This window comes from Euleptes europaea, chromosome 6 (assembly GCF_029931775.1).
Source record: "Euleptes europaea isolate rEulEur1 chromosome 6, rEulEur1.hap1, whole genome shotgun sequence".
Classification (NCBI taxonomy): domain Eukaryota; kingdom Metazoa; phylum Chordata; class Lepidosauria; order Squamata; family Sphaerodactylidae; genus Euleptes; species Euleptes europaea.
Window position 1 is genome coordinate 59,384,130 of NC_079317.1, and position 288,358 is coordinate 59,672,487.

The following is a 288,358-nucleotide window of genomic DNA, read 5'->3' on the forward strand; positions in this document are numbered from 1 at the left end:
GAGGTCCCTACAAGCTCCTGCACGGCGACCCAACTAGAACCTCTCCCTTTCGTTCCCTCCCCCGCAAGTTTCAGGAAGATTTCTAACTAAGAAGGGAAGCAAGAGGGCGGCGGGAAGAAGCACTTCCGTGCTCGGAACGGCACAGAGGAAGAGGAGCGCCGCGCTCGGAGAAAAAGGACGCCGCCCGGTCTTGCGCGCCTCTGTCACAAGCGGCGGGGAGGGAAGAAGCGCAGCGGCCAGCGACGCCCCTCACCTGCTCTCCGGAGGCCTAGGCCGCGCCCGCCCCTGATAAAGCCGCTGCTGACCGGGCGGCCCGCCTCGCGACTGCATAAAAAGGAGCGGGAAGGCGTTTTATAACCTGCGAGTTTCATAACCTAGCCCCCGGGGCAGAGAGAGAAAACGGCGTTGGAAAGGGAAGGGGGGCGAGCCGTTCCCGCCGAAAAGCCTCTCGCCGAGTTCCGGCGGGGCCTACGTGTGGGCGCGGCGCGCTCCGGTCGCCTGACGAGGCTTCGGCGCCCTCTTCGACGCGCCTGAAGGAGGCGCGCGGCGGGAGGAGGCCGCGGTTGGAACGGCCGTTGGCTCCCCAAAGGGAAGGGGGATGGTGGGACGCGGGAATCTGAGGCGGGAACGTGAAGGGGCGTTGACGGTTTCGCGCGGTGCGGTTAGGGTTGCCAACCTCCAGGTGGTCTCAATTGACAACAAACCTATGCTGAAGATAACGGAGTTGCCAATAAACAACAGCACGTGGCTCTGGGATTACAAATAACTCAAATAGAATGATATCAGGTACTGCAATCTTCATTCATATAATGCTCATCAATAAATCAAAACATATTATATACATAATTATATACATAACATTATATACAAATAACTCAAATAGAATGATATAAGGTACTGCAATCTTCATTCATATAATGCTCATTAATAAATCAAAATATACACATAAACGGAAAGCAAAGAGTCCCAATAGGAATTAATGTTCATTCCAATAGGAATTAATGTTCATTCCAAATCCCAAAGGAATTAATGTTCATTCTTGAATAAAAACTGGGTGGCCCGTATGGGCAACCCAGTTTTTATTCAAGAATGAACATTAATTCCTTTGGGACTTGGAATGAACATTAATTCCTATTGGGACTCTTTGCTTTCTGTTTATGTATATAATATGTTTTGATTTATTGATGAGCAGCTTGCATTGCTTTCTTCTCTCCTCCATTTCATCCACACAACAGCCCTGTGAGGTACATTAGAATGAGAGTGCGTGACTGGCCCAAGGTCACCCATAAAGCTTCCATGGCAGAATGGAGATTCAAAGCTGGCTCTCCCAGATCCTAGTCCGACACTCTATCCATTACACAACACTGCCAAACCTTTAATTAAAGCAGAGAAGAATGGCACCGTGCTGCCGAGTAGTGTGGTATTATTTTTTGCTACTTTGTTAATTGTGAGAAAATGCATGCTCTAGACCTGGAGGTGGGCACATAGGCTTGAATCCTATGAATGAGTTCTGGTGTGTTAAATACTCCCTGACACAGAGCGCACTTCTTGTTCTGCTAACACTTCTGTTTGCACAAAAGCCCATTTAAAACCATTGATTTCTGGCAAACGGAAGTTTTAGCAGAAGAAGTGTACTCCATGGCCCAGACCATCTAGGGAGCGTGAAACTCATTCATAGGATCAAAGTACTTGCTAAGAACTATATTAAAACCGAAAAAGAGTAAACAAAATCCACAAAATGGCAGAGCATTTTAGAGTAGGAGATGTAGCCTTTCTGAGACCCCATTTCTTTTTCTTTTTTGCTTGCTTATTTGGCAAGTTGAAGAAGCCCCCCCACCATATTTGAATGCCACAACAGGGAGTGGTCAGCCCTTACAAAAATTGCTTTTAAAAATACAAATCACTTCCTTCCCCCTCAAAAACGGAGTAGACATGGAGGAACTGGAAGCTGATGTCACTTATCTTCCAACGGGTGTCTGTGGCACACAATGACATTGTATCCTGCTCACTAACATGATGGAAGTGACTGCTGGGGGAAAATGCGCTGGGTAAGCTGACACCCATTTTGGATGCTGCTGGAAAGGTTTAAGATGAGTCATTCCTAAAGTGCTAATCTGTAGCACCCCAGGGGTTACTCAGCCTGATTTGTTCCTGGGGTATATTTACTTCAAAGACCACCAGGTTCAGTTTCTGTAGTTGGATAAAAATGCTTCAATTTACAAGTGTGTGTGTGTGTGTATATATATATATATATAGAGAGAGAGATGTACTATTACACACACACACATATACACAAACATACATACACTATATATATTTATATGGGGTGCTACTGTGTGTGTGTGTGTATGCAAAAATAGAACAAATCCTCCTAAATCCCAAACCTTTCTATTAGGGTTGCCTGGTCCCTCCTTGCCACCAGCAGGAGGTTTTTGGGGAAGAGCCTGAGGAGGGCAGGGTTTGGGGAGGGGAGGGATTTCAATGCCATAGAGTCCAATTGCCAAAGCGGCCATTTTCTCCAGGTGAACTGATCTCTATCGGCTGGAGATCATTTGTAATAGCAGATCGCCAGCTAGTACCTGGAGGTTGGCAACCCTACTTGCTACACCAACACTTATGCAAATTAGGATTCTAATAATACCATGCCAATTACATGAACTTGCAAATGCACACTGAAAAAAGTTATCCACCAACTATTTCTACCTACATGTCAATTCAGAGACCCGTTTAAAAAAAAAAACCTTCCCATTTCATTTTGTACCTTAAAACAATCAGAAGTCACTAAGGATTTGTTTGGGCATTAATAATATTTTTAAATTAATACCAGCCCTCACATGATCTGTCTACAGAAATGCTGTGGGGATTAAAAGAGTTTCCAACACAGAACCTGTGTTAGGAAAACAAATTATTGGACAGTTTTATCTTGACAGGAAGGAAAGAGCAATCAACACTATCTGTTAAATCACTGACACTGCAAATAAGAGAGAAGGAAAGCAATCAAGTCCAAGTGTAGTAATTGCAGCCAGCACATTTAAACTATGATTGATGCTGATGCGGCAACTGATTAAATGGACCAATCAATTAATTCTTTCAGCTCCAATTCTTTGTGTCTTGTTTTAAAAAGATTGATCCTTTGAATTAAAAGGCATACATGGCTGCCATCCATTGACTACTTATTCTGAAGTAATCTAAGTGAAACCTACGACTGCTCTTGGTTAAGTGGTTCAATGCAGCCATTGTCCTCAACGACCTATGGATTAAAACCACAGCAAATTGTTATTCGCTAACAGCAAGCTGTCCAAAAATGTAAACATTTTATTTTGTATCCTGCTCATAATCCCTGAGGTACTCATTATTTTACAGCCTTGAGAAGACTACTACTAAAGGGAATGCTTTAGTTGAGATTAGTTGAGATTAATCAATACGTTTTTACTTTTTATCAGATATTCATCTGAATTTGCTTTGACCTTGAAAAACCACTATGCAAAATATATTATTTTTCAAACATGTGCAGCCTTCAGTTTACTTGAAAGTAAGTCTAACTATGTTCAATGGGACTCTTCCAAATCAGTGTACAATTATGTCAGAAACCAGAGGGAGAATAACTACTTCGAATCCTACAGAGAATAGCATAAAGAGCAATAAGCTTCAATAATATTAGGAGATAATACGAGAAGATACTAGAGAACATATTCTAATTACCTCAGGGCCACACATCAGCACACAGACTTTAGATGCAGGATCTCAGTTTTATTCCCTGGCACTTCCATTTAAAGGGTCTTGGGAACCAGGTTTAAGAAAGACAACTGCCTGAAGCCCTAGAAAGTTGCTGCCTGGCACAGAAAATAGTGAAAGAAAAAAAGGAGGGGAATAAACCCAACCTAAAAACAAAAGCTGGGTACCCAAGGTTGGGTGAAAAGAAAATATATATATAAGTCTATGTATAAACACTGAAAGTATAATTTATTAGAAGCGCTATGTAAAATTTAAAATTATTTAAAAGCATTAAAATAGCACAATGGCATATCCTGAGATTGATAACAATCTGGTCTTGTTCCTTGATCAGCAGATCACACTTTCCCAGTGTAGAGATTAACAGGTAATATTTATGTCTGCAAATCGAGTTGCTCTTAAAGGCTCAAATATAGTTGTTGATGGGAAAGTTGACAATCATAGTTCACTTCTGCTCCCTGCTTATGGATAGTGCCTGTCCTTATAACCAAGTGTCTATCTTTAGCAAATTTCATCTATGAGTTACTATAAATGAATATATAAGGTGGGAAATTAAACTGAATTGGTGTTTAAGAACGCAGAAAGCTTATTCTTAAAGCATTTCAAGGACTCTTGGAGGCACTTTTTGGAGTTTCCCAGGCGGTATGAATTAGGTTAGCCTGGGAAGAGCTCACTTTGAGTTCAGAGCTACTTGGGTCTGAGTGCTGATACTCCAGAAGCAGCAAGTGGAAGCTTGTTTAAGGATCAGTGAAACTAGCTGGGATTTGAAGTACTCCTTAAGCTAACAGTGAATGACTCAAAGCAAAATCTAAACAATGGAGAAACTCAGCATTTAAATCTGCTTAAGGAAAACTGAACTGAATTCTGTAATTCCTAGAGGTTGTTATTTTATTACCAATTATATTGTTCATGGGTGGTGTATTCGTTTTATTGTTAACTGTTTAGTAAATAAAAATTATTTTGGCAAAGGGAATGGGGTGTCCTTGCAGTTTTCCTGAGAGTACAGTTGAGGTTTATACTCTTCCAATAGGATTTGCACAGGAGTCATGTTTCAGGATTTGGTTTTACAGTTCTGATATTTTGATTCCCTACTTGGGGACAGGAAGGTATGTAAAGTCAGATCTTCTGGAACTAGGATGACAAACGTTCTGGGATCTTGTCACTATCAAGGCCTATGGATCTGGAAGAGTAAGGCTATTTGATTTCATAGGATGTTTAGATTGAGTTTCAGTGGTATGAAGAGGCCCCACAAGGAATCTATCTAGCTGCTCTTGGCAGCCCTGTATAAACTTTCTCTGTAATAAAATGTACTGCAGCAGATAGCTAAGGCAATTTAGATGAGTAGCCATATTATTCTGTAGCAGCAAAATAAAACAGGAGTCCAGTGGCACCTTATAAATATTGGTTCCCCTCCAACTCTCGTTTAAAACCTACATGTCCTGTACCACTTCTAAGAACTGTGCTAGTGAACAGAGCTCTTGTTCAAGGGCTCTGGCCAGTTCTTTTCCCCCAGACCCGTTTTGTAGAGGCCAGGCCCATTAAATGACAGCTTCTCCCTACACAAAGGAAGCAGCTTTGGAAACAGGACAAGACAAGTAGGGAATAGGGTTGCCACATCATTGGGACACGTGCGGCACCAACCCAACCTCTTCGATCAAACCTCTCGGTGCTTTGCGCCGGGGAATCAGGCAACCGGATGGCGTGCGTGGGCAACGGAGCCGCAGGAAAGGTGACTCGGCTGTTCCAGACTTCTTCCAGCGCTTGTTCGTGCACTGAAACTCGGAGAACGCCTCTCTGAATCACTTTTCCCTCCCTCCTTTGGCCAGGAAAGAGTCGAGTCCCTCGAATATCATGTTCCAAGCCCGGGCGACGGCCCCTCTGCCCTTTGTCCCATCACGGGGGAAGCTATTCATACCCACCTACCCTAGTCGCCTGATGCTGCTCTGTTCCCTTTGCCAAGTGTTCTCTCCCTAACAGAACTGTCGTGGCCCATGGTGAATTTCTGGAGAGGTGCCTGGGCTTACGCCTGTTTTAAAACCACGCCGGTGCCTGCCTGCCTTCCTCCCCGTGCCTGGACGTGGGAGGTAGGCCCCGCACTCTGTGCATGCGCAGAGGCGCGCCGCCTCCGGTCCCTCCCCAAGTCGGAATCTTGGCACCGAAGCCGGGTTCCGGATGCGAGCCCTGGCTGCGGTTCTGCCGCTACCCTCCCCTTCGGGGCGGCCAGCGCAGCCTCCCCTGCTGCCACTGGGCAGGGCCTCCCTTCATCCCCAGAGCGACAGCAGGCTAATTGGATCAGAAGCTCCCTCCCTCTGCCTGGAGAGCGCAGGGACCTTCGGCGCTCTCGCCTCCTCCGGACCGCCTCGCCGTCCGCGCCAGGCCTCCGTGGCTCGCCGTCTCGCAGCGCAGGCCCGCCTACCGGTGGAGAGGAGGGGCGGCCCCCCTGCCTGGGCGCCCACCAACTTGAAATAGGGGGAGGGGCGAAGAGAAAAGGCCCCTGTCGTTTGCGCCGGGGGGGGGGGGGAAGAAGCTGACGGAGAGAGGCGGACACCGGGAGGCAGCCTGTTGCTTCGGCGGAGCGCCGGGACTGGAGCGCAGTAACGTGGAGAGGTCAGTTTCCTAGTAACCTTTTCTCCCTGTAGGCTGCGGTGGAGCGCGAGTCGTGGCCGCGTCTCCAAGAACGGGATCTTTGGGGGGCGGGGAAGAGTCGCTTTGGGTGGAAAGTGGGGAGGTAGGTAGGTGGGGGGGGGCAGGAGGGCGCTGCTTCGTGCGCGCTGTCCCTGGGACCTGTTCCCCAGCAATCGCCCGGGCGCCTCGTTCGCTCCAGGCTTCGTTCTGAGCCGCGGCTGTGGCGCGTTCCGGAAAGCCTCCCCGGAGGAGAGACAGAGCGCGATTGTGCCTCTCGGGCCAGCAGCTGCAGCTTCAAGAAGGTGACGACTCCATGGGATGGGATGGGATGGGGCGGGGAAGTCAGCTGAGCCGCGCTTCTTTCCGCTGAGGAGGACCCGAGCGCGGCCGGGCAGACGTCGGAGCGGGTCCTCTCTTCCTCTGCCCCCTTGCTCGTCAGGAGCCATTCGCTGCTGGCCCTTGAGTCGCCGTCGGCCCTCCGGCCTGAAGCAATTCAGCAGTGGAGCCGCGACCTCGGCCTCCCACGTTGCTCTTGGCTGGCTGGCGTCCCTTTCGCTGGGGCGGGAGGTAGGTAGGCAACAGCTGTTCTCCGGGGAAGTGGCCACACCCACCTGGGGGGTGCATGGGGGGGGATCTTGCTCTGCTTGGCGGGACCGAGACGGGCGCGCGGAGTTTTACAAGTTGACAACGCCTCCGATGCCTCGTATCCGTATGATAGCTTTATGTCTGTAGAACAATTTCATGCCACCTCTCCAGGAACCTGCCCTGCTGGTGTCCCCTGCATGCCCTTGACTGCGAAGGGGGGAGGCCCTCAGGAGGTGGAGAATCCTGCTGTGGAGCAAACTCCTCCAATTGGCGTATGGTGGTGGTGATGGGGGAGACATGAAGCTACGGAGCGCCTTTTGTGAAGGCCGTGCGGTGAGCTGCTTCCCGCACTGAAACCTGAGCCAGAGGGCCTGCAGTAGAGTGTGGCGGTGTCTCTGTTGAAGGGAGTAGGTTGCTTCAGCCATCGGTGCCCCCCATACTTCCCATTTCAGGGGCATTGGAGCAAGCGGCTGTCTTGATGTTAGGAAGTAATAATCTCTCCTGGATGTTTTATACCAAATGGTGTTCCATAACTTGTAAATAGAGGCGTTTAATTGTTGTAGCTAAACAGGATGGAACTAAATACTGTCTCCAGGTAATCTGGGTGTTGATTGTTAAAAAGTGGGTAGCCAAAGGTGGTCTCCAGACAAAATCGTTCTGTCACATTTGTGGGCTGGAGGAGTACTTTTTTTCGAACTGTTGCTCTTTCACAATTAAATATAGGTTTGAACACATACACATGAACACATGACCTGTTGCTCTTTCGCAATTAAATATAGGTTTCTAGCCCATGTCTTCTCAGGGATCCAGGTGGGTGACATAAATAGGAAAAGACAGTCTTGCAAATGAAGAAATATAAGATGACCCTTGCCTCCCCAGTCTTTTTGTCAAAGGAGAGAAGGTGGAGACACTGTTTCAAACTGTATTTTATACAGAAAATTAAAGTGGCAAACCTTGTGCCTCTAATGGGATTTGCAGTATCTACTGCTGTGTTGATCTGTCCAATGAAGCTGAATTGTGTAAAGGTCTAGTCGAGTGGCATTTTAATTGAACATTCATGTTTACCTGGCTCCACAGATTTTGGTAACCTTGGCAATGAAGGAAATAAATGAATATGCTTTTTTTGGTTTTCTTGTACCAGGTTTGTAATGCTGGGTTTCTAATATACCTGGAGGGGAAAGACCATCTGTGGAATGTCCTTACCTGGTTGCAGAACAGGTCAGAAGCTCCTCAAAGGAATTGTCAGAGGAGCTTTGCGGACTATACAAACCAATCAACCAGTTAAACAGCTTTTTGTGCCAGCTGTGTTTTCCTTACTTGTTGCGCTTAATAAGATCTATTTCTTTGAAGGGCTCGTCAGAGGGAGGAGGGAGAAAGCCACAAAGCTGCTTCGAACATATACTTCTGAATTTCTCCAGATGCATTCCCAAATTGCTGGAATCCTGCTCGCATTGTAATGTTGAAGCATGTCCATTGTTTAATAATGGTTGCGAGTACAGACCTCTAAGAGAACTCCACATCTTGCTTGGAAAACAGCATGTGTTCCTTTGGCTAGTGTTTCTGCCTTCCCCCCCACCAAATGAAGCATTTGCCAGCTATGTTTCAGAGAATAAAATAACAACTGCTGGACGGAGCTTCCTGTTTCTAGGTGTGAATTTATCTCTGGGTGGAGCAGAAGTGGAATTCTTTCTATTGCATTGCACAATTAGATCTGTTTTGGTTCAGGGGAGCGTTTTTTGCCTCAGGTTTCTTCAGCAGTCAACACAGACGTCCCAGAATGCTGTCTCACATATCATAATCTCTAACTAGGAAATTATTATGTCTGATAGGGTTGCCAGGTCCCTGTTCACTACTGGAGGGAGGTTTTTGGGGCAGAGCCTGAGGAGGGCGGGGTTAGGGGAGGGGAGGAACTTCAAAGCCATAGAGTCCAATTGCCAAAGAGGCCATTTTCTCTAGGTGAACTGATTTTTACCTGCTGGAGATCAGTTGTAATAGCAGGAGACCTCCAGCTAGTACCTGGAGGTTGGCAACCCTAATGTCTGAACTGTCTTGCAAGTGTATATGTCACCATGGGTATAGGGATTGAATAGCCACTGTATGTCACTTCAGATGTTAATTTCTTGTTGTTTGAAACGGTCTTCCTTAGTAAAAAATATGTGTACATGGCTTATATCCCTTCAGCATCCTTGGTCTAGGCGGGCCTGCTGCTCCTGAGACAACAATGAGCGGTCTTCCACTTGCCCTCTTTTTGTGGCCAGCTGCTCTAAAATGCATTTTAGTGCCTCTGTACCTTTACTACCTGGCATTTAATCCAAAGAGGAACATAGCAGCGCCTGCTCCAAGCCCAGATTGTTTCTGATGCCTTAACTGTAATGCTTCATTTATTATAAGTTAGCAGCAGTTGTTTCTTGAAAACTTAAAGAGAAAGTGAAACAAGATAAACACAAATTATTGCCTATAGGCACCAGGTAATTTTTCACTGACTAAACTATTAGAAGTTAGATTCTTGTGGTCTTCCATGCCTACCCAAGGTCGGATCTTCTAGACCAGAAATGGAGGGGAAACTCCTGGGCACTATTTTAATTAATCAGAACTTTGTAGCTGGATTTGCTGCTATTATTATTATTATTATTATTTTCAAATTTATAACCTGCCCTCATCCCCAGCAAGCCAGGCGCAGGGCAGATAACAATAATTAAAACATAAATACATCCAATATATAAATCCAGTACATCCTTAAAACCATAATCATTAAAACCCTACTCAGATAGCCTTGCCCTGACCTGGATGGCCCAGGCTAGCCTGATCTCGTCAGATCTCAGAAGCTAAGCAGGGTCGGCCCTGGTTAGTATTTGGATGGGAGACCGCCAAGGAATACCATGGTTGCTGGGCAGAGGAAGGCACTGGCAAACCACCTCTGTTAGTCTCTTGCCATGAAAACCCCAAAAGGGGTTGCCATAAGTCGGCTGTGACTTGACGGCACTTTACACACACACAGATAGCCTTTACTAAACCTAGGTTCCACAGCAACAAATGTCAGCAGATCAGCCCCCCCAATTTCAAGATGGCGGGATGGGGAGGCCAGTAAAGATGGATCTTCTTGCGACTGTCCTCAGTTATAGGCCTAGTGGAATAGCTCCGTTTTACAGGCCCTGCGGAACTCCTATTAGTAGATCACTTTTGTAAGTCTCATAGGCAGGCTAAACGAACCTTTCTAGTTAGATTTCTCTTCCATGAACCCCCTCCTGACAGGAAGTAACAATTCAGCCCACTCATCTATATTCCTTTCTTGTCATATGCTAGCTTAATGCACAGACTGGTTAGTTAAAGAAACACACCTATTATGGGAGAGATAATGGGAACTTTCTGGTATATTAAAGTTTTGGGGGTAATGGGAGTGAGTGGGATTAGGGAGCTATTGAGACAGTACAAACATAAATTGCGACATTCGTAATGTTATTTATGAGCGGTGCATACATATATAATTACTTTTGCCTACAATATTAATACAAACCGAGTCATGTATTTTCCTAGGCTGTCATTCATGTGTTGTTTTATACACACATATACCATTAATAAATGGCACTCTGTATAGATAGTACTGACTCAGAATGCAGTGCCTGTTTGGCTTCATTGTGTATAGCAGAAGATGCATATGTCTCACCAGATAAATTAGTGTTCTACAGTGGTGAGTCTTTATAGGAAAGGCTGATGTGGTCTGCCTGCCTTGACTAGTACCAATTTCATGACAACTTTAGTTAGAAAAAAGTCTTTGCTAAAGTGTTCTGATGTGCTTCCTTCCTCCTTTGGGAACTGTACACAAAACTTTTCTGCTACTATTTTAACATTCTATTATATTCTATTCATATTTTAGAGTGCTTTAACCATGTATTTGTTTCTACAATCCTTATGTTTCCCCTCTATCACTTCTATAAGAATATATTCCTCACCAGAGTAGGCAGACTTAACTTCTCCAAGACTGTTAAATTGAAGGGCCTATTGCCTATACAGAACTATGGCTTTGGGTTCCATTAGTAAGAAGAAAAATTGGCAAGACTTAATGTAATGATCTACATGTGCTGATGGATACTACCGGTGTACACAATGCACACAGCTTTGGGGAAGTTTATTCTCTGGTAAGAGGCTGATGAAGCAGTTAGTACCTGAAAACTCAGTTCTGGCTGCATGAATATCTGGAATTTACTGTGAGTATTCCCAAAGGAAGTATATTTTGTGTATTGTCAAAAACTGAATATGCCTATGCTGGCTGCAGTGATGACATACTCCTAGATCCTAGCCAAGAATACTTTCATGACTTCCAGTTTTCTTATAAATTGTTAGGTAACCTGCGAGTAGTCCTCTTCGATAGATTTAAACTAAGATACAGAAGGGTAAAGCTCTCATGTAACAGAAGTATCGTCAGATTAAGGCAGAGCTATGTAGTGAAGGAGTTTCGAAAAATCAGACTTTTCCCTAACGCCTTAACTGTATTACATAGTCAGTGTAAAGGTTCCTGTTGATATAGCTATGTATATTTGGTTAAAAGATAAACTGAAATCTCAGCCTAAACTATCTGTTGCCAATAGCAACTACTATGTTTAAAAGGGCTTTCAGGGGGTTCTTAATTCCTAGAGGTAGGATGTGAGTGAAATTGCACATTCTTCTGTTTTCTAAGGGTTTATTACTAGGACCCCATGATCTTGTGGGATAAGAACTACTGAGACTTCACAGTCTGTAAATTATCTTTGGGGGATGAGAATCAAGAGTACCAAATGCAGAGTTAGCTAGAGAAGCTCAACAAAGAATAGTATCAGATTTTGTTGTTTTAAAGGCCAAGCAGGTTGCTTCTCAGGTGTTCTTCCCCCTAAAACAAGGATGGCCAACTGATGGTTTAACAGGCACAATCCAGCCCACAAATCCATTTCATCTGGGTACCCAGCAGATCTACTAAATTTTAATCTCACACACTTATTTTTAAGAGTATGTTTTCAAAAGTTGGCAGAGATTGCTTGCTCAAATGGTGCATCATTGAATGTTGGACATAGCTGCTTGGACATGTGCTCCATATCTCTGAAGATCTTGTTGGTAGATGATTCCAGCATCATTACACAGCTAAATGAACACCCAAGAAGGTTTTGGGTTGGGCTGCTAAATTAATTTCATAGATTATAGTGATCCTTAATATAAAATGGCCTTCCTTGGTGTTAAAAAACGCCCACCTTTATAGTGGCATTAGGTGGATACTAATTAGTAATGGTTCTGGTGGAAGGCAAAAGGAGGTGAGAATGCTGGCATAGTGACCCGTATCTGATCCTCACCTTGTGGAGGAGGTGTAATTTTGTTCAGCATTGACCGCACACTACCTCCTGGATTACTTAGGCAGTGACAGGGCCAATAATGCCAAGCCGTGTTGAACTATCAACAGGTTAGCATAGGATTAATTTAGTTCATTGACAGGAGACTTATAAAAGTGTCTATCGTAGCACTTGCTTTAAAATAGGGCTTTGTCTTTTAAAAAGTTCTTTACTCCAGATCTTCACAATCTCAGTAATGCTTTTACTTTAACCCATTGTAGTAATGCAGGTGAGCTGCCTTAGTATATTAACATTTTCTTTGTCAAAGTGCTGGAAACTTTTGCATGCATAACTTATCATAAGTTAAGACAATATATGTATACCACAAAATATGAAATGGCAGCTTTAGGTGAATAGAGACTTAGTAAAATATCTTAAGGAGGCTACATAGAAATAGGAGTTAAAATTATTGGTAATTGCACCCACCAGTCCCTATAGGCATAGGGGGTAAAATTGGGCTAGTATCCAGAGTCCAATGGATTATGTTAAATTTCCAGCCACTTCCATCAAGCACATTATATGATTAAGTCCTTACCACATACCTCTTCAATAAATCTCTTCATTGATTAAAATATATCAATCTTTAAGGTGTCACAGGACTCATTTTGTTTTAAAATACCTTTTGGTAGGCCTTTACAGATTATTACAAATAAATTGGAGGGTGGACAAGAATCTGAGCTAATAGCTTACTAAGGCCTCATGGAAGTTCATGGCTTTGGTGAACTTTATACAAGAGACTTCTTAGTTTCTGCTTTTAACTACAAACTTTGTAATGTGTGCTTCAACCTACCTGGTATCCACTTTCAACCATATTAGTTCTTTGCAGTCCTAGTGTCTTTATATTTTCATAGCTATTTCTAAGCTTGACCTAGTCAAGTACTTAATGCGTATTAATATTAAATACATTTATTTACTTTATGTATTTAATATTAAAAGTTAAGCACTGTATAGCATAGGAACCTTGCATCTCAGGTGTGCATAAATTTACACTTGAAGTCTACAGTGGGGAATATTTTGCATGATCAAAAGTAATTGCATGTTCAAACTCCCAGTGTTGATAGCCCTGAGATTGACAGGTGATTTTGTTTTATCATAGGTTCAATTAACATGTTGCCAACACAATACATTTAAGGGCATTCCATTTTTTCCTAGTAAATTTTCCTAGAGCTTTATCTTCTGATATCGTCCACACATTCTAGCTACAATCTTCACACTGCCGTATCCTTGGGGCACCCTCTTCTACGGCTGCCCATATGGCAACAGCTACATCAGAGGATTTTTCTGTGTTTGGTACTCTGAAATGGCCTGCCAAATGGGCATGGTAGGTCCTGTCACTCACTGCATTCAGGAAATAATGTAAAGTGTTTCATTTCAGAGGACATGCACTATTTTTCAATAGATTCATCTGTGTTTTGAACCTGTACGCTGTTTTTAGCTTGTCAATGGACGGTCATTTTTGTGTGTCCTTGCAGCTTTTTGATGCTTGTTAACCGACTTGAGTCTAAGGTGATAAGGAGGGATATAAATATTTTAAGTAAAACGAAACAAGATTGGATTAAAATCAAGAAATCTAAAAATAGCATTGTGTGTGATGTAGCTTATCGCAGTTTAGGGTACACTCCAGCCTTGTGTCTTTATCGCCTTTAAAACTGAAGTCAAGATTATCTTGGGTTTAACAAGTTCAGTAACAGTGGCCTGCATCCTACCACTTTATTAAGCAAAGTATGAAGCTTTCCATCAGAGGAAGAGCCACTTAAGCTGGAGGAAGCTTTTCCAGTTTAAAGTAGGAGACCACCCAGTGGGTTTAAGAATGTCTTCATGAGGCGTGCAAAAAATGCATGTAATTGTCTTTACTGAAATGGCATGGTGGAACTATTTTGTGTACTTTGGTAATGTTTTCAGTTCAGACAAATATTTCTCCACTCTTACTACCTTTTTAAATATAGTTGACTGTGCCGTTTCATCTGAGAAGCTCAATAAAATGAATATATATTTTATTTGCAAATGTAAACTTTCCCAATAACTTTTTAAAAAGTTTTAACAGAATGTATATATGCAGTTTGTCTAGTCTGTGGTTAGCAAAATGACTGCTGTAAAGGTGATGATTGTTCAGATTACTATTCTGAAATGGTTAAAAAAAACACCGTGGACTCTAAGGAATGAAACAATGCAAAACAAAAAATCACCTATTATGATTTTTCTTGCATAAACTCTTATTGCTCACTTTGTTGTGGGATTGGTTTATTGCTGTGCATGCTTGTCAGTGTGGGTGTGGAACAACATTGCAACTTAGCCTGGCCTGTGTTGAGCTTAGAGGAGGAGTTCTCCATGTTCTTGATAAAGAGTAGGTGATTTCATTGTGTAGAAGCAGGTGATGTGGTGCAGTAAGTTCCTAGGTGAATGCATTCCTCTATATTTACCTCCTATTTTTGTTTTAGACCCTAGGCTTTTATTCTATTTCTCTGCTTCTCTGGCTATGGAGGTTCCCTCAAAAATGCTAGTTTTGCATGGCTGATATTGAAGTTTGGCTATAGCGGTTACTAAAGACTGCTGTTCTAGTAAATGTTCTAGTAAATCATAGACCTTAGTAATAGTCACACAGAGCTCACTCTTCGTACATCTGCTGTATGTTGCCAGTATATAGAGTTGTCATGCTCAAGAATAGTGACCCCAAACTAGAAACATCTTGAAAGTCATCATATCTACTTATAATGTAGATGACTGCAGGCAACAGAGGCTGTAGGTTAAATATTTTTCATAACACTGTCAAACAGAAAAGACCTGAATTGTGCATACTGCAGGCCAATATTTTGCCTCTGGAATTAGGACATGATTCTCCAAGTGGAACCGTATGCTCTGTGGGTGAGTAGGAGCAAACATACTAGTAAAATGGAGGAGAGGAGAATGATATAAGCCACTTTGGGTCCCCAATGGGGAGAAAGGCAGAGTATAAATGAATTAAATCCCTAAATACATGGTGCACATTAGCCATTACAACTTATTAAAGATTATGCCTGTCGAGAATGGTAATTATTACACACAGTGAGAAACTGAGTGGTAGTTGAAAGGTTTTGGTGCAAGGGTTGTAATGTGAAGCGAATAATGGCGATTCTTCCTCTTGCATAATAATGATGAGATTTTTCCTTTAAAGGCAAACCCCCGGCAATTGTCCCCTCTGCCTGCCGACCACCTGAGGGTCGGCAGGCAAACGTGCGTGTGTGCATACCGTGCACAGCACTTCCGGTTTAGAACCAGAAGTTCCGCCTCACGAGGGTCCTTTACCTCTTAGTTTGAGTGGTAAACTGCCGCTTTACCACTCAAACTAAGAGGTAAAGGCCCTTTGCGTGGCGGCACTTCCAGTTCTAAAGTGGAAGTGCTGCACGTGCGTCGGCGCGCACACACGCACATAAATGCAAAAGCCTCCCGCCAGAGGAGAAGAGGGACCTGGCAACCCTATCTTGAACCTATGAGCTCAGTACTTTACCCAAACAACCACTATTATTAGTTCGGTCAACACACCATCTGAATGCACATGATTGTGATTTTTAATGTATTCATTGCTTTCATGTATGTAAACCTTGTTTTGCAGTTATAGGATATCTCATAGAAGCTGTATTGCCAAGGGGTATGCATTTGGAAATAACTTCCTGTCCCAAGATCCTGTCTTCCATTGAAGTGAATGTAAATACTGTCAGGAGGAAGCTTAAGGCACTTTTCTACAATGAGTGCCTTATTCTTAAGCATTATGTTGGCACAATGATTTTTTTTTTAAAGGAACAGTGGAACAGTTTAGGGAATTGTAGCATAACTTCCTCTTTAAAGGGATTTTAGAAGGGTATAAGAATAGTGCAATCAAGTTGGGAGGAAAATAACATGTTTTCATTCATTCCCCCATCAGTGCCCATTTACAGTCCTTCGAACTTAGTAATTTTTCTTTTTTAAAAAATATAACTTTCTAATTCCTGCACAAGGTAGCTTCCGGTATATTTTAATGTCAAAGATACAATGGTGTAAAACACATTACAAAAAGATATACCTTTTAATAACTACTGATCATGTCAAACCAGACCATCCAGCAGTCAGTAATTGCCTCTGTAATTGCCAACAAGGGTTTTGCCACCAAGTACTAAGTCATCTTTTGCAAAGGGATCAAATACTTATTTCACTCATTATAATGCACATCAATCTCTGACTTTTGTCTTCAGGGTTTCTGGGGTTTTTCCTGTTGTTATTCTGTCTCTCACAGCTACAATAAACCTGCCATTAAAATTATGGACTGGTCATTTCTTCGTCAGAGGGCAAACGGGCAAATTTAGCAGGGGATCAAATACTTTTTTTCCCTCACTGTAACCCTGGTTACTGTATCTCATTTTTGCTCTGGATGAGTGAATCAGGGCCTAAAATCCGGGCACTGTATGCCCAGAAAGTGTGGTCCTAGGCCAGGCTGTGGGCAGCTTTGTAGATACTGGTTTTGAGGAGGAAAGGCTTAGGAGAATGCTCCTGCTTGCTTGAGTGCTCAGTGTGAAAGATGTGGCCTGGAAAGCACACCTTGGTCCCCAGAGGTAGGGAAGGTATGGGCTGGGTTGTGGCTTCTTCAAGGCTCAAAACTAGGTCTCAAATAACTTATTGCCCAATTTGGAAAAGCATGTAAAGCGAAGTTCTAAATGTTCACCCAAATTGATAGCTTAGTGCAAAAGGGTTCCAACTAAAAAATTATATTAGGGTTAATAAAAAGGTTTTTTAAAAAAAAAACACCAATAAAATATATTTTATTGTTACACTGTTCATTTTGAATGCCAAGTAAGTAAAACCGAATATTAATTCTAGACATGCCGCTTTTCTCTCTATTGAAGAGGAAGGCAACAAAGTCATCATTTGTATAGGGTGCCAAAAAAACCTTGGGCTGGTCCTGAAAATAGTGCTTATATGGCAGGCTTAGTGGAAAATCTGCTTGGGTACATGGCTGACGCAAAAGCCCATTGCAGAGCAATTTTCAAACTAAAGGAATTGGTGGAAAAATCTCAAATGGGAGACAGAAGAAAACATGAACCTTTGTAAAGAAAGAAGCAACCAAATTGACTTCTTGGCCAATATATGTATTTTGCGGTACTTCACAATCGAAAGAAAATCAGTTAAAACTGGTTTGCTTCTTACTTGTTGAAATTTTTAGATCTTTATATAAAAATCAAATATGCCTGTGATGTGGGTTCACAGTACATTGGTTTTATTTAAAATGCAAAATTATTCTGCTCTACTTGGCTCCAGTAGTCCCTTGGCTTAGTTTGTGGCATCGTTCTTGAACATCCTTGCAAACAAGGAGAATATCAGAGTGAAACACAGGAATTCTAGACTACTAATAGATATGTGGGCAGACAACCATTCCTTGCAGTCAAATTATAGTTCAGCTGCTTCACAACGAGGATGAGGAATGTATAAATCCATTCCTAGTAATGATCAAATACAGAAAAGCCTCAGGGCTTGTGCTCTAACAAGAAAAATGTAGGTTAAATACTGGGGGGAACAATCTGGCATTGGTGTAAACTATCAGTTAGGAGACTAGACCAGCACAGCTTTAAGCTTATACAAAGTCAGTTGGATACTTATCCACTCAGGGAGGGTTTGGGTGGTAAAAATATTCCCACAACAGTACAGAGATTGGAGGGAGGCAGATGGGCTACTGTCCCTTCCATCTTAAAACATGCATACTCTCCCTCTCTCACACTCACTCACAAACCTGTTGTCAGGCTTTCATAGGCAAGCTTTCTATTTTAGAATGAAAAATGCACAAAACACGCATGGCAAAATTAATTCTAAGCGCACCGCAGGGTTGGCTTGTCCATGTGGAGATGAGTCAACATAAGCGATACCATCATATATCAAGAAGTTTAAAAATATCATGACTGCAACTGATGAGGGCAGCAGCTTGGAAACATTAAGCCTAGATGCTATAAGTGGTGGGAAATGGTGCTATTTCGGACCTTGTGGGAATAGTGCAAGAACAGGTGGCAGTACACTTTTAGGTGTTTTTTAAAATAATAAAAGAAGGGCGATGACAGTGTGTCTTCCTCTAGTTATGGCATGCTTGCCTGCAGTTTCACAGATAGCCATTCTGGATGGATAAAGAAACAGGGGAAGCTGGAGGAAGGTCTGACCTCTCAGTTATCAGCCTGCTCTTTTGACTTGAAGGCAAAATGTAGCTGATTGTCTAGAGAACAACTTTGGTGAAGATGAACTGATTGCAGCCCCATCTCGTCTAGAGATGCAAAGGCCTGGAAAAATCTAGAACAATTTAGGAGGTATTTCTTTTCCTAAGGATTGTTTTTCAGTTTCTCCTAAAGAAAAAAAATGGAAGTTGAAGGAAGCACTGAAATAAACTCCTGTGAAATGTTTTCTCTTTTAGACTGAGTGAAGTGCTTTTCAATACAAGGTTTTACTCAATCAGAATGTACAAGTGGGGCCCGTGAAACTCGTGGAGGAGGTAGTCCCATCTCCCCCCATCCTCCCCTAGCCCCACCCCAGAGTAAATGGAAAAGACAGTCATACTAGGAAAAGTTGAAGGCAGCAGGAAAAGAGGAAGACCCAACAAGAGATGGATTGACTATAAAGGAAGCCATCGCCCTCAATTTGCAAGATCTAAGCAAGGCTGTTAAGGATAGGACACTTTGGAGGACATTGATTTATAGGGTCGCCATGAGTTGGAAACGACTTGACGGCACTTAACACACACACACAGCAAGCATGGGTTACAACTGTTTGGTCCTTTTTCTATTGGATGGTTTGCAATTTTGCTTGTAGAAAACGAAGGCATTTATGCTTCTAAATTAATATGCCAAATAATAGTTTTATATGTTTAGTTACAATTGATGTTAAAGCAGTAAAATAAGCTTGTGTTGATAACAGATAAAGTAATTACACATGTATTTAAACTTTCCCCCAAATTAACTTCTTCCGCATGACTTCAAATTTTCCAGAAATACACATTTCTAGTCAAATTTAATTACATATTTTAAAGTTCTAGTGATGTGGTGTCTCTTTTTGAACAGTACAAAGTAGAGTACCCTGAACCAATGAAATCTTATATGTTGAACGTCAGGACAGAAGCATCTAGGAAGCTGGAGCCTAGGATCATGCGTAGGAGTATGACGTCTAACAGCAGTTTTCAAAGTGTGGCTGTAAACTTGGCTCATGCAAGCAACCATTAGAGGTGCTGGAGGAACATAGGTAGTGTTTTGGACTGTGAACTCTATCCCTTTAAACTGCAGAATCTGATCTGACTCAACATGCATTCTCTTCAAAGATGTGTCACTTTACTACTGGGATTTTTGAAGATGAATGCCTGTACTTCTGTTGCATTCATTGGCTTTACTCTTTGTCAGTGGGAGATTTCTGGGTATTATGTATCAATCAAGGGTTCACACATTGTTTTGTCAGGGGATCTTTAAGGCAAACCATCTGAAGAAGCAGTGTTATAAACTGTCTTGAGGCAGCGTGCAAAACGTGTTGGCATCTTTGAGTAATAATAACACCAAAAATTCCCATAGCACCATCATTTTTTCTTCTTCTCTGCATTGGTGAACCCCCGCCTTTTCTTTGAGGGGCTGTGGCTCAGTGGTAGAGCATTTGCTTGGCATGCAGAAGGTCTCAGGTGCAGTCCCCGGCATCTCCAGTTAAAGGGACTAGGCAAGTAGGTGATGTGAAAGACCTCTGCCTGAGACCCTGGAGAGCTGCCGCCGGTCTGAGTAGACAGTACTGACTTTGATGGACCAAGGGTGTGATTCAGTATAAGGCACCTTCATGTGTTACACTTTTCACTAAGTTTTCTGGTGTAGAAATGCCCTCCCCCCTCCTCCTCAAAGATCTATGTGTCCATTGGGGTTACAGCACTTGACTAAAGCTCCTCTAAAACTGGATTAGGCAGTTCAGACAGGAGTAGATTCCATGGGAGAGGCCGGGAAACACTGGTTCCTAACTCCTTTCTCAACCAGGTGACTCCTCCAAGGGGAGTGACTCCTTCATGGGAGTGCCCCCTGGACAAGGAAAAACATGCATTGTACAAGCTTGCATGGGAGGCTGTTATTGCTTTGCAGCACGGCAACAAGGATCTAGTATCCCACCTATCAGCCTCCTTTCCCCACCCCCCAAATGTGGTGCTCTATAACTGCAGGCGAGGGAGTGAATGCATTTCTCTGAAGGACGGTGAGTACTACTTGTTCTTGTATGTGTTGTCCTGATAGCTACAGATAAAAGACTGCACTGGAGTATTTAAAGCTTAACGTTGGTTCAAACTACATCCCACTAGCGTTTTGTGTAGTTAAAATCTTAGGGCTTTCCCCATCTTTCAAGCAGCGAGTATTTTTTTAAAAGCTCGTTGTTAGCCCACTGTAATGCTTTCCTTTCTTGGGCTACTTTTATAAGCCAGGCCCTTTCCTAATACAAGGTGGCATGGAAGATAAAGGACTCTCCTACTGGTTTGCCACAGATATCACAGGAGGACTGAAACATTTCTTGACTTGGAGTTTAGTATCCGGTCAGCCCGTTGGGAAGACAACAGAATCCTCTTTTTGCTCTTTATTAAGCAGTGTTTATGGAAACTCAATAGTGAATTATTGCAAGTGTGTGTACTGCCTTCTACTATGCCTGAGCACAACATTATAGGGCTGTCAAAAAAAAATAAATTCGGTACAGTTCGGATTCGGCCGAATTTGGCCCTTGTGGGTTCGGTACGTGCCGAAGTCCGAACTCCCCCACTTCGGATCCGTTCAATTCGGCGGGAATTCAAAGTTCGGGAAAAAAATTCGGCCGAATAAAGCCATTAAAAACACAACCGCGCCTTTCCGCGGCTCTGGGGGGGGGGCATTTTTGGGCTTAGAGGTCCCAAACTTTCAGCAGAGCTTCAAAGGACGTATATTGAAAGACTCCCCAAGTTTTGTAAAGATTGGGTCAGGGGGGGCTGAGATATGGGCCCTGAAAGGGGTCCCCCCCACCCTTAATGTGGATCTCTCCGCAGAGCTTGCCGCCCACGCACAAAGCTCCCGGCCCGACAAACAGCTGATGAGAGCAAGGGCGGGGCAGGTGCTAAGAACTTTGCAAAGCAACACAACTGCAGAGCAACCCCTTTGCAAATATGCAAAGGGCGGGGCAGGTGTGAAGAATTTTGCAAAACAATACAACTGCAAAGCAACACAAGCACGCAATGCAAAACCTTTGCAACAGTGCATAGCAACACCTGACACCTGGGAGTTTGCATACCATGGAAAGGGACAGAGGCAGCTAGCTATGCATAATGAGCAGGAGGGGGTGGAATGTCTCCTTTTGCATTGGACTTGGGACCAGGCAGATGCATTCTTTAAGTCACCATTTGAAAACCAGTTTTGAGCAAGCATCAATAACCTAACTGATCTTATGAATGAGGAAAAACCTGAAGAATAAAAATGAAGCCCCCCCCCCTCAAACCAGGGAGAGAGAGACTGGAGGGGGAACACACACCCCAGGCAGAACCGGCAAAAGCCCCCTTTGGCTTCCCCCCCCCACCCACAGAAACTGCTCCCTCCCCACACACACACACAGACTCTGCTTTCCCCCCCACACACACACAGAAAAGAAAAAATATAGATTAAAGCCCCCAAAGGGGTCTTACTGTGGCTGTCTTCTGTTCCAGCAGGAGGGGCTGGGAGGCTGGGTAATCCAATATGATTCCATTTGTATCCAATATAAGATCCATATGTATGCATCTCTCGAGGGTGATCCATTCATCCCAATAGGGAAAAGGGGAAAGCCCATATCTCGGGGGCCCCTGACCCAATGTTTACAAAACTTGGGTGGTCTCTTAAAAAGCCTTGACTGAAGCTCCGCCGAAAGTCTGGGATCGGCACACCCAAAAATGCGCCCCCTGCAGCCATGGAAAGAGAAAAGGGGGGGAGCCAATATTTCAGCCCCCACTGAACCCATCTTTACAAAACTTGGGTGGTCTCTTAAGAGGGATTCTCTGAAGCTATGACAAAAGTTTGGGGGCTGAACCCCCAAAAAAGCGCCCCCTGCAGCCACGAAAATGGAAAAGGGGGGAGAGGAAAAAGGGGTGGAGCCCATATCTCGGGGGGCCCTGACCCAATGTTTACAAAACTTGGGGGGTATCTTAAGAAGCCTAGTCTGATGCTCCGCTGAAAGTTTGGGGTCGGCACACCCAAAAATGCGCCCTCTGCAGCCATGGAAAGAAAAAAGGGGGGGAGCCCATATCTCGGGACCCCCTGACCCAATGTTTACAAAACTTGGGTGGTCTCTTAAAAAAACCTGTCTGAATATCCCCTGAAAGTTTGGGGTCGGTACCCCAAAAAATGCGCCCCCTGCAGCCACGGAAAGGAGCGAATGTGCACAAGCACCCCCTCACACACACATGAGGATTTCCCTCTCTCTCTCTCTTTCCCCGGCCGGCCGCACATCAGCTGATTCCTCCAGCACTCAATCCTGACTGATTGGCCAGAAGAAGACCCAGCTTGGCCACCGATTGGCCGGGGGAGGAGAATGCTGCTTACTGACGGTTATGCTGCTTACTGACGGCCGAATTGGCCGAATTTATTCGCCGAACTCCCGAACTCGCTGAATTCGGCCCCCCCGGTTGCCCGCCAGTTTTGAGTTCGGATCCGTCCGAACTAAAAACCGCCGAATCAAGGGAAATTCGGCTGATTTTCAGTTCGGGCCGAACCGAATTGACAGCCCTACAACATTATTCCTCAGCTATGAAGAGAAAGCAAGTAGTGATGAGCCACTGAAGTCCACATCCTGTGTGAATCCATATCAGTCCGGACCGCCTCATACCAGCAAGGAAATTCGTTAAAATCAATTGCATTCATTCATACTGAGTGTAAAGGTCTAACCTAGATGGCCTCTGAACCCCAAGTCCTTGTCATGGTGTTGTGTGTGGATGAAAAATTGGTTAATAAGAGTTCTCTTTTGTCTGCACAACCTTGTTTCTTAGTGCCACACTTGCAAAACTGTAAACAGGTGTCCTGGGCTGACTGTGGCCCTCAGGGAAGCTTCCCTGTTTTCATATTACTGTCCACTGTGGAGGCATCCAGAGATGGTTGTCAACAGGTTTCTGGTGGAGATATTTCTAATACACCCAGATAGTGCCCTGGGCACTTGAGTGGAAGTATCGAAGGGTGGTGCAAAGGGAGGAGGCTCTGCTTTCAGTAAACCTAGAGAGGTACATAATTTGTATCCAGACTTCCTGGAATGTTTGTGCTCCACGCTAGCATGGTCTTCAGCACTGCGTGTCAGAAAGCTGTGAACTGGGGCCCTTTGAATAAATGGAAAGTCCTTTCCCTTTTAATAATTTGCCTTGATTGGCACTTGCCTTTTGTACAGTATGAATGATCACATTTTTTAAATTAAATCCAGAAACACAAAGTTTACAAGGATGAAACCAGGGTGGTGGTTTTGTTTTTTGTCACCTAAAACCCATCTAAATAACTGAATCCCTTGGAACTGGAGGCTCAATAGGGTTGCCAGCTCTGGGTTGGGAAATACCTGGAGATTTTGGGGGCGGAGCCTGAGGAGGGTAGGGCTTGGGGAGGGGAGGGACTTCAATGCCATAGAGTCCAATTGCAAAAGTGGCCATTTTCTACCGGTCAACTGATCTCTATTGGCTGGAGATCAGTTGTAATAGCAGGAGATCTCCAGCCACCACCTGGAGGTTATAACATGCAATAACCGAAAAATAACCCTATGCTGAAAACGACAATGCTATAACTATCACAGCACACAGGCTCAAGACCTAATATACTTAAATAACTACTTAGGACTATGCAAGAAAGAGAGGGGGAGGGGGGAGCACAGAAGTGCGTACACAAATTACACTCGGCGGAAAAAGCAAACACTATATTTCTATGTAATTGCAATGTGCAAATACAATATACAAATGCAAATACAAATACAATCCAAGGTGTCCCGAAAAGAATGTAACCTTAAATCCACATCCGCTTGCCAAACTGTTTTGACAGGACTTTAAGGTTACATTCTTTTCTGGACACTTTGGATTGCATTTGTATTTGCATTTGTATATTGTATTTCCACATTGCCTTTGTAATTAGATAGAAATATGGTGTTTGCTTTTGCCACCGCATATAATTTATGTACTTCTGTGGGCCCCCCCATCTCTCTCCCCCTCTCTTTCTTGCATAGTTCTAAGCAGTTATTTAAGAATATTAGGTCTTGAGGCTGAGTGCTGTGATAGTTATAGCACCACCTGGAGGTTGGCAACCCTAAGGCTCAAGGCTATATTTCTTGTTACTGGTTGTGTATTACAGTATCCTGGTAGTTTGGTTTATGAAGAGCATTGGTGTGTGTGACGAAGACTGTGTGATTAAGAAGTATACAAATAGATGCAATGTCCTTGTGTCTAAGGAAGGGGGTTCTTGAAGGGTCCTTGTCTGATAAACCGGATTCTCTCTCTGCAGAAGAGTTAACTTTTAAATAGTCTGACATTAATATACTTAAAAACTAGTCTTGCAGCATCTTAAAGACATGGCTGTTAGTCTGAAATTCGTCACCTTTAACATTACCTATTAATAATTACCCCAAAAACATTGCGAAGTTTATCTTGGAAGGGGTAAGCAGTCTGCTGACAACGGGTATGAGTCTGGTTGCTCGAGCACACTCCTTTTCAACTTCACTGTACAGTGCTGTGTCTAACAAAGCCAGCTGTGCAGAAGTTTGCAACACCTCCGATATCAAAGCAGAGCAAAATTCAGCTGCATGTGCAGTCCCCAGCAGCTGTAATAGAAGAAACCAACATGGTGACTTATAGTGAAGGGGCGTGATATAAAATCTACAGAAGGCATGAACATTGGATCTCTGTGCCCTTTGCTCCAACCTTCTGACTCAAATTTCTTTCTGGATAGACTAAGACTATACCGTAAAACATGCAGCTATTCTCCACCTCTGCTGCAGTGTGGGATAGCCAATCTGGTCCTCTGATCACAAGGCTGAAAGAGACTCCTTCATGGCTCCCTTGGCCGAGAAGACCCTGCACTGTTGTGCATGACTCCCTGCAGCCCCAGAAATGCTTCTGTTCAGCATTCCAGCTCAACAGAGTAGAAAATCTGTGATCCAGTTTTTCTACCCTACTCCCTAAAGCAGTCTTCTAGCCCAGGGGTGTTGAACTCAATTGTTACGAGGGTCAGATCTGACATAGATGTCACTTGGTCGGGCCGGGCCATGCCTCCCCAGCCCAGATTGAGAATTGGAGGGAGGGTGGCTGCCTTGACTGGCTCACTGGCCCAACCTCCACTGCTGCTACTTCTTCTTCCCCTTATGGGGCTGTGTACTATCTACTCGCTCGGCTGTGACTACATGTTACATTCTAGGGGCGCCATTGGACATTTTTGTCTTTTAATTATTGATGTTACAGGGCTGTTTTAAATAAATGTTTTGTTGTATTGTATACTATATTATTATGTGAGCCGCTCTAAGCCTAGACTAGGCAGGGGAGGGTGGGGTAGAAATTTAATAAAATAATAATAATAATAGCTCTCAAGGGGCTGGATCTGGCCCTTGGGCCTTATGTTTGACACCCCTGTTCTGGCCCTTTTTGTTTAGAGAAAGGAATTCAAATGTGACAGTCAGTTATTCGTACTTGTATTGTCACCTGAATTCAGTTGGTGAGGCACACTTACTATCTTTGGCTAGATCATGAAAGCTGGTGAACCAAGAGTCAAACACTTAAATTGAAAAAAACATTTCAAGGAAACTATTTATGGAAGCTTAAAAACATAGGGTTTTTTTTCTTTACTAAACTACACTAGGGAAAATTTCCACTCTTATGTATGTTTTAAAGGTGTCATGATTTTCATCCCTATTTTTAAGGCTCAAAGAAATACTACAATTGCTCAAATATAAATGGACTTTAATGTATCCTATATAAAGTTAAGCCAGAGTTTTCAAAGGAGGGTCATGTATCCCAAATAAATGTTTTTTTCCTCCCATTTAGGATGTTCTTCCTGTGCAGAGCTACCTTACAATCCTCTGCTGTGTGTCTTCTCTGTGGAAGAAAGTGGCTCTTCCATAAGAGTGTAGTTGGTAATATAAGTCCCTAAATTTAACAAGGTAACTTCTGGCATTTAAAAATGCTGGGTGACTATCTGAGCAAGAGATTAGTACCTCAGAATGAGACAAACCTATATAGGTTCATAGGAAAATGAGCCATTCTGACTTTGCTTCCCTGTTGTGATTATGGGATTTGGCATGCTCCTATGACAGTGTTTGATTGTGGTAAACATAACCTGCTATGTCTGTTGCTCTTTGTACTGAACGATTTTACCTTCAGGTTTTCTCAGTACAGCTCCTGCATTATGTGCTTCTTCCGTGGGGTTAGTCAATAGTTTGTGGCGGACTTCATGTGTGGCTTTTGTTTTTTAATTAGTGCTAAAAGTGTTCCCAGTTGACTGATACCTGCAGATTATAGCAGCTCTTCTGCAGGATGGCAAAACAAAGGGCTGGATTGCAAGTAGCTTGAGACTTATGCAAAGTCAGAAATAAATAAAGAAATAAAGGGATGGTGTGATTGGGGGGATCTGTAACAACCACAGTGTTTCCAGGGGGCTGTTGGGAGTATGAAATGAAAAAATGGTAGGGACAATACACTGGAAAACACTTGTTCCTATGCAGAGATGCTTATAAGGAAAGGACATAGTCTGGGGCATGGACTGTACAAACTATCCCCATGTTTCCTGGGGCAAAAACTGGCCAGTAGTTCAACAGATCCTGTTCAGTGCTTTATCCCGTTGAGTCTTCTGTGGATGGGAAGCATAAAACCTAACCCAAAACAAGTGTGATAAGGGCTTGTGTCCTGGCTGTGCCTTAGCCAGAAGAGGAAATAAGGATGAGTCTTTGGGACAGATGGGAGAACTGGGCCCAGTGCCCATGCTGTGCCGCCAGGAGATCCATGTTTGTCTTGGCTCCTTCCGGTTGGGGAGGAGCTGTTGCTTTGTTCAGCTGTTATGACCAGGCCCTTTTCCCTGCTACATGCTGTCATGCCACCCCAATGCTTCTATTTTAACTCCGAGGCATCTTCTTACATTGGGACTTGGCATTTCTTCAGTGTGCTGAAGTGAGACACCTTGGGAAGCAGGGGGTAGCTGCTGCTTCTATATTGGGGATGCCCCACCCTGGATTCCACAGAGAAGGAAAAGTACACTGGGGTGTAAAGGCTGCTGTAGTTCTCATAGAGATGGACTGAGAACGTTTGACTCAGACCAGCTAGAACTAGCAAGGAAGCTGTCTCTTCTCTGCCTTTTCCAGCAAACTTAGCAAGCGGAAGAGCCCAGGAGACCCCTCTGCAGCCCTGGCACCCTGACTTCTTGCATCTAGGTATGTAAGGAACCAAGCTATATACCCTGTAGAATGTGTGTGTGAAGTGTTGTCAGGTTGCAGCAGACTTATGGTGACCAGAGGTGGTTTGCCATTGCCCTGGACTTCTTGGTGGTCTCTTAGCTACCAAGATCTGACGAGATTGGGTTCACCTGAGCTGTCCAGGTCAGGGCACTCTGTAGAATATGGGACTCTTAATAGACTAGGAATAAGAGAGCCCTTCTAGCAGTGGTTGAGACTTCTGACTTTGTTAGTGGTTTGTTTCTGTTGTTAACAGGTAAGCTAGAATGTGCAGTGGTAAGAGGGCAATACTTTTTTTAAAAAGCACTTTCCCGAGGTCTTGGGGAAAGCTGATATGGCAGGTAGACTTAACCAGATAGGTCTACCGGTAATTCTGTCTTAGAATCATGGAAAACAAATGCCACAAGGGGCTTAAAGACAACCTGGCCACTTGGGCTGTGTAAGCTGTGCCTTGCCATCAGTGCTAGCAGATACCTTCCCAGGGTGTGGGTGAGATTTTTATAACCAGGAATGTGCCTGGGGCAATAGCAGGAGTGAAGTATATCTGTCAGCCATTAACCATGAATAGTCTTAATGAGCTGTATCTTAGTAAGGTGGCTGTGGAAATCCCACTGTCACAGAAACTTAGGGATCTGCACTTGCTATATATAGTGCATAATGCTTAAATGTTGGAAGTAGGTCATTGACACAATCATAGTCCATTTGCACAGAGCTAATAATGAATGGATTGCCACACGTCCAGATTATCATGATGGGATGCACACCCAGAGGAGTGAGGCTGCTAGGGCACCTGCTGAACTGCAGCCGTTCTACTGGCAGTAACAGCGCCACAGCCAAAGGATCTAAGTTTCTTGTACCTTTAAACCCCAAGTTCTTAAGTCTGCAATTTGATTTCACCATGTAAATTTACTTGCTTCATTTTAGTGAACAATTGGATATGCTTTTTGTCTAGGCAAAACTTCTTGTTATTGGATAGCAGGATGAAGGGGAATGGGTTGGGCTCTGCAATGATATGGGCCATTGGCGACTATGAGGCAGGGATAAATCTGCTTGGTTAAGGTGTTGTACCCCTTGACTACAGGAAAGCTATTTCAAATTCTGTTTGGTTCTGAAGTGTTTTGTAACACTGCCTGCAGTAACTGAGGGGATTACCGCGTTATGTATTCCCAGCGATGTATTAAGAGTTTGAAAATGTTATAAAAAACATCGCTTTAAAAGGGTTTTTGGATGCCACGGCTAAAAAATGGTTGGAAGACTTCACAGCTAAAGGGGCCAAACAAAGTGCGAACAGTATTTTTTATAACATTTTCAAACTCTTAATACATCGCTGGGAATACATAATGCGGTAACCCCCTGAGTGTATTTATGATGCTGAGACCTAGAAGCATGTCCATGGAACAAGAAAATGCAATTTAGAACTGCCAGATTATGCACAGAAACTGCCCACATGACCACATATTTTCCAGCCTGGCATTTGGTCAGGAGTTTTTTCAAAATGTGGAGAGTCCTTGGCTTTTCCTGTGGTCTTCGGTTTTTATTACATGTGATCCATTTAATCCTCCTGATTTCATATTGAAAAGCTGAAGTTCCCTTTCTCTCTTTTTGGCACAGGCGTCATCCAAACTGGTATTATAAGATACTATACTTAATAATGTTCTTCTGCCTTGGAAAAGTATACTTTTTTGTTCTAATCTTTAGCAGTGCTATATAATGCTATCATAGTCTGTATAATCTTCAAGAACTACTAGTGGTGTAAGATCATGTAGGTTAAGATAAGTCCACTATGCTGATCTTATATGCTTTTATGTGAAAATATTGCAGATTATACCTCTTGAATTTTTTGGCCATTGAACCCTACAGTTCACAGTTTTCTCCCTCTATAAATTAAAATCTGCATATTTCACTTCATGCATCTGATGAGGTGTGATCTAGCCTGTGGCATCTTATACTACAATAAAGGTATTAGTCTTTAAGATGCGCAAGACTTGGTTTTGTTCTCTGCACCAAACTAACATGGCCGTGACTGAGGAATCCTCCATAGGATAGTTAGGGTCCATCGGAACCTGGGGGCTTGGATGCAAAACCATCCAGTTCCTTTAACTATGCATGTGTAATGGTCCCTTCATCAGAAAAACATTGTAAGAGTGCCATGTTCTGTGGAGACTGGCTATCCCAAGATAAAAAGCTGGAAGCTTTTTGCACAAATAGGTAAAAGCCATCTACTTTCTCAAGACACTTCCCAAACTCCAAATCAAGCACTGAATTTGAAGCGAAGGTAGCTGCTCTGTGGGTTTGCTCTGGAGCAACAGAGCCTTTATATATTCTGTACAGACGGCAGGCTGGCCCTTCCCACAATCCCACCCACCTTTAGGGAAAGAAGAGTTTGGCCTGTAAGTGGTATCCTCCTAAAATGAACCAGCAAGCCCTGCAGTGACGTTGGTGCTAATAGTATGTGAAACTACCAACCCAGTTGCCTCATTGGTTAGGTGTTTCCCTTGGCTGTTGTTCAGTGTTGCTAAACTAGAGCTACTTTATTTGAGATGAATGATTCCCTGCCTGCAATATCTTGGCTGAGTTCCAATGTCCTACTGCATGCCTAGCATTTGTTTGTTTTTCTTCCCAGCTGCACCAAAATCTGCAAAAATTCTCTGCTGCAAGGAAACCAGAGTGATGTCATCGGAGGATGATACTGGCGGGGAAGCATCCAATGGTAGTTTCTGGGAGGTAAGAAGGGACTAGAGAGGACAAAAAGTGCTCCTCTTGGGGCAGGGAAGGAAATACTGAGAAACACTGATCGTCCCTCATGGCTTCTGTGCCCACCCCCAAGTAAAGGGCCATGACAGCAAGCTGACATCAGATATCTAGAGACACATATTTTTGTAAATGGCTCTAACTTTAGTACTGAATAAAGCTTGGAATGTGTGATCAGAGCACAACACCCTAATGACTTTTCCTCCCCTTCCATATTCCTGGAGAGAATTTGGGTGGGTACTTAAATGGAAGCCATTCTGCAATTCAGCAGGATAGCCTGTTCCTCATTGGAGCATTATTCATTGCTTCTGGCCCCTAAGATTAGGTTTGCCATGTCCCTCTTCACCATCGGTGGGAGGTTTTTGTGGCAGAGATTGAGGAGAGTGGGGTTTGGGGAGGGGAGGGACTTAAATGCCAATTGCCAAAGCAGCCATTTTCTCCAGGGGAACTGATCTCTGTCAGCTGGAGATCAGTGGTAATAGCAGGTGATCTCCAGCTATTACCTGGAGGTTGGCAACCCTACCTAACATAAGTCTGGAAAGAGCACAAAAAGGACTGACAGAGTTCTCTAATTTCAGCCTGGCAACTACAAGCGGACAGTGAAACGAGTGGACGATGGCAACCGACTGTGTAATGACCTCATCTCCTGCTTCCAGGAGAGAGCCAAAATCGAGAAGAGCTATGCCCAGCAGTTAACAGACTGGGCCCGCAAATGGAGGAGCGCTGTGGAGAAGGGTAAGACAGAAAAGAGGCACGTCGCTCAGGGGTGGGCTGGCAACCTCTTCAAGGGAGGAGGGCAGTTGCAACACCATGCAAGGAAGGCTGGTGCGCCTAAATAGTACCAGAATCTTGTGATTTTTCCCACCTGACTTACCTACGCCCGTCCCAATCAGCTGATATAAGCAGTTGAATAAATCAGGCTGCTCTGAGACATCTTTCTAAGAACCAGGACTTCAGAAGTGTTTCTCAGTGACTTGTCTTGCAACAAATGGCTTTATTTAAACCAAGGCAAGTTGCTGAATGATTTCCAGTTTTGCAGGACTGCCCTCTTGAAGTTTATAAGATGAATTTGAGGAAGGGGGAACAGGCACTGCTCCATATGGAAATGTAACGGCGAGTGGCTTCTTTCAGCCACTGGCCTATGGATGAGTGCAAATTATTAGACTAAATAGACTAAAGAATTCAGCCAGCACCTCAACAAGCACAGCAGAAAAGCTTGTAGAAGGGGCCAGAAGCATGCTTTCACCTAGCAGTGCAGAAGGGCTGTGTATTACGCTAATGAATAGGCAGCAGGGAGACTTAAATCCAGAGTTCAAACTGTGGGATCATTCCTCAGCACAAGAAATGTTGTTTTGTGAACTCTGAAGATAGGTCTTTGTGGCACAGTGATTCTGAGGTTGTGTCAGTGTATTCTAGTTACACCTAAGCAGTGTAGACCATTTAGCTACTGACATTGGCTCTACTTGTATTCCACACAAATGAAGGTGACATTCTCAGACCATTGGTCTGTCAAGGTCAGTGTTGTCTGCTCTGGCATAAACTCTCCAGGGTTTCAGATAGAGCGATTTTTCACATCTAACCCGATCCTATTAATTGGAGATGCTGGAGACTGAGTTCTTTACTTTTTGCATGCAAAGCAGATGCTGTCCCACTGAGTCACAGCCCCTCATTGCTTCTTTGGGCAGCGGATTACAAACCTGATTTGAGCATCTGTAGGACTAATGCTGTTGGGAAGGGATGGAGGCTGGCTTGTGAACCTGGTTGCTGGATTTGGCATCTTTACATTGCCATGATGCCTTGGTTGCTTCCACTAGGCCCTCAGTACGGCACACTGGAAAAAGCCTGGCATGCGTTCCTGACTGCTGCGGATAAGCTCAGTGAGATCCATCTAGAAGTACGGAACCGTCTGGCTGGTGAAGACTCAGACAAGATAAAGGCATGGCAGAAGGAAGCCTACCATAAGCAGATGATCGGTGGCTTCAAAGAGACAAAAGAAGCAGAGGATGGATTCCGCAAGGCTCAGAAGCCCTGGGTGAAGAAGTTGAAGGATGTGAGTGAGAGGTGTGGTTGGGAGGGGAGGCAGCATCCGAGATTGCGAAGGTAGTCTGCCTCAGAATAGTCTTTATGCTGTGCCTTGCAGTTGAATTAGCTATTTGGCCACTTAGCCGATGCCTACGTTGGGCCTGTATTTCATAGACGGGTGTTTCTGAGATGCTGACTCTAATGCTTGCCAAATCTGTACGAGTACATGTATGGCACAGCAGTCTTTTTCCACTGTGGGTATTCTGAGTGGATGGCCAAGTTAGGAAGTGATCTTTGTTAGGGAAGGTTGCAGCCTTCTGCATTGACAAAAAACAGTCCTGCAGCTGTCTGGTACAATATTTAATGTGATATCTGTGTTAGGTGGAAACTTTGAAGAAAAATTACCATGGCTCTCGGAAAGAAGAGAAGACTGCACAGACACGAGAGAATCATGCCAAAGCAGATTCTTCCATCTCACAGGAACAGATGCGTAAACTTCAGGAGCGTGTGGAGAAATGTGCGCAAGAAGCAGAGAAGGTACCTGGTGTAGGAAGCAGGATTTGGGCTATTGAGGTGCTCTTGGGCTGAGGAGGATTTTTAAAACAAAGGCCAACTTGGCTGGTTTTCTGTAAGTGAGGAAGGAAGTACAGAGCTTCAGTAGGCTGATGTTTAAGTTGAACACATGAAGCTGCCCTTGGTCCATCAAAGTCAGTATTGTCTACTCAGACCGGCAGCGGATCTCCAGGGACTTAGGCAGAGGTCTTTCACATCACCCACTTGCCTAGTTCCTTTAACTGGAATTGCTGGGGATTGAACCTGAGACCTTCTGCATGCCAAGCAGATGCTCTACCACTGAGCCATGGCCCCTCCCTTGGTCCTTGTCCCTCAGTAGACTGTTGCTACCTCTTCAGAAGTCAGAAAATGCTAGGGATAAGAAATTGAGGAGCTGGGGGCTTTGTCGTAAAGTCAGGATGGGCTGTCCCCCACTAAATGTGAGAATGAGGGATGAACCCTTCACCCTGCTTTTCTGGCAAAATCAGCAACAATAGGTTTGCCACAATGGTCAAATCACGGGCCCTGGTGCTTTTAGCTATAAGGCAAATTTAGGTTAGCGTTGTACATGGAGGAGGAGCTGAATAATCCTGTTGTTTATGGCTGCTTGTTTTTCTGGCTCCCTGTAGTGCAAGGATCAGTATGAGAAGATGCTGGAGGAGCTGAACCGATACAACCCTCGCTACATGGAAGACATGGAGCAAGTTTTTGAAAGCTGCCAGGAGGCAGAGTGTAAACGCTTGTGTTTCTTCAAGGAGATGTTTTTGGATCTGCACAACCATCTCAACCTGTCTACCAATGAGAGGTGTGTGTCGAGACATAGGGCAGTTCTTTGCCCTCTGGATTCCACTGTGGTAGGAGAAAGAGTTGTTCAGTCCAGAAAGGCTAACCGGGCACTATGAAAATCTACCCCAGCATGCATAGCTCCATGCTATGGTTGCCGTTCAACAGAATTTTTGATGCCTTCCCCCTCCCCCTTCTCTTAACTGCAGCTTCCATGCACTGTACCGGGGTCTGTATCAGGGAATAATGGCTGCAAATGACCACGAGGATCTGAAGTGGTGGCGCAATGTCCATGGGCCAGGCATGGCTATGAACTGGCCTCAGTTTGAGGTAGGGTATTTCTCCTGGCAGGATACACTATAAAACCTCTTTTTCAAAACATGTTTAACACCGCCTTCTCTCATTCTACCTGAATAAATATTCGCCCCTTCTTCAGAAAAATGCTTTTTAAAAAGAAGGCACAATATACACAACGTGATGAGTGCAACCTAATGAAACAACAGCTTGGGTCCATCTCCTTGTTGAGAAAAAGGTGGGCTCCAGAATACGGTCTGACATCTGAGTCCATTATTGAAAAGGGTATGGCAATGGTGTGCAAACAGAGTGCTCCCTGGGTGATGCTGATGACCTCTGAAACCTAGTCTTGCTCTGTGATGTGGGTCCAACTGTACCAATTTCTTGGCTAGGCCTGAGTTAGCTGATACATGGTGTGTCTAGGAGGACTGTGGCCTGTTCTATGAATTCTTTCCCCTAGTATTCATCCCCACATCTACTGAAGGCCAAACTGGATGTGACAGTGACTGAATTCCTACTAAAGAATATTAAGGCCAGGCTGGAAGGGGTACCGAAGCTTTTATCCATATTCCCCGACCTTGTAAAAAAGCCTGTTTTCCTCCCAAGGTGAAGATTTAGGGCAGGCCACGCCTCTCACTGTGGTTGGGAAATCTGCTGGCAGCCCTCAGAGTGGCGGCAGGAGAAAATGTTTTAAAAAGTGACTGATGTCTCTACATTGTTTCCAGGGAAAACTTGAAAGTGACATAGCGTAGCTCTAGGAATTTGTCAGAAACTCTATAGTTTTACTCCAGGATTTCCCTGAAAGTAATGCAGCAACATTAGCAATGTTGCATGCCCCCCCCCCCATCCCCACCCATGGCAACCCTATGAAGAACCCTAGGAGTGATGGTGGAACACAGATTGAGGAAGAGTCCTTAGCCACCTTAGGCCTGGCTCTAATGCACTTTGAAAGCACACTACAGCCTTTAATAAGCATTGGGCAATGACCCATTTCTGACTCACGGGCCTACTGCCATCTTCTCTAGTTTAACCCTGAGTCTCTAGGATTGTCTGTCTTGTGTAATAGAAAAGTTGTGTCCCCCTCAATCCTCTGCATCTTTTTCATTTGTGTTGGGGAGACACCCTCATTTAATTTTTCCAAAGCTTTTTGGAGCTGGGACCAAATCTTTTCTTCCTTCTAGGAATGGTCCCTTGAGACACAGCGACCGATCAGCAAGAAGGAAAAAAGCAGTAAAAGTAATGAAGATGTGACCTTGACCAGTATTGTGCCAGCGGGGGATGGAGTCAAACAGACCCCTCCACAGACAAAGCAAAGGTAACGGAGGCAGCTTGTATCATTCAGTCCCAGAGCAGGAAAAGCAACACTGCTGGTAAGGTGAATTATTTGTTGGAACTGGGGGACAGAAGACTTTTGTATTTTTATCTCCCTTTTATGGCTTTATTAATCAGTATTCTCCAAAGTGGAGTCCTTGCAAGTTGTAAGATAAATTTAGAAGACTAATGGATTGCGTTCTGTAGTCTCTTGTTGGGGCCAGCTGGGAGGGCCAGAGCTAGTGCTGGCATCCTGCATCTCCTCTGCTCCCCCCTAATGTGGCTATACTTTGATTTGTTCCATCCCTCAGCACTCAGTAGAGTGAGGATGCTGGCAGGATATTCCCACCCAGCTGTCACTAACCTTGGGAAATATGCTCTTCCAGCTGGAACACCAGTAGCTCTGGATTCTGAATCTGTGTTTGTTTCCTACATAAACACATTAGAACTGCTTGGGTGGAACTTCCATTATGGTCATGTAGGCCTGTATTGAAGCTGGTAAATTCAGGTTTTCTTGATCTCAGGACTGTAATATGGACACATGAAATCCTGCTCTCCTATACTACTACTAGCTTAAGTCTCACCAGTGTAAAACCTGGTGCGTTGCCATAAATGACACTTGTCACTAGAAGCAGAGAAATGTGGCGCTGTGCTGTCCATCTGCCTTTCCCAGTTAAAGGCCTTATTTGCCAATCCACAGGTTTTCACACCAAGAGGAGCAAAACAGCCACTTCTATGATACCTTGAGGGCCTCAGCATGTATGAAGTTAGTATAAAGATTCTTCAGGGATTATCTGCATACAGGGTCTCTCTGCCTTTCTTTTCCTTGTATCATCTTCTGTCCTTTCAGTTAAGGAGATGGAGCTCTGTAGCATACTCCCTTTTCCTCCAAATGGACTATACTACCTCTCTGCTCTAATTTGGAGCCACTCAGCATTTGCTTAAGGTTACATGAGCTGTTGAATGCCTACTATCTTGCTAGTTTTCTGGTCTTTTTCAAACAAGACATTCACCTTTTCCACCTGCCTCTTATATATATATCATGATGTGTTCTTCAAAGAAAAATGCATGATTTGCATGGGGTGGGTGGGTGCATGTTTTGTTTTTTATTGTGAATATCTAAGTAACTCTTCTTTCTATTCTCCCCCTCCCTCCCCTAAAACTTGTACAGTGGGGGCAAAGAAGAGATCTTGGAGTGGTCAGATGAGGACACTCCGAAGAAGTGCCTGGAGGTCAACGGGCACGAGGAAGATAGAAAGGTACCAGGCGTACGGGTGCGAGCACTGTATGATTACACAGGACAAGAGGCTGATGAGCTGAGCTTTAAAGCAGGTACAAATGCACTAACCTTCTAATTTGCTTGCTATTCTTCTCTTGGGCTGATGAATGGAAGGTTCCCTTTAGGATCTAGATGGCCCTGGACTCTTTTCACCAGGTTCCTGAGAGAATCCCACACAATCATTTTGTTGAGCTGTTCAGGAGCTGGCAGTCTATGCTTAAGGGGCTGCGGAAGTGTAGCATAGTAATGAAATGCGGAAGTGTTGCTTCCTCCCCCCCGCCCCACAAGGGGGCAGTTCATGGGAAAGGCACCAACTTGGCTGAGAGGAAAATCTGCACAGTAGTGATGCAGAGGTCTCTCCAGGCTGCTGATCCTGGGTCTTCTAGTGCATTGCCAGGACGAACTCGTGACAAATTGTTTTCCTGTATTTTTCCATGTAAGAGACCTTTAGTTCTTTCAAAATAGACCAGTGTTTAGTGTAGTGTGTGGCTTTACCTTGCTCACACTGCTGGAGGCATAACCAAACTTCAAGAAATGAACTGCAAGCCTGCTGTAAGTTGGAGCTGGGCAGCTTCCAACAAAAGGAAGCAAACTGTAGAATTAGGTGGCTGCTAACCTCAAGGTGACCTTTTAAATGTAAGCCACATGTACCTAATTAGGTGGAGAAGTATCATTCTTTGCTAAAAGTGATATGATAAGCTGAGCATTATCACTCCTTTGCTTTCTTGGATTTCAGGTTGGTTGTGGGAGCATGGTAGTGTTACTGTTATGTTTGCTGTGTGACTAGTGGCTCCATCGTCAGTTAGCTTAAAAGACTGCTTTGTGGCTAGTGATTGATCCTACCCAAACTACAGCAGAACATGAAGAATACATAAGAATTATATCTTACAGCTCCAGTTCATTGTGGGGTGAAAAGGGCACTTTATAAGGACTATCTGGATCTTGGGGAGATCTTTCATTCATGCTTTAACTTTGTTATTTTTGCAAAAATCTGATTCTCTCTTCTTGCAGGTGCTAAAATCTTTCAAAACCAACATTGGGACTGCATGAAGCCTAATGTCTCAGCTGTTTAGTTGGTATTACTAAATGCAGTAGCACCAATTTCCTTACTTCAGGTTGATGGAGTACCACAGGAATCTCTGTAGCATGAAGGTCAAGAGATGACTGTGCAAATTCAAGCAATTAACTTTTGGTTGCTAGTTGTGCACACCAAGTTCTGTCAGTAGGTGGGCATGGTTTGGAGTGAACTGATGGAAGCCAAAGTGCAAGTTCCTTCCATGCACCATCCTGGTTTCCCATCTTCTCCCATGGAAGAAGATAAGAAAGGAAGGAGCGCTGAACTATTTACATTCCTGCTTTGAAAACCAAAATGGTCTGTTGTAAACAGACTAGTATACCTGTCAAAGGGTAATTCAACACTTTCGTTTTGCTCTGTAGGCTTCATAGCATATACACAATTGGGTCACTACGCTTTTTGAAACTTGGGTTGGCCCATCATTGAAGCATACTTATCCCATATAAATTGTATTATATCCACCTCCTTATTCAGTAAGCCCAGTCATTTACATTGATGGTCCAAAAGATAAGTTGTTCTCACTGTGTACTATTTTTAAATTGACATTTCCTTTTAAAAGTGGAGGGGGAAATGGTGGTTATCTTATGCTTTTTGTGGCATGCAGAGGTCAGGATGGTTGCACCTGTTTTGAGTGGACTTTAATGTCACTAATTGCTATGTGTGAATCCTGCATGGCTGTTCAAAATACCGGCGTTCACTCTGTAAGATTGTAGTCAATTGAAGAGGCCCAAAGATACTGGGACATCTCAGCTGTTGTTGCCCAAAAGTCGTTTCTTTAAGATGCTCCTCTGTAGAATGGCCTTGTTGCGATAGACCCACTGTAAAATGGCTGGGAGGTGGATGGGAATAGAGGCTAACACCGATAATACTTGGAAATGGGACTCAATGATTTAAATGGAACTGACTGTGAATAAGTGGCATATATCCTACCTTAGGCTGGAGGAAGGCTTCAGACTTTGCTCAGTGGAGCAAATAGTAAGCTGCTGAGCTTACTATTTTTGCCTGCTGGAAACTGTGGAAGCAGGAGGACTAGTCTTATGACACTTTAGTGAACACCTGATCTTTTGATGAGAGTGAGTTGGTGGGTCTTTGTTTCAATTACTCTGGGTCTCTTTCTTTTTTAACCTCTAGGTGACGAGCTAATGAAAATCAGTGAAGAGGATGAACAGGGTTGGTGCAAAGGCCAGCTTCAGACTGGTCAGGTTGGACTGTATCCTGCTAATTATGTTGAGAAGGTCATTTCGTGATTGCTTGCTCCCCACCCCCCAACCTTTTAAGGTGTGAGTCTTGCGTGCAATTCTGCCAGAGGTCACCAAACCGTTGGCCTCCAGCTCGCATTGAAAACCATGTGCAGCAACCTGGACCGCTTGTGGGTCCTCTTCTCTTATAACCAATGCTTCATTTTAAAATTCTAGAAATATGGTGATTTTTCTAATAAAGATGTATAACATTTTCTGAATTGGAGTGTTGTAAGGGCTTGATGGTGGAATGGGGACCCTGCATAGCAAACTGCTCGGAAGCCTTTTTTTTTTTTTTTTGCATGAACAATGAGAATACAACAACAAACCTGCTCTAGTCAGACAAGATGATCCTCGCCCCCAGTCCTTGAAGCCAACAGTGATTTTTTTTACAAACCTTCTGCAAAAATGGCAACTCTTTAAATTTACTCCTAGACTCAGGCCCAGCTGGCCATTCTGGCTGCACGCTCACCACCCCTACTGGAAAATACAGTGATAATCATCTATGCACTCATACCAATACTTGAACTTATTATCATTTTTTATTATTATTTTGCTGAGGTTCCCAGTCAGCTTTCAGTAGAGCCTAAACAGAAAGGGGAAGAAAGAACTGCAACCAAGAAACAGGCAACCAAGAAAGTTGACAAAAAACCTAATAATAGTGATTATTAGGTTTTAATACTTATAATAATTATTAGGTTTTTTGTCAACCTTCTCAGCTCTCAGTAGAGAACATATGAATGACTTGCAATACGATACTGTGCAGAGTTAGTCCAGTCTAAGTTCACTGATTTTAATATCCTTATACTGGAGTAACTCTCCATAGGATTGCATTGTTGGTCACCTTCCCTAGTACCTGTGGTGCCTAAATATTTTAAAAACTGTTTGTGTACAGTGTCCTCAAGTTGCAGGCAACTTCTGGCGACTCCAGCAAGGGACTTTCAATGCAAGTAAGAAGTAGAGGTGGTTTGCCATTGCCTTCTTTCGCAGAGTTTTCCATGGAGGTCTCCCAAGTACTGACCCTGCTTAGCTTCCGAGATGTGACGAGATCTGGCTATACCATGCTGCCTGCCCTCCATTTTTAAAATTAAAATACCTTATATGTAGTAGTAAGGATCCTGAATTAAAGCGAGATGTGTTGCAGGATCTTGAAGAAGCTTGGTTAAAAGATTTTCTTGCAGGATGTTCTTTGTAGGGTCACATGGTAAGAATCTAATTAAACTTCTAGTACAAGAAAGTTTTCCCTATTGGTCATGCACTGAGCTTTGCTGTCTTCCCATGATTTACCGATGGATCCCTACAAGACTTATCCTGTTCCTTTTATAGCCATTGTTCTGTGTAGGATGCATCCTAAAACAGGTTATTTGAGGTGGGGGATACAGAGTACAAAGGACATTGATCTAATATAAAGGGGCCAGTGATCTAAGAGCATACTTTGAGAATGAGGGAGACTGCTTTGTAAGCAACCTCTACTGGATATTATTCCAAGAGGATTTCTGGCTTCTGTTCTTGTGCAATTTAGAGAGAGAACACATTTGAGGGTTAATCATTATGTTATTAGCAACATTGCTGGTCTCTTCCCCCAGTGGATACAAATTAATGATTTTAAAATTTAAATTAGATTTAAAAAATGCAACAAGTCTGTCTCTTTAAAGATGATCTGGTTAAAATTAAATTTGAAGACAAGCATGTTAAATCTATTATCTCTTAACAATGAATCAATAGCTGGCTCTCTCACACATTTAGTTAAAGGCTGTTTTCCTAGGTAAATGAGAATCTAATGTGCCCAGTTATCAAATCATTTATCCTTTACTACAAATCAAGCATGGACACTTTTTTCATTTCATAAAAATCGATCCACCCACCCACGGAAACTACCTGGTAGTTGCTGATTCTTACTTAGCAAAGTTTTGGACTGTTAGTTATTCATTCTACACAAAGTCACCTGTGCAAAGGCATAGGACTACAGTAAGCAAAAATCCTGGCTTCTGTGCTGATAAGGTGGGGGTGGGGCTGGGACCAATCTGAGGAGTTATACAATATAGGCAAGGGGCAGAAAAACACAACAAAGAGGAGAACAATCAGCTTCCTGTATGGTGGGTGTTTATGGTGGGTGTAAGAGAGACTTGATTTGGGACTATCTTGAAGAAATTCCTTCTCTGGGTAAAAACAAGAATGTGTTGCAAAGCTTACATCTGACAAAAAGATGCAAGAACTGGCTAAAAGAATGAAACACGATTAGAAAAATGCTAACTGGAAGAAAATGACTTTGTGGATGAAGATGAGGACAGGTCTTAACAATTTGGATCAACTGGTTTGTAAATTCAAAATTTTTCTTGATGCTTTCCATGCCTCTTATTATTTAACAATGGTGTTCCCAAGCTCTTTGTGATGGTGCTGCTGTTTTCTGTGTTGCTATGAAAATTCCTTAGCTAATCCTCATACAACCCCTTCTAGCTTGTAGAAACAAACTGACAAATGATTCCTCAGGTTTGAATATTCCCTGAACAATTTTCTTAACCAAAGGACAGAAGCCCTTCCTGTGGGGGAAGTGGCTGGCGAGGCCTTTATAGATAGAGCCATTGCCTCATGGGATCTATGGAGCCTGGCATTGCTTTTGCGGTCAGCGGTGGCCTTTAATGACCTCACACCCTCTCTGGCCAACTGAAGATAGGCTTGCCAGAGGAGCATCCATTGTGGGAACTTAGAGGAGCCTGTTGGCCTTAGGAGTATAGCTTCATGGAATGGCCTAAATGGAGCCTCTGGGTGACCAGTTCTCTTTAACTCGAGGTAAAAAACCCAAAAAAACTAGGGAAAGGGAACACCTCTCCTAGTTCCTTCGCAACAGACCAATCCTCAGCATCCCCCTTGCCATCATAGTCATCCTTTGGATCAGTGAGTAGATCTGTCTTAGGGACCCAGAGCATGAGCATTTTAAGAGTTTACCAAAGTGGAAATTTCCCCACTGAAAAAAGCCATTTAGAATGTTGCACCTGGCCAAGGATGTGTGCGTCTCATCCTCAACTGACAATTCTCCCTCCTCCCTGTCTGAGTCCAGGTCTGATTCTCTGGAGAAAATGGTGGGGGAGTCCTCTCATCTCTGGGAAGAGAGAGTGTGGGGGTGGCTCATAGAGTGCTTTCTAGCAGTCCCAGGACTCTCAGGCTAGAGGCAAATAGCTTTGGATCTCTTTGCAGAGCCTGCAGTTTTGGGAGAAGCCCAGAGAGTAGGCTGTCTGTTGATGTATTTTTCTAGTGGATTGGAGAATATATATACCCACTGCCAATTTATGAACAGTTCCCCTCAAGCTTGTAAGCCTTGGGGGAACAGAAGTCACCCTCTCCCCTGATGTTGTGGAATTGCAGGGAGCCCCTCCCTGCTTACCACTCCCCACTGCAGAATACACCTGTTCCTCCCGGTCTACAGCCCTGACAACACCCCTTGCCACCTGCAAGCATCTGCTGGGCACATGTGCCTTTTTGTGCCAAAAGTTATATGGCCATCCATGTCCTCTTCTGAGCCTGAGCATAGGCTCTTCCTGGGGAGGCAAGGTGGGATGCTCACACCAGCCCTTCTGACAGGGGAATGACTTGCTCTGTGTCTCTTGATAAGGCTACCTCTTCGTCTTCTGCTAATGAGCCAGTGGAGGCCATTGCCACGGTTTAAGGAGCAGCTGCCGAGGGAAGAGTAGGAAAAAAGCAAAGAGAAAAAGCATTTTTGGTAGCTTAAAGTAGAAGACGGGAGAGAGACACAAAGGGGAAAAGCAACTCGAGACCTCAAGGAGATAGAAAAATCATGGAGCTCTCTCAAAGTCCTCCACTCACACAGAGGCAGGAAGAAAATGTGGAAATGGAAAAGACCAACCTACTTTCAGCCTGCAGGGATCATGGGAAGGAGAGTACCCAAATATCTCAGAGTGCCTTCCTCTCTTCAAGTGAAAATTGAATGGATTCTATGCTAACTCCACCCTACTTTCTTGCTAATATTTTCAACCCAGATACAAAGGACGATGCCTAACTTCTGAAGAAGCTCCTGCTGCCATGATGGGCACCTAATAGTTACACCTGAATTACACCAGCTGTAATAAATCTCAGGACTGGAAGAAAACCATTTAAATGGTGGATATTTGCTGATGAAGTAATCAGACCCCTGGTCTGTAGGCCTTGAACCTGAGTTCCTTTCATTGCTAAGCCATCGTTTTACAGCAGTAGCTTCCTCTGCAGACTTTCTTATTATTTGGTGGTATTCATTCCATTCAGAAATCAACCTGGAGCAAAAAAAAAAAAAAAAAATCAGGAAAACTTGTATTTCAGTTTCCATCTATGAATGAAAATGACAGCAGGAATGGGGAGGATGAAATTTAGTTTACATTTAAGGTTGTTTAGTTAAAATATGTGTTATGTGCAATTTATTTCTAATTAACATTCTTAACATTAACATTCTTAAACTACTGTGGCTTGATGCAGGCAATAAGAAAAATTATCCATTTAAAGTATTATCTACTATTTTCTAAAATTAGGAACAAATTACCTAAATTACATAGAGTACATCCTCCTCAGCTGTGTAAATGCTGTATTATAGCTAGACATGTTTGTGACCAGAACGGCACATTGCTGATGTGGGAAAAGTATTAATGGGAAGCCTGATTTATATCAGCTGTTTTCCTTGGTGACTTGAATCATGATTTAAATGTGTGTGTGTCTCCCTCCCCCTTTTAAAGAAAAGGGTTTAGAATCCTCTGAACCTGGTCAAGTCTCCTAGAACACCTGCACAGACTGTAGTGCCACTAATTGATGTTGCTTCCAAAGGCCATGTGCCTGAGGCCCTGGAGAGCCGATGCTAGTCAGAGGAAGCAAAGTTTTGTGTCATCTTATAGTAGTCAAAGCAACACTGAGGTTCATCCACTATAGCATAAAGTGTCAGTACATGCACCAAAACGTGTGTGTAAAGTGCCGTCAAGTCGCAGCCGACTGACGGCGACCCCTTTTGGGGTTTTCATGGCAAGAGACTAAGAGGTGGTTTGCCACTGCCTTCCTTTGCAAAGAGACCCTAGTATTCTTGGTGGTCTCCAATCCAAATACTAACCAGAGCTGACCCTGCTTAGATTGAGATTGGGCTATACTATATTATAGTATTATAGTATATTATGACCCATGAATATGACACAAACTAGGCAAGTGACTCAGCTTTAAGACATGGCCATTCTTTAGAACTGCTTGTATGCTTTTCTATCCTCTCATTCCCCAGGTTCATTCGTTTATTTCTGTGTTTATGATGGAACAGTTGCTGGAGGCCACACCTGTGCTTGGTCAATGAAGACAGTAAGCAAACTACAACTTAAAACTTACAAAAAAAACAAAACATTCCAGATGTACTACTGGAATCTGAAACAGAGTGCCTAACATGGAAGTTAGGTGTATGTGAAGAAGTTTAATGTTGATGCTATAGCATCATGTTGCAGTTATTTAAAAAAAAATACTGGAACTTCATACTTGGTGGTGGTGGAAAGTGCTGTCAAGTTGTAGCCAACTTAGGGTGACCCCCTCATGGAGTTTTCGAGGCAAGAAATGAACAGAGGCTGTTTGCCATTGCCTCCTGCCTCTGCATAAAAGCCCTGGACATTCTTGGTGGTCTCCCATCCAAGTACTCAACCAGGGCCAACCCTGCTTAGCTTCCAAGATCTGACAAGTTTGGACTAGACTGGACCATCCAGGTCAAACTTCATACTTGTTCCTACTATGCAACTTCTGTTGTGCCTTTAATGATTCATGCATATTTACAAAAACTTCTTAAAAAAAACTTGTTCAACAAGAGCTAATATGGAAACTAGTACAATGTGATTTCACAAGCAGGGAGGAGGAAAATGGTGAAAATATAACTTGCACCAACTACAAAAGTTTGAAATTTTGGTACGGACCTATATTTGCTTTAAACCATTTTATGGATGTTGGTCTCAACCTGGCTGAAGTAATGTTTTGTCATATGCAACTCAGGTCAGGAGGGGACTGTGCAAAGTTCAAGAGCAGGTTTCTTAAAGGATGCAGACTTCAATAATCAGCTGTACATTCAGCTTCCTGAATTAGAGCACTGATTTCCTCTGTTGTGCAGATTCTAAAATTATTCAGTTAATTTCCCAGAAGGAATTGGCACGCACAGCATCCCAGGTGCCAGTATTTAAGTTGCCTTTTCCTCATGCCTTTATACGGATCCTTGGGGCTACTGTGGAGAATTAAAGCCACCCTCTCTCAGCACAACACACGGGGTTGGGTTCATAGCAGTCTTGACAGAAGCTTGCACAGATGATGCCCTGTAGCTTGTGTAGCCAGCTTGCTTAGTCCTGCGGCTGACATTTTGCAACAGGTGCACGTCTGTTGACATTCTCAGCACAACTGCTGCAACAAGTCATCTCTTTCTTCCCTGGCCTGTTTACTGACCTGGCCCTAGGCCGTAGTCACTCAGCGATGGACTTTGCTTCTCTATAGCCCAAAGGTCAGAGCAGCGCTCTAATTCTGGCTGCTGACTCCGCTTTGCTTGTGCAGACAAGGGTGGGGCTGGAACCAGCAAGTCTGTCAGGAGTGAGGGGGGAAAGAGCTCAGTTGCGTGGCTGGCTGGGGAAAAGGGTGGTAAGGACTGGATTAAAACAGAGCAGCAAGTTTCTCACCCGTAGCTTTAATAGTGCAGACTCTTCCAGAAGAAATAAATTTTAAAAAAGGACCAGCTTTTGTTCACGGATTCATGGAGGGAAGCACTATCTTTATACCACAGCTTCTTCGTTTTCAAAGTTGGGCCCAAGAGAGGACTAATGGAAAGCAAGCAGATTTGCAACTATAAGCTTTTGCTCTTTTGGGTAACGGATTAGCACAAAATTAGTAAGTAATTAAGTCCTGCAACCAGGTATAAAGTTTTTACTATCAAATCTTTAGACGGCACAGATGGCTCCTTCATTTTTCTCATTTCCTCCACAGTTCTCCTGTCTCCCATTTCTTGCAATATTTTGGCAGCTGGATCCAATCTGCAACTGCTATGCTTTACCGTTTTTATTTTATTTTATTTATTATTATTTATTTTAGTGGGGCATAATGGGTTTGATATTCTCCAACAATGACAATATTGCCCAGGAAGGAAGTTAGGACACTCACCCATCTTCTTGTCCATAGTTAAAGCTCTACACATATATATGCATAATTTATATTCTGTTCCTCTTTACTCAGAAAGTATTCCCATAATCTTTATTTCTCAGTATTCCAGGAACTGAAACTCCAGTTCTTATCAACCATTCATTTGATTCAGTGGGGAGGAACTAATGGTCAAAGAACTGATGTTGAGTGATAATCTCATGTGAAACGTAGCTGAAGTGCAGTAATACTATTTTTTAACGTTCTCCAATAATGCCTTCCAAGCCTTTCTATAGGATGTCACGTTCCCTATTTAGAAAATACCTCACACAATGGAGATAATGATGGGTACCCGTGTTAGTTTGTCTGTAGCAGTAGAAAAGAGCAAGAGTCCAGTAGCACATTAAAGGGCGAAAATGCATGGTTGCTTTAGCCTCCTTTATTCTGTTTCAGCCAGGATCGAACGCATTCATTTTTGCCCAACGTGCGTTCAATTCTGGCTGAATTCTGGCTGAAACGGAATAAAGGAGGCTAAAGCGAGCGTGAGTTTTTGCCCAAAGACTAAAAAAATTTCTGGCAGGGTAACTGCGTATAGGGCTAGTGGTTTAGAGCTAGGGATTTCTGAAAGACGAGAAAAAAGGCACCGAATCCATGAAATGATTTCATTTGATGATACTGATATGATTATGGATCTAGATGGTTGCCCCCACCTATAAAGCAGTAGTTACTTTTCTTTCCAAGCTTCCAGATATGGTGAGGTAAATACCATTATTTCTGAAATTTTACAGAGCTAACTGAAGCTCCTCAACAAACTTAAGCTATTTCTTCTGAAGCGGATGTATCATATAGAATAAAAAGTGCCACTCTGAAATGAGGAGAACTTGCTCCATGGCATCATATAGAACTGCCCATAAGCACCACCCTCTTTTCCAGGTAATTGAACCCAGTTTGTTCCCTGTAGCCCTCCAATAAAACATAACACAATGGAATTAATTTTTAAAAAATGCTTCACACAAGATAAGCAAAGCTCAGGTTACAAATGTGCCCTGGCTGAGACAAATGACTTCGCAAAACGTTGACCCTGAGTCTGGTGACCCTGACCCTCTGGGTGCTCTTGCCTCCCAAAACAATAACAGCCATTTTCTGGCAATAGCTTTTACTGATTACTCACACCCACAAGCAGGACCATAGGACTCGAGCTTCCCAGAAAAGTCAATGAGAGCACACCCACTTGGTATACAACTTAGAATGGCTGCACCAAGAAGAGGAGTTGGTTTTTATATGCCGAATTTCTCTACCACTTAAGGAAGAATCAAACACGCTTACAATCACCTTCCCTTCCCCTCCCCACAACAGACACCCTGTGAGGTAGGTGGGGCTGAGTGTGTGTGACTGGCCCAAGGTCACCCAGCTGGCTTCGTGTGTAGGAGCGGGGAAACAAATCCAGTCCACCAGATTAGAGTCTGCTGCTCACGTGGAGGAGTGGGGAATCAAACCCGGTTCCCCAGATCAGAGTCCATCGCTCCAAACCACCACTCTTAACCACTAGCTATCAAGGGGGAGCAGACTCCTTTCTCTCCCTCACAACTTCCTGGCATGGCACATAACTCCTTGGCCAAATTAAGTAATTACCTCTTGCAATGATGTTCCTCAAAGCTCCCCCTTTTTCTGCACGTGAACAATTGGCTCTTGAGGGAGCCTTACACACTTCAGTGCAGTTTGGGCCTCCTTGTCTGTCATTCCAATCACAAACAGCCAGGAACAGAAGAATTAGATTTGGTTTTTATATGCCGACTTCCTCTATCACTTAAGGGAGAATCAAACCGGCTTACAATCACTTTCCCTCCCCACAACAGACACCCTGTGAGGTAGGTGGGGCTGAGAGAGTGTGACTAGCCCAAGGTCACCCAGCTGGCTTCATGTGTAGGAGTGGGGGAACAAATCCAGTTCACCAGATTAGCGTCCGCCACACATGTGGAGGAGTGGGGAATCAAACTCGGTTCTCCAAATCAGAGTCCACCACTCCAAACCACTGCTCTTAACCACTACACCACGCTAGCTCTCAAGATAACTGCATGGGGGTGTCAAGGCTGTCCCCTAGTTGTCTGTGTGCTTGTATTATCTGAACTTCCCTTTCCCCACTGAGCCATGTAATTGTGCCTCCCATCTCCTTCAAAGAATTGTTTTTGCTGGTGCCTGCTCCTTGTAGGATGGTCTGCACAACATGGGTTCTGCTTACTATCAGTACCCTTGAAGTAGCTCTGTCCCTGGGTCAATGGTAAGGACAGTCACACTTGTGCTGCCCCAAAGCACAGTTCCAAGAAAGTTCTCACAAGCTCCTGCAGCAGGACGACATAATGGTTGGAAACCACAGCGTTGCTCTTAAAGAGATGATTGGCCAGAGATGAGAAAAGATCTGGTTCCTCAGTCACATCTGCCAAGATGGCCAGTTCCAGTGCTAAGCACCCATTGTGACTGGAGTCTTTCAAGAAGCAGGAAGAGAGACCCATCACCTGCTTTGATCTGCGAATCACTCTCCGCACAGACTTTGATGGAAGAAACTGTTGCCCCTTGCTTTCCACACACATGACAGCACTGCCTGCAGGCGCTGTCCCACAGAGGCACAACAGGGCAGCTCGACACTCAGCACAGTGCAGGAGTGGCAGAAGCTTTCCCACCACAAGAGAGGAAATGTAAGTGACTGTGTCTTCCTCTAACTCAACCAGGAGGGTCAGGGCTGTAACTAGACTGTCTGTCCCTTTGGGAAGACTGGCGCAGTGAGGAGGCTGCCAGATGGGCCTGGGCCTCAAAGGCCAGGAGGCCTGCAACTGGAGACTGGCCCGTCTGCACAAGGATATGTCGAGAAGGTTTGGCAGATCACTGCCCCGCTCAGAAAGAGCGCTGGTTAAGACCTGCCTGTATGCATGCTGGAAAGCCCATGCTGTGGTCAACCCTTTAGGGCCACAGGCTTGAGTAATGGCTCTCCTACACCATTCCAGTGGGTCCAAAGTCCACCAGCATGGGAGCAAATGAGCTATAGGGCTGTCCTCTGCTTGTAGCTGGGTCTGCACCGCCCACTGGAAGCTGCGCAGGTTCACCAGAAAGCCAAGGAAGCCCCAACGATGCCTCCCTTGCCATAAGAGCTCCCCCGTGCCAGTTCGCAGTTTGCGGAGCAAATTCTCATATTCATTGCAGAGACTGTTGAAAGCGTCTGCACTGGCGAGGGACAGTGGTGCCTTGGAGCCCCTCCCGTGGATGTTCCAGCTGTTGCACACATCAAAAACTGCACCAAGAAGCCTGATAAAGTGGGCAGTTGCTTCATGACCCTGGAATTGGGGCAGGCCAAGCCCAGCTGCAAAATCTAAAGCCTGTGCTGTGCCCTCACTAAACAATTGTGTGGCGCCATTTCCCCACACACGCTGCTTGAGGGGGCAAATTCCTCCAGTCCGGCTTGCTGCCCGGAGCACCTCTTCTTCCTGCAGGGCCCCCAGACGCAAGAGGTAGTCCCAGCAGACAGCCTTGCCGTTCATCAAGAGGCTGTCATCAGCTTGTAGCTTATTATGTATCAGAGTCAACAAGTGACTGGGGTCAAAGCAGTATGCAATTTCCAATGTAGGGGTGGCTGGATGAAAAAATGTGGACTTGACAGAAAGACCTTCCACTGCCACTCCCAGCTGCCTAGCTGTATCAATGTTGGGAGCTGTAGCATCAGATGTCATGGATATAACCTGCACTCCGACGTTGTGTAGTTTGAGGATACAGTGATGCAGGAGCTGGGCCTGTATATCACCTCTAAGCGTGGCGAGGAGGAAGTAACCGAGAGGGATAATCCATTGACCTTGGAAGCCAACAGCCACGAACAGGAGGGCTTCTCCCGCTGAAGGAACTTCATCTGCATCGTAAAACCCAGCACCGAAGTCCACAAGCCCATGCAGCCTCTTGGTGGAAGGGTCATAGTGGATCCTCCTCTCCAGAGGCATTGTGCCGATAAGGAGAGAGCACAACTTGAAGGTTTGATCCCCAGCTTCAGACTTCTGTGCCAAAGCACTGAAGGCTTGTTGGCTGAATCCCGGTTGATAATCTGAGTTTGAGAGCCACCTATAAAGTAACAAATGTGGAAAAGAAAAAGCTGTGAGCTTCATGTTCAGCTCAGATGAAAATATTCTTGTGACAAGCAACAGAACCTGAGCTCAACATATTCACTTGCTCTCATATTTATAGAAGAATCTAAAGGAAAATATTATTTCAATTAACTATTTTTCGGTCATTGCATGTGGGAGCCGGTGACCTTGGGCCAGTCACACACTCTCAGCCTCGACCCTGGCTAGTACATACATGGGAGACCTCCAAGGACTACCAGGGGCATGACACGGAGGAGGGCAAAGCCAAACCACCTCTGAAGGTTTTTCGCCTTGAAAACCCCACCAGGGGTAACCGTAAGTCAGATATGACTTGGGGGGGGGGGGGGAGGTCACTGCATCCATGCATCATTTGAATGAACTTGGGCTAGAGGCCTACTGTTAGGATGGTAAAGTGGATTTCTATCTTTGTAGTTTGGTTCTGTTTGCTGAATTTGGAATCAAGGCGAAAGGAAAAATCTCCCACCCAGCTCCTGCAGTCAGGTGAGCAGCCAAACTCCACCCCACCCCCCATGTTCTCCATAAGCAAGTGAAGCAAACCCAATTAAGGAATCATTGGTGCAGGTTTTCTTTGTTCTGCTAACACTCTGCCACTCCTACCATATTAGTGCATTAATCTAATATGGGTGTTTGAACTGGAAAGATCTTGTTTCTGTGTAAAGTACTGCACTATATTACAGGAAGGTGAGTTCACTGCTCAAAATACTGTAATCAACACTATCCGGCAATAAAGCATTCTTGATTTCTCCTCCAGAGTGCTAATCTGTGTAGTTCTGTAATCAGAAGAAGAGTTAGTTTTTATACCCTGCTTTTCTCTACCTGTAAGGAGTCTCGAATCTTAAATTGCCAATGTAAAGAAAGTAATGTCTGAAGGAGCCTTTAGTGAGATCCAAGAAATCTGTGTGTTAACTGCTTGGCATGTTTTCTACTAGAATGTCTGTTAAATCATGGCAAGAATAAGATACAGATAAAAGCTACACACGTGTGCAGGGTTGTTGAGTCTGGCAGCTGGAATGTCTTCCTCATTAATTCGTAGGCCTTGGCGGAGAACAAATGCAGCGAGACTGCAAAGTTGCGGGTGACGGCCGGATAGCTGTCATCCTGGGCTTCCTCACATTGCAAGTTGAGCTGCAGGCCTGCTGAAGCAAAGAGAGTAACTGAGGGAAGAAGCAGACACTGAATGGATGCTAATATTGGGCATGCTGCAGAAGACAAGTATGCAGAGATGAGTACAAGACAAGTATGCATACAGCATTAACTCTGTATGGTACAGACAGAAGGTTGGAAACTGATTCCGTATCATCTTCTCATGGGATGTAAATTGGTACAAAAACTATAGCAGAGCAGTAATTACAGTTGTGAATTATAGAAAGGCTAATAGCCTAGCACTTGCAGAGCCCAACTAACATTTAAGATATGGGCCTGTATCCAAACATGTATTCTGAAGGTTTAAAGGCACAGGTTTTCTTAAGAAGGGTAGCAGTTCTTGCCAATTTTCCCATTCCACTGCAGACCACCCCCCTTTTGAACACATAAAGCTGTCTTATACTGAATCAGACCCTTGGTCCATTGTCTACTCAGACCGGCAGCAGCTCTCCAGGGTCTCAGGCAGAGTTCTTTCACATCACTGACTCGCCTAGTCCCTTTCACTGGAGACATCGGGGATTGAACATGGGACCTTCTGCATGCCAAGCATATCTTCTGCCACTGAGCCACGGCCCTTCCCTGTTCCTGAGGATTCAAAGCGGCCTAGGAATGACATTTCCCACGACTCAGTGGGCTGCATCAAACAGAGGGAATTTGTTGGAACTGCTTCCCCCCCTCTTAAGAAAATATAAATGCCCCTAAGTTATCTGAAACTACATGGTCGTCTATTGGCCAAATGAAAACACAACACCTTAGGGCCAAACTACACGTTACTGTTTCTAAAGGGTTGGGTCTGGATTCCCTGCAACTGTACAGCAGCTGCAGGGGATGGTTTCTAAAAAAAAAAAAAAAAACAGAACCCAAAGATATTGTCGAAGGCTTTCACGGTCAGAGTTCATTGGTTCTTGTAGGTTATCTGGGCTGTGTAACCGTGGTCTTGGAATTTTCTTTCCTGACGTTTCGCCAGCAACTGTGGCAGGCATCTTCACTGTCCTTCAGTGTTACTACTCTGAAGATGCCTGCCACAGTTGCTGGCGAAACGTCAGGAAAGAAAATTCCAAGACCACGGTTACACAGCCCAGATAACCTACAAGAACCAAAGAACCCAAAGAGGCTCAGAATGTTGCGATGTGGGGGGTTGTTGCCTCCCCCCTCCCTGTAGTCTTCCCATGAAGAAACAGTGCTGGGAGGGCGTGATTTCCCCAGTTTTGCTGCTTTGAGTGGACAGAAAACTCCAGATGGAGCAGCAAAAATGGGGAACCAATTCTCCGCAATGTTGTTTCCACACAGGAAAAGGTGATTAAGGGGAGACATGATAGAGGTCTATAAAATTATGCCTGGTATGGAGGAAGTGGACAGGGAGGAGCTTTTCTCCCTCTCTCATAATACCAGAACGCAGGGTCATCTGCTGAAGCTGGAGGGTGAGAGATTCAAAACAGATAAAAGGAAGTATTTCTTCACACAACGCATAGTTAAATTGTGGAACTCCCTGCCCCAGGATGTGGTGATGGCTGCCAACTTGGAAGGCTTTAAGAGGAGTGGACATGTTCATGGAGGAGAGGGCTATCCATGGCTATTACTCAAAATGAATACTAATGATGCATACCTATTGTCTCCAGGATCGGAGGAGCATGCCTATTATATTAGGTGCTTTGGAAAACAGGCAGGATACTGCTGCAGTTGTCTTGTTTGTGGGCTTCCTAGAGGCACCTGGTTGGCCACTGTGTGAACAGACTGCTGGACTTGATGGACCTTGGTCTGACTCAGCATGGCCTTTCTTATGTTCTTATGAAAACAATTTGGGGGGAAGGCAGAAACCCTTTCTGCTCCCTGTTTGGCCTCTCCTTTTTTGGCAGAAGCCATTCATCACAGCTGCTATGTGGCTGCTGGGAACCTGCTGGGTCCAGGGAACCCAGACTCAACTCTTTAAAAGCACACATGTGGTTTGGTCCTAAGTCAAGGTCAAAGACAGATCTTTCCTTCTCTGTATAATGACTCCTCCCTGAAAGTTACCCGAAGCATAGTACTGTGATGCGTTCTAGCCTAAAGGATGGGGCAGAGAGCTATTTGATGGTATTCAACACTCCATCCCCATTCCCCAGCTTACCACCGAACTGGGATTTCAGCATGTGTTCTGCCTCCTCCTGGAGGAGACGCTGCTCCCGCAGGCTCTCGAGTACACTCCACAGCTCCTGCTGGTAGTAGGAGTGGCGGCGCTGGGCTGCACCCTGCTCTTGTTCACCCCCCCGCACTGGGCCAGTGGGGACAAAAGACTTTGTTCTACCATCTACAGGTTCACTCAGGCTGTACTGATGCTCAGCTTGGATAAGCTCCACCTGAAGAGAGACAGCAGAGATCTACATCATTGTCTGTTCATTCTCCCGTCATAAATTCTCTTGTCTGTCCACACCAGATGGACAGCCAGCGTGGTGTAGTGGTTAAGAGCAGTGGTTTGGAGCAGGGACTCTAATCTGGAGAACCGGGTTTGATTCTCCACTCCTTCACCTGAGTGGCAGAGGCTAATCTGGTGAATTGGATTTGTTTCCTCACTCCTACGCATGAAGCCAGCTGGGTGGCCTTAGGTTAGTCACAGCCTCACTTACCTCGCAGGGCGTCTGTTGTGGGGAGGGGAAGGGAAGATGATTGTAAGCCAGTTTGATTCTTCCTTAAGTGGTAGAGAAAGTCAGCATATAAAAACCAACTCTTCTTATCAAAGTGTCTGAGTTTCTCCCCCAGAAGGGCTATTTTTGCTGCTTTTATTCATACTCTACCTGATCCTTCTACTTTATCTGCTCTAGCTTCTCAATGCAGACTCCCCTTCCCTCGTCATGCTGTCTTCATCCCTTAAGGCAGGTTCTGTATTTTGGACCATGCCTGTAAGCTGGGCAGTAAACAAAGGCCCCTGGCTGTAGGTTTGCTCCAAGTACACAAGGAAAACAGGAGTTGGAGGCTCCTGGCACCAAGCAAATAACTAGGTGCCCCTTGCTTGCATACTTACCGCTTTAGCTTGTGTTGGAGAAACATTGGCTTGTGAAGCAACTTCACTGATACTGGCAGCTGGCCCATTGATGCCCATGGCTTTAAGGGACTTAGATGGTTGTTGCCCTTTGGTTGGTTTCTGCATTGAGAAAGAAGTCAACGAATTAGACAGGAACGTGTTTAAAAGGAATAAAGGCACAGCCGAAACATGTTGTGAATAAGTATTTATAATGTTAAATATAAATAACAGGCATCAACAATATTGCCACTAAATACCTAACAATACCAGAGCTGCTTCTTACTTCACTGTATTTGAATAGCTTCAGACTTACTCTCCATTTTCTCCCAGTTGGTGACAGAAGACAAACCAGAACCAATTTCAATATTCAGAAGAGGCACAGGGTGCCTTCCTCTTAGGATTTTACTACTTCAGAATGCAGTGTGATTTAAATACTCCTCCATATCATAACTCACTGCAAGTTTAAAGTTCACATATCAGACTGGGTCTCTCACAGTACTAGCCCCCCCCCCCAAGTGAAGGAGGTATCTGGGGTGGTAGACTGCAAGAATAGAACACTTGCCTTTCTGTGAATACTGGTTCTCAACAGGAGGGAGCCAATGCTTCTAAATGTACTTCTGTTTTCAATGTAAGGTATTGGACCAACTTTTTGTTTGTTTACTTAGGTTTGTGTAAGTTTTTCATTAATACAGAATTCTCAAAAGCTTATTACAGTGGCCCGTAGAGCAAAAGACAAATGCAAAGATTTGTTAGTCTCATAAAACCAACAGAAGTTTAGTCTCTGGGCATATTTCATTTTCAGACATGAAATATCATGGGCTAAATGCCATACATTTGAAATGCTTTCTTTAGCAACATTTATATTTATGAGAATAAGCCCCCTTTTTATTCTGCTCCATTAAAAGTTCTGCCTCACTAGAAAGACTGCCGATTCCTCCAAGTGTGCTCTGTTAAAAGATTGCCCCTTTTCCTATTTTATACACCAAAAAGACTGTGATAGATTTTAAATCAATTCCTGTAACCCTGATTCTTTCTTCCATATTTGCAAAATTGTAATTCATGCAGTGGTCAAGGCTCAAAGTATAAACCAGAATGGGGCAGATTGCAGAAACTTCTGTTGGGACCACAAAAGTCTGGGAGAATCAGACAAATGGAGTTGAGGTCTTGATCTCAGAGGGTTTTGAAAATAGTTGATGAGGAAAGAGTAAAGACAAAGGCATACTTCACTGTTTTTCTTCCTTATTCCTTTTTACATTTATCATTAAAAAAATCTGTACCTAGCACCAGTTCCAAAATGCATCTGAATTTGGAGCACTTACTCAGACTCCTTTCCCTTGATTCTTTCATGTGTAGGACTCTTTGTTAGGTTCTGAATTAATTTTGCAACATCGCAACTATTATACATTTGAAAAATAAGTAAGTAACTAAACTATTCTAAAATAATGTATAGCGCTTAACATGTATTTAACAAATGGTGCCAGATCCCTGGTGAATATTTCTTCCAAATATTGCTGCTGCAGACCAGACTAGTGCCCATGTACCCTTCCGGTTGTGCCTTTTTTTTTTTTTTTTTTTTTTTTTGCATCCTGGACAAGGTTTCTAAAAGCAAGGAGCAATCTTAAGCAGGTCTACTCAGAAGTAGGTTACACTTTATTCAATGGTGCTTATTCCCAGGAAAATGTTCTTAGGACTGAAGCGTAAATTCTTGCTTGAATCCTAGAACAGAGACTCCTTTTCTTATTCCTGACAGGCTGACTGTCCCGCACTATCCCATTTTACACAAATGGCATTTCATACTAGGCTTGACTCTAGACAACTCGTGACTGCAGCTAAATGGCACATCAGAGAAGCACCTGAATACAGAGCTTCTTCTATGTTCCCCATTTTATCCATGAGCCTTTTTTTCTCAGCATCTGCATCAAAGACTGGCAAGAGATGGTGGTGTTTTCCACTTACTCAGCTTCCTGATTCTTGCTGTTACTAGATGCCTGGGAAAACGGCTGATGAAGCACAGCCTGATCCTGGTACTCAGACCTCCATTCTCTCTTTCTGTGCACTGTCCTCACTTTCCTTGAATCCCCACCTTGAAAATTTAAACAACCCCCCCCCACATTTGCTATTGCCAATGATTCCATTCCCTACATGTGAACCTCACCCCCGCCCCAACACACACACCTTTCTACCTGTTTACAAAGTGTTTTATATTGGGAAATGTTCTGTCATGACTTCAAGGATAAATATGATCACTTTCAACTTATTTTCCTTTCCCTAGATTTAACAGCCACTGGTTATCCATCAACCACTTCACACTTTAAAAAGGGGAAATGAAATTTGATTTTTCCTTGACACTATAAAGAGAAAGGTTGCGCACATCTCTCACGCAACTGACCGATCTATTTGACAGCAGATAACGCAGTATCCACTTCTCAGAAAGTGTCTTTAGCTGTTTTATCCATGGAGTGATCAACTTATTTTTCTTCATATACTGTTGGATGCCACCACCTTCTGCACTATGCTAAAAAATAGCAATGGGAACAGATTTGGAGGTATAAGCTACACCAGAACTTTACCTTATTAACAGTTTGAGGGGGAAAGAAGATACAGCAGGAAGGGTTAGGTAGTCAGGAAGCAAAGGGCAGGCTAGACCATTCCCCAAGGCCCTGATCTCCCATTCAAGCTGAGAAAGGATCCAGCTGGCGGATACTCTGAGGTGATTTGCCTTGTGCTGTACAACACTCACTGCCAGGGAAAAGTCACTAGCAGGAAGCCTCTCCTGTCCTATGCAAGGAAGACAAACATTCCTTGTGCCAACAATTAGTGCATTTCTGCTGCTCTGGTGGAAAACTGACAGCCAGGATTCAGGAGGCATCCGCATCTGCAGCTGTTCTGTCAATCACTAACTATGCAGGCCTTTGAGAGATCCAGTGGAACTTTCATGGAAGATAACCAGCCTGCATCTGCACTAAATTCCCTATTCGCCTTGGAAATGGAACAGCATGCTGGGCTGGGATGAGTCCGTGGAGTCATCCTGATTCAGTGTGCAATGTCACTTTTAAACCTGTGCTGCTCTCCCCCAAGTACCTTTTCACTTGCGGGAGAATCCAACTTTCACAAAGGGGTGACAAAAGTGGATGCCTCAGACTGTCAGTTTTGGACTGAGGCCAAATTACTAATTACTCCAAAAATACAGGTTCTGTTAAAACCTTCCTACTGAAATAGATGGCCCAGGTTAACCTGATCTCTTCAGATTTTGGAAGCTAAGAAGGGTCGGCCCTGGTTAGTATGTGGATGGGAGACCACCAAGGAACTATGCTGAGGCAAGCAATGGCAACCACCTCTGTCTCTTGCCTTGAAAACTCCATGAGGGGTCACCACAACTCTGCTACAACCTGCGAGCACTCTCCACCACCTGCCTACATCAACGCAATACAGAATTTTCCATTACACAGTGGTTCTCAAACTGTAGGTTGGGGCCTAAAAGCGGGTCATGGCTCTCTCGTATGTGTTTCACAAGGCCAAGAAGGAAGATGTAGTGCAGAGAAACTGAGCAAGGAGATTCTGGGAGACTCAACGGCAAATTGAGAAAATTTGGGTTTGCTTCTGCATAAGGTGCATGAAATACTGAGCACTGCTCAATAATGTCACGCATTTATAAATACTAAACATGAAAAATAGAATGTAAAGTGTGAGATTCTTGCATTTTCTGTTGGGGAAGACAAAGTAGTGTAGAGTTACTTTGCAAGTAGGTCTTGAAAAGTACAATGCGTTTAGAAGTGGGTGCTATTTAAAAAACCTTCAAAAATACTTTAGCAGATGAGTAAGGTAAGAACAGAACAATCACATATTATTGCAAATTAATCTTCTAGAAGCACAGAAATGCATGTTAGAACTAGATTCTAGGACAAAATATCTTCAGCTTTTAGTATCTTCTTCATTAAAGCAGCTTACAGATCCTTCACCAGAGATGGTAATAATGAAAACAGCTAGAGGGCTACATGCACATATACAATGAGCACCACAGCTCCACATAGTGGTTGTAGCTGTGGAAGCATTATGGCAAAGTATTCAATAAACTTTAACAAGTAATTCAGCCATTCCTTGGCAAGACTTAAGCCCTGTTCAGTCATTCAAAGTGCATACATTGCATGAGTGTACAAGGGAACGGATCAAGTCAGCGAGCAGTATGCTCTTGGACATCTGCATGTGCAGATGAACACTTGCAGTGACCATTTGTGCATTTAAACAAAACCAGGAACACTGCAAAAAGCTGGGTCCCAACTCTGTGTACAAAATTGATGCATGTACATATATAGGGTCTGTTGCTAACATTTACCGGTAAGCCCAGATGTTCAGGGATGGGGTCAGCAAACATAGTCCTGCTCCCCTATACATGCATAGAGCACATTCACTTTGAGGGCTAGTTCACATTGTAGAGCTACGTTAAATACGTTTTGAGCCTATTATCTCAGTATTGGGGTACTGTTCTTCATTTGGATTTGTGTGTAGTCTTTTCTACCTTGGCAAATTAGCTGCAATCACCATTACCAAGTGGAATAAAGCAGTGCCTTGGATTATAAGCAAGAACATCCAGACACATGGAAAGAAGAAAAACAATTAGAGGCAAAAAACTTAATGTTTCCCATGTTGCATGTGCAGTATTCCTCATCTGTAAACCCTTCAGACAGCAGGTGAATGATCGAATGCTGTGTCAGGTTAAAAATCTGCCTATATGTTTAAAGCTACCTTGTAAGGCAGAAGGCTCAGCAAGAACCTGTTAGTTTTATAGTAAGCTTCTGCATAAGGGAAAATATTCAAATATTCACTCCCCGTGCTGGTAATATGAAATAGTCTGCAGAGGCCAGTTATGTATGAATAAGATCCTGAGTTTGATTCCTTGCAACTCTAGTTAAAAAGGGCTTATGTATCAAAGCTTCGAAAGACCTCTGCCCAAGACACTGGAGAACTGCTGCCAGTCAAAGCAGAGAATGCTGAACTAATACAGGACAGCTCAGCTTGGCACTGCTTCATATTTTCAGTTAATACAGTGCAGCAGAACCTGTATCATGTGGGGCTGCTGGCCATCAGTTGATTCTACCACCTCATCCTACAGCTTGTGTAGAACAAGCCACATTCAGTAGTCTGGGTGGAGTGGAAGCTGTGACTCATAACATCCTCTCAGCATTCCTCCAACAGATACCTTGGATAACAAAAGTTCTCTCCCCTATAAAAGTCCAATATTAATAGCACAAAGAGAGGCAAATGTCCTCCCTAGGCTATGGGACATTCATAGCTCGGCGACTCAGCTTGGAAGAATGGTCTTCCCTTTGCAATAACGCCACATGGCCTTTGAAGAAGATGGCTTCAGCTTGTTAGTGAAGTTGCTGATTGGCATCAGTTGCGGAAATAATATTTTGCCAGTCTTAAGAAAAATATATTGGCTGACAGTTTACTTTCAGGCCCAATTCAAGGCACTGTTTATAACATTTAAAGCACTAAAGAGCTTTACTGCTACTGGCCTTTTTACTAGCTTTATGCTGCTATACTTTTATAGTCTAAATGCTTTATGCTGGTTGCTTTGTTTAGTGACCTTACGTGTTTTGTTGTGGAAACTGGAAACCAGATTGATAGCCAATTTTGACTGAGTGTGCAGGTGGGATATGAAAGTATTAATGAAAGAATTAATGAAATTATACCTTGAAGGAGAACATAGAGGGGACCACGCCAGCCTTCAGTCTCTTCTGCCCTCCATAGACCTCAAACTCATCCTGACTGAAGTGCTCTGAGCAGAGGCAGGCCCCAGAACCTGGGATCCACAACTTCCTGGAAGCTGGTTCAATGCGATTCACAGCGAGCATCCACTTCTTCCTCAGCTCATGGGCTTTAGGGAAGCTGAAAGGAGAAAGAGAAAGGGGCGTCAATTTTGCCTCAGAGGGGTAGCCTTGTTCCTCTGTTGCAGCAAAAATAAAACGGGTCTTGTTGAACCTTACAGACTAACAAAATTGTATTCTAGCATAAGGTCTTGTGGGCAAGGGCCCACTTTTCCAGTGCAATAAGCAGAACCTTGTTGTGCTGTCTTTTTATACAGGGAGTTTGAAGGAACATAAGAAAGAAGCCTGCTGAATCAGACCAGTGGTCCATCTAGTCCAGGATCTTGTGTCACACAGTGGCCAACCAAGTGTGTGCTGGGCCAAACAAACAGGGCATAAAAGGCCAAGGTGTTTCCGTGAAGTGACCTCCTAGCACTGATATTCAGAGGTTTATGGCTTCTGCATACAGCAGTTCCCTTTAGCCACCATGGCTAGAAGTCATTGATGGACTTAGCCTCCATGAGGAAAAAAAGCCTCCCGCATGCATCAAATGGAGACTTAAGATTTTTACCTCGCTATAACTCCTACTATATTAATCAGACCTGTGACTTGCTGCCCATTACCCATGTTAAGCAGCTTAGCATAACTGAAGAATAGTCTCTGTACTGTTAGTGATTACATTTGTATTGTACATAATTACATTTCATTCTGTACTTCCTTCATTTCATGGTCCTCCTACACAAATTCCTCACAGCATCTGAAGTAGCAGTCTCTAGTCCACAAAAGCTTGTTCAGGAATAAAATTTTGTTTGCCTTTAAAGGGCCACAAGACTCCAGATTATTTTTAGCTTTGCTCCAGGAGATGGTGCTACAGCTGGTAGAGACAGGGACGACGACAAAAAGGAGTGTGTCACCACCCAGCTTCAACCTGCTGGCCCTGACACAGAGGAACTTCCTTTCCCTCCAGCTAGCTTATCAGCCCTTCAGCAGCCTGGGGTCAGGGTGGGGGGGAGGGGGCATGACTTTTTCCCAGGGCCATTTTGTCCTCTCAGCCCATCCCTGCCTCAGCTGCCCTACTCTAGTCTTTTGCAACCTGCCTTGAGCTTCCTTGGGCCCTTGCCAGGCCCTCCCCCTGGCTGCACAAGGAAAGCCCCAGCTTCCATTAGCATCTGCCACTAGCATTTATGAGCCCTACTATCCAGGGAAGGATTGGGAGGCCAAAAGGGCCCTGGCCTCTCCCACCACTGCAACCCATCGCCAGATGGTGGAAGAGCAGATGGAAGGAGAGAAGGAACTGCTATGTTCTTCCTCAACAGCTGCACTATGCTTAGGCTTGCAGAGGGTGAAGCTGGGTGCCATTGTGCCCATGCTCCTCCTTTCTAGCCACATTGCACTTGGGCCGCAGAGGGTAAAGCTGGACCGTTAATTACATGAGCTTTTTCAGAACTGATAAGAGATAAGGGGTTTGGGTTTGATTGTTAATGATACTGTAGTTTTTGCATTAGTGTTTGTAACATGCATTCTGCATTATCATTGAAAAACAAGAGTATGAATGAGAAAGAAGTAAGTGTTGGCAAAGAGCTGGAAAGTGCCGTCAACTTGCAGCTGACTGATGGAGACCTGTAGGGTTTTCAAGGCAAGAGACAAACAGAGGTGATTTGACATTGCCTGCCTCTGTGTAGCAACCCTGGACTTCCTTGGTGGTCTCCCACCCAAGTACTAACCAAGGCTTAGCTTCTGAGATCGGATAAGATCACACTATCCTGGGCCATCAAGGTCAGGGTGGGTATGGAGTTACATGGGAACAAATGGTAATGTGAAGATGAAGACATGATTTAGCCTGTAGATTTGAGCTACCATTTGCCTTGTATAACCAACAGTTGCCCTGTTGGTCCTCCCACTCACTTGAACTTGGTAGCAGCTAGATCAAAACAATATGAAAGCAATATGTTTCCCTATGTCAAGTATTATTTACTATTAAAAAGCAGTACATTTGACAACAATTAGGTAATTATTCAGCTACGCACACAGTTATCAAAATGGGGTATTAGCAAAGAACTTGCATTTTTAAAAGATCTTATTTTAAAGCACCTGCAGTTGCTGATAGTGGGTTCACAAGCAAAAAAGCGTATTATGTTCCATTGTATAAAGCCAAGAGCCTTTTAAGGCATCAGCGAGAACACAGGGTTTGACTATGTAGGAATCTAGTTCAAGATCCTAAACCAAACCATGACGCTCACTGGGATGCCATTCTCACAAAGTTGAATCAAGAAGAAGATGACATGAATGATGGATTGGTCATTTAATGTACCAGGTGAAATCCTAGTATGCTGGAAGACTGCCTTGGCCAGAGCGTGTCCCCGCAGGGAGAACAGTGAAGAGAAAGCATGGTAATGCCCACCCAACCAGTCTGATGCAGTTGAGGAAGGGCATGGCAGTTCCCAGCTTTACCCAGTGCTGGCTTGGCCATGGCTGTAGCATGTCCAGGTTGGCAGAGGGTGAAGACAGTTGTTGCCATGCTCTTTGCTGCCGCACTGGACATGGACCAGCACAGGATGAAACCAGGCGCCATCGTGCTCCTGGTCAGCAGTCTAACCACACCTGAGCTGGCAGAGCCAAGCTGGGTGCTGCTTTGTCTGTGCCCAGATCAGCACAGGGTGAAACCAGGCACCTCTGCAGATTAGCTTTGGATTTCACACATTAACAGATCACTTCAGGATACAATGGTTCCATATTAACATACCATACCCTCATTAGCACATTATCTTGATACAGGACAATGATTAGCACATTACTTTTGCAGGACAGTACTCAGCTCAAACCCAACCCCTTTCTGACTATATATTACTCTTCCTACACACTTGACACTGAGAGACACTGTCCTTCAGTGTTACTCCTCTGAAGATGCCGGCCACAGCTGCTGGCGAAACATCAGGAAAGAAAATACCAAGACCACGGTCACACAGCCCGGATAACCAACAAGAACCTCATCTCCTCCTTGCCAGTCAACCCATGCCCAAGCTGCCAGTGGGCGAAGCTGGGTGCCACGCATGCCTGTGCTCTTCCTACCCTGCTGCCTTCAACTCTTCCTAGCATTATTGTATTTTCCAGTGACTCCTCTCTTCTGACAATGTAACCAAAGGGTTATTTAGTCATTTTAGCTTCTAGGAAGAGTTCAGGCTTCATTGCATCTAAAACCCCCTTATTTGTCTTTTTGGCAGTTTAGTCGTTTTAGCTTCTAGGAAGCCTGGGCTGGCCGGGCCTCGCCGTGTCCGTGCTACGCCTTGGCCGCACGGCACCCAGGAAGCCAGGCACTCACGGACTTCTCCTCACCGGCTGCCCCCGGCCTGCCCCCCAAGCCGTGAGCGGGTGTGCCCATGCCCGTGCCCAAACAAACGGCCAGCCCGCCCCTGCGAGTACCTGACTCCCCACCCCCCCACCCCCCGGGCGTCTGGACCTGTGGAAAGAGAGACCCTTCGCGCGGTTCTCCCGAGTGTCCCGGTTTGGGCAGTTAACGGCGGAGCAAGCTTTGGGCATCGTCCCAGCCGTCGCGCGCTCTGATCTGAGCCCGTTCGCGGACTGGCCCTTACGGGGACCCGTCGCTGGCCGCGGTGCGCGCTGGGAAAAAGAGAACATGGCGGCCGGGCCCAGCAAGGCGGAAATCCAGACGCTGTTCAAGCGGCTACGGGCTGCGCCGGCTAATAAGGTACCGTGAGGCGCTGTGATGGCGAGGGCGGTGAGAGCGGCCGGAGGCTTTGTGGGACGGTCGTTTGCCGGTCGCAGCCGCCCACCCACCGCGCCGGACAGTGATGTCGCGTCTAGACCCACCGCCCGTTAACGATAAAGGGGCTGATATTGTAATGAATTAGAATTTCAACGCAAAGGGGACAATTAAGTTATCAAATAGATAGAGGAGGGGAGAGGGGAAGTCAATGGAATGTTAGCATTGATTGGTGATTTGGTTAAGAAAAATAATGTTTATATCCTATAACAATGTTATGGAGTGGTGCAAATCATTGTGATATTAAAAAAAAACCCCAATAATTCTACTAATAAAAAACAATAAAGGGGCTGCGCCAGTTTTCTAGGCTTGAACCCGGGGGCGTGCGAGTGAGCCCTTTGGGGATTTGCCTACACGAACGGCCGCAAGTTCAAGCTTTCTCTTCGGGATCTGAAGTAGTGGAGAGCGGCCGCTGCTAGACAGGCTGGGCAACGCAGAGCTGGGCGGATCAGTAGCCTGGCTTGGCACACAGCAGCTTCATATGGCTGGTTCGTTCTTTTCCCTCCTCCTTTCCTGTGCTTCCCCTCCCCTCCCCTCCCAACCGCCAGCGGGGGCTTTACAGTTGTCATCTTTCTAGCTTCTTTTCTGTTTCTCGTAGTCCTGTTTTGACTGTGGTGCAAAGAATCCGAGCTGGGCCAGCGTCACTTATGGTGTTTTTCTCTGTATCGACTGCTCCGGAGTCCATCGGTCACTGGGTGTGCACCTCAGCTTCATCCGGTGAGTGCACGTTAACGAGGTTGGGGATGTGATCGGTTATTACCCTGCCTCATCTTGCGGATCTGATACACATTGTCTAATTGTGATAGGCTTGGTTGCTCTCCCCGCCCCCAAGGTTTGTTCTTTGGACATGTCAAAGGTGTTTGATCAGTTATTCCTTGCGGAACCAGTTTGAGTGTAGCCTAATTTGTCTCTCTTCCCATTTTCTTTTGTTAGTCTGGAGTACCCTTGCTTGAAGTCAAGCAGGGAATTGAGAGAAGGTTCATGGCGAGAATGGTGGGGAAGAACCTTCTCCCCAGTGGTGACCCTTTACAAGAGGGCTTTTGGTGCCGGAATGAATATGGTGAATGGTTTTCACTGTATTTTGTGAGTGATGGCAAATGTAGTGTTCTGTGAGAGCCAATGTGATGTACTGGCTAGAGTGTTAGACTAGAAACTGGGGGATCCAGATTTGAACCCCCACTCTGCTATGGAAGCTTGCTGCAGGACCTTAGGCCAGTCACATCACTGTTAGCTTAACCTTGTGATGGTAAAACTGAGAAAGGGTCCCAACTGGGGAGAAATGTGGGGTATAAATAATGCCTCTAAATATGTTGCTTATGTACCGTCGGTGACTGGAATAACCTCTGTTCTGATTGCCTTTGTGTGTGTTAAGTGCCATCAAGTCGCTTTGGACTAATAGCGATCTTATGAAATAATGATCTCCAAAACATCCTGTCATAAACAGCCTCACTCAGATCTTGCTAACTGAGAGCTATGGCTTCCTGTATAGAGTCAATCCATCTCATATTGGGTCTTCCTCTTTTCCTGCAGCCTTCAACATTTCCTAGCATTATTGTCTTTTCCAGTGACCAAAGCATGATAGCCTTAGTTTAATTATTTTAGCTTCTCAGGAGAGTTGTGTCTTGATTGATCTCACTTATTTGTCTTTTTGGCAGTCTGCAGTATCCATAAAACTCTCCTCCAACAGCATGTTTCAAATTAATCAACTTTCTTCCTGTCAGCTTTCTTGTCCTACTTTCACACCCATACATAGTAGTGGGTAATACTATATTATCTTGATCGCCAACAACTCATCCTTACACTTAAGAATCTTTTCTAGCTCCTTTATGGCTGCCCTTCCTAGGCTCACTCTCCTTCTGATTTCTTGGTTGCAGTCTCCCCTTTGGTTGAGGATTGAGCCAAGGAATAGAAAATAATAATTTCAATTACTTCATTGTCCACCTTAAAGTTGTGTAATTCCACAGTAGTCATTACTTTTGTCTACTTAATATTCAGCTGTAATCCATGATTAGGAGTCTAAACTCCTTATGGTATTGCTGTTAGCTTTGCTGACACACAAACCCCCTCACCATGTTACACACCATGTGTATAAATACATGTTTTAAAACTTACATGCATAAGATAATTTTAAAGGTTAACTGAATAAGAAGAAGACAAAGATGAATAGCTGATTTTTATATGGTTTATATCCTTTTAAGGAGAATCAAACTGGTTTACAATCTCCTTCCCTTCCTCTCCCCACAAGAGACACCTTGTGAGGTAGGTGAGGCTGAGAGAGTTCAGTGACTAGCCCAACCAAGTTCACCCAACTAGCTTAATGTGTAGGAGTAGGGAAACCAACCTGGTCCACCAAATTAGAGTCCGCTGCTTATGTGGAGGAGTGGGGAATCAAACCCTGTTCTTCAGATTAGAATCCGCTGCTCTTAACCACTACACCATGCTGGCTGTCTTATATAGATTTTTTGTTTTTCTTTGCTGATTTCTACACAGTACCTGTTGCTGAGCCTTTGTGTTTTCAGTGGTGAATAAACACTTGTACCTGTACATAACTTGGAGAGAAACTCAAGGGGGGAAAATAGTGGTTACCGAGGTGGGGTGGGGAAATGGCTGCTATTCTACCTATGGAATCTTAATGTGTGCCCTCACTCTTTCCCCCACAGATCCTCAACACTTCCCCTCCTCTGTGATATGTAAAAATGATGGTGTTCATGGCAGTGCTTTAGGACTAACATATTTGTTACTGATTAACCATTTTATCCTACTTTTCGTATAAGATTCCAAAGAGATTTACAATGGCAAAAACACTAAAAATTATTTTTTAATCAAAACATCTAAAAATATTTATTGTAAGATAAAATAATTATTAAAGCCAAAACATAGAATAGGACAGTACATCACCAGTTATAAAAGGATATAAAATCCATGTTGTATATCAAAATTCCAAGCCTTTTTGAAATGTTGATGTTATATGTTCATGTTCTGTTGCTTGATGGCTTTCTGAATGTGTGAGCTTCCTCTGTTGTCTTGGGTTTTGATGGGATGTTTAGGGATATCAAAGCTTTCCATCTCTAATGTTTGTTCTTTGGCTATTTCATTTTATCTAGGTTACCTCTGTATATTACAGTAATAAAGCAATGAGCTTGTGTATGCGAACTGCCCCTTAGAAGTGTATTTTGTTCCTTTTTAGTACTGCTGTTTAATTGTTGCATTTCAATATTTTAGTGGAGTTGAAGGCTTTGGTTGCTCTCACATAAGTAGATTGTGTGAAAGGTGTTAAGATTTTTTTTTTACGTGGTGTTCTGTCTACCAAGACTCTATACTGGATCTTATAGCACAAATTCTTCAGTCCGTAGATTATTTGCTCTTTATTAGAGCACATTTATAAGTTCTCCCAGTTTGCCTTCTGGATGTGTGGATATACAGAGGAAAGGTAGATGAGATGTCTGTGTTTCAGCAGAACCACATAAAGGTCTTTATTCTCCTGTGGCTTAAGTGAAGCCAGAAGTGGGTTAGTCCCTTCTGGCTGCTGGGTGAGGAGATAGAAATGTGAGCTGTTTGATACATTCTACTTGCCAGGTATCTTATGTCCTGCAGTAGTGCCTGGGAGGAATGAAATGGATACACCTGGGAGCAAATTTCAGGGTGATGAAGGGCCATTCGATATCACTTGTGCTTCTGAGTACCTACATTAAATAAAAAACATGGGCTCAGTCATCGTTTCCTGTGTCTTGTTTGTTTGTTTTTTTACAATGACTTGTGGAGTGTATGGTGATGTGCCTCTGGTGAGATCCATGGAATTTCCCCCCTGTGTGTACTTATAAACCTGTAAAACATGGTAACAAGGTTTTTTTTTTGTTGATTCAAATTAAGTAAGACTTCAAGAAACATGCATCGGCCATTGCCATAGAACAGTTGGTTAGTGTCGCTAAACAGCCCTTTTGGGGAAGGAGTATATTGCTCTAGTATAGGGCCTGGTATAGCCTTTCTTACTAGACTACATGTGTTGAGAAGGATCACATATATTTAAAAACGATCTTTCTGTGTTGCGTGTGTTTTCTCCACTCAAAAAAATCTGTGTTCCCTTTGGGGATTCCATTATGTCCATTTGGAGCAGCTCTGTTCACAGCAAGTCTCTCTGAATAGCATTTTCACTTCTAAGTCTCCAAACGTATTCTCCATGGCCAGTATTTTGGTGCCTGGGTCAAAAGGTGACCACTGCTTTGTATTCAGGTTGGAATGGCTCAGGTTAGAACACTTACTTCCTCCCACATGGTGCTGGTACTGGAAAATAGTTCATATATTCCTCAAGGTCTGGCTGCATTGCCTTTGTCTGTTTTGAATTCTGAGTCTGACCTGGTGAACTAGTTTGCTTTAGACAATGACTTCACTTTTTGTTCTGTTGCCAGGTCTACAGAGCTTGACTCCAATTGGAGCTGGTTTCAGCTGAGATGTATGCAAGTGGGTAGCAATGCCAATGCGGTAAGGATCCATTTGCAGTTTGGTCTTTGGTTTCATGCCTGGATATTTTATATTCTTCTCATGAAGCTGTGAGGAGAGGTACTTGTATTCAGGAACACACAGTGAACTTTCCTTGGGTTCACAAAATGTGTGTTTGGAATCAGCAAGAGGTTGCATGAGGTTTTTTAAAAATGTGTTTTTCCTTTTTTTGGATTTGGAACTCAACTATATTTCTTCTTTCCAGACTGCCTTTTTCCGCCAGCATGGTTGCACCACCACAGATGCCAGTGCCAAGTATAATAGCCGTGCAGCCCAGGGGTATCGGGAGAAGATACGGCAGCTGGCAAGTGCTGCCATGGCCAAATATGGGAATGATGTAAGTGGCAGTGACCCTTTTCTCTTTTGGGAAGTATGCAGGACCATGATGCTTGTTGTTGAGCTCAGTGGATTACCTTCTCCTGCAGCTCCTGATTGATGGGCTGAGCGGGACACCCGGCCATTCCCCAGAGAAGAGTGATGCTGACTTCTTCCTGGAACATACACAGGTAAGATGAGCCAGCTTGGATTGCATTGTCCCTTTCCACTGGAAGGCTTTATGGGCATTATAAATTACTGAATGGATGCTACCAAAACTTTGTCGTAACATAGAGTAGTCGTTCATGGCTGTGGCTCAGTAGTTTGGTCCTGGCATTGCTACTAGGTTTGTTCCCATGAGGCTGTATGTAATGTTTATAAATGAGAATGCCTCATGCAGAGCCAGGACAGTGGTTGGTCTAGCCTAGTATTATCATCTGGTTTGAAATGCAGCAGATTAGTCTCAGACAGAGATATTCCCCATCCAACTGCCCGAGAGCCTTCAACTGGAAATTTATTGATTTCATTTATAGTCTGCCTTCCTCATTGAGGCTCTGGGCAGATGCTGGCCTTTGGGCACTGTGTACAGCATGTGTAGCACTGAACTGATGACTGTCCTCATAGCCTTTAAATTTCATAGCCTTCCTCAGTGAGGAAAACAGGGGGTTTTTACCTTATAAATTTCTAGTTGTTGTTTGCCATTATACTCTGGGATACCGTGAGAAGCAGGCCACAGATGTTGCTTTGCATCCAGTTCATCAGCTTCCATTAGGCAGCTGACTAGCCTCTGTTAGAAACAGTGTGCTGAACTAGGTGGAACCTGGATCTGATCCACTAAAACAAATAAAATATCTCTGACTGGTCTACCCCACTTTGGGTTGGAGGCAATATTGAAGAATGATTGAAAGGCTTCCACTTAAACTGCAAATACTATTATTTCAGTAGAATTTATGCGTAAATGCGTGTTAGGATTATAGTGCTCATTCCAAGGGACTGGGCGCTCTTCTTCAAAGTTTGAATTCTAGATGTGTCTGAATCTACTTTCCCTCCAGAGGAGTCCAATTGAGATTAATCTGTGACTTTTGAATAACACTGAGAACACTGGTAGTTCTGACTGGCTGTTATAGATTGTTCTTAATTATTACTGGTAAGTGGCTGATCATTTAGGCTGTGATCTCATTGTCCTGGACGATTCAAGCCATTGAACCTCCCTGATAACCTAACTTGCTTTCTTTAAGACTTGCGATTCTTGGGATGTGGCTGAGACAGGTCAGAGCACAGTGGAATCTTCACTGGAGTTGGAGAGAGCTACAAAGCCATCTGAAAACAGTGAGGTTCCATGTGAGTACCTTTATTGAAATTTTTCCCATACTCAGTCTCTCTGGTCTAGCTGGGGAGGAATCATGCTGTTCCTAGGCTGGATGATGGACCATAGGATCTGAGTGGTATAACTTCAGTGATGCATGGTCATAGGAGATGTGTGCGGGGCATCTCTCCACAATCTCTTGTCTTGGATGCTAGCTATGTGTGTGTAGATGTGTATACACACACTCACACATATAAAAATATATCAGAAAGGCAGGTTGTAAATACCCTTCATAAAACAAACCAACGTTGTTCCCATTCTCATAATGTATTGCTTTTTCCCTGTTTGAGAAGGTTTGTTTGCTTTGAGTAAGTGGAAAGGGTAAGAGGGCTGAGGGTTTCTGGATTGTGCTACTGCCAGGGATGAGGGATGGGTTATACTGAGCCAGCATTTTCCTTATGGAGGAGAGGGGCAGGGTGGTCTTGCTGGATTCCCCTCCTCCTTGCAGCCTCGTGGCCCTCATGACTTTTCATATATGAGAGTCCCATGGCATCAGTGTTTCAAGGTTTACTGGGTGCTGCTGAGGTAGGGGAAGGTGGAGACTGCTGGCTTCTGGAATCAGAGCTGGTAGAATCCAGCGCAGTATTCCTAGAATGTCAGAGTTTTGTGAAACTAGAAGAAATGAGTGTCTCTCTTATTGAGTCCAAAAAGTAATGTAAAATGTTCATAGCAGAGGAAGTAGAAATGTATTGTCCTCGCTATAGTTTATATCCCCCTTCTGTCCATAGATCCTGACCAGGGTCCTTCAACTGACTTGCTGAGCACTTCTCCCAAAGGGTCTCTTGGTAAGTATAAGGTCTTTTGTTTCTGCTTTCACATAAGGACCCTGCTATTTACCAAATAATGCTGGTAGGTGGCTTGAATTACCAATGGCTTCTATGGCAGCTGTTGGATCAGTTAGTGAAGTCAGTATTTCTGTCCTGATATTATAGAAGGGAATTGAACATCCTCTTAATTCATCCTTAAAAAGTGTTCCATTTATCCTCGCTCAGTGTTATGGGTTGTCCCCCCTCCCACTTCTGATCTCAGTATCATCTCCAGTCTTAATTTGGACCATCTGTTGATATCTGTTTTTTGGTCTGTGCCAGATCCAGATAGTACCTAGAGCTCTGGCATCCCGGTCATCTTTTCCCCACCAATATGTGCATGTATTTTTCTTCCTCAGACGCATCCATGTGTCTGTCTTCGCAAGGGGCTACTCCTGCCAGAGGTAACTGGCTACTTGTGGTGCCTCTGCCTTCTGTTTCTGTGGGTTTCTTCAGCCTAATGCTTGTCTGTCTCATGCTCATTCCAAGTGAGCAGGGAGCTCTTGATGGTCTCTGCACTGGATCCAAAAATAAACCCTGTGCTTTGGCAACTCTGCAGTTAGTCAGCTGGGCACACAGGGCTCCAGTTGCAGAAAGACGCTTGAGACATCAGCTGCTTGGGCTCTTTCAGAATAGTTGGGCAACCTCCAAGCCTTTAGGTGCTCCCTGCAGTGTTGCTGTCTTGGTGCTGGAGGTCTTCTCACAAGCAGAATATTTGTTTGCAGGCCAAACTTTGCATTTCTACTCTGCTGGTGCTACTGTGTGGAATGCTGCTTGTCAGGCAGCAGAATTAGTTTTGTTTTCTGACCTATATCCTCTGAAGCATCACTTCTTGGTGTGATTTTACACTGTTTTTTCGCACCTGGGTGAGGAGGCCCAAAGAACTGTTGATCTGAAACTGCATGGCGTGTGGCCTATTATTATTGGCTTTGGATCTCTGTTCACTGCTGCCAAGACTGTTGGGTGTGTTAACCGTGCACATGGGGCATTTGGCTTAGCTGCCCTGTGCTCCGATGCCTTTGAAGTACCGCTGATTAACAGTAACTTACTGCTGTCATCTTTGTTCCCGTTCATTCAGTCTTCCTTTTGTATTACAGAAGTAAAGCTTTCCCTTATTGGAAAGAAGAAGCCAGGTGCTACCAAGAAAGGGGTATGTTCACTGAGAAGGACCTGCATGTATGCATTTTTAGGCACACCCACCACACCCACATCCAGCTTGGTGAAGCTTTCCTCCTTGGCTCTGTGGCTTCTTCACCTGAATGATCCCTTGCAGTTTGCACTGTTTCCATTTCTTTATGATATTTGTGGGTAGAACCACTGCCTGCATTTGAATGCTGGTTCCAAAGGCATCTATGCAGCCCATGCTACAGAGCCTTCACTTCTTAAGCGGTTGTCGCAGCACTGAACATAACTTCAGTTGTATATAACTGTTGCTGTCAGATGCAGCAAAGTCTCAGGTTGAGTACTGGAGCTGGTAGTTCTGTTTGTGTAAACTTGTATTTTGCTTTGTCCTGTGGCTTTGGCACATAGAAAAGATGACCCCCCCACACACACTAACGTCTGGGTTTGTTTTACTGAGCCGCTGTCCACAAAATGTTAGCCCAAAGAAACAGCTTTCCCAAAACTGCTTGGGCTTTAATGAATCTCTAGTGGCAGTATAGAGCTGTGTACATTTGAGGTAACTACTGAGATCTCTCTCTGTTCTTGTTGTTCAGTTGTGATGCACTGGGTGGTTTTAGTAAGAGGGCCTTTTTGATGTGTCTGGCACACATAGGGCTCAGTTTTGGTTTTAGCTGGGGACGTTTTAACTATCATTGTAAGCAACCTTGAATCAAGAGGAAAGGCGGATTATAAATGTTTTAATGAATAAATAAACCAGGTTTGGGGCTCTCAGATTTTAAAAAAACTGCCCAAAAGTAAGGGTGAAAATACTAGTATACCGTGATCCTGGTGACCTTCCTCTGTTAGGAAGCGCAGTATGCATTTTCACAACAGCTGCAACACTTGAACCCTCGTCAATACCAGAGTAGAATAACTTGAAGTGTAGAGGTGTTATAACAGCAAAGTCTTAGCTGAAAAATAAAAAAGACAAATCTCACTGGATAGCATTGGCAAGAAACCACTGCTGTGATTTAACCTATTCAGGCTCGGTGAGTTCAGGAGGTACCACAAATCTCAAAACCTCTGGCATCAGCCAGATCCCAGTAATGGTCTCCCCAGGCTCTTCTGGTGTACACTTCCTTGTTCTTGTACAGATTCTGTTTTAGTTGGCATTCTCATAGAGTAAGAAGTGCAGAATTAGGTTGGAAACCTGTAAGGGTGGGGACAAGGCTGTGTGTCTTCTGCAAATGCATAGCATTTCTGAAACTCCATGTCCCTTCTCCCAGGACCTTAATACACATGTTCATCAGGTGAATGAACCTTGAATGAACAGAGTATGCAAAGTGATACGTGTGTGTTTCTCCCTTTCCAGGAATTGGCAGCACTCCTCAAATCAGTTCTAAAACAGCAGGGTAAACAAAGGCTCAGATTATTTCATTTGATTGTCTTCCTGCCCTCTCCTCCCACATAGTCTGCTGCCATTAACACTTTAGCAATGACAGTTTTCACAGTTTGCTATTTATGGTCATGTTGGCTTTTCTGGGACTTCTTACTTTGCTGCTTTTTCTTTCAGTTGGGAGCCAAAAAGGGTCTTGGAGCTCAGAAAGTGAGCAGCCAGAGCTTCACAGAAGTTGAACGGCAGGCCCAGGTGGCAGAAAAGCTGAGGGAGCAGCAGGCTGCAGAGTACAGGAAGCAAGCAGAGGAATCTCTGTAAGTGTGGTAGACATGCAGCAGCCTTACATAGGATGCAGATCTGTTTATTCACAAACAGGCATGGAGCTGGGGGAAGGAGTGCTTGGGGGGGTGCCATGTGCTGGAGCCAGGCGCTGGTGGCCCCAGGGGCAGAGAGAAGTGTGCTGGGTGGGGCACACAGTGGCAGCCCCCGCTGAAAGAAAGAGGGAGAGCAGCAGCTGGTACAAGCTGCGAGCAGGCGGGGTGGGCACCAGCTGGGCCACGGGCGGGCAGCTGTGTTCATGCGTCGGCGCTCCTTCTCCCCATGCCCATGCTTCACATGCCTGTGCTGGTGCCTTCCCTCTCCTTGCACCCGGGGCAAGTGCCCCTGCCAGACACCCCCAACCCCCACAAGATCCGGCCCTGCTCACAAAGGTATGGCGATAGCAACTTCCTTTCCATAGCACACTAAGGCAGGATCAGATGGGCGTAGCTCTTCTCAGATCTACAGTGGCCAAGTAAATTGACATTCAAAATTATGAGATACTGGGACAAGCAAATGTATCATGTCTTGGACTCTGCAGTGAGCTGTTATTGCTGTTTTCACTCAGGGTGACCTCAATGAGACTGGCCTACCAGGAGTTGCAGATTGATCGGAAGAAGGAGGAGAAGACACTTCAGAAATTAGAAGGAAAGAAGCGTGAACAGGCTGAAAGACTGGGCATGGGCTTGGTGTCCAGAAGGTACTTGCTGTGCTTGAAGATCAAGGAGAGTGTGCTGGGTGGGTAGATGTCTCTTGTGTAATACCTGCCCTACGTAGGTTGCTTGGCTGTTGTGCTACTGTTGTTTAAGTAGGCTTGAGTATTGCAGTTAAAGAGACAATCCACGGTGAGCTGTCCCCTAGAGTGTGCTCTGTTTGGCATGCCTCACAGATTCCGAGTCCTTTGTGAAGAACGTGTTCTGCCTGGGCCCCAGTCAGATGACTGTTTACATCCTGCGGGTGTTCAGCCCCTTCACGCCGTCTGTCTTAGTGCTGTTTAGTACATTTGTGAGATGGGTGAATTGAAGCTCTTTCGGGCAGCATCTTTTCTGGTAGAATCTAAGTCCAGATGTATAAAGAGGATTAAGATCCTTTGAATATGCCACACAGTGTCCTGGCGCCCACATTTTCTCATGCCCTGGCCTCTCCAAGCTGATTAGCTAATGGCATAATCTGAAGGCACGAGACAGCAGCTGTACTGAAACGGAGCAGATGGTTGGCAAGATGGGCGACTGCCTGGGAATCCTGTGTATGCAACCTTGAGCTCCCTAAAGGGGAGATAGATAGATATAGATATATGTATATGTGATGGTATATATAGTGTTGATGAGTGGTTGTTGGGAAATGTGAATTCTGCCAAGACTATTTAATCTTGTAATTTCTTCTTACCAGTTCCATCTCGCACTCTGTCCTTTCTGAAATGCAAGTGATAGAACAAGAAACACCAGTGACTGCGAAGTCTTCTCGTTCTCAGCTGGATCTGTTTGAAGATGCTGGAAGCTTCACATCTGGACCCCCTAAGTATGACTGCGTTGTAGTCTTCAGTCTTTCCTAATTCCTTTTAGTTTGGTTTGGATAAATACCATCAATTCTGTTTGCTCCCTAGGTATAAAGATAATCCCTTCTCACTAGGAGATGCCTTTGGCTCACAGTGGGAAACGGACAACTCCTCTTGGGGCATCGACAAAGGGGAGGAGGAGACAGACATCACCATCTCCAGCATCCGGCCCATCGGCGACAGGTAGCAATGAGTTAAACTTGGAAAGTCGCTTCCTGGGGAAAAAATGTTGGGTTGTTCAGTATTGTTCTGCATTCAGCAGGTAACGGCCTCTTAGGCCTTACCAGAGCCTTTTGCCTGGAGCACAATCTTAAAAAAATTAACACCAGAATGGTCTCACTTAGTGTGGTCTAATGTTGAGTTATTGTAAACACTTTGATCAAATGGCAGTCAAGCTCTTGGCTGTGTCTTATTGGCAATGTTTGAACTAAGCCAGGGTGCCTGAATTTGTTGGTCTCTGGGCATTTTGGGGATTTTGAGAATAGAAAGTAGGATAATCATGAGAGGGAGGGCATCTCGGCCATTTTCTGGGCATGGGGTAGGGGTCACTGAGGGTGTGGGAGGGAGGTAGTTGTGAATTTCCTGCATTGTACAGAGGGTTGGACTAGATGACCCTTCCAACTCTATGATTCTAACACAATAGTTTCCATTGGAGGTGGGGTGTCTAAATCACAAAACATTGGGATTTCCCAAGCGAAACATCCTCCTGTAATAGAGGCAGCTGTTTTGAAAGGGGTGCTCCCTGCTGACACCAAGCCTCCGAGGCTCTTCTGAAGCACCTCCTGCTCCAAAGATATGGAGGAAAGCCAAGATTGGCTCTTTGCTTTGGGGAAGAGATTATTTGGGGAAGAAGAAAGTGGGCACCAGGAAACACATTTGTGGAAGCCATGGGCTAAGTTAGGGATCTTAAAGAGTGTAAACAGCTTGCATTATTGCTGTGTTGCTGACTGACTTGTGGATGGAAGGCTCTGAGGCTTCTTTCTAAATTAAAGGGAGTCCCTGTCACTTTTTAGCTAAGGGGGGTGGAGTCATGCTGTAAGCCAATTTGGAGCTGAGCTGACGGGTCTAAGCTGTGGTTGATTTTGGTGAAGCGCTCTGGTATGTGAGTGAGGAGCTTAGCCACAGTCCTTACTGTTGCGGTGAGTGCAAAGGTTTGAATGTTTTACTTTTTCTGCCGCTCAGACCTACCAACAGAAGAGAAACCGAGGGCAAGATAGCCATAGTGGAGTCCAATGAAGCTCGACAGAAATTTGCAGGGGCCAAAGCCATCTCCTCTGACATGTTCTTCGGGCGGGAAGCCGATGCTGAGGCAAGTGCAATACTGACTCTTCAGTCCTTAATTTGCCTTTTCTGCAACCTTTGTCAACAACGATGAGTCTGGCCACCACTCCCTAATTTTCTGTATCTTTGTTTTCCAGTATGAAGCCAGATCTCGACTACAGCAACTCTCTGGCAGCAGCGCCATCAGTTCTGCTGATCTGTTTGGAGAGTCTGAGTCTGTGAACTCAAGTACGTTGGCAAACAGCTTGCAAGATGGAGCAGTATTCTAGTGGGATACTGCCAGGGGACTGTAGAGGGAATGGGTTGTGGATGGGTGGCCCAGCTATGTGTTGGGGACAACTCGGTACAAAGTGCGGAGCAGTTCAACTGAGCCCCGTGGCCTGAGCACTTCAGTCAACCCCAGCCTTTTATAAAAGATGAGGAGCTGCTACACTTACGTTGCCAGATCAGTAGTAGTACTCTGCCTCTCATGCCTCTATCCTTACTTCCTTGTAGGTGGTGTATCAATTGGAAATGTTCTGCCTGCTGCTGATATTGCCCAATTCAAGCAAGGGGTGAAATCTGTTGCTGGCAAGATGGCTGTTTTGGCCAATGGTGTAATGAACTCCCTCCAGGTGAGAAAACTGTATGCTTGCTGAGTAGATTTTTCTTGGAAGGGGGCTTAAGTTCCCCCTAAATATCTATATATCTAATAGTGACACGTGGTCCCCTTTCTATGGATACCTAAATCTGCAAATTGGGACCACACCAACACTGAACAGATTTTTCTGCAAACATGTTGGAAGCAGTAGTGAGAAATGGTTTGTGGATCAGTTTTTTGTTGAAACTGGTGAAGTTCAGAACGTTACCAGATTTTAAAAACAGCTAGATAGTCATCCACTAACATGTAATTTGCAAAAAAAAACAACCCTGCATATGGGAAAGTAACATTTATTTATTTTAAAATAAATAAATGTTACTTTCCCACATGCAGTAATTTTGCAAATTGTTTAAGTTACGTAGAACTCCTAGATCATGCTAAATTGTGTATTTCACCATCACAATTGTAGAGCAGAAGAAAAGATTGCAGTCTGAGGCACACTTTCCTATCTAACCCCAGCGATGTCAGTAAGCCTTACAGATACTGTGAAACTGGTTTACTCTGAAGGCAGGGGATACAGGAAGGCAGCAGCAAGTATATACTTCAGATGGAATCCTCTCCAAAGAGAACTGGAATTCCTTAGATGCAAGCCCAAAAGAAACCGCAGCATTGCTGCTAGCAAGAGATTAATTCTGCCCATTTTCTGGGGGGTGATGTAGCGAGCCAATACAATGCCTTAGGCAACTGTTGGATACTATTGGGATAAATTGATTGGCTAAGAGCTGCTGTTGGCCATTGAATCATCTGCTCTAGATTAGTTTGGCTTGAGCTTCTCGCCCTGTTCCTCAGTAATGGACAGAAGCAGAAGCCTGGCTGGCATGGGAGCCACTGGGAACCAGCCGTTGGGCTTATATGAGGTCCTGCCCGGAGGCCTCCTTTCTCCATTTGCCACTGTGAGAGCATGCAGCAAAATTCTCAAACCATTAGAAGCCCTTCAGAGAATTCAGTGTTACCGCTTCTTGACAGAGTTCAAAACTGTTCTCATGCTAATCAACCTTCTCAGAACTCTTGAGGTCAGTCCACACACGGTTGTGACATGTAGGTCATGCTTACGGTAGGGCACAAAAGGGAGCTGTGGGCTCATACTTCTCTCCCTTTTGTACCTTGAATGTGAATTTGGACCTTTCTTCCAGGACTCAGTGACATTCATGGCTCTATAAAAGAGTGAAAGTCCAGTAGCACCTTAAAGACTAACAACATTTCTGGTAGGGTATGAGCGTTGTGAAGAAGTGAGCGGTGACTCACAAAAGCTCATACCCTACCAGAAATCTGGTTAGTCTTTAAGGTGCTTCTGGACTCTTGCTCTTTTCTCCTGCTACAAACGGACTCACACGGCTACCCGTCATGATCTATTCATGGCTCTGTGTGTGGATCGAGGCACATCCCTATGGCTGCATGCCTACACATTATTGGGGTTTTATGTCAGCCAGTCATAAACGTACATGCTGCTCTACAGTGAGAGTAGGGAGCCAATTCCCATAATGGTCTTCCCTGTAATGTTTTTTTTTGCTGTTTCTTGTTTTTAAATCTTATCTTTGTGTACTCTGAGACAGCACCATGGGGTTCTCTACCAATGGGGATGTCCTTCTCTGTGGTTCATAGGACCCTCACAGAGAGTCTAGAAGAAAAGGCTTGCTTCTTTATCATGATGTTTAGGTGATTTACTTTGTGCTGACTTCTGTATCCAGATGCTTGGGAATCCGTCTGTTGAACTGTCACTGTGTCTCTCTTTCCCATCCCCTAGGATCGGTATGGCTCATATTGAAGTTTCTGGGGAATTTGCTGCTCATGGCCGTCAGTGAAAAACCACTCGCACCTTGGGTCACCTGGTAGAATTCTGCAGGATTATTTTTTCAACCGAGCATGGCTGGAGGGCTGCTTGAGAAATAGGGTTGGGTGGAGAAATGGACATGCCTGGCATTTGCTCAAAACCTCTCTGCACATCAGTTGTGTTAGAAACAAGTATGGTTGTTTCCCCCCCCCCCAAACGTCCTGCAAACAGAGCATGAGCTCGTCCAAAGAACGTCCCCTTGCTGCTGTGCGCAGAGACAGGGTGCAGATTAATGATCACATTGTGGTGCTGCTGTTCCTGCTTTTATTCCACAACGGCTGGGCTGCTCTTGGCAGAACAAATATTGTGGAGGCAGGAAGCAGTACTGAATGCTCTTCACCCTTCTGCACCCGTGGGGATACTGCAGCGGTGGGGAGTTCTTGGGCTGTTTTCTAGCACACAGGGCAGTCCCCACTTCTGAACAAAGTAATTCCTACTGCTTCTTTAAATCAACATTGTATAAAGCCAATCCTTTCAAGGACGGTGGCTTAAAAGCCTAAATCTACAGCAGGCTGCAAAAGTTCAAAGCATGCTTGGAAAAGATCTCTGTATGGTTTTACACTGCAAGTATGGTGGATAGTTGGAACATTAATCCCCACCTTTCCTCCCCACCATAATTTACAGGAGCAGTTTCTGGGAGAGTATGGAATTGTTGTCTGGCCTGCACTTCCATAGTAACTTGCTGCCTTGCCTCATTGGTGGTCTCTGATTTCCATTCAGTCCTTCCTTGGAGAAAACTGGGGGACAGAATGAGGCAGTGGTGACTTGCTCCCTGCCTCCACTCCTGGGATAATGCAGCCACTGCTGTTGCCACTCTCCCTTCCCACTCATTTGCACTGGTAGATCTGCCTGAATGTCAATGCCCTGCTGTATGTGGGGAAAGTAAATAAAAGCAATGCCTCTTCCTCCTGCCCAAGCTTCATTGCTGTTCCATTTGCTCTTGCAAGCCTAGCATTGTGGAGGGTTTCCTCCTACATAATTTAGTCACAGCTCTTTGTATTTATCGAAGAAGAAACCAGGGAAGGTAAACACACCCTTAATCTCCTACCGTGCTCCTCTGATGCCCAGGGCATTCAACAATATCCTGCCACAAAGCTCCCTGCTGAATCTGCATGCCTTACCCCCCATTTCAGAGCGGGTTATGCTCTTTGGCTGACAGTGGAGTCTCCTCCGCACAGTGGGAGTGAAGGGGGAACTTGCTGCCGAGACCTTTCTGCAGTTCCATTGTTCAGTGGTTGCAGCCGTCTATCTAGGCCGGGTTCTCCTGGAAGCTCTTCTCAACTCGGCCATATTCCCTAGGGCAGTGGGACTAAGTCTGGGCTGTGGCAGGGCTCGTTCCTGTAATGGAAGAGCAACTGCTAATAGGATGTTGTGGTGACGCCTTGAGTGCTAGTAAGGCACCCTTGCTAGAGGGAAGGACTCAACTCCTAAATAGGGCAACGTCTTGCTCACTTCTGTAGTTGCTTATTTGTGAGTGTGGTTGACCTGCTTTCTCCTTGCACACTTAAGAAGATACAGTGGCTGCATGGACTCACTGGAGTTGTCTTTCCCCCTTAGCACTTTGCTCTGCTCCCCTTCGCATCATTTCCTCCCTGGGTTCTGAAAGTGCACTGATGTTTACCTTTGACTGTTGCAAATTTTGTCATGAAATAAAAGGGGGTTACCTCTAGAGCGCTTGCTCCTTTCATGGACAAGGGCTGGCTCAGTGCGCCCTCTGCTCTTAAGATTGGAAGAGGGTTCTCTTCACGAACTGTCTGTACACTTTGAGTTAATGGTAGTATTGATGAGCTGTGTGGCCAGGACTGGGTCTCTGCTGTTGGGGGAGGGGGGGTCCAAAAGAGTCATGTGGATTTTTCCCACCCACCCCCTCAAATGAATAAAATCAAATACCTGTGTGTCCTCCATCTTATGGGTATCTGTTATTTCAAAGGTAGCCCTGGAGTTTTGGGTAGGTGTATGCAGGCAGGAGGTATTCCCTCTTGTGTATCGAGGCCTGTGTGTGTGTTTGTGTGGGGGGAATTTACAGACTTGGGGAAGAGGGGTGGTTGGGTGAACAAGTATAGTGAAAAAGATACCGCTTCCAGGGCCTGCTGTGAATAAACTCTGATATGTTGACTTTTCCTCATGAGAATTTGAAGCTCACGGAGGTGACTGAGTACATATTAGTCCCTCTAATAGACTTAATTTTGAGCTCTACTTCCATAATTACAATTTTATGTGGGGAGGAAATAGACCCCCCCCTTTTTGTTTTTGTTTTACTGATGCACATTTGGGATTGTGATTTCCCCTGTCTGGATACAACTTTGGCTCTTGCTGATTTTCCCTTCTCCTGGAGAGCCAGATCTATCTCAAGTATCTTTGTTACTGATCTCCAAAACCCGCATACAGAACAGAAGAGCAGGTGCAGCAGAGTCTTTATTAGGTTCTGTTCAGTCACAACAAATTGCAGTTTATTCGTGTCATGAATGAGCCTCAAATTCTCCTCATGTGCTCATTCCCATCTTTCCCCCCACCCCCACAGGGTGCAATGATCAAAGGTTTCCTGCTCTATAGGAAGCCTTTGCCCTAACTATGACATTTGAGTTTGGGGCACCTTAACAAATTGGGGCGTCTAGTACCTGGGATTCCAGCGCTGCAAGCCTTTACACAGTTTACACCCTTTTAACCCGTGACTTAAATGGATTTACAAGAATATAACCTACTTACAAATGCACTGTAAATGACAGTTTAAATTTGATTTAGAATACTGGTTACTGGGAAAGAAAGAAACCCAGTTTGGTAAAGCATCCAAATTTGGGCCCGGGCTATAGTTCTGCATGTGAAGGGAGATGGGAAAGGAACGGCTGAGCCTCTGAAGTTGAGGCTTACTCGCTTCAACCACAAATAATGGTTTGTTTGTCATGTATGAATGCTGCCTTTAGTATTTTGTCCCTTCAAATTTGCATTGTGGAAGGTGAGATGTCGCAAATACTACTAGTCTTGTTTTACATGCTGTATTTGCTACATTATGATCATGGGATACGTTAAGTTTCAGAGTTACAGTGGATAACGTTTTCCTGTTTTCTTCTAACCTGGGGCCAGTAAGAAAGCTGAAAAATAGTCTTTCCATGAAGTGTATAGAATTTCTTAACTGGGCAGTTTACTAATGCCATGACACAACTTCTAACTTACATTTAAGTCTTGAAGGAAATGAAGATCTCCATCTAGGAAACTTTCCAATACCAAATTAAAACAGGCCTTGGGGGGTGGGGGGTCAAAGTGCCATCAGTTTGCAAGTTTCATATTCTATAGGTTTTTACCACTTGCGGAGGATAAAAATAATGTTCCATGAAGCATAGGGTTTAGCATTAATTCCTTCAAAAGGATATCTCTGTTCTGCTTATTTGCCTTGTGTGCCATTAGAGGGCAGTATAGCCTTGCAAATGAATCCCACCTCTATCTGATGCCCCTCCAGAATGGGAGCAGAATGGTGCTGTTCTGGTTAGAACAGGGTTGTTCACACTTGCTAACAGGAAAGTACATGAATATGCATGCACTGTACTGTTGATGCGGTAAGGAGGCAATTGGGTACAAAGACGGCCCAGAGGTGCAAAAATGCCAGTTCTCCTGTTTCCCACAGCCTCTTAAGACTCCAGCCATGAATTGGTGCTGCTGCCTTCCATTAATTCTCAGAAGAATCTGTCTCTTCTGTGGAGCCATCGCTTTCAGTGTCCATCTTCCGGCGGTGGTAGAGGGGCCTCCAAGGGAAACTGATCCTCGGCGACTGGCGGGAAGGCAGATTTGCAGTATCCCCACTGGAGATGGTAGAACCGGAAATGGACAGCCCAGAGACTTGGGCTGTGCTGAAAAAGAGGAAAGAGTGTAGGTGACCTAGCTTAATGGCAGGAAGCCCCTCTTTCCCACGAACAAGTAAGCGAAAGCAATGTGACCAAATTCTCCCTTCTAGCTCTATTTCTGGAAAGGGCAGATAGTCCTTGGCTGTATTCCTTTGAGCTTATCTAGCAAAAGCAGTAATCAAAGAGCTTTCTTTGACAGCTGCTTCCCACATAGCTGCGGTGTAAGTAGGGAATGCTTACCACCACCAACAGAGACTGGCTATGGCTGTCCCGGGGGCTGCAATTTGCACTCTTTCCCAGCTCCTCATTTCAGTGAGGCGTCTCCCAGAAAACCCTGTTCCATGTAAATGAGTAGGGATCAGGAAGTTGAACTTCCTTCCTTGGTCATAAAGTTGTACCCTTCCTCTACTCTTTTATTTTTGCGGGGTTTTTTTTTACCTTATTGCCCATATCCTAGTGTAGGTATCTCCCCTTTGCTGCTTTTATCACCCAGTTGCCACACCCGCAGTAATCGTAAAGGGATAATGTCAGCCGCTTCACCTGCGCTACTGTTTGGAGGGCACATGCCAGAGGAAGTATTTCTGCCCTAATTTAGATCGCTCGCTGGCATAGATTAAACTTACAGTTTCTCTAGTTCTTGGTCCATAAGTGGGTCAAGTAGGAGTTCTGCTTTATCTGGAAGAGCACCTGCAATGGACGGCACCGACAGGAAGTTGGATTGATGTTTGTGCGAGAAGGTCATCTATATGCAGTAATAATTTGAAGACTTTGTGCCAGAAGAAGCTGATCGGCACACGTTCAGAGGGGCAGCTATGCTGCAGCAAAACAGAGCAGGTGTATAGTGGCACTTCAAAGAGCTGGTTCCAGCACAAGCTTTTGTGCATCAGAAATGAGCTCCAATTTATGAAAGCCTATGAGGGAATAAATTGTTAGTCTTTAAAGTGTCACTGGACTCCTGTTCGTTTACCTCTACGAGAAAATGTACAAATGACAGTGCAGAACTTTACTCTGCAGCAGTCGAGCTCATGTTGAAAATACAGCTGTCTCTACACAGTGTATGCCTTTGACAGTATTGTGGCTAAGCGATGCCTGGCCACATCTTCTGAAAACAAAATTTGCAGATACTCATTAACCCAAGCCGACCGAGGACCTTTTCTTCTCACAAGCTTAGTCATTGTGGGATGTTTCTCCTGGAGCCAAACTCAGCAGTCATGGCAAGAGAGGCTGCCTGCAAATAGTTCTGGCTAGAGGGGGCCTCCTTGACTGCACTCAAAACCAGGATGTTAGGTACGTACTCTGTCGTACATGTTAGGTAAGGCAAAGTGCGTAGATTGAATGGCAGCCAAAAGGAATAGGCAACTATTGCAGAGTCTGGCTCCTGTGTGCAAACCTGCTTTCTAGAATGGGATGCGTATGCAACGTGGATCTCTGTAGAAATCTGCCTGGAAATCCGCATCGAGCGACGGGCTTTCCTTGTTCTTTTCCCATTAGGAGCTGCATCAAACAGATGGCCAGCATCGGGGCTATCTGAGCCAGGGAGCAACAGCTGCTCTGCTCTGACAGCATTTTTTCCTACAACAGGAAAAAGATCCTTAATGGAAAAGATTCTTGTATCTCCCATCCCAAGCTGTGTATTAAATCGCGTCGATTGGTTTTCCTGCTTAGGTGATGCCTGCTGTTTGTCAGTTGCGGCAAAGGGGTACCTGTAGCTGCTGTCACCTGCGTGCTGCTTTTTGTATTACCAGATTCCTGTTCAGGTTAGCCCAGATCCCACATGTGATACTCAAAACGTGTGGATAAATCACTGCATGTTCACTAGCAGATTTACAAGCATGTAGACCTGGATGGCCTCGGCTAGCCCAATCTCGTTAGAACTTGGAAGCTAAGCAGTGTCGTCAGCCTTGGTTAGTGCTAGGATGGGAGGCCATCAAGGAAGTTCAGGGTAGCTACGCAGTCTGGCCTCTACTAGGCAGGAGTAAGCAGCTTGGGAGAAAAGTATCAAGCACCCCTCCTCCCCACAGCAATCCTCCATACTACTATCTCCCTATATGGCAGTGCAATAAAGAAGTGAGCTGCTGTGATTTTATTGTATGTGAACACAATGTTGCAGCTATGTTTATCCTTGCAATATCATGTGACATTAGGCCCTGAACAACAGAAACAAGTTAAATAGCTGGTCTGTTCTGGCAACTGCTGCCCCCTAGGGACAGAATCTGTGTATTTTCCCTACCCTAGTAGCTAAGAGAGGGGGGCTTGAGCAAATGTTCTGAACTCATGTGCTGGCTGAGACACACATGGTTCACAGCCCAGGCATTCCACTACCAGACAGCAGCCCAGAGTCTGTTCTTTTCTCCCCCACCCCCAAAGAAGCCAGGTATTCCAGTGCTCCCAGCATGATGCCACGGAAGCCTGGAGCACTGAAAAACGCTTTTATCTGCTGCCAACCTTCCGTGGCCTCAATTAGATGAACTCAGCCAAAGACTAGGCTTGTTCCTGCATTTACAGAAAGGTCTCCGGGGCGCTCCAATCTCTTGGGAGAGTTGGTAAACAACACTTAGAGGATTGGCGAATCAATATTGACACAGGAGTTAGGCTGGGCGTTGCAATCCGCCTGACAAACTCATCAGCTGTGTTCTCTTCTAAGCAGGGCTGCTGCTGCCGCCGCCTTTTCAAGGCCCCTGCAAGACTCGAGGGAGCGCGGGCCCCTGAAGGAAAGCTCTTTCCTTCTCTGAAGCTCTTGCCCGGGACTGCCCTCGCTGCAGGGCTTCGGGGAGCCTGTGATCCGCTGCAGACCAAAGCCTATTCAAATCCTCCTGTGCACAGGGAAAGATTAAAAGCTGCCAGGATAAGAATCCTGCTTTCCTTGCCAAGATGATAGCACCTGTTAGACTTGCGGCTGCCGCCCCTCCCTGTAAGAGGCCTCAGCAGGAGGCTGGCAGGAGGCCAAGGGACAGGCCTTCCTTAATGGAAGGGGAAACCCATAGACTTTTTACATGGCACAATGGAGACAGTGGGCAGGGCTCTCTCAGCCCATCTGTCTTCTTTGCACCTTGCTGGAAGGGGTATGTCTAGAGCCAGGAAGAAAGCCTGGCTGGGTGCAGTCCAGGCATCTTCTTCCCCGGTGAATGCCCTGCTCTCTAAGCCTGTTTGCAGAGGGGCTTGCAAGCTTGTATTCGTGTCCCTTTGATATCTAATCCCTGCGCTGCTGGGTAAACAGCCCTGCACCAGGAGAGCATTAGCAGCTCAAGTAGTCAGCAGGGACTGGGGCACAGCAAGGGAGAGAGGAATGCCGGGCTGCGCTATGGCATAGCCTTCTGTGTAGCAGCGGCAGTAAGCTCGAGCAGGGACAGATGACCTTCCAGCCAGGGAACAAGCAGGGACTTGAGCCTGCGATGTCTAAGGACTATGTCAGGGCTACACATTCGAGTCCACATCGAAATATGGCACGTGCAGCACTTTCCAGTCAGGTGCCACTCGAAGAATAATTCCACACACTACATTCAGTGGTGCATAACGGTTTGGAGTGGTGCTAGAAACAGCTGGAAGAGTTCCTTTCAAACATATCTTTGTATGTATCATGGTTTCAGGAAAAATGCACACTAAGTGCGTGTTTGAAGCCTTCTTGAAACAAGAGATGGAGAGTCTTCTAGAAAGAGAATTGCTTTCCATGGCATTCTGTTATATCCTTTAAAAACTACAAATTAAGGTGCACTGCCAAGCAGAGATGGATTTTGTGACCTATGCAAATTAAGTAATATGATCTGAAGAGAAACCAGTAAAAAGTATTTGTTTACTTATTTTGCACAATTGAATTCTGTTTCTAGTAGTTCAGAGAATAACAACATGACAGTATACAAAAGCCACACCCCAATGGATATCTTGTCTAGATCTATCTAGACTTTCAAGCCTATCTTTGCAATTTAGAATCTCTTGGGGGGGGGGAGAGAGAAAGAAAGCCAGGTTGCTTTATTAAGTGCTCCTTATCAAACTCTGCATTTGTGCTGTGTGATCATGGAATCACAGAACAAACACAGTACTGGTTATGCCTCAGCACCCAAGAGGAAAGAGAAAAGGCAGTTCAAATCTTCAGCACTTAGGTACTCTAGGTACAGAGCGAGAGGCATGTTCCTCAGGCATACCATCAGCCCAGTGGCACAACTGAAATGCAGATATGCAGCAACAAATTGAATGCTGGCTTGGGCTTATGAGTTTGCTTTTGTTTTTTAAGGGAAACTTTTAAAAAGTGCAAAACCTCTACAAGGATTGGGGTGGGTAGGAGGTTTGAAGACATCTTTGGAGCTGGCCAATTAGTACCATGCACAGAAGAATGTAAGCAGATGAATTCCTCTCATTTCATCATCACTCATAGAACCACAGAGTTGGAAGGGACTACCAGGGTTATCTAGTGCAACCCCCTGCACAATGCAAGAAATTCACAACTACCTCCCCCCCACACACACACACACCCTCCATGCCCAGAAAATGGCAAAAAGCCCTCCCTAGGGTCACAAAATCAGCATTGCTGTCAGATGGTCATCTAGCCTCTGCTCAAATACCTCCAAAGAAGCCTGTTCCAGTGAGGAACCGCTCTAACTGCCAGAAAGTCCTTCCTAATGTTTGGCCGAAAACTCTTGATTTAATTTCAACCCGCTGGTTCTGGTCCGACCTTCTGGGACGACAGAAAACAACTCTGCACCATCCTCTATATGGCAGCCCTTCAAGTCCTTGAAGATGGTTATCATTATCACTCACCAGTGAGCTACAATTTGTTAGGTCTTTAAGCAGAGGCTGGATGACCATCTGTCGGGAGTGCTTTGATTGTGGGATCCTACATGGTGGGGGGAGGGTTGGGGTCACTGGGGATGTGGGGGGGAGGTAGTTGTTAATTTCCTGCATTGGGCAGGGGGTTGGACTAGATGACCCTGGTGGTACTTTCCAACTCTATGATTCTAGGTCAACAATGTAATGCGGAAGAACTGGGCAGGAAAGTCTAGAGATTTAAGAGCCATTTTGCAGAGTTATCCACTCAAAAGAGCTCTGCAGCCAGTCACTGCTCCCTGATGAGCACACTGAGATGAGAGGGTGTTTCCCAGCTCCGCTTCGCCAAGTTTGTGCGCTTTATATTTACTCTTCAAATATCTACGGCCTACATCTAAAAATACAGGGCGGATTCCTACACAGTGCTAGTATAAGCAGCTGGCAGAAGTGGACTTTTCCCACCTACCCCTTTCTCCAAGAGCCACTTGTAAGCCTCGAAAAGGCAATCTTGAGGATTGGGAGTCTTACACAGCCAAAAAGAGGTCCTCCAACCTTCAGCACTGACTTTTTGTCACTGCAGGGAAGGGGGAACCCAGTTCTGCCAGCCTCTGAAAGGAATTCTGGCCATAATATGTGATGTAGTCTTTAGAAACCTAGAAGGAAGTAAGGCAAGAGCTTTAATCCACTGAAGAGTTTCGACAGAAGGATTTCCAACCACAGAGAGCAACTTTCTTGCCTCTCCCCTCCCTACTGCAGCTCAAAACCCCTGCCAAAATGCCCCCCATGTACAGCATTTCAGAGGGTGTTTGGGGCTGTAGCAGAGCAGAGGCTAGAAAGCTGCACTCCATCAGCAGAAATCCTTTCACATGCCCAAACAATCTACTGGATCCAAGCCGATGTTTGGCATTTTCAATTGATTTTTTGTCCTGCAGCATGAGGTCGCTCCTGATTGAGTTATCTGAAGTTCTTTGCTCTGAAGGTACCTTTCTACCTCTGCTGTAACTTCTACTTTTATTTTTATTTTTATTTTAATTACATTATTTATAGTCCACCTTTTTCACTTGACCTCAAGGCAGTTACACAGAGTGAGTCAAAAAGCGTAAGTATTAACACAACACATTAAATTATGAAAAATTACATAGTAGGATCCTAGTTTCAGCAAATTATGCACAGTAGTATAGACCATAGTGCCTAATAATTTATCCAAGTAACTTTGTGAAAAATTTAGTATGGTGAGGCCCTATTGCCTGCGTAGAAAGGTCCTCTTGTGGGGCTTTGTGGCCTGGACAAAGGCATGTATCTTAAAAGTTACAGCTTCCCTGATTTATGTCAAACCACAGGATGGATTTCTTTACCAAGGGCTCTGTTGATCCCATGATGCTTCGTAAGAGCCATCAGGAATCCATAGAAGGTCAGTCTCTGCACACTGCTCAGAACTTCTTTGACAACAGCAGATGGGGGGCAGCTAGGGAAACAAGAGGAACACAGGAAAAACAATGCAGCATGAATGTCAGCCCATAATCTTCCGTTAAGCCCCATATGGAAGGTCCTGCCAGAATCAGGTCCAGCTTTGTAACCTGCCCTTGTCTTCCAAAATTACGCAACAGGAACTAAGCCATTGAGCCTCTCTTTTGCTCGTACCCTTATGCTGTTCCTGTGGGTCCCCCCAGAAGGCGGCAATTTGGACTGCAGCATAAGAGAAGGGATTCCACTCAGCTGACAGATTTTTTTCCCATCATTGAAAATTACTGCTTAAGATTATTTATTATTTCCACTTATTACCCCGCTCTCCCCAGCCAAAACCGGGCTCAGAGCCTAAGCCTGGACACTACAGCCCACCTTATAGTGAATCCATCTTTGAAAACCAGGTGGCTGCAGTGGTCTGGAGTGCTTTCACCCAGATTTGGCTGGTGCTTCAGTTGTGTACATTCCTGGTTCAGTCAGATCTAGCCATAGTGATTCAAGCCTTAGTTACATATAGACTGGACTATTGGAATGCACCCAAATTTGGGCTACCCTTGAAGAGGGTTTGGAACCTGCAGCTAGAGCCGAATGCTGCAGCTAGTCTACTGGTTGGGACCAAACAGTGGGAGCGTGTGCCTCTGACAGTGCAGCAATTATACTGGCTACAGATCCACTCCTAAGCCCAATTCAAGGTGTTGGTTTTGTCCTACCATCTTCTCAAGGCAGCAGCTGATGAACCATGCTTTAATCAGAACAAACCTACCAATCCCAGGTGTTACCTGTACTTCGACCTGTCACACAGAGACTCAAGGCACTGATAAAATACAGATGCATCCACCCCATCGAGTGGGTTGCAGTCACTTAGAGTCTGGCGTGGACGATGCTGCCCAGAAGATGACGTAGGCACAATGACAGTGTTTGGATTTTTGCCAGTCAGGAGCTCTTGATAGATGGCGGCCACACTTTCAAGGAACTCTGTAAAAAATGGTGTGAGGGCTTAGAAATTGTAGTTCAACACTAGTCAGCCTATCAGGCAGAAGACAGCATTGGGAACTGATGCCATGACTGCAATATGTTCAGGAGGATGGATGGCAACAGCTCAGCAACTCCCTGACTGCTCACAACATCTGTAAGGGACCTGGTTTTACTTGCACTGCTTTGTGAGGAAGTGCCCCCTGATTCTTCAGTGTTCCCATGATCTACTAATTAACTTCTTCAAGAGGGAAAAGGAAAGCCATGGCAGGATCACACAGACTGGCTTCTGAGTATCTTCTGCAGGGGGTGCTTTAACGAGAGCTACTTCTGAGTAATGAAAAATATCACCAGCTACTCCCCATCCCCAGGATGTTACCAAGTTTTATTATGTCCAGGAAGCAGAACACAGACTAGAAAGAGCACCGGAAATGAAGCTATCAACTAAGCAGCACAGAATAAAATCCCATGAAATAAAAACTTCCTTAAAAAAAATAAAAAAGCTTAAGGCAGATATTTTTGCAGTTCTGTAGCAGCCAACAAATTACTAGTCGCTGGTGAGCTATCAGCTGGAGACCTCTGATCTAGTGGTTGGGGAGGTGGCCTTGCTCTTTGGGCAGGGGGTTAATTAGATGGCTCTTGGTCCCTTCCAACTTTGATTCTACACAGTAGAGTGAAAGAGAAGGCCACCCAATCAGACTAGTTTCTTTGAAAGCCTCCCCATTCAAAGAAATAAACACCACCCAAGTTACAGGCAGACTGTTTGAAACTGCTGGAGGAGCCAAGGGAGGTGGGTTAAGCAGGCTCCAGTTTACAGTCCAGCATGCCTCAGTATGACTCCAAAGTAAACACAACATGGGGCCTGAAGGGAAAACTGAGGGAGAAATTGGCCAACAGCACTCTTCCCCCAGGCTCTAGACCTTCCCTGCTGTTTACTCTTAAGAGCCTAAATTTAAACCAGTTTGTTTATGGACCTGGTCAGCCATTTACAGATGCAGGCAGATTTCACTCTGCGTGGTTTGTGTGCATGTGGGCTGGTGGGCTAGCCGAGAAAACATGCTTGGTGTGGATGAGAATGGACAAGATGTACTGTAGTTATGTGCCTGCCGAACTCTAAGCACGCAGGAATAAACTGAGGGGCTATATGCATGTAAGGGGTTGGTGATCATTTAAAGTTATTCTGAGGCTCCGTGGTTCAGTGAATATTTCCATAGGGACCTGATTGTCTGTCTGTCTGCTTGCCCTCAGGAACATGGCAAGATTGTGAAGGAAGATGAGACCTGCAAAGGAGTCTGTTATCTGTTAACGCTGTTGGGCTCCATCCCTGTCCAGAAAATGACAACAACAGAGACAGCCATTCTGGGAATTAACCAGAACAAGCTACTTGGCTGATGGTTCTGTCTCTCAGAAGGGAGGCCTTTCCCACACTACTATCAGTGATAAAGCCTCTCTTTCAGTCTTTATCGAACTTTCCCAAATAATACTAGAATCCCCACTTAGCTCCTCGCTTTCTCAAAGACTTGCAGGAAAAAAATTATTCTCTGCTTTCCAGAAAACAATTACTCCCTGCTTGCCAAAAATAAAGAATCTGGGCTGCTTCAAGCACCATGCACTTCCTACACCAAAACCTCCACTGTGAAGAAAAATATGTCAAAACCAAGTGGGTTGATCATATACTCATTTCTTTAACTTCTTTCTGATATGCTGGGAAGTTGCAGCTGCCAACACCTTTGTGATACTTAGTGTCCACACCTTAGTGCACGTTGTGAAGCAGATGTATGTGTGATATTCATTCATGCTAGGCCATGTGCAATTTTCATTTTAAAGTGGCCCTCAGACTCAGCTGTATATAATAGGATTTGCTCTTTTACACTACTAAGAGGATCCATATTGCGTATCAAGGCTTTCTGGCCTAGGTTGCACCCAATCCTTATGCTTCTGTTGTAGTTGAGTAGTAGCACACAAGTAAATGTGAGGTGGGCTCACCAGCGTAGTAAAACTGGACCTGGAAAGCAAACAGGAAGTCTGAAAAAGACATCAAGCAGTCCATGGCATCATCCATTAGCACAATCCTAGAACCAAGAAGAAGGGACAGTCACAAGCACTTGCTATAGAGTAGAAGTATGTTGAAGGTGAACAAAGGATACTCACAGTTACAAAAGAGACTCCCCAAATGGACTCACAACTCGCTCTCTCACAGCTAATTTATATCTTCAAAATCAGAGACCCAGGGTCCCTGATATGTATTGGGCCTATCTGATTTTATGGATTGTGGAAGTATCCTAAGAACTCTGTGAAAATCAAAGGGAAAGCTGGATTGTCTCCAAGAGACAGAGTGATTTCAGGGAAGAATTCACTAAAATTTCCTCCTTCTTCTGAGGTAGCACCCAAAGGTAGCAATAGGAAAGTGCTCCTCCACCATGACTTTTGGAATCCCACAAGGTGTGAGCAATAACCAGGAAAGCACAAGGAAAACACCCTCTAACTTTCCCCCAGTGCACTTCACACATAACAACAGCCTCCAAAACGATCTAGTTATTTAAATAACATCACCTCATTCATGAAGAAATTGTTTGAAAGTGGAAGAAAAAAGGAGGGAAACCTAAAAACAAAAGCTGGGTACCCAAGGTTGGGTGAAAGGAAAATATATATAAGTCTATGTATAAATACTGAAAGTATAATTTATTAGAAGTGCTATATAAAAGTTAAAATTATTTAAAAGTATTTTTTCAAACATCTCTTTCAAGAATTATATAAAGGGCTCTCAAATAGATGGTAACTAACCCATTATTGTTCTATCTTTTCAGGCAACATATACACATGCCTGGTTGGGTTTGAACTGTTTGTATTTGTACTCATTACTGTATTTCTGTAAATGTGTGCAGGTTTACAAAGGGTTTTAATTAACCACTGATGAAGGCCCCATAGGCCGAAATGCGTTTGGTATCTGGTTATAGTTATCAACCTCAGGAAATGACATTGTGCTATTTTAATGCTTTTAAATAATTTTAACTTTTATATAGCGCTTCTAATAAATTATACTTTTACTATTTATACATAGACTTATATATATTTTCCTTTCACCCAACCTTGGGTATCCAGAAATTGTTTGAATCCCAAGTTCAGAAAAGTCTGTGGTTATATAGTGACGGGTGAGAAAAAGCAATCCGCACTCTTTTCAAGGTCTACTAGTGGTGGAGGAAAGTCCCATCAAGTCACAGCTGACTTATGGTGACCCTGTAGGATTTTCAAGGCAAGAGATTAATGAGGTGGTTTGCCATTGCCTGCCTCTGCATCGCAATCCTGGACTTCCTTGGTGGTCTTACATCCAAGTATTAACTAAGGCTGACTCTGCTTAGCTTCCAAGATCTGATGAGATCAGGCCAGCCTGAGCCACCCAGAGCAGGGCTCAAGATACACTAGGACAGGGGTGTCGAACTCTATTGTTACAAGGGCCAGATATGACATAAATGTCACTTGGTCAGGCTGGGCCTTGCCAGCCCAGATCAAAAGTGGGGTGGTGGTGGTGGCTGGCTAGCGGTCCACATAAGAGCTCTCAAGGGGCAGGATCTGGCCCGCAGGCCTTATGTTTGACACCCCTACACTAGGACATCTAACAAAGTACATAAGAACATAACATAAGAAAGGCGCTGCTGGATCAGACCAAGGCCCATCAAGTCCAGCAGACTGTTCACACAGTGGCCAACCAGGTGCCTCTAGGAAGCCACTAACAAGACGAATGCAGCAGCACCATCCTGCCTGTGTTCCACCGCACCCAAAATAATAGGCATGCTCCTCTGATACTAGAGAGAATAGGTATGCAGCATGACTAATATCCATTCTAACTAACAGCCATGAATACCCCTCTCCTCCATGAATATGTCCACTCCCCTCTTAAAGCCCTCCAAGTTGGCAGCCATCACCACATCCTGGGGCAGGGAGTTCCACAATTTAACTATGCGTTGTGTGAAAAAATACTTCCTTTTACCTGTTTTGAATCTCTCTCTCTCCTGCTTTAGCATATGACCCCGTGTTCTAATATTATGGGAGAGGGAGAAAAACTTCTCCCTGTCCACTCTCTCCAAACCATGCATAATTTTATAGACCTCTATCATGTCTCCCCTCAGCCGCCTTCTTTCCAAGCTAAACAGCCCTAAGCGTCTTAACCGCTCCCCATAGGACAGTTGCTCTAGTCCCCTAATCATTTTGGTTGCTCTTTTCTGCACCTTCTCAAGCTCTGTAATATCCTTTTTTAGGTGTGGTGACCAGACTGTACGCAGTATTCCAAGTGTGGTCTCACCATAGATTTGTACAAGGGCAGTATGATATCAGCAGTTTTATTCTCTATTCCTCGTCTAATTATAGACAGCATGGAATTTGCCTTTTTTACAGCAGCCGCACACTGGGTTGACATCTTCATTGAGCTATCCACTACCACCCCAAGATCCCTTTCTTGGTCTGTCGCTGCCAGCACAGATCCCATCAGTGTATATGTGTAGTTGGGATTTTTTGTCCCAATATGCATCACTTTATACTTACTCACATTTAATCTCATTTGCCATTTTAATACTCATTCTTCCAGTATGCAGAGATCCTTCTGGAGCTCTTCACAGTCTGATTTTGTTTTAACCACCTTAAATAATTTGGTGTCATCTGCAAACTTGGCTACTTCACTGTTTAACCCCATTGTCATTGATGAACAGGTTGAAAAGCACCGGTCCCAACACAGATCCCTGAGGCATCCCACTGCTCACATCCCGCCATTGTGAGAACTGACCATTGATTCCTACTCTCTGCTTCCTATTTTTCAGCCAGCTCTCAATCCATAAGAGGACTTGTCCTCTTATCCCGTGACTATGAAGTTTGCTTAGCAGTCTTTGGTGGGGAACTTTGTCAAAAGCTTTTTGGAAATCCAAATACACAATATCCACAGGCTCATTCCTGTCCACATACTTACTGACGCTTTAAAAAAACTCTAATAGGTTAGTGAGACAGGACCTACCCTTACAGAAGCCATGTTGGGTTTTGCCGAGCAGACCTTGCCTTCTATATGCTTGACAATTCTATCTTTAATAATGCTTTCCACTAATTTACCCGGAACAGACGTTAAGCTAACTGGCCTGTAATTTCCTGGGTCCCCCCTGGAACCTTTTTTATAAATGGGTGTTACATTGGCCATTCTCCAGTCCTCTGGTACAGAGGCTGATCGAAGGGACATATTACATATCTTTGTTAGAAGTTCAGCAATTTCCCATTTGAGTTCTTGAAGAACTCTAGGATGAATACCGTCTGGTCCATGACTTGTTAGTTTGCAGTTTGTCTAGACGTTCTAGGACTTCCTGCCTTGTTACCACTATTTGCCTCAGTTCCTCATCTCCAAAATCTCTGTTCAGGAGAAGGAATCTGCCCTGTATCTTCAACAGTGAAGACAGATGAGAAGAATTCATTTAGTTTTTCAGCAACCGCTTTATCCTCCCTTAAGCTGGTTTCCTACTCCTAATATACTTAAAGAATTTCTTATTGTTTGTTTTGATGTGTTTAGCAATATTCCCCTCAAAATCTTTTTTTGCATCTCTAATCTGCTTGCATTTCCTTTGTGCAAGTTTGTGTTTGCTTCTGTTCGCCTCGTTTGGGCAAACCTTCCAGTCTCTGAAGGAAGACTTTTTTTCTCTAATTGCTTCCTTTACCTTACCCGTTAGCCATGGTGGTGACCTCTTGGACTTATTACTACCTTTCCTGACCTGCGGTATACAAGCTAGCTGAGCCTCTAGTAATGTGGACTTGAGTAACCCCCAAGCCTTTTCAAGAGATTTAACCCTCCTAACTGTTCCTTTCAACTTCCTCTTTACCAGTTTTCTCATTTTAGAGAAGTTCCCTCTTTTAAAGTCAAAGGTAATTGTGTGAGTCACTTTCCCACTTACATATAAATTAAATTTGATGCCATTGTGATCACTATTGCCAACTGGCTCAACTACATCCACATCCCGCACTAAATCACTGGCAGCACCACAGAGTATTAAATCCAGGATCGCCTCCCCTCTGGTTGGGTCTATGACCAACTGTTCGAGGGCACAGTCATTTAGGATGTCTAAAAAATTTATCTCTTTGGCTTGACTGGAGCATACATTTATCCAATCAATATGAGGGAAGTTGAAGTCTCTCATTATTACTACTTCATTACCTTTACATGCTTCCCTAATTTCATTCTCCATCTCAAGATCACCCTGAGCCATTTGGTCAGGGGGCCAATAGAACGTCCCCAGTACTGAATCTCCTTTGGGGCCCGGAATCGTCACCCATAAGGATTCTGTGGACAAGTCTGCCCTTTTTATGGTCTCTAGCTTATTAGACACCATGCCTTCCTTGATATACATAGCAACACCCCCTCCAATACGCCCTTCCCTGTCATTTCTATACAGTTTGTAACTAGGGATGACTGTATCCCACTGGTTCTCTCCCCTCCACCAGGTTTCTGTAATGCTCACTATATCTATGTTTTCCCTTAAAACCATGCACTCTAATTCCCCCATTTTTGCTTGGAGGCTTCTAGCATTAGAAACACTTCCACACTGTTTCTCTCTGTCGACTTGCCTAGCATGTGCCTTTGGGCATCTTTAAGTGGCTATCCATCATTTTTTCCCCATTCCCTTTCATGTCCAAGTAATTCCCATGTGGGCAATCTGAAGCAATTTTCCCTTTGTCCATGTGCACTGAGTTTGCCAAAATCGGATGCTTCTCAGCTCCTGTTGGCTTTCCCCCCAGGTTCAGTTTATAAGCTGCTCTGCCACCTTTTTTATATTACGCGCCAGCAGTCTGGTTCCATCCTGGTTCAAGTGGAGCCAATCCCTTTTGTATAGGCCCAGCTTGTCCCAAAATGTTGCCCAGTTCCTTACACATTTAAAGCCCTCTTCCCTGCACCACTGTCTCATCCACACATCGAGACTCACCAACTTAAGTAGACCCATTATTTAAGAGGGGTGTGGGAACACTAAGAGCACAAATGATTTAACAATTTCTACTCTTAGTTGGGGGGGGGGGAAATGACAAAGTATTCTACACACTGAAGAATTACATAAAAGATAAAAATGAAGAACAAGATTACAGCAATAAATCTATATACCGTATATACCCATGTATAAGCCCACCCGCGTATAAGGCGAGGTGCCTAATTTCTCCCCAAAAATACCCGCGTATAAGCCGAGGGTCAGCTTATAACCCCTTCCCCCCAGCAGGCTTACCTGGTGCGCAGGCAGGCGGGGGCGGCGGCCCCCCCCCCGCGGCCCAGGAGGCCCCGCAGGCCGCTCCAGGCACGGTGAAGGCGGCGGCGCCCCCCCCCGCGGCCCAGGAGGCCCCCCCAGGGCACTCCTGGCTGGGGGGAGCCTCGCGTGCCCGGCAGGGGCAGCCGCGCGGCCCTGCAACGGCTGCAGGAGGCCCTCCCAGGCCGGTCCTGGCTGTAGGGAACCGCACGTGCTTGGCAGGGGCGGCGGCGCGGCCCTGCAGCAACCACAGGAGGCCCTCCCAGGCCGGGGGGAACCACGCGCGCCCGGCAGGGGCTGCGGTGCGGCCCTGCAGCGGCCGCAGGAGGCCCTCCCAGGCTGGTCCTGGCCAGGGGGGAACCGTGCGCGCCCGGCGGGGGCGGCGGCACGGCCCTGCAGCGGCCGCAGGAGGCCCTCCCAGGCCGGTCCTGGCAGAAGACCCTTAAGTCTGCAGAAAAATCATAATGTCTAAAAATATATACTTAGGCTTACCAGGTTCCTCCTCTGCTCTGGCAGGAGTTTTTTTGGGCGGTGGTGAGGTATGATCATGCGCGTGCGCCAATGCAATTGCATCATTTTCGGTTTACACTCGGAAGTGCCGCATCACAAGGGGCCTTTACCACTCAAACTGGAGTTTGAGTGGTAAACAGACCCTTGTGATGCAGCGCTTCCAGGTGTAAACTGGAAGTGACGTGGTGCTGTGGGTAGGCGAGCATGCACGCACTCCCCGCTGACCTTCAGCTGGTTGGCGGGCAGCCAGGTGGATTGGCGGGGGTTTGCCCGCCACCACCTGGCACTTGGCAACTTTATATATACTGGGGGTTTAAATTCCCCTGAAATTAAACAAGGCGTTAGCTCATGCTCAGAGTTGCGCTGGGCGAGCCACTTACAGTCGGTTCAGCGGGCCTACCTAGAACTGTGCTGGGCGAGCTGCTTAAGGCGGTGGAGCCCTGCTGCAGCCAGGCTGGAAGGTGAGGGGGGAAGACGGGATTTCCCCCTGTGAGTTTCACGGCGGGGTGGGGGGGCTTGTTCCTCCTATTTGATGTTTTGACCCTGAACAAACACAGCTAATACTGGCAAGCTGGGCAAGGGTTGTACTGTGTCAATTTATGCTGCTATTCCAACCGGCTTTGATATTTATTAAACTAACAGAGCAGCGAAATGTTTGTTATGCCAATGAAGGTACCTGAACTGAACTAACAGAGCAAGGTTAAATTTAAACCTGTCCTGTCCTTGCAAAGGATCCAGGAAAGAAGCCTTTTGTCTTGTTACCTCTCAAGATGGGCTCTATATTTAAAGAAGTTTACCAGCTTAACATCCATATAGAAATGGCAGAATATCTAGCAAGCTGTTTATTTGTTCTGCTTCGATTTCTAATCACATATTTTTACCTTTAAATCCCTATGAATAAAGACATGACTTGGTTTGGGGTCAAAGTGTTCTGCCTGGGTCATTCTAATTGGTCCTGCCCTGAAACCCACATATTTTGGCATTTTAGACTTGCATTATAACACTAATGTCAGTGTCAGATATAATCCAGATGGGCCTTGGGCTAAGTATTGCAGAGTCAAATAAGTTTTTCTCCTTTTTTCTCTTTCTTTTTCTTTTGTTCCCCCCCCCTTTTTTTTTGCTGGTTCCTAATTGCTCCTGGATTTGTATTCCATTTTTCACTTCAAAATATATGCTTTGATTAAGGCAATGTCTATTATTTGGGTCACTAGCATTAATTCTGGTGACTCGCATCATCCATTTCATCCACATAAAAATATTCCCCTCAGGGTTGTGCTTGGATAGAAAGAAACCCTATTAGGGTACCTGAAGTTCTCTTACAGCTTACATATTTATGTTCCCTTCACCCAGCCTAAACCACAACAGGCACATACTCATTTTGTCTACTGTAGCGAGCAGATAAAAGAAGCAGCAAACCCTGGCACTAATAACTACGGTAAATGCTTCCCAATATTTATCAGTGTGTTTGGGAGGGTTATGCAGGGAGTGAGCAGCAAGCTCTATGCCTCCTTGGCACGACTTCACTTTAAAGGGGAGGGCAATGATTCCTTCATAGTCATCACCACAGGGTTTGTTGGCTGGGGGTTACTGCTGCTCACAGAAGGGGCTCTAGGAGAAGACCAAGGCGGAAGAGATGCAGGACCAGTCTCGGGGAGATGCCTCTTTCCCTGCCACTCTGACAAGCTCAGTTCACTGAGGCAAATTCAAGCATGCAGAGCAGCCTGAATTAATTATTGCAAAGAAGAAAGACGAAAGCTAAGAGGGTCCCCAGGAGAAAAGCCACTATTTAAAACAAAAGCCTTTGAAGATCTCAAAGTGCTTGTGCTTTATTTATTGTGTCCCAAAAACCTCCTCCTCCTCCTGCTGCCGTCTAGACCAGCAGTAGCTCCAGTTCTTAATTCCCACTAATAAGCACGTTATGGGGGATTGTCAGCGGTCACAGCTAGGAGATGGCTTTGAAGCTGGCAGGCAGAGCATCTTTATCTCCCAGGCAATAGAGCACAGCCCGTGGCATCCCCCTTCAGGCCTTGGAAATATTACAGGACACATCGCTGGCTGAAAGCACCATCCCTTTCTGTGCCCCTGGCAGCCTCCAGAAAGCATCAAGGAGAGGTATGAAAGCTGCTACCGTTGCAGTGCTGCTCTCTGGAGAAGGGGATAGTCAAGAAAGTAGGGTGCAAAGGGGCTTCTTCTGCAGAGGGTGACATCTCTGCGCAATCATGCTCATTTGGCCAAGGAGCTCTTAATCTGCAATGTCAGAGCCCTGACGCTTGGTGGGACAGCCTGCGATCCCCCTCCCCCAAATTCTAAAAGAACTGTGAGGGAGTGAAAGTAGCTTGAAGATATTCTGAGATATTTTTAGATGCTAAATTAAGTGAAGACAACAAAGCTATGGAAGAAGTTTTTTTTTCTCTTTTGGGGAATTACCTAGCTAGAAGCAGGTGCACTCTAGTGCTGGGTTACTGACTTGAGTCAGCCAAAGCTCCTGTGCAGCAGAGAAGCAGAGAACGGGTAACTCAGAAGCAGTTACTCAATTGGGCAGCAACCTACTAAGTGCAGAGCTGGAGCTTCTGGAAAAGGACTGCGTGCCTCTCCTGAAGCGCTGGATAAGAGGCCAATCTGAGCAAGATAGGTCTGCAGAAGGGTCTGCAACCAAGGGACCCAGCAAGGGCCATGTATTAAAGCTGGAAAATAGCCAGGATGCCAACTTGGAAGGATTTAAGAGGGGAGTGGACATGTTCATAGAGGAGAGGGCTATTCATGGCTACTAGTAAAAATGGATACTAGTCATGCTGCATACCTATTCTCTCCTGGATCAGAGGAGCATGCCTATTATATTAAGTGCTTTGGGACACAGGCAGGACAATGCTGCTGCAGTCGTCTTGTTTGGGGGCTTCCTAGAGGCACCTGGTTGGCCACTGTGTGAACAGACTGCTGGACTTGATGGACCTTGGACTGATCCAGCAGGGCCTTTCTTATGCTCTTATGACAAGCACAAAGTCTTCAGAAAGCAGCGTGAGGGAGGCACAACAGCTCTTCCTTTCCATTCTGCTTTTCAAATTGCACCACAAATACATATTACACGGCCCCTGTTACATGTCATGATGCTTAGTGTATTCTGGGCACTCATTTAATAATAAAAAAAAATTAATGAGGAAAACTAAGGAAACACGAGTAGAAAAGCAGTGCTATAAGCTGGAAATACATCACATGGTGGGGTTGAAATGTAGGAATGTCGCCTGTTCTGCTGTCAATCAACCCACTAACACGGTTCACCCCTTCCACTCTTGTGTGAATTCCTGTCTTCTCTGCCTTCACCTTTCAACCTAACTCAATAGCTCCAGGAGCACAAGAGGCAAATGTGGCTTACTGCACGACAATCGGCATTTCAGGGATGAGATATGGAAACTCCCTAGTGTATGCCTTGGGAGATGATGGGGGAAGGTGGCGTTGCTAATCTGCAAGGTCCCATGGCTCTTACTACAATGGCTAGCATCTGCTCAGCTCCTTTTAATAGTTAGGGAAGGGGTATACCGCTAAAGCTGCTGAGCCAACATGAGAATTTAGGAAACCGCCTGACGCTAAGTGACTGTCTCTTTCACATGCCTTGGGATGGCCTGGCTTCTTTAATAGCGCAGAGGGATCCCAACCGATAGACAGGGCACAGCACTTTCCTTTTCAGTAGTGGGAGGAAGCATGATCCACTTCTCTTCCAGCAAAGCTCAATTCTGCCAATCAGCTGGGGTTGTGTGTGACATCTGGGTCCACATTTTCTATTCTTTCTGAAGATCACCTGTGCTTTGGGTTTGGGAGCTTTGTAACATACTTCACGGAGGGTTTAATATTAACAGAGACTAACAATAACAAGCAGTCACAAGCCTTTGTTTCAAAATTACATGCAGGATGAAGACTGCATGTAGTTCTACTACAGACCCTAGCATTCTGCCGCTAGCAAAAACATCTTTCCCACTCCACAAATCAAAGCCTGTGTAAGACACACAATACAGCGAAGGATCAAAGCTTCCAACCGCCTGTGGCCGATGCCTTGCAGAGAACATGCCGACACTTGTGGCAACTGGCCCGATTCTCTCTGAAGGCGCAATCCAAAAACATTTCTAACAGTGTTTTCGCAAGGGAATGAGGCTCATGACAGTGGGGCATCCAAGTATTTACACACAGGTCTGCCCATTCATGAATTTGGCTGAAGTGCCAAAGGGGCATGTGGGCCTGAACTCTCCCCACACTCCTTCATTTCAGCTTTTTTTCTCAGCCAGGCTCATTCCTGATATAGAATTCCGGCTAAGAGAAAACTGCCTGGAGAGAAACAGCAGGGAATAGAGCAGTGGGTGAAGGTTTCACACCTCCCTAACATTGTCCCCGTCTTCTCATTTTACATGAAAACAGGGCAAACCCAAATTTAAAAACTATTGCCTGGCATTATTTCGGCTCCCTCCCCAATGCCGTTGCCTCTTGTCTCTGCCCTAATGGTGCACAATCTCTTTCAATAGTTGTTGCTATCGCCACACAGCAAAAACCTAGTTGTGTTGTGGAATCATCCCAGCCACATAGCTTCAGGGATACCAAAAGGCCTGGCAGTTTAAGAAGGATGCCAGTCTATGATTTCACAGTCTCTGAGGTTCATCGGTGGTAGCCATAAATTACAACCCACGCTGAAAGCAACTACACAGCTGTCAGGGCCCCCTCAGAAGGTTGTGTGACAGGCATGGCCAGCTTCAGGAAACCATACACACAGGGACAGTTGAATGGAGAAGTGGTCTTCCCTAAACTATCCTTTCCCAGCTGGTGAGGCTAAGAGGCATCGGACAGAAGAGCAGAGGGGGGGGGGGGGAGGAAGGCAGGTAAGACGGTTGGAAAGCATCGATGAGGAAGGACACAGGAAGACAGATTTAGATTTAAAGCAGTATCAAGCAACCTCACTTGACTAGACTCAACAGAAGGAAGCGCTCAGAAGCCAGTGAGATCATCCCCACCTGAGCCTCAGACACAGTTCTCATTTTTCTCTCACACCTGCTGTCCCAAAGCCCCCAAGTTTGTCTGTCTCCAAGGCACATGCTCACAACAGAGGAGTTGTGCAAAGGCCACCCCCCACAGCAGAGCCTCTGGTTTACAATGGCTTTGTAGATTAAATTCCTTGACACAATCATCATCATCATCACATCTGGCTTCAAACTTATCTTGTATATTTGTTTAGATTTATAGCCCACTCTGTGAAGACAGCGGACCAATATCTTGTTCGCTACAGGCTTCCTAATTCATCTATGAGTTAGGTTTGTGAAGCAGGCTATTACTCTCACTTTTGCAGAACGAAGGCCGAAACATCAGAGAGCTAAATTAACTATTGAGTTCATAGGATTTGAACCTATATTTCACAGCCTGTATAATATTCTACCCTTAATTAAACCACATGCCAATAAAGGTGGCATAGATAGGCAATTTTTCCTCTTGTGGGAACAAGGGGCTAGACTGGTGCAGAAATAGGGCTGCCAACCTCCAGGTACTAGCTGGAGATCTCCTGCTATTACAACTGATCTCCAGCCGCTTTGGCAATTGGACTCTATGGCACTGAATTCCCTCCCCTCCCCAAACCGTGCCCTCCTCAGGCTCCACCCCAAAAACCTCCCGCCGGTGGCAAAGAGGGACCTGGCAACCCTGTGCAGAAAACATCATTCCTACAGCACTACAAACATTTTACTTGGGAGTATTCCTCCAGCCCTTAATAACTCCACTGGGAACCAAAAGGGAGATAATCCTTGCTGGCATATTCATGTGCTTACTGGAGATCTAGAATACTGGTTTTCAAACTATATTGTGGGAAACCCTTGAATTCCTTGGTAAGATTCACACAAAAAATAACGAAAGACTTGATACTAAGATTGCAAAGAGACAAGCCATTGGAATATAAAGGCAAGAGAATTCAGATATCCCAAGATTTACCGAGTTCTGTCGTGGAAAAAAGAAAGGAATTTAATCAATTAAGACAATTCTTACTAAGCAGAGGTATCAGATATCGTTGGATTGTTCCTGCAGGACAGGATATATCTTTACCGACAGGAAGGAAGAAGATCGTAAATCAACAACAAGCAGACAGACTTCTAAGAGAGTTGCAAACTGAAGACAGAAACGGCAGAGAGAGATCCCCAGGGAAGAAGAAAGACTCGCCAAAAACCAGCCCTAAGAGGAAAACGGTGACGAGCAGCAACAGAAGAAGAAGACAGAGAGCAGAGAGTCATCCAAATTGAGTGAAGTGGTGGCGTATTAGAAAGTTTTCCAACATGGAGAAACTACAGATAGTCTCACTGAATATAAATGGACTGAATTCACCATCCAAAAGAAACAGAGTATTTCACCAACTGATTAAACAAAAAGCGAATATAATATGTATCCAAGAAACACATATCAAACATGCCCATGAACATTTACTAAAGAATAAAAGATTAGGTCATGCAGTCATTGCATCAGCAAAAGGAAAAACAAGGAGTGGTGATTTATATAAGGAACTTACAGCTTCAAATAATAACAGAGATCAAGGATCCCAAAGGAAGATACCTTCTGATTAAATTAAGATAGATGGAGGAGAAAATTTGGACTTTGATGTGTATTTATGCACCGAGCAATGGTAGACAACAATTTTTTGAAAAAAATATTTCAAATAATGTCAGAAGAGCAGGAAGGAGAAATAATGATGTTTGGAGATATGAACGGTGTCATAGATCCTAAAATTGACAGGTCTAAGAATCACAAAGGAGGTCACCTTCCAAAATCAGTAAAACAATATATGGACTTACTGCAGATTCAAGATGCTTGGAGAAGTAAAAATAATGGAAAAAGAGGTTACACGCATTATTCTCAAAGGCATGATTTGTATTCGAGAATTGATATGTGTTGGCTTTCAAAGACATTGTTAATCAATTTAGAAACTGTAGAAATATTGCTGAAGATACTGTCAGATCATAACCCAATTGAATTCATATGGAAATATGGTACACCAGGGGCCAGAAGATGGAGACTGGATAATAACCTTTTACTGAAAAAAGAAGTTATACTTCAATGCAAAAAAGAACTGAAAGAATTTTTTGAGCTAAATCTATCACCTGAGATTTCACTTGCAACAGTATAGGATACAAGTAAAACTTTTATGAGAGGAAGATTTACCATTAACTCTAAACTTAAAAAACAAAATTAAATTACCTTTTATGAGAGGAAGATTGCCATTAACTCTAAACTTAAAAAACAAAAAAGACAGCGGAGGCAACAACTTACAGAACAACTTCAGAAGTTAGAGGAGCAGCATGTTAAATTAAGAAAAAGGAGTATCCCGAAAGAGATCAAGAGGAAAAAAGCAGAAATTGATTTGATTGATACAGAAGAGATGCAAAAGAAAATTTTATTTGCAAAACAAAAGTTTTTTGAACATGCGAATAAATCTGGAAAATACTTAGCATATTCTCTTAGGAGACAAATGGATAAGAAGACAATAACAGGAGTCAAAATAATGCATAAAGTCAGCTATAAGGAAAGAGATGTAAAAGATCAATTTGTAAAATACTTTGAAAACCTATACAAAACTCATAAAAATCGACACAATCAAGAAGAGATAGATTTATCAAGGATTCCAAGCTAAATGTATTTGAAAAAGATGACCAATTGTGGGACCAGAATATCACTATGCAAGAGATAACTACTGCTATTGCTAAGCAGAAAACGGACAAAGCACCTGGACCAGATGGCCTAACAGCGAGATACTATAGATTCTTCGAGGAAGAATTAGCTTTGCACCTGCAAAAACTGATGAATAACATTCCAGAAAGTGGTAGATGCCCAGAAACGTGGCAAGAAGCACATATCACTTTAATTCATAAAGAAGGAAACAACCCTCAAATTCCAGCTTCGTACAGACCGATTTCTGTTAAATGTGGATTACAAAATTTTTGTTTCTATTTTGGCTGATAGATTAAAAAGAAAATCGAACAAGTAATACATCCTGACCAAATAGGTTTTATTCCAAAAAGACTTATGCGGGACAATGTACGTTCTGTAATCAATGCCATAGAACATGTAAAACAGAAGAAAAGTAAAGCAGCTTTTACCTTTTTGGACGTGGAAAAAGCTTTTGATAATATTCAATGGGACTTCTTATTAAAGACGATCCAAAACCTGAACTGTGGTAACAAGTATGTTAAATGGATTCAGAGCATATATCAGAGACAATCTGCAAGACTAGTTATCAATGGGAAACTATCTGAAAAACTATCTGATAGATCCAGCAGGAGCAGCAAAGAAGCATGGCCTTTGTCTACATTCAGATGGAGGCCATCAACTAAAGCTGCTAGACGTGTCTCTGTGCCATAGCCCATCCAAGTTATCCAAGAATACATGAAGCTGAACAGAACCAGTTGATGGTCCTCTGGAGATTGGTTGAGACAGTTATTTTATTTTATTTTATTTAAAATATTTACTTTATTTTTTCAAACTTATTTTAGATAAATTAATTGTTTTTATTTGATGCTTGATACTCTCTATAAGCTACTGTAAATGCTTTTCAAACAGGATGGTGGTATAAAAATCTTATAAATTAATATCAGTCTGGGTTCTGCATGGCCTTAGAACCAAGACTGCCTTATTTGTCCTGCAGATGATTCTTTGTCTGAAAATGATGTGTAGAGATTAATACATTATCCTCATCTTCCCAGAATTAAGCTTTGATATAGTGGATACAACAGCAATGGTAAATTACTTGTAGGATTTGGCAGGAACGCAAGGCACACATAAATTGATTCAATTACTTCTATTAAAATAACCCCCTCCCCAGTAGTATGAAATCCTGTGGTACAATCACATCAATTACCACAAACACTGTATGTATAATAATCAATTCAGTATTTAATTTTACTTTTTAAAACCAGATACAATGTTTAAATAACTGTCATGCAGTCAATTGCAGGGTATTCATATTTACATGGTCTGGGATGGGTTTGCCTGAATTAAATGCAGAAGCAGCAGCAGAAGAGTTGTTTTTTATATGCTTACTTTCTCTACCACTTAAGGAAGAATCAAACTAGCTTACAATCAACTTCCATTCCCCTCCCCACAACAGACACCCTGTGAGGTAGGTGGGGTTGAGAGAGCTCTAAGAGAGCTGTGACTAGCCCAAGGTCACCCAGCAGGCTTCATGTGGAGGAGTGGAGAAACCAACCCGGTTCACCAGATTAGAGTCCACCACTCATGTGGAGAAGTGGGGAATCAAACCCAGTTCTCCAGATCAGACTCCACTGCTTCAAACCACCGCTCTTAACCACTGCACCATGCTGGTGCAGTAATCAAGACAGAATGAGCTCTTCACTTCTGTGTTTATTGCTGGAAAACCAGTCTATTGAAAGGCACACGCACTATTCACCATTGGCAGTTCTGCATGTGTGTTCTGCCCTTTAAATTCAGGTACCTTTAGTACCCATTGCACAAGTATCAGTTGGCTCCGACTATAACATATGGTCAAAATTCTGATCACAGGGGGAGACTCACCTTGCTGCCTTCTGAGTAAGCTCCATCGGAAAGTCAGGGCAAAGCAGCTGCAACAGGCAGTGATATTCCTTGGCAGTCAGCAATCCTGCATCAGAAAGAGGACGAAAAGGCTGAAGAGGATGATCGTTCCCCTACCATTTGGCCCAAGCATAACATTCATTTACTCTCAGTGAACATTCAGGAAGCACCGTAGTTAACACTTGATTTCCTTTTTATCTGCAGTACAGTGTCTCAGCTGTATGTGTGTCTTTCCAGCCCTTTTCCAGGGAGCCTCCAGTTGGTGATCGAACCTGGGATCCCTTGTGTGCTAAGCCTCTTCTGAGCTGTGGCACCAGATACAACCTTTTCAATATTTACTTATATAGCTGGGATCCCTGAATTCTGTCAGGGAGCTGGCAAAGGAAGATGGAGTGTTGGGAGTCCGGCTCCCAGAAAACTAACAGGTCCTCATCACGTGTCTGTCTTCTGCCACTTTTTCTGGGTGTATAAGAAGGTTTTCATGGGGAGATGCTGTTTGTTGCTTACATGAGTATTGTGTATGGGATAGGTTCTCTTGCACAAACCCAGTATCCTAGTTGCAGCTGTACAATGACTGGAACCTTCCTTGCAGGGGTACCTGTGCAGGCACTGGTGGAAAGTAGATCATGATGGATGAGCGGTGGTAGAACTGCAAGCTACATTGTGGGAGTAGCTATCATTGTTGCTACATTTTTTTTTGTTTCTCACAGTATTGTTTTGCCTTCTAATTTGTTGCTGGAAGAGCACTGGATTGCAAACTCTGCTACACCAGCCTTGGACATCCCCCATCCTAGGACCCCGGGATTGTCCTACCTGTTATCAAGGTGCTACCTAGATGAAGGACTGCATGAGCACGATAGATGGATACGACAAGGGTCAGCAAGTGAGGCAGCATGAGACCTACCCCACAAAAACAAATCAACAAACCCCGGAAATAGAGTAGAAACAATTCTTAGGATGTTGCATAGAACGTGCCTCCACATTTTCAGGGGGGGGGGGAAACTTCTACGCTGGACACCCTACAGAGAACATTTACAATAAATGAAATATAATAAATGAAAACTATTGTAACACAGTGGCTAAAAGCCTGAACAATGACCTGGCTCAAAGCTCACTAGATGGATAAGCACGCCACCAGCCCTCGGAATCAGCGCTTTCTCGGTAACATCTGCAGAATCATCCCAACCCAACTTACAGACATCTTGTGGTAAGGTTTACTGAGACAGTGTGTCTTTTAGATAGCCTTTCAAGAAAAGCATATTATAAAGAACACCCAGGCAATAGCTAACATTATTAATTTCATGTTCATATACAATGTTTTGGAAGCCCCTGTGTACATAGTGCTTAGGGTCATGCCTAAAATTTACAATAAGTCTTTGTGTTCTGGAGGTGGAACATCTGCACACTACATTGTTATAAACATGCCTTATTTACTCACACTTCCCATCCTGCCATCATACTGTTCTTTGCCAGAATACACTCCAAATTCTCTAAAAATGCATATATTCACTGAGCCAAGTAAGCACATCTGTATATATATGTTGCACTGTTTTGGATAGTTTGATTTGAACACAATGTTACTTTTCTCTGTGCAAATTTCTGTGTTGTTTTTTTAAAGAGAGTATAAACCGTTCAAGCATAGAACCTAACTGCAATGGAAATCTGGTATAGGCGGGAATTCAGGTCCAATGCTACTGTAGTAGTAGTAGTAGTAGTAACTGGGGAAGGGGCAATCACAGTCAGGGAAGTGTCAAAGGGAGGTGCTGTTAATGCTCTTACTTGCAAGGGGGGGAGAAATGGTAAAGCAAAGAAATGGCTAAGCCCCCTTTCCCATGCTTTTCTACTCATGGTTGTTACTATGGAAGTTGCTCTTCCTGTGTAAATGGAGTCACCGAGATAATGTTACACGCTTCTGGTTGTAACATCTAATTTAGCCTTGAAAAGTCTCCTAAATGAAAGCTGCTTACATTTTTGAGAATTCTGTGGCATGGTAACATTCACTCGTACCACATGCCTGGAAAACCATCCAAGCAACATCTGGCAGCAAAGGGAAAGGCAAGCAAGTTCTAAGGACATGAAGAAGTATGAAGAAGTATGGAGCATAAACCCACAGGCATTATTACTTTGGCGTCCAGCAAGGCGGCTGGATGGTCTCTCTTGGAATCCTGTGTGCAAATATGGTCACTATATTAAAGGAAGGCAGAGAGAAAAGATCCAAAATACACAAGACAGCCGACCAAAAGATTCATCTCTTGGAGAGCGGCTTTGAGAGACTGGCAAAGAACTGCCTTTGTGGTTCAGAAGGAGGAGGGAAGGAGAGACCAAAGAGGTAAAGCTCAGGGAGGTTTAGGGGATCTAAAGAGAATGGAAACATATTGATGTCAGAAAGCTGTTCATGATTGCATGTTCTCTGTCCAAAAGCCTGTGGACTAACGCTAAGGAGAGGACTGGCTGAATAGCAATAATTTTGCTGTATTTCTATATACCAAAGAATGTAAAGTATGGAAGAAAAGCCAGCGCTAGAACAACAGCCAGACAGCAGTCAGAGAGGGAGTCCAAAGGGCACAGAACAGGAGGATACGGCACTTTTGCTCACGGTAGTTGTTGGCCTTGTTTTGCTCCAGATATTTAAATCATATGGCTAGGCTCCAAAGAAGCTCATGCATACAAGCAAAGCATTTTTGTGGACACCCATGCACAGCCAGGTTCCCCATCTATCTGAAACCCCTTGTACCGTATTGGTCAAATGCCTCCTTCACAAGTATTTATTTACTTACTTCATTTATACCCCACCTCGCTAAGCAAAGGGGCACCCAAAGCAGCTAAGTGTGTTCCCCTCTCCTCCATTTTATCCTCACAACAGTCTTGTGAAGGAGGTCAGTCTGAGTGTTTGTGTGTCAGGCTCAAGGTCACCCAGCAAGCTTCCACAGCACAGTGGGGATTCAAATCTTGATCTCCCAGATCCTAGTCCAACAACTATACCACACTGGCTCTCAAGTAGTTTTTCAGGGGACACAAGGGGCTGCAGTGGGGGAGGGCATCTGAAAATCCTGTGCACATGAACTGTTTAGATTCTAGTTTGGGGGCTTCCTAGAGGCACCTGGTTGGCCACTGTGTGAACAGACTGCTGGACTTGATGGGCCTTGGTCTGATCCAGCATGGCTTTTCTTATGTCCTTAGGATATTTTTCTAACCCAACAGTGTAAAAGACTGACAAAGTGAGGTTCGACGCATAAAAGCTTATACCCTGGGAAACTGTGTTAGTCTTTAAAGCACTACTGGAATTTTGTTCAAGTCTACAGACTAATGTAGCTACCCACCGGGAACTACCTCAATTCGATGAAATTTTAGCAGACTGCGTACTCTATCACAGCTCTTGCAATTGTCCTTTTTTTTTTTAATTTGAATACTCCTTGCCTTCATGAAGCACCCTTACATGGATGGTGCTTGCAGAGAATGGGCAAGAGCCAGCCCACCATCTTTTCAGGCACCGAGACAGCATTCTGCTCTTCCTCTACTCAGCTATTCTTTTCTCATGGCTGGGAAGGAAGGCGGCCTGAGCTCTATCCTGCAGCAAACTTGACTTTACCTTCTCCAGGTCCTGTCTTCCCCTGTTGGGAGAGACAAAGGGAAGGGGTCAGCCGTCTGTTCCAGTTTCATCCAAACCTTCTGCGGTGCATGTTAATAGACAGACACTTTCTTGGTTCCAATGACTGCTTCAATGCAGCCGCAAGTAAGGAGCCTTGAAAATATGACACCATCTCCAGAGAGGCAAAGAAAAAATAATGCTATTGCTCTAGCAGTTTATAGAAGCAGGTGTGGTTCTGCAGCAGTGACTTCTACCAAGCAGCTGTGTGTGTTTATGTATTATCCTATGTTGAACACTAACTCCTGGCAACTGATCCTCAGTAAAATGATATCAAAGCATTTTCCTTTAGCTCCATTATCTGAACGAGTAGTTCCAGTTTTTGTGTTTCATTTTTTTGTCCTCCAGAAGCAAAGAAATCATTTTCTTTCATTGGGAAAATAATCTGTTCATCTACTAAAGAGAACAAGCCAATGAAATGCCAGACCGTTCCCTTCTTTCAAGAGGGTGGGAGAACCTGCAAGAACGGTTTGCTGGCTGCCCTGCCCTTTTATTGAAAAGTACTTTCTAAGGGGTCACCAGTTCCAGAAACATTTGTTATGCAAGGGGATGTGTGGGCGTGTGGCAATGGGATTATGCAAATGAGGCAAATTGGCACATATTTGCTTTGTCTAATGTATTCTAGGGAGCAACAGAATGAAATTTCCAAAGAATTTAATAGTTTAGAAAAGGCCTCAGGTGACACAGTATGACAAGGGAGGCTAATAGCATTTGGAAGTGGGTGACGAGAAGTAATCTATAGTCATGGTCGAGAGATGGGGCTGGTTCACAGCACTGACACTCCACTCTCTGAACACATGAAATTCCCACCCAGTTGCCAGCAAGTTTCTGGGTCAAGATTCAAATATTATAGTGGGGCAGAAGTTTTAATGTGGTGCAGGCATGGACACCCCTCCCCGTTTCATTACACAGGTAATGTTACATGTGATGGTCCTTTATTTGAGGGGCATAAATTTTAGTTTTGTGCATATATGTGGAACACTCACATGTGATGTTATCTGCCATTTAGCCTGCCTGCCATTATAAAGATGTACCATATCCTAAGTAGTAGTTTAATGGGTGCCATCATGGAAATCAAGCCCAACCACAATAGGCATTTTACTATCAATAAATACATTTGTGAGACATTGTTTTTTAACATGTGAAAATTCCAGGATAAAGCCATCACTCACTTTTTAATTATTTTGTGAGTATGGGCTAAGTGCCTGGCTCGATTTATGACTGCAAAGGAAGCTATACAGCTGCAGGTGAATTCCACGTGGAGAACTTTCATAGGAATTTGGCATCACCATTAATGGATATTTTAAAAAGTCCCAGTTGTTGCAAAACGGAAAGATGGCCAGATGTTTTTCTTATATTTTCAGGTTAAGTATAAATGATTGCCTTAATAAACAAAAGGGATGGGGCTATCTTTGCAGGAATCTCTAATGATGTGAATAGCAGAACTCCACCAAACATGGATAAACATGATTCTACGATTAAATACTTTAATTGCTTCTCAAGAAATTTAAGTGTCTTGAATTCTGATTGCCTACATTACCAGGTACACACTGTCCTCTGTAGGGATTTTCTTTCTCTTTGATTTAGAAAGCATTATTTGCCACCATCTTCACACATTTCATCTGAACAAGATTTGTAACATCCAGCTGTATACTTCTGCTATTCTGGCTATTTTGTAAACCTTAGTGGAGTGCTATGTTGATGTATTTTTTTTAAATATTTTTTATTGATTTTAAATTATAAGTGGGATACAGAAGGAAAGAGGGGTGGGGGATACATAAAAAATATATTATATACAAAAATAGTATGTCGTTTTAACATATTTGGCACTATCACCTTGTAGAATGAGAAAAAAAATAGGGAAAGGAAAAATTATGTTGTTTACATATTATTATGATAATATCTCACATTCACTACCCCTGTTTGCAAAGTCTTCCATATTTTTTATCTGGTAATGTATTAGTTCGAAGGTTTCTTTTGTCTAGTGTGTTTCATAAAGTCATAAAAAGGTTTCCACCTCTCATAATTCTGTTCTCGTGTGATATCTTTCAGATAGTCTGTCAAATGAGCCATCGTGATGTATTCCAGAGATTTATCCAACCATGCTTGAAATGTTGGAATCTTATTCGTTCTCCAAAGTGATGCCAGAACTACTCTTGCCGCCGTTGTTAGATATTTTAGCATAATCTGTTGGTCCTCGTTCATGGTATTTGGGGTTTTATTCAGGAGAAAAAGTTTTGGATCATATTTTATGCTCTGCCCTACAATGCCTTCGAGGTTTTTATGAATCTTTTTCCAATATTTTTGCACGCTCTCACATGTCCACCAGCAGTGGAAAAAGGTGCCTCTGATTTTGTGGCATTTCCAGCAGAGTCCCGAACCTTTACTGTTCATATTCTGGATGTCACTAGGCGTTATATACCATCTATGTAACATCTTTAAGCAGTTTTCCTGAATATTTTGGGATAGAGTGAACTTGGAATTTTTCTGAAAGATCTGTTCCCATTCGTCTGTCGTCTGTTGTATGTTGATGTATCTTGACATATTTCATTGTTGTTTTTGCTGTCAAGTCACAGATAACTTATGGCAACCCTGTAGGGTTTCCAAGGCAAGAGATGTTCACAGGTGGTTTGCCATTGCCTGCCTCCACATGGGCTGAGAGAGTTCTGAGAGAGCTGTGACTGGCCCAAGGTCACCCAGCAGGCTTCTTGTGGAGGAGTGGGGAATCAAACCCAGTTCTCCTGATTAGAGTCCTGCCACTCTTAGGTACCTCACCACGCTGGCTCTCAGCATTGTCCACGGACAGAACAGTGACTGCCTACATAATACACTGTCCGTGTAAAGTGCCGTCAAGTCGCAGACGACTTATGGCGACCCCATAAAGTTTGCAAGGCAATAGCTAAGAGAGGTAGTTTGCTATTGCCTTCCTCTGCATGGCGACCCTGGTATTCTTTGGTGGTCTCCCATCCAAGTACTAACCAGGGCCGACCCTGCTTAGCTTCTGCGAGCTAATGAGATTAGGCTAGCTAGGGTCATCCAGGTCAGGGCTCTTAACATATTAAACCCCAATAAGTACACAGGAGACTGCTGGATTCAACACTGTTGTTTTTGAGTTCTGGCATGCAAATTCTCATTGCGGATGTGATAATATAGATCCATGTGTCAATGTTTTGTGAGCTGTTAAATGACAGGTAGCCCCTTAATGAAGGGCAACCAAAGCTGCAAACAATCAGTCTTTTAAGACAGTTAGAAAATTAGAAAACTCATGTATTGCATGCATGTATGCTTTTTTAATAACATTTTTAATTGTTTTTTATATTACAGTAATTTCCATCATTCATTAAGATAATTATATGATATAAACAATATTTCTCTATTCTATATAACTAATTAATTCATATATTTAAGTTGACTTCCCCTCTCTCCTCCTCTATCTTTTTGATAACTTTATTGTCACCTTTGCATTTAATTTCTAATTCAATACAATACTTCATATATAAATCGGGTTACAATTCTTAAAATCTAAATCATTAATCTTAATAATATTTCTACCTTAATCAATTGAATTAGAACAAAACATAACCTTCAATACTTCGCAATTTAAATTCATTTTGACAATATATTGTCCATGCCTCCCATTCACTCACAAATTCTGTATTCTCCTTTGATTTACTAATCATGCATATATGCCTTTTGGCTCTACAAGGAAACCAGCTGTATAGCCTAAGGCCTCCAAGATTCTCAGTCCTATCACTGGCCAGTGACATCAGAGCAGATGAACCAATTGCAGCCAGAGGGCATGACACTTAACCAGGATTAAACTGTGGTTAAGAGTCTTAGTTACTGTGAAAGAAACTAGAGACCAAGCCAAAAACCATGTGAAAGAAAAAATAATTTTAATAAAAATAAAATCCATTTGTATCAAAAACATATCACTTAAGCTATATAAGTGAGATCTTTAAAATTCCCCTGAGGAAAATTACATAAACACATTGGGGACGTGTATCATATTTTTTAAATAAAAAGGAGGAATTATTAATTTTTCTATCATATTTTTGGCTTTGCCTTTGTTTTGTTCTCCATGTTTGGTATGCCCTACCCCCTTTCCTTTGTTGGAAAAGAAACTAACTTCAATTTGTGAAGACGCCTGCACTGACAGCATGAAAATTAGAGTTGGTTGTAGACTTCTTTCGTCAGCCTTGGTACACAACACAAGGGGGGGGGACTGCACAAGCCTGACAGTTCAAGCAGTTTGTGCCTACCAAGGACACACTCTGATTTGTTTGTGAAATCTGAACTGAGTTTAGGCAGCTGACTCAGAAGATAGCAAAGGTCCATCACAACATCAGAGTACTGTGGTTAAATTAAATGAAATAGCTGACCAAATTGTTTAGGCTTTAGACTAGGATGATCAGGGGCCTGGAGACTGAGCCCTGTGAGGAAAGGCTGAGGGACTTGGGAATGTTTAGTCTGGAAAAGAGGAGGTTGAGGGGGGGACATGATTGCTCTCTTTAAGTATTTGAAGGCTGTCACTTAGAGGAGGGCAGGGAGCTGTTCCTGTTGGCAGCAGAGGATAGGACCCGCAATAATAGGCTTAAATTATGAGCAGAAAGGTACTGGCTGGATATTGGGGGGAGGTTTACGGTAAGAGTTGTTCAACAGTGAAAACAGCTACCTGGGGAAGTGGTCAGCTCCCCCTCACAGGCAGTCTTTAAGTAGCGGCTGGACATACATTTCTTGGGGATGTTATAGGCTGATCCTGCATTGAGCAGTGGGTTGGACTAGATGGCCTGTATGGCCCCTTCCAACTCTATGATTCTAGAAGCTCAATTGACAAGAATAAGTCAGAAAATAAGAATAAGTCAGGGGAGATTCTTTGGAGGTTATTTACAACTTAACTATGTTCCATACCTTTTAAATGCAGCAGAAAAGATATGAATTACTTGACAAAAATGGCTACAGGTGATCATTCTGCATGAATGACCAAACAGAAGCAAAAAATGTGAACAATAATCCTCTTTTTTATCAGTTGTATCAGACCTAAAATATAACGGCTTGAATCCTAGCTATATTTTCCATGTATGGAAGATACCACTGCCCACAAAAGCAGGGGGAAAGCAATTTTTGCTGATTTCCTCCTCCCACTTCATTATTCCCAGAGGTTCACTTACACCTGGGGGCCAGATTCTGGGGGGACGGACATGGTGAGGTGGAGCAGGGAGGCAGAAAGTTCTCTTTCATGAGCATGTCCATATTTGAGTAGGGTTGGATCCAAACCAATGTCCTTAGGAATGAGCATTATTACACATAGTTTCATTCAAGTAAATACAATCACGCAGAACAGATTTTAGAGATGACCTGCATCCTAGTCATGGAGAACAGAGTAGCTGAAAGCTGAAACCTGCTTACCTAGAGAGCCAATGTGGTACAGTGGTTAGACCAGACATTGGAATACTTGGGCTCACATTCCCACTCAGCCCATGAAGTTCATTGGGTGACCCTGTCTGTAGTCACGCTTTCCAGCCTATATATAAATATATAGATAAACTACAATAGTGTGTGCGTCTTTCAAGGAAACCTGTATCTATTATGTTTCTTAAAGGTTGTCTCTGTTTAATCTTAGTGTCAGTTGCAGGAATTGTTAATTTATGGTTTTGTTTCTGTTTATTTGTAAAATGAGAACATTATTTCTTAAGGTACCACAAATGTACTAATTGCCCCTAGTTGTTATATATTTTTTGATTTTGACAATCAAAAGAACAAAGAGTCATATTGTATCCAGTGCTTTCATTTAAGCAAACTCCAAAGAAGATATATCTGCTGGTTTCTCATAAAGTCACTCCACAGCAAGGTTTATAAATAATAAACTGTGGCTCAATCTAATCTCTAGCATTGTGTTTAAATTAATCATCTTCATCCCTCTGTTAGTTTCTTTGAGCTAGAGGGATATTTTCTTTTCCTTTAGTATGATTTCCACAGTTTTCATTACTTTTAAAATCATGTAGTTTTGCTGTGCCGTTACATAGGTCAAATGTGGCAAATGGAAATTCTTCATATCTCTTAATATGTAAGGGTAGTGCTGGGCCCCAATGTGCAATGCTCAATTTTCTGAGCCAGATGTTTACAGCCACCTTGAGATTATAAATGTAAAGAGATCCTCCCAATGGTCCATCTTGTCCAGCAACCTAGTTCAACAATGACCAAGAAACCACAAAACAAGGACCCTGAACATGAGAAAAGTCTATTATATTTATGAGCAATTAAAACTTGATAGTAAAGTAGAAAAAACAATGTAAAGAGGAACTGGCAAAGGCCTACTGAGTGATATTATACAAAACTTCCAGTTTTGAAACTATGTCACTCTCAGGATTGGGTATTTGCCTTATTCAAGGAGCTGAAGATTCCATAAGGCAGGCAAATCAGCCTCATGAAGCAGATTAATCAGTTCCATAAATTACATGAACCAGTTCTAGACAACAAACTATTTAAATGTACTTTTTGATGACACTGTGGCTGTTTTAAACTATCTTAATTCATAGGGGCCCTGACCTAGATGGCCCAGGCTAGCCTGATCTCGTCAGATCTCAGAAGCTAAGCAGGGTCAGCCCTGGTTAGTATTTGGATGGGAGACCACCAAGGAATACAAGGGTTGCTGTGCAGAGGAAGGCATTGGCACCTGTTAGTCTCTTGCCATGAAAACCCCAAAAGGGGTCGCCATAAGACGTCTGCGACTTGACGGCACTTTACACACACACAATTCATAGGGAGGGTTTTTCCCCCTCCAGAAAGAAGGTACTCTTTTACCTTTGAAGAAATAAACTGATGTATCAGTATTAGTTTTTGAGAAAGAAAGGTTCTTTATTCTAGAAGATTAAATGCTACGTACTCTTCATAAACACATGTTTGGAATCCCCTGGGTGGAAAATCAGCTCCAAGAAGTGATTTGGAGGGGAGAAGCAGCAGGCAGCAGAGGAGTTAAGTCCCCACCACCACCACCGCTTCTCCATTCTGATTCCTTCCCCCCCAACTAAAGAAGGTGCTCGAGCTCTGTTACACACATTTATTTGTAATTGTTGTTAGACCGAAGGGACAAAAATATATTTCACATACAGCAAAGTCATGGCAGATGTTCAGAAAGACATCCAAAGGTCAGTATGAAAAAGCAACATAATCTAGGATACACCTGCAAATTAGGCATCCACTTTTTTCCTATCGCCACTTGTAGTTCAAATGATGTCTCTGTAGGGTAACAGACAATGGAAAGATTTGAAAGATGGCTTTTAAGATCAAACTCTCAGAGCCTATGTGATGCAGTGGGTAGGATATTGAATTGGAACCGAAGAGACCCAGGTTCACATTCCCACACAACTGTGAGACTCATTGGGTCACTCACTAGCTCTGTATCTCAGGCTACCCTCCCTCACAGAGTTGTCTGAAGTTAAAATAAGAAAGGAAGACCCATGTATTCCATCCTGAGCTTCTTGGGGAAAGTGTGAGATAAAAAATGACACAGATATCTAGATAGACAAAGCACTGCACAACAGAATGGCAAAGAATCATGATATGTTGAAAAGTAATCTGGATGTCTCGCAGTCTTCAATATGTCAACCTGACCCCATGTCTCTTGGAGTTCATGGGAGATATCAGAGGACTGGACAACAAATGCTTATGGTTTGACATGCCAACTGCACAGGTCAAAGATCTGGTGTCTTTAATATAGTTGTTGGTGGCCAATATTTTTTAAATGATAATTTGTGGCACTTCAGTTTTTACTTGTTGTGAGAGTTTCTTTCCTCATCGTACTGTTTGTTTCCTGGTAGAATAGCCATGAACCCTGTTGAAGTGACTGTGGCCTGGGCTGCGGCTTCCACGCTGTAGAGACAGGAAGGAGCATTGTGGTCATGCGCCCAGACTGCCTTTGTTTATTCTGAGCAGCTCTTGGCAGATGGGATAAGTCAATGGGCCACAGCCATTTTCCCACATGGCCCTCAGTGACTTCCACATGGTGAACTGGAAAACAGCAATCACAGCAAATGGCAAGCTGCTCCTAAGGCAGGAGTCCCCAACCTTTTTAAGCCTATAGGCACCTTTAGAATTCTTACACAGCATGGTGGGCACATGCACAAAACGGCTGACACAAAATGGCTGCTGTAGGAAATGGAGCCAGCCACAAAATGGCTACTGCAGCTTACATTCAGTCATAAAGTGAAGATCCTTGTGTTGTGGTGCCAGCTGCTGCCAAAGCAACATTAAAAAAATATGTACAGCCAATCAAATCTCCAATGGCCAATCAGAGGTCTTGCTGGGGAAAAGCCTCACCTGGCCCCATCCACTTTCTAAAAACACTTGAAAGGTGCCAGGAAAGATGTTGGTGGGCACCATGGCATCCATGGACAGCCCACTGGGGACCCCTTCTCTAATCAATATGAGACAGAGAAACTGTTCAAGAGGGTATGCTCTTCCTTATGCACTCCTCATGGTTCCATCTTTCTCCCCTTTATTCTTTTCATGGCACTTCCACCTAGGAAAAAGAAACAGGGAGACGGAAGAGTGCATAAGGAAGAAAATTATCTTCATCCCATGCCTCTCTGCCTTTGTCTCTTCAACCCATCTCTCCATAGGTTTCCTGTATCAGATCATTTAATTCTTGGCAGGAGGTACATCTCAATAATGTTTTAGGTTCGTTGTGGATACAGTACACAAGTGAGACTTTCAGAGAATCTCTGCTTCCATTTTATTCTTTATTACAACACAACTATATTCAGTTCAGCTGCCCATATTTATAGATTTTTAAAATCATCTCCTAACAATAGCTAGCAGTCCCACTTGATAGGGATGCATATTCTTGGCTAATTATTTTATTATTTAAAATACCTTATCTTCTTAAAATAAATAGAAACTGTTCATTTTTGCTACATCTTCTCATAATGAGTCTATTTAAAAATAGTGATTACAAGTTTCTCATACATTTGAATATCTCTTGGCCCACAACCAATACATCCCATCTTTGAGCTATATCTTCTCTTCTGTGAAGTTGGATATTCTTGCCATTCTCAGACATTTTTGCACCTGGGCCTCAACACATAATATCTATTGATATGGGTTAGGTGGCTTCTAATCTACACAAGGCCATATCATTGTTTTACTTCTTTGTTTCTTGCGCTTTTCCTAAACTATTCTATTCTGGGTCTCTAAACTCTCTTTCAGGCATCTTTTGCTGACAGGCTAGCCTAGCTCTGTTTTTGTGTGCAGAAACATCTTCTGTTATCTTTTTGGTCAAGTTCAGTATATGTTCCCCTATATTAATTAAAATATCCTAGCTCAATTTTAAGAATAAAGATATCTTATACTATAGAAGAATCTGGCTCACATAGCACAACATGTTTTCCTTCACTGGATTCCTCTGCAGCTATTCCTATGAAGAAAAATATTACATCTGAATCAGCCTTTGGAATACTAAGGTTTGGCAAGAATCTTCAATAATACTTCTTGTCCAGCAATACTTCTTGCTCTGGGCAAGAGCTTAACAATCATTACACACTATAACAGTGTCATAAAGCGTCTTCCAATCCTTGAGACTTGACCCCACTAGCCTGGAAAAGTGCCACTGTCCTTACATGTAATTATGAGGTCTTATAAGTGGCTACTAGACAGTACAATATTTTCCTAGGAAGACAAGGCAATTAAACCTCCCAGATACCCCTTCATAACATCAAGGATACATTTTGAGTCAACATCCATAAAGGGAAAAAAAGAAAAGAAAACACACAATCCAATTAAAAGAAACCGGAGCTGACACAACACAGTATTTCATCTGCCCAGTCATGCCATGGATTCTGATCTGCTGTACCACCACACTACTAACAAAGGGCTGGATGGCCAAGTTAGGAAACTGATTTTCATGTATGGAGTTAGGGAAGTTGGTAGAGCTAGTGAGCCCCACAGAAAATACGTGAAACCAATTACAATATTCATAAGCCGAGGCAACAGTGATAAATGGCTACACGCTGCAAAATTAGCTGAAGTGCACAGTGGTATGATTGCACTGTGTGCCCTGAAGGGGAACCCCTCCCCAAAGATCCATGGAAACTACCTTTTATGAGGAATTTTTTTTGCCTGGAGTCTTATGATTACTTTCTCTTTTAAAAATACTATAAATGAAACTATTGCTATAATATGACAAGAAATTAACAGCCCATTCCTGAACTTTCAGGGTGCGGGGTCGGCGGGAAGGAGGCGGCATGTTGAAAGCAAGGAAAAAGTCTTTAACCGGCTTTTTCGTGTAAAACGGGGCAAAAAGCCCCATAGAGAATAGTGAAGCTACGCCTGCAAAAAAGCATGCGCAGCAATGCCATTCTTGGCGCCGGCATCCAGGGCTGAAAGAGGACAGGAGGCTTCCTAATGGCAGCTCCTCCCCCCGGAACGCTCCGGGAATTCCTCCCAGGATACCGGAACACAAGTATGGGCCTTTAGGCTGGTGGGATGCCAGAGGAAGGCTCCGTTGGCGTTCTAGGGCAGTGCTGCCAGGGCGGCATCCAGAGATCAGTGTCCGGGGCCCCACGCCAGCACTGGGGCCACTAACGCCAGCGTAAGTAGCCCAGACACCGGCGTGGAGGGCCCCAATGCCGGTGCAGTACCTTCCTGGCCTCCTAAGGGCTTTCACTCTTAAAGGTCAGGAATGCTCTGTTAGTGAGCTTCCCTCTGGATCTCTGAGCAATTTCATGAAATAATTAAAGTGATATTACTGAAAGCAATAGAAGTCAGTGAGGGCAACTATTGCACCTTCTCTGACAGGCGCAAACTGTCTCATAGTCTGATTTTCAACCTAACTCAGCACATTATTCGTTGATGGGCCAGATTTTCTGGAAGGGTGCTCAAATGCAGCCTAGAAGGACTGCGTATTTGAAGGAAATTAACAGTGCCTTTTATAACTTCCTCTTCAAGAGCATGTCACCTGAGGAAATTTTCCTTGTTTTCAGGAGAATTTGTTCACCTAATTAAAAAGAATTCAGTCTGGTAAATCCAAATCCAACTGCATTTAAGTGATGTACTACAATCCTAAAACCAAGATAATTGATGCCAACTTCTTACCAGTTCAGGTCTTGTAGAAACACCATTTAATAAACTATAATGAAATTTTACACCCAAGCTAGGATTAGTCCTAACGTTTCTCTCAAAACACTTTAGAGGTCTAAGCTCAAAAATTATAGAATGTCAGCAAATAGGCATTTATCTTGGGCAACTGCACAAAAGCTGTACAGTACATTACAAAAACAGATTTAATTGTGGAACATTAAAAATGGGGTTAGAATGGAGACACTCTGCAATGGACTGGACTGTAAATGACATGTAGTTGTTTATAAATTGGTATTCAAAACCAATGTAATGCTGAGAAAATGGAGAGTTAAAATTCAATATGAGACCCAAAAATACTACATCTCAATTAAAAAAAATACAAGCATTATTTTGTTATCAGAACAATTATTTAGAACCAAAGAAATGGCATCTGCAGCCACTCCATGTAGCTGCATCAGAGGGAGACTGCAAGGACCACTGGTGTGCCTGGGACCAACTGCCATTTGGCTCTCCGTGCCCAGATCTGTCTTCCACAGTGGCCATTCCATCTGGTCAAGAGTTTCATAAATTATACCCACAAAGACTTGCAGAGATCACTTCATTTCCTTGGGTCTCCAAGATCCTAGTTTGACACTACACCCAGTACACCACACTGGCTCTGAGCTTTCCCTTCTTCCTTCCCCTGGATGCCTCTCCCTGGGACCAGTTGCAAATGTTGTGCAGTACCAACTCACTCATGTGAGCCCAGCCAAGTTACAAAAGTTGTCTGGACACTGCTGCTGGGCCCAAGTGAGTCAAATAGCTATATTCATGTTTGCAAGGAGCTAGCAGCAGTCATCTTGGCCATATTCTTTGAATTAGGGTCACCTTCTTGGTTTTAAAGTAAAAATGTATCACTTAGGGTTGCCAGGTGCCCCTTGATCACTGGCAGGGGATGAGGGGGTAGGGTTGCTAGATCCAGGTTGGAAAACTCCTGGAAATTTGGGGGTGGAGACTGGGGGGCAGGGATCTCAGTGGGGTAAAATGCCATAGAGTCCACCGTCCAAAGCATCATTTTCTCCAGGGGAACTGATCTCTATAGCCTGGAGATGAGCTGTAAATCTGGTGGATCCCCAGGTGCCACCTGGAAGCTGGCATCCCTAGTATCATTTAGATAAGACAGGATTTGGATTCAGCCGCTTTAAAATCTAAAATAGTCAAGCAAACAAATTCCTAAACCTAAAATAGTCAAGAAAACAAATTTTCCTCAAACTCCCCTCAAATCTTTTTTTCTCAACACTATACTTAGTTGCTGTTTTAGGAAATCTACATCCTGAGATGCAATAATAAAGACAGGATTTTACAAGACAGGAACAATGTGCCCTTACTATGCTCTGAGCAGATTTTGAACTGATACTACAGAAACACTACTCCTAGAAGACATATAATAGAAGAATTCTGGCCAGGCATCAACTTCAACAGCAACCCCTCTATTAAGATTTACTTACTTATTTAGATAACTTGGGACGCACCATTATTAACAGAGAAGTTATCTTCCTTTGTACAGCTGATTTCCTTATTAAGATCCAACAGGGGGAGCTAGTAGAGGACACAACAGCAGCTTAGTCCACACAAAAGGCGAGACTCAGAACTATGAATTCACTTCCTTCTGGTGCAACTACCTTTTTAACTCTAACCAGTTCTACAGCTCTATAAGGTTTTTTCCCATATGCCTGCTTTTTCTTGGGCAGTTGCCTCAAAGATTGTGAGGGTACCTCCAAGCCTCAAGGATAACAAGTACTACCAATGGTAATGATTACATACAAAGAAAGCCGTATTTTCTTCACCATGGATCGGATCCCATAGAATCATGAACAGGGCAAGCTGATAGAAGAGATTTTCGCTTTATAATAAAAAATTTAAAAATATAGAAGAGATTTTCACTTCCTCCCCCCCCCCTTTAATGGCAGCCTCCTACAATCCTGAAAAATCACTCCCAAGGTCTGGGGGATCTTCGGGACAATGTGGGATACAGCACAGAGGAGTGAAGCCAGAAGGAATCAGCCATAATTGCCCCACCACCAAACCTTGTGTGAGTTTTGCAAGGTGCTAAAGCGGGAAGGCCAAGACAACAAAAATCCCTTCTGCAAACTTGCTCTGTTTGAAATTTTATAGGATCCAACCTCATATATGTGGCAGGGTGTAAAAACGAACCAATGTGTGCTAGTGTGTGTGTGGTGCAAAAAATCCCTCTCACACACTTTATGGCATACATTGTACATCCTCACACTTAAGGCAGTTCTCAAGCTACAGGGAACCCCATTTGTATTTCAGAATGTTCATGGATCCTCCAAGCCCTCCCCTCCACCCTCACTGGCACCCACCATACGCTGGACAGCCTTTCAAAATCTGTAAAAAGCCACACATGCCCCATAGAGGCCTCCATCCTTTTACATCCTTAAAACAACATGGTGAGAACCACATCGGCTACACTTTAAAAGCAAGTTTAAATAAAATATTTTTATTTTTTGTACACAGTGTACAAAGTCAGGTCTAAGAAGGTAGATGATGCTATATGGCTGCAACTCAAAAGATCCTGATACAAATTCCAATAAATTTCACCCTTTGATTGGAAGGGACTTTGTGCTGGGGACAGTAAGACACTTCCTCATTGGTTAATTGCTTGTAGAAGAAGCCAAGTGAACAATGGAGGAAAGAAAGGAGCCTGTAAAAAAACAAAATCTGAACTTCCAATGTTGCACTGAACACAAGCACTGGTTGTTATGGATGAAGAACAGTATCTCCCTTTGTGATGAATTCCTTTGCAATAGAAAATAAAGTGATAACCAGTTAAGTTTTACCTCCTGAAATTACTAGGGTCACTGCACTAGGACTATACCTCCTTGGTGGCCCTGAACAAATTAGAGTTTCTAGAGCTGAGCTATTGGTTCCTGGCAACTTATCTGTAAATTTTCTGGTTAGTGCTCTAGAGACATCTAGAAGTTAGATGATCACAGGGGGCAGCAGCTCTATTAGCTCCCCCACCCTTTGAAAAAGGGGGGAGCTGATTCCACCCTTTCCTCTGAGAATCCCTGACCCCATTCCAAGAAAACTGAGAAAGTTCCATTTTTTAATTAGCTGGAGGGGTTCAAGAGGGACTCATTCTTTTGCAAGGCTTGCAATTCCTTGGAGTACCCTCACAAAACCTTCAGGTGTTCCTGAAGCCCAGTTGGAGAAATTCTGCCTTAGCGATCAACAGTTCCTCATTTTTAGTCTGAAGAATAAGAGGCATGCAGGCATGTATATTTTCTTACATACCCACATAAAGGCAGAAATGTTCCTTTGGCATCAGTGAAGTGGAGGAAAGCAGAAAGTTGGATTCCCTTTATGAAACATTTGTTGTAAAGTGAATATCTAATTTGAATAATAACAAAGAAATATTTCTCTGACTACTGGCATATGATTTTTGTTAATTGTGGCCCAGGTTAGACACTTACCATCTAACCATTGCTGCCAACATAATGTTTGACATAAACACACTACACAGAGGTCTGTAAATACACTGGCATGATTAGTACAATCCTTCCCCTTCAAAAAGAGATAAAGTATCTGTATCATGTCTATGATTCTCTTGAATCTAATAAATAATAACCAGATGTTAAAGAAAGGTGCATTGTACACACATGATAGGAGATACATTAAACACCTCTTTTTATACCGTCCTAATATCGGGTTGCTATGTTCTGAGATTGGAACTAAATATAACCCAACCATTTAATCATTGTAATAATACCGTACGTATGCATGCCTTGGATGGCCCATTACCAAATACTCAAAAAGACAGTCTAATACAGCTTTATTTATTATTGAATAGAACTGAACTTTTAAGCACTTTTGTTCTTTGATTTTTTAAAAAACACTAATTGCATGGTTTAGTGACTGACTAGTTGAGAAGCTACATTGCAAATACAACTCAGTAAGAACTTTTCAGATAATGAAACAAAGTCTGCAAATGGAGCTTTAAACAAAGACAGTTTTGAGTATACAAGTAGAAAGAGCAAGAGTCCAGTAGCACCTTAAAGACTTAACAAAATTTCTGACAGGGTATGGGCTTTCGTGAATCACAGTTCACGTCTTCAAAGTGAGCTGTGCCTCATGAAAGCTCATACCCTGCCAGAAATTTTGATAGTCTTTAAGGTGCTACTGGACTCTTGCTCTTTTCTACTGCTACAGACAGACTAACTTGGCTACTCATTGAGGAATAAGTATGACTTTTAAAAGTTTAATGTGCAGCTATTCTTGTTGAACTATTAAGTCACAGATCCCACAAGAAAATCTGAAGTGTCAATAGTGCGTTGTAGCTTCCCACTCCGCTCAGCTAAGAGTGGTGCATTCTGTTGGCTCAAGGCACATCCCACCAATGCAAGAGGCTGACAAAAGATGCTTCTCCCACCTTGTGCCACTGGAAGACACATTGCGCTGGCACTTAGCCAAGCAAAGTGATAGGATACAAAGCCATCAGATGCTTTGACTATGCTCTAGGAACATAGAGCATAGGAAGGTTCACTTCAGAGGTACTAAGGGCTACTTCACACATTAGGAAATTGGCAAGTACCCCACGAGTACCTGTTTTGTACTCTACGAAGTGTAATAGAGCCATAACCAGTCATGCCATGCCAAGAGAATTTATTGTATATGGCCGTTGGCCATCACAAATAACTAAAACTTAGTAATACAACAAACAATAGTAAGAACATACAAACAATCGGATAAAACATGGTAAAACAGCAATATAAATAAAATAGATAAACAATTAAAATATTATAACAAATACCAGAATGTACTCCCTCGCTGTATTAAACTTAGTTAGTAACTTCTTCAGATACCTTAGATCTTATTTTCTTTGCTGCTAAGGCAAACAAAGAAACCCTATGTGTTACATTGGCATCAATGTCAGACAGCAGAAATTTGATTTTATCCTCATCTGAATATGCCATGATAACAGATAATATTCCTGCTAAAAATTTGGCCCTAGAACCATCATATAGGGGGCAAAATAGGATATAATGAGGTAGGTCTTCCAGTTTTGAGGATCCACAAATGCAGACACATTGTTCCCTTGGCAGTCAAGAATATCTACCAGACAGTAAAGCCGTTGGCATGGATTGGAAGCGCAATGAAGTAAAAGATGCTCTAATATTAGCATTTACGATATTAACTAGGTAGAGGGATATATAACCAGTCATGAATTATTGTGCTGTTTACAAAATGATGAAATAAACCAAAGGTAAGTTGCTGCTCACATTTTAAAGACTTTTTTTTAAGTGGCAAACACGAGGTGGGTTGACAGTGCAGAAAAGACAAGTATTCCGCCAGCTGAAAGAAGAACAACTACAGCAACAGGATATTAGCTTTCATACTTTCCCTTTAAAATGTTGTCCTTTACACCAAAATTGGTAATTATGATTTTGAAAATGAGGGAGGAGTGTCCCATATGAACAAAATACAGGGAGGAAAAATGGTGCCACTGGACTCCTGGAGATAACAGCTTGGTTTGCTGGATGCTTCTAACAGAGCACAGGAAACCAGACCAGCTGGGGAGGGGACCATCAAAACAATATCATTAGATACTGGTCATGATGCATACCTATTCTCTCCAGGATCAGATGAGCATGCTTATTATATGAGGTGGTTTGGAACACAGGTGGGATGGTGCTGCTGCAGTTGCCTTGTTTGTGGGCTTTCTAGAGGCACCTGGTTGGCCACTGTGTGAACAGACTGCTGAACTTGATGGAACTTGGTCTTATCCAGCATGGCCTTTCTTATGTTCTTATGGACATTACTAGTCCTGCTATATCCAGAACAAGGAGCTCCTGCTATATCCAGAACAAGGAGCTAAAAGGCCACTTTGGACATAAAAGCTAACAAAAGCCACGGCATAGATATATGCTGGTAATAAGAGGATAAGGAGAAAGCTCTTTGGTTTCACAGCTGTTGACAGGCTAGAATACTGCTTTAAATGTGATAATGCAACCCACTGGGTTGGATCCGGACTAAACTGGCAATTTCCATAGATTTCCCCTTCCTGTTGCAGACCCCCTTCACACCATTCACAGTCCCCCATCCTCCCAAGGGCAATGCCCCCCAAGGGCAATGTTGATTCATGGAGATTAGAGCCCCACAGTGGGCAGGGCACCAGGAAAGCTCCACTCTACGGATGGAAAATTTAGTGTGGATCCAACCATTGTTTATACTAATGAAGCTAATGAGGCAGCGAATAGTAGCAGGTGATTAAAAAGCTCTGCTTCCAAGATTATCTTCCACCAGACTACTTACAGAACTTGTCTGACATACCCCCTGAGGGAGAGGCACATCACAACTCTGGTTCATGAATGAGCACAAGTGCAGTTACAGTCCCTTTGTTGTTTTATTGCAGCCTTGGAGAATGTTTCATCAGGGATGGGGTCATGTGGTTACCTTCATCCAGGCTTCCTCCTTACATCTGGAGTCTCTCCTGGTCAGCCAGAGGACAGTTCTTCCACTTATTTTTCTACCTCCTTCTTTTTGGCTGGTCTTCCTCTTCTTCTCCATTCTCCACCCTATCTCTAACTATCCTTCCTCCCTCATCACTGCCATCGTCTCTCCCTCGGCTGCCACTCTGCTCTCTGCCCTTTTTCTAGTCCTTTCTGGCTCACTTCCCCTTCCTTTTTGTACTCTCCTCAATTGCTCCTGCAAGATAAGTCAGTTTTTATCTAAATATTGGGCTATGTAAAACCAATAGACTCTAGCTTAATGTACTCCTGTCCCTTGGCCAGTGGTCATTACGGTAACGGTATCAAATAAGGCCGGGTAGTTAAAGGGCACTAGCAAACATTCCCATTGCCATCGATCCCATTCATTTATCTGTCATCTAACAACTGGGAATTTATATGGCAGACTCTACGGGTAAATATGCAGAACCTGTTACTGTCTTATCAAGGGAAGGGGAAAAAGCTACAGAGGCTAGAATTCCTGTGTGTGGATTGTACGTGCATGTCCACATGCCTTCCCCATGCTAAACAAGGGCTTACGTACAAATTCACCACAGAGGGTTCAAAAGTGGATTGAGATATCCCTTCCAGTGTCAGGCTTTACATTGGTCACACAGCCCTTCTTCCAAAGATTTCCTTTTCGTAAACCAGAATACGTAATTAGCATTTGCTAAAGCAGGGAGGGGGAGAGAGACTTTAAAGCAATGCTACATGATACGGCATCTAAAGTGCTTCTGTTCCAGGCTGCGTAATGAGTAGAGGATGAAAAGCAATATTTTCTCTTCATGTGGAGCTCAGTGAGGAAAGTTCCAGGCTTGCCACACACAACTTCTTTAATAATGCAACCCAGTGTCTTTGATTCCAGGAACATGGTGAAGAATAAACAACCTATTAATCTGAGTTTTCTAGTTTGCCTCAAAGTACAAAGCAGCAGTGAATAAACCTCTTGGCTAACCCAAATGTACTGAAATACAAAGTCGCTACTCCCCCCCCCCCAGAATTACTCACAGGGAAATAAAACAAAAATGGCTTTAATGATGGCTGCTCAGTTACAACAGAGGGTGCAAAGTAGTCTGAACAGGGCTTTTTTGTGTTTTCACATGAAAGCACTTTGATATAACCGGATACACTCAAGCCAATTATGAAAGGTGCAATGCTATCCAACCCAACGAGTGAGAATCATCAGCTTAGCCAGTTCTCAGTGTAGCATCACTGCACTAAGGGAGGCAGTGGTAATTCTGTTTGCCTCCCATTCTCAGGGATTTATTTGACTTGGATGGCTCTGCAAAGGCCTGTGAGTGAATTATATCGTTTGCTTTCCAGCAATACGAGCATTCTGCTTGCTGCTGTGGCATTGCAAGTGAAGGTAGCCGAACTATCAAGACAAGAACTATCAAGTGGAAACTACTTGTGGTAAAATATTTGCGCACACCTTGAGAACAACACCCGGTCTGTATCAATTATTTGGAGGTTGCGTGTATCTACGTCTCAGGAAACTGGGTACAAGCAAAGCAAGGCATCAACTCTGAATCTCCACCCCCACCCCATGTGAACGCTAGACAGGTGACTGTCAAAATTTCAACATGATTTTAAACAATTAGGGAGCCACTAAGATTGCAAGCTTATGAACACTTTACTGAAAGTAAACGCTATTGAACATCATGGGACTTATTTCTGAACAAACATGCCTAAGATCAGGCTGCAAGTTTATTATATTTATATCTTACTCTGTTGTTAGGAAGCTCACAACACCTTAGCAGTATTTCTCACCTGAGCCTGGCTTAATATCATGATGTCCCAGACATATATCTTAAGACCTGCTTAGTTTTATTTTTATTTATTTTATTTGACAAAACTTACACCTTACTTTTCTGCCCTCTTAAGACATAGTTTTAACAATGTAACAGTATCATGTCCTTTCACTCAGAGCACCCTAGTCTGGTTGTATGACATGATTCTTCAGAGCACAGAATATGGCATTGGTCACAGAACTGAGCTTCTTAAAAACCTGAATAAAAAAAAAGTTTCAAGAAATCATGGAAATATATGCTAAGAAGTATGTAGACAATGTCTGCTGAAACCCTATAGACCCAAGTGAAGGAGAAGTAAAAAGTCCATGCTCTGCAATGTTCACTGCCTCTCCCTATGACCGTCAAAACAGAATAATATACACAAACCATTAAAAATATGTTACGCATTATACAAAGTATATCCAAATGCACACTTCTAAAAAATCACACCCACCCTCTGTCTTGGAAACTTTTAGTTGTCTTAACTGCATGGTTGGATACAAGACATTCTTTTATTTTCAGATCTGACATGGAGTTTTTCTAAATAACTTTTTCTCCCTAAATAATACTCTTGAGTTTTCCCTGTTGAGTAAGCTATGGCCCTGTTAATAAAATTAGATTAACATAGGGGAATTGCAAATATAAATACATTTATAGAATAGAAATAGTAAATAAATGCACCAGCTCTTAAAGGAACTTAAAGAACTTAAAGAAATACCACTGAGTTCTTATGAGTGTTAGGCATTTACAGTTGTGCATGTGTCGATGCACTGGCTTGAATCCAACCCTTTTTTCAGGTAGTGAGAAATGGAAGCAGGAGTCCCACTTCACCACCAAAAAGGCTACACTGGGGATAGGGGGCCAGCATGTATAAACATCATATGGGACAAGGACTATAGTAAGGAGAGGAATTAGATGAGACTGAGTGAAAAAATTGCCTGGATCCGACCCATCTGGTCCAACTCAACTGGTGCATCAACTAGTATTCTACTACTTCAGAACTGGCTGCTACAATGAAGAAGAATTTTCAGAGGTAATGCACATGTGTTATAATTTTTAACCACTAATTTTACTTATATACTATCCTAAATAACAGCCAAATGAGACTTCAGAAATGAGTGGAAATCCCTCATTCAGAGGCATTTTGGTGCCATTTTAACAGGCTGCTGACATAGTGCCCTACTGCTGCAAAAGAGTTTGAGGTGTAATGATTTCTTTTAATGTCCACAAAACAGTAAAATGAAAATTAATGAAACAAATAAAGTGTTGAATTTTTCCTGTCTCCTTTATTTAAAAAAATAAGGTAATTGTTAGGTATGACTCATTCTGTGCAATTTTCATCAAACTGTTTTTTCTACATATTTAATTTTAAAGTGTTTATTAAATAAGACAGAACATCTCTTGCCTTGGGGGAGGGGGGAAACAACTTCTGCTGTCAGTCCCACCCAATTTTTTTTCTGGAGCACAAGTTGGAGTGGTGCATCTCCTTTAAAAGTGCCACGCTTGACTTACAATCTGAGTTAAAAGTGCGAGCTGGTGCATATATTTTTTACATTTCTAATGATAATTTTTAGAAAAATATGTACCACTATTATGGGGTTTGAAATAAAAACAGGCTATCAAGAGATTTAACTAATTATTAATTATGCATGATACAAACATTATTAGTATTAACTGATTGCTGGAACAACATTTAGAGGCCAGCATTTAACAGAGACATTCCTACTCGGTATGGATTTACTTTTTATATCAAAAAACATCCCTCCCAACGCCATGCACACGTAAAAACACCATTCTTGCCTGCCCTCTCCCTTCCCCTGGTATCCTCCTGAGACGAGAAGGCGAGGGAGAGAGAGAGGGAGAAAAAGAGTTGGTTTTTATATTCCAAATTTCTCTACCACTTAAGGAAGAATCAAACCGGCTTACCATCGCCTTCCCTTCCCCTCCCCACAACAGACACAATGTGAGGTAGGTGGGGCTGAGAGATCTCTCAGAGAACTGTGACTAGCCCAAGGTCACCCATCTGGCTTCAGAGGGGAAACAAATCCAGTTCACCAGATTAGCGTCCACTGCTGATGTGGAGGAATAGGGAATCAAACCCGGTTCTCCAGATCAGAGTCCACCGTTCCAAACCACCGCTCTTAACCACTATACCAGGGGTGTCAAACATAAGGCCCGGGGGCCAGATCAGGCCCCTTGAGAGCTCTTATCCGGCCTGCGAGCCAGCTGAGGCAGCCATCACCTCCATTCTCAATGTGGGCTGGCAAGGTATGACTCAGCCCAACCAAGTGAGATTTATGTCATCTCTGGCCCTCATAACAATTGAGTCCGACACCCCTGCACTACACCATGCTACACTACACCACTGATTCTGGAGCTCACAGGATTATCGTGACTGGTGGGGGGCTTCCGAGAGGAGGGGGAACCCACAAAATTGAGGAACTGACAAAATCAGGGCACCTTCCATGGGTGCAGGAGCCGCACTAACCTGGCTCACCCTACTCAGTGTAGCACACACCCACACCGTGATTCTTTTTAATCATGCAAGTCTCACAAACTCCAGCATCAGTACTTGCGAGGTCCCAGAGGGATGCTGGAAAAGGAGGTGGGCAATAAAGAACCTTCTCCATGAGCATCCTTACATGTATCTTCCACAGGATATCCAAGCCAGTGCTGTAATTATATAACTGTCTCCCCTTATGCACACAAACATTACAATATCTTCCCTAATAGCAAAATCACATAATTTCCACATATATTTTTCCTCCTAAAACTTTAAGGTCATGCTTATCTTTGGACAGTAATTTGCAGTATAATAATTTGTATCTTATCATTTGTATCATTATTATTTGGAACGATCCTGTTGTACCGCTATTTAGACTACAATCCTAAGGACACTTTCCTGGACATAAGCCCCATCGAATAAAATGGAATAAAATGTCTTGATTGGTCAAAGTAACCTTTAAACCTTGCCATTCATTGACGCATTAAATAGTACAGAGACAAATGCATGTTTTTTCATTATGGTATCTTGCTAGACATTTAAACTGGCATTACTTGTTTATTTTCACTTAGATTACTTTTTTAAAGTATCTGATACTACTTTACATAAAAACAATTAAGTGATAATATAATTAGGAGCCAGATGTCTTCCTAATACAGAGACACACATTAGGCATATTTATCACTGGTACAGAAACACAACTCCTCAAAGTACTTTAGAAAGAGGGTTCTACATCTACATTTCAATTTATCTGCTTGAATTCACGAAAAGTAGAATGGAACTTGACTAATCTGTGTTCCTCCTACTGCTGTACCCTGTACATCCAGGAAAGCCACTTCTGAAAGATGGGGGGTATGCTATTTGCCCCAATGGGGGGGGGGACCTCTACATATACCGATGGGGAACATGTAGGTTTCTCTAATGAAGCAGATAGGCTAGGATATTTCAGGTTGCAAAAATGGTGTGGCGAGGAATGGTTAAGCACCTTCTCCCTGCTGCCGTGGTCCTGATTTGTATTGACTGTGTGCATGACTGGCAACTGAGTTACCAGCAGGGAATCTACAAAGCGTATTGGAATGACAGTCTTCGTTGACCCAAGAGGTCCTCATAACTGTCTCCAGGGAAGCCAGGCTGCAGTAGAAATATTTAGTCATTTTGATCTAAGACAAATTAAAATCAGGGGTGTAAGGCTCCAAAATAAGTCAGAGCTTTAGTGTTGTACATTCATCTGAGAGTTTCCCTAGTATAGAGTGTGGTTATCCTGCTCCTAATATTGGGATCCTTTCAGCTCAGCCCAGAAAACAGAGACTACTCTAATCAAAAAAGTGAAGAGCAGTTACTATGCTCTTTGATTGTTAACATTTGGAATACCAATACCCTGACCAGTAAGGAGGAAGAGAATACTGTGCTTCATGTTGAAAAAGGCAGCTCCACATGTACATGAAGAGATGAAAATGCATTTGTACATGCATGTGTGAATGTTGATACAGAAATTCTTGTTCAAATTTTTCTATAAACAAGATTCAGCTGAAGTGGCAATAGCACTGTAATGACCTACTGCATTGGCACTTATCTATTTCAGATTTAAATGTAATCCTTATAGTGTTATAGTCTCCATGGCAGCATGAATAATAATAAGATAATCCTACCTACCAACCAAAGATATTAAGAACTTCTCTAGGCAAGCATATCCTTTGACAACCAGAAGTCTTCCAACACTTGAAGCCAAAGGACTCGGAAGATACCAATAATACAGACCTGCCCAGTTCAGGCTTACAGTTGAAGCTAGAGTTCAGAGATTACAATTAGGCTAGACATCCCTCTTGTCTACAAATTTCTTCTGCTTCTTCCATCTCTTTGTGGCTTTATGTGTTTATTGTCAAACAACCCGGGTACAAATGAAACCAGGTACACTCCTAAACTCACTTTCACTTTAATGCCTAAACCAGGTAGACAGGACAGGGTAAATTCATGCAAAAGAATCAGGAGGGGTGGGGGAACAGTACGCAAGATCTTGATACATAAAACCCCAGTTTTAGATCTGAACCAGATCCTGCTGTCAAGATATCTTAGTGAAAAGTTACTGGATAAAACTAGAAACATTTTATTGGGAGTAACTTTCTACTCAGAAGATCCCGAGTAACACTTCTACAATAACAATTGTGTAGCACTTACTCAGCTAGAGTCCTAGGAGGAGACTATTAATATTAAAACTATGCAGCACTCCACATCATTTCTTGACTATTTACAACTATTCTTCTCAAATGCTAATGAAAGACGTTGGTTCTTCAAAGGAAAGGGCGAAAACTCGCTTCTCTTGCCAGTCTCTGTCTTGGCAGTCTCTGTCCCTGAAACAGAAGTTTTCATCAAGGGACCACAGCCAAGGAGTGGGAATTCAAGGGAGCAGAATGCTGCGAAAAGAATGCCTGCAATTTTATAGAGCAAGGGGCCCAGCTGCTCGATCACAGAAATGTGTTGAAATAGGTATACATACAGAGTACAGCATCGTGTAGACATCATATCCAGAGGAATAAATAATTGTCCAAACAAAACAGTCTCGCATCCAGACTAAATCTTGATCCCTGTTGAGTCTGTGTCAGGTTAAAGTCTTTAATTAGGTCATGAAATAATACAGGGTATAAGCATGTAATTTTACTTCATTTAAAATGGCTCATTATTTTCCTTTAATTTATACTAACAGTAAACTCACAAATCACCAAAGTCAATTTTAGGATAAGGTCTCGATCTGTGTTGTATCATAGTACATGGACTAACCCAGGAAGTGATTTAACTAGTATATACGCTTATTTTCTTGGAAGAACCAAGGACTCTTACTTACCCTGTGATTATCTTGTGAGGGGAAAACACATTTCAAAATTTGGTTAGACACTATATTCTAGCTGAGTGGCACTTAGGAAAAGGACAAAGAAAGGGTAAACTGATTAAAGATCTCTCATAATTTATTTACAATGTAATTTAGTAAGCAAATAGTTTATTATCACAAATCACATATTGTAAGAATTTTGCCTGCATGTCCTTAGTTATTTTCTTGAATAAAAGGTAGTACAATAATCTAATCATCTAATTGCAGATTTACAATTACATTTCCCAATTAATTCTTGCAAAATAATAATAACGAAGTAAGTCGAATCTGAGGATACTTAAATCCAGAGAGGAGCAGTGAGCAGTCAAGACAGATCTTTTTACAAACCTGAAAAACATCCCAGGTTTGCAGAAAAATCTGAAATCTTAAAAAAAAAAAATACATTGGGTTTTTTTAAAAAACCCAAAATGATAAAAAGAGTTCCTGTAGCTTTAACAAATGGATTCCCTAAGTGGTTACTGTCAGACAACCACAGCATTCCAAGACTTGGTTCTGTCAGTAAAACACAAGGGGAGGGGGCTGGGCCATTTCCAGGGCTGTTTAGGTCTTTGGGAGAGGAATCATTGGGGCCAGGCCTGGGCCTAAGGTTGCCAGCTCAAGGTTGGAAAATTCCTGGACGTTTTGGGGTGCAGTCTAGGGATGGCAGGGTTGGGGGTAGGGAGGGGCCTCCGCCAGATATAATGCCATAGAGTCCGCCTTCCAAAGCAGTCATTTTCTCCAGGGGGGCAGATCTCTGGAGATCTGTTGTGATTCCAGGAGATCTCCAGGCCCCACCTGGAGGTTAGCAACCCTAGAAGGAGAGACAGAAAGAGGAAAAGGGGAGAGGCTATTGGGCTTTCAGGAAAGGGAAAGAGGACATAGTGGGGGAGGGAGAAATGAGATACCTCCCGCAATTCCTTGAGAGTTCCCACTTGCGATATCTAATTTTGTCACAGAGACAGTTAATTGATCCCAGGATACAGCTGAAAAGCATCTGATACAGTAATCTTGCCAAACCAAAGTAAATATTGAGTCTGTTCAGTGCATGCATAGGAAACCTCCTGGGAATCCTCTCAGCCTAGCCTATCTCACAGGGTTGTTGTGAGGATAAAATGGAGGAGAGGAGAACGATGCAAGCTGCTTTGGGTACCCACTGGGCTACCCTAGCACAAGGATCTTCACTGTGTTACTGAAGGTAAGCTGTAGCAGCCACTTCATAGCTGTGACCAACACAACGTGTCAGAATTCCAAAGTTGCCCACAGGCTCAAAAAAATTGGGGACCCCTGCTCTATACCTTTTTATAGATACAAGTGGTACTGTCAGTCAAAAATCTAATCTGTCATCATACAATGTAACAGAGAAGTAATGTGTATGGATTACATGTTAAGAGTCAAGATAACACAGTATTCCCGGCTCTGGCTGGGGAGGGCAGAATAGAAATTTAAATAATAAATACATAAAATAAATATTCAGTAGAACATCTGGAAACAACTTTATGGGAAGTGTAATTGAAAATCACAAGTTTATTTGTTGAGGAAACATCCTCAAGGCTATATTGCTTGATTGTTTTGCTCAGCCTCCTCCACAAACGGTAGCCCTTAACACACAGCCAGAGCATCCCCAAATAGCAGAAACAGGCTTACAAAATGAGAAGAGGAAGTAAAAGTGCTGCATTAGCCAATGTACTTTTTTTCAAGAAATATTCATATGGAACCAGATAGATTAGGCATTGATCAAGAAGAATCCTGTTTAGTTCTCACCCTCCATTCCAATATGCTAAAATGTTGAATGGTGCAAAGTTAACAAGAGTTTGAAGAATTGCCAGGCATTCAGAAAAGAAAAGGATTACTTACAGCCCATTTTTCCCCTAGAATTGCAAAATTCCTTTTAACAGTTTACTACTTCAGCTTTATGTGCCCACCCGTTGTCGTAACCTTAATGATAATGAACATACTAATTATAGTTTATGTACCCATCAAAATTATTTACTTCAGGCAAGAGGGTGAGATGAATTTTGCCAAGTCTGAATTAAGCGGCTTAATTGATGACTATCAAGACAGTGTATAAGGGAAGGGAAGGACTGTCTGTACAAATAATTGGACTGGGATTTTGCAAATTATCTATTGAGATTGAGACTGTTACTTATTTTTGTTTAAAGAGACTTAATATTATTTCAGTATGAAATGGAAGCAGGGCTTAAAACACTCTATAATGCAAGTAATATCTGGTTCTTGCACACACATACTCCAAGAATCATAAACATTGTAAATGTTTCTTGTAAGGAATAGATTGCAGAACTGTGAATGGGAAAACAAAGAAAAAGCAATGTGCAAGAAAATACAAAAAATGTAAGCAGGGAAGTTCTGCATTTATAATGCAGATCCAGCATGGTGTAGTGGTTAAGAGTGGTGGTTTGGAGCAGTGGACTCTAATCTGGAGAACTGGGTTTGATTCCCCACTCATCCATATGAGCGGAGGATGCTAATCTGGTGAACTGGATTTGTTCCCCCTCTCCTCCACATGAAGCCAGCTGTGTGACCTGGCTAGTCACACTCTCTCAGCCTCACCTACCTCACAGGGTGTCTGTTGTGGGGAGGGGAAAGGAAGGTGATTGTAAGCCGGCTTGATTCTTCCTTAAGTGGTAGAGAAAGTCAGCATATAAAAACCAACTCTTCTCCTCTTCTTCATAAGTACCTGGGACTCATTTTTCATAGTTTCCAACCCAAGGATTCTTAAGAGGACGAAAATCAATCAGCAATTCAAAGTGTTTGCACGCAGAATGCAAGAAGGAATTTGATCTCTTTTCATCCATGTCCAACAATGTTTCCAGTACATCACACTGGTTCTCATATAATCAGGATTATTATTTACTTAAAACATTTGTGTGCCCTCTTTCCACCTGATCAGGGTCCACATGATAACATTAAAACATTTGAACAATTAAAAGCAACAAAAAAATTTGCACAATAATTTAAAAAAACATAAACAAACAATACCAGAACCAGAGAAGAGGGCCAATAACCGTTATTGGGGGTATACCAAATGAAACAAAAAAGACTCACCCACTGGTGGAAGGCACCAATAGAGGGAGACAGATGAATCTCCCTGGGGAGGGAATTCCAAAGTCTTGGTGCCATGACCAAGAAAGCCCTTTCTTGTCGCCACCCATCTAGCCTCAGATCATGGGGGCCACTGAAGCAGGGCCTCCAAAGATGACCAGAGTGAATAGGTGGGTTAATGTGGGAAAAGGTGGTGCTTGAGATATGTTGGTCCCAGGCCATACAGGACTTTAAAGGTTAGTACCAGAGGACAGTGTGCTGTACACAGAAAGGTAATTATGGGGGGGGGGACACTTCAGGTTACTCAACAAGCAAGCCATGTTACGTGTTGTTGGAAAGACAAACTAGCAATGAAGTTGGAAGAATTGTTTCCCCAACCCAAATGGATAATCATACTTTAGAAGTGAGGAAACATTGATCTACAGGATCATTTTAGAGGAGGCTGCATTTGGGTACTCAATGTGTTACTAAAATCTTGTATCTAATGTTATAATTCCTTGAAATTTCAGAAATGTTTAAATAACAAAATAAGGTTATATAAGGGGAGGAGAGAGAGAGGCTTCTGGGGTGCTACCTGCTTTTCACCACCTGGCCCTTTAAGGCAGCATAACATGCTGACTCCTTGGAGCTCTTGGCTCTTCCACAGGTAACAGGCCTACTTAAACAGGTGCTTGGGCTGAGGTGCAAGCCACCTCGCAGCATGGGGACCAGACAAACTTCAGACTCTGGATGTGACAACCTTCAGTAGACTGTGGAGAATCCTGCTTCCTGCAGGTGGAGCAAACCTGAGCCATTTTTATACAGGAGGGTAGAGGCATGGGGGTATGCCTTTCTGTTGTCTGTCTTATACCAGGTGAGAGCTGGTTGACTTTGTGTTTTTGCCTTGTCCAGAGCCAGGTGGAAGCTGATCTCTGGACTTGTTTATCCAATCCAGACCCAGGTGAGAGCTGGTATCTGGACTGTTGTTTTTAAATGTGCTTGTCTGTCTTTGTCTCATCTGCTGGCTGGGGATGTGTCGGTGGGGGGAGCGGAATGAGGAGGGGGATGGTGCCATGATCAATAGGGTATGGGGAAGGGGGAGATATGGTGGTGGAAGCAGAACAGGCTAGGTAAGGGGAAGGACAACAGACATTTGCATACTTTTACCTCTCTTGGTTCTTCTTCCAGCCAGCATGATGCTGGTGACCATATCAACATCTCACTGGGCTGTATCTTGCTTTAAATTCCAGGTCAGTTACATGTAAAGCAGCAGCCATCCACGAGTTAATTCTGGATGAGAGAGCTCACCTGGCATGTATCACTGAGACCTGGCTGACAGAGGGTGGAGAAGTTAACATCTCCCAACTATGCCCCCAGGGTACTCAGAGATGCATCAGCCTGGCAGGGAGGGAGGTGGTGTGGCTGTGGTCTTATTGGGATTCTATCCCCTTGGCTTGATGCCCTGTCCAGGACTCTGCTGGGTTTGGGAGTGCAAAACAGCGCTGGGAGTGCAAAAATAGGATCAGGATTCTGTTGGTGTACTGCCCAGCTGTCTCCCTGCCTGAGCTTGTTGAGAACTTCAACGCTGGCTGGCTGGCTTGAGGGACTTCAACATCCATGCCAGGGCTGTCTTGTCAGGAGTGATTTCATGGTCTCAACAACAACTGTGGCGTATCTCAGGTAATAACAGGCCCCACACACTGAGCAGGTAATACTCTTGATCTGACGTTTTGCTCTTGGCAGGAAGATGATCTGAATGTGGTGGGGTTGAAGATGGTCTCCTTGTCATGAACAGATCACTATTTGCTAGAGTTTAGACTTACAGGGGTACCAAGACCCCATGGGGTGGAGGATCAATTAAAATGATCTGTCTCCATAGCCTGATTGATCCAATAGCTTTTGAGACAACATTAGGGATTTTCCCGCTGATCTGGTCAGCGCTCCTGTTGATATCCTGATTGACCTCTTGAATAGAGAAAGTCCAGGGCAATTAACACAATTGCCCCTAGGTGCCCTCTCTCAGATCTAAGAGTCCAGGCAGCCCCTTGGTTTACTGAGAGGCTGCGGATGATGAAAAGACAAGGGAGATGGCTAGAGGGGCAGTGGAGAAAGACTCGGAATGAATCCAACAAGGCACGGGCCCGAGCTCACATTAAAGCCTACTTTGTGGCGGTGATGGCAGCAAAGAAACAATATTTCTCCACCACGATTGCATCTGCATAGTGCAGACCTGCAGGACTCATCCAGATGGTCAAGGGCCTATGGGGTTCTGAGTGACAGGAGAAGGTGGACATAATCCTCTGGATTATGTGCTATATAGTGACACCCCTCCCGTGACACCCCTCCCATGCCATTCTCAAAGGACTGAACTGGATGGGAAGGGGGGAGGCATTCTGTGACTTCTGTGACCTGCATGCTTCAATCTTCCCAGTCCCACGGAGCTTGCCATGTGGAATAGCATCCATGCAGTTAGTTCCATTTTGAACAGACTTAAAATTACCTACAGCATCCACATGATGAAGTTCTAGGATCATGCGATTCAGTTAGGGATGTCTTTATGGAATAAAAGATGTCACGGTAGATCAAGCAATAATAGTATCGTCCATGACCTATTTGTTGTAAAGCTTGTTCTAGTTTGGGCTGGCCAGCTGGTTCTTTCATAAAAAGCAGATTGCTATCCTAAAGGCTCAGTTTTACAGTATGTTGTCCCAAATGCTACAGACAAAGATTAAAAGATTTTCTTTGTTAAAAAGGGATGGATCTGGATTATTGGAAGACGCTATACAATGGATGCTTCAATTACCAAGAAATTCAGAAACTACAACATACATTTGTACTAATTTGTTTTGCAAATTAATATACTAGTTGATAAGACTCATTTTCCCTATCTGCTTGTGAAAAGCTAGATATTGAGGGTATGAGGTGGCAGCTTAGTCTCCTTGTTAGATCCAAATGATAGGGACAAAGGTTAGAATATATCATTATTACTGATGTTACTTGGGGCATCACAACAATACCTTGGTGTGGAAATAATAAAAATCCTTAATTTTAAACGATACTTGCCTCTGAGTTTTGAAACTGAGTGGCATTATTCCCACTGTTACCACCAAAGTTCTTATGTGCTCCTCAGACTGCCCCCAGCTAAATATGGCATGGGTATTGTCCCGAGCCCGGCTCCAAGTGGGACGGCTCAGACCTCCCCACTTCCCTCAACCCAAGCCTCAACGCACTCACCTTGGGGCTGACTGGGAAGGGAGGGGACGCCAGCGGGACTCCTGCTGGCTGCCCCTGCCCTCTGACGCTCCCCCTCTCTCTCCCAGGCCCAGCTGACAGCGACGGAGAGGAGCAAGAGCCGCCCACACGCCGAGGGGATCGAGAAAGAGGACAGAGCCGGGGGGAAATCCCACAGAAAAGGCCGGGAGTGGCCCGAAACCCTAGGGCAAGGAGAAGAGAGTGGGGGCGGGAAAGAAGCCACAGGACGACCCGCCAACGAGCAGCTGTTAAGCAGGTGAGCAATGCCTGGGCGGGGCCACACCATCCGGAGCTTTGACAGGGTGGCAGGGCTGGGGCAAGCCCTACCTATGCACTTATATGTACTCAGGGGTGGGGAAACGGAGGAGTCTTCAGGGCCCTACCCAGAGGTTGGGGAGGAGAGAGGCTACTGGTCTAGAGGAAGGCTGGGCGAGACAATGAGACCCTGACCACCTCCGAGGGAGAAAGCAGCTCGGACTCCCTCTCAGAGTGGCCTGAGGCCAAGGAAACTCCCTTGGCTCAGGCCCTTTGTTCTCCAAGGGAAAAGGGGAGGGGGCTCCTGGAGGCGGGACCCTACAGGTATCTTCTTCTTGCATTTACTGATATTGCTGGGAGCCAATAGATCAACTATTCACATTTCTAGTTTTTATTGGTCTGCCCTATAAGGACATTCAAGAACAACATCTCTTGTCCTCTGGTCTGCCTAACACCCAAGTCTAGAACAAGACAGGCTACCTGAACAGTTGTTTTTTAAAGTTACACTTGTCTTTATCCAGAATTCAGAGGACGATTAATTAAGGTGGTCATTGCCAAGCTATACTACAATCATGAAGCTTGTAAAAGTTTTGCCTACATTGTACTGGAGCCCTGGTGTAAGACAGCTCCTCACACACAATATGAGGGAGCCAAGTGTATTTCTCAGCATTGACAGAACACTGATGGGTCACTGGGAAACACAAAGGTAAATGTGTTTTTAACATCTATATGTGCCACCTTGCCCAACTTGTCAGGGGTTTTGGGCTGGGTTGTCATCAGTAAGCTATAAGGTAAGCTATAAGTAAGCTGATGACACCCATCTTTATCTGTTGATGGACTGTTGTGTATATATATAGTTGGGGAGTAAGCAAGGGAGACTAAGGAGCTTGAGTTCTGCACGAAGGATCCTAAACCCTGCTCACCCTATTGGTCAAGCAAACGGACCCCATTGGCTCTAAGCCAATAGGTACCATTGGTCACCAGGAGGTTATGTCCCCCTATCACGGATCAAGGGGGGAGTGGCCGCAGGCGGTCAAGGGGGCATATAAACAGGGGTTGCTCATTGTGTTAACCAGTTCTGTTCCTGTAATTAATAAACGCGGTTGTTGTTGAACTCCTTCTCCGACCTAGTGAATCCTTCCCACGCGGACGTAACATGGACGGCCATCCAGATTCCGCCCCAGACACACTGGCCAGGTACTTGGATGCCATGACTGGATGGCTGAGGACAAGTTGGTCGAAACTGAATCCATCGAAGACAGAGGTCCTTTGGCTCAGCTGGGGCGGCTTGGGGGTGGGGTGCCAGCTCCCGGCTCTTGACAGCGTACAGTTAACACCTATGTCTGCCATCAAGAGCCTGGGTGTGATCCTTGATGCCTCCCTTAACGATGGAGGTTCAGGTCACAGCCGTGGTCAAGGCGGCCTTTTTCCATCTCCACCGGGCCAAGCAGCTGGTTCCTTACCTCTCCCGCCCCGACTTAGCCACAGTGATCCAAGCGACAGTCACCTCTAGGCTGATTACTAGAACTCGCTCTACGTAGGGCTGCCCTAGGGACTGATCTGGAAACTCCAGCTGGTGCAGAACGCCGCGACGAGGCTCCTTACTGGGGCTCTGCTGCGAGAGCATATAACTCCAGTACTAAAACAACTGCACTGGCTCTAGCTGGCGTATTGGATCAGCATCAAGGTGCTGGTTTTGACTTTTAAAGCCTTACATGATCTGGGACCTTCGTTCAGCAAAATCTGCTTTTGTGTACTGTCCAGCTTTAACAAAGTGTATGTAATTTTTGTGTGTATAACTTAACAAACCTAGAAAAGCTGTCGCTTGTTCTCCAGCATTGTGTTGCAGTCTATCCCCTGGCTCGGTAGGCTAGAGATAAAACCAGCTGAATACATTTAGAAATTCAAATGTATTTCAGCAGGCACTGTCTCTCATATTTTGGGCTTTTCTTATGGCAGACTTGCCAAAAAGGCTGACCGCTTTTTTGCCAACAAATGGCAAAATTAGAAGCACCTCTAAGGAGCTTCTAAGGGAGATTCTCGCTTTACTTTTCGTACTGAGGCAGGTGACCCTGCATAAAAATAAGCATATGAACTAACAAACGGGAAAGATGTACACAAATACACTTCATTAAACCAATCAGAAGTGACAGCCTGATCTTTCTTTGGTAACTATTTGCGTTTTTACTACAGGCATGTGCCTGTACATCATACATGAGCGTTCCCCTACTTTATTTATTTACTTTATTTATATTCTGCCATTTTCACTGAAACTTAAGTGTACTTGTATTTTTTACTTGAGAATGCATATGTTAATACACAAAAGTTTAAAAAAACAACCCAGAAAGGACACAGCCCTAAGGCAGTATCAGACGTGTGTTTGGGTTGCTATGGTTTAATGGGCAACAGTTGCAACAGACTTATAGACAGTTTTTTTCTAAAGAATATTTGTCACTTTACCTGAAAGTGAAGAAAGGATTAAGGAAGATGTTAATCCACATACACATCAACAAGTTTCACCCTTTTTGGCTGTCACTACTTCACCTCTCCCCCTACTCCACCAATTCATATTCGGCAATTACCTTGTTATTTTCCCTACTCACGGAAATAACGTGACCGCAGAACTCAAATGACGACAATGAGCCTTGAATAATACCTGGTTAATCCCATTTATGTGGTCACTTCTTCTCAGCTATTTTTACTTTTTTCTCTGTAAGTATTCAGTTTGGTTACTGGATACTTCTGAAATTTAGTTTTCCAGCTATAATGTACCATGGCAAAAAGGAAGCAAAAGTAAGAGCAGTGGCTTGCTCACTCTAGATAACATTTGCTAGGTCTCAAAGCAAAAAAAAAATGACTGATGTGCCTTCAATTTTCCTGCAGGATAGCTCATACCACAGATATACATGCAATCTATCACTTCCTTTACCTCATATATTTCTGAGAGTAAAAAACGATAATACATGCCTGTCCAGTTACATATAGTTAGCTTATTGCGAGAGCTTATACACACGACTTCAGTCTCCGCACCAACCAGTGGTGCTTCTCTTATTTCTGAAATAGGGTTGTTTTGTTTTAAAATGTGGTTTGATTTTAAAATGTTTAGCTTCTCCTGGTATGGTATAATTTAATAAAGACTGAAATGCCTTTGATGGAGATAAGCCAGGTGTCAATTCATTAAAAACACTTAGCAATGCAATCAAGTGTTTTATCAAGCCAACCAAACACGGAGATGCCCAAGGAATATTATGTGCCATATACAAGTGGTCTTGATCTGTGGCATCAAGCCAAAACTAATATATCCAAGGCCCTGCAGACATACTACACAGATTACACCTGATGTAATTTAGGAACAACATGTTTAAATTATTTGCCCAAGGCTGTGAAGGTTATCGGGATTAGAATGCGGGCACTCCCAGCTCCCTCTCCTGTGCTTGTCACCACACCTCGCCTCACCAACATATGGCCTAAGCAAGCACAGCTTTTGTCGTCTCTCATTTCTTGCAAATGAAAATTCATGACACACATTTTCCTCAACACTAACCAAGCATTTTGTCTTACTTGCATGGACTGAATAATTTGAGATCAACAGCAATAAGCAAGGAAACATGTCACAGCTTGTTGGCTTTAACATGAAGTTTCCTACAGCATATGAATGGCAATCATATAATCATCAGGTTAGCAACTTACATAACAAGCATGCTTCTTTTAAATCCCAGGGGCAGAATGGAAGGGAAAGGAAGAAAAAAAACTTTATTTCTGGTACAGATAATGTAATATAAACACACTCCCCCCCGTACTAGCCATGTTTAGTTAATGCATATACAAGGATTTGTTATATTCATTAAATGAGGAAAAGCAGGACAGCATTTTAACTAGAAACATTATTTCTACACAATTTAGACAGATGTCTTTTCAAACTTCTTGAAGGGAGGAGAAGAGCAGAGGGTTATATTGTACTTATTTGTATTTAAAACCAATATATCGTAATGATCTTTCTCATAATAGCATCTAGGAAATGAAAAGTGGATATGGATTGTTTATGTATGGAGTTTGCTATTAAACTCAAAATATATTATAATAAAAAATCCTGGGACATTTGAGGTGTCCTTTTTCTAAATGGGTGCTGACAGTGTTCACTTTGAAGGGCTGGCTGAATTCCTCTGCAGTGGCTTTGAATTGGGAGAACAATGCAGAAAATCCCAAAACAGGGTCCAAGTCAGCTGTCCTCTTCTGCTAAACCTCAGCCATAAAACCATGGTTAGGATTCATCTAAGACAGCACTTTGCAAATGGGCTAAGTGTTTCTAGGAAAAATACCAGAGGTGAACCAGAATAAAATATTTTTTGCAAGTAACTGTACTCAGTAATACGCTAGTTAATACAGACGTAGCAGAGAACTAGATGTGGAACTATTTAGTCCTTCATTAAAAAGGCACATGTGGAACTATTTAGTCCTTCATTAAAAAGGCACATATTAACAGACTCTTAGTCAGCAAGATTATGTATTCAATGATTATTCATAAAGGCTTCAGGGTGGGAAAGAAAACCCAAGAAAATAAAAGCAGACTCTCCCTCCTTAGGATTCACTTCAATCCTGTGAGCATTGGGTGTGGAGCACAACTTTCCCAAAGGCATTCTCCTGCTGTTTCCCAAGAACTTTGTTATTCTTACAGAACGAGCCTTGAAAAGATGGCAAAGGCGAGAACAAGATGCAATGAGCACCCCTTTCACTGCTATAAGGCAAAGAATTTCCATATTTGAAAGCTGTACACAAAAGCTGTATACAGCTGTATACCTGGCCTAGCAGGGGGAAAAGGGGCTTACCAAAAACCTTCAATAGAATTTCTGGATGTTATCCAAAGACAGGGAAGCCTGCTAAAAGGTTTCAAGGGATTGGAAAGTCTGGGTTTTGAGGCAACCGACACCTACACTAAAGTCCCCCTCCCCTTTACTCAGCTTTATTTGTACATGGTAAATAAATCATATCCCTTTTCCCAATCAACATAACCAAAAAGGTGTGATGAAAGTACATCATGCAGACTCCTAAGATTAATCTCTTTTTTCCTTCAGAGAAGGGGGGGGGAGCTCATACTCTCCTCCACCCTAGGGAGACAAGTTCCCTAATTAAAAGTTTCATTAGGTAACAATATAAAAGTGTTTTAGATGTTACACCTAACAGGTGGTTTCTTGTTCAAATAGCTGAGATTTTACCTCATGATCTGTTCTGATTGAGAGCAACTTAAACAAATGGGTTCCACAAAGATGTTTAGCCAAACAAAACTCACATAGGCCAAATTTATCTTCTTAGCTAGGGAATTTCCCACATTTGTGTAAATCACTTTTAAAGAACAGCACTCCTTTTAGCTTCTGGAGAGTACGTTTTAGTTGGTTCTTCTACACAGTTTCCGGTTTCACTGTTTCCAGTTCGGCTTTGGAAATTAAGTACACATCAGAATTACTTTTTACGATTCCAGTTTATAACTTTAAAGAAAACAGGCAAACTGTACTACAGACTGACAACTTGACTAGTTGGTGAGTAGAATATGTCAAATCTTTGTAACATTTGTTTCCTGCCATTCTACCAAAAAAATTGAGCATAACATTTTAGTCACACAACAACACTGTGAGGTAGATTAGAGGGGTCTGGAGACCAAATCCTATGAGGAAAGGTTGAAGGAGCTGGGTATGTTTAGCCTGGAGAGGAAACGACTGAGAGGTGATATGATAACCATCTTCAAGTACTTGAAGGGCTGTCATATAGAGGAGGGTGCCGAGTTGATTTCTATTGCCCCCGAAGGTTGGACCAGAACCAATGGGTTGAAATGATATCAAAAGAGTTTCTAGCTGTACCCTAATTATAAAAATAAAATTATTTAAGGGGGAAAAAAGAGCTTCCAGCTAAACGTTAGGAAGAACTTTTAACAGAGCGGTTCCTCAGTGGAACAGGCTTTCTCGGGAGGTGATGGGCTCTCCTTCTTTGGAGGTTTTTAAGCAGAGGCTAGATTGTGATTTTTCAGCAATGCTGATTCTATGACCTTAGGCAGATCATGAAAGGGAGGGCAGGAAGGTTTGCATCAGTGTTTGGCTCTTGTGGCCCTTTCTTGCATGCCCAGGGTAGTGCCACGCCACTTTGGGGTCAGGAAGCAATTTTCCTCCAGGCCAGATTGGCCAGGGATCCTGGAGGGGGTGTTTTTTTTTTTTTTTTGCCATGTTCTGGGCGTGGAGTAGGGGTCACTGGGGGTGTGAGGGGGGAGGTAGTTGTGAATTTCTTGCATTGTGCAGGGAGACGGACTAGATGATCCTGGTGGTCCCTTCCAACTCTTATGATTCTATGCCTCTAAGATTCTATAAAGCCAGCTGTTCATGCAGCAGCTGCCATGCAATTGGCCTGGCGTGGGTGAATGCTGGGGCTACCGCCAGATTTGTGGCCTGATCCAGAACATATCAGGTGCTGTTAGTAGGGACTAGCTCCTCCACAAGGGTACTGCCTCTATTACTGCACCAGTTCCCATTATAGTGGTGGCTTGGAAAAGCCTTGCATGTATGGATGGGTCCTGGTCAGAAACTTGCCAAACTGCCCAGAGTTTCCTAGCTAAGAAGGAATCCGAATCTGCGTTTTCAGCTTCCAATTGGAGTACTTTAGCCACTAAACCACACTGACAATGAAAAAGGAAACTGGTATTTCATATATACTAATCTTAATATATATATTTTCAAAAATCAAGGAAATATCAAGCAGAGTGGGTAAAAATTGATTTTATAAAATCATGTTTTAAAGAATTCTATTATTGTCTCGTTTTTTTAAAAAAAAATCTGGTTTAAAAGTAGAGTTGAATAATAAAGACCAACATATTAAAATCAACATTTATAATCTCATAACCATCCGCCAACTATGCCTAAAACTGTTTTAAAAAAAAGAAACGCAGGGGGAAATATCTGGGATTTCCCCCTTGCAATCTAGATACATTAGCTATAAACAGTAGAGAAGGTTAAAGCTGGGTCTTGTGAAACTATAACCTGAAAAATGGAGATGGATCTGAATTCAAAGAGTCTCACCTGGACTAGGCAGCAGGTAGTAAGAGACCAGGGTTGCCAACCTCCAGGCAGAGCCTGGAGATCTCATGGAATTGCAACTGGTCTCCAAGCTATAACAATCAGTTCCCCTTGAGAAAATGGTTGATTTGAACAGTACACACTATGATATTAAAACTCGCAGAGGTCCTTCCCCTCCCCAAGCTGCATCCCCAAATCTCCAGGAATTTCCCAACCTGGAGTTGAGAAGAAACATTACGGCAACAAACTACTGAAACTGCGAATAGTAGGATACTAAGATTAGCGCCTCTTTTAAAACAATCTTGTCGTAGTTTGTAGTGCATAGACCACTTGAACACATGAAATTGCCTTATACTGAATTAAACCATTGGTCCATCAAGGTTAGTATTGTCTACTCTGACTGGCAGCAGTTCTCCAGGCTCTTTCACATCACCTACTACCTGATGTTTTTAGCTGGAGATGCTGGGGATTGAACCTGGGACCATCTGAATGCCAAGCAGATGCTTTACCACGGAGCCACAGCCCCCCTCCCACTGCAAATATAATTTTAAATGCTGATAGAAAAACATAACAAGAGCACCAGAAATGCTGCTAGTATCGATGAAAAAAATCAAATCAAAGAAAGATGAAAGAACCTCAGAAAAGAGAGCTTGCTGAGTGACCAGCTAATTAGATGAATTTACAGTGTATTATTTAACCATGTTAGCCAAATAGGGTTGCCAACCTCCAGGTTGTAGCTTAAGCTCTCCCACTATTACATCTGATCTCCAGGTGACAGAGATCAGTTCACATGGAAAAAGTGGCCACTTTGGAAGGTGGACTCTATGGCATTATACTCCGCTGAAGTCCCTTCCCTCCCCAAACCCCACTCTCCTCAGGCTCCACCCCAAAAATGTCCAGGTATTTCTTAACCCGGAGCTGGCAACCCTAATCTCTGTGTGTCTGAATGCTAGCAATAAACAGGGGTTAGTGGTTGCCTTCATACCAGGCTCATAAACTTCCCAGAGACATCTGGCTGGCTGCTGCTGTAGATAAGCACTTACATAACACTTTACTGAAATAAATGGAATTTAACAGTACTTAACTTTGGATTGTTGTTGCACCTTTGGTTGGTTTGGTTTGAATCTTTCCAAATACTGTATCTGTATGCTGTTTATACTGAATAAGACTGCTTTCTTTCCATACAACAGGCCAAAAAAGGGTATCTCAAGAGCAAAATTAATTCAATTGGCTGAAGAGCACTAAAAGAAACATATAATACTTAAAAACATAAAATCGCCAAGTTTTGTAAGCCACAGGGGTTTGAAGAGGCACATGCTGACCTCATGAAGCTCCACAGTCCTTGGGGGACTGTTTATATGGAGGAAGTACAGTTTTAATTAAACGGTCCTGGGGAACAGACAACAAACTTGAACAGCAGGTCATCTAGATTCCAAAAGATCAATGGAAAACAAAGCAGAAAGAAGACAGAGCTATATTTCTGGACACAATTCTTTATTTTGGGAACGTTTCTATGCACACCACAAGCTCTTTGAGCAGGAGATTGAAAACACCCATAATGGAATACAAAATGGAATAAAAAAAATTTCAGCACTTCAGCAATAGAAACAATTCCATCATCATAAATATTTTCCAAATGCTACTAGTTATTAAAGTGCTTGCAAATGTTGTTATCAACAATATAGCAGTTTTACTATGCTGATGATTATACTGTATGTTTTGTCTGTCCTCACAGGATATGCCCCCATTCTACTGAAAAACAATGAGTGAGTGAAAACTAAAGCCTTTGGAAAACTCTCTGAGTGAACAGCCAAGTAAGAATATGAACTCATGCTCAGAAGCCCAAATCCAGTTGTTTATCAATATACTGCAATGGCTTTCAAAATTGGATGGTTCATGCTGCTAGCCTATTGATTCTGCATGTAGAGTACGCTAAATTGTGTTTTTCTTGTCTTTCAAAGATACTAGTGGGTGGGGCCACTAGTCCTTTTACAGACCCTGCTTTTCAGGAAGACATAACTAACCATCTATTTATATTTTGTGCCTATTTCTTACAGTTTGGGGCTGCCCTTGTCATTGGTGCATGGGGAAAAAAAGAACATTCCGGCAGCTCCGGGTTGGGAAATACCCTGGCAATTTTGGGGGTCGAGCCTGAGGAGGACAGGATTTTGAGAGGGGAGGGACTTCAATGCCATAGAGGCCAATGGCCAAAGCGGCCATTTTCTCCAGGGGAACTGATCTCTATCACCTGGATCTCTATCTAATGTTGTGTAGTGGTTAAGAGCAGTGGTTTGGAGTGGTGGATTCTGATCTGAAGAACCGCGTTTGATTCTCCACTCCTCCACATGAGTGGTGGAGGCTAAGCTGGTGAATTAGATTTGTTTCCCCCTCCTACACACGAAGCCAGCTGGGTGACCTTGGGCCAGTCACACTCTCTCAGTACCACCCACCACACAGGGTGTCTGTTGTGGGGAGGGGAAGAGAAGGTGATTGTAAGCCGGTTTGAGTCTCCCTTAAGTGGTAGAGAAAGTCGGCATATAAAAACCAACTCTTCTTCTTCTTCTCAAGATCAGTTGTAATCCTGGGAGATCTCCAGTCACTACCTGGAGCTTGGCAACACTACGGCAGCCAGATCCTTTTGTTGTTTATGGTGAGGCAGAATGTGCCACTGTGTGGGACTAAAAGGTAGGCTTGCTCAATAAATAATGACAAAGTCTTGAAATATGACTGCTGATGTTCCTTCTACGATGTTGGCAGTCAGGAGCTGAGTTTCCTCACAGGTCAAACTGCCTCTCCGGTTCCTTTCCTTCTTAACAACAGTTTCAGAGAAGGAATTCAATGAAGCCTTCGCCCAAGACTTGTTATGCCGGCTGCTACTGCTGAGCACAGAAACTGCCTTACACTGAGCCAGACCATTGGTCTATCTAGCTCAATATTTTTCACACTGATAGGCAGCAATTATTTTATTTGAACTGTAGGTTCCAGGTGGGGTGAAATGTCTCTTGAGTTAATCACTATAAAATTTAAAGCTTGGGTGGATAATTCCTAATTTGTATTCTGTTTTTATTCAAATGCTTTGCTTAGAACTCTCCAGATAGAATAAGACTCTGCAAAAGTACCTGTCCAAGAATAAAAACAACTGATATGTAGATTTGAGTCATCCAGAGTGATCACTGAGGGAAAGGAAATCAAAACTTTTGGTAACAGAAATACCCAGAATGCTCTGGAAAATTCTAGTGGGCACAGGGATGCAGTTTGGTAGCTTTTGCCAGGTTTGAATGCTTTTTTAGATGTGGCAAGGCAAACCACTGTTTATACTTCTGAAGTTTAAACAACATGATAGCATCAGGTGCTAAAAGTTCTGCTTGCAATATTTCTTCCATCTTACTAGTTGTAAAATTTCTTGTAACATTTGTGTCATGTATTTCAAAGTGTTCCAGAATAGTAGGTACATTTTAGATAGTACGTTATGGCCCAATTTTTAAGAGATATAGGGCAAGATGAGTGAATGCCCTGAAAGTCCCTTGCTCCACACTATAGCAAAAGTTTCTTAAACTTGGGATGATCCAACATCAGTTATGTGCATTAGGTAGGTGCATTCCATTCTGAAAAATCAGGAAACTGCCCACAGCACTTGTGAATCTGCTGAGCTTCCCACTGACCATTGATGGATCAGACTCTAACATTCCGCAGTATGCCACTAAAAATAGCATCAGCTACACCTGTCCAATCTCTTTACTTATTTGTTTTAAACATCCAATTTTTACATGGTAGTGAAGTCACTCTAGCCCATTCTGCATATCTGTATGCTGTGTACTTTCCATGACCAAGAGACACAGCAACAGAAAGAAGGGGCAGCAACCCCAACACAAAATGTAGCAACAAAGGGCTCTTTCCAGGACTCCTAGCAAGAGCAGCTGCTGAGGCTAAGCCTGGCCCGATACACCACTGGAACAGCATGACTTAAAAGCCAACAGACAGAAAAAGAAGGGATGAAAAGGGGAGAGAAGCAGCAGCTTTCTAATCGCTCTTCATCTGTTACCTTATATAAGCACATTATCAAGGCTGAACAAATATTTACTTAAGAGTAAATCAGTCTTGGTCCATGAAAGAGATTCCTTCATTTGTGAATCCTCTTGCGACTTCCTGTGTTCATGGCTTAACATGTCTGCTGGGCTTAAGCAAGAAGGCTCAGGGCAAAGGACATGCATTCTCCAAGTCACAGTATGTTTATCCCAAGATCGACAAACAAACAGCAAACACTGTTTTCTGTATACAGAAGAAGTATCTGGCAGGCTGGTTAAACGTGTGACTCAGTTGTTTGCTGCATTTCCAAGATTTGAGTAAAAACCCCATTTCCAGTATGACGCTTGGAATTGTCACAAAATATCATTTTAGAAGTGCACCCCATATTCACTCTAGATCTTTTAAAGGGTTAACACTTCTTTCTGTACTAGCTCATTTAAATACATATTAACTCGTTTCAATATATCTAACCATATATTGCTCATTCCATTGAGGCTACACTTCACACACACACACAAAAAAATGGTGAAGAGGTAAACAAAAGAGGTATCCAGTTGGCAGCCTTTGCTTGTTTTCATTCGCTCTAAGCAGTATTCAGACTGAGGATATGAGGAACAGGCCACCAAGAACAGCCAACATACATCCTGCATTCATGAAAGTGAAACCTAACTGGAGCTGCTTCCGCACAGCAAGGATTCTCCATGTTAGGTCTGCAACAGAGACTCCACATGGCTGTTTGAACACATGAACACATGAAGCTGCCTTATACTGAATCAGACCCTTGGCCCATCAAAGTCAGTATTGTCTACTCAGACACTGTGCATCATTTGGTAGTTGTCCAGCATGTCACCCCTTCGTTGCCATTTCTCTAAACTGAAGATGCCCAGATGCTTTAGCCTTATTTCATACTAAAGGCATCCCCCATGATAATTCTGGATGCCCTTTTCTATCCTTTTCCCAGTTCTTCAATATCCTTTTTGAGACACAGCAACCAGTTTCAAAAACAGCCTCACCAGGGACTTGTATATTACTATACTGGCATTTTTATTCTCAGACTGTTTCCTGATAATCCCCAGTATGGAATTCATCTTTTTTTATCACCAATGCCCACTGAGTTGACATTTTTAACAAGCTATTTACTATAACCCTAAGGTCTTTTCTTGGTTTGTCAATACCAGTTTGAATAGGATGTAGGATTCCCCCAACGGAAATCACTTTGCACTTACAATGACTTTCATTGGCCATTTTTTCGCCCATTCCCCCAGTTTGAAGAGGTCATTCAGAAATGCCTCACCATCTCCATATTTATTTGTCTTGTATATATCTTGTCTTCCTTTTTCTAAAAGAAAAACTTACGTTGGCTAATAAACACAAATAATGAATACAAATTGGTAAAAAGCCAGAGGAATGGGGCTTGCCCTTTTCCTTCCCAGGAGCAAACCAGACCAGTGAAAGGAGCCATTTTCTCTCCCCTCTCAGAATTGATGGTCTGTGATGAAGTCTGAGAGGGAGGGGCAAGGAGACAATTAGTCTTGCATTTTCACCATCTGAATAATCATCTGCAAACTTCACTATTCATCCTCAGTTCCAAGACATTTATTATTAAATTTAATGGCATTCATCACAATGCACATGCCTGGAGGGCTCCACTGCTTCTTTCCCTCTGCTATGAAAACAGTTCATTTATTCCCTCTCTCTGCTTCCTCTTTTTTAAATCAGCTACCAATCCATGAAAGGACATATTTTCTTATCCCATGACTGTTATGCTTATTCAGAAGCCTTTGCTGAGGCACCATGTCAAACATTTTTTGGAAATACAAATATAAAATGTCTACCAGGTCACCCTTGTCTGCATGCTTGTTGAAATCATCAGAGAATTCTAACAGGTCAGTAAAGTAGGAATCCCCTTTACAGAAGCCATGCTGATTCTTCTTCAGCAAGGCTTGTTCTATGAATTTAACAATTCTGCCTTTATTAACACTTTCTAGCAAAGTACTCAAGACATATTACTGAAGAATATGGGCTCCTCCTAACCTCATAGATGAAAAACGACATTCAAAAATCAAATGGAAAGTTGAGATGCTCATTCAAAAATTCTAAAGAACAAAACTTTTAGCCATCAGGTCTGTTCAACGTACTAATTAAACAAAAAATACTAGATTTTTTTTAAAAAGGACTCACCTCCATTTTTGCCCACTGCTCTGAAGCACCTCCAGAAAGTCCTTAGAAAAGATGCCCTGTTGTGTGGTGTTGCTTGTACAAAGCTGAACTCGCGGAACAAAACATGAGTTCCTTGACGCACACTGTTAAAGCTAATGAGAGAAAGTTAAAATATCACTGTCAGCTGTAGCAATAGGAAGTTGAAACGAATAAATAAATTCACAGTAAACATTCATTTACTCTCTAGAGGGACTTCATAGGAATGAACCTGATGGATTTCAGGTTCTCGCTCTGGGTAGGAGGGCATCTTCAGATTGGGTTATTTTCCTTCTCTTGCTCAGGGAGGCAGGAACAAAAAACTAAACACTTCCTGGCTCCTGAGGGAAATGACCCCTCCCTCCTCCTTAGCTCCCGTTTTGTTTCCTGCCTTGTATAGGGAGGCAGCTTGCTCAGCCCTCTGCTGTGTTTAGAGATTGTAGGAAACTTACTTTAGCTTATTCTTCTTGTTTTAGGATTAGTCCTTTGTGTCTCTCATATCTAGTCTGTCATCCCCTGTCTTTTGTTTGGTGTGGCTCTCACCTCCTATTTGCCTCACGCCTAGGCAAGGCAACTAATTTTTCCCTCCCAAACAAAATGGTGGAGGCCTGCAACGACTAGTATATCCCGCCAGTGGATTTAGATCCAGGCTTGCTAGTGGCAGCCATGTAGAGTCAAGACCAACCCTCCTGTACTTACGGAGGCGATTTGACTATGAGGGGAAAGGAGGCTGGCGCCAAAAGTAAGAAATCTGGCTTGACAAAATCAAAAGACACACCAAAAAAAAAAAAAAAAAAAAAGACAGGAAGAAAAAGGGACCTTCTGATGGTCCAAAGCCTAGCAGCCCAAAACATAGCAAGCGGCCCAAAAAGCAGCGCCACGGCTTCTAGCCCCCCTTTTAAAATCAGCCAGCGCGGCTGCTAGTCTTACACCCTTGTGCCTTGGGTCCACAGGCGGCGAGGTTGCTACAAAGACGATTGGTGTGCCTGCATTTTTAAAATCAGGTGGTGTGGCAGATGGCGAGGCTGTAACAAAGACAACTGGCGTGGCTCCTAGCCTTACACCCTTGCACTTTGGGCCCGCAGGCGGCGAGGCTGCTACAAAGACAATTGGCGCGGCTCCTAGCCTTACACCTCTTGCACCTTGGGCCTCTTCCGATACATGAGATCTTCTCAGGCGCGTCGGAGCAACCCACCTCAAACATGTGAAGATGGGTAACGTACACCCCCCGGCTGTTCCTCAGACAGAGGGAGGTGTTATCAGCCCTGTCTTATACAAGGATTGGCCTCCAAAGATATCTAAAAACTTTCCATCAATATTGTCAGAAAAATAAATTGCAAATTAATTACTGTAAAACCAAAGTGATGATCTTTGCAAACAGTTGGCATCCAGTGAAATGGAGTATTGATAGCACCCCAATAGAACAAGTTAAAAACTACAAATATTTAGGCATCACATTCAATTATCGTCTATTTTGGACAGGGCACAGAAAAAGGGTGCTAAATTTGGCTAGACATTCAACAGCACAATTAAAACACTTCTTTTTCTCCAAGGGCAATCAGAACATTACCACAGCTATTAAAATTTTCGACCTCAAAATATGTAGCCAAATACTCTATGGTATTCCAATATGGATAAGGGCCTTTAACAGCAATTTGGAGAGCCTTCAGGTGAATTTTATAAGACAAATACTAGGAATCCTGAAATGTGTCTCATATTCAACCATCTCTCTGGAAATTGGCCACAATTTAATAGAGATGAGAGCCTGGATATTGACTTTTAAATACTGGATTAAAATCCACTTTAGAGCCAACTTGAAAGATCTAATGTTCCATCTTCTGAAGGATCCATACAAGGCCAGCTGGTTCTTGGCAATTTTAGCCAAACTTAATCAAATTGGAATTAACCTGGATGAGTTATTAATGCTAGAGGAAAAAAGCAGCTTTTTATATAATCAAACAACGACTCCCTTTAACAAGAGGGTATGTCCATGAGGAACGGGCCAGCCGGACTCCCTACACCACATTATCTTAGATTGCCGTTTACATGAAGAACCCCATAAAAATTTATATTACCCTTAATCAGCAAAAGGATGGCCCCTTATAGAACATCCACTTGCCAATTCTTGCTGAACGACATTACAACTGATGTTATGGTGAAGGTGGCGGAGTTTTTGGCAGAAGTTGTTAAGGTTACGATTCAAACTTAATTTTAATCTAGATATGTATTATCTGTTTATCTTTGACCTTGTGACCATCAATACTATGCCAATGAAGGTTATCTGTTTCAGATATGGCATAGCACAGGCTTACAAATCCAGCAGCTTACTGGTTCCGTCAGGAATCACGGCTCACTCCGTTAGAAGCACAGCCACCTCAGATGTATTCAACCATCATGTATCAGTTGTGGATATATGTCGTGCAGCTACTTGGTTGTCCCTTTTTGACGTTGGTGCACCACTTCTTGATTGGCCTCCTTTTGTTTGCAGACGCTTCATTTGGAAGAAAAGTGCTGCACAGTGTGGAGGGAGTAACTAGACCCACCCGGGCATGGGACAGAGCTCTTGTAAGTCCCAATCTCAAGATGCTCTCCTACCCAGAGCGAGAACGAGCCTTGGACTACTTACCGTGAATGCTCCTTCTGCTCTGGGGTACGGAGGGCATCTTCCCCTCCCTACAGTTACTCGCAGCAGCCAAATTTAAAATAAATAAAAATAAATCAATCTTTATTGATCTAAAACTCATCTACAGTAGACTATACAGTATTCAGGAAGGATGAGGCAATGGCATGCCTCCCATTCCTTCTTTGACTCTTACAACTAAGTTCTTGTTCTAACTTATAGTCCTCTAGATGTTGTCATGCATGTTTTAATAAACTCCCGTTATTGCACATTTAGGGTCTTCTGGTTGGACCCATGGAATTTTCTGTTTTTGCCTTCCTGTCTTTACAGGAAGTTTTCACAGCTCAGAAACTACTGGAGCTAAGGAGGAGGGAGGGGTCATTTCCCTCAGGAGACAGGAAGTGTTTAGTTTTTTGTTCCTGCCTCCCTGAGCAAGAAAAGGAAAATAACCCAATCTGAAGATGCCCTCCGTATCCCAGAGCAGAAGGAGCCTTCACAGTAAGTAGTCCAAGGCTCGTTTTTAGTACCGTGTTTCCCCGAAAATAAGACACTGTCTTATATTTATTTTTCCTCAAGAAGACACACTATGGCTTATTTTCAGGGGATGTCTTATTCCGAGGGAATCAGAACTGTCCTCCCTCTCGGCTCCCGTTCTCCCCTTACCACCCCCTTCCGGTCCCGCCCCCAGAGGCCCAGGCGCGCTGGTTGCCGGGCTTTTGAAGTGGCCGCGGGAGACTGAATCTGCTCAGCTGGGCTCCTCCTGTCTTCCCCGCCCCCAGAGGCCCGGGCGCGCTGGTTGCAGAGCCTTTGAAGCGGCTGCGGGAGACCCCCTCTGCTGAGCTGGGCTCCTCCTGGTCTTTTCCACCCCAGCCCCGGGCGCGCTGGTTGCCGGGCCTTTGAAGCAGCCGCGGGAGACTGCATCTGCTCAGCTGGGCTCCTCCTGTCTTCCCCGCCCCCAGAGGCCCGGGCAAGCTGGTTGCAGAGCCTTTGAAGCGGCTGTGGGAGACCGCCTCTGCTGAGCTGGGCTCCTCCTGGTCTTTTCCACCCCAGCCCCGGGCGCGCTGGTTGACTGGCCTTTGAAGCAGCCGCGGGAGGCTGAGCTGGGCTCCTCCTGGTTTTTTCCACCCCAGCCCCGGGCGCGCTGGTTGCCGGGCCTTTGAAGCAGCCGCGGGAGACTGCATCTGCTCAGCTGGGCTCCTCTTGGTCTTCTCCACACCAGCCCGGGGGTGCCTTATTTTCGGGGTATAGCTTATATTAAGCAAATGCTTAGAAATGCTTCTACGGCTTATTTTATGGGTATGTCTTATTTTCGGGGAAACACGGTAAGTGAGATATCCAAACTCAAATAAATTTGTCCTAAGGACTCCATAGCTAGGAACACTGCTGTAAAATGTTTGTTAAAAGAGGCTTGGCAAACATTAGTGAGTTCAGAAAGTACTCTTTCTAACTCGAGGGTGGTAAAAATAAAGAACACCATCTTATCTAAAATAACATGGCTTTGATGAATTCCTGAGCAATATACTGTAGCTCATGGCTTCCAGACTGCATTATATGGCTAACTGCCATTTTGATTGCCAAGAACCTTGGGGAGACTGTTTCAAAGATAACACAGTGGTTAAGAGACAGCATTGTGAACTGGAAAGTCCCTAAGTTTAAATCTCACCCCAGAAATTAAATGGGTAGCCTTAGCCAAATCATGATCTCTCAGCTTTAGCCCCACCCTTTGCATCCCACAATAAGGGGATATTGACTTAAGTGAGCTATTATAAAGATTACTGAGAACTGCTTTGAACACTACCATATAAATGCTACATACATTTGGGACACACTTTGGTATTCTTATACCAATCCAAACCTCTCCCACATTATGCAGTGTTGAAGACTACTCTATGGCTGTATGCTGTATCTGCTCTCTTAAAAGCAGAACACAACTGTGTTTGATCTTTCCAGCATTCTCTTCCTCTAGCAGTCCTTTCCAATCCCAGGAAAGTTTATTCCAGAGGTCCCAGCACCCATGAAGTCTAATCACCATGTGGGTCAGAAAGCTTCATTGAGGAGGGGGAATGGATTAAAAAAATCTCTCAATTATTCCTCTTCCATCAGCAAATAAACTTTCATAGGTCCAGAAAGGAGAGGAGAATATGAGAAAGAGCCATGCCTGCCAGAGCTGTCTGCTAACAGACTGCAGGACCTAACCCACTGGCGCTGTACCATGGTAACAGTTCAAAATATATCTTGGCAGCTGCAGTGTATGAAAAGTGTTTTGGTGTTTATGTGTATGCATTTATCTATATGCATGTCTATCACATGTACAATGCATACATACATACATATACAAACACCATCGTGTACAGTTCTGGTCACCATAACTCAAAAAAGATGTTGCAGAACTGGAAAAAGTACAGAAAAGGCAACCAAGATGATCAAGGGGTTTGAGCACCTTTCCAATGAGGAAAGACGAACGAATCTGGGATTTTTTAGTTTAGAAAAATTAAGGCTAAGAGGGGAATGTGATAGAGGTTTTCAAATTATGCATGTGGTGGAAGTGGATAGAGGGAACTTATTCTCCCTTTCCCATAACAGGAGAACTCAGGGCCCCCCAATGAAGTTGATGAGCAACAGATTCAGAACAGGCAAAAAGCAGAACTTTACTCAACAAGGAATTCAATTGTGGAATTCACTGCCAGTGGAGGTAGTGATGGTCGCGAGCAGATGGCTTTAAAAAGAGGGTTAGACAGATTCATGGAGTAGAGGTCCATCAATGGCTACTAGCCTTGGTGAGTAAAACTAACCTCCATATTCAGAGATAGTAAATCCCTGAACCCCAATGTTAAGGGGCAACATCAAGGGAAGGCCTTGGTGTTTTTTACACACACACACACACACACACACACACACACACACACACACACTTGGGTATTGCTTTTAATACCACTGAAGCCATACTTTCTTCACCCAAAATATATTTTTGTAATGTATACAAGGAGCCATCAATAACTTGTTAATTTCAATAGGATACCATTCAGTTTTATGCTTAGCATACAGGTAACATCAGAAATCTTGTGGACTTAACATAATTCTCCTGACTTGGCTCTCAGCTAGAATACAAACCATATGATAAATTAAGGGTTTTTTTTGTTTAATTTTAAGTGATCTGAAATATAACCAAATGCTTTTGACTGGCTTCCACTAACACCGGATTCACAAGCTATTCCTGAAAGGGAGTTTCTCATAAATATATCATCTATATATTCTCATCTATATATTCCAGTATACCATTGCTATGAAACAAACACTTGTTTTGTCTTGGCAGCAGAGAGGGGAAAAGAGAAACATCTGAAAATAAACAAACATATCCTAACTAATGTTAAGTATCTTGCCATAATACTGGCCTGGATCATTATGTGTTGTGCTAATCGAAGGCACTTTACCAGTAGAAAAGATGTCTTTTTCATTGACTGTCCATCTCAATTTATCTCGTATACTGTTCCTGAGAGTCTGCTTACCCCAAGCGGCAGATGTTGAAGGGCACTGCAGGCTGCAGTAGGAAGGGGAAGGTTGGGAAGTTTGTTTTCACCAGCACCTCTCCCACTAAACAGTATCCAAGCCACTTTTCTTTCCATTATAGCTAAGTTGACATACTATTTTTTTTCCATATTGTCTTCCTTTGTTTAAGATTATTTCTTTTGCTCTGGGGTCTTGGCTCAGTGACAGAGCACTTATTTTGCATACAGAAAGTTGCAAGTTACATCTGCACTATTTCCAGTTTAAAAGGATAAGATGGCACTTGACCTCTAGCTGGAAAGCTGGAGAGCTGCTGCCCAGTCAGAGTAGACAATATTCATCTTGACAGAGCAGTGGTTTAACTCACTATAAGGCAGCTTCATGCGTGTATTTCCAGAAGCTCTGCCATCAGGTTGTGACAGCAACCCTGAATAAGGCAATCATGAGTTGGTGTGAATGCTCCTGTTTGTCTTTGTAAAAAGCCACCGTCAGAATAGCTCTGACTGCAAGTAGCACACAGCTTCCTCAAATTAGTTACAAATATCAAACCAAATTTTTCAAAATAAAACATAGTTTGAAGTTGGGTTATCTGTCTATAGAACTATACTGTCCAAAATGAGGCACATCTGCCAAGTTCTGCACAGCTGTGGTATTTGTGATTCAGGAAAAATTCTTTGAAATAAGAGCCATCTGATAACTTGACAGTTTTTCTTCCAGAGGCTCTTGCTACAAAGCTTTAATATCTGAGCTATGAACACTGTAGGGCAATGTTATTTCATAAGGTTTTTAAATATCTGATGTAGTTTCTTCTTTGTTTTCTTCTGGCCTGATCTTAGAAGTCAGCAATATCAGGTTTCATGACCATTTGAAAGTGCCCCTCTAAGATAAGTTTAAAATGCAAATTAAATAGTAAAATTAATTTTAAAAATGAACAGCAGAGTCACAACAAAAGATTCCTTAAGAGCTGATTATCTGTGCATGTCCCCATGCTCCTTTCAAACTTGGCCAGTGTTTCCAACCCTCCAGAGATCGTGAAAGCATTCCCCTAGGACAGCAGCTTAGAAAGTCTTCTGTGTGAAAATTAATGAACAGTTTCATGCTTATCCTTGGTGGAGGCAAAGATTCTCCACAGGTAACTTCACCCCAGTAACCAAAACCCATTGACTAATTGGGGAGCTTCTTTAGCACTTCAAAGCACAGGCTCCATTAAAAAAAATATCTAATATGCCAACTACTAAATTACAAGTCAAGCTCCCTCCAGAGAACTTCTAACAACCTTACTTGTAATACATATGGAATGCCAAGTCTTTCTTGAACTCCACTTAATTTTGCAGTTTCATTTTCTAATCACAGAGTTTCTTTTCTGTGCAGGACACACAAAATTGAACAGGCTTGGCTGTAATTATGTGCAGACACTTTGTTGGGACTATTTTTAATATATTAAATATGTTGTTTTCTAGTCCAACAAGCAACAAGAAGATTTTTCATGGTATTACCGGGTTTTTATCCCCCCCCCCCACATACAAAACTTTTATTGCTAGGCAAATGCTGCTGGATATTTATGAATTCTTTAGTCCCTATCAGATTCAGTGTAAATCAGAGAAAGACATGAGTTGTTACCTAGCAGAAGAAAACATAAAAACAGATATCCAGAATTAAATTGCAATGCCCTAAATGCCTAATTCAAAGCCCAGTAATGTCAAGAAACAGCTCCGACTTAATTTTTCCATTCTTTTGATCAAAAACCAGAAGAATAGAAATGGTTTACTCACATAAGGCTTTCATTTTGTATTTTATAATGCTTGTTGCTTTTCTCTTAATTGGATTTTATTAGGGGGGGTTAGTGTTTAATTTTTTATTGCAAATGTATTTTATTAATTATAAACCATCTTGGATGGCTTACACACAGAGAAAGGCGGGATATAAATATTTTAAATAAAGAAATACATTGGTTCTTGTGGGTTATCCAGGCTGTGTAACCGTGGTCTTGGTATTTTCTTTCCTGACGTTTCGCCAGCAGCTGTGGCAGGCATCTTCAGAGGAGTAACACTGAAGGACAGTGTCTCTCAATGTCAAGTGTGTAGGAAGAGTAATATATAGTCAGAAAGGGGTTGGGGTTGAGCTGAATCATTGTCCTGCAAAAAGTATCAAAGGTAATCTGCTAATCATTGTCCTGTAAGTATCAAGATAATGTGCTAATAAGGGTGTGGTATGTTAATATGGAACCATTGTATCCTGAAGTGATCTGTTAATGTGTGAAATCCAAAGCTAATCTGCATGGCTATTGTTGACTGTAGTCTTTGTTAATCTGGAGGTTTTCAGGACAGGAAGCCAAGCCTCATTCATTCTTAAACTCTCTTCTGTTAAAGTTGTGCTGATGTTTATGAATTTCAATGGCTTCTCTGTGCAATCTGACAAAATAGTTGGTAGAACTGTCCAGTCTTTCAGTGTCTTGGAATAAGACCCTGTGTCCTGTTTGTGTCAGTCCATGTTCAGCCACTGCTGATTTCTCAGGTTGGCCCAGTCTGCAATATCTTTCATGTTCTTTTATCCTTGTTTGTATGCCGCGTTTTGTTGTCCCGATGTAAACTTGTCCACAGCTGCAAGGTATACGATATACTCCTGCAGAGGTAAGGGGGTCTCTTTTGTCTTTTGCTGATTGTAGCATCTGTTGTATTTTCTTGGTGGGTTTAAACACTGTTTGTAAGAAATACATTGCTTTCAGAATTTGTTTTATTATATTTCTTGTAATATGCAGAAGCATCTATCATTGTAGTTGCCACTATATAAATGAAAACATACGTGTGTGCGTGAGGAAGGGGCATCTCATTTTCCCTCCTCTTTCCCTTCCCTGTAAGGCCCAATAACTTCTCCCCTTTTCTTGCTTCCTTCTCTCATTCCCAACCTCTAGCTAACCTACTTTTATCTGCCTTCTATCTAGGGTTGCCAGGTGCCCGCTGGTGGCGGGCAATCCCCCGGTAATGTGCCCCTCTGCCCATCGACCAGCTGAGGGCCAGTGGGCAATTGTGGCCACGCACACCAACGCGGCACTTCCGGTTTACAACTGGAAGTGCCACTTCAAGAAATAAAGTGCCCCCTCAAATCCTTGGGGGTTCCCTACCGGCACTGCACAACTAGGCCATAGTTTGCTTAGGTAGAGGCTGCCAGGGAAGAGAAGGAGGGAAAGCTGAAGATAGTAGTAGAGTTGCCAGGTCCCTACTCACTTTCGGCGGGAGATCTTGTGATTGCGCGTGTGTGCACGCACTGATGTGTGTGCACGCACTGATTCCGGTTTACAACCGGAAGTGCCATCTCGAGAGGAGCCTTAGACCACTCAAACTCTTAGTTCGAGTGGTAAAGGGTTGCTGCGACCTCTAACCAGGCCTGGGGCATGCCCAGTGGCCTCCCTCAACCTAGAAGCCCTATAGGGGTGTGGCTAAGCCCATGAAGGACTTCTGAGCAGTTTCTGCCATGTTACTCCCCTTCCCCACACCCACGGTGGAGCTTCCCAACAGAGCCAGCATGGTATAGTGGTTAAGAGCGGTGGTTTGGAACGGTGGTTTGATTCCCCACTCCTCCACATGAGCGGCGCATGCTAATCTGGTTAATCGGGTTGGTTTCCCCACTCTTACACATTAAACCAGCTGGGTGACCTTGGGCTAGTCACAGTTCTCTTAGAGCTCTCTCAGCCCCACCTACCTCACAGGGTGTCTGTTGTGGGGAAGGGAAGGTGATTGTAAGCCGGTTTGATTCTTCCTTAAGCGGTAGAGAAAGTCACCATATAAAAACCAACTCTTATTATTATTATTATTGTCCGACAGCTGGCTGTCAAAGAGCCAGCTGTCAGTAGCTGCCTACTTTCAAAACGCCAGCCACTATTGATCAACTTGCTGGTGTGAGGATCTTTACAAGGAGCATCTGTGGCCCCACTAGTGGAAGGCCAAGAATGTTACCAGAAATGCTCTTTGAATGGGGAATTAGCTGAGCAGATCGATAACTTTAATATTTCTATAGAGAGATCAACCTATGTATACCAGAGACCATTAACTGTGACCTTAAGAATAAAGACAGACAAGGGATTTCAGAATTAAGAGCATTTATGTTGTTTCAAGCATTCAGTGGTGCAACACAAACATACAGAGATTCTAAGAATTCAAAAGGTAGTAGAATACAGACAGATGCCCATTTGGCAGGGATCGTTGGTGGGGTAATATTTACCGTTCTTGAAGAGGAGTTGTCCAAGTACCAGTAGACTAAGATAGCAGAAAATAAGAGCAAAGGCGGGGGCAAGGGGTTCCCGTAGACTCGGCCAGCAAGGCGGGAGGGAGAGTGGTCAAGCTGCGCAAAACCAGACCAACAGAGTAACGGCAAGTATGCCAGGAAAGACCTAAGGTAACATTATGGGCTGGGGGCACCCCAGATATACTGTTTTTCTGGGGGCGGGGTGATGGGATTACCCCTCCTAGGTTCCCAGGTGACAAAAGGTGACAAAAGGATTAATCTTCGGCTGCCAGGGTGGGGTAGTGAGAATTTAGAAATCTATTCTGATTCCAATGGCTTTTGCAACCCGGGAGAAACCGGGAGATCTGTGCTGAAGTGATTAATGTTCTTAAACAAAAGGTGCAATCTCTGCTGACTTCTGGGGATCGCTGCTGCATAGCTGGAAAGACGACTCATCGCTGATATCAGGATCACTGCTGATTGCCCATTACGCTGCTGATGTTGCATTGGGAGGGGGGTATTGGCACGGACTACATGACAGTCTGCTTTCCACGAGATGGCGGCGGCTGGAACAGGGAGGAACAGGAACAAGGAGTCTCTCAGGTTCACTGGAGGTTGCCCTTGCCTCTGCTTCCTAGCTGCCGGCTGCATGGAGCGCACAGGAGCGGCCGTGTCAGTTTCAACGGTGCGCGCTGTGGCCGTCCCAGTAGAGTTTGGGGCGAGCGCGCAGCTGGAACAGTAGTCGTGTGCCTGCATATCGGGTTGCCATGTCCAGTCCGGGAGTTTAGGCGGTCCTAAACCTACAAGAAGGAGGGGCCTGGTGTTATCTTATCCCACCTGACAGGCTGATTTCTTCTCTTGGGCAATGACTCAGCCTTTCATCAGTAACAATGGGATAATAGTACCAATTTATAATTCAACATTGCTGTAAAAATTACTTTACTGAAGTGCCATGAAGCAATGTAGCTGATTGAAATGCACTCTATAAATTCTAAACATTATTATTATTATTGCTATGCTAGATATGAAGGGATCTGTATTGTTTTTCCAGTGCACTTGTCACATCTCTTCACAGGCCACTGCTTACTATACCAATGGGAAATGGACTTGTGAAGGAACAGCCTCTCAAGCCCTGTTCCCTCTGGCTGGCCCCCTGGAGCTCAGAAAAAACCCACAACCATCCCAAGTCACCATCTGGTGATGCCACCTCTTCTCCTTGCACCCCAGTGTGCCAAAAACAAACTGGGTACCTGCTGCCACTCACCCTGAGAGTATCTCCTGCTAAACAGGGTTTTATATCTAGCACTCTGTATGTATGTTACTGTTTAAAGGCTCCACCAAGTTGTTGCAGAGAGCCAGCGTGATATAGCGGTTAAGAGCAGCAGACTCTAATTTGGAGAACCAAGTTCAATTACCCGCATCTCCACATGAAGCCTGCTGGGCGACCTTGAGCCAGTCACAGTTCTCTCAGAACTCACTCAGCCCTTGTGGAGGCAGGCAATGGCAAATCATCTCCAAACATCTCTTGCCTTGAAAACCCTATGGGGTCACCATTAGGCTTGCCAACTGCCAGGGGGGCCGGCTCAACTGGTCTGCAGGTGAAAGAGGGCCAGCAGAGGGGAGCATGATTGGTGTGAGTGTGACCAGCGCAGTGCACTGACCCGCTGGGTTTACCTGGAAACGATGTGGACTCTTTAGCAATCGTCTCCAAAACTGTATGGAAATTTTGGAGACAATTACTAGAGCGTCCACATCGCTTCCAGGTAAACCCAGAAGTGCTGTCGGCATGTTGCATGAGCTGAGCACACCTCAATCATGACTGCAAGCCAAGCCCCCCCCCCAAGCTCCCACCGGTGGCAAGGAGCGACCTGGCAACCCTAGTCACCATAGGTCAGTGTGACTTGATGGTACTTTCCACCACCACAGGTGCTGCACCTTCCCATTTTGCTTCACTACAGATAGTGTGGGGGCAATCTACTGCAACTCTGCACATCTAAACTATTGTGCTCCAGGGATGGCAAGCTGACCCACTGCCTCCCCCCTGTTACCACACTTCAGACAGGAGGAGCAAACAGTTAGAAAGTGTTCAAAATATAAGAACGTTTAACAAATGAATAAAATAATATAAATGTTCTGTTCAAGCCTTAAGGCTGAGGAAAAATGCCTTAGGGGGAAAAAAGAAAAGGTAAAACTATGAAGCCCTCTATCCTTACATGAGGTACTTCCTCTATGATGTTTAATTAGGACAGACTAAGTTTACTTGAAGATGCAGTAGTTTAAAGTTTATCATTACCTTAGATATCCTGATTTCAGTTATTGTGATGGGGGGGGGGGTTCCCTTCCATCTCTGGATATCTTCACCAATTGAAACCAAGACCTTCAAGTTGTTATTGGTCATTTAAAGGAATTCCCATCTTTTTTTCTTTAAATGACTATATTATAGCATGGGATGGGTGCTGGGATGGGTGGTTATGTATTTGCAATGATGGAAAAGTTATACCACCTTTCTGCTGCCCACATTACCCCGATGCAAATCAATCTTGTGCAGCTGTAATTCAGTTTAAAATTCTGCTAAGAACACCGGTCCTCCCAGCATCTTATCTGCGTTGAACCTTAGCTTTCAAATCTTCCTGTTAAAACAAGAGACTTCATGTTGCTTAGTCCTTCTCAAACCCACTTGGGGTTTGAGGCAAATTAGCACATTTAACTGAAGTTACCATGGACACAATTCCTGACTTGTCTACTTGCTCTGGCAATTAAAACTAAAGCCCTCATTAGCACTCTAATATACTTCAAGCACTTGCATTTCACTCAAAGGTTTTGCCGGACAGATGGGCAAACCCTTCAATAGCAATAGTTGCCTTTCACATCACAGCAGTGGGAGACGGTGGTAGAGACAGGATCCAGGCTAACTTCAAACATTGTGAAAGACCTTTAGAGCTCTGCAGGCTCCAGCAGGTATTTCTGAATGCACAACCCTTGGCTTTACATGTTCTACAGATGCTTAACTACATACAGGAATCTTCTTAGAGAGCCAGTACTGGGAACAACATGCCTCCCAGCATACTTGCTCTATGTTTGTCCGGTGGGCACGTTTATGTGAACAACCGTGAGAAGAGAAAGGTGGACAAGGTGATCACAAAGCCAAACCTCTCCGAAAAGGATGTGGAGGACATGTGAGCACTCAGGTGCTGCTTCTCGGTACAGAGACAGTTCTCAATAGAGCATTGTCTTTTGTGTAATTACATTTAGGCAGACTGCCAGAGTTCAGAAACTTTCAAGTACTCTTTTGAAATCTTTGGACTTCTAAATAGGTTGTAAAAGTCCTGGGATGCTATGGTAACATCCAAACAGAAACCAACCGCACTGGTTTGCCCTATGCCTTCTAACCAGAGGGTACCTGATGTTCCAGGAAAGGGCAGAATGCTTAGCAAGACCCTTTTGGACTCTTCCCATTCCAGGTGCTACTTGGGATGCTGAATTAGTTTATTGGATTCCTCCCCCCAACAATTAATTATCAAGGATTGTTATCTATGGCTTGACTCTATACTAGAATCCCACTATACTTGACTCCATACAATACTTGTCAATGTGGTGAATTATACTCCACAATTTAACTTCCACATAGGAAAACAAGTTTCAAAAGCAATAAGAGAGTGTTTTCTACTGCATTATCAGCTGTACAATCCAAGCAACTGCTGCAGAAGCAAAAAAAATAATCTTATCAATCTTAGTGAATGGCATATTACTTAGAAATGAGTACATCAGATGAAATACTAACAATTGTGTATAGTTACAAAAGAAGGGTAAATCTCTGAAGCTGCATTTTAAATGGAAACTAACCAGAAAGGACAGACAAAGTACTGACATCTTCATGATGAAAAGCAGGAGAGAGTTCTAGGCCTGTTGACAGATGGTACTGAAAAGTCCCTGTCTAAATGTTCGGGAAGAGCTAGCCATTTCAGCGTTTGCGGATATGAACAAATAAGTCCTGACAGAGATCAGGAGCAAAGCGCACACATATACACAAATTTTGTAAACCAATGGAATTATCTTGCAGATATAAATAACTATGCATTTGCTTTTTGAAGCTCAATGGCTGACTAAAATGTTCCTTCAGGTTCTTGTTCACAGGAGAAGTAGACAAGAAACAAAACAAAAAGCGCTTTCAGCTCTATCTGGTATTCCTTCCAGGATTTCCTCCAGTTAACTGAATCTCAAACCCTGGAAAAATTAACCTATAACGAAATTACTATTTATTTTTTAAAAAATTGAAGTGTGATGACAAGGTGACTCAGGTTGCAAACCTAAGGAACTTTCCTGGAAGCCCAGCTGAAAAACATGGGACTTACTTTTGAGTGGACCTGCTTATGATCGATTCCTTTGTGTCTTCTGGCTTTTCTCCAGTGATCTGTTTTATTGGTTAGGATGCTATTCTGCATGTTGTAGAATTGGGTGACAGTCGGAATTTAGAGTTTATGGAATTATGGTTTTAATTGTAAATTATATTTCTGTATGTTAATATAATATGGATCGTATTGTAAATTAGGTTTTTATGATGTAAGCCACTCTGAGCCCAGCTTTGGCTGAGCTAGAGCGGGATATAAATTTAAAAATAAATAAATAAATGTTAATGTTTGCATGGCCAGATCTTAACAACAAATTCAAAAAGTCTCCTTTTCTGACGTAGGGTCTGAGCAGAAGCAATGCTGCTGGAGGCAACTGAAAGAACCTTGAAGCCCCTCACACGCACCTTCCTCCTCTGATCCCTTTAAGTTTTAGATCTAGCTACAATAGCACTTGCAAGTGCACTCATGCTAATACAAACCACAGTTTGCTTAGAACACAGTCTGTAAACTCTCTTCTAGTGATGGTAGCAAACTGTAGCTTGAAAACATTGATGCAGACATAACATTAATCATAGCTCTGTAAAACAAAAAAGGAGAGGGATGCCTTTATAAAAGGAGAGGAAGAAGGCGGGCAGGCCAGAATGTAAGACCAGGGTGCTTACCATAGCCCCACATCTACTTGGTTAAGGAATGTATGTTTCTATATGCGCTGGGCCAAAATACAAAAATAATTGCTTATATACATAAGATGCTTCGCCTAGACTTAGGGAGCTTGTTGTATTCTGCAAGTGTTTGATCATTAACTGACGCTTAAGGAAAAAACAAACCCGCTCCCTGTGCTGTTTTATCCCTTGCCCAGTTACTGTACTCCAAGTCTTGCTTCAAATTCCAGCACTACTACTCTCTCCACCTCAAAATAACTTGGATCACTGCTGTCAAGGAAGAGCCCCACACATATTGCCTAGCTTTGGTAGGCGATAAAAAATTGTGATCACCATTGACCCTCTCCCTCCTTACAGAAGAGTCAGAGTTTTATCTACCACCTCCTAGGGGGCTTTGGAGGTGCTCAGAAGCAGCAACATCAAAAAACATCCAAAGACCCATGTAATTGTATCTTCTCTTTTACCACAGTGACCCTGAGGCCCAGTACGACTGCAGGCATGAGTGCCTCACCTTCCATTCAAAACGGGGGGGGGGGGAGGGTCATTCCTCCTGGTCCACAGACTATGATGCTGGCTCCTCCTTATCAGACGGAATATCTGAATACTTGGATAGGGAGGAGTTCTGGAATGAGGAACCAATCCCGGAGGCAGTCGTCAAGGAACCTCCGGAATTCTTCATAGAGAATCCGGAAGAGCTGCAAGATACAAGGCCATCTCTCTCACCTAGTGAGGTAACTCTGCTCCCATCTTCCTGGACTCTTAGTCCCTGAAGCAACAGCCCCAGAGCCAGCTCCATACTGGAGAACTCAGCTCCCACACCCTATTCTGGAGCAATGGAGGACATTCTATTCCTGCCAGAACACTGCTGCTGCATCTAACCACAACCTCTTTAGGACTGAGCAGACTTCTACAGAGAGATGGGACTTGAGATACACACCTCACTGCAGGACTACGTAAGCACCCAATCAGATTGAAACAACTGCTGGGACATCAGTCTGACTCCTTTCTTGCCATCGCATGTGTATCCAAGCCTAACAGAAAACTTAGGGCTATTCCGCATGCACAACTTACTCCTGATTTTCTCAGCAATTGATCCAGTAGCATTTAAATTGGCTTGGGAAAATCATTCTGCATGCATGCACTTTCCTTTGAATCACCGGTGGTGACACAGCACCAACTCTCCTTTTTAAAAATTTTTTGCACATGGAGTCTAGCTTTACTGCACAGTAATGCTAGAGACATTTCCTCCTCCACCAAAACTGTTGTCACTGGCAAGTTTGTTTACTGATTGGACGATCAGTGTACATGTGGAAGGATTGGAAAACAGAACACTCAACAAAATGGCTCCCAACCCTGCATTAACCAGAGCCATTTTAAATAATATGCGAAGCAAAACTCTTGCAACAAGTAATAGTAATTAACAGAAGCAGTCTCTACTCCTGTGGCTGGCGCAAGAAGCTCCACCACCATTTTTTTTTTTTTTTAAAGGGCAACTTTAGCAACAGAACGCTGAGGGGAAGGGGAAAGCACATGCGGAAGAGTCAGGGAACAGAATGCTAAAGAAAATGGCTCCTGAGCTGGCTTTAACTGGTGCCATTTTAAACAGTATGTGAAGGATCAGCATCTCTTCCCCCCCACCCTGAAGACAAGTGATTTCTTTTCATTTTTTTAAAAGGCAATAAAATGCTGCTAGATCACTGGAGCCATAGTCTATGCAGGTTCTCTGAATTCACAGCATTCCTTTTAAAAAAAGTAAGTCTCAAGTCCTTTCCTCACAGAGATATGCCTTTTTCCTTATATCTCCATGAGAGAAGGCACTAGCGACTTACTTTTTTAAAAAAAGCTGGGAATTCAGAAAACCTGCTGAGACTATTGCTTTAACGCTCCAGCTATCTAGTGATATTTTATTGAAGTTTTTTTTTAAAAAAACTGACCAGAAAGCGATGCAGCCATGGAAGTGACCAGATCACAGGTGAGAGACAGTGAAAAAATGCCTGTGTGATTTACTTCTGGACACTTTCATGGTCACACGGCTTTCTGGTCAGTTTCATAGCAGCAACACTAACTGGAAGAGCCTTGCTGTGTGCAGGCTGATTCCTTGTATCACTAATGTTGCACATTTTAAAAAACATTTAAAAGGAGGGAGGAAACCTCAGGTGGAGGGGAAGGGGGGCTTGGAATCAATTGGGGAGGTTGGATGTGGGTGGGCCTCAATGGGCCGCAAAAAATACCCAAACAGGATTTCCACACATTGAGTGAAGCCAACTCAAAATCGGCTTGAGAAAAAACCTCACAGTAAAAGTGCTCATAAAAAAAGCTGGAGAAAAGCTGAGCAAAAATCTAAGCTACTTCTTTAGGGGGCAAAACACGTGTGGAAAAGGAAAAAAAGGTCAATGTAGTTCAGAGCCAAAACCGACAAAAACCACACGTGCAGAATAGGCCTTAGATATGGTCTGATTGCTTAGATATAGTTCACCTGTACCCTAACCTCACCACGTACAGCAAAGCTGTAAACTATTGTGGGGACACATGACCCTTTTGGCAATACTAGTGGAGTTGGTTATACTTTTGAGAACCATAAGTCTTGCTTGTTTATAAGCTTGTTACCAAGAAAATATGTAAAAATGTTTTTGCCCCACTGCTAATGTCCCACACATCCTCAAGTTAAAAAAATACAATATTGTAGCTCCTGGAAAGATATTTCAATTTTCAAAATTAAATTATATACAACAGGGTAGCCTATGGCTTATAATCCTTCCTAAGGTTTTTTTTTGTGTGCCATTCCTATATTAGGTTAGGAGGTACAATGGAGAACTAAGTCAGTTATTTAATACCCTGATCTCCCAAATCAAAGCTTCAATGCACGATTTTGCTGCACTGAATTATTAGACCACTATATTTAAAAACAAAACAGAGAAAAGAAAGAAAGGGAAAGACTTTTAAAAACAGAGGCCTTTTGATCAGGGTAGTATAGTACAGCCTGCTGTAATTCAAGCTGGCTATTCTTATGTGGCAGGAATTAAGGATTCCCCCCGCCAGGCAGAGCCCTATTAAAAGACAATAGCTGCTTGAAAAGGATACGCAAGCTGATATGGATATAATAGACCACATATAGTGCATCCTTTCTACTCTGAAATAAAGCATTTTAGAGTTATGAGTTGGGAAATCCTGTATATTAGAAGATGGCAGGACTAACATATAAAGGGCTAAGTAGCCATGGAAAAATGCTTGGAGGTGGCTCAAGGAACTGGGAAGAGCAATTCACAGAATACATTAACAGTTAAGAATTAGTGTTTTCAAGTGTTAGATGTCATTCCATATGGCCCACATCACAGCAACACTGTGTAACTGGAAAGACATCCACATTAGTATCAGATCTGAAACTCACTGTAGTAAAACAGAATGAGGACAGCAGAAGATTATTAGATCATCTAATGATCACGGATTGTTCTGGGAAAGCAGGATCAAAATTAAATCACGGTACATTCCCAAGAGTATCAGCTTGCTTTAATTTTTTTAAAGGGCCATTACAGCCTGAGTTACAAAGACATTTAACCCTCACTCCATACTTCTCTGACTGTAGGAAAGAATGGAAGGAAAAAAGACCCAATTATGCTTTACATGGGCAAGGTGAGGTAGATACGACTCGATGCCTCAGTTCCACTCACTTATTAAATGAAGTTAAAGTAAACCCATAGCCTTGAACACAGTAAAGGAAAATATATCCTTTGCTGCCATCCTCTCAAAAGCCAAGGTGGCTTATGCGGGGAAAGATTATTAACAGGACCACTATAAAATGCCTCTGCTTTTTTTCATGCATGTGAGCCAGACAGAAAATACTTGTGTTTTCTGTAGTCACAAAACCAGCCATATAGTAGCTTACAATCTCTTAAAATCCACGACCACCATTCTTTAACACAGCACAACTGGATAAGTCTCCCCAAGGATGGATCCTATTATAGCAATTTTTTTCCACAGAGAATTACACATTAAAAACATAACACCAAAATGCAAGATCTATATGGAATAAAAAATCTACAAACAAGAGCAAACTGGAATTTAGTCTCACGTTTACAGATTATTTCTGGGAAACCCAAGCGGATTCTACATTCTGATGTACCATTTTTCACATTTATTTCTCCGCAAGGAAAAATACAATGCTGGAATCAGCTTTCAGTTTCTTGAACCACATGTTTTACTAATGGAAGGGTAGCCAGTATTTGAAAAGAATTCCAGTTTTCAGTTGAAGACATAACAAATTTCTTTAATTAAAAGAAAACTTCTGTGACTTCCACCTGCACCCTTAATTCAGCAAGGCACTTGCTAGATAGAAAGCAAATACAATTACGATGTTTAAATAACATTTAGAGTTTTAAAAATGGAAGTATACAGCTCAACAGACACTAAATAGCCTGCTGTTTATGGCTCCTGGGGTTACATCTCAGAAATAAACCATCTCAGGGACTGTAACGTAGAACCTATGAGGTTTTATGTAGCATCAATACCCTCAATAAGATGGTCTGTCCAGGCAATACAGGAAGCTAATCCATTCATTAGTTAATGATGCCTTGTTTGTCACCTTTTTTCAAACTCCTGTTTGTCACATGCATTTACACTTTCTATGAGTAGGTGTCCTCTTTAAAATTATAGGCTGATCATTTAAAAACAGAATGTGTAAAGTCCATAGACTTTAGCAACTGCTAGTTTGATGTTTTCTTTTACTTAATGTTAGCTGAATTAACCTTCCAGACACATCATCCAAGATTGTTTCAAATTCCTGAAGATTACAGATGACAACCAGTTAAGAAACGCTGTTTTCTAGGCAACCCGCAACAGAAAAAAACTAGAAAAAAACTAACGTATTTTCTTTAAAATATTCCATTTCAACTTTGCAACCAAATACTTCATGTCAGCAAGAATATCCTAGTATTCTGTGCAATTCTGAAGTTACATATACAGTCGTTGAACGCCTCATGGCTATCTCAGTGAGCAGAGATGAATGAAAGCCATTGTGTAGTGGTTAGAGTCTCAGACTGGGATACGGGAGACACAGATGGCCACTCTGCCATGGACGCTTGCTGAGTGAACTTGGGCCAGTCACAAGCTCTCCGCCTAACCTACCACACAGAGCTGTGATGATAAAATGAAGGATATAAGAATAAGGAAAGACGCTTTGGATAGAAAAGGTTAAAAGGTAAAGGTAGTCCCCTGTGCAAGCACCAGATCATTTCTGACCCATGGGGTAACATCATATCCTGACGTTTACTAGGCAGTCTATGTTTACGGGGTGGTTTGCCATTGCCTTCCCCAGTCACCTACACTTTACCCCCAGCAAGCTGGGTACTCATTTTACCGACCTTGGAAGGATAGAAGGCTGAGTCAACCTTGAGCCGGCTACCTGAAACTAACTTCCGTCGGGATTGAACTCAGGTCATGAGCAGAGCTTTTGACTGCAGTACTGCAGCTTACCACTCTGCGCCATGGTGCATGGTATAAATAAAGTAAATAAATAAACTGGAGAACGCTGTGTTCACCCACTCAAAAATACACTCATGCTTAAAAGGGAAAGTGAAAAAATAAATGGGAAGGCAAATACTATTTAATAGGAGAAAGTTATTTCTCATTGCTATATTGGAAATGTGTGGATCTGGTTGAAGACAGGGATTTAATACCAAAAGGGTTATGTGTAAGGATTTACATTAGGATATTAACTAATCAAAACCCACACTGAACTGCTGTCATGTATAGTTGTTATCATCTGGATTGAAAAATTAATTAGGATGGGGTTGACAGGTTTATAGTTCTAGATCAGGGGTCTCCAACAGCTCACCGATTAGTGAACAGACTGCTGGACTTGGTGGACCTTGGTCTGATCCAGCATGGCCTTTCTTATGTCCTTATGAGGCAAATGTAATACTTGCACACACTAGAACAAGGGTCCCCAATGCAGTGCCCATGGGCACCATGGTGCCCACCAACACCTTACCTGGTACTTACCAAGTATTTTTAGACAGTGGGCAGGGCTAGTTGGGACTGTTGCTCAGCAGGGCTTTTGAGATCAGGAGAGATCTAATAGGTTGTGCCGCTTTAAAACACTACAGCAGCAGCAGCAGCTACCACCACAGCACAAAGATCTTCACTGGGTGACTGAAAGTAAGACTGAAAGTATACAAGAAAATATTTTTTTTTAAATGTTCATTTTAAAAGACATCTTTTTAAGCAGAGCTTCTGCCTGAAATGTTGAAGAGTTACTGCTGCAGTGATGCATCAGCTCACGCACTCCGACATTCTGTGGTTAGCTCCACCACCCTGTGTCAGAACTCCAAAGGTGCTTGCAGGCTAAAAAAGGTTTGGGATCTTGGCACTAGACTATAGGAAAGTGGTGCTACAGATTGGGGGAGGAATGGAGGCAATGCAGTACTTGCCATACCAGAGCCATCTTAAGAAAGAGAAAATACAGACTTGGAAAGAGACAAGATGCAAAAAAGAAGTGAAGAGGATCTGAGATCTCTCTTTAATTTCATGTAAAGGCAGCCAGGGACAAGATTTAGATTGGAGCCACAGCAGTAGGGTGGTAAAAAATCACCACAGCAGGGGAAAGGGAGAGGCAACCTTCCACTAACATATAAAGAAAGCAGAATGTGGGTGGGCAATCTATTTTTAAACAAACATGCAAGATGAGGAGAGCTAAACCCAGCCCTTCTCCCTTACCTTACTGTGCTTGGTTTTTTTAGCTTTTCTCCCCCCCATACTGGCTCCAACACCAGAAATGGGCATGGCTGGAAGAAGGCGTAAACCATCAAAGTCAGTTATGGGAGGAGACATAGTGGGCATCACTCATGTGCTGTTTTTGTTTTAAAATACACCCCTCTACCCCATTCTTGTTATGAATGGGTACATGATAAACAATGATCTCCCTATTTATTATTATTTTATTTTCTTGGCTTGCCAAGTATTTTCTTCTGCATGCTCTGTGAGAATTTTAATTGCTTATAAAATGGGTCAGTCAGACATCTGAAGTACTGGAGAATGTCTTCCCTATTTGATGGAGGAGAGGATTTATAGTCAAAAAAACACTTAGATTGAAAAAAGTGCATGCCACTTCTCCATAGTCCTGCTTTAGGTTGCTCCCAAGAATTTTAAAAGTTCAAGAAAATCTAAAGAACAACAGACATAAACATTTTCAGTATTGAAATAAATCATAAAACAGCCCTCAGACCAGAAGTAGTCCATAAAATTAGCTAGAAAAGAAGGAACACCTCATTTAATAGCCTGTATAAAGAGGAATGATTTGTCCTGGCTATGATGATAAAACCTAGCAAAATTCACAGTGGAGGGTATTCTAAAAGGAAGGTGCCACCACTGAAAAAAGACATGTCTTTGGTTATTACCCGCCTCATGTCTGAAAGTGGGGCATGAACAGCAGGGTTTAGGAAAAGAAGCTTAACCAGTGAGCTGGACTGTATGAAAGGAAGCAATCCTTAAAGTACTTGACCTCAAGCCATTTAAGGCCTTAAAGGTAAGAACCATCATTTTGTGTTTTTGGTTGAAACCGAAGGAAACAAATTATGAATATAATGAACACAGACATATAATAATGAATTGTTAAATAACTGAAAATGTTTAAGACTAAGATTAACTAAAAACGGGGGGGGGGGCTATAATTATCCTTAGTAGTGTCCCGTAAACATACAGTGAACAGTCTGGAAAATAAAAGCTGAACCACAACATGCACTCCAGGATAATAAGGAAAGGATGGGGCAGAATTCATAGCACTACAGATTCTGGGATCAAGGAACAGCCCATGTGCAAATACCAAGAGAAAGAATTTCATTGCATTTTGATCATCCCTAACTAGGGTTGCCAGGTCCCTCTTCGCCACTGGCGGGAGGTTTTTGGGGCGGAGCCTGAGGAGGGCGGGGTTTGTGGAAGGGGGGACTTCAATGCCATCGAGTCCAATTGCCAAAGCTGCCATTTTCTCCAAGTGAACAGATCTCTATAGGCTGGAGATCAGTTGTAAAAGAAGGAAATCTCCTGCTACTACCTGGAGGTTGGCAACCCTATCCCTAACCACAGCTATGCAATATATGAATTATATATGTAGCAATGCAAAGGTTATTTTGGCCCATTTAACACATACACACATATTCTTAATAGCTCACAAATGCCATTAAATTAAGTGTAAATGTTATGCATAAAACAACATTGCAGGCAAGGTCTATGAACGACTCCTTTGAAAATAAGACTTATCTCTGCATGACAGACTACAATTAGTTTCTTGGTTATCCATTAAAAAAGAACCTGTTGCACAATCATACTATCATTATATTATTCATTTTATATTTCTAGAATTATTTTGCAATAACAATGGACAAGATTTACAGAAAGTTAACTAACTGAGACGGAAGCTGTCACAAGGTATGACAGCCTTCTCAAATGAACTTATTCCAGCTGGTCTATTATAGAAATAGTAGTTGGAAGGGAGGAGACAATGGCTGCAATTTTGGTATCAATTATCACATCTGAGTATTCATCATTAACCTATGAATGCTAGTTTACTTTTGTTGCTTTAGCTCAACTTACTAACCAAAACACACACCTCTTTGTACTGTAGGTCACATGAAGTCAACCTTCCATTTAGGTCAGCAGACACTGGGAGATCCATGGATGAAGCACCAAGCATTTTCCTGTTTTGCATAGGTGACATGTGGAACCTCAATTCAGACTGAGACCATGGTGCTTAAGCTTCTTCTTCCCCATTTTCCTGTCCAGAAATGACTCTGTGGTAATACTATTTGCCCTATTGGGGCAAGGATATGGCCCTGTTATCAGGACCTGAAATGTTTTCCACTTGGCAATCTGCAACCTTGTTGTTGTTTTAGGGGGAATGGCATGGAGGGGAAGAAGATTAAAACCTGCTCCCCCTCTCATGCTGTGGTCATGACCCAAACTGTCATCCAGAACTCACAGCATCTCATCTAGGGAGTTTCCATACTAACTTTTAAAAATGTTTAATGAAACATTATATTTTAGTCCACACCATTTTCCTTCTGTTTTGGGTCAGAGCCGTTTTGCAAACATTGTATCGCCTTCTTATCAGCAAACACTTTTACAGCAGCATTACCCTTCTAACCGTTTCTGGGACGATTTCTCTTGAGGTGCAGACATTTTAAACATGTATTCTTTTCCCAGCCCACAACGTTACACCCACTGCCTTCCCAATTCCCCCTCTCCTCCCTCTCCTCTTGCTAACATTTTCCACTTTTTAATTTTTGTTATTTTCCCCCCAAACGAACATTGGATTGTGAGATCGCTGCACTAACTCCCCTTTCCTTTGCACAGGGTCACAATTAAAAAGAAGAGGTTGCGCCTGTGGATGCTAGGAAAGGGCCAAGGGAACAGAGCAGCATCTACAAGGAGGTTGGAAGTGGGTGCAGTGGGGGACTGCCCGGAGGAAGGTGCTGCTTCACTCCTCCAAAGATTTTTCTGCTTCAGACACAATGTCGGGGGGGGGGGGGCTTCTTGAAGCTGGGTGATTAAACAGCCGCCGTGCTGTTGAGTCGAAGCCTGAGGGCAGGCTGTTGCTCATGGCTGTCTGGCCAGGCTTTGTGTTCTGTGGTGGTTGGCAGCAGCAGGGCCCAGAGGATGCTCCGAATCTCAACAGCTATGACCTCCCTCCCCGGCTTCCTCAGCAGTGGCTCTCCGTGCACGCCCTCCACTCCGTTTCCAATTCTTGCGGTGGCGCCAGAATTTGACATATGCTTTTGTGAGCCAGAGTCCACTTTGTCAGATGCATGAAGTGTTACAATCATTGACATCTGGGTACAAACACAAAAGGGGGGGAGAGTAATGTAAAAAAAAGACTAGAAGGCCCAGCAATCCAGGACATGGGTTTGTTACATTATATTGCAGGCAGGTGAAAACAAGAGCCGATCAAAATAGTAAGTGATCCAAAAAGAATGGGAGTGGACCAGTCCCAATTGCTGATAAATTTGCAAAGTGATATTAATAGTGTATATAAACAAGTAACAAGGAACAACTACTTTCTCTAGCAAGTTAGCCACTCCTATCCCATACTAAGTCCAAACCTCACAGTGTCAAATCATCATATTATTTCCAACTCAGCAGTTTCACCCTGGAGTCTCTTTCTGAATCTTTTACACCGAAGTATGGTGACCTTTAAGTCTTTTATTGAAAATCCAGGGAGGTTGAAATGGTCCCCTGACTGGGTTCCATTTAGTCTCTGTCATAGAGACTGACCAATGTAAATGGCAGAAGAACAGTGCTGCTAGATTTACTGTTATTCCCTGTTCTTTATTCCAGATAGTTTGCAACAGGATTGGTTCGTTGAGTTTTCTTTTGAGAGCGGGAGTAGCACAGTAGCTAAAATGTAATGTGAAAAGTCCCCAGTTCAAACCTCATCTCATCTCAGTTTGCTATAAAAATACTGTATTGTTATTAAGACAAAAACAAAACGAGATAGTATTGTCGTACTTACTTAGAAAGTCTCTTGTCTCTAAGGAGTTTTCAGTTTTCATAAATAGAGAGGAAAAAAGTGTAAGGAATGCTATAAACTTCCAGTTAAAACACCAACTACATCTTCAGATGCAGCATTTTACACATTCATTTTTACATATTCATAACGTAAGGTCTTTTTATTGTGGAAGATATTAGGAGACACTTTGACTATCAGCTTACTTTCAAAGAGTCAAATGGAAACATTGCAGAGATTTGCTGATGAATTATCTCCAGGTTTTTTTTGCCATCAAGTTGTAACCGACTTATGGCAAACTCATAAGAGTTTTCAAGGCAAGAGACACAGGTGGTTTGCTATTACCTGTCTCTGTGTAGTGATCCTGGTATTCCTTGGCTGTCTCCCATCCAAATACTAACCAGGGATCTCCAGTGTAGTCACTTTTATTTTTGGAGAGAAAACAAACATCAGGGTCTCTGAATGTATTCCCACTGGGATCAGACCCACTTTACCTACCCTGCTGAAAGTGTTGTTCTGATGGTACAGTAGTACCAAGATGTAATGTCAAATTATTTCCAAACAAAACCATTCCAGAATCTTAGTAGGAATGACAGATCTTCAAAACAAACTTTATCCCAGTGTAACAAAAGCTATAGATTCTAGCAGTTTCCCCATAAGGCAGCCAAACAAGCTGTAGTTTAAACACAACAGATTAGACTCATGTTGTAAATAATGTGGTCTTCTCTCTTATGCTAAAGTATCCACAGAAACGCATTACACTCAGCAATGATTCCCACACAGTGCTCAACAGCAAATTCCATTTTAGGTAAGAGTTCCACAACACTCCAAATAGAACACAATAAAACATACCAAAAGGCACCATAAGGCTGACAATAAAATTGGTTTATGTTCTTTCCCACATAGGGCTGCTCAGCTGAATTGACCACTATATAATTTACTGACAATTCTAGTTTAGGAGGCATATTATGCCTATGAAGAAACAGCAATCTCATTATGTGAGAGGATTATGACAATAGAGGCGATTTGAATCCAGCTGAGCATTTCCATGGGTGGAAGGATTTCCACCCAAGGAACATTACTTTCTCACCTTCCCCCTCCCACTGCATCCCAAAATGCCCCATGAAATCCTGTTCCTGGGATTCCCCATGGCGGCAGGGGGAGGCTTTGGCGCTGCAGCAGGAGGGGGAGGCAAGAAAGTTGCACTCCACAGGCAGAAATTCTTCCACGCATGGAAATGCTCAGCACGATCCAAGCCAGATTATAAACAGAAATGAAGCGTTTCTGCCAGAACTTATAATAGATGTATAACTAACTAACTATGCTTCCTCAACACAATTTTTTCTGTTCATTCTGATGGCACAGAAGACCATCTTTGGCTCACTGAGCAAAAATAAGTGGCTCCCTAGAGCAGGTCGCTGCGAAGATGTCAGCATGCCTGCCACTACTGCACATTTCAGCAAAATCCTCATTAGACTTCGTCAGTAGAAAGAAACAACAATTAGCGGCAGGAAGGAAATGTGATTGCAGTTCACCATTTCTAACTACAGAGTATAGTTGTACACTCAGAAATGGAGACATCTCAAACGCTACAGATGCTGAATGACACCAAGACACTCTGAAAATAAAACACCAAAGCGGGGAAACAAACATGGCTGAAAATCACTTAGAACTCAGGACAGCACAGACAGAAGGATACATCTACTACCCTTCCTCCCATGTGCACCAATTCACTCTAGGAAGCAAAAAGAAGAACACATGAAACATGAAGCTGCCTTATACTGAATAGGACCCTTGGTCCATCAAAGTCAGTATTGTCTACTCAGACCAGCAGCGACTCTCCAGGATCTAAGGCAGAGGTCTTTCACATCACCTACTTGCCTAGTCCCTTTAACTGGAGATGCTGGGGATTGATCCTGGGACCTTCTGCATGCCAAGCAGATGCTCTACCACTGAGCCACAGCTTTCCATTAACCAGGATGGTAACAGTTATATGTAATGCTGAACTCAGCAGGAGCAGGTGCCTCTATCCAGGCTTGGCATTACATGTAACTGTTGCTAACCCTTGTAAAAAAGAATCCAGTGTAACTTCTAATCCAGGTTTAACCAAGGATCTCTAAACAATATACCCAGGTTGGTTTTAACTAGTGCTAGCAATAGCTGTGCAAGCCAGGGGAGATAGAACGAAGGGAATCTTCGTGTCCCATATTTGGTATGGAGGTGGCAAGTTACACTTTGAGCTAGGATTAGCAGGACCTGAGACTCCTGAAAGAGAAAGCGTAGTTACTAATTTCAGCTAGAAGACTGGGCAGACCCACAAAGAGCTTGACTGGCATTTTCTTCTGTAATTTAGAGAAGCTGCTGAGCATAACCTTGGTGGTAGCTGACAGGCCAGCCTGACATTTCTCAAACCCTGACTGAACAGCTGGAACGATGGGGACTACAGAGACCAGGTACGTTTATGGGTTTACCACCCTGACAATGGTATCTTGAATAAACTTACAACAAAATTAAAGAAAAGTATATAAAGTTCACATGGGCATTTCTCCTAATATGGCCACTTCTCATCTGATTTCTAAATTGCTGTGATAACAAAAGGACAGGCCTTGGAATTAAATATTGATCAATACGAATACCAGCACACTGAATGCACCATTAAGTTGCTGACTGGCAGCAAGACAGAAAATCTGAATCCATTCTAGATAAACCTACTTTCCTAACGCTTTTCAGAATAATCACAGAATCAACAACAGACAGCCATGAGGTAATTTCATAATTTCTTTTAGACTCTGGTAAATATTTTAAGTTTAAATCAGGATTTGTTCAGAAATGTTGAATGTGCACCCATTTTTTAAAGTAGGTTTTAAAAGACACCATTTTTTAAAAAAGTTAGGAACAGTTATCAATATGGATGTAGGCAGTAGAGAGACAAGGAATACTATCATTGTAAGCTCAGTCCACATAAACATGAGGTTGGTATCCTGATGGACGTTTCTTATAAAGGGCAAATACAATCTGAGCATCCTGTGAGTCACAAGACAGAAGAAGGGTAATACAAAGGGGGAAATGAGGGAGACAAACTTTTTCCATGAATCATTGCTCTGTAGGGGAGTGTGGCGTGTGCACACATACAGCATCTATTTGTGACAGAGTGAGGAGCTCTAACTTATTCCCTTTCTCCTTGGGTAAAATAGACTCCTAATCAGGTGCCAATGTGGTATAGTGGTCAGAGTGTTGGACAAAAACTGGCGAGATCCAAGTTCAAATCTCACTCAGCTATGAACCTCACTGAATGACTGAGAGCCTGTCCCTCCCTCTCAGCCTCAATTACTTCACAGTGCTATTATGAGGATAAAATAGAGAAGGGAAGAATTATGTATGATGATGACCTGTGCTCCTTGGAGGACAGGCAGGAAAATTTAGATAGATTTTAGACAAGCTAGAAGAACAGCTACAAGAGCAATCATAGCTACAGTCCTACGCACACTTACGTAGGAGTAAGTACTAGGACTGCATAGGACTAGGTTGTTAAGAGTGATGCCTTGGGACAAGTACTAACCTATCAGTCTTTGCATAGATTGTTACGATATAAGAGGGTGCCAGCGTTTTGTTAGTCAGATTACTTTTCAGTGCTTCTAGGAACAGGAGATCTCAGCTTACAAAGAAGACCTGTCAGGAGTCAGTAACACAAATTCCCAGTGGAAGCTTCTAGCTGAAAGAATCATTGCACAGCCAGGTTGGTGACAGCAGGGGCTTCATACCTGTCACATAGTTTGCTTCAGCCAGCCAGCATGTGAGAGATAACCCCGTCATCTCTTCACTGGAGCAGGGGCAGCACAGGGGCCTTGGGGAAGAAACAGTGGGGGAAGTGCATAAAAATCACAAACACAAGAAGATGAATGAAAGGAAGACAAAATGTGAACATGTGCTTTGGGGCAACAGAATACAGATCTGATGTTAGAGAAGCTCCCCGCATTCTGCGAACCGGAAGAAAAACTCAAAATAATACTTCCTGTCCTTTTGAACAGGCCTGATGATGACACACACAAAAACCCAAACCAGACTCTCTAGCCTTGGGGCTTTGTTGTCTGGTGGCTCAATCGGAGAGCGGAAGATTCTGCAGTCACCTCAATTATTACTTTTACTGAAATGACCCTCTCCTACCCCAGCCCCCAACTTTCTATAAAACAATCCAGAGAAAATTAAGAAATCCCACAATGTACTATAAGATCCCTGAGCTGCACCCTCACTGAGTGTGTAAAGTGCCGTCAAGTCGCAGCCGACTTATGGCGACCCCTTTTGGGGTTTTCATGGCAAGAGACTAACAAAGGTGGTTTGCCAGTGCCTTCCTCTGCACAGCAACCCTGGTATTCCTTGGTGGTCTCCCATTCAAATATTAACCAGGGCTGACCCTGCTTAGCTTCCGAGATCTGACGAGATCAGGCTAGCCTGGGCCATCCAGGTTACCCTCATTACCAGACTTTAAATTTCCTCAACAAATCCAGATGAGGAACAGCACATATGAAGAAATATTTTCTGTCAAAAGTTGCAGAAACTGGGCTCAGAAAAGAAATGTTCTTCAGTCCTATCCTCATAACGATGCCAATCAAAATCAGACCAGAACTGGTTACTTGGCTTTGGCAAAGAAGGTTTTTTTTCTAGTGTTTTACTAGAATAACTACTTTTATCCTGTTTGCCTGGCCAGAATACAGCCTCTTTCTCCTTCAACGTTAAAATGTGGCTCCCAGAAAAAAGAGAGAGACCTTTCGTATTAGCGACCCAAATCAAAAAAATATTGTCACAATTCTGATTTAATGTGGTCCATTTTTCCAGTGCAGAAATTATACTGCACTGTACATAGTAACAGCCTTTGCTCTCCAGTATAGGATCAGGAAAGAATAAGGCTATAATGATTCATCTAGAACGTTTATATCCTGCACTTGCAATTTCTGCTCTCAAGGCAGCTTACAGAAATCAGATAAAGATTGTATACGCATATACTACCATGAATAAGACCGAAAAAAGAAAAGAAAAAGAAAATGCAGCATAAAAGCAATATTAAAAGCATTAGACTATTTTTTGTATGGTATTTATAGTCTGCCTGTCTCACTTGGACTCAAGGTGGACTACACAGAGTGAGTCAATACAATCAACAGGAAGGGTTATTCAGTAAACAGTACAATAGGATTAAGGTTGTAGAACCAATCAGAAATCTAGAAACAGAATTGAAGCAAAGCATAAGTCTTCAAATGACACATTAAATGATACAAAAATTACATAGTAGGATCCTAGTTTTAATAAGCTAAGCACAGTAATTTATGCAAGTAACTTTGTAAAACATTTAGTACAGTGCAACTCTATAGCTTCCATAGAAAAGCTCTGAAATAATTCAGTTTTGCATAGTTTGTAGAAAGCCAGGAGAGTGGAAGCCTTCCTGACCTCCTCAGGCAGGCCATTCTATAAGGTGGGGGCCACAATGGAGAAGGCACATATATGGGCAGTTGTTGATTTTGCCCATTTGCAGGTTGGCACCTGCAGAAGACTTTGTTCAGATGAGTGAAACTGTCGTGGCAGTACATAGGGGGAGAGTTAGACTCGCAAATATGATGGTCAGACAATACTTTAAATTGAGCCCGCTAACTGATGGGCAGCCAGTGTAGTGATTGTAGAATGGGAGCGATATGCATGTTCCAGCTAGCTCCCAATAATGGCACCAACTAGAGTTTCTGAATTGATTTTGAGGGGAAATCAATGTACAGTGCATTACAGTAGTCTAGCCTGGATGTCACCATGGCATGGATCCAGATGACCAAATCAATCGTATCAAGGTAAGGGGCCATCTTATGGGATAGGCTGAGTCAGGAGAAAGTCTTTCTTAGAGCATTAACTTGCTTCTCCAGCAGTGGCACTGGGTCCGGTATAACCCCAAGGCTCTTAACCAAATCAGCAATGGTCAGCTGAACTCCATCAAAAGTGGAGAATTCAACGTCCTTCAAGATCTCTGCCTTCCCAACCAACAGGGTTTAGTTTCAGTTTTTTTGCTCTTAGTCAATTTACCAAAGCAGCCAAGCATTGATTTAGGACCTCTACCGCATCACCAGGAGACTTGGATAAGGATATATAGAGCTGGGTATCATCAACATATTGATGACAACCAACCCCAAAACTACAAATGATTTGTCCTAAAGGCTTTACATAGAGATTGAAAAGCATAGGGGATAGAATTGTGCCCTGTGGAACACCACAGGTTAGGTCCCACACTGATGATAGCTGGTTTCCAAGAGCAACCCTTTGAGTCCAATCCGTAAGGAATAATTTGAACCACTTCAGCACGCATCCTGATACCTACTTCTGCCTCCAACTATCTCCAATAAGAGCAACAAAGAGGCATGACCTTTGTCTACACTCAGACAGAGGTCATCAACTAAAGCTAGCAGAGCTGTCTCTGTCCCATAGCCGGGCCTGAAGCTAGACTGAAAAGGGTCTAGACCAGATGATTATACAAGAAGACCTGGAGTTGGTCTGCTACTGCTCTCTCAATCACACTGCCCAGAAAGGGCAGGTTAGAGACTGGGCGATAATTGGCCATAACAATTGGCCACATAAGGTCCCCACCACCTTCACCTCATCTAGCATCTCTTGCCTGTTGGTCAGTAATAAGTCAAGAATGGCTGAGCCCCTCGTAGCTATCTCCCCCATTTCATGGAGGACGTTGTCAGCCATGCAGGTGAGGAACTTGCATGACTGTGGTTGCTTTGCAGAGTTTGTCTGTAAGGATAGTTTTTAAAGTAGCAGACGAATAACCGCCTCTTTGAGTGACCAACGAAAAGTGCCCTGAGTTAGTGACTGATCTATATTAGATACTCAGGATTTGTTGATGTGGTGCTTACATGATTTTAGCACCCAGGATGGGCAAGGTACAGAGTACAAGTGGTGGCCTTCACCAATCCCAGGATCTTACTGACATCCATCACAGAAACTGGGTCAAAATGATCCATAAATAGACCAGGTAATGTATTAGGCCTTGCTTCTGGCATGCCCGTGTTACAACTGATATCCAGATCAAGGTGTATTCTCAATATTTCAACAACAAAAAATTGGGGACAAGTATCACAGCTAATTGTCTCTCCATGAGACAATAAAGGCTCAGATTTTGGCATCATCAGTTGCTGAGCTACCTTGATCAATCGGTATGGTTGTGAACTAGCTGATGCGATAGTAGCAGAGTAGTAACATTTCTTTGCCGCCATCACTGCTGCTTCATAGGTCTTCCAATGGGCTCTACAGCATAAACTATCAGATCTGGAACAAGTTCATCACCAGTGTATTTCTTGACATCTCCTGGCCCTCTTCAGGTCACCAAGTTCCATGGTATACCAGGGGGCTGGTTTATGCCTCAGGGGTGAGAATGGTCTGAGAGGGGCTACCTTGTCAATAGTTTCAAGGAGCTTCATGTTCTACACTCCCACTGCAGCTTCAAAAAGTATAAAAATTTAGATTACTCAAAAAAAGGAACAAGTTGTAAGAAGAAAGAGATTATGGAAGACTTTAAAAAGTCAAACAGTGTGGGGATTTTTTAAAAAATTGCCTGGTGTGTAAAACTCAATAGTAGTATGCAAATATTTGTGGGAAAGGAGCTCCACAATTGAGGTGCCACATCTGAGAAGGCCCTGTTTCTGGTGCTTACCCATCTAACCTCTACTAGTGAGGGCACACAGAAGTCCTCACAAGCAATCTCAGCTTATAGGCAGGCTCATGCAGGGGTAGCTGGTCCTTGAAGTATCTATAAAGCCTTTAATGCCTTAGAACTTGACTTTTTCCCAGCAGCAAATTAGTAGCTAGTGTAAACTGGTATATATTTGCTGTTCCCTACTCCAGCAAGTAAGTAATTTTGAGGCTGCACTTCATGTATTTCAAGTTTCCAAATACTTTTCAAAGTCACAATAGTAATCTACCTTGAATGTGATCAAAGCATGTAGCCAGATCATTATTATCTTTTGTTTGTGCAAGTGTGTGAGAACAACACTCTTGTTTGATATGTTTCAGCTTTTGTATAATAATACTTCCATGAAAAACATTTAAAGAATATAAGCAAAAGGGGGGGAAAGCTATAAAGATGGAGATAAAGACAGCTGAGTTGACAAGTAACTAGGCTGGTAAAAGACAACAGATGATAGCTCGGCCTTTAACTGAAATACAACGTGCTCAGACAATGCTCTTTAAAAAATTGTCTTTTCTTTACAATGCTAACGATTGGGGTGGCTGGTTTAGATTTGTGAAACTAAGCAGGGGTTGATGAGTTAAGCCACTTCTCCCCAATCCTGTGTGGTCTCAATCCAAATTAGGGCTGCTCTTACGCACAGTTTGTCTTTTTTTAAAAAAAAATTACATTATTTATAGTATGCCTTTCTCACCTAGACTCAAGGCGGATTACACATTTTATAAACAAATGGAGATCTGCCATCTTTATCTTGTCTGTCTGTTCCCTGAGACACCTACTCAGGGACTGCGAACTCCCTGAGATGCCTACTCAGGGACTGGGGAGGGGCAGTGGCTCAGTGGTAGAGCATCTGCTTGGCATGCAGAAGGTCCCAGGTTCATTCCCCGGCATCTCTACTTAAAGCAGGGGTAGGGAACGTCAGGCCCGGGGGCCGTTTAAGGCCCCCGAAATCATTTGGTCTGGCCCTTTGTGGGTCCTGGCAGATCTCTAGCTCAGAAGGATCTAAGACTGGTGATCCGCCCCCTCCCACGGACAGGAATAGCCTCTATTCAAGGCAGATGTGAGTTTGTTTTGCAGAGAAAAGGAATCTTTTCCCCCCCTTGCAGAAGAGTCGTTAGCTATGGAGCTGCTAGGACGATCCAAGAAACTGGGTTAACCCTTTCCCACCCAGGCCATGGAGAAACGTATTCCCTCTGTACTACAAGAGGGCTGGGGGCGGAAGTGGTGACAATGGAGGGGTTAAAGGAGGCAGGGTCAGAATGCGTGGGGTCGAGTTCTTAGCCAGTGTGTCCTCATTTCATCCTTGCAGGCAGAGGTAGGAGGAGCCAGCTACAGAATCTGGCCCCGACCATGCAGAACAGGAACAACTCCGGAGTGCTGCTGGACGGCTATGCCTGGCTCGTGCAACAGACCATCCTGTGCCACCAAGTGGGTGAGTGCGCCACCGGTTGGATGCCTGCCTGCCCGTGCGGGGGGAGGGGTCATCTGGGTCATTTGTCTGCTTGGGGCTTGGTCGGCTAATTTTAAAGTTGATAATTTTGTATGGCCCGCGAATGATGTTATAAATATCCAAATGGCCCTTGGGGGGAAAAAGGTTCCCCACCCCTGAGTTAAAGGGACTAGGCAAGTAGGTGATGGGAAAAACCTGTGCCTGAGACCCTGGAGAGCCGCTGCCTGAGCAAACAACACTGACTTTGATGGACCAAGGGTCTGATTCAGCATAAGGCAGCTTCATGTGTTCATGTCTACTCATTTATTTTATTAAAATATCTATATTCTCACTTTCCTCCTGGCTCAAGGTGGCTGGCTCTGTTTGCCAGAATTTCCAGTTTCAGTTCCCGGATGTACTGCCTCACAGATGGCACCTTCCAGGAGTGTCTCTTGCTCTGTTGTCATCTCGCCTTGAAAGGATGATGCCCAAAAGGGACCTCTTATCAATTACCATAGTTTAAGGTAACTGAAAATATTGAAATAAGGAAGTAAATCTTTTATACTGTGCTTTAGGTACTTCCCACTCTACTCGCCTGTCCATACTTCCCTCACGATAGTGGCACATACAGCTATAGCTCCCAAAAGGAAAATCATACTAACAGCACCTGAAAATGGCCATCCTCTCTTGCACAAGCTTGTAGAGTCTCCAGCAAGTATTCGGCTTGAACAGAAACCCCTTCTGGAATTTCATATCCTCTCTTCAGGAGTGTTAGAGAAATGTGATCCCAGTTTCAGAAAGTCTTAATGTATAGAAGATGAGCTCTGACGGTCATTTACTCATATTCTATTGTGCCTTCGTGTTTACAGAAACAATCACAGGTTTTCAAAAATATTGTCCTTCAGTGTTACTCCTCTGAAGATGCCTGCCACAGCTGCTGGCGAAACATCAGGAAAGATGTTTCGCCACGGTTACACAGCCCGGATAACCTACAAGAACCAATCACAGGTTTGTTTGACCAGAGTACCAAAGGCTCATCAGATCAAAAAGTGGAAATGAAAGCTGGGAAGAAGGTGGGGTAGAGGGCTAGAAAACTTTAAAAATGTAATAAAACTAGAGAGCGCACTTCCGCTATTACCAAGATCCTCATGATCAGAACTGTAAGGTGCAAGTGTCAATTCAGATAGGTAATGTAATTCAAATAGCAGACAGCCTGACTGAAGCTCAAGCTACACACTATAGGAAGTTCAGAGATTCTTCCCTTCGTCATTTTTTTAATCCAACTGCAGCCCTGGCCAGATTACAAATTGGAACAGAGGAAGGACAGATGGGGAGAGACTGTTTAACCCTTTCCACTCTATTTCTTTCTCCGTTCAAAATAAAACTTCAGAAGCTTTGGCTTATGTGCATTTCCCCCCTATACATTTCACCTCACAGTTGGGGGGAAAAAACACAACTTGGTGAAAGCAATTTTGAATTAAAAAAAAAACCACTGGAAGAGAAAGAGTTAATCAGCCTCTCTCCACCTTCCTTTCTCCGGCTTCGATACAGTCTGTGCAACACTACTTTTAGTTTGAAGAAAGAATCACGCAACCCTGGAGAACATCTCACTTGAGCCTTGCGCACACAAGTCATTTAGAGGATTCTCTCTTCCTGTGTGAGCTTAGAAAGCAGATTTGGCTGGGAAGTAATAAGGAATGTAAAGAATTCCAGCAATGCTCATTACACAAACAGCCACCTGTGCCACACACAGCATGGCATTCCTCTGCTCAGTTGTTCTCAAAAGCTGTGGCCTTCCTTATCCCTACTGACCTGACAACAGCTCCCTGATCTTGCAGCTCTCCACTATACCAATGCACGAGGCTTGAGCAGTCAAAGACTTGCTCGAGACGCTCTATTTTTAACTAGTTCATTGGGTTCTTGACACTGCCTATCTTGTCTACAGGAAGGTTCGAAGAGGCAACACAAAATGCCTACCCAGCTATTAAAATCTACTTTGTTAGGGATATCTGCCATTTAAAAACACTAAAGCCAAAATCTTCCAGGTTCTAACAAGAGTACACAGGTAATACGTGTGACATGCAGCCAAAGAGCCTAACAGCGCCATCTCAAGCATTTTAGGATGGTGCTATAAGCAACTCATACTTGAAATAAACCCCATGATTCAGTTCCACTGATAGTATTATAAATAATAGGTTATCCGTAAGGGCGGTTGTGTGTGTGTGTGTGATTTTTTTGGGTGTGTGTGATTTTTTGGGGCTGATTTCCCCTTTCCCTTTGCAGATCCACATGCCATACACAGCAACTGACCACAGGGTCCCCTGAACATTGTGGGCAATGTTTGGAGGGATCCAGGAAGAAGGAGGTGGAAAAATTACATGCCTTGAACAGAACATTAAATTCAAATCATCAGCCTCTTCTTCTTCTTCTTTTTTTTACAACCTATTATTCTCAAAAAAACAGTAAGATAAAATGGAAGTCCACCAGAAAGAGCATAATGATAAGCCTTAGAGCACTGGTTCCCAACCAGGGGTCCGTGGACCCCCAGGGGTCCGCGAGAACTAAATTAAGGTCCGCGAAACAAAGTTATAAACCCATAATAAATTAATATTTTCAATTAAAAGTTCTCTATTATAAAATATATATATTCAAATATTATTCTAAGTTTAATGTTTAACTAACAGTTATGATTAAAGTTTATTTTCAAATTCTCAGAATTTTTATTTTGAACCATGGGGTCCCTGCACCTAGTGGTCCTAGTGGTCCCTGGTCAAAAAAAGGTTGGGAACCACTACCTTAGAGGAACACAGCACCACACAGAACATTAAGGGTGCATTCCTGGGTGGGGGGAAAGCTCCTTAGGAACTAGCGTGACCCCATGCTGGCACAAGGGCCCACTTATCCCATGATAAGGGGCACTTATGCGGCGCCTGGGCGGTGCAAAGCTGCACCAGCCTCACCCGCCAGTGCCGCCACTTTGGGAACTAAATTCTGGAAGAGGCAGCGTATGCCAGCATGGGGGATGTTCCCAGGGGCAGAACTGCCTTCAGAAAGCTCCCTTGCCTCTTTCAGCCTGGGATCGCCCCTCGGAGCAGAGGCGTGGCTATGCCATCTTTTCGGGTGGTGTAGCCCTGCTAAAGGCATTGGGGCTTTTTTGCCCTTTTTCTATGTTTTAATTTTTTTTAATAGGTTTTTCTTCTCCACAGTGGCCGGGAAGCCTCTTTGGTGGTGTCGTGGCTGTGCCATCCCCCACCCCCCCCAAATCGGCTGCCCGTCTTCTTACCTAAGAACCTTACACTTACCAAAATAGTTATTTTTTAACACAGTAGTCTAAAATAGCTCCTTATACTTAATTCTTTATATGGTCTTGTCAAGAGAGAGAGAAACCTGGAAATCTGGTCACTATAAACTGGCAGGCACCTAAGGCAAAAAATGTTCACACATTCCCCGTCCTGAACTTTTTTGGTTTAGGATTTTGTTCCATGCTGTCATACTTAAAATAGATGCACAAGAAAATATAGTATATCTTTAAACATATACTACAATAACTCTAGTATTTAAATGGCTACAAGCAGGAACAGACTGGGAAGTTTAAACTATGCTTGAAGGAAAGCATCAGAGTGGTTCTATATATGAAAGCCAGCTGGTGTAGTGGTTAAGAGCGGCTGGAGAACCGGGTTGGCTTCCCAACTCCTCCACATGAAGCCTGCTGGGTGACCATGGGACAGTCACAGTTCTCTCAGAACTTTCTCAGCCCCACCTATCTCACAACGTGTCTGTTGTGACGAGGGGAAGGGAAGGCAATTGTAAGCCGCTTTGAGATTCCTTATGGTAGAGAAAAAGCAGGATATAAAAATCAACTTCTGAACAGACTGAAGGGCAGAGCCTAGCACAGAAAGCTTACCTGTGATTAAGCTTCACTGAATATAAGGGAACTTACGTCTGAGTAAACCTACATAGGATTATGATGTGACTCAGTAACTGCTCAGGAATTTCTCCCTCTGATCATGATTACACAGAAGCAATGTGCAATGGGCTTACTTCAAAGCCTACATACTACCGCCATCTCTTCTTTGTCTACAGGCCAGAACACAGTGCTCGAGGGGACAGAAGATAGAGGAAAGGATGGAAGGTGTGCTGTATGCTTCCTGCAAGGATGCCTCAGAGCACTGCAGGTGTGATAACGAATGAATGACGACAGAGCAGGCAGAGGACATGGTCTCCTCATCACCCACCCTGCGGGTGCTCCAAAACATCCTTGAGACAAACAGCTGGCCCCCTCTGCCTCCTTTTTTCTCCTGCATTCTGCTCTCTGCATGGAGCCCAGATCCTGCTGCCGATCAAGGGAAGAAAGGGATGGAGAAGATGAGCATGTCCTGCTCTGTGCCGCTGTGCATCCATGATGGTATCATGTGCCATGAAAGAAGCAGTCAGCAAAGCTTCTGCCCTTTCCCCTCCCGTCCTTCACTTCTCACCCAGCAGCAAGGTCTAGGCTGTACACGGGGAATGGCCTAGGACTTTCCCTATCACCCCTACCAGCCACCCACCTCTAGGTCTACGTGAGGACAGCCCAGTCGGTGCACTTCGGCTGTGTTTTCTCCCACCCCCTTTGACACAGCAAGCAGCCATCATTTCCTCTCCCCTTAAGCAGCATCCTAATATTTCAGATGTTTTTGATAAATTAACTTCCAAGCAGAGGGCAAAAGACACTCAAAGCATTTCTTTTTGGAGGAAAACAAATACAGGGGGATATCTGACTGTGACTTCACAAAACCATGACGCTTTCTCTCAGATGTTATGACTGCTAATAAGTCCCCTTTCATAAAGAAGAAACCTCATTACACAAGTAGTACTAGTCTTCACCTGTCTCCTTACTGGGGGGATACCCAGTGGGTATGTGCCTGGTGGGGGCTGCTATTCCCCTGGTCCTGGGTGGAGGGAGATATGATGGCAGGATGCAGACCCACCATTCTAGGAGAAAGAGACATAGCTACTGGTTGGCCATCCTTCCTTCAAGTCTGCCTCCCAGACAACAGAGACCTGGTTGCACCGAGGCTGGGCCCCTTGGCCTTCAGATCCTGCTGCTGAATGCCAGGTCAGTAAATGGAAAAACTACAGCCATTCAGAATATAATCCTGTATGGAAAGGATGATCTGGCATGTATTAGAGACCTTGTTTGATGAGGCTGAAGGTATAAATCTGACACAGCAGTGTCCTCCTAGGTCAGGGGGACCAGGAAGTGAGGTCACAGTGGTCTATCGGTTTTGGGTGTGTGTTCCTGAAGGTGGGTGACCAGGACAGTGTAGGGAGTCTGCTGGTACACCGTCCACCCTGCTGCCCAGCCGTCCCCCTTCCTGAGCTAGCTGAACTAGTCTCGGGCACGCCGGCTGAGACCCCAAGACTAGTAGTCCTAGGCGACTTAACATCCATGCCGAGAGGTCAAGCTGTCAAGAGTGGCTCAGGACTTTGTGGCCTCCATGACGACCATGGGCCTGTCCCAATTAATTACTAGCCCCAAATTAATTACTAGCCCCACACAAACCCTGGATCTGGTCTATTATACTGATGGGGAGGGTAATCTGCAGGTGGGGGAGTTAAACCTTACTACCTTGTCATTACCTGACAGACTTTAGACTTACTGCTTCCTCCGCAGGGGTGGTGCACCCCATTAAGGTCGTCCATGCCAGGCACCTGATGCATCCTGAGGGTTTCTTATCGGCGCTTGGGGATTTTCCCACCTTGGCTGCTGACGATTCTGTCAAGGTCCTTACCACACTCGGGAACAAGGAAATGGCCCAGGCTGTTGAAACAATCACCCCCTCCCCGCAGACAGAGACAACCAGACTCCTTGGTTTACCAGGGACCTAATGGCAATGAAACAGGAGGGACGACAGCTAGACCTCCAGCAGTGGAAAAGTCAGAGCGAGACTGATCAAATGTGAAACAGGGTCCATACGAGAGCCCACTCTGTGGCGGTGATAACAGTGAAAAGGCAATATTTCTCCACCATCACTGTATCATCCAGCTGAGCTGTTTCATGTTGGCCAGAGGCTTTTACATCACAGCCCCAGGGAACTGGATTCTGACCACACAACAGCCCACTGTGATCAATCTGCTACTTACTTTGCAGCCAAAATCGCCCAGATCTGCCTGGGTTAGATGTTAGGGTGGATGCACGTTCAGATGATGTACCTTTGGCACCTGCTTGACTGATTTATATGGATACTTTTCAGCTTGTGGAGTCTAAGAATGTGGACAAGATCCTTGGAGAGGTGAGACCTACCACGTGTGCTCATGAACCTTGGCATTCCTGGCTGATAAAAGCTGCCAGAGGGGGGCTGGCTGAGTAGGTAAGGGGAGTAGTAAATGGTTCCTAAAGGCAGGGGTTATAGCACCCATGCTCAAGAAGGCAATGATCAGAAAAATGATCTGAAAAAATCTCTCCCTAAGCTCTACTATGTTGGAGAACTTCCAGCCAGTCTCCAATCTTCCATTCTTGGGCAAGGTGCTAGAAAGGGTAGTTACTTCTCGGCTCCAGGAGCTCTTGGAAGAGACTGATTTTCTGGACTCACTTCAATCCGGCTTTAGGCCAGGGTTTGGTCATCTAGGTTGATGACCTCTATTAAGAACTAGATGGGGGAATATGACCCTGCTAGTTCTGCTGGACCTTTCAGCGGCCCTCGATATTATCAACCATAGCATCCCACAGAGCTACCTTGTAGCACTGGGACCTAGAGGCACTGTGTTATGGTGGTTCAAATCCTATTTGGGGGGGTTGGTCCAGAAAGTAGTGTTGGGGGATTCCTGCTCTGCCCCATGGCCAGTGGGGTTCTGCAGGGTTCCATCTATATGAAACTACTGGGAGAGATCTATCAGGAGATATGGCCTGCACTGTTATCAATGTGTGGCTGATACCCAGCTCTACTTTTATTATCTGCCTAATTCCAAGGATGCTTTGATGTCCTGAACTGGTGCTTGGAGTCAGTGATGGGCTGGATGAGGGTGAATAAACTGAAACTTAATCTTGACAAGACAGAGGTTCTCTCGGTTAATAGAAAGGCAGACTAAGGACCTGAGATCTCTCTTGTCTTGGATGGGGTTATACTTCTGTTGACAAGCCAAGTTTGCAACATGGGAGTAACCTTATAAAACCATTTGGCTGCTGTGGTCCAGAGTGCTTTTACCCAGCTTCTGCTGATGCTTCAGCTGTGTATGTTCCTGGTTCAGTCAGATCTAGCCATAGTGACCCAAGCCATAGTTACATCTAAACTGGACTATTGCAATGCGCTCTACTTGGAGCTACCCTTGAAAAGTGTTTGGAGGCCACAGCTAGTGCAGAATGTTGTAGCTAGACTGCTGGTCAGAGCCAGCTATTAGGAGGATGTGATCCCGATATAACAGCAATTACACTGGCTACTGATCCACTCCTGAACCCCATTCAAGGTGCTGGTTTTGACCTTTAAAGCCCTACATGGTTTGGGACCAGGTTATCTGAAGAACCATCTTCTCCCATATGATCCTGCCTGGGAATAAAGATCACAGGGAGCAGCCCTCCTGACTGTACCACTAATCAAAGAAGCTCGTTTGATGGGTACATGAGAGAGGGCCTTTTCAGTGGCAGCCCCACAATTACAGAACAACATCCCCAGGGAGGTGCACCCAACCCCTCACTTTCAACCTTTGGAAGGCAGCTGAAGACTATTCTATTTAGGACAGCATTTGGTTACACTGACAGTTTAATAATAGCTGCACATACAAAAGTTCAAGCATACTTTTTTTTCTCAATATGATTTGATAACCAGGATGCAAAGGAGAAAAGGAGGGTACTTACACATAATGACAGCTGATGTGAAGATGTTTACAAAAGGCAAGCTCAATCTACTGGCCAAAATACTTCATTACAATCATGGGAGTTAACTTCATTGGCATACTCTTGCATTGTAGAAAACAAAATGATTGAAGCCTAGTTAACTGGAAGTACAGACACAACCATATCACAGATCACTGAGTATACCTATCAGTGAATTCATGGCAACATAAACCCTAAAGCCATACTATGCAAGTTTTGGTGTACATTTTTTCTTTACAAGCCATATAGGAAAAACTCTGTGTGAGAAGCAAGCCTCAAACTTTTATTTGTCCATCAAGTAATCAACTTTTTATTGTTTATTTAGTATATTTTTATCCCACTCTTCCTCCAAAAAGTTCAGGCTAAGAACATAAGAACCATAAGAAAGACCATGCTGGATCAGACCTAGGTCCATTAAGTCCAGCAGTCTGCTCACACAGTTGAGTCACATCCAGCTGATTCAAATGCAGTCTCTAGCGAGGAGGAGCATTTGCAATTTAAATGCTTACAGCCCGTGCCTCTCACACTCAAGCTCCACCCAGCACCAATCAAAAAACACTCCTTAGAAGGCTACAATTGGGCTACAATCACTCACTCTCCCAGCTACCTGTTAATTAATGCTCCCCAGCAGTTGTAGGAAAGGCAAAAACCAGCACTCACCTCCCCTTGCCAGCACCTCTGTCTCCCAGCCCAGCTGATTCATAGGTTCTTCCATTTTACCCTCACAACAACCCTGTGAGGCAGATTAGGCTGAGTGACTGGCCCAACATCACCCAGTAAGATTTATGGCTCAGTGAGAATTTGAATCTGGGTCTTTGAGATACTATTCCAACCAGCACTCTAACGACTATATCACACAGGTTCTGTTGCTTAGCCCTTTGGAGTTTCCCAGCTCCGCTAATGTTCTTCCACTTCTAAGATGCTGTGCATGCTTATGCCCTATAATTATAAGAACATAAGAAAGGCCCTGCTGGATCAGACCAAGGCCCATCAAGTCCAGCAGTCTGTTCACACAGTAGCCAACCAGGTGCCCCTAGGAAGCCACAAACAAAAAGAATGCAGCAGCACCATCCTGCCTGTGTTCCACCGCAACCAATATAATAGGCATGCTCCTCTGATACTAGAGAGAACAGGCCTGTAGCATGACTAGTATCCATTCTAACTAAAGCCATGAATACTCCTTTCCTCCATGAATTCTTGTACCTACATGTACAGTGACACAGGTTTTTGCAACATCTTCTCTGCAACTTTCCTGTTCCTTCGTCCAGCCTGGCTACTGATCTCATCTTCCATGCCAGCATCTGTTCTCAATCAGATGCCAGACCAGATATTTTTAGAAATGAAGTATTAGAAGGATTGCTACATGTCAATGTTTTCACATCTGCATTCAAAGAAACATAGCATATGTTGGCAGTGAAATGGGAACCAACTTGAAACTAATAATTATTAGACATCAAAGCTGGCAATGCTTCCTCACAGTAATAATTCTCACTAGTCCAAATTAAACTTTATTATTAATAAGTCCTTTGAAACTACCCTCTTCTGCCAAGTATTAACTGCGGAGCTAACCTCTTAGAATCATAAAATCATAGAGCTGGAAGGGACCACCAGGGTCCTCTAGTCCAACCCCCTGAACAATGCAGGAAATTCACAACTATCTCCCACACACACACACACACACACCCAGTGACCCCTACTCCATGCCCAGAAGATGGCAACAAAAACCCCTCCAGGAACCCTGGCCAATCTGGCTTGGAGGAAAATTGCTTCCTGACCCCAAAGTGGCATTATCCTGGGCATGTAAAAAAGGGCCACGAGAGCCAAGCACTGACACACCCTTCCCGCCTTCCCTCTCAAGATCTGCCTAAGTTCTTCTGCCAAGTATTAACTGCTGCCTGGACTGAACAATTCTTGTCAACAAGACAAGCAGAAGTTGGTTGCACAGATTTCTTAAGGATGGCAGTAGGCATAATCTAAGTTTCAGGCTTTATGTATGTTAAGCATGTAAGTAGTACAGGATAATTCAGAATTCATTGTCACAACACAATCAACATGTGCTCTATTCCTTCCTCTTTGTGTATTGCCTGCTTTCAAGATCTCCTTTTAGGCTGTCCCTACTGGCGGCATCCTGATGTACTTACTATTCAGTGAAGAATCTGGCAATACCATATTGACTAATATCCTCTCTGCTTTCCAGCAGCTGGCTCACTGCATCTTCCATATACGTGAGGACATATCTCTGCGCTGAAAACAAAGAGACAGGGAGAATATGAGACAACTGAAGCATCTGTGCTCATTGTAATCTGTTGTTCGTGGCTGGTACACAGTCCTTCTATTCACAGGGAAGGATTTCTATTCTGTAAATAGGCTTTTCTAAACTTGCCTCTTACCTCTTGTTTCCCAAGAAAACGAAACATCTGGGGCATTTGGCATGAACCTTAGTCACTGTGATGCTGGCCAAGACAGAGGACTCTTCCAGACCCTCCACCCTCCCCAGTGCTTTCAGGAAGTGTCCTACCACTAACCATCCGCAGCAATATCTCTGCAAGAAAAGGGGAAGAGCTAGTCCTTCCACTCAAGAATGGTCTTGCTGTTAGACTTGTCTAAACTGTAGGAGACACATACTAGAGCATGGGAAAAGTAAGCCCAGGGTCAACTGAAGATGCTCAGAGTTAATCAAACAAGAGTACAGAACACAGGAACACATGAAGCTGCCTTATACTGAATCAGACCCGTGTTCAATCAAAATCAGTATTGTCTACTCAGACCAGCAGCGGCTCTCCAGGGTCTCAGGCAGGGGTCTTTCACATCACCTACCTGCCTAGTCCCTTTGACTAGAGATGCGGGGATTGAACCTGGGACCTTCTGCATGCCAAGCAGATGCTCTACCACTGAGCCACAGCCCCTCCCCAGCCCCTCACACAGCTCTGTTCAGCAATCAGCATATAAGGAAGGGAAAGGAAGCAGCCCTAGTCATTGCAAAGTCTGTCGTAACAGCACATGCCCCATACTCAAAACTCCATCTTAGGAGAAGAAGAGTTGGTTTTTATAACCTGCTTTTTTCTACCGAAAGGAGTCTCAAAGCGGCTTACAATCACCTTCCCCCTCCCCCACCCCCCCACAACAGGAACCTTGTGAGATACGTGAGGCTGAGAGATTAGAGTGCGCCACTCTTAGCCACTACACCACGCTGGCTCCTTAACAGTTCCAGGGCAAGTAGCAACATTTCCTAAGAAAATAGTCCAAGGAAATATATTTGAAGTAGGAATGGCTGAAGTTATCTGTTCCTTGACAGCTCGGTACCAATTATACCCTCTCACTTCCTGCTTCTGAAGACCCATCAGAGTTCTGCAACCCCCTTTAATTGGTTAAGCAAACCTATTCCACCCATATTTGGTACCTCGAATAGAAAACCCTCTTTTATTTCAACATGGTTAACAAGTAGGAAGGAAGAGCAGGCAGATTCATAGAGAGGCCTGGGGAAGATTATTTGCTAGTGGGCATCATAATTAAAACTTCAGTTGAGTTCTGATTGCTATCAGGGATTTTTCCACTGTCTAGAACACGGCTTAGGACAATAGCAGAATGGGTAAAGCACTCCCTGGAAAATACCTTGCAGCTGATAGTAAGACAGCGAGCCAGAGGTTCAAAGATATTATCTGGCAATAAAAGATACAGGGCGTAGCTTTATTTAATTATTTTAATGCAAAGGAATAAATTTTAATTTATGTGAGTGATTAAAGAAAAATAACTCCACACACCTGTGTCGCCTCAGGGAAGAACAAGTCGTGCAACTCAGTCAGTCACACTCCCTAGTTAACAGCAGCCAGGTTGTTTTCATCCCTTTCCGCCCTCCCTTTTGCCTCCATGCCCAATTTTTGCACTCAGAGATCACGTCTCCCAGAAAAGATGTGAGCCAGTTACTCATTAAACCCAAATACAACAGGCCAGTCCTTTTCCCCCATTGCACCTGGCAGCATTTTCTAACATCGTGGACAAGGGGAGACACTTCTGATTCGGCCTGCTCCAATGCCCACAGCCCTGAGCTTCGAATACAGGATAATTGTTACACACACCATAAAGTCAAACATACACTTCATACTGAAGTGCCATGTAATCTGAACCCACAGGCATAGAACACATAATGTTTATCTTCTTTACTATATTCCACAACGTACAGTCTTAAAATCCTTATCATGATGCTACAACAATAGTTGCTTGCAGTGGCTGCTTCCGTTTGCTCTCACTGCCACTACAAATGCAGAGACATTCACATCGGCAACAGAGGCCCTGTTCAAGGATTTTCTCCATGCTTTCCTGCACACCCCTTCCACCACTGCTCCCACCTGCCATGGGCAGGTTTTTTGCAGGTTTTTTAAAAAAATCAGTAAGTATATGTGACGTCACCTCATGGGTCAGGAATGGCCCAGTGCTTGCACAGGGGGATATTGCTATAGAGTGACATGCCTACTACCGTCTTTTATAGCAGGCAAGAAATCCACTGGATGCAGGGAGGAAAAAGGGTGGGCATGAGAGGAAATGCAGAGGAAATGGGGCCAGATGGAGGTGAGAGGTAAGGGAATCCAGAACTACCCATCTACGCAGATCCCATTTGGGTACAATCTTCCTGGAAAGACTGTACCACTACAGGTCTGGAAAACCTTGCAGAGGAACCAGAAACCCCCCCCCCTCCAAAAAAGCTGCAGTTTGAGGGGGCAACAGCAACCATTGGAAGCAACCAATGTCACAGTATTTCTGTAAAATATCATATATCTCTAATGGCTAGTAGCTGAAAAAAACTGTTCACAGAATGTTTCCATCAATTAATTACCTTTAATATTTCATTACTACTCTCTATCAGCTCCTTGACAATTTTCCTTTCTGTTCTCCTTTTTTTTTCTTTTTTTCTTTTTTTTAACGAGTTAGTTTCCACATTTATTTGGGCAGATAGGGGATGAAGCAGCTACACAAACATTAGTGGTATGGAGCTGGTGAAAAGTGCCCACTGCAAAAAAATCCAATAGTTTTGCCATTTATAAGAAAAGAGCATCAAAAACAAAATGATTCTTTGGTCCCCAGGTCTGGGTTGGGGTTTTGAGACAGACTTGACCTGATCCATAAAATTGTGGCAGGCAATTCAAATAGGATACAGGGATCCATTAGGAACTGCAGGGGAGGGGAAATCCTCAGGCCACCTGAGGCCACAGATGATCTCTCTCTGCCCTTACCGTTCCCTCATTCCTGAGAAGATGTTTGTCTCTCCATTTCTGTCAATGTGGCAAGAAAAGGGAGTATAGTAACAGGCAGGCAGGGGGAGGTAAATCGGCATAGGCATCATCTTTTCAACTTCTTGTTAGCCATCACAGTCAAGTTTTTGTGTGGCCTTTTTGTGTTGCTATGACCACTCAAAACACCATCCAAACTCCACCATGTTTTTTCCACCATGCCTGTGCATGTAGACACTACTATTAACTTTGGGGAAGAGATTACTTACTTTTTAAAAACTCATTTTTTTTTCCCTACAAATCCTGGGGATTCTCCCAGGTTTGCAGAACCCGAAATTGTAGCTATGAGTGCAGACTGTTTGGATCTGCACAGTGGGCAGACCTTGGATTAGATCATTATAAGGATTAGATCATTGGGCAGCCAGTCCAAGGCACAAAGTAAATCGGAGGATTAACATATACGAACATGGATTCTGTGTTTAGGAAACGCTAATACAACAGTTTCTGCTTTGGCTAATGGCATACTGATTAATCACTGGGGATGCTTGATTAATGATATGAAGGCCAGACACTATGTGTGGTGATGCTTCTCTCTTGGATATCTATTTTACTGCAGTAATCAGTCCTGTCTTCTCTGCTGATTCTCTGTCTTTTGTGCCTGTGATGGCCAGAAACCTGGTTTTTACTGGCATGATGGAAAAAAAGAAAAGAAAAGCTACTTTTGATGCATCCCAGATGCTCAATACATAGTTTTTAAAAATCATTTAAGATATTGTTGAACATAACACACCACACCATCAACAGATCCACAAAATGGAGAAATGGACACATAAGAGTGGGTTTCTCTGCAAAGCAGAAGGAAGTACCAGGTTGGCAGAAAAAAACTGAAATGTTAAAACAATCAGGGTATTAGAACCCCCCAAAATAAAGAAACAATACCTGCAACTTTTAGAAAAGAGTAAGCTCTCAGTGGCAATGCTGAAGGTTACTAGGCAACCAAAGCATTATTGCTAGCCCTTCCAAACCTTAGTTTCTGGAAAGCAACGCCATGGGAAGGGGGAGCAGGGGTTGACTTGAGGGGAAAACAGCCCTGGAATAGGTCCCCCCATAATGTCCCCTGATGGAAGAAGACTTAACAGGCACAAGCCTGGCAGTGACCACCAGAAACTCACTACCCATGCAAATAGGTCTGGCTCAGTGCCAGCAGCCACCATGCAAATAGCCCCAGATTTTCCCTGGGAGACCCTGCCATGGGGAAGGAAAGAGGGAAAGCTAAGGGCCAGGGTACAGATAAAGGTAGGTTGGCTGGCAGGTGGGAAAGAAGCAGGAAAATGGGAGAGGCTATGGGGCTGCCAGGGAAGGGAAAGAGGCAGGATTGCCACGTCCCTCTTCGCCACCAGCGGGAGGTATTTGGGGCGGAGCCTGAGGAGGGCGGTTTTGGGGAGAGGAGAGACTTCAATTCCATAGAGTCCAATGGCCAAAGCAGCCATTTTCTCCAGGTGAACTGATCTCTATCGGCTGGAGATCAGATGAATTAGCAGGAGATCTCCAGCTACTACCTAGAGGTTGGCAACCCTAGAAAGAGGAAATAATGGGGGAGAGGGATACGGGGGTGGGGGAAATAAGATGCCCCCAAATCCTTGAGGGTTCTCTGCTTGTCTTACCTAACAACAACAATAATTACCTCTCCAATTTAAAGTTTTTAGAAAGTTGTATCCACAAATAATACATTACTCATTTTAACTAAATAACACAGTATGCATGCATCAGGAGTTAATGTATGACATTCTCAGATGTACATCAATCAGGATAAATGTAATCAGGGCTTAATTTATGCCAGGGCTCTTCCCCTGGAATCAGTTTTTAATACCAGTGAGGTGAATCATAGAATATGCAAAAGAAAATGCCTTTGAGCAAGTGCAGAGTGACTTTCTTACTGCTGAGCAACTGGCTGCGTGCCACAAATCCACTGAAGCCTGCATAGGCTGTGCACTGCTGTTTATTTTTTTCTGGCCTCACCTTACTCTTGAATTGCCTGATTAGCCAGATCCCTTTTTTCCTGCTACCCCAAGCTCTCTCTGTCCCCCACCCACAAAGCTAAGGTAATTTTTATTTCCAATCATACCCTGCCCTTTGCTCTGTCCTCAAATATATTTCTCAGATGGACACCAATGTTGATCCCACAATGTGCTTCCAAAATCTTAAAAGAGACATCCTACCTGTCAGTGTTACTGCCACCTCTACAAGTGGCAGGTGTGTATGTGTGCAAAATTGATAAAAATCAATGTTTTTAAATCAGATTTTTAAAATCTAAGTTGGGTGTTTTCTTAATAAAATGCTTTTTTGGGGGGGAAATCTATCGTTGGGTGTTTTCTTAATAAAATGCTTTTTTTGGGGGGGAAAGCTATCTAAAGATAGTTTAAATAGTTTTCTACTTAAGATAAATTATAGTTCCAAGGTTATTCATCATGAAATAAGGATTAGTTTTTAATTATGTCGCATGAGACTGTACATTCATGCAATGTTTACATTTTTTGTAAATGAAGTCCATTAATCCATTCACAACATCATGCTCTTACAGAGGTTTCTGTTAGATTATTTTGAGCAATTTTTCCATCTAGAACAGTGGTTCCCAACCTTTTTTTGACCAGGGACCACTAGGACTTTTTTGTTCGGTGCAGGGACCCCAAGGTTCAAAATAAAAATTCAGAGAATTTGAAAATCAACTGTAATCATAACTGTTAGTTAAACATTAAACTTAGAATAATATTTGAATATATATTTTTACAATAGAGAACTTTTAATTGAAAATATTAATTTAGTATGGGTTTATAACTTTGTTTCGCGGACCTTAATTTAGTTCTCGCGGACCCCTGGGGGTCCACGGACCCCTGGTTGGGAACCAGTGATCTAGAAGATATGATCACAGAAGCTTGGTTTTTCAGTTCTCAAAACTGTGATTTTGTGTCTTCAGAGATAACATGCCTTTTCTTCACGGTAAAAATGTTATGAAATAAACAAGACCTTAATCCCATTGTTCCTTTGTACACAGAATCAACCGCTTACCTCTTAAGTGCTAAATTTCAAGAAGTTCAATGAATAGAAGATTGTTTGTAGTGCAATAGATCTGCACAAGGAACTAAGTGTTAGGAGGGAGGAGCAAGCAGTAAAAATGAAAGTGAAACCTTTTGAGCAGAATACTCTATAAATCTTGGGATCTTTGTGTGTATAGCTTGAGGTTTATCTGTCCCTGGAGGAGAAAATCTATAATGGCAGCAGGCCGTAAAAGAGACCCAGTTTGGGAATATTTTAATGAAGTTCCTCTACCTATGAGTAAGGTAGGCATGCGCGCAAAATGCAAACACTACAACAAAGAAATGCAAGGCCTAGTTGCCCAAATGAAACTGGAGATAGTTCACCTTGCAATAATTTCATAATTATTTTTCTATTTATTTCTAATAGTATAATCAAATCAGTAATTTTTGATATAACTGTAAAAATAATCTGAAAATTTATTATTCTAAAAATGAAACTCTCATCTGGTTGTAAATATTAAGATTAATCCAGCAATAATGAGTTTTTATGTAGAATACCGTAATTTAAATCAAATTGGGCAGCCTGTCCCTGAGCTCTGAGGCCAAAACAGCTCAGGAGGTGAGCAAGTGGCCATGCCGGCGTCTGGGCAGCTTGCGCCGGCACCCAGTCCACTTGTGCCACCAAGAGTGGCATGGATGCTGGCGTTTGGGCACTCAGCCGGCCTCCCTGCGCATCGCAGCCCTGGAGTCCCAATGGTGCAAGTTGTCCCGGGGGTGTTGTACCCGGAGCGTTTGGGGCCGGAGAATGCCCCTCCAGCAACAACGTTGCTGCACCAGGAAAAACCTGTTCTCAATGGGGGGAAATGCCCCATTTTTTACTTTTTAAATTTAAAAAGGCTTTTTAAAAGACTGTTGGAGGCCAGGGAACCTCATTGGAGGCCATGCCATCCCCGTCCACCAAAAGGCTCAGGAATGGGCTGTACTGACTAGAGATTTAAATCAAACCCACCCGGTATGTGTGTGTTTTAAATCTTTAAAATAAAATTCCTGACAGTCTGCTGCCATTTAATAGTACTCCAAAATGACTCTGCCTTCCATCCATCCTTTGGGCAATTGTTTGATGGGTTTGTCCAACTCTCAAGAAGTGGTGATGGGTGCTTGTGGGTAAGGAACAGTGTTCAAATGAGAATATGAGTAACACTGCTGGAATGAATGCCAGAGAGAGTTGGCAGAGAATGGCAGATGGAGCTGATGGTAGTACAGTCAGAGGAGCAAGTGTAGGCAAGACACATGTTGGTTAGTGGAGGTCATGGTGACACACTGACATGCCCACTGACATTCCACAGATAAAAATAGCAAGACCCTGTGTACAATTACTTGGGTGGGTCAAAAGCAGCCCAAGGCCCTGGTCTAGTAGCAATGGTAGCTCATATGATAAAGAGACACAAAAATGGAAGGAAAAGATACATGGAGAAGTTCATCTATTACTTCACTGCTCTTACAGAATTTGATACAGCAGATAAATAGTTTACAGGGTAACTATTCCACACTACGTGATCTTGAGTAGACAGCATATGTGATATTAGGTTCCTTATTCTAGAATCTAGATAATCAAATATGCCAGTTTATTCCACTCATTGCCTACCTAGGACATTATCAAAAGTACTATACAACTAACATACTAAATCAACTATTTGTTTTTATACTTTCAACATGGGTTGCCATTTTTTTCCTCCATTCCAGAAGGCTGAGGTGAAACTTAACCATCTATGCTCAGTAATATCCAATTTAAGAAAGTCTGCAGCACATTCTACACAAGATGCAGAAAACAGGCCTTAACATCATGATCTGAAACATCCTTTCCCCCTCAACAGGGTTGCCAGCCTCCAGGTGGTGGCTGCAGATCTCCTGCTATTACAACTAATCTCCAGGTGACAGAGATCAGTTCACTTGGAGAAAATGTCTGCTTTAGATGGGGGACTCTATGGCATTATACCCTGCTGAGGACCCTCCCCTCCCAAAACCTGCCCTCCTCAGGTTCCACCCCCCAAATCTCCATGAATTTCCCAACCCAGAGCTGGCAACCCTGCCCCTCAACATGCAGCCTAACACACAGTTCTGGAGAATGCAAAATGCAAACCATATGGTGAAATTTTGTTGGTCCAAATAAAAGGTATCGCATGGCTGTTGTTTCTGAAGTTTAATTGTATTCCCTCCCCCACAAATTTATTATTTATTTAAAACATTTTTAGGCCACCTTTCCACCCAATCAGGGTCCTCAAGGCAGCAAACGTAAAAAACGTTAAAAGCATTTGAACAATTAAAAACATTTACAACTATTAATTCAATAAAAACTCATAAACAAACCTCACCAGAACCAGGAAGGGGGTCCAGTAACCATTATTGGGGGTATTCCACCAGTTTACCATTACGACAACCACCTTGTGAGGTAGGCTAGGGTGAAAGACAGTGACTGGCCTAAGATCACCCCTGAGAGCTTGACAAAGTAAGGATTTCAACCGAGGTCTCCCAGATCCCAGTCTAACACTATAACCACTACACCACGCTAGCACTGGGACAAAATGGGCTCCTGAATGGAAAAGGCCAAGAGCTAAGCCACACAATTCATTTGTTTATTAGCTGTCTCAGGGTTAACTTTTTTGATAAGTCACAAGTCAGCACCACGAATGTCACTTTAAAAGCCTGAGAAACTTATTTTGTTGACAGGGCAGCATGAGAAGAGGAGGGGACTCCTGCTCCCCCTCCAGCCTCTTTCCTGTGTTGCTACAGATGCTTAGTTCTGGGTATTTGCAGAGAGTAGTGATATCCTGCTCCTTCAGCTGAATCTTTTAAATTCTCCCTCAGCTCAGCATAAAAAACCTGGCCTCTTAGCACATAATAGTACCCCATCAGCCAGTATCACAGCTGAGAAGAAATTAAATACATAGTCTGCCCAAAATAAGAATGGAATAGACATATGCACTGCACACTGATGTATTTCAGAACCATAACTAGAAGAATGAGGAAAAGGTACTATTTACATATTTGGCTATAACTTCTATAGAACTTTGCTGGTACCCAGAACTCCATAATGCTTTGGCGCTGCTTGTCTGTTCTTATCTGTACATGCCTATATGACTGCTCTGTATATCAAATTTTATGAAGGTTCCACCGCTTAAAATTATTTGAATTGAGGGGGAAATCATGTGCAATAACCATGGCAACAAAGATGTTTAAAAAGTCAGAAAATTTTCACTTGTGTGCATTTCTACCAACAAAAAACAACAACCACATACCGGTAGATAATTTTCAGACATTAAACCTCTATGTTAGCACTACAGCACAAAAATGGGTCTTTCTATCAGTTACATATTTAGCATTTAAAATGCCAAAACCTCAAAATGCTTTTTTAAACTTAGGGATATTTTAGAAGCAGTTTAGAGGTTCGTTGGGTAGTGTATGTATCAAGAGGCTCCCAGGAGCACATGATTACAGGACTTCGTTTTCTATGTGTAGATTTCTTCCTTTAAATGGAGGCATTTTCCATTTCAGCCCTTATCTTCCAATGCCTGTAGCCAGGAGACTATGGTTCAGCTTCACACTCTCAAAACATGTCCTGCCATAACAGCTACAGTCCACTGAACTATTCAAGCTGTCAGCCAAGAGAGTGGGAGAGACGCGCACGTGAGGGACCGTTTTGTCTTGGCAGCTGGTCCCATGCTGGCAAAGTTGAAGGTGCTGAAAGTCAGGAACAAGCTGCACTGAATAATAAGGCCAATCTTTGTTGGTTATATGCCTCATTAACTGAAGTACTAAAAATACAAATATCTGACACAGCGCAAGTATATCAGATTCACTATTTCCTGTTTCAGAGACTGGGATTTGGCTTATGTCAGAAGTTTTGAAAACTAACCCCAGGATTGGAAGGATTAATTTTTAAAAAACTTCTAAAGCATATAGAACATTTATTTGCTTGGATATTTTTCCTACTGATTTCAGTGGAACTGATTTCTGTAATCTATTGTTCTTAGAACTGCAGCCTGAAATTGTGAGCCGTAAAAGCAGTGATTCCAGAAGAGACCCACTAGCTTCAATGTTATTACCCCAAGGTAAGTGATATGCAGACTACAGTATTTGCTTTCTTTGCTCATTCAAGGCTAGTGTGCTGTTGCACATACAGTAGCCATACAGCTAAGCCCACATTAAATACAGCAGATTAGTTCTTTCTGAGTATCTTTACTATTTTTTAACCCTTCACTTTAGACATTGAATAGATGAATCCCCCCCCCCGTATCTTCAACAAAGGTGATACTTTTGTGGGCTCCACACACAAGCCAATAATCAAGTCAAACAATACGTTACACAAATGGAAGAGAAGATAATAATAATCAAGTCAATCAAAAGTTGCACCATTGTGTGGAAGCACCATTCTCTGAGCCAAACTAGATGTTCCTTTTTTTTTTTTTAAGAGATTGGTCCAGGTTCCCCAGACCCTACTTGGGTCCCCCACAGTCCCACAGCAGCTACAGGGAATGGCTATTACAAAATAAATAAAGCAGAGCCCTTTTGAGATCAGCTGCCACTGCAGGGGGAGAAAGGGCTCCTGCCTCCCCTCCCACCACGGCTGTTTTCCGTGCCCCAACAGAGCTGGGGGACGGAAGTTATTTCTCTGTTTTTGCTACTCCACACTCACAGTATACTCCACTTGGAGCAACAAAAACAGGGAAATAATCCCCCCCCAAAGACTCAAGTGAGACCCAAGCCCTGAGGGACTTGGTTCAGTTCTGCAGGGCCTGTAAGATGGAGACGTTCTGCTGGGCCTGTGGTTGAGGACAGCAACAGTTGTACATCAGTTGGCCTCCCCTGCTGGACCCCTCGAGGGTTTATGCCCCCTGTTTTTGGGCTGGGTCCCCGATTACTCACCTATATAAGGGGGATTTATTATTTTGGTGTCATCCATTAAGATTAGGTTTTAACTGTTACTGTGTTTTAAACATGTTTTGGTAGCTATTTAAGAAAAAATGTTTGTATAATTCTTGGATTATTAGCCGCCTTGAGCCCAATCTTGGTTGGGAAAGGGTGGGATAAAAATTTATTTAATTAATTAAGAGCTTCCCCATTCGCAGCCGGATTCCAAGCCCAAACAAGATCTGCTTTATTTTTCAATAGCCATTCCCTGCAACTGCTGTGGGGCTGCAGGGAACCCACAACCAACTCTTTAAAAAATCAAATGTCTAGTTTGAACCTTTGTCTTGCGGGATCCTGTGACTGGGAAAACTGGTTAACCTATGTGCCACTATTTAGAGAAGTGGAGCTCCTACGCTGTTTGGCAAAATGAGTTGGTCAGGCACGTCATTCCTCAAATAGCTTCACAACGCACAATAAATGCGGCTTGATCTGAGACATGTATTGTCAAGCTACACAGTCTGGCAGCATTTTACCACTAAGGACAACTTGGATCAAACAGAAACTAAATTAAGAACAAAAGCATTTCTGAGTCTTGAGCTCAACTGAAAACAAAAACTTCTGTCCTTAGCCAGCAGAGCAATGAGAACATACTGCCTTTGCAGACAGTCCATCTTGAAGCTGCCAACCTGGCCTATTTTCACACTCACTCCCTTTTAGGTTCAGCCTTCAACACTGATAATTATTCTCCATGATAGCGGGATGGGTAAATATCCTCATGAGTACTTTGCCAACCAGTAAGTACAGGAGTGCAATAGTAAAACGTTATCTTAATGCTGTTCCTGTTGAAGACAGGTTTTTGTTTGGTGGCCGTGCACGTGTGCTGAGCAAGTCCCTCTTTGCTGTTGCTTCATGTCACAGTGCTATTACTTTTTTTTTGCCTCTCCTTGTGTGTTTTAGTCAAATTATTGTTTTCAAGAGAAAAAGATCTTTCACATCCTTGCAATCTCCAACGACTTTATTCTTTTAGGATTCACAGTGTTTATATGCAACTGTAACAGCGACATCATCATATTGTCTTATATTCTTATAGCGAAGTTGGCCAAATCTTTGGATACTTAAATCTGTTGACTAGAGCTGTGAATGGGCAAGACAGATCTTTCTACAAACCAGAAAAAGGTCGCAGGTTTGCAGAAAAATGTAATAATAATAATTTAAAAGATAAAAGGAGTGCATATAGCTTTAAGCAATGGATAACCCTCAGTGGCTGTTGCTAGGCAACCACAGCATTCCAGGCTTTAATTTCTGTAAGTAAAGGGCAGAGGGAGGGGGCAAAGCCCTTTCCAGGCCTCTTTTGGCATTTGAGGGAGGACTCACTGGGTTGCCAGGTCCAGGTTTGGAATTTCCTGGAGATTTTGTGGTAAAGTCTGAGGAGGGTAGAGTTTTGGAAAGGGAGAAGCCTCAGCTGAATATTATGCCATAGAGGCCACCCTCCAAAGCAGTCATTTTCTCCAGGGGGACAGATCTCTGTTGTCCTGGAGTTCAGTTGTAATTGTGAGACATTTCCAGGTCCCACATGGAGGTTGGCAACCCTAGGCTTGGAAGCAACCTCGGGGTGACTTGGTACTACCTGACTTGCATCTCTACTAGGCCTGGCTGCTTGCTACTGTTCAACAGCAGCCACCCTATGAAAGTCAGTGTGGTATAGCAGAGCTTCAGAGTAGGGTGTGGAAGACCAAGGTTCAGATTCCCATGTTGCTGTGTAGAAGCTCACTGGGTGACTTTGGACTAGTCACATACTTTCAGCCTAACCTACTTCACAGCCTAACCTACCCTGTGCGGATAAAAAGGAGAGGAGAATAATGTAAGCTGCTTTGGTCCCCACCGTGGAGAAAGGTGGGGTATAAAAGAAGTAAATAAATAATAAATATAGCTGACGGTGGGAGGCAGATTTGTGAATGGCTGAGGAGAGAACAAGGCAGCGAAAGAGGAGAGGATATAGGAGTTCCCAGGAGGATAGAAAGAGGAAATAGTGTGGGGAGAGGGATACAGGGGGAAATGAAGTACCACCCCACAAGTCCCTGAGGGTTCCCTATGATACAAATCGGCCTGGCCCAGTACTGGCACCACACAACTGGGCCATAGTTTCCCTAGGTAGAGGCTGCTTAGGCGAGGGTTTAGAGGGAAAGCTGAAGATAGAGGGGCAGAAAGGTAGGTTGGCTGTTGGGTGGGAAGGACATACGGTTGCCAACTCCAGGTTAGGAGATTTTGGGGGTAGAGCCTGGGGAGGATGGGGTTTGAGGAGGGGAGGAACCTCAGAAGGGTATATCCCACAGACTCCACCCTTCAAAGCAGCCATTTTATCCAGGGGAACTAGGCTTGCCAACCTTCAGGTGGGAGCTGGAGATCACCTGGAAGTACAACTGCTCTCCAGATGACAAAGATCATTTCCCCTGGATAAAATGGCTGCTTTGGGGACTCTGTGGCGTTAAACTATGCTGAGGTCACTTCCCTCCAAAACCTCACCCTCCCAAGGCTCCACCCTCAAATCTCCAGGAATTTCCCAACCTGGAGCTGGCAACCCTAAGGAGAGAAGGATGCAGGAAAAGGGGAGAGTCTATGGGGTTCACAAAAGGGAAAGAGGAAATAGTGGGGAAGGGGGAAAATGAGATTCCTCCCGCAAGTCCATGCAGGTTCCCGCTTGTTAATTACTATTTTCTTTAACTGAAACGTCCATCATTTCTGTGCTCATTGCCAATGAAATAGTTCTTATGAAGGCAGGCAGGCAAGCAGCCAAACAGGAAGAAAGGGGTAGCTGGGCTGTTACAAAGCATCAAACACATCTGCAGTGCCCCAGGAGCTAGTTTTTTTTAGACACTAAGGAGTCAAGGACTCTCTGACTGGCAATAGCAGAATAGCCCCACTCTTCATCACTTCCTTTTCATAAGAAATCACTGCATCTCAAGCATCAGCCAATCCTTGCTTTTACAAAAGGCAAAGCCTCCCTGGCACATGTTCTCACAGGTCCACAGATGGCACAAGATGAAGGAGAAAGGGAAGGAGAACTTAATTCAAGAGAGAAAATAATTAAACATTTCAAAATTGCTTGAAGAAAAGCACGCTGTCTATGAGAACTCAGGTATGATGGAAACGGTTTCTCTGAAAGGCAGTACTTAGCCAGAAGATCCAAGAAACAGACTGAGAAATACATTCAAATGACAGAGAGTGTAGTAGGAGTTAAGAATGTCATCAAGAATGTGAGCTATGAACTGCGATCTCCCCTTAGCCACCAACTCATAAGGCAGCCTCTTGGGCAGTGGTTATCCCTCAGTGCCACAACTGCAATAAGGGGGTAATAATGGCCTACATTTCAGATCTGTTGAGAGTTTTACTGAAATAGTGGAAATCATCATCATCATTTATTTATTATGGTCAAAGACCAGCTTACAGAAAAAGAAATATCATAAATAATTAAAAAATGTCTAGTATTTGATCAAGTAAAACGAAAATTTAGTTACAACTCTTGGTAAAATGGTCTGTTTAACATAAAAGACATTATGACAGCTTATTCTGCCTTATTACACATGCCCTGGCACAGAATCACACAACCTGATAGGTAATATCTTTAACACAATCATCTAATAACAAAGTAGTGTGGCTACCTCTATCTCTATCTGGGAAGCTAGACAAAATTGGATCGATGAACATTTTACGTATGTCTTGATAAAATGGGCAGTGTAAAAGAACATGTTCAACTGTTTCCACCATTCCAGATTAACATGGACAGAGGCGGAGTTCATAAGGAAGACGGGCATATCTCCCTTCAAGAACAGCAAATGGGAGGGCATTAAAGTGGGCCAAAGTAAAGGCTCTCCGATATTTAGGGTAATTTAAGGCATAGAGATAATTTGCGGGAGCCAAAAAATTAATACGGTTCTCCACTACTGGAACCGAGTGAGCCCTTGATCTGTCCGCTTGAAAGTGTCCTGCAAGGTTACATTTTGTTTACAATGCTATTTAACATCTCCATGAAACTGCCTGGGGAGGTTGTCTGGAGACTTGGGCATCAACCAAAAAACTCTTCAAAGAACACCTGATACAACAGTCTGCAGCAACAAACTATCTTGGGCATTAGTGTTACCCTTAATCAGATGGCACATAGTGCACTCTCCTTCTCTCTCTTTCTGTCTTTTCGATCTAATCCCAGGGAAGGTGTTGCGACCTTAAATTGGTGTTTGAGCACAGTAAAATACTGTATTACAGCAAGAAAACTTGAATTTAAGTATTACAACATCTCCACTGGCTTCCAACAGGATACTTATCATGCTTTGCTGCTTCTTTGTACTTTGTGCTGTTCTTGGTCTTTTTATTGGGGTTTATTAGCTTTGATTTTGTCATCTTTTGTTTTTAGTTTTGTAGTAACCTACATTTATTGTTACGGCCATTGGCCAGCATAAAACAACAGAGCAGTGCAAGTACCCATACAACACCAGTAAAAACAACAATAAAAAGGGAAAACAAAAATACAGCAATACAACCAAAAACAAACTGATCAAACACACCATCAACATGACAGGGTACCAGATTAACATTGTATATTATATATTGTGCACTGCTTCACCCTTCACTCGTCATCTGATATGTCACTAATAGTACACCCCTTTTTGTTTTGATCATTCCTTTTAATAGCGGCATTCCAGCAAAATTTAGCTACATCATAAGAAATAACAGGGTTTTTATCTTCAAGCAGAAATTGGATAATTAATCTTTCTTCCATTATAGGTTGATGCAAATAACCATATTGTTGTAACCAGGGTTCGATTATTTTTTTTAATGTTTGTGAGCTGCTTGAGGCTTTGAGGAAAGATGGGGTACAAATATTTAAATAAATTGCCATTGAATCTAAAAATATTAGGACTCAGGGACAAACTAACACAGGGAACATTTATAGAAACATGGAGAGAAAGCACGTCTATACCAGCCCTGCTCCTTTTCTGTGTCAGGGTTTAAAGACAGTTTTGCCCATCCCAAAAAGAGAAGGGGTTGAACCAATAAACTCTTCAAAGAATACCTGATACTACAGCCTGCGGCGACAAACAAACTTCTGAATGAGATTAACATGATTTGGTTTCTCTAATCACAATTACCTGTAATCTCAAAGCAATATAATGCTATTAATAAGACCCTGAGAAACACAATAAAGCACCTGGAGAAAGGCTCCTATTCTTGCCAAAGAATTTTGTTTAAACAAATGCAGGTCAATAGAGAAAAAGAAAGATTTAAAAGCACTTTTTAAAACACTGCTTACTTTACTGGATTCCTATTAGTCAAACAAACCTTTAGTCAACAGCTTTTGTGACAATAATATAAAAATAAAGTACTCCTTTTAAAATAAAATGATACTGGAGCCTAGCAGGTGCTCTAAATGTGACTGGAGAATTTACATAACTAACATTTTCTTTACATTAACAGAGGCCCACTATTGGGAGAACAGAGCTTTCTGAGTTCTGTATAGAACAGAAGAATCATGCTTCTTAAAATGATTGGATTTTTTAACCTGTTTCATAAAACATATTCATTTGAATACAGGCCCAAAAGTTTAAACATGCTTAAATGGACAGGCAGATCAAATTCAACTATTATGTGGGAATTACAGACTGGACAGATTCATGGAGGAGAGGTCTATAAATGGTTAGCAGTCATGGTGACTGCAGATAGCCTCCGTCTGAATATCTGTGCTGGAAGCTGGCGGCAGCAGCCTCTGAACCCTGTTTGGCACTGCAGGGCAACTGGCTGGCCACTATGGGAATCAGTATGCTTGACCAGATGGACCACTGGTCTGATTCAGCAGGATCTTCTTATGCTCTTATCCCCCATGCTATTCAATATAAGTGAAAATAATGCATGGTTTTAGAGTAGCCTGTCATCAACATGTCAATGACACCCAGCTCTAAATTTATCTGCACCCAAAAAAGTAAGGCTCTAACCCCTTATGTTATACAGAAATAAGGCGAAAGGGACATCTCTGCAACAAAAGGGGCTAGAGATTTGCTTTAAAAAAAAATTAAAGCAGGAATTCAGAGAACCAGATACACAGGTTGTTACAACTATACAATGATATTCAATTGCCCATTTTTAAAAAAATCTGAAAAAGCCCTAGTGGCAGGGGGGTAAATGGCTGCTTCTAGGGTACCGGGGGAAGGGAGACTATGGGAAAATCTGCCATGTGGAAGCCCTGTTGTCACTGTGCTTTATCAGCAGCCACAGTGGGGAAACTACACAAGCTTGTCCCTATGTGGAAAACACTTTCGACAAGCCACTACCTCTCAGCATCAGGCCCCATCTGCAATAGAGGATAATAATACTGATGCATTTTACAGGATCACTATAAAGATTACTGAGATAAGGTACAGCTTTCTTTTGAATGTTCAAAAAGCGTTATCATTTAATTTAATGCTTTAATGTTTTTATCTGTTATTCAGATCAATTTTATTGGTTTTGCAGAAATTAGAAGGTGCCTCCAGAGCATATTCAGACTTGGCAGAATATAGTTTATTTTAACTAACAAAATATGTTATTGTTATTTAATTCTCAAAAGTGCAACAGCACTCTTTGCCTTTTAGGTAGGGCTCAGACCTTGGTTCATGAAGTTATCGTGATTATTTAATTTAGCTCCCTTTCAGACATATTATACTCCTATCTTGCATCTTCCAGTGCATAAACTCCAGTCTGATCCATAGCAAGATTTACTTTGGATCCAGTTAAGGGTTGACCACAGAATACCAAAATTGCCACACCGCCATACTCCAACACTGGATATCCCACTTGGCACAAGAAGAGGCACTCTTGTGTACATTTACCTGGGAGTAAGCCCCATTTAACACATCAGGGCTTGCTTTTGAGAAAATCAGTACAGGATTGCATTGCCAGGCCCCTTTCTCCAATGGCCTGTTTAAAATAAAATCAGTCTCCCCCACCCCACCCTTATGATAGCTAAGTATGCCTAGTGTAGCTCTGCCAACCCACTGATCAGCCTGTAATTCTAACTGGCCAGATGAAAATTCAATTTTGTATTTGTATTAATAGGGTTACCAACTTGTGGCTGGAAAGTCCTGGAGATTTAAAGGTGGCGCTCAGGGGGCGGAGTCTGGAGAGGGGAAGACCTCAGTGGGCTATAATGCCATTGAGCCCCACCTTCCAAAGCTGTCATTCCCCCCCATGTAGTCTGGAAATCAGTTGGGAGGTCTCCAGGCCCCACCTGGAGGCTGGCAAACCTAATTACAAACGAGGAGTGTTTGAAGTGATTAGAGGTCATACTTCTTGTCCAACTAGCTGCCTTGGGTGACACTATTTCCCTTTTATTTCCTCTAAAAAAAGAAAAGAAAGAGAAGTTAAAGGGTAATTCACAGCGGGTAGCCGTGTTAGTCTGTCTGCAGTAGTAGAAAAGGGCCAGAGTCCAGTAGCACCTTAAAGTCTAACAAAAATATTTTCTGGTAGGGTATGAGCTTTCATGAGCCACAGCTCACTTCTTCAGCTCATACCCTACCAGAAAATATTTTTGTTAGTCTTTAAGGTGCTGCTGGACTCTTGCCCTTTTCTACTACTGAAGTTAAAGGGTTTAAAGTAAAATAAAACCAAACAAGTATTAAATATTGTCGAAGGCTTTCACGGTCAGAGTTTATTGGTTCTTGTAGGTTATCCGGGCTGTGTGACCGTGGTCTTGGTATTTTCTTTCCTGACTCTTCCAACACACTTGACACTGAGAGACACCGTCCTTCAGTGTTACTCCTCCAAAGATGCTTGCCACAGCTGCTGGCGAAACGTCAGGAAAGAAAATACCAAGACCACGGTCACACAGCCCGGATAACCTGCAAGAACCAGTGTTTGAAGTGATTAGAGGTCATACTTCTTGTCCAACTAGCTGCCTTGGGTGACACTATTTCCCTTTTATTTCCTCTAAAAAAAGAAAAGAAAGAGAAGTTAAAGGGTAATTCACAGCGGGTAGCCGTGTTAGTCTGTCTGCAGTAGTAGAAAAGGGCCAGAGTCCAGTAGCACCTTAAAGGCTAACACAAATATTTTCTGGTAGGGTATGAGCTTTCATGAGCCACAGCTCACTTCTTCAGCTCATACCCTACGAGAAAAAATTTTTGTTAGTCTTTAAGGTGCTACTGGACTCTGGCTCTTTTCTACTACTGAAGTTAAAGGGTTTAAAGTAAAATAAAACCGAACTAGTATTAGATATCTTCAAGCCCCATTTTTCTACTGTCCCGCCCAGAACCCGAAGCATCCCTGCGCATCTTGGGAACTGTGGGAGGAGAGGGTGGGGCGCCATTGTGAACTGATCCCCCTGGGCCCTGCGAGGGTCAGGCGAGGCCTTGGGCCCAGCCCCCTCCCAGGCTCTTCCTCCACTTCCACATCCTCGATAAGAGTCCTCAGCCTACCAGCAGAACGGGGTCGATGGGAAACGAAAGGCGCCACGGGGGTTGCCGGCCCTCTGCCCCCTCCCCACCCCCGTCTCTCCCAAAGCTTCCGCCGGGAAGAAGAGGGAGAGGCAGCCCCGGCTCTGAGGCGAGGCGGTTCGCGCGCCGCGTCCGACGGAGCCTCACCCAGATAGTCGAGGCCGGACTGAGAGAGGCGGTCGGCGTTCAGCATCCTCTCAACGCGGCCCGGCCCGGCCCTTCCTCTCCTCGCCTCCCCTGCGGTCTCCAGGACACCAGACGCGGTCGCGAAGGAAATAGTGCCCGGGCAGAAACAAACGCCTTTGCAACTAGGATCCCCCCCCCCCACCACGACCACCAGAGGAAAAAGGAAGGGGAATTGAGGACGCACCCGGAAATCGTCCTTTCCCCTTTGGAGCCAAATGCCCGTCGTTTCAAGGGCACCTTTTAGTTCCAAGTGGGTCGCCGTGTTAGTCTGTCTGCAGTAGTAGAAAAGGGCCAGAGTCCAGGAGCATCTTCAAGACTAACAAGAATATTTTCTGGCAGGGTAGGAGCTTTCTGTCTGCAGTAGTAGAAGTCTGTCTGCAGACTTTCTGTTAGTCTGTCTGCAGTAGTAGGAAAGGGCCAGAGTCCAGGAGCACCTTAAAGACTAACACAAATATTTTCTGGTAGGGCATGAGCTTTCGTGAGCCACACTTTGTTGTGGCTCACGAAAGCTCCTACCCTACCAGAAAATATGTTTGTGAGTCTTTAAGGTGCTACTGGACTCTGGCCCTTTCCTACTACTTTTAGTTCCAAGATAGGGCATTTGTTTCAGAGCTTCAAAGCTCTGCAGAAGTACGAAAGGGTAGTTATCGTTTACCAGAACACGCCCCCCCCATCCTCTTAATTTAAGGGGGCAATCTTGTGAAATGTTGTCATGACAACAGTCAACAGAGATTGCTCCTAAGTTCTGCCTGCTCCATTTAATAGTAATGGGCGCAGATGTGTGGCCTGATCCCCAACCAGAGCTTTTTAACAAGTTGGAAGTTAATGAACTAGATTTGTATGATTCACAGTGGGGAGCCGTGTTTGTCTGCAGTAGTAGAAAAGGGCACGAGTCCAGTAGCATCACGCTGTGGCTCACGAAAGCTCATACCCTACCAGAAAATATTTTTGTTCATCTTTAAGGTGCTACTGGACTAAATATTGTCGAAGGCTTTCACGGTCAGAGTTCATTGGTTCTTGTAGGTTATCCGGGCTGTGTGGACAATGATTCAGCTCAAACCCAACCCCTTTCTGACTATATATTACTCTTCCTACACACTTGACACTGAGAGACACTGTCCTTCAGTGTTACTCCTCTGAAGATGCCTGCCACAGCTGCTGGCGAAACGTCAGGAAAGAAAATACCAAGACCACGGTCACACAGCCCGGATAACCTACAAGAACCAATACTACTGGACTCTTGCCCTTTTCTAGATTTGTATGAGGCTGAGTAGATTTGGAATATCCAAATGGACAAGAATCTCCAAATGATAACTTGAACACACGTTCTGAGATGAAGGTTCCCAAAGTTCACCGAATCGCTATGGAAGTGGCTACTTTGCTTCTTCGCTATCCGCCTCCCTCACAATGTATTTTTTTCATATAATAAACGAGTACACAATTTCATCTAACGAAAGGTAAACAATGTCGCCCTTCCATATTCATACATTAGTGGTGTGATACACTTGTCACCTAACAAATGCAATTTATGTTGCAATCCTTCTTTTCCACACAGTCAACTTAACTTCTGGTTTTCTTGGCAGTCGATGCACAAGCACTGGAATAGGTTCTTCCACATGTCTGCTCTCCTGCATTTTCATAGTTGTGGAGTGAGTTCAGTTTCTTCTGCATATGCCTTAAAATAATCAGGATTTTCAAGGGACGGTAGTATTGTCATTGGTGGCGTCACAGCACTACCACCCTCTTTTTAATTTTTGTGCATGCTTATGATATATCAATATCATACTTACATTTTTAAAACGGCCATAAAATATCAATTTATTGATATACCATTGTAATGATAGGTCAAACAAGTTCTCTGAATTTCCAGCGTTCATTGGGGGGGTGGGGAGTAAGTCTCTAACCTCTGTCCTGGCAGAGATGTAAATGAAATGAAAGCTGGGAATCCAGGGAACCTTCTTGACCTATCTTTGCAACGGTATTTAGATATATTGATATTTTAGGGCTTTTAAAAAACCATGAAATCACTAATTTCAGTGGGAGAGAGAGTAGTTTGATGATGACTACAATCTAGTCATCGAACAGTGGGCTGGAGGTGAGTGAAAACATGCAGGACAAAGAAAACCAAAAGAAACATTGCACATGGGTAAAAAAGCAACTCAAAATTCAGAAAACAATCAGGGTAAAAGAGTTTGTTTGTTTTTAATGGAAAAGAACTGGAGGTGTGGAAGAGATTAAAACTAAAGGCACCAAAATGCATGCAGAAATCGGGATAAACCGAAGCAGTGTGGGGCCTGATCTGATGGGGGGAAAAACATTCGGAAAACCCCAAACAGTAAGGCTCAACAAATAAAATGGGACTTTACTTCTGAGTAAACATACATGGGATTACATTGCTAGTTTACTAAATGTAGTGAGAGGCGATTTTTCTGTGACCGATATGTATCCTATCATGGCCATATACAGACATCTCAGGATTTGCACAAGCAGAATTACCTGGAACACAGATTGAACTGCTGCAGAACAACAGAGCTTCAGTAACAGTTGGGTGTCTTTAAGTCTTTCTTCACTACATTACAAACTCTCCACCAGATATCAGTCTTTTGGTTTCAAAACTGCTGTCAGGATCCCTAATTCCAGCAATATATGGTTCTATTATCAGGAGCCTGGTAGAATTATATAATAACTGGAAAAAGATATATTGGTCTTGCTGCATTCACACACATGGAATAATGCACTTTAGCAATCATTTACAACTGAATTTTCCTGTGTGAAAGTGTGTGAAAGAATCAGTTTGCTAAAAGGAGGGTTATTTGATCAGATGATGAGGCTGGCGTGGCATAGTGGTTAGAATTTCAGGTTAGGACCTGGGATGGCTGAGTTCCAATCTCCGCTCTGCCTTGTGATGGTTCCCTCTCTATCTTTTCAAAGCAGCTAAAGGGATAAAATCTTCCTTTTGAATGCAAAGCCCATTTATGGTTGTAATAATGATAAGTTTCAGCACTACTGGCGCCTGACTGTTAATGACTCAAAAGAAAACTAAATAAAAACAAGATGTTATTTCTGGAGCCTTTTGCACACTTTACTTTGCTCATTTCTCCATTGGCCTGTCAGAGCCTGAAGTGAGTTATTACAAAATCCCCTAAAGAAATCACCTGTTCTTCTGCAGGTGAGGCAGGTTATCAGCGTTTACATTGTTTCAAAGAACATGTGGGGTTTCATGATGATTGTGATTTTTTTCACAGCCCTGTATCAAATTAGGGGGGAAATCCAAACCAATAAACAAGCAAGAACTTTCCCCATAAATATTAGGGTAATGGTTCTAAGCCTTTCATCCACAACCATCTCCAAGTGCACAACATTATCATCCAATGCTCACACTTATTTATATATTTAAACATTCATATGTCACTTTTCCCACCAACCACATGAGCTGAAGGCAATTTATCTCTCTCTCTCTCTCTCTCTCTCTCTCTGACCTGCAGGTTAAAGTTAAGAAAAACATAATTATACAACTTTCCTTCAAAGTAATATCCTCCTTATGCCATTAACTGCAGATTGACTACCTAAAATGAACTGCCTTATATTTCCTACAGAAGATGGATCACATTCTCCACTCCTTCTTTGGGGGGGTATTCCATAATGCTGGAGTCACCACCAGGAAAGAGCAGGCCTGCAATGTGGCTATATAGACAGCTTGAAAGGAATGCTCAATCAGGAAGAGGCCAAGGAAAATCTGAGTTGGTGAGCCGGTTCATAACAAGTAGACTAGGACTTGTCACTCCAGACAAGGCATTTACATAGATATATTTATGATGTATGCACATGACAAACAGATCTTAGGCATACTCTGCCTGACAGTCATTAGCCCACATCTTAACATTATGTTTGAATCGTTTGTGTTGTGTGCTGCTTTTTAAAAGCCAGTGGGAAGAAGCTGGAGCCTAAAATACCCCTGATCTGCCCCCCAAGTCTTTGAATGCTGCCCAAGCTTTGTAGATCATCACCTGGGAGGCTTTATGCCCTCTGTTAAGAATCGTTGGGTAAATTCCTCCATTACACATGCTGTGGGTTCATTAAGCTAACCATGGACAACTGATCATCCAAACCCACACCATCACAATAACTATGGTTAGTTCGGGTACCTTCAACCAGGATACAAAGTCAGGATAACCACAATAATTCTTAACTATGAATGTAGCATCTTAGCTTAATTCTGTTTTGTTTTCCTGTCAATGCTCGCTGCTCACCTTGCCTACAGACTTGCCAGGCAAGAGCAGCTCATAAATGAAGCCACTCTATCCAACGGGGGGTTCCTGATAGTGGCCAGACCAAGGCCGGATCTAGGGGGGTGAGGGGATAGGTGCGCCTGGCAGCAGGCAGAGAGGGGGCAGTGGCAGAAGGTGGGGGAGGCTCAATTGCCTGAAGAGATGGCTCGTTCTGTAGCATGTGCACCCGTTTCCCCAATTAGGCTGCTGCTAGGAGGTGGGGGAGACTCAGTTGCTTGGTAGAGATGGCCAGTTGTGCAGCGCGTGTAACCTATTCCCTAGACTAATATAAGGGAATATCTTGAAAGTATAAGTTCTATCACAACAGGATCCAAAATGTAGTATGAACACATGAAGCTGCCTTATACTGAATCAGACCCTTGGTCCATCAAAGTCAATATTGTCTACTCAGACCGGCAGCGGCTCTCCAGGGTCTCAGGCAGAGGTCTTTCACATCGCCTACTTGCCTAGTCCCTTTAACTAGAGATGCCAGGTATTGAACCTGGGACCTTCTGCATGCCAAGCAGATGCTCTACCACTGAGCCACAGCCCCTTCCCAATCTCATAACATAAGATTAATTTTATTAACTATTTATATAACTTTGAAATCAGTATTAAAAAGAGCAGACGGACTTGCTGCTTCAGCCATGACTCTGCTCATCTTCTCTAACCCTATAGGATCTATATCAGGGTTCCCCAATGTGCTGCCCATTGGCATCATAGTGCCCGCAGACACCTTTTCTGGCATCCGCCAAGTGTTTTTAGAAAGTGGGTGGGGCCAGGTAGGGCATTTGCCCAGTGTTAAGTCCGTGTGCCTACCAGCCTTCGTCGCCACTGTTAAGTCCACGTGGGGGAACACACAAGGTTGGAGACGGAGTTCCAACAGCAACCATTGTATTGTGAGAACAAGAACCGAACTACAGTGACTGGATCCCTGCTTATATGCCCGCTTGGCCGCCTGCGGCCACTCCCCCCAAGTCCATGATTGAGGGGGAAAACCCCAGTAGCCAATGGGAGCATACAATTCAGGAGCCCTGGGGAACTCCAAGCTGCACAGGGTGCTTGTTTTCCCCTGATGCAATTACAAGGAACTTGTTTCCTTGATTCAATTACAAATATAGACATGCATACATAACACCCAGCAAGGCTTCTGATTGACTGTTGGAGATTTGATTGGCTGTGCAGATTCTTTTAAATGTTGCTTTGGCAACAGTTGCCACCACAGCACAAGGATCTACACTATTACTGAAGTTAAGCTGTGACAATCATTCTGGGGCTGGCTCTGCCATTTTGTGCCAGCCATTTTCTTGCAGCACCGACCATGTCATGTCAGAATTCCAAATATGCCTGCAGGCTCAAAAAGGTTGGCGACTCCTCATCTATATCACGTTAAGCACCACCCACTTAAAGTTATAGGGCCTCACAAGAAGGACTGTCAGTTAGATGTCCAACTATAGGTTGGGAAATTCCTGGAGATTTGGGGTGCAGCTGGTGGGGATTTGAGGGGGGGGGCACACCAAGGTATAATGCCATGGAATCCACTCTCCAAAGCAGCCATTTTTTTCCAGGGGAACTGATCTTTGTGTCCAGAGATCAGTTGTGTTTCCAGGAGATCTCCTGTTCCCACCTGACGACTGGCAACCCTAGCTTGCGGGTTTCCCCCTGGGAACTCAGTTTGCAGGCTCATGAAGCCCAATTTGGATTGGGACCACAACGTAAGAGGAGAAGGTGCTTATGCTCGCCCTATTTTCCTGACCCAAAACAGCTCTGAGGGACCACTCTTTACCCTGTTGGGGAAAGCTTTCTGTAGCCCATCAGTACATATGGAGTCCCCTGTGCAGCAAATTTAATTATTTTTTAAAAAAACAACTATGTTACCTCTCCAGAGAACCTGTTTGGTATAATTTCAGTTCAAGAAAATGGCATGGGGGAAGCTGAAACTTCTTCTCCGCGTGTTCCACTGTCTTTATTCATACTGGGCTCTGCACACCTAAGAACTGAATTCACCTGACTTGGATGGTCCAGGCTAGCCTGATCTCATCAGATCTCAGAAGCTAACCAGGGTTGGCCCTGGTTAGTAATTGGATGGGAGACCACCAAGGAATACCAGGGTCACTATGTAGAGGAAGACAATGGCAAACCACCTCTTTTAGTCTCTTGCCTTGAAAAGCCCATGGGGTTGCAATAAGTCAGCTGCTACTTGATGGCATTTTACACACACACACACACACACACACACACATTACAAGGGTAAATGTATTGCATAATATTACCACTTGGTACTTGCTTCCTGCTGTTAGTAAATCGTATGCTTATTGTGTGAGTTGAAACTGGTGGTGTGCTCTTCACGTAGGGTTGCCAACAGGCCTGGAGAATAATGTTCTGTCTCTTAAACAGAGGCTTAATGGGATGTTCTTTACCAGGTGATGTCATGTCATGAAAAGTTTCAACTGTCTATTTCCACACATTAAGCTTCTATTAAAGGGACGGGGCATTTTTTCCAGGCCTGTTAGCAATCCTAGTTATAGCCAGCCATCCTTTAAAATGTTTGACACCTGCTAATATGTCCCCATCTTAACCACCTTATCTCTAGACTGGCGTTCTCACAGTGTGAGGCTGTCCTCTCTGGGCTGGCACAAACAATTTTTGGCTAGTGGTGAGCGCCCTTCTGACCTACTTTGAACTCAAATTCTACACACACCTTGGGTTAGAATGAGGTGCACAAATGTGCTGAATGTGCTATTATCTCTTTTGATACTAAGCAAGTCCTTCCTTAAACTGGCTTGAGCTCAGGACAAATAGACTAACTTCCTACATTTTACAGGGTTGTTTTGATTTCTTTGTAAATTCAGAGACTACAGCTAAATATGGGCTTATGTGCCTCCCCACTACCACAATTTCTCAAGGAGTCCTACAGTTGCCAAGAGGCCTGGAAGGAAAATGTTCTGTCTCTTTAACAGGGGCTTAATGGGATATTATTTACCAGATGATGTTATTTACCTCCATGCTACAGAAACTTCAACTGTCCATTTCCTAACAGAAGCTTCAAAGGACAGGACGTTATTTTCCAGGCCTGATGGCAGCACTAATAGGAAGGACCCTGGATTTCATTCCTCTGCTTCAGAACACATCGCATTAAATGTTAAAGTATCTCTGATAAACGTATCCATGCTTCTCTGAAAACCTCTCACTTAACAGAGATACAAATCCTTGTTACCTGTCCAACTGCCCTTCTAGTAAGATTTTGTCTCCTTTATATGATTCAGTCTATGTTGCTGGAACTCATTTTGTTGCTTGCTCACTCATTTACTTACTTATTTTCAACAATGGTTTGCGGTTAACTGTACTAAGAGTCACTAAAGTTGCAGTATGTGTTTACCAGAATTCCTGTACAGAAAAGTGAGGTGAAAGCTGCATGCCCAATTTAGATCACTGTGGTTAGCATGGGTACAACAAACACACTCTATTATGTCAAGGCTCAATTGGCTGGAGAGGCCAGAATTATGGTTCTTTTAGAATGTTTTGCCAGTAACTGAGAGCATGACAGAGCAGGGTCAAAATGCTATAACCTCCACCCCAGAATGTGTTTGCCATGGTGCCTTCTGGATATCTTCACACTATTCTGTACTGCTGTAAAACGTCTGGAACTTGGAAAGAAGGTTGAATGGGGCCCTGTTCCATCCTCTGTGTTCCTTCAGGTTTCCCCTTGTTTATAGGTTAAACCAGTAGTAGCTAATCTTTTTGGCTTAAGCACCTGTGGAAAAACATCCTTAATATGCTGTGTAAAGCTTTCATAATGTATGTAAATTTTTTAAATTATGGTTCTATAATGGAAAGGGTAATGTTTAAGAACAAGAATTGGCTTGTTAAAGTTCTGAGGTAAAAGTAATGTGATTTACTTACAAAAATGACCAGAAGTAGATCTCCATTGGCAACCTGCCAATCAGTGGAAGTGCTTTATGGCTACTGATATTAAAGGAATGTTGTGTTCATAGTAGTCATATATGTCTCTCTCGTGTATAGAAATCCAAATAGGTCACAAATTGTCAATTAACAGGCCATCTAACCACTCTCATTGATCTGTAGCTGATGAGCTAGTGACCTGAGACATGCTAAACGTAAATGGCTAAAGGGCTCTCTCTAGAATGAATAAAAAGCCAGACACTGTCCAGTTAATGGTAGTGCAGTAGGAGTTATTTGTGGCTGAAAGAGCAGAAAATAATGGAAGGAGACAGCAGAAGAAGAACCGTCTCAAGAAAAAGAAGCCTGTGGTCTGGAAGATGGAGGCTGGATGGAGAGGGTTGCCAGGTCCCTTTTTGCAACCGGTGGGAGGTTTTTGGGGCGGAGCCTGAGGAGGGCATGGTTTGGGGAGGGGAGGGGCCTCAATGCCATGGAGTCCAATTGCCAAAGCGGCCATTTTCTCCAGGTGAGCGGATTTCTAGTTGTAATACCAGGAAATCTTCAGCTAGTACCTGGAGGTTGGCAACCCTAGGAGGGGGGTTGCCTCACTGCTGCATCATGGCAAGGAGGGTTGGCTCCGCTGCATGGGAGAAGAAGAGTAGGCATGGTCTTCCCACCTCCCTGAGGCAGGACAGAGTGGTGGCTTGGGCACCCTAGACTAGGGTGCTAAAGAGCCTTGGGCTGGTCTAGCACATCACCCTAAAAGCAAACTGGAATGCTTTTAAATTTATATGATCTTCATCAAGAACTTTTATAGCTTCTTGCTGTCATAATTCCATAAGGATAACAGTGTTAGGCTGCTCCTACACAGGATTTTTTCCCCTACAGATGGACAAATGACAAGACAGGGAAAGGGAAGAATTAGGAGTTACCAGATGTGATCTCTGTCAGATCTGTGCCTGTGGATGCTATGGTGGGAAAAGGACAGGGCAGGATTGAGGAGATGGTGGCAGGAGCGGGGATGGGTCATGTAGCGGATAAGAGCGGTGGTTTGGAGCAGTGGACTCTGATCTGGAGAACTGGGTTTGATTCCCCACTCCTCCACATGAATGGCGTAGGTAGGCTATTCTGGTTAACTGGATTTGTTTCCCTACTTCTACACATGAAACCAACTGGGTGACCTTGGGCTGGTCACAGCTCTCTTAGAGCTCTCTCAGCCCCACCTACCTCACAGGGTGTCTGTTGTGGGGAGGGGAAGGGAAGGTGATTGTAAGCCACTTTGAATCTTCCTTAACTGGTAGAGAAAGTCGGCATATAAAAACCAACTCTTCTTCTAGATGCCATTCCTGCCTGTTCCCATGCTGCTTGCTGCTGCCTCCATAGTAGGGACATGTTTTTACACCCCCATACGGAAGTAGCCTTAGTCTGTTGCAGCAAAAATAAACAGGTATCTTGAGGAACCTTAAAGACTAGCTAGGTTTCATTCTAGCATAATTGTCTGGATTAGAGCCCACATGAACCAAAGAACATTGTGGGTCCTCATTCGGCAGTCATATCTAACTACCCGTCTTTCTGAGGTTATGAAGGAAAACAGTTGTATTCAGCAGGATCAAAAAGCCATGAAATGCAGGAAGTGCAGGGTGTAACTTAATTATGTAAAGTTAAAATGTAATCAGATAGTGTTCTTGATTACATTTGCATTTTACATAATTCTATCACACCTCTACTTCCAGAATTTCATGACCCCTTGGCCTCAGCTGATTATAATTTTTTGAAAACTTCATATAGATATGTCTGCCTAGTAAAGACCTGCTATATGAATCTGACAAAGTGGGCTATAGTTTATGAAAGCTTATGCTATAATTTAAAAGCTGTTACTCTCTAACTGTGCAATCCTAAACATAATTAAAACCTTCCAAGCCCGCTGACTATAGTAGGGTTAGACTGATAGCTGTGTTTGGAAGAAGCACTTTTCTCTACCTTAAGGAGTCTCAAAGTGGCTTACAATTACAATCCCTTCTTCTCCCCACAACAGGCACCTTGTGAGGTAGGTGGGGTTGAGAGAGTTCTGCGAGAACTGTGACTGACCCAAGGTCACCCAGCAGTAGGGTTGCCAACCACCAGGTACTAAGCTCTTGCAATATATGCAAAATAGTGATGTTATTCAAAAAGTGCAAAAACATGCAAAGTTACAATGATATGGTGAACTCACACTTATATACATAAGTCTTCCAAAAGGAAGTCAATCTTGATAGGCACAAGCTTTACAAGGTAAGTACAAAAACTTATTTCTCCTAAAATTTGTTCTTTTTGCAGGTAGAAATTTTGAAGTGCTGTGGAGGCTGAAACGGATCGGGAGCGTCCTTCCAGATGAAATCAACGCTTTTGCTGTTACACGACAGCTTCTTCAGCCAAGAGCCTCACTCATACACTTGTCTTCATCCAGCAGTAATTTTTCACAGCTTATTCAGTCCCAGGCAGTAATATTTCACAGTTTATCCAGTCTCATTCTTCTCTGCGCCCAGTAGGCTGCTTGAGAACTTATGTGTATGTGTGACTTATGTATATAAGTGTGAGAAATGGAAGACTTATGTATATAAGTGTGAGTTCGTCATATCATTGTAACTTTGCATGTTTTTGCACTTTTTGAATAACATCACTATTTTGCATATATTGCAAGAGCTTGTTACTATTCCTTTGCACAATGTGACTAGTTAGTGTAGGTGCTTCCTTCTATTAAACCACCAGGTACTAGCTTGAGATCTCTTGCAATTACAACTGATCTCCAGCCGATAGAGAACAATTCACCTGGAGAAAAATGGCCGCTTTGGCAATTGGACTCTATGGCATTGAAGTCCCTCCCCTGCCCAAACCCCACCCTCCTCAGGCTCTGCCCCAAAAACCTCCCACTGGTGGCAAAGAGGGACCTGGCAACCCTACCTCCAGTGTAGTTTTACATTATAACAATAATTGCCAAAGCCCTATGCAAATCAATTTTAATCTTTTGGAAGAAATGGTGAACCAGATGAAGTGTCTCCAGTTACTGAGTCTTTATGGCCAAGACACAGTGACATTATGTTAATTTCTATTTGTTATTCTCTTTATGTTACTCAACCTGTTACTGTGGATAAAGAATTATTGCTTAAGGGGCTTAATTTAGTGGCTGTGGTTGTGCTGAGCACAGGGCACAAAAACAGAACTGGGGCGGGGGGGAATCTGCATTCATGAGCCAAAAATCCCTTAGAGCTGAGGTTCTACCTTTACAGAACAAATAAAGCAGTCAAATGCAAACCTCAGCAAGATGGAGATCAAGGCATCTAGGCATATATTCTGTTCATTATGTCCTACTTCAGCAAATTCCAAACATATCTCCCGTTGCCATTCTGCACATCCTTCTGCTTATGCCACCAATTATCACGTAAAACTGCCTCACTCATACCTTGCAAAGTAGAGCTCACTTCACTCTTTCAATGAGACTTAAGATAACTGTACAGATTATGAATGCTGTGGGAAATGCCTGTATTACACTGGAGTTTACTGCAGCAAATATATATGTTTGTTGCATCATATAGGCATGTACATCGATTTAGGAACACTGATTGTGTCAGATTCCCAAACACATGTACACAGGTATTTCAAGTCGTAAGTACATAATTTTTCATGTTTTCTACAGATGTAGCACCATATTCGGCAGAACTGCCTCTTCTCAGCATGCATCTTTACAACTGGATGTAAACATGCCAAATGTTTCACTATCTACTTTGTCATCACAAGAACCCTGCAGAGTAAATCACTGTTATTCCTTTTGACAGATGTAGATGAAGGTTGACAGTGAGCAGGGGAGGTTTTAGTGATTCTGGACAAAAGTCCAGGATGGGATCCCAGAATCACTGTCAGCCCCTGCTGCTGCTCCCCACTGGGGCCAAGCAAAGGGCAGCCATTGCCCTGGATGAGGCAGGTGGGAGCCATCTTTGGAAGCAGGCTGCAGAAGCCTCAGGTGGAAGGAGCCGGCTGCCTGAACCCTGGACAGGACAGGTGCAAGAGGCTGTCACTGTCAGTGAGCGGCCCAAGCCCTGGACAGGTGCAAGTGGTGGGAGCCTGCCGTCTTCTTTCCCACCTTCTGTCGGTGGAGCTGTGGGTTGTTGCCTGCCCCCGAGCATGGGGCCCTTGGCAGTTGCCCCTGTGGCCTATTGTCTAAGACTGCTCCTGATAGTGAGTTCTCTATGGTGAGTTGCAATAAGTGCAAGACTGGGCTGACCTGCACAGACTCAGCTGCTATCCTAACCTGCCCTAGAGTGCCAAACTAATAGCAAAGCCTCCCCATATCATCAACTTACCATTGGCCACCAGAAATATAAGGACAGGAAAGTTTCTCCGGGAATCTTCAGGCACTCTGGAAATAGCAGCCAGCCACTAAGCTATGCCTTCCCTGCATACAGACTAGCCAAGAAAGCTGTATGAGTTTCATGTTAGCCCTTTCCTCACACAAAACCTGAGGGAATTAATTACAGTTGCCAATTACAGTGCAATCCCCACAAACAAGCTAACTCGTACAACCATCACCTGCCTGCCATTTACGTAATATTCAGTACCACAGTTCCAAACCTCACAAAAGCCATTTGGAAGAGAGGCTTATAAAGTGGCTTGGAGAAAAATGTCCTGTCCCTCTAACAGAGGTCAGTTATGCATGGCTGGTTCGTCTTGTGATTCTCCCATTAATTTCCCGATTATCTGCAGGGATTATGCATGATGTCCCTCTCCCTCTGGACTCAGCTTGCTTCCATTCCACGAGTTCCCTGGGTTTTCCAAACCCTGTTTTATCCCGAAAATAAGCTTACTTCTCAGCTTATCTTGGATGTGAGTAGGTGCATAGTTCAGCTGTGGGTCCATCTTTCCCATATCACAACACACCCTTCCTTCCACCAATTTTTACTCCTCCATCTAAATCTAATCCAGCTCTCCTTATGATGTGTTCTGCATACAGATTGAACAGCTAGGGAGATAAAATACATCCTTGTCTGACACCTTTGCCAATTGGAAACTATTATTTCCCCACATATTCTGTCCTAACAGTAGCCTCTTGCCCAGAGTATACGTAGGTTGTGCATCAGAACAATCAGATTAAGTCCTGGTTTCAAAAGACTTAATAGGCAGGCTTCTGCCAGTGCTGTATTAAGAACACAACAGTATTCTGACTCGTGGCTAAGAATTTGACAAGATGCTGTGGAAATCTTTCCAATTCTAAGCTTTTAGACTAACCCAGGAGTAAGTCTAATTGAACTCAATATGATTTACTTCTGAGTAAACAAGCATACGCTCATACTGCAAATTACTTGGATTCTCCAAAGATTCTGGACAGCTCATAAACACAGTGTTTAACTTTGTGATAATGTACCTTCTATGCTGAGCTCAACCTTGGAGGCTGAAGGAAGTATGGGAAAGTCATATTGAGGTGGACACAACGTATAGCCTTGAGCTATATTGAATACATGCTAATTCTGTAGCGGAGACAAGTCTTAATAAGAAATGTCTGGAAATTGCTGGTGATCCCCATTCATGCAATGTTTTAACTTTTACAGTTCCTATACAGCCAATATATATATATTCTAAAAACATTTTTTTATTGCCATATACAGTTCAAACTATTGCGGTATATCCAGAATATGAGGAAGACGAACCACTCTATCCCACAGATTTTAACAGTACTACATTTTCAGATAACTGCTCAAGTGGCCATTGATTGCACAAAGTTTGGGAGAGCCACTCTGAGTCAAGCTATGGTCAATAAAGGCTGGGTTTGTTTTTGTTTTTGAAGGAACAACTGAAAGAAAGTCTCTTGACAGTTTCTGTTCAAATTATCTCTTAGCAAGGAAAAGGAAACATCTTTAAAAGTACTTAAGTACCAAGTGAGTGACCCTTCACGGCTGGAATGCTGCCTTGCTAATGATGCAGAGGAGAAAAATAGTAATTTCTGGCAGACTGTCTCATGCCAGACAAAAAGGTTTAAAATGCCTGGTCAAAATAAATATTGCTTGGAAATCCTGGCATAGGAAGTGTAACTGACAGCCAAGTCTTAGCTCATCCTGGGGGGCAATCTAGGAAGGCTTCTACTTGTCAGCCCTCATTGCAGTGTGCTGAATATTCTCGGTAACACAGCACTATGTCTCTTCCAGATGTGTACATGCAGATGTTTCTGTAGGGAGTGTGAGAAAGAAACAGGCGAACATGAGAGCTGCTGAATCTTTTTGGGCTACAGTCAGGATCTCTGAGGAACACACATAAGCATGTTTTCAATATGCAGAGTGAAGAGTCTTAAAAAATTTATAATGTCCCAAATTGTGTTGTGTTTCTGTGATATCTTCAAAAGAAAACACTGGAGGGGGAGAGGGAGGGAGGGAGAGAGAGAGAAGCAAGATAAGGGAAACATTCAAGAACAGAGAATCGGCAAAACTGAAAATGTAGCACTGAGAAATGTGTGAAAAACTTCAGTCCTTTCTTTTAAGCACCCCACAAATGGGCCAAAGGACTATTTTATTCACTCTAAAATGCCACTTGATAAGTATGGGTTGGGGCAATGCCAAAAGCAGCAACTGTATGCTTTTTACCCATTACAAATATCAATGGTTGCTTGCTCTTTAAAATATATAGGGTAAATATTTAGGGTAAATTTTTAAAGTTTGGATCCCCACCCTTTCCTTGTAAGCAGCTAGGGACACTTCCAAGAATGGTTGTAGCATCGTCTGGACAAAATGCAAAGGCCAGAAGCTTTGGAGTATTATCTGAGGCTTGAGGAGAAGAGAAGAGGATGAGGTGGAAAGATCAAAATAAGAATCAATGAAAGAAAAATAAACAGGACAATGAAATTTAAAGCCAACCGAAGAGCTGATTAAGAAGATAAGAAGCAGAGAACGGGTTTCAAGTCCCCAAAACACGAATTAATTACTTTGGTTTTTGTGTTATTTCAATTCTGTATTTGTACTTTGTAATTTATGTACTTAACTGTCCGTAACAACTGAAACAACTGGAAACTGACCAACTCAGCTCCGGTCACAAAACCGAGACACAAAACCCCCCAAAATAAGATAAAATAAAACAGCCTAGAATTTCCAAATCTCATGAAACATTAGTGACAGTACAGTATGAAAATATTGTTCATTCATTATGAGCCCCACACTTTGGCAAGAGAGATCAAATACAACTGTAAACTGTGTGACTTGAGACCATATTTATTATTTACCAGGCACATCAATGTGATCTGTACAGAACAAAGCAAACATGACACAACCTCTTCACTGAGATCAGACAATCTGCATATTTTAAAACTCAGTGGATGTATGCACGGAGCCCTAAATGTTTAGAATATAAAAATCACTGCCCTAAATATGTTGTTTCAACCCCCCACAATTTAATGTGTATGGAGTTTTTAAAAAATTCTTCTTGTTTTTTTTGTCGTTGTTTACTATTTTGTTTTTCAAAAGTAGCCAGGGTGTTTGTGCTATAAACCAGTCCACAAATCGCATGCCACGTGCCAGCTATTGTTCCAAAGCAAACTCCATGCAACCTGAAGAAATTACCATTGGACGTCAAGATGGAAGAATCAGAAGACTAATGCATGAAGAACATACAATGCAGAGATGAGAATCCAGGTAGCCACGTTCAAATGGCCTGCCAAGCATTTGATTTATTTATTTAGAAAATTTGCATACCTCTTCTCCAGACCTGCTCTAAGTGCCTCATCATTATAACATTACAAACAATAAAATCAATAAGAACATGCACAAAAACCCAAACAAAATCAATATCAATAAAAACATTACCAATTAAAAATATCCTATAAAAGCAAGACAGAACACAAAAGCATTAGAAACAGAGCCATCTAAAATTATGTTGACAAAACGTTCTGTAGGCTAGGAGCTGAACACATGATAGCTAAAATTATGGGACCCCTTAGTTAAAAGCCTGGGTAAACAGAAACATTTTGACGTGGCACCTAAAAAGATTAAGGTAGGCACCAAGCATGCCTAAAGGAGGAAGGCACTGCAAAGATGAATTGCCACCACCAAAAAACATTGACAAATTACTTGTCAGCATAAGGCTCACACAAAGGCAATTCAACTACCATACTCAGACACTCTTATTCAGTATGAATATACTAAGAAAAAGTGATTAGGGATAGCTAAAATATACACAAATGTCAGAGATTATTCTGGAACCTGCTAGGTAGCTGTGTTGGATCAGTTGCTGTTATTTCCCAGCCACTTATTTATTATATTTATTTATTATATTTCTAGCCCTCCCTCCCCAGCCAAAACCAGGCTCAGCTTCTGGAAGGGACTTTCTTGATTGCTCAGATTCTCCTTTTCCTTGGCATACCTTACATACCTTGAGATTCATTATTCACAAAAGGAAGTATTGAAATGGTACTTCTTGCTGAATTTTCTTCCTGAGGTGATGAATCTAAAAAATTAGCACATACTAAATGGTTGTACAAGAGGTTTAGATCAGACTGATAGCTCAAACTGTAATAAATCCCTATAACTAAGTTATTAATCTAAAAGTTCCCTAGGAACACAAGGATTAAAATTAATGAGCCAAAACTGAGCCAGCTATCTAAACACTTTCATCTATCACACCACTGGCAAAAAGAAAGTACCTCAATTAATGCCAGTGATTCTGAAGCCACTGTCTTCAGTACCAGGCAACCAACAGTTGAAGTCAAGGACAAGTTAACTAAATACATAGATAAACATTATATTAGAGAAAGGTCAACATGGTCTTTTTAAACAAAGACCACGAATAACAAATCTCTCTGTGTGTGTTTTTTCAAAATGCATGTCGCTAAAGGAAGATCCAATCAATATAACACACAAATATTCAAAGACCTTTTGACACAGGTTTTCATCAAAGGACCTTGAAAAATTAAGTTGCTATGGCATAAAAAGGAATGTCCTTTCATGAACTATGTATTTGTTAAAAGATAGGGATGTAGAAGCAGGTCATAGTTTGGAACTGAGAAAGGTTAAAGGTGGTTTAAGGATCATAGTTCTGCTCTTTTTCAATGTACAGAATGACTTGAAAACTAGTTTACACAGAGAAATGACAACAGTCCACAATAGCCATGCGGATTAGCCTTGGATTCCACATGTTAACAGATCACTTCAGGATACAATGGTTCCACATTAACATACCACACCCTCATTAGCACATTATCTTGATTCTTACAGGACAATGATTTGCACATTACATTTAATACTTTGCAGGACAATGACTCAGCTCAAACCCAATCCCCTTCTGACTATATATTACTCTTCCTAAACACTTGACACTGAGAGACACTGTCCTTCAGTGTTACTCCTCTGAAGATGCCTGCCACAGCTGCTGGCGAAACGTCAGGAAAGAAAATACCAAGACCACGGTTACACAGCCCAGATAACCTACAAGAACCAAATAAATTACAATATTTATAGATTATGTCAAAGTGTGTGATTTTTAGAAAGTGTGGTCTGGAGTACATCTTTACACAAAACATAATTAACTCATGGAATTAATTGCTGATAGCCACTAGTTTAGATGTCTACTTTAATCAAGGATTAGACAAAATAATTGGATAAATGTGTTGTGACTAAATAGGTCTTCCATGTTTAGAGATACTGTACTTCTGAGTGCCAGGTGCTGCAGACAAATTCATGGAGAATATGTTATGAATGGCTATTGACCTTGGTTGAATGGTACCTCCATGTTCAGAAGCAGTGTACTGCTGGGTGCAGGAGGCAAATAACAGGGAAGAGCTGTTGTCTTCATGAGCTGCTAATGATCTGAAACAACAAAAAGGATCAAACTGCAGCAAAAAAAATCTGGGGGGGGGAAACAAGGACATTGGCATCTGAATTTTGTGTTTATATCTTTTGTTCCTCTTGTGTTTTGAGAATTCAGATTCAACTGCCCTGAGAAAGAGTTGTAGTGCAGTCCTAAGGGTGGGGATGTGTTCATAGAGCCAACTAGCTGCTACATTGGCATATCTCACAGATATGCTTTTGCCACTACACTAGTCCTGTCTGCCGGTGCAATCCTTCCATGGCTGGCTGTTGGCAGGCCAGTGACAAGGGCTCCTGCACTTGCATAGAAGTGGGCAGGCCCAGGGGCATGGTGGGAGTTAGTTGGATTCCTAGGCCATTCCAGGCCGGGAATGCCCCCCAACAGCAGGGGAAAGTTACACCATCAAAAAAGATGGTGTAACCCATAATGGCACTTGCACATGGAAAATCCTGCCACCCTACTGGTGCGTCCCCACACACAAGGTCCGGTGAACACACATGAAGCTGCCTTATACTGAATCAGACCCTTGGTCCATCAAAGTCAGTATTGTCTACTCAGATGGCAGCAGCTCTCCAGGGTCTCAGGCAGAGGTTTTTCACATCACCTACTTGTTGGAGCACAGGATGCCAACTACAACAGCCCCCAATCACCTCCCTCCCCAGTGGCAGCCAAACCCCCTCCTCAGCACCTAATCACTAGGGTTGCCAACCTCCAGGTACTAGCTGGTAATACCTTGCTATTACAACTGATCTCCAGATGATAGAGATCAGTTCACCTGGAGAAAATGGCCACTTTGGCCATTGGACTCTATGGCATTGAAGTCCCTCCCCTCCCAAACCCCACCCTCCTCAGGCTCCACCCCAAAACCTCCCACCGGTGGCAAAGAGGGACCTAGCAACCCTACCAGATCTCAGCTTGAGACCCTGGAGAGCCGCTGCCGGTCTGAGTAGACAACACTGACTTTGATGGACCGAGGGTCTGATTCCGTGTAAGGCAGCTTCATGTGTTCATGTGTGTGTACCAATCACTGGGCCCCCAGCCCTAGATAAACCTCTGCCACAACACCCCATAACCCATTAGGAAGGGGCGCAGCATGGGACTCTGTCCTTGTGTTGGCTTCCACAGCTAAGGCCAGTGATGTTTTGATGTGGAGACAGTCCAAGGCCGCCCCTCCCCACCATTGTCCATGCCATGCAGTAATAACAATAACAAATTTTATCTATATCCCGTCCTCCCCAGCAAAGCGGGCTCAGTGGGGCTAACAACATGTAGAAATACAGCGTGATCACCCTTTATATAAAATACAAATATAATACAGAATAATTGATTTAAAATACAATAATTGCATCCCATCCTAATGGCACCTAAAAACTATCTAAAGGTGCTCATGCCTCCATGTTCGCAATCCTGGGGCGGGGGGAGGGAGGATGGAGATGGAGAAAACATAACAGTAGGGCATCATACAGGGGAAGTAAGGAAGGGGGAAAGGAACAATAAGAAAAAGAAAATATAAGAGGATTAACCCAGGTAAAAGGGAAAGAAAAAAGAAAATGGAAAAGAAAACAAGGGGAAGAGAGGCCGGTTGTTTGTGAGCTCCCATCGCTATCTTCAACCATAGGCCTGCCGGAACATCTCTGTCTTACAGGCCCTGCGCAACTGAGTTAAATCTTGCAGGGCCCGGGTCTCATTAGATAGAGAGCTCCACCAGGCTGGAACTAGGGCCAAAAAAGCCCTGGTTCTGGTTGAGGACATCCGGACAGTTTTCAGGTCAGGGATCTCCAATCAGTTTGAACCAGCAAAGCACCCTGAGGGGTATATTGGGAGAGACGGTCCCGCAGATGCAATGGGTCCCAGACCATTTAGGGCTTTGAAGGTTAACACCAAAACCTTGATCCTGATTCGGTAATCCACCTGGAGCCAGTGCAGCTGACGACGCACCGGCTGGATATGGGCTCTAGACTGTCTGATGAAGGGAGCTTTGACTCTCGAAGGCTTATACCCTGAAACTCTTGTTGGTCTCTAAGGTCCTACTGGACTCAGATCTAAATGTTCTACTGCAGACCAACATGGCTACCCTCTGAAAGAACTGCATTGTACGTGTACGTAGGCTAAGCTACTAATTAACAACCACCCTGCTCTATCCTCACAATTCCTTGCCAAACCCTGTAAGCTTCCTTAATTTTTGCCCTTTGCTTGACTCACATCCTTATCCCGGACACAACCCAGAGAAAACTAGGCTTGTTTAATAGGACATGCGTGTCTAATTATGTACTTAAATCCCATTCATTGCATTGGGAGAGGTGTGCCAAACTTTCTCTAAATAATGGGTGGCTCCCATTATTTAGAAACACCCTTAATTTTTTTTTTGAATCTTTGGAAGGAGGTCTGGTTTGGGGGCTGGAAGTTCAGCCTGTGCCGCAGCCTGACCATTATCTCTTCAAGGCATGGCTGAATGTGGCACTGATGCTCGGCAGGGATGGAGAATCAGGGGGAATGTGGAGATTTATGAACCTGACTGTTTTTTTGGAATGCCTTGTGGGATTTTAAGATCCCGCTTGACAGCTCTGTTGAGACTGCAGTGAGAACCTGGAATGAGAGGTTCCTGGAAGCTATTGACATCCCCCCATTGACCTCTCCCACCCTTGAGGCTTAATCCTGCATCTTGGTTTACTATGGAGTTAGGTGCCTTGAAGAGGGCTGAGAGACATCTAGAAAGCTGTTGGTGGAAAACCCAAACTAAATCTGACAAGCATGTGCTATAGAGCTCACTGGAAGACATATCAATGCCGGATTTACGTATAAGCTAAACAAGCTATAGCTTAGGGCCCCACTCTCTTGGAGGCCCCCCCAAAATTTAAAGGAAATATACTTCTTAATTGTATTTCAGTTAAACAATTACTTTGATAAAATACATATTTTGTTATGTGCAAATGGCTTTAGATACCTATTAGGTTGATAAATTACCATATAGCATATATTCAACACAAAAAACAGCGACAATTTGTTGTTGACAAAAGACAGCTGGACATATAAAGGGCCCCATTACCCTCAATACCCTAGGGCCTCATCAAACCTAAATCCGGCCCTATGAAGCAGCAGTGACAGCAGCAAAGAAATCCTGCTTCTCTGCTACCATTGCATCAGTAAGTACCAGCTACTTAACTCCAACCATTGCTACTGCTATCCAAATATTCATGTGCCATTTTGCCTTGAAAGGTCAGAGCCTCTCTCCATGGAGCAGCACAAACTGCAGACAGTATGCCAATGCACTCATTTCATGCCCACGTGCTGTCTTAAACGTTACTCCTTAGAGTCCATGTGTCTTCTTGGCACTTTCCCGGCAGGCAGTCCTGCAACAGGGCAGGGGCAAAGACGAAGCCTAATCAAAGTGTAGTGCTGATCACAAGATGAGCCCTACTACATGCACCACAGCTGCAGTGATGTTTGCACATCTAGTTGCTCTGCTGCAGGATTACCAGCTCTCTTTCTCTAACCTGGCTCCTGACACTTGTTTGACCAGCAAAGCCATATTGAACATGGGCATGCAGTGGCAGGGAAACCTTAATCTCTTATTCTCCTGTCTGTCAGTGCAGCTTTCAAAGGTACATGGGCCTTGCTAGAACAAGAAAGTTGGCAACCCCCCAATCATCTGACTCACTTTCAGAACACCATTCCTGATGCTGTTCAATATACATTAGGATTGTTTCACAGCTGTTTCTCTGTATTAATGGGACCTCCACCTTCTGCTCAACAACAGCTTCAACTATCTTCATGATGGTATCTTCTTCACTGAGAAGGGGATGAGAAAGTCCTCCTCTGTCTGGACAGTTGTACTGAGCCCAGCTTGCTGGGAATGAGGGCAGGCTATAAATGCAAATAATAATAATGATGATGATGAAGATGAAGATGAAGATGATGATACTCCAATAACATGGAATGGCATGCTTCTCAGGGTTTGCATTCTCCCATATCACAGCTTATGTGATAAATCATACAGGCTACATAACAGAGAGAGGAGTTAGAAGACAGTGGTTGCTGGGGTGATTAGCTTGGGGCTGTGGTAATTAAGTTCGTGAATCCAGGGGTGTGAAGACAGTGTGAAGATGATGGGTAGGTGTGAAGACAAACAAATGGAATGTAGGGCAGCCATTTAGAGTAAGCAGCCCATCCCCAGTGACTGGATTTGATAGGGCAAAACGCTGACTGTACTTTTATGTGGGACTCCTCCCAGACATGTTAAACCTGTGCTGTTCAAAAGCTCTGTGCCTTTTCCTACAGACTTTCGTACCGTGGTATATATATACATGGCTGGTTTCAGGCCCAGGGCTAGCAGGGGATTTCAGGTGCCTGTGATGTCTCTTTTATCTTGGGGTTCAATTGGCTATATAATTGGGGGAATGCTTTACCATGCATGCGATGTGGGTGTGAGTCCTGTCTTCACCGGTTTTTTCTGCTGATGGGATTGTTGCTGTCCAAAGGTAAAGTTTGTCTCCTCTTTCTATTCGGAGGGACATAGTTTTCTTATTCCTGTTTACCACATCATTAGCCTATTCCACATGTGTGGTTTTGGTCAGTTTTGGCCCTAAACACCTTGACTTTTTCCTCCCTTTTCTGCATGTGTTTTGCACCTAAAGAAGAACCTTCCATTTCCCCTCAGCTTTTCTCCAGCTTTTTTACAAGCACGTTTACCATGTGTGTTTTTTTCTCAAGCCAATTCTGAGTCGGCTTCACTCAACATGCAGAAATGCCCTGTTCAGGTTTTTTTCCACTGCCCATTGAGGCCCATCCACACCAAACCTCCTCAATTGATTCCCCCCCCCCCATGCCTTTCTTCTTCCCTCCACCTGGGGCTTCCTCGCTCCTTTTAAAAAACATTTTAAAATAATGCAAGATATGCAGAGGAATCTGCTTGTGTTCAGCAAGGCTCTTCTGGTCAGCCTGGCTGCTATGAAACTGACCAGAAAGTGATGTGACAATGAAACTGACCAGAAGTAGATGGCACATGCCCTTTTTCACTATCTTTCCTGCGATCTGGTCAGTTTCATAGTCACATCGCTTTCTGGTCAGTTTTTTTTTTTTAACGGTGATATAATATCATTATATCAATGGAGCATTAAAGCAATAGTCTCAACAGGTTCTCTGAATTTCCAGCTTTCGTTAAAAAAAAAAGCAAGTCTCTATCCCCTTCCCTCATGGTGATATAATGAAAAAGGGAAAGTGGTAGAGACTTTTGTAAAAAGTTCTTCAGAATCTGATCACACTGACTTCAGTTCTTCAGAATCACAGAGTAACTCCTGATCCAAAATCTATTTACTTAAGGGATCCTTGTATGTCCATTGCTGTTTTAAAGATAACCACTTTTCAACTTGATGGCAGATACGTATGGACATACTTTTCAAACTTGTTTACTAATTAAATCTGGTGTTACCTCAGCAGCAAACATCATTACAGGCTCGTTTTTTGCAGTCTGAAACTTAGTCCACCTCCATGGCACTTCTGTAAATGTGTCTTCACTTCATTATTCCTGATTATGTCACCACCTGTCAAATAATTGAGATCACTTACTTCAAAAAGTGTGAAACCATAACCATCTTTCAACACAGGCAACACAACTTCATTTGCTTTCTTGAAAGCTGAATCCTTGGGGTATTTTATGGCCAACAGAATCCTCAAGAGCGGTCGCTTATTTTTCAGGGACATTTCCAGGTATACATTGTGATACAGGGCACCTGTTCCAAACGCTCAGGATTCTGATTCCAGATCTACAACTAATGAGAAGACCTCAGCTTGGAGAAGAAGAGCAACAGCAAGATATTTGGAATCCCTTTGTCTTCCATAAATGCAGAAGTCATCTCTAATTTTGTTATAGCTTTGCTGGCTGGATATTACTGATATGAAAATGGAGGTGATCTTGGTTGCATGTAAAAATAGATTCTTCACAGTGTCTCTACTTCAGAAGAGTGTCTACTAGTAGACTGATGGTCACTTCTTCTGAGCACATGTTACGCTTCTTTAAAATTCCTCCCAGTGCATATTTATAGCAATGATTTACATGGCACACAAATTTGGTGACTGCCAAGTATGAGTCTTTTGTGATATCATTTCTAATATACGCTGCTTCCAAGATCAATATTTCTTCCATTTCAATTTGTAGTCATTTTGTAATTGTTTTCAGCCTTACAGATAATGCACTTGCTTAAATTGGCATTATGTTCTTCTTGTAACTTCCTAGGACAAGGCTCCCCAACCTTTTTGAGCCCGTGGACTCTTTTGGGATTGTGACACAGGGAGGTGGGTGCAAACACAAAATGGCTACCAGAAGAGGTGGTACCAACCATAAAATGGCTACTGGAAGAGGCAGAGCCAAATACAAAATGGCTGCCAGAAGAGGCGGGGCCTACCATAAAACCACACACTTACTTTTAACATTTTATTTCAGATATTTACATCTTATCTTCTCTCTATGAGCAAAGCAAATCACAAGTATGGAACAATTTAAATATAAAAAATATACACAATTAAACAGTGAATCAGAATCAGATAACCTTTATTGGCATAATAATATTGATAGTCACAAGGTCAGAGATAACAGATAATACATATCTAGATTAAAATTGAGTTTGAATCTTAACCTTAACAACTTCTGCCAAAAACTCCACCACCTTCACTGTAACATCAGTTGTAATGTCGTTCAGCAAGAATTGGCAAGTGGATGATCTATAAGGGGCCATCCATTTGCTGACTAAGGGTAATATAATTTTTTTACGGGGTTCTTCATGTAAACGACAATCTAAAATAATGTGATGTAGACAGTGTTGTTAAGACAGTGTACCAAGCAAGAGAGTCACGTCAGTTTCTTCACTTTTATCAGAAACAAGAGGGCTGGTTTGTAGCAAGCTGTTACCTTCATTCTTTCTTTGGTAGACTACTATAAAATAAGGGTAGAAAGAGAATATATTCAGATTTAGGCTCTCTGCTCTTTATGGCACACAGAAATCACAAATTATTAGGAGGCTCAACGTATAAAACACAACTCACCAGACTAGTGCGAGGTTTGACACTGCATGTCATCTGCAAGTTTTCAATAATTAGGGGTATAATATATGGCACCTCACAGGCAGGTATCCAAATGGTCGTCTGTCTTTTTTTGTTTTTTTGCAAGCAAGTTTGCAGCTATAAAAGATGAAATGGTGGTGTTTTTGCGTTGCACCCCAGGCTTGAAGAACAGTGACTGTTTGTCGTGGTACAGGCGAGGAGCGAGGGCTGTAAGCGTAGTCTGGAGAACAGTCCAAGGTCATTCACAGTGAAGGCAGAGTCCGAGATATCAATACAGGCAAGGGAAGTCCAAAGCGTTAGTCAGAGCCAGTCCAAGAAGTCAGGATACCAGGAATCCAATGGATAGCAGGGAAACAAGGCAGGTACTCAAGGAGGTTGGTGACAAGTTGCTTGCACAACAGCCAAGCCTAACTGATGGCTTAAATCCCTTCCCCTGCTGCTGTAGCAGCCAGCTGATGCTGATGAGGCTGAGTTCACAGGTGGTGCTTCAGCCCTGCTCTTCCTCATCACTGCTACTGGGGAGGTTCCTCTGTAAAGCCTTCAGCCTAGCACTCTGCCGTCTCTGCTGCATTGCCAGACGGACCTGTTTTCTTCTCTGCTCCAGTGGCCCTGGCGAGGCCTCTGCAGACACTGCATGTTGCAAGGTGTCAGGTCCAACTGGAGTCCTTGAGTTGGCAGGCTGCAGACATGGTGAGTCATCTCCTGACTTTGGCTGATCCTCTATTCTGGCCTCTACCTCCTCTTCATCAGAGGAGGTCTCTGCAGGCTGACTCTCTGCAGGCTGACTCATGACACTGTTGCAAGGCCAATTGTGATTTCAGTTCAGAGGTTTTCTTTTTACAAATCTCAGAATAAAGTGGCTAGTTCTTTGACAAGGTGTCTCAAAGTTGTGTCTCAAAGTGTCTTTCAACGTTGTGCTTTTGGGTGTTTGCAACAGCCAAAGAGACCAACAAACACAGAGATTTGCCTTTCGCATCTACAAACAGTATCTTTCCTCCCATTCAGAACTGGAAAAGTAGGTCCTGTTGTTGTTTGCTTGGTTCCCCACTCATTTCGACAAGTGTAAAAAGCAGAAAAATATTAAATGCGCAGTTTCTTGCCCCTTCCCCAAAGCAGGAGCCTTCCCACTCTACCTTTACTCTGCCCCCCTCAAGCCAGCCAACCACCTTTCCTCCTGGGAAGGTGTTTTAAAATTAAAATCACTGGGTTCCATTGTCCAGGCACACTGTCTTCTTGAGCAACTCAATCTCCATGGTGAAACACACCTCAATTTCCCCGACCATGGATAGTCCCAAGCCAAACTGCTTCTGAACTTTGTGGTAGTAGTTAGCATTGGCAAGATACCAAACAGCCACTACAACTTGCTTCTTCATGGTGATACACATCTTGGTTTTCTGACATTGCAGCCTTCCACTCAGGGCAGATACAACCTACACAAACATTTGGCTGGTCATAGGGAAATTGTACACACACTGCTCATTGTGCCACGTGCCGAGAATGAAGTTCTCCCAGCATTCTTTGCTCCTTGGGAAGACCCAGTGCCGACATGAAAAATGCAAAGCCTGCAATGGGTCTGCCATTTTTGCCTGGCACGGTTGGTGTTCCAAAGGATGTTAGAAAGCCCAGAAACCCGCTTGGCAACTCTGGAGGAACAGCAGGCACAGCGGAGTTTTCTCCTTCTCTTGAGCTGGTGCAAATAAACTGTGCTTGCATTCAGAGAAGATCTCAGGCACAGCAGGAACAGGTTGACCATGGAGAGAAGCACATTGTGCATGCTGAGGGCTCTGTTTTCTTCCATAACCATTGGATTCAGTTGTGGAAAGTGCAATGATGAACCTCCAGTTTCTGAACCAATTGGTAAAACGGCGTCAAATCCTGGCAAGCTGGTTTTTTAAAATGTAAAGACCCCAAGACCACCTACCACATGGTGGCAATCCCAATGACTAATCAAATGGCTACATGACAATGGTGACACTTGGTGACATTCATGACAACATAGCAGCATTATAATGCAATTGCTCATGTGCAAAAAAAGGCGGGGTGGCATTACACCACGATGATGTGAATCACCTGCTGCAGAAAAATTGAATATTTTGTCGGGATGGCTGGATGCAATACAGTGGATGCAATCAGCTCCCAAAGCTGGTAGTTCCATGGGGAAAGGCTGCTGTGTGCAATGGCTGCAGCCAAGTCAGAGCTGCAGCTTTTGATTTCACCGCAGGGAAAACTAGAAGTCAGTCCTATGCATGGAAAAGATCGAGGTTTCCTTAATCAGTTTTGACTTGTCTATGGGGTCTCTGCTAGGCCCTGAATTACCCTAGACTGGGCAACCATTTTTGGAACCCTGTGCACAAGGGCATATATACCCAGCCACATTTTTTTGGCACTTGCTCCTCTTGCTGCAGGACGAGGCTGACTAGATAAATGAGGATGGAAGGAAAAGGAAGCAGACCAAATGTATGGGAGGGGTTAGTAAAAGAAGAAGCCAAATGGCTGAGAGGCTTGGTCTTTTTGCATAAGCTCTCTTCAATGAAGAGTTCATTGAGCGCAAGGTTTCACATGCTCACCAACAGGAATTAGCTCAAGGAAAATAATCTCCTTATTTTGTTTCCATCTTTGTTTACAGTATCTTGTAAAACAAATCTTACCAAGGATGTGTTCCAGCTAACTGAGATAATAAGCCTCTCCACTGAACATTTATTTGTTTTTCTTGAGTATCAAATGCTTTCCTACATTAGACAGATTTTAGAAATGAGACAGACAGCACAGATAGTATTTAAGAATTCACTGCAGCATCTGTTTCTTTAGCATTTGAGAGACATGGAAGTCAGTCTGAGAATGACTAGACATAAGGACTACAGAAGAAGGGGAAGACAGTATTTTTGTGAGTGACAAGAACCCTGCAGGAGTAAACAAGTTATCCTACGTCTCTCAAACAACTTCTTGCAGAACTAGTTTCTAATTTGACCTAAATAAAAGGTTAGGGTACACTGACAGCCTGATCTTAAGCAGTTTTACTTATAAGTCCCTCTGTGTTCAATACCAGTTGCAAACATATGCATTCTTCTTCTGGAATAAGACTTACTAAACACAGTGGGCTTATAAATCAAATAAGCCAATTTAGGATAAGGCTGCACTCCTATACCTACTTACTTGGGGGTAAATCCCATGGTACATAGTGGAATTTACCCCAGTCATGGGGCAGCCCTGACAACCCCTAAGTAAACATGCACATATTCAGAAAGTTCAGAGCTCTCGACATGAAGACTAATCAGTACGCTTGGGCCTTCCTACTCTTAAACCTTAGTAAACATGGGTTGATGAGACAGGGATATCAGGGATGACATTTTGCTTTATACATCATCGACCATGGACAGAATAGTGACTGTCTACATAATACGCTGTGTGTATGTATAAAGTGCCATCAAGTTGCAGTCAACTTATGGCAACCTCATAAGGTTTCCAAGGCAAGAATGGCCTTTCTCTGCATGGCGACCCTGGTATTCCTTGGAGATCTCCCATGCATGTACTAAGCAAGGCCGACCCTGCTTAGTTTCTGAGATCGGACAAGACCTGTGAGCTTGGGGCCTCACAGCATTTTAAAATAGGGTTGCCAGCTCCAGGTTGAGAAATACCTGGAGATTTTGGGGGCGGAGCCTGAGGAGGGTGGGGTTTGGAGAGGGGAGGGACTTCAATGCCATAGAGTCCAATTGCCAAAGCAGCCATTTTCTCTTGGTGAACTGATCTCTATTGCCTGGAGATCAGTTGTAATAGCGGGAGATCTCCAGCCACCCCCTTGAGGTTGGCAACCCTAATTTTAAAATAACTTTAAAATGGCAACGATATCCTTGCTGTCACACCTAGCTTGATTCTCAGAGACACAAATCCAGTAACTAGGTTTAGCAACAAATCCAAATAATTCTGTCCCCATATCTACTCAGGAAATGCTATCACAAGATTTCATAGAATCATAGAGTGGGAGGGGACCACAAGGGTCATCAAGTCCAACCCCCTGCACAATGCAGGAAATTCACAACTACCTCCCACCACACACCCCTAGTGACCAGAAGATGGCCAAGATGCCCTCCCTCTCATCCTCTGCCTAAGGTAACAGAATCAGCATTGCTGACAGATGGCCATCTAACCTCTTCTTAAAACCCTCCAGGGAAGGAGAGCTTACCACCTCCTGAGGAAGCCTGTTCCATTGAGGAACTGCTCTGATTTATTAATATCAGCCATGCCATCAGGGGTTCATTCACAGACTCATTCTTCAGTTTCACATATTCAATATATCAATAGATAACTATTACATTGAATATATATCATGTTTCATCTTACCCTTCTTCCCAAGAATTCTGGAAACAATGCATGGCCCTTCTACAAACAATGCATTTCTGCTGTCTATATTAACTCTCATTTGATAGCAAATGGTAAACCATCCAGAAACCAGCCTCACACAGTATAGTCTACTAATTAGCTCAAAGTCATCATACTACTTCAACAATTTTTTTTTCCAAAGAAAGGCTAGTGGTAAATTGTTAAACCAGATTTTATCAGCAAACATTATTTGCTACATTAATCTGCCACTTTTCATCCACCAGGAAACTCAACATTGGCTTACTTAGGGTTCCCAGGACGTCTTTAATTCAGTCACTGATGTGAGCCAGACCTACCCAGCTTCAACAAGTTTGCAGCATCATGCGACTTTCAGCCAAGGTTGTATTCTGTTCAGTTCAGGCTTAAACTGGGCTCTGTCACCCCCACCCCACATGCATTGCTAGAAAGATAGCATTATCTTATTGACTGTTGGTTTCACTGGATCTCTCTGATCTTAAAGGTAAAGGTCCCCTGTGCAAGCACCGGGTCATTCCTGACCCATGGGGTGACGTCACATCCTGACGTTTCCAAGGCAGACTTTGTTTAGGGGGTGGTTTGCCAGTGCCTTCCCCAGTCATCTTCCCTTTACCCCCAGCAAGCTGGGTACTCTCTGATCTTATCTTGTGCATATTTGGACTCTGCATAGAAATGTTACAGACCTACTGCCATGCAATGTGTTTCATGGCCTTTGGCCCCACTGTTTACAAATGTCTTTTTCTTTGTGCCCATATATCTCTGCCAACTGAAGATAACGTTTTGTGTATCCGACAAACTGGGCTGAGGTCCAAGAAAGTTTATGCCACAACATCTTAATCTATACATCAATTAAATATTTTATAACTTTCCTTTCCTTTATGGCTCAAGGAGGCTAACAATTCAAAATTTAAACCACTCATATTTAAATAAAACTTGATTAACCATGCCCAGTAAAATTATTCAAGCTCAAACCCCATTAACAGCTTTGCTGCTTCCTAAAAACTTCAATGGATGACACCTTTCTCGCCTCCATCATCAGCCCGTTCCACAGTGTGGGACCTATCATTGAAAAGGATCAGGCTCTGGTAGATGATCGGGGGTGAGTGGGTGGGTGGGTGTGGGGGAGGAGAAGCCTTAAACAGGATGACAGCCAGAAGGTGGCCGCTAGAGGACAGTAATTGGTACATGGGGACATAGGGGAAGAGATGGACCTTCAGATCCATGGATCCTAAACCATTAAGGGTTTTTAAGGTCATAAACAGCACTTTAAATTGAATTTGGAGACAAACTGGAAGCCAGTGTAGCTCTTTTAAACTAGGCAATTTCCATGGCCTAACCTCGGACCAGCCCTGACCTGGATGGCCCAGGCTAGCCTGATCTCGTCAGATCTCAGAAGCTAAGCAGGGTCAGCCCTGGTTAGTATTTGGATGGGAGACCACCAAGGAATACCAGGGTTGCTGTGCAGAGGAAGGCACTGGCAAACCACCTCTTGCCATGAAAACCCCAAAAAGGGGTCACCATAAGTCGGCTGCGACTTGAAGGCACTTTACACACACACACACAACTTCAGACCATAATCAGGCTGCTGCATTCTGAACTAGTTGCAGTTTCTGAATTGTCCTCAAGAGCAGCTCAGCACATTACAGGAGTCCAGTCATGAGATTACAAAAGCACAGACTAGCATGGAGAGGTCAGCAGAGTCTAAGAAAGGGGAGAGTTGGTGAAACAAATGCAGCTGACAGCTACCGTTGTCAACCTGCTTTAAAAAACAGCAAGACTGGGCCCATGAGCATTCCCAGTCTCTTTACCTACCCTGCCCATGCCAACTCCGTGCCATCCGAAACAAGTGGGTCTCTATCCCCCCAAAGCATTTGCTTTCCCTGATAAACTTTTGGCATAAATGTTGAATACAAAACAGAAAATGTAATATTCCATTAGTTATTTTTAAAGGAAAGAGGCTGGTTTTGCACAAAATGAAAAAGTTCGTAAAATAATTTTAAAAACCTTTATATCGATTTATAGTCATCAGATAAACGTCATCAGAACACAGCCATTCAAAGACCTATGAGGTGCCAGTTACGTTAGCAAAGAAGGCCTTCTTTTCGGCTAACATTGCATTGGCTGAATTTCATCCAGCAAAGTTATTTAGAGTCATCTGGACCTGATGCTCTTCAATGGAACAACAAAAAAGGGGGGAGGGGAACTTGACCAAATTGTTACGCCACACACAGGGGTCTCCTTTATTGGGGGAAATGAGCTGGAGATTAGATAGAGCTATGCGAGAGGCTGGTGTGGAGACCTTTTAACCAATTACACCCTAGGTGAGCAAGCCAGATGGAAAGCAACCCAATAACGAGTAGGCTTTTATGGATTTTAAGGGTTTTATTAAAAGTAATCAAATAGGGTAAAAACACACACAAACAAACCATTCCTAACACAGAGAGAGCTAAGAAAGTAAAGGTTTGAGATTTCCAAGCGGGCTATGTTTACCTTCCTGCAGAAAGAGGTTCCAGAATGGCAGCAGCAGAGAAAGCTTAGCAATGATCAGCACTACTAGCTAGGAAAACGATACACAAAGGTATTGTGGCTTCACACTTTGGATCCAGGAAGTGTTAGCACCTTGACAGTGGACAATAGTTAAACCCCTTAATGTAGCTGGAGGCTATGACTGGCAATGTTTCCACATTGCTAGTGACAAAAGGCTTGATTGCCCGCAACAGGATTAGACAATAAGAACATAATAAAATGATGGCTGGATACTAGACATTAAGTGATAGACTTGAAGATTAAGGTGGGGTCCTGAATGTGAGTCATAGAGGGGCTTGGCAAGAGCCTAGATGGGATTAAGGGAACTTTTGAATGGACAGACTGGATTTGACAGGGCATGAGCATCCTACTGCAGTAAGAAGTATAGAAATGCAAACGGCTTATCTTGGTCTTCTTTGTCTTTGCGGCTGCAAACTTTCCTTTTTGGGGAGGGTATGGCTCACCTTTTGCTGTTCAGACCCTGTCATTTCACCTCAGCCTTGCACAACTAAGATGGATGCCAGGTGACCCATGTCACCCCCGGTTACATGGCACTGTGCCATCCCTGTGCACCAGCTTTGGCCCTGTACACCATGTAGGGGGTGTCCCAGGATGGCCCAGGGTCTGGTCTGAGGCCATTACAAAATATGTAGGCAGAGCTTCAAAGGTTGAGCTACAAACTATACAATATAACAAAACAACCACATTTATTTCAAGGTGTACACAGTAAAGTTGTTAAAAACACAGGGTCTGGAATATAGGCTACATATTAAAATCAGTTATAAAATTCGTATGCACAGTTGATATACAATGTAAATGACCAATGCTTGACCAGACACATTTTGGCCTGAGTAGGCCTTCCTCAGTGGTCACAAATACATACTCTTCACTCTAATTTGGAAATCACCTATGATGATTTTGCTTGATTCTTTGTGGACAAAGTCTCTTTCTTCTGGTCCAACCCAGATGCCAGTTTGAGGTAGATTCTGCGCTGGGAGTATTGTGACCTCTTATCAGAGCTCTGTGGATAATTTCAGGTTGTCTCCCTGTCTGATTTTGACAGAGTGCTTGGGGTTGTGAAGTGGGGTTGCCAACCTCCAGGTAGTAGCTGGCGATCTCCTGCTATTACAACTGGATCAGTTCGCCTGGAGAAAATGGCCACTTTGGCAATCGGACTCTATGGCATTGAATTCCCTCCTCCCCAAACCCCGCCCTCCTCAGGCTCTGACCCTAAAACCTCCCGCTGGTAGCGAAGAGGAACCAGCAACCCTACTGTGAAAGCCACTTCCTGCATGCTGGATCCTTGCTTACCCTGGCTATTAAAATCATGCTAGGAGAAAGTGAACCCCCCCCCTGAGAAAAGTTCTAACATGTCCCTCTTAAAAGAGGTGTTTCCTTCATGGCTGAAGAATGCTGTGATTAGATTTTAAGAACTCACTTTTTATAAGAGGGAATGCAGGTAATTATTGAATTATGTCCAGTTTCCCCTTCTTAGACAATGTGATTGAATAGGTTGTGGCAGAACTGCATTTCTGGATGAAGCATCTTCCTTTGACCCATTTCATTCTGGTTTCAGGCCATGATCTAGGACTGAAACGGTGTTATTGGCCTTGGTTGATGATCTCAAGCTATTGACTGGATAACAGCAAACCATTGCTGCTGATACTATTAGATTTATCAGCAGCATTTGGTGTGGTTCATCATAGTATTTTGGTGGAGTAACTACAATCAATGGTTGAGGTAAAGATACAGATCTTTGTTGGTTTTCATCTCTTTTTGTTGGCAAGCAATGAAGAGTTTCCGTAGCAGAGAGAGAATCAACTAATTGGGACCTGACTTGTATGGGGCGCCCCGAGGGTCTGTTTCATCGCCAATGCTCTTTAATCTTTACTTTAAACCTTCGGCCAAGAACATTAGGAGCTGCAGAGTGTGTTGTCACCAATCTGTGTACGACACCCACCTAAAATCTCATTGTTTAAGATTGTGGAAGCAGCTGTAAAGCTCATGGAGCAGTGTTCACACAGCATTCCCTTTGTGGTGCCCTCTTTTAGGATTGTCGATCAGTTAAGTTATAGGCTTTTTTTCAGTGATAGGTCCAGTCCTCTGAAATGGCTTACCAGAGTGGATGCAGAGGGTGCCTTTACTCGCTGTGTTCAGGAAAGCACGTAAGACAGGCAGATGTGGCTGCATTTTTAATTATTTGTGTGTTGTTTTTGTCTTGTTAATAGAGGAACAGGCAACCCCCTGTGACCTATGCCAACTGCAGCGCACCAGACCCTCGGTTGACACTCAGAGCAATCAAAGCACTAGTAGGACTGCTCAGGCCAGCAGTGTGGGTGAAAGCAACAGGCCTGACAAAGGCATGTCATTGACTCTGGGTCCACTACAAATCCCTGAGATGCTGGCAGGGTCTTTGGAGCTTGGCTCACTTCAGACATGTCAAGTCACGGACAACCCTCACCTCCCTCCATTTTTGTTGCTGGCACATCAATATCTTCACAGGTAGACAGTAAATGTTTTCAGCACTTGGGCCAAAAAGGTTGCCTACTTTTGGACTGCTACGTTGGTTTGGTGTACTTGCAACTTGCTGTTGCTTTGTTAGCCGCTTTGAGTCTAAGAGATAAGGCAGGATGTAAATATTTTAAATAAACAAGAATATTGCAGAGGGGGAAAAAGTAATTTTAGATACCAGAAGGAGTGTTCAGAAGAAGAAAATATGGTGAAATCTAAAATAAAGCTCCAAGCCCTGACGGTTTTACTTTTGAATTTTGTAAGATTTTTTAGGAATTACTGTACATCCATTTACAAAAATAATGAAATGCATTTACAAAAATAATGAATGCTGTAAAATATGTACTTCACAGATCTTTGGCCTTTGTGTGTTGACAGTTACTTCAGTAGGAAAGTGGTGGGGGAAGAAAAAAAAACTTATCCCGTTAAGTCCACAAGACTTATTTTTTTTGCCAATCTCACCATACGTTTTACTGTAACTCTTTTGTCCACCCAAAAAGCTACTAAGTTGGAACATTTGAAGCAGTTTTATTCAATTTAAAAGTGCCAGGCCACTGTTCTACTTTGACAATGCAAAAAGTAGCGACTCCATCCCGGGGTTGCCAGCTGTCTGGAAAGAAAATATTGTGTACCTTTAATATATGGTTAATGTGTGGAAGCGGAATCTTTTCATGGCATGGAGATGAATATCAACCCATTAAGCCTCAGGGCCTTTTCACAGGCAGTTGGCAACCCAACCCCGGCCCCCAAGAAAAAGCTCAGTAGATAATATTCCCCCAAACCTATGTATTTATGGATGAAGGGTATGCATTTCGACAAGAAGACATGTTTAGATTTTATCTCTAAAAATGAGCAGAGACAGAATATAGAGATATCCCCTCTCCCCAATCTTGGGCTTCTGCCTTCATGATAGCAGAGTGATCTGAAGTGGAAAGCTGAACTTTAGACTTGGTCACTGGCTGAGTGGATTATACATATGAGGTTCCCAGTTCCTTATTTGCTAATTCAGCCACAAATAGTGATGATACTTACAGGGCTCTGCACACCAAAATGAGCTTTGGACCATTACAGATACAGGGGACCCTGCCTTGCAAGGGGATATGTGCTGTTCTCTTGTCTAAAACCTAGCTTTAGCATTAACTAGTCCCAAGAAGGGTGCCCTTAGGAGAAAAGAAAATTAATAAACTGGGGGCAGCTATACCTCCATAACTTTGGACCACCTTGAGCAAAGAGTGCTTAAACTTGGCTTTGGACTGTGGGATGGCATAGTTCCCCTTTGAAGGGCAGCATCCCCCCCCCCCAAGTCAGAGGATTTATGATCTGTAGTGGTCCAAAACTTATTTTGCAGAGCTTATTTTACGGTGCAAAGCTCTTAAGTATAATTTGTGGTTGGACTGGCAAATAAGGAACTAGGAACTGCGAAAGGGCACTTGGTAGCAGATTCATTTATGTACATTATTTATAATCTGCATTTCTCATGGGGACTCAAGTCTGTGCAATCAACAGGATGCGACATCCAATAAACAATGCAATAAGATTTGGATTGCAGCAACCTGGCACCAACCAGAAATCTGAAACAGAGCTGAAGCAAAGCATAAATATGAATATGTATTAAATTATGCTAAAAAGTACAGGGTAGGATTCTATTTACAGCAACAGACAGCACAGACTATACACTGTAGCATAGTACACAGCCCCCAACTGGTTACCTAACCATCTTTCAGAAGTATTTTGTTACAGCACAGCCCTGTTACCTGTGTAAAAAGCCCTTTTGAATAATTCAGTTAACTTGCAGAAAGCCAGGAAGGCTTCCTAACGTCATCAGACAGGCCATTGCAAAAAGGTGGGAGCCACAACAGAGAATACCCGTGCGTGGGCAGTTGTTGATTTTGCCCATTTGCAGGGTTGGCCTGCAGAAGGCCCTGCTCAGGTGAGTGACACACAAGAAGAGGAAGAAGAGTTGGTTTTTATGTGCTGACTTACTCTACCACTTAAGGGAGACTCAAACCGGCTTACAGTCACCTTCCCTTCCCCTCCCAACAGACACCCTGTGAGGTAGGTGAGGCTGAGAGAGCTCCATCAGAGCTGTGACTAGCGCAAGGTCACCCAGCTGGCTTCGTGGGTAGGAGTGGGGAAACAAATCCTGTTCACCAGATTCGCCTCCGCCGCTCATGTGGAGAGTGGGGAATCAAACCTGGTTCTCCAAACTAGACTCCACCGATACAAACCACCATGCTGGCTCTCAAATGCTGTGTGTCTGTTGGAACATTTTTCTTCTGGAAAAATGCACTGTGCTTGTAAGGAGTACAGGTTTTGCCCTGGGGATAAGGTCACTAACTCCAGGCTGGGAAATTCCTGGAGATCTAGGGGACATTAGGGTTTGGGGAGGGATTTCAGCAGGGTACAATAACATGGGAGTCCACCTCCAAAGCTGCCATTTTCTCCAGGGGAACCCATCTCTGTAGAGCGCAGGGTTGCCAGGTCCCTCTTCATGACTGGCGGGAGGTTTTTGGGGGCACAGCCTGAGGAGGGCGGGGTTTGGGGAGGGACTTCAACAGTATAGAGTCCAATTGCACAAGCGGCCATTTCGCTCCAGGGGAACTGATCTCTATCGGCTGGAGATCAGTTGTAACAGCAGGCGATCTCCAGCCGGCACCTGGAGGTGGGCAACCCTAGTAGAGCGGCGAGCCGTTGCAACCCCGGGATCTCCCCAGCTCCAACTGGAGGTCGGCAATCGTGCCAGTGAAGTGCCGTCCAGTCCTGACTCCGGGTGACCCTAGGAACCAAAAGGGCCAGAGTCCAGTAGCACCTTAAAGACTAACAAAAATATTTTCTGGTAGGGTATGAGCTTTCATGAGCCACAGAAAAATATTTTCTGGTCGGGTGTGAGCTTTTGTGACGCTGTGGCTCATGAAAGCTCATACCCTACCAGAAAATATTCTTGTGAGTCTTGAAGGTGCTCCTGGACTCTGGCCTTTACCTACTACTGCAGACAGACTAACCGAAAGTCTGCAGACAGACTTCTACTACTGCAGACAGAAAGCTCATACGCTGCCAGAAAATATTCTTGTGAGTCTTGAAGGTGCTCCTGGACTCTGGCCCTTTCCTACGACTGCAGACAGCCTAACACGGCGACCCGCTGTGCCTTATCTTCTCGGAGCCCATCGGAGCAGGGGAGGGACGCCTGCGCTCCCCCGGGAGGCCGGCCCGCTTGCGGGAGCCCGGGGGAAGCCGGCCAGGCGGCGCAAGCCGCGGCGGGGGCCCCGGCGGGACTCCTCCTCCTCCTCCTCCTCCTGCGAGGGCCGGGCCGGGCCGGGGGGCGGGGTCGGCAGCCGCAGCCCGCTCCAGCCTCGCCGCCGCTCGGGACAGACAGACGCGGGCGGCGCGAAGCGAAGCCAGCGGCTCCTGCTGGAGGAGGAGGAGGAGGAGAAGCCCCGACGCGCCACCAGCCAGCCAGCCAGCCAGCCAGCCAGCCGGGCTGGTCCAGGCGCCTGGGGGCCGCCGCGCCAAGGGGGGAGAGAGAGAGAGAGAGAGAGAGAAACTCGCAGGCGCCCCCGCGACGGCCAGAGGACCCGGGGAGCTCCGCTTCTCCCCCCTCCTCCTCCTCCCCTCGTGGCTGCCAACAGGAGGAGGAGAGGCGGCCCGGTGCAAGAGCCGGGGCTGCGGGCAGGGGTCGCCACCATGAGGCGGCTGGGGGGATCCCTCCCGCCGCCTCTGCTGCCGCTGCTGCTGCTGGGGCTGCAGCTGGGCGCTGTGTGCTGCGGACGAGGTAAGCCCCGGCGGCCCGCGCCGCCTTGCCCGTCGCGCGGCGGGCTGAGACGGGGCGGACGGGCGAGCCTCGCCGGGATCGGGGCCTTCCCGGCCGGGGGTCGCTCTCCGGACCCCGCGGCTCCGGGCTGAGCGGCAGGCGCTCGGCACGTGCCCCGAGGCGCTCTGCCCACTCGCCCGGGCGCTTCCACGCAGCCCGGACAGCGCGCTCCCGAGCCCCCGGCGAGGCGCGAGCGCTGGCGCGTGGATCTGGCCCTTTCGCCCGGGGCAGCCCAGCCGCAAAGGGCCAGGAAAGTGCTGGACCCGCCACGTGCGAAAGGGCCCGCCGTGACTTTCGGGGCTTCGGGATGCGCCTCCCTTCTCGGACCGGCAAGGCCCCGGTCGAGGCTGAGCCGTGGCCCGAGCCACGGGGGGCTGCCTGGTTGCACCCTCCTCGTTGGGGGCCCGCTCACCTGCGTGACAGCAGCGAGCTCGTAAGAGCCTCCTTTTCCTCCCCCCCCCTTTTATAAAACTCGAAGGGATGGCGTGCAATGGGTAGAAGGTGTGGTTGCGGTAGCCGGGAAGAAGCAAAGGTCCTTTGCACGTGCTCGGGGGCCGCCGCGAGCCTCCCCGGCGTTGAACTTGGTGGGAGAGGCTCCCCCGCTTGAGCTCTGGCTGGGCTGAAGCCCTCGCCCGCCCTGCCTGCCTCCCTCCCGCAGCAGTGGCGGCGCTGCTAATTTGCAGGCGGCGCTGGAGTGTTCGTGGCGCCAGCGTGCGGGGCATCCTGTCGGGTTAACTACCTGCTTTCTTCCCTACTTGGCATTGTCTTGGTCACATCCGTCTCTCTCCCTCCGACGCACGCAAACGGACCCCTCGTTGCTGGGGCATTCTGGTTCTCCACCTATGTATGCCGTTTGCTGCGTAGGAGATCTTGATCGCACTTTTCTACCCAAGTCTACAAAGTTTGGTTGCTGTAACCAGGCCAGATGCCTTCAGAGCCACGGCGGAGGGAATCTTGACTTCCCTTCGTGTGTTCTGGTCTTGAATCGTGGCTTTCCCCAAAGGCAGCCTTCCCTTTGGATGTGCATGGTGCCGGCTGCCTCCTCTGGAGTCGATGTAATAAATTTAGCCTTTTGTGATTCGCCTGCTGTGTCCGGTTTCTCCCTTTCTCTTTGTGCCCCTCTCCGGTTGTGCGTGAGAGACTGTAGCGCTGTTGAATTCGGTGCTGGGAGGTTGTCTGCGTGCAGGTTATTTCTAGCCTCTGTTGCATGTTGGGGCAGCAGCCCTTCCTCACCAGGAATGCAGCTGCTCTTCCTACTAGACAAGCCCCTTAAAGGTACAGCCGTGATTTGGTGGGTTTTTGGGGGGTCTGTTTCTGTCTCGTTTTTTAAAATTTGGTGGTCTTAAGAATACCTTTCCTAAAACTTGTAGAGGAGGACACGCTGCGCAAGACAATGAGGTTGGGAGTAGTCGAGCATTTAGATGGATCCTCCAACTTTTTTCTGCCTGTTCTTTAGAAGACAACTCCCTATACTTTTGCTATGCTGCATTTAAAAATAACACATAGAAAGTTGTTAAAAGTTCCCTAATTGGTGCTGAGCATATTGCTGGTGCTAAATACATGGTGGCGGTGGTAGTAATGATGGTGTTGGGAAAGGTAACTCAGCTGTTTGTGAATAAATTTACTTATTTTTTAAAGATAAGGTCATACAGACAGCAGAAATACATCTTTAATTTTTGTCTGCTACCTTCTAATTTCATCCACTTGCCTCTCCAGATGTTGATCTGAAGTTGCAAGAGGTTTCTGCCTTAGAAGTATGGACTCCCATCATTTTCACAAGCATTGGCCCCCAGGGCACGGAGAGGCTGTGTTTAGATCTTAAACAGCTCCTTTTGACTCAGAGTCTTGCTTGCACATAAACGGTGGTAGGATGGAAAATGTGGAATAGAATAGACTGAATTTCCATTTCTTTTATTGCTAAGTGAAGGAACTTTCATTTCTTCACCTAATTCTATGACAGAGCAGAGAGAGAACTTAAAAGCTAGAGTATTGCTTAGCTAGGGGACTGGGAGGAATTTAACTTTGGCTGCTACCCAGGTGCTTCTAGTTAATGTGTCCTGGCAGTTAATGACTATGTGGGGGATGGTTTGCTGTAAAGTACAGGTCATTTGTCATGCTTGCTTGTAAGTGGTGGTGTGTGGATGCCTAGGAGAGACTCTGTATGTCATACCAACTTGGGAAAAGCAACATGTATTCACTGATACCCCATTCTAATATTCTTTTCTTTAATTTCCCCTTGTGAGAGGACTCTGGGATTTATGTTTAGAATTTAGGCTCTATGCAATAGTCTGAACATGGTAGATCATTCTTTGCTTTTATTAACAGAGGCGCCAATATGTCACAATACATCTTTAAGGTACCATAGTTTAATATAGCTATGTGTTTGTTGTCCCAGTATTATTAACAATAACGTGCATAAAAATTATTAGAACGATGGGTGGGAAACTCTTTTCCATATAAGGCTGCAATCCTAAACATACTTTGGCATGTCCCATTGAACTCAGTTGGGCCATTGCCAAGAAAACATTCATAGGATTGGGCTGTATCTTTATTAGCTCTGAGCTCTAAAGGAAGCTGAATTTCAGATGCCCGTTTTCTCTCGTATTTGTTCTCAGCTTCAATTCAGTGCTTTATGCCAGTATCTGTGGGGAAGATTTAGATATCTGATCTAAACCACTACATTTCCATATCAAGAACTTTATCACTTGGCTGTAGTATGGTGTTGTACAATCAGAATTTGTACACTGATTTCATTTATCTACAAAGCTTCCGCACCCTTGGCAGCAGCCATTAAAACTGAATTGCACATTTACTGCATCCTGTTAAATTCAGATGCTTTGAGTGATTGACCTTTGAAGATGGAATGGGTAGTACCAGAGGGGGGAAATAGGTGTGTGTTGTTTTAAGTTTTAAGACGAGGAGATCTCAAGCAGTACAATCCTAAACAGTTATATCCTTTTAAGTCCATTGAATTAAATGTGTGTAACTCAATTTAGGATTGAGCTGAAGAATTCTTGTAAATTGCACTGTCTGTCCTGAAAACCTTTCTCCCTCAACTCAGTATATGAAGGCTAGTTATGGTTTCTCAGGATTATGAACATACTATCAAAATGCCCATCCTTATGGTGAATGTGGTGTCTGGATGGGAGGTGCTTGTTGTTTTCAGGGATTGCTGTGTGGTATTCTGTGCGTACAAAAGCGTTTCATGGCTCGCCAGAATCCTTGTCAATGAAGGCCAAATCACCTGCTGTCAGTTATGGAGGTAAACCTGGTTCTCAACAACAGCACTGTACCTTTCCCCACAGGAATGAATGTGGGAGAATGTAAAGGGGTACGCTTAGAGATGGGTATCATTGGGATGGGTATTAACCTGCTTCCTGTGCCTGGTAATCTAAGCTGCTGAATATTCTACAGTTATGCTACAGTGTGACATGATTTTTGGAACTGGCATTTAATTTACATAGATGAATATTTGAGTTGAATGTAAAAAGTCCTTTTTTTTTTTAATGGACGTTTAAAAAAATCCTACTGTTCTTCCAAGGAGCTATGGCCAGTGACCATGGTTCCTCTAAACGTCGCAAAGTTTTTATGTCTCCTTTATGTCTGTGCTGGTCCTGTTGACCAGACATACTGTTGGGAGTTCAGTACTCAGAACTTAATTCTCAGGCACGCTTGGGCCGAATTTGGATTTGAGCTGTATGGAAAGGGGAGTTAAGTTTCCCTCCTCCACCATGTTCCTGACCTGAAATGGCTTCCAGTGAGCTGTTGTTTGCCCTGTTAGGGAAACTTCTTTGTAGCTGTACATACATTTTTTCCCAGTAGGGCAAACATCAGCTCCTGGGGCTGTTTCAGGTTGGGACAGTGGGGCACAGGTAAAGCTTCTGTCCCCTTCCTCAAGTGCTTTGGTTCTGATCTGAATCAGGTTTGTGTGTGCCTGGGAGTTAAGTTCTGCACATGGAACTTCCAAAGTGCATCTGGTCAGTGCATCGGGCAGACATATGGGGAACATGAAGACTTTGTGATGCGTAGCTAAGCCCTGAGAGATGGTGACTGGAGATTCGTAGCAGATGGGGATTTCATACTCTAGCTACTATACCACACTGGAAGTATCCCAATTCAGTCTACTCTGATTAGCAGTGACTCTCCAAGGCCTTAGGTAGAGGTCTTCCCCAGCCCTGCTCCCCAGTATACCTTCTAACTGGAAATGCTGAGGACTGAACTGGAATCTTTGCATGCAAAGTATACACTCTCCTACTGAACTAGGGCCCTGTCTCTACTGAAGGAAGCTAATTCCGTACATGCTTCGAGATGGCATTATAAGTTCATGTGCTCCAGGATCATGTCCTTCCACTGAAAAATGCTAGGGTGAACCATCACAGAAAACAAGGACAACTTAGACTAAAAACTGGTTGCAAACATCTGGTTGGAAATTAATAGTATGTACTGAGGCAGGTATTAAACAGCAATCTAACAGAATGAAGCTGTGTGTTGGTCCTGTGTGTGTTAAATGCCATTCAAGATGCTTCCGACCCTATGAGTCAATGTCCTCCAAAGTGTCCTATCATTAACAGCCTTGCTCAAGTCTTGCAAACTGAGGGCTGTGGCTTCCATTATGGAGTCAATCCATCTCATATTGGGTCTTCCTCTTTTCCTGCTGCCTTCAACCTTTCCTAGCATTATTATCTTTTCCAGTGACTCTTGTTTTCTCATAATATGACCAAAGTACAACAACCTCAGTTCAGTCATTTTAGCTTCTAGGGACAGTTGAGGCTTGATTAGATCTAGAAGCATGGAATGGCAGATTATAGACATGTCAACATTCATCTATAGATTGGTCTATGTTATGGACGTTTGTCAGAAAAATGCCATTTCCGCTTTATTGGTTGGTTATACATTAAAATCTGCAGAAAATCAATAAAAGTGAAACTTTCTGTTATTGTCTTTTCACGGAAGAAAGCATTCAAAACAGGGAGCTAGTGAAGTTTAGATTCTCTTCTTTGTTTCTGCTATTGACTACATGATCTGGGAAAAAGTGTAGTCCTGAGCAGAGTTGCACCCTGATATCAATGAATTTAGAAATGTAACTCTATTTAGGATTGCATTGTTAATTCCTCTGGGCCTCTTGAATTCCTATTTGTCCCTGCATTGTTCACACAGTTGTTATTATTATATTTATGCAACTTTACAAGTTAAAGTTGCTTGATCTATTATAGGTAAACAAACCTGGTGGTCTGGGATGAGTTCCTTGATATGTATCTTGAATTTGCACCTAACCTTTGTGTCAGTAAGTAATGGAAAATTATCTTTGTGTGGGAACTGGAGAACAAAGTTTATTAGTACTATATAAAGGAGCACTTCATAGAAACAAAGCCTTCTAATCTTTAAAGCACTTAGTTTATTGTAGACACTGAAATTATACTGTCAGGTCAATTTGAGTTCAAGTATATATATGTTTTTCAAAAATGCAAAGTATTATTAATCTCAAGAGAGATTTCTTTTAAAAGCGGAAACTGCTTGTTCTGGTAAAGTATGTGCTATCAAGGGGAATTAAAAAGCTGAAATAATTAACAGTATTATCACATTAAATCAAAAAGAAAATAAAGGCAGGGAGGATGGAATATATGGAAGAGTGGTATTACAGTTTATTAATTTGTATATCTTTTTATATCTTATTTGTGGAAAGACACTTGTAATAAATCAAAAAGCAAAAATAGTATAATACGTTGTATTAGGACAAACTAAAATGTCAAAATATTGTCGAAGGCTTTCACGGTCAGAGTTCATCGGTTCTTGTAGGTTATCTGGGCTGTGTGACCGTGGTCTTGGTAACACTGTCCTTCAGTGTTACTCCTCTGAAGATGCCTGCCACAGCTGCTGGCGAAACGTCAGGAAAGAAAATACCAAGACCACGGTCACACAGCCCGGATAATTTACAAGAACCGATAAATGTAGTGAGCAAAATTTCAAGTTCCTTAACGCTCTTTCTCAGGGTGCATGTTCAGTAAAAAAAGGGGGGGTCGTTCAGGGCTGTCTGTGGCTTGTTTGTAATCATCTTAAGATACTGTACTGGATGTGTTCCACAGTCTGAATAAGACTATACTAGGTGCAAAACAGATTTCTAGTTGCACTAAGGACCGCTACTATAAAAAAAGCAAACAAAAAAAGCAAACAATAGTATAAAAAAAGCAAACAAGAAAAATAACATTTTCATATACATAATATTTACACAGGAAAACCTTAAGAGTTTTTGGTTTCATTATTTTGGTTTCATTATTGCTGTTGTTGGCTGAAAGTAACAGGACCATACAGAACTGGACATATTAGCCTATATGCATTTATTGGAGACATCTTAAGCAATATTAGATAAACTGACTAAAGCAAGATGTTTGTTTTTGTAATTAAACTCTTACAATGACTAGGTTTTCTCTTCTGCCATGGGATACAGAATGAGTCATAAGCGATTGGTTTTCCTGTGTAAATATTATGTATATGAAAAGGTTATTTTACTTGATGTGGGACTGATGTGTCATTGTAACTTGCCATACTCCAATAGCTTTTTTTTTTTTTTTTAAGGAAGGAAAATATCTTTAAGAAATGTTGGGTTGGGTCCTGCAAATCAGGAACACAAACAGCTTACAGAGGCAGATATTTCCAACCGCCTCCATTTCTTTAGTAGCTCTTTGTGACCCTTGAAACCACTGATGAAAGTTGGGGGACTCTCCTAAATGAAATTTCATGCGACATTGGGGACTACAATGAGGAGAGGGAACAGGGTGACCTCGCGCCCCCCCCACTTCCTCTAGTGGATGGCTTGTTAGTGGGAAAGGGGGGGGGGTCTGATTTCCCCTCCTCACTGCAGCCCACTTTGTGCCGCATGGGATTTTGTCCATGAGGATTGCCCTCACCTGAAAGTTTTGGGGATCTCAGGGGGCTGCTGAGAGATTGGAAGGAATATTTACTTCCACAAACCCTTTGAACTTGTGGTTTGTAGAGTCCAGTCCATTAAACATGTGCTGATGTAGTCTTTAAGAAAAGAGAAGAAAAGGTTCCCTTTTAGGAGGGAAATTCAGCAGATGCACTTGCAATCTGGTCTAGACTGTTTCACCATTCTGTTAATTTGTATGTGACGGAAGAAAGCATTTGCAATTAAGAAAACAGACTTTTGATCTCCTGCTTTCGGCTAGTTCCATGGGTGTTGCTTTAATAGTAGTCCAGGAAACCTTTTCAGGTATATGATAAATGATTCACGCATATGGTACGAAGAGATGAGTGTGCCTCTTTTGAAAGAATGCTGGCTTCACCTGATGGAGCCTTTTAGCTGGGCTTCTCTTGGCATGCAGCACGCTCACACTGCATTAATTGGCATACTGTATTTAGTGGCTGTCTGCATTTCACACAGATCATGACAAAGAACACTAATCGCAGCTGTCGTCCATGAAGTTAATGTGTCTAAGGGTTTGGCTTTTACCATTGGGTGTGCAGTGTCTTTGGTTCACTGACACGGCTGTTATGTTAGGCGTCGGTCTTCTATGGGATTTTGTTCTCTGTGCTACCCAAGAACTGAGCGTCAGGGATATTAATTTAATCCCTCTTCTCCGTCTCTACAGAATTTAGCTTGAAATAAAATGTACCCCCTCTGTTGCTGTTCCTAAACTAATTGCAGAAGTTGTTGAATTTGTTAATTTTTGTATATGGCTGATAGGGGAAGTTGATCTTTGTTTGTTGAAGGTAGTCAAATTTATATTTAGTTTTTCATGCTTTAATATGGCATTTCCCATGGATTGGTGAAATGGCTCCTTTCATACATGGAGTGTTCAGACTTCTGTGAATCAGGGTGTTTCTTTCTTCCTATTCCAGTTTTTCTTTGATGGTTCAAATGCATGTGATAGAAGAGTCTGGCCACAGTCCAACAGAGACTAAAGCTGTACAGTCCCATTGAACTTGGTTGGTTGAAACATATCTAACTCTGTTTTGGATTGTGACATCTGTGAATAACAGAAGAAAGGCTAGAGGGAGTTAGGTTGCTGTATTTCACCCTGCAGGGCTTTTAGATGACTCGATTGTCCAAGTGTAAACAATTTTATGCTGATAAAAGTTTTGTCAATGTAAAATAATTTACATATGTAGCTGTAATCTTAGAATTTTAATGACAATTCTAGATATTTCTGTTAAGGGTCAACAGTTTTCACGTAACCCCTTTTTAGACTCAAAACACATGTGGATAATCAAGGTCTGGCCATTGTGGTGCATGTCCTGGTGAAATCTAGATTACATTACTGCAATGCACTCTGAGTGGGGCTGCCTTTGAGAAGGGCACTTGAGAAGTGTCAGGAAACTTCAATTGGTACAGAACATTGCAGCCAGAATGTTGATTGGAGCAGGTTGTAAAGACCATATCACTCCAATCTTGACTTACCTACATTGGCTTCCAATTTGTTTCCAGGAACAATTCAAGGTGCTGGTCTTGACCTACAAAGTGCTATATGGTTTGGGACCCACATACCTGAAGGACTACCTAATCCCTTATGAACCCGCCTAACCATTACTGTTATCTTTGGAAGCGCTGTTTAGGGTGTCCCTGCCTTCTGAGATTAGGCAGGTGGCAATCCAGGAGAGAGCCTTCATCATGGCTCCAAACCTCTGGAACTCTCTCCTCAGGAAGATTTGTCTGTCCCCTTCATTGCCACCTTGGGCCAGTGGGATAAGACCTTTTTGTTTCATTTGGCATTCCCTCAATGATTCCTCCATCCTAACACATGTTTTATGTTTTATATGTATTTTAACTCTGTTTTTAACTCTTTTAAAAGTTTTTTTTAATGAGGTATGTTTGGGAGCCCTGACCTGGATGGCCCAGGCTAGCCTGATCTCATCAAATCTCAGAAGCTAAGCAGGGTCAGCCCTGGTTAGTATTTGGATGGAAGACCACCAAGGAAGTCCAGGGTTGCTATACAGAGGAAGTCACTGGCAAACCACCTCTGTTAGTTTCTTGCCATGAAAACCCCAAAAGGGGTCGCCATAAGTCGGCTGCGACTTGAAGGCACTTTACACACACACATTTGGGAGAGGGATTTATTTTAATGCTTTTATAATGTAATTTTATCATGTATGTTTAAATTATTAGCCACCTTGGCAGTCCTTGTAAAGACAGAAAGGTGGGATATCAATTTTGTAAATAACTAAAAATTTAATACTTGTTCATAAATCTTCTCTAGTTCAGATAAAATCCATTATCACCATTCACAGATATTGATGGTCCTACTTTTGATTAAGATATTTTTATAATGTCTTTCCTGCACTTAAGATAACTCATAGAAATAATTTAAAAACATCAGAATGTTTTATTTATGAAGGTCAGTAATTAAAAGCAGCATTTACAGTTTTATTAACCAAACAACACCCCATTGAACCCACCTGCTGCAAAATGTTATGCTGCTTCATTAGCAGGCTAAGAACTTGGTTAAAAAGGAAGCCTGTATGGAAGCTGAATAAAGGGGTTATCTTTGTCGCCTCTGTAGGAGATGGCTTTATATGGCAGGTATGGTACCTGAAGATGCTCTTATTCTTGCAGTTATGATCTAGAGGTGCCTAGGGAACTGTCAATTGTTACTTGATTACATTTCAGTAGGCATGTGGGCTCCTGTGAGGTGGTCCTTCAGATGTGTGGGTAAATTCAGGTAAATACCAGAGATCCTCCTGTTATTGTGGGAGAAGACCCCCACCCCCACCCAGTTGGTCTGTAAGATCCTGTGACTGGGAAGATACAGTCCCATCTTGATATTGTTCTTTATTTGATTTAATCAGTAACAGACTGCCAGAGTGCAATCACTCTTTCTGTATTACCTTCTCACCTACCACATGACTATTGCCTTCATCTCTCTTTGTAGTCCCTGATAAAACTGTTGATTTAATGGATGCTTATCACATTAAAAAAATAAAGTATTAGTATGCACACTGGCATTGCTTTTGAACAGAGGGGAATAGATAAGCCTTTCCTTTGATCACATGAAGCTGCCTTATACTGAGGCAGACCCTTGGTCCATCGAAGTCAGTATTGTCTACTCAGACTGGCAGCGGCTCTCCAGGGTCTCAGGTAGAGGTCTTTCGCATCACCAACTTGCCTAGTCCCTTTAATTGGAGATGCCGGGGATTGAACCTGGGGCCTTCTGCATGCCCTTAGCTGAGTAGAGTGATACAATCTATTTTGTAGTTGTTAATTTTTTTTATTAATTAAAATATTTATATCCCCCAATTTCTTGTGGTCCTTTGGCCAAACTAGTTTAATGGTTTATGGTTAGTTTTATTGCTTTGTTATTTCTTCCATAGTGATCTGTGAAGGTTCTGTTTTTCTGAATCACATCTGCTGGTCATTAGCATGCCAGTTTGTTCCTTGTTCCAAAGGAAGGCAAGATCTTCAGTATCTTTTTTGTAACTTACTGGCAGCCGCTTCCAGTTTATGGAACGCACTCTTCCAGTTACATGGTTGCTATTTTTTATATTGCACTTCTGGTTAGTGTTCAGACAAAATTGAGCTGACTCTTTGGTAGGCAGTAGGGACCTAGCTTTTCCTCCGTCTTCTACTTACTACTCCCATTATGACCTCTTTTGTTTCTCTGTTTCCCCCTGTTAAATTTGTGCGGAGATGTGGCATGTGGGTTGTTTTTCCAAATAGCCTGAAGTTGGCTGTAACCAAGAGCAGCAGTTAAATAGAGCCCAATTTCCCTGCTTCCTGGCGTTCAATTGTTTAACTCCATTTTCTGGGTTTCTGTGGTTTTGATTTACAGAGAAGCAAACCTCGGTGGTGCCTCTGGGCATCTCTTAAAACCATTAGAACAAGCTCCATTATTTTCTTGTAGTGTAAAAAAAAGCTTCTCCTCAGACTGAGAATCCATCAAAATAATGTATTCTCTGCAAAGGCTTCTGGAACACGTTTAATAGGGCCTTTTCACACTGTAGGACAGTCATGGGTTGGAAAGAAATTGGGGAGGGGGGTGCAAGACAGAATTCTGGAGGGTCTGACACTAACTTGCAATAAGGGTTGACCTGTATCCTTTTTGCCATTACTTCAAAGCGGAACCAAAATTGGCCATGGAAAACACTGGCAAATTCCTCATCTGGCAAAGAGGCAATTTTACAAAGGTGTTCTATAATTTATCACCAGGGCTTTATTTTTTGGTAGCCTTTTCCTGAAAAGGCAGGAAAAGCGCCTTCCTCTTCTCTCTTCTGTTTCCTTTTTGAAGGGCTATACTAGAGATGAAAAACCAAACATTTGTTTCTTGAAGTCCCATCTACTACTTCCTTCCTCCCCTGCCTGAGCTCTCCCCCCATTCCACTTGAAAGGGCAGTGCCTTTGGCAGGAGATCTACTTTTGTCATTGGCCTGCCAAATGATTCATGTTCTTTACAGTCTTTGCTGCTTTCCCTGTTTTACTTTTCAGTGAAATTGGTCTCGGAAAAGTTATTTGCAGGGTCTGCTTGGTGTGTATTTGAGGTCATGGGAATTTTGTTTCAGTTGGTATAGATAAGTCTATGGAGTCGATACCCTCTTCTCTTTTTTTATGGCCTCGTGGAATGCGCAATACGAGATACTAGATATTTATACACATTCGTCTTGACATAGAGTACAGACGGAGTATTCAGTCAGCATGGAGTTATTATACAATTTCTGTTTTCTTACAAATCTGTACTCTCTGAATTTTAAGAAAGGGCGAGAGTCAAAACTGATTGTAAATTTGGGAAGTAAAGAGAAAAATTCAAGACTAGAAGGTGTCATAGAGCAAGGAAAAGTCTTTAGAAGGGGGAAATTTTATAGGTGCTTCATCAGCAGAGAATTTTGAAAGGAGAATGAGCAGAGGTAAGCAGGAGCCAGTCTGTCTACAGGCAATAAAAGAAGTTGAGCTTGAGGAGAAAGATTGAAACTGCAAGGTCTGAGTGGCAGGTGTAAGATGAGTTCTGCTGATTACATAGTAAAATGCTATGGGGCAAGCAAGGAGGCAGCTGAGGGGAAGTGGAATGAGGATTTGAAGGGTTTTGATTCAGGACAGATGCTTGTAGAGGAGTTTAATGGGGGGGGGGAATTACAGAATACGGAAAGATTCTCAGAATATGAACCTGCATGTCAATTGCACAGTACCCAGAGGACAAAAACTAAAATAAAAGTAGGACCTTAAAACATTCTGTTTGTTGTGTTAGAGGAAATTTCAATGAAGGATGATGATAAAGAAGCTGGTGACATAGGGAATAGGTTGTGGAATACGAGAAGGAATCTGGAAACTACCTTTTCAAGAAATGAACTGCTGAGCCAACAGTGGCGTGAAATCAAGGTATGTCTGCAGAAGTTCTCTGTGATTTGTCCCCTTGCATATTACTAATGGCTTGTACTTACACAAAATAACAAATAGACAAAGATCTGACATTAAAAATCACAATATTCAGAAACCAGTGGGACATTTTAGTCATCCAGGATGTACTGTTGCTGATCTAAAGGCTTTTGTTCTCCTAGGGAGAAAAAAAAAACTTCAAAGAGAGAATCCATAGGGAAAGTGCTGAATTAGGATTTATTGAGATATTCAGTACTCTCCCTCAGGCTTGAACAAAACTTGAGTTTCCTCACTCACTATAGATGTTAATAGCTCTGCATGACCCACCCTTTACAGATGTTAATTACTTCTGTTTATCGTGTTTCACACTCTACCTTCCTTGATAAGCTTTTATGTTTATCCTACTATGCTCAGTTAGAAGGGTCATCACAGATAGTGTATGAATGGATTTGTCTCAGGTTATTGTTTCAAGCTGGCCTAGTTTTTTTATACTTCCCCTCTCCCTTCTGCCTGTTGACTTGTAACTCTAAATATAAATAATTGCTATGAATGTACACACCTTGCATCTGAAGGAGTAAACTGACTCAAAAAAGCTTATACTAGAATAAATATTGTTAGTTTTTAATATGCCACTTGACTTCTGTTTCATTTAACTTCTTCCTTTATTGCCTCTTTAATGCTAGCAAAGGCCATTTGGGGGGGAAAGTTCACCTCCAATTCTAGTTCTTGTTCCATTTTTCTTTCCTCTCATACCCTGTTAAGTGTTTAAATTTGGTTGCATACTCATCCACATTTAATGAAGCCCAAACCACCTTTCAAAATTCTTTCCTCCCTGCTGGTTTTGCTCATGTATCCCCATCATGTTTAGTAATATATTAAAAGTGGTATGCATGGAAAAAGCACCATTAAAAACCCGTCTCCTGGTAAAATAATGTTACTGTTATGGGAGAAAACTCATCCTTAAAAATACAACACACAGAGACCCTAAAAGCTTGCTGTGTGTTCCTTCCTAGAAATAGTGTGTTAAGAAACAAGATACTTAAGGGCTAGGTACATCCTCAGCGCTGATTCATATACTAGTATACATGCTAGCCCTTTCCCTAATATAGAAGCATTCCATATGTATGGACATTTTGATATGGGGAGATGCTTCAAAATGTGCAGTGTAATACATAAAAGTCCTACCCTAACTGAATGATTCCCATGTGCATGGAATGAAACTGTCATTTTAATCAGCCCTGTGTTGAAAGAAAACTACTTCCTGCTCTTGGGAACTTTATAAATGGAAATTAATGGAAACGTCTTCAGTGAAAGAATAATTGCTGCATGAATATATAAACAGGTTAACTAACATGTACCTTGACTCCCCCCACCCCCGGTAGTACAAGTTCCATAGATGATGAAAGTTGTTGATACTTGGACACTTCTTTTGTGATTGGCCTAATCATTGGATTTATGAGATCTGTCTCTCTCTGAAAGTTGATATAGAAAAATGCAAAGCTTCACTGTATCTTACTTTGGGTTCTAGTTTGCTTTTTTCAGTTACTAATGAGCTGTCTAATTCTCTCTGTAGCTCTGAGGATGGGAGGAAAACTGAAAAAGGATAAGTCTCAGGGATTGTTTGCCATTTTTCCATCTTGAATTTTACACTGTAGAGGTGAGCGTAAGTTCAGAGTTGTGGCTGAAATAATTGCATTTGAACTTCCTTATCTGATCTATGGGTAGGTCTCAAGGAGCTGATTTGGCTGCTGCCCGGTTTATTCATTGGGGTCTTTCTGAAGGCACAAATGGAGCTGTTCTTTCATACCAAATAATGGTTCCTTAGAATCCAGTCTGGGAGTTGGGCATAGCAGCCTTTTTCAAAATCCATTTCTAGAAGGTAAAGGAAACAGGACTGTCAGCAGTACAAACTTGTACTGTACCATACAGAATGGAGATAATGCTGACAGCATTATTCTGATCTTTTTTTTAAATCTGCTATTCCATTTAAGTGAACTGCTAGGCTGATTTATACAAGATGTGAAACTCACATGTGAGAAGCACTTACTCATGCAGAGTGCCATGTGACAGGGCATCTCCTTTTTAAACATTTCTTGTCAGGCCTGGGTGGGCTGGGTAGTCAACTTTTCATTTTCTGTTTGCCAGCTACAATGTCCAGTCCCACCTCAATATTACCTGTAGCAATAAGATAACTTCTAGATTAACTGGACCTTATACTAAATGTGTTAATAAGAGGAAAACACATTTAGTGCCCTGTGTCTTATACAAACCACCTCTTTTCCAGGTTCCTGCAATGATAACGGGTGTGTCATAAGTATCTGGGTTGTCACTTCCTGTACCCTTTTCCCAGATTTTGAGTTTGAGGGTACCATTGTTATCCTAAAGCCATGAAACAAATGTTAGTAGCTCATGTCAGGCTATATACACTCATGTATTTGGGCGTATTGAAAATATAGTAATGGAATTTCAAGGAGTGTGCTTGCATGGTTAGATGATGCATGGGGATTGTTTCAGAGACTGGTTTATAGGTGTTATCCTGAATCAGCACCTCTTTGTTTCTATATGCAGGGTATTTTGCAGGGGTGTTGGCTATATACTGTTCTGACTAATTGGATCACAGCTAAGCAATTGGGTTTGCTTCACATGAATTTTGTCTCCCTCTGCTTACCTGCAGAAGTTATTAGTATTTATAGACACCCTTATTCCAAAATAAAACCGGGGCTTGCTTCCTTATTTTCAGTCTGGCTCAGTCTTGGGGTTAACCTGTTTGATGGGGGTAAGCTGATTAAAGTAAGTTAAATCAACTGGTTTGTCATGTCACAATAACTGATTATGTAAACAAGCCCCCCCTCCCGAAAGGTGAAAACATGGCCTTTGGCAAGTATTAAGAATGACAGACTAACTCGGCACTGAATGTGGCTGCTTATCCCAAGCCAAGTACTGAATGTCTAGAACTCCTGGGGAGTGTTTGGAGGGGGTCAGTGGGGAGATTATTCAGATTTTGAAGTGGTCGTCATTGAGTACTGGCTGACACCCACACCCCTTTGAGCTGCCTGCCTGAATGGGCAAGAGCACTCAGAAGCACTTGGCACTTAGTAGACAAAAGGTACTGTGCACACTTCCCCCACCCCCTTATCCTTGCCATACTATTGGGGCCCTTGTGCTTGGTGCCCTTTCTCTTCATCGATTGGGTGCTCGCCCAGCAATTTGCTTAGGGGACAGGCTCTCTTAAACAAACAATACTAGCTGTTCTTTAGCTATCCGGTATGGAGGGAAATAAGAGCATGTAACTGCTCGTCAAGACAGATGATATGGTGCATGTATTTTTACATGTGTTTAGGCCTTTTCATATTTTGTAGCTCTTGTCCTATACAACGTATCATTTTTATAATTAATTTCTCTATTACAAAGGGGAGGAACCCTGATTGAACCTCTCCAAGTAAAGCTAAGGAAAAACAGGGATATGGCTTTTAGCTTTGACACTAATTCCAGGTACAAGTTTCTGAAGATCAAAGGAAAAGCCAGGGAGCTGGGTCACATGGACCCATGGCATGCTTTAAGATCCTGGAGAGGAAAGGGCAGTCAGGGTTAATAGTGTAACTGCTCTAACGATCAAGACAAGGAACAATAGAATTACAAAGGGCTAAAGCAGCATAAGAGTATAAAGAGAGCCAGCGTGACTTAGTGGTTAAGGTGTTGGCAGTAGGACCTGGGAAACCTAGGTTCAAATTCCCACCAGTGCCATGGAAGCTTGCTGAGTGACCTTGGGCCAGTCACACATTCTCAGCCCTGACCTTGGCTAGTATGTGGATGGGAGACCTCCAAGGAATACCAGGGTCATGAGGCAGAGGCAGGCACTGGCAAACCACCTCTGTTAGTCTCTTGCCTTGAAAACCCCATGGGGTCGCCATAAGTCAGCTATGACTTGACTTGTGCGCTCCAGGCTTTCAGCCAATCTGGGTGCCAGGTCTTGAGGCTCAAGCCTGCCATACCTGAACCTTCCAATCAAGAGGTGTTAACACATCAAAGGGCTAATGTGTTTCCCCCTCAGTTGGGAGAGGATTCTCTCTATCCGGTGAGGAGAACCTTTTCCCCCTCTTCCCAGCCACAGAGACACCAGGGTCCCTTTCCATCACCATAACTATCACAGCATCTCTTCCCCCCTGCCTTTCATCCATCGCAGTAGGTCTTCACCATTTTAGGCAGAAGCTGTGTTAAATGGGATGCTTTTTAAAATTAAGGTAGTGTTTAAGAATTTTTTCTTGCTTACACCCATAATAATTATACACATTGATCTAGCTAAGAAACCGTCAGAGGCCAGTAGCTGGTCACATTGATTATAGCTATTAATGGCCACAAGATTCTTCTACTTTGAAAAGGGACAAATTGTCTTGCTGCGTTATCATGATATAAACATGTGCATGGACGCCTCTGATGCATTAATCCTGTCACTTTGCCATCATAGTTGTTAAATATGGGACAGAGCAAATTTTGTCCTGGTATCTCCTCCTCCCTGTTGTACATACCATCCACCATGCCATCCTGACCCTGGTAGGAAAGGTGACGGATGTACTGAGGTGAGCCTGTTTTCAAGCAAGTTGATATGTGATGACTGACTAAATGAATGAATTTGCTGGCTGTTTCTTGTACAAATTTGTGTTTGTGGAATCCTGTGCTGGTTTTTAGTAGATATAAATAACTGAAAAATTGTCCTGAGTGATGTAGGGGAAATATTTTTCTCTGAGTGTGATAGACTTTTTCTAACCCTACCCTGTGCACCCCAGAGAAAGACCAGCTACTTTAGCATGATTTACACATGCGTGAAAATGAATAAAGTTCAAGAGCAGCATGGAAACCTAATACCCAACACTGTGAGCCAGAATAACACCAGAACAAAACAAAGTAACTGTCCCTTTCTTTTTCCTGATATACTGGTTCTCCAGTGTCTAATGGTTGAAGAAAAGCCATTAGACATTCTTAACTCACTTGGTTTGAAGTGAGTAGACTGCTTTTGCTAGGCCTTTTTCCATATGGAAGAAAAACATAGAAAGCAGGCAGATTAGAGCTTTATCATGATATAAACGTGTGCGTATGTGCTCTAATCTGCTTTGAAGAGAGACAGATTGTCTCGCTACATCATCATGATGCATCTGTGTATATACTCAACCACTATGGTCATCTTTGGAGGCCCTGCTTTGGGCGATCCTGCATGTTGAGAGTAGGTGGGTGGCCCAATCAGTTGTGGCCTTCTCTGTTGTGACACCAAAACTCTGTAACTCTCTCCCCAAGGAGATGCGTCTGACCCTTTCTGTTGCTGTCTTCCATCAGTGCGTGAAGACTACTTTGTTTCGTTTGGCGTTCACTCAGCGATCCCTCCTTCCTGATCAATGTTTTACTTATTGTTCTTAATACTTTGTATTCTTGCTCTGGATTTAATTATTTTCATGATCTGTGATTTGTGTGTGTGTGTGTGAAGTGCCTTCAAGTCGCAGCCAACTTATTGCGACCCCATTTTGGGGTTTTCGTGGCAAGAGACTACCAGAGGTGGTTTGCCAGTGCCTTCCTCTGCACAGCAACCCTGGTGGTCTCCTATCCAAATACTAACCAGGGCTAACCCTGCTTAGCTTCTGAGATCTGACGAGATCAGGCTAGCCTGGGCCATCCAGGTCAGGGCGATCTGTGATTTAGGGGGTGTTAATTATATTAAAGTGTGATTTTTATTATGGTATGTTTTAATTTGTCGCCTTGGTGGCCCTTGTGAGGGCAGAAAGGCAGGATATAAATTCTGTAAAATAAATAAACATGTAAATAGGTTGGAAAGGAGGGAAGAGCAGGTAAAGAGGGAAAAGCTACAGTTGTTGTGTGATATATATTACTATATAGTGTTCATCGATTTACAGCCTGTTCCTATTTGGCTGAAAGTGTAGTGGAGGCGGTGTGACCCCCCCGCCAGCGTAAGTGCCCTTTTATCATGGAATAAGAGGCACTTACACTGGTGGCGGGGGCAGTTCCGTTGGTGCCTGGGAGCCACGGAGCTACACTGAGCTTGTCTGGGACCTAAATACTGGAAGAGAAATGCAGCGCTGCCATGGAGGGGAGTGTTCCTGGGGTGTTCCCAGGGGCGGAGCTGACTGTACTCAGCATCCTAAGCCCCTCCAGCCCAGGAACGTCTCCTCCAGCAACAACGTTGCTGCACCAAGGTTTTTTTGGTGCAGCATCACTGTTTTCAACGGGGTTATTTTGGCCATTTCCAGTTTTGTTTTTTAAAAGGCCTTTTTTAGCCTTGCAGCAGCTGGGAAACCTCTTTTGAGGAGCTGCGGTGGTGCCTCAGCCATGTTGTCCTCGGCCGCTGCAAGGCTCAGGAATGAGCTGTTATTCATACATTTCTGTAAATTGTCCCACTTGATTCCGCATTTCATACTAAAATAGCCATTCTTAGGGGAGAGACTTTCTTTGTACTACCCGTAAGAGCAGCTGGCTTAGGTTTTAACGCTTGATCAGAGAAAAATGTGTCTAAATATGAACTCAGGCCACCATGCTACGGATTTGGAATCTATGGCAAAGGACTGAGCTTTCAAGCAAGTTGGAACAGATCACAGATAAATGAAATATGTATTGAAGGATACAATTTATTGAGAGGAATAATAATATACTCAAGCAGTCAAAATAATATCAAGCATGGAGAATGGTGGAATGCCTGCAATGAAGATCAGGTACGCCAGATGCCCACACACTTGTGAAATGTGTAACTCAGAGATGATCAGGGGATTTGTGATAGGTCAGAAGGTAGAAAGCAGATGTTATATTTACCTGCTTGGGTAGGATCTTGAGTGAAGAGTATTCAGGAGATTCTTGGCAGCCAATAATTGGGGTGTGTGTGTTAGATATCATATCTATACAACCTAGAATGGCGTGCTGGGATCAGGCGCAACAATCCAAGCAAACAGATTCAGCTAAACATTCTGAGGCCTGGGGAAGAAAAGCTGAGAGAGGCGTCATTGTACCATAAGCAGGGAAACTCTGTAGCAGCATGTGAGGGTGACCATTAGAAACACCCACTTTGGGGTAGATTCTGGCTCCAGAAACAGAACATAAAAGATTTTTTTAATGGACTTGGAAAAAGGGAGGCGCATCCAGATCAGTTTAGAGGGGAGCATCCTCATTGGCAGGAGATGGTGAAAGGAGGCTTGATGGCAACACCATCTTCTGAGAAAGAAAAATTATTCATTGAGTGGTGGTGGTGGAAAGTGCCGTCAAGTCACAGCTGATTTATGGCGACCCTATTAGGGTTTTCAAGGCAAGAGACGTTCAGAGGTGGTTTGCCATTGGCTGTCACCATGTGGGATGAGAGAGCTCTGAGAGAACTGTGACTGGCCCACTGTCACCCAGCAGGCTTCATGTGGAGTAATGGGGATTCGAACCCAGTTCTCCAGATTAGAGTCCTCCACTCTTAACCACTATGCCACGCTGGCTCTCACATTCATTGAGTATTACTGGCTACTTTTTATTAAACTTTTGTTTGGGCAGGAAATAAACAGATATGTAAGGCTGTGGGTGACTTCACATTTCTTTCCAACTTCTAGTATTAAATTGAAGCTATCAACATGCTGAATAAAGGGGCATTTCTCTGAAATTAAACCTTTATTTTTTAAAATGTATAGTCCACTCTTCTCACCGAGACTCAAGGCATATTGTGTGTGTGTGAAGTGCCATCAAGTGGCTTCTGCAATCAATCAATAGGATGTGACATCTAATAAACAATCTAATCCAAGTAGAATTACAGAAATTTGAAACAAAGCAAAAAGACATATGTCAACCAGTGCAGAAAATGATGTTACATAAGTAAATGACAATGCTGTGGAGGAGTATAATAACCTTGCACTAGAAACTAAAACCTTGTATTAGAAATTAGAGGCAACCAGTTCAGTTTAATACCAGAGATTTCAGTGAGAACTGTGGGACTGTAAATGCATTATTTAAGGAGACTCTTCACAGGGATATTTAGCTGGTTTTAAAGTGTGTTTAGAGTATCGCATACCACATGCTATCAAAGCCTTCAGTTGTAATAATTCTTAAGTGGCTTATTCATTTCTTAGTAGGCATAAAAATGTCTATATCCTTAGTCATGAGTTAATTGCTCTTTTCTGTATTTTCTCAGGTTCTTTCTTGAAAAAAATAATTTTCTGGTTTCTACTTGATCAATAGTAGCTGGAATACTTCATTTATTTTGTCATGATGTGTGGGTAGTTTAGTGCCATATAATTTCTATGCTACAAACTTCTTCCCACTTTTTGTTTTTCCAAAATTACTGGTGGTCTAGCTGTCTCTGTCACTTTTTTAAAACCACAGATGAGATGTTGACATTGGCTTCTTGTTCCGTAGATCCTATTTTTTCTTCTTCTACTGAAATGGATAGTTGATAATTTGCAAGATCTGTCCCCAATAGGAATAAATTTGTGGCATGCATTCTGACTTAAAACCCTTCACCAAAATGTGGAGTGTGTAACAGAACTTTAGAAACAAACTTTTTGAGTTGGGTTTAAACATATGAAAACCTTTTCTCCTTTTCCATGTTGCTAAATGTTACTCCCTATTTGGTGTAAGTGACAGAGACTTCATCTATTCATAGCTGGTTTTGTATTTTCTGTTTTATTACACATATCAGCTAAAATTTATGTTTATGTAACTCTGTAAATCTTTGTGTTAAGACTTCCAACTATAGACTTGGGGCGTTTCTCACTTCACCCTTCCACATACACTTTTTGCTTGTTGTTATTATTAATAATATTTTTGCATTTTACATCTAATTTGATGAAGAATTCTGGAAGACATGCAAGGTGCATGCTGTTTTGTGATGCACACTGTGATCATTTCAGTTGATTCTAATAAAAGGTATGATACAGCTTTTGCTTTTGAAATTTTTTGGCAGACCAAAATGGCTACCTACAATCTTCAATTCAAAAATAGTCTCTGATTGAGGAAATCCAAACTGGGTAAAATTGCTTGCTTTTATTTTGAGCAAGGAAGTAAATATTACAGGTAAATGCAGATTTGAAAATAGCCAGTTCTATGGTTGAAACTCAACAGTACTTGCAGGGCATTTAGCTCTGAACTGAACCCATATGAGTTTGTAGCACTGTGTCCTGTAGTACTTCATGTTTATTGAAGTCTTTACATCCCCCCAAAAATTCCATCCTTGTGCTCAAAGTACAGAATGATATGTCTGCGCAAACAGAGGTGTTTTATTATTTCTGCTGAGATTTTTCAAAGTCATTAATTTGGAAGAGACCAAAAGATCAAATATTCCTAAACCCCTGCCTTGAGGCAAGATTATTAACACATAAGGCTGTTGTCGTTTGACTTCAGACCATTGGTCTGTCTAGCTGAGCTTTGTCTGTACTGACTGGCGGTAGCACTCAGATTCTTAAGCTTAGAAGGGTCTTTCCCAACACCCACTTCCTGAAATGTTTTAATTGGAGATGCTGGGGACTGAGCCCAAGATTTTCTACATGCATAGCACGTGCTCTGCACAGAGCTCCATCCCCTTCCTAAAAAGGAAAAAAACTCAGCCTTGCACAGGCTGGATTATTATCTTTTCTCCCAGTGTGGTATTCAGACTAGCTCTCCGGCTTCCTCTCTGTCTGTCGCCTCACTTAGCTACCGGATAACTGTTAAATATATGAAGCTGCCTTACTCTGAGTCGGATTCATTGTCCATGTGTAACTCTGGCACCAGGGCTTGGACAGCACCTGCTATCTGAGATCACATGAATGCAGGAAACCGCCTCATACTGAGTCAGACCACTGGCCCATCAAAGTCAGTGCTGTCTATTTAGACTGGCAGTGGCTCTCCAGGGTCTTAGGTAGAGGTCTTTCACATCACCTACCACCTGATCCTTTTAGCTGCATATGGCAAGGATTGAACCTGGGACCTTCTGCATGCAGATGCTCTACCACTAAGCCACAGCTCCTCCCCTTTTTTAGCTGGAGATGCTAGGGATGAATCTGGGACCATGTGCATACATTGCATCTGTTCTGTCACAGAGTCATTGCTTCTCCTCAGCCATAGATTAACAACAGTGTGCGACAAGCCTACCACAAGGTTCCTACTGCGTGAGCGAAAGCTGTACTTTTCAAGATTATAAACAGTTGATTACATCTGGATTTCCCCCTGTGGTTTTTAAAGGAGAATCTGGCCATGCCCAAGAAGCATGAAATCCAGCATTTTCAAAAGAAGTGATCATTCTGAATTTGGGTGTAATTTTGTTAGCCTGTCAGATACTACTATGGTGTAGTCAAAAAGGTCAAGAGTCCAGTAGCACCTTAAAGACTAACAAAAATATTTTCTGGTAGGGTATGAGCTTTCGTGAGCCACAGCTCACTTCTTCAGATACAGCTAGAATGTGAATCCATCGGTCTTTAAGTAGAGGAACAATATGTAAATGTGAATAGCAGGCTTGATGGGATTAGGTGTGATATGCAGAAGAGTCTGTGATGTCCAGGGGAGAGATGGGTGTGGAGAAATCAGCATTGGTAATGGGCCATGAATGCAAGTTCTTTATTCAGCCCAGGTAAATGCATTGACTTTAGTTTGAATATCAACTGTAATTCAGCAGTTTCTCTTTCCAATCTCCCTTTAAAATTCCTTTGTAAGAGAACTGCTACTCTTAAATCTGCAACAGAATGTCCTGGAAGGTTGAAATGTTCACCCACTGGTTTTTGAATATTGTGGTTTCTGATGTCAGACTTATGTCCATTTAATCTTTGTCTAAGAGACTGACCTGTTTGTCCAATGTAGACTGTGGAAGGGCATTGCTGGCATGTGATGGCATAAATCACATTAGAAGATGAGCAGGAATATGAGCAGGAATATATCATACCCTACCAGAAAATATTTTTGTTAGTCTTTAAGGTGCTACTGGACTCTTGCCCTTTTTGACTACTGCAAACAGACTAACACGGCTACCCACTGTGAACTACTATGGTGTGTGTGTGTGGATTCTCTCTGTTGACTCAAAGATCAATTTCAGTGTCTGTTGGTATGCTTTAATGGGGCTGCTTCTTTTTGATGGGCTGCATTTTTAATGCTTCTAAAAAGAAGGGTTAGTTTTTATACCCTGCTTTTCTGTACCTTTAAGGAGTCTCAAAGCGGTTTACAATCACTTTTCCTTCCCCTCCCCACAACAGACGCCTTGTGAGTTAGGTGGGGCTGAGAGAGTTCAGAGCGAACTGTGATTGGTCCAAGGTCACCCAGCAGGCTTCATGTGGAGGAGCAGGATAACTAACCTGGTTCACCAGATTAGAGTCCGCCTCTCTTAACCACTACACCTCGCTAAAAAGCATTCAAAACTGAAAGCTGCATCAAACCTTTGGAGTGTTATGGTTTATTCAGCTGTATGAACTGCAGCACTTCTTTCTGGGCAGTCATACTCTTTTGTTCAACCCTTATCTGATTATCTAATGTACTATGGTTGCCACTTCTGTATCCCAGGATCTAATGCACAGGATGCCCCACCTTGCTTTCTTCCGACTGTATGTCTTAATGCTTGAATGTGAAGAAATCAGATCAGCTCCTGCCCGCATGGCTTCAGTATTCACAGACATGCCTCAGCCCTGTGTGGACTGCACCATGGAGAAGCAGCTTATGCACAGCTCTGGGTATGCCTGAAGAGGTCTTGAAGTAATGTTTCCAAGGATATATTCCTTGGTCCCTAGTTTCAAGGCCCTTTCCCCAAATCATTTAGGTGGAGACTGGAAAGCAAGGATCATCACGTGGGCTGCACTGTTATCGAGCCCACCTAGCAGGAAAGAAGGGACAAGGATATGGTTGACAAGTTGTTGGTGAAGTGAAGAGAATGTTCTCTTTTTCCCCCCCAACACTGCCCTCCCTTGAGCATTGGTACTTCATAATGCCCTGTCATTCAAAGATTATGAATTCAGAGCTTCGGATGAACACAATAGTATACTTTCTGTAGACCCAAGCATTCCAGTTTAAAAACTGCTGGTATTTTCTTTCCTGCTTTTGTTATCAAAAATTGCATTTAGCATCCCACATGTTTTCCATTGTTCATTGCTTTCCCTGTTTAAGTCTGTCCTATCATAGGGTAATGAATCCCCACGGTACTTTCTCTGTAGCTGCTCTAATTAATCTTCCAGGTTTTCATGTTGAAAACGCCTTTTCTTTATTTGTAAGAAACACCTCTCGCCAAAGTAACTGTCCTTCACCTGCCTGTGCGACGGGAGATGGCAAAGAGTGCCCACGTGTAAAGAATATTTTAAAAGACTGTAGGTTTGGCATAGGAACAGCTGCAAATTGGTGCAAAAATATTGGTGTCTGGGGTTAGCACACAGAAGTCCACTGGGCATAAGGGGTATTAAAGAAATCCACTGTGTCGCTTTCTTACTGAGAAGGATTCACATCGGCTGCTGCGTTGCCCTTTTTTGAACCATTGTGTCTCCTTGCCTGAGCTGCAGAATAGTCACTTATTTGCTTGCTAGAGAAAACAAATATTCCAGAATTTTTGACCTCTTTAAGTTTCCGTATTCCTTTCTCTGTCTCTTTCTCCCACTCTTTAAATTGTTCCTCCCCATTGGGCATTGTGGGAGAATCTTCCCCTCTGCAGGGGATTGTGGGAACCATTCTGGCCTCACTTATCACCAGTGACAAATCAATGGCAGCCTTCAGAAAACCGGGCCCCGGGATTCCAGCCCAGCCCAGCCCGGAGCAGTGGGAGGCTTCCCTGGTGGATAAAAGGCTCCTTGCAGCTCTGACTTGTTGCCTTAAATCTAACTGGAGGAAGCCTTTTCACTCCCTTATGCAGCAGCCCTCCCCTCCCATCTCAATTTGTCTTGAGGAGGATGGTGGATGGGGGGGGGGCAGGAGAGGCGCTGAAGAGGGAAAATAGAAATTTGGCGGGGGGAGAGAGGAGGGCTTGGGTTTGTAATGGTTTTTCTGTTTCCTTTTCACAATGGTCTGTCCAGTGCATGCAGAGCTGGGCTTACAAAGCCTCCCCGAAGCGTCTGGAATCCCGCAGGGCTCCTCACAGTGCGTGTTTGCTGTGTGTATTCCCCTCAACAATACAGCGAGACTGGGCAACAATCTCCAGCTTTGGGCAAATATTTCTACAGCTTTCTCCTAATGGCTGTTTTGGGGAGGGGGAACGTGGTGGTGACAAGGGGAGGATCTTTTGTATGCGTACTGAAAGGATAAATGAGCAGAGAAGGGTCCTATCTGTTCCCTGGCTGGTTTATTTGGGCTTTGTCAGTGCTTAATTTCTTACGGTGCCAGGGCAGAAGTCCTACCTAGATGTCTGTGCACTGGGATGATTTCTTAGTGGGGAGGGGAATGTATTTTGCACATACCCAGAGGAGCTCTCTTTTAGTATGACTTTATAGTTTTCAGGGCAAAAGGTTGACCCATTATGTACATTGGATGGTCTGGAGCCATGCCCTACCACAAATGAAGTCTTGGGTTTCAGTTCTGAAAGTGCACTAAAATTCTCATCTTCTGTCGCAATATGTTGCCTGCGTGTGTGTGTTGCCGCCATCACCAAGCTGTGACCAAATAGGGTGAGAGAATCTTCTTCAGGTGATTGCGTGTTGCCAGCAGCAGCCAGCACTTACATAAAAGCACACAGGCTGCCAATAGACTGCCCAAGTGCATTGTGGCAATGTAAGCAAAATGCAGTTTGGATCATTTGCTCTTGACTGTCTTTTGAAGACTGTTGGCAAGTATACCAGCCCTCATTGCATTCTTGACTACTGGCTGGGGGTGAAAGCTGGAAACTATAGGGTTGCCAGGTCCTTCTTTGCCACCAGCGGGAGATTCTTTTGGGGAGGAGCCTGAGGAGGACGGGGTTGGGGAAGGGACTTCAATGCCATAGAGTCCAATTCCCAAAGCGGCCATTTTCTCCATGTGAACTGATCTCGATCGGCTGGAGATCAGTAGTAATAGCAGGAGATCTCCAGCTGCCACCTGGAGGTTGGCAACCCTAGGAAACTAGCATCCTCCATTTTGTGGCCACTGCTGGGTGTTTGATGCTGATTTTTGGAGTTAGTAAGGGAGTAGGGGCTAGTGCAAAGTGATTCTGCCCTCTTCTTGCTGTAGTGGTGACATACTAATTAGAAGGCTGGGGGTACACTCATTGCACATAGTGTATACTAAAAGAGAAAAAGGGGTGTGTGCTGAGTCTTTCCGAAGCACTATATCGGCCCATTCTTCCATTTTCTTTGCCTGTTGAAAAATTGTGCTTCAGTTCTTAGTCTTTTTATTCAACTCTAGAAGCTTAAAGATAAGATAATGTGTATCGTACAATACGTAAAATAGTTAAAGTTGGTAATGACTGGACAGGGCTTACACATTTGTTTGTTTTGGACATTAGTTTGGAGTGACTGTTGGTTCATGGAGTTTGAGAGATAAAGGGGGCATGGGCCATGAGTTACTTCATCCCACCAAAGTGTTTTTGAACCAGTCAGGCACATTCTTTGCAGTTGGCTGCACTTAGTTGAAATACATTTGTGAAAGTAAGTTTTTTCCTTTTTAAACCCCAAAACAGAGTACAATGCTAAATGAGTTGTGGATATGCCACAAGAAGCCTTCCATATTATCCATTTGTTAACACATGAGATTTCGAACTCCCCTTTCCCTTTTGAACACATGAACACATGAATCTGCCTTATACTGAACCAGACCCTCGGTCCATCCAAGCCAGTATTGTCTACTCAGACCAGCAGCAACTCTCCAGGGTCCCAGGTAGAGGTCTTTCACATCATCTACTTGCCTAGTTCCTTTAACTGGAGATGCCGGGGATTGAACATGGGACCCTCTGCATGCCAAGCAGAGGCTCTACCACTGACCCACAGCCCCTCCCCTTTTCTAGATATCAGTGGGATTTAAGCAGACTTTCTCTGGATTTAAGCCATAATCTATAGTGCTAGTTAAACACACCCATGCATAATCCTGCCATATAAATGACATGGTTTGAAATATTAACACAGTATTAATGCAGTTCCATATAAAATACAAGAGAGCCAATGTGGTGAACTGGTTAGACTAGAATCTAGGAGGCACAGGTTCAGATCTCTACTCTCCCATGGCAGCTTTCTGGGTTACTTTAGGCCACTCACATTATCTCAGCCTTACCTCCTCACAGGGTTGTTGTGATGATAAAATAGAAGAGAGAACAATGTAAGCTGCTTTGGGTCACCATTGGGGAGAAAGGCAGGGTATGACTAATCAATATAGCTGAAGACGGGGGAAAATAAAAAGTAGGTTGGTGGGAATGAGAGAAGAAAGCAGGGAAAGGTGAGGATATGGGGGTTACTAGGAGGAGGGAAAGGGGAAATAGTGTGGGCAGAATAATGCAGAGGAAAGTGAGGTGCCTCCTGCACGTCCTTGTGGATTCCCCACTGTGCAGCTGGGCCGGGTGGCCAGCACTGTGCAACTCAACAGTAGTTTTCCTGGATAGAAGCTGTTGAGGAGTGAAAGCAGAAGATGGGGGACAGATAAGGTAGGTTAGCTGGTGGGTGGGAAGGAGAGAAGGAAGCAGAAAAAGGGGAGAGGCTATGGGGGCTTTCAGGGGCGAGAAAGGGAAAATGGGGGGAGGGTGCCAGCCACCATGCCAGCAGTTGCACAGTGAGAGTTAGATTGATATTGCCCTTATAGTAGGGATACAGATGTTTATTTTTATTTTATTTTTTGCCGTCAAGTCACAACTGACTAGTGGCGACCCCCATGGGGTTATCAAAGCAAGAGGTGTTCAGAGGTGGTTTGCCAGTGCCTTCCTCTGCATCAGAACCCTGGACTTGGTGGGCTCCCATCCAAATACTAACCAGCGCCAACCCTGCTTAGCCTCTGAGATCTAGTGAGATTAGGCTAGTCTGGGCATATCCAGGTCAGGGCATTCGGAGTATACTGGGTCTTAAACTATCTTACTAAAGGGAGTTTTCTTAATCTGGCACCTGTATTTCCAAACAATACACAATGGTAACCTGTTCACAAGTTCAGTAATCATAACCTTCCATTTGGAAATCTGTTACTTGAGAAACAGTGGAGCTAAGGTTTTGAAATGTTCGATTCAGATCAAGCTTAAGAGACATTATGAGGCATTTGGCAGCTTTGATTTCTTGGAACTAACCTGTGAAACACAGGAGTTCATTTTACCATCCAAGGAGAACAGAAAATGTATTTACATAGATGCGTAGAGTCTGCATTCCCCAGCCTTGTTGAAACTACAAGAACTTTTTGAATTTTAAGGAAGTATAGTGCGAATTATCACAGAATTACTTTTATGGCAATTGCTTCAGCATTTTTGTTTCTTTGTGAGTGTGGGAGTCTTCTATTAAATATATGTTTGAAGGATGTTGGATGTTGGATTTTTCTCTGGCCTCCTGTGCATACGCTTTTTCTCAATAAACTTTCAATGAAGAGCAGTGTTCAATCTGTGTAATATTCTGGTATCTTAAAATTTGTTATCTGCCTTTCTTGGAAGAAAGGTAGGTTCATACATGTTTTACATAAATAAATATTTTGATTTTTTTTAAAGGAGGCCAAGAAAGCTTTCCTGTAATAGTGCAATCTCCAAAAAATAATGCTATTTATCCAGTTGTGCTTGGTATACAAATATACCATTTCTGAAGATTTTGAAGTCATAGGAAATTTCCCCCCCTAGCCTCCCCCTCCAAAAAAAACCACCTGGAAATGTTGGGGGAAATTGAAATATATGCAATACTTTCCTTTGAAACCTATTTTTTAAATTAATTTAACAACATAAAATACATCATTTATAACTTACCTATATAACCTTGTACTATTTGACATATTTTTGGAATTTTAAAATAGAAATACCTTCATTTTCTGCAAGAAAAATTGCAGTTATACAAGGAAGAATTGCAAACTGCTGCACCCTATGCCACCACACCATATGTATCTTTAACTTTTGCCATCTGAGAAGTAAGTAAAAAAAGTTGGCTAGCAAGTTCTGTAGTAAGGAAAAGAACATGTATTATATGAACAGGAAATCTCTCAGAGTCACAATAGGTAGGAGTTCTTTTTGATTTATGTCTGAAACCTCTGGCTTGTGCCATTAGACAGAATAATAATATTTATGGCTTTGTATATAACTCTTTGGAATTTAACATTATTATTTATGCAGATGATCTTTTATTTATTTCAGAACCTCAGTGTTCCACTCCTGCACTAATTAATATGATTAATACCTTTGGAGACTTGTCTGGATATTCAATTAATTTGGCAAAATCTGAGTTGATGCTACTGGGAGACAATTTATCACAGAGTGTATTTGACTATGGACATTTTTGATGGTTCCCAGATGTTATTACTTATCTTGGAATATTTATTCCTAGAGATATTATGCACATGATTATGCTAACTTTTAACAAGCTAACTGCTGATACATCTTTGGATTTGGACAGATGGGCAACTTTAAACTTATCTCTATGGGGCAAAGTAAATGCACTCAAAATGAATATTATACTTAGAATTATTTATA

The 288,358-nt window shown here is 43.4% G+C and overlaps 3 protein-coding genes across 8 annotated transcripts; 2 read left to right on the top strand and 1 right to left on the bottom strand.

Moving 5' to 3' along the window:
* The first annotated feature begins 6,640 nt into the window (after positions 1-6,640).
* On the top strand, positions 6,641-39,206 carry PACSIN3 (protein kinase C and casein kinase substrate in neurons 3). 5 transcript variants are annotated; one of them, XM_056851552.1, is made up of 11 exons: positions 6,641-6,659; positions 30,304-30,404; positions 31,010-31,166; positions 32,246-32,481; positions 32,835-32,990; positions 33,635-33,810; positions 33,998-34,118; positions 35,264-35,397; positions 36,094-36,159; positions 36,565-36,725; positions 38,879-39,206. In XM_056851552.1, exons 2-11 carry the CDS (start codon positions 30,351-30,353, stop codon positions 38,992-38,994), a joined length of 1,377 nt encoding a protein of 458 aa, XP_056707530.1. In that variant the 5' UTR covers positions 6,641-6,659; positions 30,304-30,350; the 3' UTR covers positions 38,995-39,206. The 5 variants fall into 5 exon arrangements, with proteins under 5 accessions (XP_056707530.1, XP_056707532.1, XP_056707533.1 ...); XM_056851554.1 differs by lacking the exon at positions 6,641-6,659 and adding an exon at positions 27,523-27,659 and having other exon boundaries at positions 36,565-36,652; positions 38,879-39,016; XM_056851550.1 differs by lacking the exon at positions 6,641-6,659 and adding an exon at positions 27,526-27,659.
* A 24,589-nt stretch (positions 39,207-63,795) lies between these two features.
* Positions 63,796-79,202, top strand: ARFGAP2 (ADP ribosylation factor GTPase activating protein 2). The gene is made up of 16 exons (XM_056850921.1): positions 63,796-63,894; positions 64,568-64,686; positions 68,376-68,448; positions 68,672-68,803; positions 68,892-68,972; positions 70,020-70,122; positions 70,876-70,932; positions 72,051-72,103; positions 73,628-73,764; positions 74,337-74,468; positions 75,158-75,286; positions 75,372-75,506; positions 76,506-76,632; positions 76,742-76,832; positions 77,100-77,218; positions 78,989-79,202. Exons 1-16 carry the CDS (start codon positions 63,823-63,825, stop codon positions 79,007-79,009), a joined length of 1,581 nt encoding a protein of 526 aa, XP_056706899.1. The 5' UTR covers positions 63,796-63,822; the 3' UTR covers positions 79,010-79,202.
* Positions 79,203-82,717: 3,515 nt separating this feature from the next.
* Positions 82,718-220,308, bottom strand: CSTPP1 (centriolar satellite-associated tubulin polyglutamylase complex regulator 1). 2 transcript variants are annotated; one of them, XM_056851476.1, is made up of 8 exons: positions 220,257-220,308; positions 200,627-200,729; positions 107,412-107,496; positions 92,092-92,177; positions 89,913-90,108; positions 89,025-89,134; positions 83,535-83,598; positions 82,718-82,917 (listed from the first exon to the last, which is right to left on the bottom strand). In XM_056851476.1, the coding sequence occupies exons 2-8, from the start codon at positions 200,652-200,654 to the stop codon at positions 82,737-82,739; spliced, it is 750 nt and encodes a 249-aa protein (XP_056707454.1). In that variant the 5' UTR covers positions 200,655-200,729; positions 220,257-220,308; the 3' UTR covers positions 82,718-82,736. The 2 variants fall into 2 exon arrangements, with proteins under 2 accessions (XP_056707454.1, XP_056707453.1); XM_056851475.1 differs by lacking the exon at positions 82,718-82,917 and adding an exon at positions 155,625-155,755 and having other exon boundaries at positions 83,531-83,598; positions 220,257-220,302.
* Between the last annotated feature and the right edge of the window lie 68,050 nt (positions 220,309-288,358).

Coding starts and splice junctions, on each gene's coding strand:
- ARFGAP2 (XM_056850921.1), top strand. CDS start 63,823: ATGGCGGCCGGGCCCAGCAAGGCGGAAATCCAGACGCTGTTCAAGCGG. Junction 76,633..76,741: donor GGCGGGAAGCCGATGCTGAG/GCAAGTGCAATA, acceptor TTTGTTTTCCAG/TATGAAGCCAGATCTCGACT. Junction 76,833..77,099: donor GTCTGAGTCTGTGAACTCAA/GTACGTTGGCAA, acceptor ACTTCCTTGTAG/GTGGTGTATCAATTGGAAAT.
- PACSIN3 (XM_056851552.1), top strand. CDS start 30,351: ATGTCATCGGAGGATGATACTGGCGGGGAAGCATCCAATGGTAGTTTC. Junction 32,482..32,834: donor GGGTGAAGAAGTTGAAGGAT/GTGAGTGAGAGG, acceptor TATCTGTGTTAG/GTGGAAACTTTGAAGAAAAA. Junction 33,811..33,997: donor AACCTGTCTACCAATGAGAG/GTGTGTGTCGAG, acceptor TCTTAACTGCAG/CTTCCATGCACTGTACCGGG.
- CSTPP1 (XM_056851475.1), bottom strand. CDS start 220,302: ATGCTGAACGCCGACCGCCTCTCTCAGTCCGGCCTCGACTATCTGG. Junction 200,730..220,256: donor GTCCGGCCTCGACTATCTGG/GTGAGGCTCCGT, acceptor CTTTGTTTTCAG/CGCAGAGATATGTCCTCACG. Junction 89,135..89,912: donor TGTGACAGGTCGAAGTACAG/GTAACACCTGGG, acceptor TTGTTTCCCTAG/CTGCCCCCCATCTGCTGTTG.